At 43.7% G+C, this 268,189-nt stretch overlaps 1 protein-coding gene across 1 annotated transcript; it reads right to left on the bottom strand.

Moving 5' to 3' along the window:
- Positions 1 to 24,773: 24,773 nt before the first annotated feature.
- prickle1b (prickle homolog 1b) lies at positions 24,774 to 238,049 on the bottom strand. Its single transcript, XM_078220198.1, has 8 exons — positions 237,767 to 238,049; positions 71,931 to 72,115; positions 55,758 to 55,871; positions 41,439 to 41,576; positions 40,182 to 40,385; positions 31,614 to 31,800; positions 29,057 to 29,926; positions 24,774 to 27,061 (listed from the first exon to the last, which is right to left on the bottom strand). The coding sequence occupies exons 2-8, from the start codon at positions 72,060 to 72,062 to the stop codon at positions 26,208 to 26,210; spliced, it is 2,499 nt and encodes an 832-aa protein (XP_078076324.1). The 5' UTR covers positions 72,063 to 72,115; positions 237,767 to 238,049; the 3' UTR covers positions 24,774 to 26,207.
- Positions 238,050 to 268,189: the final 30,140 nt, after the last annotated feature.

The raw sequence follows: 268,189 nt of genomic DNA, 5'->3' as shown, positions 1-268,189 counted from the left end.
CGCTTTGATATACTGTTCCCCCCGCAGCCCCGATCTCCTGATCCCCACCTCACCTGCCCCCTATGCAACCCAGACTCCCCCAGCAGGCAGGCAGAACCCCCACCCCTCTCGCCACCCTGATGATCAGCCCAGCCCCATTATGCAGCTCCTCCTTGGCACCGTCTGCTGCCCGATGCCCCTTGGATAATGGCACATCGCTCCTTAGGCAGTGCCAGTGTGCCCAAGCTGGTACTGCCAAGGTAGCAATGCCCAACTGGCACCCCTGGCGCCCAACCATCTGTGGGGCCTCAATTGCCCCCTCCTTTCATTTCAGCGGGGTCAAGCCGCCAGCTCCCCGCAAATGGGGAGCTATACTAAACCCCACTCGAGTGAAATACTCCTGGCCTAGGGGGCGGCATGAAAGGCTAGCAGGTCTGGAAACTTCCGTCCCAGACCCAGTATTGAGATTCAAATTGTATGTAGATACCAATTTAAATAAATTATGCAGCTCCATGCCAATTTCTGGCGTGGAGCTGACGGCGCTGGAAATCTGGCTGCCAGAGATGCGCAGAGGCTTTGGTGCGCAGAGGCTTTGGTGCCCAGCGAGCAGCCAAAGAAACAGCCTCCTCAAGTCTCCCGGCCCGCTGTGCTCAAAGCATACTTATTTGTTTTCGGGAGCACCTTTTTCATTCTCACTGCCTCCTTTATTAGGTGATGTATGAATCATAGAATCCCTACAGTGCAGAAGGAGGCCATTCAGCCCATCAAGCCTACACAGACAACAATCCTACCAGGCCCTATCCCCATGTATTTACCCTGCTAGTCCTCTTGACACTAAGGGGTAATTTAGCATGGCCAATCTACCTAACCTGCACATCTTTGGACTGTGGGAGGAAACTGGATCACCCGGAGGAAACTCATGCAGACATGGGGACAACATGCAAACTCCACACCGACAGTGACCCAAGGCCTGAGTTGAACCCGGGTCTCTGGTGCTGTGAGGCAGCAGTGCTTGCCACCGTGCCGCCCTGCGGTACCTTCTTTTAGGTGGGACTCTGACTTCTAGGCATTCAGTCATAATCCCACAGATGGTGGCTTCGCACCTTGGCTCCTCAGCCAAGCACATACACCAAATGTCTGAACCTGCGGTTCCTCTCGTCCTGAGCAGGATTACTAGTGCAACAACATTTTTTATCATCAGTAGGGTAAAACCAATCTGTCTCAGGATGGTCTAAACCCCGCTCACGTTCCTTGTATTTGTGTTGATTTTTTTTAGGGTCTCCTTCTTTAGATAAATATGGTAGCACATTAAACTTTTTAATTTGGAATCTGCTGAAACACTCATTCATGCTTTCATAAGAACATAAGAACTAGGAGCAGGAATAGGCCATCTGGTTCCTCAAGCCTGCTCTGCCATTCAGTAAGATCATGGCTGATCTTTTTGTGGACTCAGCCCCACTTACCTGCCCGCTCACCATAACCCCTAATTCCTTTACTGTTCAAACACTTATCTATCCTTGCCTTAAAAACATTCAATGAGGTAGCCTCAACTGCTTCACCGGGCAGGGAATTCCACAGATTCACAACTCTTTGTGTGAAGAGGTTCTTCCTCAACTCAGTCCAAAATCTGCTTCCCCTTATTTTGAGGCTATGCCCCCTAGTTCTAATTTCACCTGCCAGTGGAAACAACGTCCCTGCTTCTATCTTGTCTATTCCCATCACAATCTTATATGTTTCTATAAGATCTCCCCTCATTCTTCTGAATTCCAATGATTATAGCCCTAGTCTACTCAGTCTCTCCTCATAAACCAACCCTCTCAACTCCAGAATCAACCTAGTGAATCTCCTCTGCACCCCCTCCAGTGCCAGTATATCCTTTCTCAAGGAAGGAGACGAAAACTGTACACAGTACTCCAGATGTGGCCTCACCAGCAGCCTATACAGCTGCAACCTACCCTCTAGCAATGAAGGACAAAATTCCATTTGTCTTCTTAATTACCTCCAAACCAAATTACATGCAAACCAATTCCTTGAGATTCCTGCACAAGGACCCTCTGCACAGCAGCATGCTGTAATTTTTTACCATTTAAATAATGGTCCATTTTGCAGTTATTCCTACCAAAATGGATGACCTCACATTTACTAACATTGCCTCAAGAGTCGCCTATTCCAACACACCCCTGGCTGCTCCCCCACATTCTATCCTCCTAATTTTGAGGTCATCCAAAACTCTGTTGCCCATGTCTTAACATGCCACATGTTCTGACCCCCATTACCTCTATGCTTGTTGAATTGCATTGGTTCCCAATCGAGCAACATCTTAATTTTAAAATTCTCATTCATCATCCATGTTTTTAAATCCCTCTATGGCTTCATCCCCTCCTATCTTTGCCATTTCCAACATTGGTGACCATACCTTCAGTTGTGTAGACTCTTAAGTTCTACACCTACCTTATGCCACTGCTTTTTTATTCATTTTCCTCTTTTAAGACATTCATTGAAAGCTACCTCTTTCACCGAGCCTTTGGTCATTTAACCTACTATCTTATGTGATTTGGTGGTCATATTCTGTTTTCTAATGCTCCTGTGAAGTGTCTCAAAACATGTCATTGTGTTAAAAGTGCTATATTAATTTAAGATGTTGTATTGGATTTAATTTACACAGATCTAAGTGTAACTTTTTTGCCCATTCTAAGGCCTTCTAACTCCTGCTTCCCCCATCTTCAAACTTAGCTTGAAAGCAATAAAACTCAGTCCAGGTTATTGTGCAGGTCAAGAGGCACTGGCATAAATCCCTGGCATGAACCTAACTCAATAACTTTTCCATCCCCATCTCCATCTTCTCTTTTTGCCTTCTGCAAATTTACCCTTTAGCTAGGCTAGCAAGGTCTACCATTGCAAAGCTTGATCTGAGGTATCAAAAGGGTAGTGGCCTGTTGCATAATTTGAATATACATAAATAAGATTAAAATAATCAACTTCCTGTGCAATGTTTTGCTTCTGTGCATTTTTCCTATTGGAAATGCACCAGTAAATTAATGAGGACTTATTTATAAAGTGGCTTAATTTGGTTGCAAACACTCCTTAAGGCTGATGGCAATGTTGTTCTTGACAAAACTAGCAAGCCCAAACCAAGTATATAATTTTCCAATCCAAAAGCTGAATAATGAGGATACTGGGAATCTGAAATTAAAAACAGAAAATGCTGCTTACTGCATTAATCTTCGATGTTTAGTCGAAGTTGATTTTAGTTTATTTTTTACAGTAAAGATCTTAAAACTTGAAATATTGTTGTGTGATTCTTTTTAATTTGGTCACCAGGAATTCAACTCTCTTGGTTGAAGTCAATGTTTTCAAGAGGGATTGTTACTATGATTTTCAATGACAAAAGTAGGGGATTCAGTCCTGTTCTGAGTTGAATTCTTTGCTGTGGGGCTGCCACCATTGTATCTGGGTGGATGGAAGCAGAATTCACGAACATTTTTGATCCGTATTGCTGTCCAGTAGCCTTTGCCACAAGTGTACATTTAAATACTGGCTTTGACTTTGCACCATGAACGTTGGTTTGCTATCAACAATCAAAATTTGTCGTCAAAGATGCGTAGCTCTGCTATTTGTTTTGTATTTTCATTCCAATTCAGTCAAATCAAGTCCAATTCAGAGTCTCAACAAGTTGAGACATTCCGGATCCAAGCTGACAAGACAGGGCTCTCACCTCCTGTCTTGGGCTTGATCTACATGATCCAAGCTGATTGGAGTAGACAGAGCTCCTCCTCCAAGGCTTGATCTCATCTGCATCTTAGCCAAAAGGCCGAGATGCCGCTTTTAAAAATTGGTATCTCACTGACTCCCAACTTAAATGAATTGAGCGCCATGATTTTTCTGTATTGGCATGGTAGATGCACAGTAAACTTGCCATAACGAATTGTCATTTTGAATCAGATGTGCCCTTTTAACTGTTTCGTACCAGGTGACCTTTCTGATGCTGAAAATTAACTATTTCAGGTGCGGGATCTTATTTCTATGGGCTTTAATTGCAGGTGACATTTTTAAAAATGTAAATTAATTGAGTTTTTTACTTTATCCTTTTTTCCATTTTTAATCTAATCTTTTGTTTTTGTTTCTTTTTCTGAATTTGATCTGATTTACTCACTCTAAATTGTGTTTCCTTGGCTGTCTTTGCACTGATTATTTCAGAATCCCTGAATCCGATTGTTCAAGGAGATACAAAATTCACTCAGATCCCATGGCAGCTGGTGCCATGCATTTTCCATCTCCCATTGCAAGACAAACTATTGTTGATATTAGACAGCAATAGGCACCATACATTGACTTTCCACAGCAACTTTGGGCCACTTGGTAGGCATGCATTGAATCATGATACGGGATAGCAATATGCAGTTAGTTATTTCTCTTAAGCAGCTCAGTGCTGTAGGCAGTGATTTCACCCTGCCTGCCTTGAGTCATTTATAGGGATTAGGTAAATAAATAACTGAATATAACCAATAAAATGATTTTATAAGCATGTGGGCATGATTTTCACGAGGGCCAGGAAATGTCAGCGCGACTTTCCCAGGTCACTTTTTATGGCTGGAAATCAGCGCAAGGCTGACCACCATATTGAAATCAACATTTCAATATCATGAGCTAGCCTGGGACGATATTGTCTGGGCTACCTAACCCCCGCCAGGACACGTTCCCACCAGCAGGGATTAAAGCTGTCCTCCAACAACGGGGACCAGGCATGATGGCACTGCTGGTGGGGGCAGAGGTCATTGAGGCCACCCTCATACCCAGGAGGTCGGGGGCAAGGCCAGCTGGGCCTAGAGCAGTGCCAGCTGGGCACTCTGGCAATGCCAGCTGTGTACTCTGGCAGTGCTCACCAGGCACCTTGGCTCTGCCCACTGGGCATCCGGCAGTGCCAAGGGGATGGTGCCTTTTGGGGGAGTTGGGTGTGGGAGTTGGGGGGGCTACTGCACGCTCTGCATTAGGGAACGGTGGGGTTGTGAGGAGGCGATCGGGGCTGGCCATAGGGAGTGGGGTTGGGGCAGACCATGACGGGGGAGGTCGTAGCTGGCCATTATGGGGTGGCTGGCCATTGTGGGGGTTGGGGAGGCCAGCGATCAGTGTGCGGAGGCCAGCCATCAGGCGGGGGGGAGGTGCGGGGGGTGGGGGAGGGGGGGCGGGTCGAGGAAGACATTGGGAGGCCAGTGATCGGTGGGTGGGGGGGGCAGTGCACTTGCGCCAATCTCCCTGCTGACAGATCGGCGGATATGCAATGATCCGCTCAGCATGCTGATGCTGAGCTCTCTGGTGGGATTAACGCCCCCCTCCTCCCGTCACCACTTAACGGCATGAACCCCCGGCCGACTCTGAAGCACAGAGTGCCGCAAATTCATCCAACAAATATAAATTCGTTTAAAATGCTTATTTTATACTGAAAACTCTCAGCAAGTAACTTTGTTGGAAAGATGGGTGCAGCCCAAGTTTTAGATATCAAGTAATATGACAAAATCACTCCTCATAAATCCAACTGGCCTTAATTTCTGGTTTGAGTCTGTAAATCTGCAATGGTGGATTAAGTGGAGCCATCCTATTAATAATGCTTAGCTTTTGGAGGGAAGGTTTTGGTGTTGAGGAACATATGCATTGCATTTACGTGACCATATGTCAGACACATGCACGTGTAAACAACTGTTGTGATTTGTTTACTATGGCAAACAGCCAAAACCAGATGGCTTGTGAATTGGCCTTCTGTTTATGCAGCAAACATCCAAATTATGCTGGTTAAAATTTCTTTATGGCTTGTCCTCTCCAGTGCAAAATTCAGCTTTATATTGGTAATTTGAGTCTGCAGATTTAGGGCTGGTAAACTGCTATGATTTTACCATGCTGGTGTAAAATAAATACATTGTACCATCATATTGCCATGTTGTTTCAGAAGCAAAGTTCTGCAGGTTCTGGAAATCTGAGCTGTTCTAATGAAACCAAAAACCTGAACTCTGATTCTCTCTATGCGGATGCTGCTTGACGTGCTGAATAGTATTTTCTGCTTTTGTTTCATGAGATTCCATTTTTCTAACCAAAATGCAGCTGGTACAATGTCAGCATTTTAATTGCTTTGGATTTTTAGGAGAGTTTTAGGCCACCTCCTGTACTAAAGCAGAACATGTTGGAAAACCTCAACAGGTCTGACAGCATCTGTGGAGGGACAATAGAGCCAACGTTTCGAGTCTGGATGAGCCTTCATCAGAGTATTTCCTGTACAATGGTTGGCAGTATAGTTCTTTTTAACCTTCCCGTTTCTCCTAAAGCCAATAACTTATTCTGCATAGTCTGACTGGTATATATCTGAGATATTATAATCTGGCAGCCCTTTCATGGTAAGAAGTCTCACAACACCAGGTTAAAGTTCAATAGGTTAATTTGGTAGCACAAGCTTTCGAAGTATCGCTCCTTCTTCAGGTGAGTGAGGAGTTGTGTTCACAAACAGGGCATATATAGACACAAACTCAGTTTACAAGATAATGGTTGGAATGCGAGTCTTTATAGGTAATCAAGTCTTAAAGGTACAGACAATGTGAGTGGAGAGAGGGTTAAGCACAGGTTAAAGAGATGTGTATTGTCTCCAGCCAGGACAGTTAGTGAGATTTTGCAAGCCCAGGCAAGCCGTGGGTGTTACAGATAGAGTGACATGAACCCAAGATCCTGGTTGAGGCCGTCCTCGTGTGCGGAACTTGGCTATCAGTTTCTGCTCAGCGATTCTGCGTTGTCGTGTGTCGTGAAGGCCGCCTTGGAGAACAAGGCGGCCTTCACGCCTGTAAAGACTTGCATTCCAACCATTATCTTGTAAAATGAGTTTGTGTCTATATGTGCCCTGCTTGTGAACACAACTCCTCACTCAACTGAAGAAAGAGCGACACTCCGAAAGCTTGTGCTACCAAATAAACCTGTTGGACTTTAACCTGGTGTTGTGAGACTTCTTACTGTGCTTACCCCAGTCCAACGCCGGCATCTCCACATCAATCCTTTCATGCCCAGTGTTTAACATGGCTCTAATGTATATTGCTTGTGATATCCTACGTCAGTCATAGCTGGTAATTGCAATAATTAACACAGAAAAACGAAATAATGTTTCAGGTTTGTGATGCCATCCAACTGGAATATTTTCATTTCTTAACCTTGGCCATGTTACAGCTGCAAACTGGAATATTAATTAATTGTCAACTGAGACCGAATTCCATTCTTGTACTTCCAGTTGCTCCATTTTTCTTGTTAGGGGAAATGAATGGATTAAGTAAAAGTCACCCTTGACTTTGAATGAGCACGTGCTAGTCAAATGCTTATATAGCCAGTTAACCTTATTCCTGGTGAACCTTACGCAGCCTAAAAACCTGAATCAACAGAACTCTCCAGCAAGGCTTTTGTTGTTTACTGTTAGAAGTAAGAAGTTTAACAACACCAGGTTAAAGTCCAACAGGTTTATTTGGTAGCAAAAGCCACACAAGCTTTTGAGGCTCTAAGCCCCTTCTTCAGGTGAACATTGCTAGGAATGCAAAACATAATGCACTGAGACCAGATGAAAGTGAAGTTCTTAGTATTACAATAAAATGCCCCATCCCAACCACTATTTTAGATTCCTTTCCTGCACTTTTTAATCCCTTTTTTACCTTAATTTCTTTCTTAGAATGTTGTGGTGGACTTCTACGAACTGATCACAGGAGACTCAAGTAAGTATAGATCAAGATCATTTGTTCAAGATTTCAGCATGCGGGGAGAGCACTATCTGAGACCCCTGAAAGCACTTTGCATGGCCTTCACTCACCTGAAGAAGGGGCTTAGAGCCTCGAAAGCTTGTGTGGCTTTTGCTACCAAATAAACCTGTTGGACTTTAACCTGGTGTTGTTAAACTTCTTACTGTGTTTACCCCAGTCCAACGCCGACATCTCCACATCATGACTACTGTTAGAAGGACAGACCATTGAGTCAGAGGAGATTAAGCGCAGCCTTTGAGAAGATAGAGAAAGACAGATAGTTTCTAACTAGGTGGAGATAACGAGCCCTGCTTAGAGTGAAAGGGTTAATGTAAACCTGTATGTAGATGAGATTGGAATTTACAATATTCTATGTACGTGACTAGCAGTGTACCAGGATTGTGGAAATCTGTAACTTAGCAGAGTGCTGTAGCAGAGGAGAGTTTCAGGGGTGTCTCTGTGACAGTGCTCTCCTTGCAAAGTGCTTTCAGGGGTCTCAGATAGTGCTCTCCCCGCATGCTGAAATCTTGAACAAATGATCTTGATCTATACTTACTTGAGTCTCCTGTGATCAGTTCGTAGAAGTCCACCACAACATTCTAAGAAAGAAATTAAGGTAAAAAAGGGATTAAAAAGTGCAGGAAAGGAATCTAAAATAGTGGTTGGGATGGGGCATTTTATTGTAATACTAAGAACTTCACTTTCATCTGGTCTCAGTGCATTATGTTTTGCATTCCTAGCAATGTTCAACTTTGTATTGTGGTATACTGGTTCCATGTTCCATGGTATTATAATAATAGTTCAATCCCAGAAATATGTGTTCTTTTGCATCCAAAGGATTGAAGCAATACTCTCAAAATGTAAAATTCTGAGTTTGTTCAAGATATTGTTTCAATCTAAAGAGTATTTCTACAAACCATTGAATTTGGTTTCTAAAATTTTAGATTTTAATTTTCCTGTAAAATCACTTGTGGTGCTTGATAAAGACTGATGTGTAATGACTAATGGTTACTTAACTGTTGAATTTTCAAGGTGAGTTGGTAGTTGAGAAAATAGGCTAAGAAAATTACAGTTTCAACCCAAAGTATATGCTGACTTACCTGATTTCATCACAGCAGCATGAGGAGAGTATGACTGTCTTTTCTGTCTCTACTTTATGAAAGATATTCGTCAAGACTCCTGTGCTGATTGCCCTGGATGCAAGAGAGCAAGTATGGACATTGGATGTGCTCAGCTGTGATGCCAGTGTGATGTTTAACAACCTGGAAACAGTCACATGAAGAAAACTAGTTAGATCAGTTACTGGAGAGTGCATAGTGCCCTTGAAACCATTCCCCAACAAGTGGTCAGTAGAGAAAGGGAAGAAAATTGAGTTTCAAAGTGAGCAATGTTTTCTCAGCATGCATGAAAGCATGTGTATTCTTGTTAGTGTATAGCAGTGTAGCAACAGTGTGCTGAGAAGCAATTTTCCTCCAATTTTCATGGCAACAAAGTATTGAAGTGCTTTTTTCCATAAAATGTATTTGCATTTTCCATAGATAATTTTATATTTGTGAAGCAGTTGCATAACTTGCTTTTGTAGGAGTACATTTCTTTTTGAGTTGAAGGAAAATGCCTTCTGCTTAGCACTTGGGTTTAATGCAGCTGGGATGCAAATTAATTCATGATTTTAAAATCTATGGCCTATACATTGAGTTCACTAATTAATTCAATAGCTGCAAGTATTAAATAACACTGCTTATAACAATTCTTTCTTTGGCAGCTTGAAAAGGAGCATTCTGTATAAAGGTTTCAATGGGTTTTATTTCTACCAATTTTTCAATTGCTTCCTGAAAGCATGGAGTATCTGCTGTTTCTGGGGCTGCTCTTTAGGAATTTGGCCAAATAGTCATGCATGACAAAGTATGTCTACAGCAAATAAGATTTTGTAGTTATCCATCACCCACACAAGTGCACACCAGGAGGACACACTGGACTGAATTTAGGACTGGAATAGTGCCTTATTTTTCACTTCTCTAATCCAGACCTGTCAAAGTCACTGAGTGCTACTGCCTTTTTGGTCATATCCACACAATCCAGGAACCAGCCCTTGAATCTTTTTAGCTACTTATTGGTTAAGATCATTGAACTATTGGTCCATGATCTCTTTTATAGCCTTCAACACCATTCTCAGCCTTCAACACCATTATCCCAACAAAACCCATCTCCAACTCCATGGCCTTGGGCTCAGCATCTCCCTCTGTGACTGGATCCTAGACTTCCTAACCCACAGACCCCAATCAGTAAGGATAAGCAATGACACCCCTCCACCATTATCCTCAACACCGATGCCCCGCAGGGCTGTGTCCTAAGCCCCTTTACTATAGTCCTTCTGACTGTGTGACCAATTCTGTTCCATTTTCAAGCTTGCTGATGACACCAATGTAGTGGGTCAGTTCTCAAACAATGACGAGACGGAGTACAGGAAAGAGATAGAGAACCTGATGAAATGATGCAACAACAAATAATTTCTTCCTGAATGTCGTTAAAACAAAGGAGACAATCATCAACTTCAGGAAGCGTAGTTGAGGGCGTGCCCCTGTCTACATCAATAGTGATGAAGTTGAAATGGTCGAGAGCATCAAGTTCCTAAGTATCCAGATCACCAGCAACCTGTCCTGGTCCCTCCACGCTGATGCTATAGTTAAGAAAGCTCACCAATGCCTCTACTTTCTCAGGAGGCTAAGGAAATTCGGCAAGTCCATTATGACTCTCACCAATTTTTACAGATGCACCATAGAAAGCATCTTTTCCGAATGTATCACAGCTTGAAATGGCTCCTGCTCTGACAAAGACCGCAGGAAATGATGAAGATTTGTGAAGGTAGCCCAATCCATCATGCAAACCAGCCTCCCATCCATTGACTCCGTCTACACTTCCCACTGCCTCAGAAAAGCAGCCAGCATAATCAAAGGCCCCACATACCCTTGACACACTCTTTTCCACCTCCTTTGTTGGGAAAAAGATACAAAAGTCTGCGATTACGTACCAACTGACTCAAGAACAGCTTCTTCCCTACTGCCGTCAGACTTTTGAATGGACCTACCATATATTAAGCTGATCTGTGGATCTGCTGCCTCACAGCGCCAGGGAACCAGATTCGATTCCCAGCTTGGGTCACTGTGTGGAGTTTGCACGTTCTCCCTGCGTCTGCATGGGTTTCCTCTGGGCGCTCCGGTTTCCTCCCACAGTTCAAAGATATGCAGGTTAGGTGAATTGGCCATGCTAAATTCTCCCTCAGTGTACCCGAACAGGTGCCGGAGTGTGGTGACGAGGGGATTTTCACAGTAACTTCATTGCAGTTTGAATGTAAGCCTACTGTGACTAATAAATAAGCTTTTTTTCTCTGCACCCTAGCTATGTTTGTAATAGTATATTCTGCACTCTCTCCTTTTCCCCTATGTACACTATGAATGGTATATTTTGTCTGTATTGCACAAAAAACAACAATTTTCACTGTATCCCAATATATGTGACAATAAATCAAATCAAAGCTATAGTTTTAAGAAAGAACAAAATTCACTTATTGTTCTAAAAGCTAAAATTTTAGCTTGCCCAATAGAAATGAAATAATTAAGTCATCTGCTTATGGATTTCGCTGAATAAACTTGGTTTGTGAAGGTAATAAATGGGTATTGAAATGCCAAAATTAATTTGAATTTCAAAGACACGTTCTGCATAAGTTTCCATGTCCACTAATGGCCATGATGAATGATCCAGTTGACCTGTATTCAGTTATATTGTAAGCCTTTATGTAATTTGCATTTGATAACTAGTCTTCTCTGAATTTTCCTGTATGGAAGTGGAACCGATCATCACACTGGCGCAACTGGTCTGTTTAATATATGTTCATTTGGAAATGAATGATTTTTAAATTGAAATGATTTTTTTCCCTTCAGTTATCTTTGTCTGAAGTCTGCAATTACCAATGAGCTATATATCCAGAAGTGAAAGTGGATCTTCGGTGTTAAGATGCATTGTAAGTTGTGTAGATGGGAGCATTAAGTTACAAAAGTGCATAGACTGACTTAGTGGAGAGGCAAAACAGTGGGGAATTTCATAAGACTGAATAATAGGCTCCCAAAGTGGGAAAGATTTCCACATAGATAACGTAATGTCGGGCATAAAAACCTTGGGTGGCATTTCCAACATCATCTCGCTAGATTTGAATAATACGCTATGTGGCTGGGGCCAAAAGTCAGAAACTTGCCTGTGTTATCTAAATGTTAATTAAAGTAACAATTAAGGTCATTAATGACCCAGTTGAGTACTCAGAAAGCAATAATATGCCTTCAAAGTTACAATCATAATATGTGAGGAATCCGATTTTTCATGGGTCAACTTGTTAGAGCATGTTTAAAAGCTGCAACTGAGACCAGAGTGTCATCTTAGCAGTTGGCTACTGCAGTGAGTGCTCATTTGAATGAATAAGCTATTTATTCTGATATAATTTGAGGTAGAGGCCATTTTTCTGTTGCCGAATGCTCTGCTGAATGCTGGCGGTTTATTCATACCCATCAGATAGATGGACATTGTGGGAGACACAACCTTCAGTGAGGAGGATACGGAAGACGAGAGTGAGAGGAAGAAGGGCAAAGCAGGAGGTCCAGGATGCACTGTATGAAGGGGACAGGGCAGCGCCAGACCCTGGTGGTCAGGATGTACTTAGAGACCCTCAGCGGAAGTGCAGATGGTCTAATGCAACCCTTAGAGTCTACAGGCAGAGATTTAACTATCTGCAGTTGTCCGAGACTTAATTCAGCAGAAGACTCAGGCTATAAATGGCCAATTACATTACTCTGTGGCATGTGTGCAGAGGAGATCCCCTCCAACTGCGTAAGGGGATACCCAGTGCCTGTTGCTTTGAAGGCCACTATTGTGCTTAACTTCTTCATGATAGGCTCCCTCCAGGCAGCCTGTGGAGCCAACCTGCTGCATACCACTGCATAAAGGTCTTCACTGATGCTGTGTTCCAAAGGGCAGGGAATTACATCTCCTTCACACAGATATCCAGAATCAACTGAATGGAGCCCGAGGGTTCATAGTGATTGCAGATTTCCATAGGGTACAGTGAGACGTTGATTGTACTCAAATTAACATAAAGGCTCCTGCTGGACAGCTATGCCCCTTCATCAACAGGAAGAACTTGCACTTGCTGAATGTCCAAGTGGTCTGCGATCATCATCAGTGGATCATGCAGATGTGTGTCAGGTACCTGCGCAGCAACCATGACTCCTTCATCTTTTGGAACTCTCAGGTGCCAGACCTGCTCAGCAGCCTGATCCCTAGATGGATTAGTCATAGGTGACGTAGGATATCAGTTAAAAAAATAGCTATGGATGCCGGTGAGGGTGCCCGGAACTGAGGTGGAAAGAAAGTACGATGAGAGATCATGCAAGCACCTGGGCCATAGTGGATCAGACCATTGTTCTCCTGAAGACGAGGTTCAAATGCCTGGACAAATCTGGAGAGGTATTGCAGTACTCCCTCCTCACCTGTGTCCCTGATGGGTGTGATTTGCTGCAAACTCCATAACCTCACAATCCAAAGAGGCGATGCACTGGAGGATAAGGGGTTCCAAGTGGGGACCAATCCTCCGAGGATAAGATGAGAATAGGGGCCAAGGCAATATCCATGTTGAAGGCCCTGGCCATGATTGCGTGGATAACTCTGACACCAGGGATAGCTTAGTGCACCAGAGGTTTCTATAGTCTGTGATGCCATTGGGTCAGAAGTACTTGGAGAGCATCTGGACGATTGTCCACACTCGAGAACTTTGTCAATGACAGGTGGATGGAGGATATGCCCCATCAGAGTGCCTGAGAGGAGCCCCCAGATGGATGCAGCTGTTGCTCATTCTCTATCATTAGGACTGCCTGGTGGTCCTCGTTAACCAGTGAGGTTCCAGGATCTGGGTCCACAACCAAATCCCCAGTTCATCTGCTACCCTGGCTCTTTACCCCTAAGTTCAGAGCCAGAGCACTGTTGCATAATGTTCCTTACCAGTGGCTGCAATCCACCCACCCCACTAGGGCCATCTGATACCTGTTCCAGGTTGTCCTTTCTACTTTGTTCTGCCATTAACACATTCTGATCTCTTGATTACCACCATTTACATTCCCTTTATCTTATTGTCCATGACAGCTTTATCAATCTCTCCCTACCCCCCATTTTTGCTGGCCCTTTATCCCGCCCCTACTGCTCCACACCCTGCCATCATGAGCTCCAGAACTTATTCTTCAAAAGGACTTGAGACTCCCCACCTGTACAGTCTCTTATAGGCATTGTGGACTCGCTTCCCCTGAAAATATTTGTAAGGGTGTGTTCATTAATAATTTCAATTAACCTATGTCTTGCCTCCAACCCATTCTTAGTTGAGTGCATGCCAGCCTGGATGCCATGCTCATGCATTATGCTCTTTCTGCAAATTAGACCTTTGCTTGGAATGTGCAATCACATTGAAGACAGATGTATCCTTGTTGAGTCATATTGTCTTTGAGGAAGAGCAATACTCCATTCCTTACTGCATTTTGCACCCCGTAGCACACTGGTCCAAGATTGGTCTTAATGAGGCTGTATCCTGGCCAATCTCATTAAGTATTTGAGCCTTTTCTGGCATCGGAACCAACTTGTTCTGAAGGTGTTGACCACCTCAGCCATCTCTGCCCACACTGCTTGCTCTTGCCTGGGGTTGGCATCAACTGTTCACTTAGGTCTGAGACTGCATGCAAAATGGCTCTGAATGAGTCTTTGCAGAATCTAGGGGCTAGTTTGATCCTTCTAGCTTGTCTTTTTCTTTGCTCCAATGGTGCTGATGTCTTCGCATGGAAACATTTCACAACTTTACTACTCTTACATGCAGCGATGTGGGACATTTTTTGAAAATTTAAAATTATGCCAGCCTATGAAGAGTGCCACGGTTGGGAGACTGAGCTCCAAATTAAATTCTCTAACCTTACAGGCCTATAAACTGCACAAATACAAGATTTCTAGAGAGGCTTCACATTATCCTGCATCAACTGGATCCCCTGACACTTTCCTATGCCACGGGCCCCTTTGTAGGGCTGGCCATGATGTCATGGCCATGGACAACAACCTCGGAGACTGGACATCCCATCCTCCAGCAGTCAGTGGTGGATGGATGAAGGCCTCAGATCTGCCCTTCAGAATAACGAAGCCCAAATATTATTGGACATGGTCCAAAGACAGGCCCGGAAGTCAAAACGCAGCCAACTTCTGGGTGGGGAACCTGCCCTCTGCACACCAGCATATTATTCCACCCATAGTTTAGCGATTCTGGGAAAGAATGGCTTCTTTCCAAAACTTGCTTTTAGTATATTGAAAATGCAGAAAGAAGGATGATGTATTTTGTAGCTTAGTCACATCAGTAAGAGATAAGAAAAGATAAATATTCCAACTAAGTGAGGCTATTGGTGGCCCATATAGCATAGCCTCCCATTTCAGTTGCCATAATAGGTACCAAGATTTTTTTCTTGGTATACATTAAATTGGTCAAGATTTGCTAAGTCATGGTTTCCACTCCAGAGCATTATTCAGTCAATTATGCTACAAGCAAATTGTTTGCTGAATGAAGGGTGAGATACCTGAGGAAACAATGCCGTTATTAAAGTGAAGGTAGCTGCTAAGTGGAGGAAATTGGAAACTGTGTGGATGGAATTTGGATCAGCATATCAAATTTTCCCATTTTAGCTCGATTAGAGCAATAAACTTTTGACTTTCAGCTTCCTGTCACCAAGCTACGCAGCAGACGTGATATGCACCTGCATGATCTCATCTCTATTTAAATGGAGAGTGTAGAACTGGAATTTGCAAGAGCCATTAGCTCTTTGGGTTGGTTGCAAACAGCAAGGGAAGCTCCGCAAAATTAATGATGCTTCCCTGGAATTATTGTTGGCTGCAGTTTTTTCCTTGGTGGAAGAAACCCATGACTCTCATCAAGAAAGCATGGTTGAAGATAGATGAACGTTTGAGCACAGGAGCATTGTGCTCAGGTCTTGGGTACAATGCAGGAAGGAATTTAATGACCTAAAAATAATAATTTTCTGACTAAATGACATTCTATTGTGCAAGCTCCCCTCCCCCTTCAGCGTCTTGCTAAACTTTATCCATCACATCACTCCTCATAATCAGTCAACATTACATAGCTCACTGCTTTTATTTTCTGTTCATTCTTTCACTTCTCCATTAACTCCAGGTGCACTTATCTCAGTCACTCTCATCAAATGTACTATATCCATTTCGTGAATACTTCAGCCTCAGTCACTCACGTTTGTTTTTCACTACTCGTAGGAGGAGTGAGCAAACATGCGAGGGAGAAAACTGGAGTTGAGCTGCAACAAATTATTCAGCTCATCAATGCAGAGGAGGTTGTCAAGGGGATAAGTGGTATATTTGTGTCCCTGTCAGTTAGAGATAGACATAGAAAAATCTGGCGCCAGAATTACAGATATTTCTGACGTACATTCTGACTCGATTTTATTAGTGACTGAACTAGGAAACTTGAGTATGGTGATTCTTAGGTAATTACTTTACTATAACTAATTCATATCCCCCTTTTTGTCTTTGTTTTTCATGGACTTCAAGTATCCCTGGATATTCACAAAAGCAATCCCTCAGACCACTTTTTTTCTGAGGATGAATTGTTATTGTACATACAGCCATACGCCAGCACAAATGCTAGCATTTCATTGTTTCCAGTTAATGTTAGATGGACTTTCATCTGATGATTCATTGCTCACAAGAGAGTATGGGCAGTTATTGGTGGCAGCTGTGGAGGGTCTGTGTCCTCATTCCTTCCAAGGGTGCCCTATCATATCTACTGAACTTTAGGGGAACCCTGTGAGAGGTGCTAAAAGAACTTAGCCAGGTATTGACAGGCGTGCAGCACATTCTTCAGAGTTGGAAGAAGACCTTATTTTTCCAGATGTTCTGTGAAAGGCCCATTTTCTCAATTGCTGCAGAAAAGGAGTCAACAGTTTCATGATCTGGACCTCAGTTTCTGCGTGAACACACAAATAAATGTCATTTACATACTGAAGCTCTGTGACTGACATTGGAGTGATTTTGATTTTGGATTGAAGATAGCACAAGTGGATTATCTCAATGCCTGTGGGTAATTTTCTGGAAGTGAGGTGCATTATTGCAGTGAAGAAAATAGAGAAGAATTTTGGTGCAATGACAGCTTTGTTTGACATCACTCATGGTGATAGAGCTTGTGGTGTATCCATTGGTGAGGATCACAGCTTGCTTCAAAGCATTGTTCCACAGGACCAGGCTGAGGAGAAGGCAGTTGGTTTGTTCACTACATTTATTTATTTATTTTAAGTTAAATTTGTGTAAAAAATCGGAGGTTTTTTTTAAAACAGGAAGTGGGCCCAGCAGGAGTCTGGGAAGGTTTTTGGAGGGTTTAAAAGTAGGCCGCACTTTTGAGCGGGCAGCAGAGTGAGCAGGAGGCAGAGTGAAAGCTGTAGGGCTTTGGCTCACAGGGCTTGGGCGAGCAGGGGTGAGTTAATTCATTTTTTGCTGTTTCTACCTGGTACTGGCAAGGTATCTAGAGGGGATGGGTGTGAAGGCAGTGCAATGTTCCTCTTGCACTATGTTCGAGGTGAGGGACGACGTCAGTGTCCCTGCTGATTATACCTGTGAGAAGTGCATCCATCTGCAGCTCCTCCAAAACCGTGTAAGGGAACTGGAGCTGGAGTTGGAGGAACTTAGGATCATTAGGGATGCAGAGATGGCCATAGACAGAAGCTTCAGGGATACAGTTACTCCGCGGAATGAAAATAGATGGGTGACGGTGAGAGGGGCTGGGAAGAAGCAGTCGGTGCAGGGATCCCCTGTGGTCGTTCCCCTTAGCAATAAGTATTCCGCTTTGGATACGGTTGAGGGGGACGACATACCAGTGGTGAGCCGCAGTGAGAGGATCTCCGGCACTGAGTCCGTCCCTGTGGCTCAGGAGGGTAAGGAGGAGAGCGGGAGGGCAATAGTTATTGGGGACTCGTTAGTTAGAGGGATAGATAGGAGGTTCTGTGGCAGCAAAAGAGACTCGAGGATGGTTTGTTGCCTACCGGATGCCAGGGTCCGTGACGTCTCGGACCGTGTTTTCCGGATTCTTAAGGGGGAGGGGAAACAGTCACAAGTCGTGGTACACATTGGTACCAACGACATAGGTAAGAGAAGGGACGGGGATTTAAAACAGGAATTTCGGGAGCTCGGCTGGAAGCTGAGAGCAAAGACAAAACATGTGGTCATCTCTGGTACGCTACCGGTGCCACGTGATAGCGAGTTGAGGAACAGGGAGAGAGTGCACTTAAACATGTGGTTGCAGGGATGGTGCAGGAGGGAGGGTTTCAGATACGTGGATAATTGGAACACGTTCTGGGGAAGGTGGGACCTCTACAAACAGGACGGGGTGCACCTGAACCAGAGGGGCACCAATATCCTGGGAGGGAAATTTGCTACGGCTCTTCAGGGGGATTTAAACTAATTTGTCAGGGGAGTGGGAAAAGGAGTTGTAGTCCAGAAGTCAGTGTTGAGGGTGGTGAGGTATTGGGGAAGGTATCAAGGTCAAGGGTGGGTACCGGTAGACAGGAAGATGGGTTGAAGTGTGTCTACTTCAATGCAAGGAGCATCCGGAACAAGGTGGATGAACTTGGGGCGTGGATTGCTACTTGGGACTACGATGTTGTGGCCATTACGGAGACGTGGGTAGAACAAGGACAGGAATGGTTGTTGGACGTTCCGGGGTATAGATGTTTCAGTAAGTGTAGGGAAGCTGGTAAAAGAGGTGGAGGAGTAGCATTGTTAATCAAGGATAGTTTAACGGCTGCGGAAAAGCACTTTGAGGGGGATATGCACACTGAGGTAATATGGGCTGCAGTTAGAAACAGGAAAGGAGCGGTCACGTTGCTAGGAGTTTACTATAGGCCCCCAAATAGTAATAGAGATGTGGAGGAAGAAATTGCTAAGCAGATTATGGATACGTGTGGGGGTCACAGGGTAGTTGTCATGGGGGACTTTAACTTTCCAAATATTGATTGGAACCTTTGTAGGTCAAATAGTTTGGATGGGGCACTTTTTGTGCAGTGTGTGCAGGAGGGTTTCCTGACACAATATGTGGATAGGCCGACAAGGGGTGAGGCCACATTGGATTTGGTACTGGGAAATGAACCGGGCCAAGTGTTAGATTTGGTTGTGGGAGAGAACTTTGGAGATAGTGACCACAATTCGGTGTCTTTTGTTATTGCAATGGAGAGGGATAGGGCCGGACGGCAGGGCAAGGCTTACAATTGGGGGAGAGGTAATTATGATGCGATTAGGCAAGAATTAGGGGGCATAAGATGGGAACAGAAACTGTCAGGGAAAGGCACTGATGAAAAGTGGAACTTTTTCAAGGAACAAATACTGGGTGTCCTTGATAGGTATGTCCCTGTCAGGCAGGGAGGAAATGGCCGAGTGAGGGAACCGTGGTTCACAAAAGAGGTGGAATGTCTTGTGAAAAGGAAGAGGGAAGCTTATGTAGGGATGAGGAAACAAGGTTCAGATGGCTCGACTGAGGGTTACAAGTTAGCAAGGAACGAGCTGAAAAAGGGGCTGAGGAGAGCTAGGAGGGGACATGAGAAGTCCTTGGCGGGTCGGATCAAGGAAAACCCCAAGGCTTTTTACTCTTATGTGAGGAATAAAAGAATGACCAGGGTGAGGTTAGGGCCGGTCAAGGACAGTGGTGGGAACTTGTGTATGGAATCAGTAGAGATAGGCGAGGTGATGAATGAATACTTTTCTTCAGTGTTCACCAAGGAGAGGGGCCATGTTTTTCAGGAAGAGAAGGTGTTACAGGCTAATAGGCTGGAGGAAATAGATGTTCGGAGGGAGGATGTATTGGCAGTTTTGAATAAACTGAAGGTCGATAAGTCCCCTGGGCCTGATGAAATGTATCCTAGGATTCTTTGGGAGGCGAGGGATGAGATTGCAGAGCCTTTGGCTTTGATCTTTGGGTCCTCGCTGTCCACGGGGATGGTGCCAGAGGACTGGAGAGTGGCAAATGTTGTTCCTCTGTTTAAGAAAGGGAATAGAAATGACCCTGGTAATTATAGACCGGTTAGTCTGACTTCGGTGGTTGGTAAATTGATGGAAAAGGTCCTTAGGGATGGGATTTACGACCATTTAGAAAGATGCGGATTAATCCGGGATAGTCAGCACGGATTTGTGAAGGGCAAATCGTGCCTCACAAATTTGATAGAATTTTTTGAGGAGGTAACTAGGTGTGTTGATGAAGGTAGGGCGGTTGATGTCATATACATGGATTTTAGTAAGGCGTTTGATAAGGTCCCCCATGGTCGGCTTATGATGAAAGTAAGGAGGTGTGGGATAGAGGGAAAGTTGGCCGATTGGATAGGTAACTGGCTGTCTGATCGAAGACAGAGGGTGGTGGTGGATGGAAAATTTTCGGACTGGAGGCAGGTTGCTAGTGGAGTGCCGCAGGGATCGGTGCTTGGTCCTCTGCTCTTTGTGATTTTTATTAATGACTTAGAGGAGGGGGCTGAAGGGTGGATCAGTAAATTTGCTGATGACACCAAGATTGGTGGAGTAGTGGATGAGGTGGAGGGGTGTTGTAGGCTGCAAAGAGACATAGATAGGATGCAAAGCTGGGCTGAAAAATGGCAAATGGAGTTTAACCCTGATAAATGTGAGGTGATTCATTTTGGTAGGACTAATTTAAATGTGGATTACAGGGTCAAAGGTAGGGTTCTGAAGACTGTGGAGGAACAGAGAGATCTTGGGGTCCATATCCACAGATCTCTAAAGGTTGCCACTCAAGTGGATAGAGCTGAGAAGAAGGCATATAGTGTGTTAGCTTTTATTAACAGGGGGTTGGAGTTTAAGAGCCGTGGGGTTATGCTGCAACTGTACAGGACCTTGGTGAGACCGCATTTGGAATATTGCGTGCAGTTCTGGTCACCTCACTATAAGAAGGATGTGGAAGCGCTGGAAAGAGTGCAGAGGAGATTTACCAGGATGCTGCCTGGTTTGGAGTGTCGGTCTTATGAGGAAAGGTTGAGGGAGCTAGGGCTGTTCTCTCTGGAGCGGAGGAGATTGAGGGGAGACTTAATAGAGGTTTATAAAATGATGAAGGGGATAGATCGAGTGAACGTTCAAGGACTATTTCCTCGTGTGGATGGAGCTATTACGAGGGGGCATAACTATAGGGTTCATGGTGGGAGATATAGGAAGGATATCAGAGGTAGGTTCTTCACGCAGAGAGTGGTTGGGGTGTGGAATGGACTGCCTGCAGTGATAGTGGAGTCAGACACTTTAGGAACATTTATGCGGTTATTGGATAGGCACATGGAGCACACCAGGATGGTAGGGAGTGGGATAGCTTGATCTTGGTTTCAGATGAAGGTCGGCACAACATCGTGGGCCGAAGGGCCTGTTCTGTGCTGTACTGTTCTATGTTCTATGTTCTAAGTACCACCTGAGCTGCCTTCACAAGATTCTCCAAACCCGGGTGGCAAGAAACGTGGTCCAACAATAGAATCCTCTTCTGAGCCAATATGCTTTCGGGTTCATTCATTGGATCCGGGCATCACTGGCTAGGATAACATTTATTGCCCATCCCAAATTGCTCTTACGAAGGTGGTAGTGTGTTACCTTCTTGAACCATTGCAAGTCCATGTGGTAAAGGTACATCCATAGTGCTGTGAGGGAGGGAGTTGCAGGATTTTGACCCAGCGACAGTGAAGGAACACTAATATATTTGCAAGTCAGGATGGTGTGTGGCTTGGAGGGGAACTTTGAGGTGGTGGTGTTCCCATGTCTCTCCTGTCCTCGTCCTTCTAGGTGGTAGCGATCGTGGGTTTGGAAGGTGCTGTCTGAGGAGTACTGGTGAGTTCCTGCAGTACATCTTGTAGATGGTTTACACTGTTCGTTGGTGGTGGAAAGAGTGAGTGTTTGTGGATGGAGCACCAATCAAACAGGCTGCTTTGTCCTAGATGGTACCAAGTTTCTTGAGTGTTGGAGTTGCAATCATCCAGGCAAGTGGAGTGTTCTGCATAATACTCCTGACCTGTGTCTTTTAGATGATGGACAAGCTTTGGGAGTCAATAGGTGTGTTACTCTCCACAGGATTCCTAGCCTTTGACTGCTCTTGTAGCCACGGTACTTAAATGCCTATTCTAGTTTCTGGTCGATGGTAACCCCCACAGGATGTAGATTTAGCAATGGTAATGTCATTGAATGTCTTGGGGCGATGGTTATAATATCAAGGCACTAATCACTCAAAACCAGCCGGGCTGGGTGGGACATGTAGTTTATATGCCATCACACTCTTGATGCAGCTGCTGTACTCAGCACTTGGTCACAGCAAGAGAAAATGCTTTACTCTAAAAAGGTTAGACATCTCACACGATTCATGGGAGTCCCTGGATGTGACTACCAAAATGGTGATTCATCCAGAAGACACTGAACACACTGATAGAACTTGCAGAGGTCTATCCTCCCAATCCTTCAAGCACCACCTTCCCACATGTGGCAGAGTTTGCAGATCACTCATTGGACTTATCAGCCACCTCAGAATTCATCGAACTGGAGTGGAAGCAAGTCATCCTTGATCCTGAGGGACTGTCTAAGAAAACTTCATCATGGCAAAAATGAAGGAGTCCAATTTACTTACTAGTACACTGGTAGCACAGATAATTGAGAGAATGTAAACCATGGAGAACATGGCTCACTCCAGGGAGCTATGGTTTTTAGTCGAATACAAGCAAGCCATGAGCATAGCCTTGTAGATTTTGGATGACGATGTGTCTGCTGTCTCAGAAAGGACCACAGATACTTTATCTGAGGCCTTACAACATCACTGATTTTCACCAACATGTCTGCAGCAGAGCAGTAGGAGTTAACTAGCTTTGGCCCTGGAGAGAATTGATGGTAAACGGGGACTAAGCATTGGGAACTCCACTCCATATGCTCCCATTTCTTGGCGTGACGGCAGTCAGGGGTGGGATCTGCTGAAACTCCACAGGATGTGCTATTTAGAAAGAAGCACAAGTAGGAAACATAGGAACATAGGGCTTAAGAGTAGGAGTAGACATTTCAGCCCTTTGCGCCTGCTTTGCCACTCAGTATGACCATGGCTGATCTGGTTGTAACCTCAACTCCACTTTGCTATCTGCCCCCCCTTAAGCCTTGACTCCTTGGTCAATCAAAAATCTGTCTAACTCTGCCTTGAATAAATTCAATGACCCAGTCTCCACTACTTTCTGGGAAGAGAAGTTAACAAACCATTTAAGAGAAAAAAATCTTTTCATCTTTGTCTTAAATGATAGATCTCTTATTCTTAAACTGTCCCCCTGGGCTCTAGCCTCTCCACAAGTGAAAATATCCTCACAGTATCTACTTTATCAAATTCCCTTATTCCCTTACGACCTTCTGTATTTCAACAAGATCACCTCTCATTCTTCTGAACTCTAATGGGTACAGGCCCAATCTGTTCAATCTTTCTTCATAAGATAAACCCTTCCTCTTGGGAGTAAGTTGAGTAAACCTTCTCTACACTGCTTATGGTGCAATTACGGGAGCAATTGGGTGGGGTGAAATCGCATGAGAACCGAGAAATCAGGTTCGTGCATGCTAGTCGTATGCGGGGTGGCACAGTGGTTAGCACTGCTGCCTCACAGGACCAGGGACCCAGGTTCAATTCCAACCTCAGTCAATGTCTGTGTGGAGTTTGCACTTTCTTCCCATGTCTGTGTGGCTTTCCTCCAGGTGCTCCTCCCACAGCCCAAAGATGTGCGGGTTAGGTTGATTGGCCCTGCTAAATTGACACTAGTGTTAGGGGGATTAGCAGGGTAAATGTGTGGAGTTATGGGAATAGGGCCTGGGTGGACTTGTGATTGGTACAAACTTGATGGGCTGAATGGCCTCCTTCTTTACTGTAGGGATTCTATGATTCTAGTCAAATGCTTTATACCCCATTCAACCTTACACACCCAAAGGGTGGAATTTTCCTGTCCAGCCCACCACAGGAATTGTAGCGGCCGGTCACGGACCATGTAAAGGTCCGTTGACCTCGGGTGGAGTTTTCCAGTTTTGGGGTGAGAATAGCCAGAAAACCCCGCCCTAAGGAACTGAGATCAGTAGAACTCTCCAGCAAAGCCTTGGTTGTTTACTTTTAGAGGAACAGATATGAGTCAGAGCAGATTGAGTGCAACCTATGGTTAGATAAGGAAAGTCATGATGTGGAGATGCCAGCGTTGGACTGGGGTGAACACAGTAAGAAGTCTCACAACACCAGGTTAAAGTCCAACAGGTTTATTTGGTAGCAAATACCATAAGCTTTCGGAGCACTGCTCCTTCGTCAGATGGAGTAGAAATGTGCTCTCAAACAGTGCAAACAGACAGAATCAAGTTGCTGAATACTGATTAGAATGCGAATCCTACAGCCAGCCAGGTCTTAAAGGTACAGACAATGTGGGTGGAGGGAACATTAAACACAGGTTAAAGAGATGTGTATTGTCTCCAGACAGAACAGCGAGTGAGATTCTGCAAGCCCAGGAGGCAAGCTGTGGGGGTTACTGATAATGTGACATAAATCCAACATCCCGGTTTAGGCCGTCCTCATGTGTGCGGAACTTGGCCTTCACGACACACGACAGCACTGAGTCACTGAGCAGAAACTGATAGCCAAGTTCCGCACACATGAGCTTGAAATGGCTCCTGCTCTGACAAAGACCGCAGGAAATGACGAAGAACTTTTCTGCTGAACTGGACATCCTCGATCTTTCAGTTTCAATTGCAAATTATTTATTTTCCCCCACCCAAGTAATGAAAATACAGCAGCAGAAGGTAGGTGTTATCAACAAAGATCTTTTTTAAATTAAACGTGATTGTGTAAGATTTCCATCTGTTATGGGTTCTGTCTGAAGTCTCACATTTGTCAATTTTAAAATCACAAATTCTAATCATAACCACATGCAGATTCACTTCACAACTCTTTATTATTGAATGTAATGTATTTTAGTGAAACAAATTGGATTATCTTATAACTTTATTTTATTCATCCACATGTTCCAGTTTTTACATTTATACATCAGTTTGATATTTCTTTACATTAGCTGATTCACAATGAGCTCTTGGAACATAGCAAGGACCCAGGTTCTGGAGCTGAGAAGGAGTGTAATACTCTGCATACTAAAGACCCCAATAGGAATTTAATTTTAAGAAAAAGACCAGGATTTTAAGAAAAAGACCAGGGGAAGCTGTTTGCTGTATAAAGTAAAAGCGTTAAACACATATGTCCTAAACACAAAACATTAAATTGTTATTTAACACAAGGGTCTTTCATAAAATGAATCAAATGTTGCCAGTTACTTCATTACATCTATTTCTTGCAACCAAAGATAAACAACTTGTTTTGTAATTCAGGGATATATAAAAATATCAGTTTCTTAATCTGGACTTTACAATATATACATTATTTGCACTGTTAAATTATGATTAGCTTTAGTTACTAAATGCTACATTTTAAATACCAACATTTTTCTTTGAAATTACAGATTGCAGTGACTTTAATGCTTGTATTACTAGAATTGAGTGAAGCAGATTTGAACCCACATACTCCAGCTGACCTTTACTGCTTATTGCCCCATGGTCAATCATCCCCTTTTGTTACAAACTCATTGCAAATAATTAATGTGTTGGGAACATTTAATATTATAATAAGATAAAGCATCAATTAAGACATATTAAAAGATTACAAAGTTAAAAGCTGACAAAACCACTTAAAGGTTTCTTGAAGTGTAAGCTCAGCAGTATGAAGTTTCATGTTGTCCTGGATGATGAAAGAAATTTACAGTTTACTCAGTAATTCCATATTACTGTGACAACATGCACGTTACTATCTGAAGCTGTGGATAGTGATGATATTGGTTCCAACATTCTTTACACCACATGGGTAACCAGGAGTCTCTCCCACTCTTGCCACCTGCCATTGAATCTGTTGGAAGGATTTGCAGGTTGATATCCAACTTGCTTAGCCCAGCTATGAACATATCTTCCTTGGCCATCATGTCCCAGGATAAGACACAAACCCATAGCTTCTGGCTCAGAGGCAGGGACGATACCCACTGCACCACAAGGCCTCCTTATAAGTAGGTAGCCCATGAATATACAGAAACAAAAGTACTGCTACAAGTGTAAACAATCATGTGTTAATCCACAAATGGCGTGTCAGTCACTCCTAGATTGAAGTAGACTATTAGCATTCTTGCCACCAACACATTTATCTCTGGGTATTCTATAGTATCCAAATTAACTTCTAGGTTGCTTCCACTGGACATTTAGTAACACCATTTGAATTCACAGGGTAGTATGCGTGAAAAGCTCCTTGCAGATTTGATTCATACTAATTCTGCTCTAGGAAATTATACAATTTTTCCCTTTGTGCCCCTTTTTCTTCTTGGGCTTGGTGGTCCGAGATCCACCATTGGAACCTGGCAGCACTGATGATGGCCCTGAAAGATCATCCGTATAATACTGGTATCTTTGAGCCCTGGGCTGGGGGATAGGTTGCCCAAGGAAATAGCCTTCTTCCTCTGAATCGGAGGATGAGGAGGAACATGTTGAACACCAAGAGTCATCGTCCTCAGCATACAATCCAAGAAATTTGTCTACTACTTGATTCTGTAGTGCATAGTCTGGGTTATGATTGTAATGCCCATACACTTCTTGGCTTTGAATGTATGCTTGCCTTTCACGTGAGACTTTGGCCTGGATTAATTTGTCACAGTCCTCTGGAGAATAGACACGAGGCCTTTCTCTTGGACTCCTCCTTTCTGTGACTAGATGGAGGGCATTGTCAGAACGGGACTTCCTGCTCTTTCGGCGGCGATGATGGTGCCGATTACCATATCCATCAAAATTGTACGCACGCCGGCGAGTTCTTTCACTCATTGGAGGTTGGCGAATTTCTATCTCCTCGTAGTTCCTATAATCAATAATGTCATCAGAAAACTTAACTTGATGTGGCCTTGACTGGGACTTTGATCTTCTTAGCATTGGATTATAGAGGGGCTTTGGCTTTTCCTCTGGTGTCACGACCTGACAAAGTTCTGATGTCAAACTTTTGAGGGATTCTGTGCTGCGGTGACGCATTGAGGAGTTAATTGTTCCCATGTTACTCATTTTTTCACAGTCATTTTCAATTTCTTTGAAATCCTGCACAGCAAACATGGATGACCTTTGCTGGCTATCACCATCTACTGAAGCTCCTAGAGAAAAAGGATTGGGGAAAATAAACATTACTCTGCAATGTTAATACCACTGCTATGTTTTAAAACATAGACTTCAGTAAATAATTAGTTCTAAATTATCAATGAATCCTGAGAATTTTAGTTTATTTTCTTCTTTCCAAAGTACCGCAAATACACTCACTCCTCCATATTATTTATCCAATAATGCCACCTGTCACATACAAGGTTAATGTGGGACTGAGTACAGTACTGCCCACACAGTGATGTAAGAGAACACATGACATGCATCCAGCATCAGGCAGGTGTTGGACAGAGCTGTGTGTACCAGCAAGCATGGGGACAGCTGCTAATTTGCACCCTTTACTGTATATTTGTAAATAATTCTACGAGTCAATAAAGACTTACATTTAACCCATGGATGACTGTGTAGACTTCTTCAGACCTACTGAACTGTAATCAACACCCTACAACACCACATGCAATGCCATCGCATTGTAGCCACAATGTTTGTTGGAATCTCAGTGTACCAATTAAAACTAGTTTTTGCAAGTTTTACTTGAAACTAATTATTCTAGGAAAATTCAAAATGTAGCAAACCCAATGAGAGGAACTTTTTAAAGACTTGCATTTTATACACTATCTTTCATGAGCAAAGGATGTCATGAAGCGCTTTACAGTCCATGATGTGGAGTTGCCGGCATTGGACTGGGGTAGGCACAGTAAGTAGTCTCACACCTGTTGGACTTTAACTTGGTGTTGTGAGACTACTTACTGTGCTTTACAGGCCATTAGTAAGTGTAGTCAATGTTGAAATATAGGAATGCAGTAGTCACTTGCAAGCTCCCACAACAACGTGGCAATCACCAGATAATCTGCTTTAGCAATTTTGATTGAAGGATACATATTGGCTAGGACACCAGGGATAACTTCCCTACTCACACTCAGAAAAGTGCCTTGGGATCCTTTTTATCCATTTGAGATGGCAGACAGATCTCAGTTAATGTCTCGTCCAGAAGATGTCAATTTGGACATTACAGCACTACCCTATACTAGAATCTTTTTTGTGCTCAAGTCTTGACATGAGAATTGAATCCACAGCTTTCAGAGGTGATTGTGCTACCAACTGAGGCATGGTTGACACTGTGATCACTCATCACAATGTGGTGGAACTGTACAAGATGTTAACACAACATATCGCTCCTACATTTCAAAAAAGTTCTGTCTGTAACGTGCTTTGAAACATCCGGTGGTTGTGAAAAACACTGCATAAATATAAATCTATTTTTAAACTTGAGCTTATTCCAAAGCTATGCTGTCTGTATCATAACTTGCACTAAGTCCCGTTCACTCATCACCCCCATACTTACTGACCTACTTAGAATCCTCGTTCCCAAAGGCCTCAATTTTAACATTTTCATCCTTCTGTTGAAATCCCTCCATGGCCTCACCTGTTCTTATCCAGCCCTGTAAACCTCTCAAATCACTGTGCTCCTCCAATTCTGTCCTCATCTGTGCCTCTGGCTTTGTTAAGCAAATCATTGGCAGTCATGCCTTCAGCCCTAAGCTTCTGTATTTCTCTGCTTACACCTCTTCACTTCCCAACCTCTTTTTTCCCACTACAACAACCTTAAAATCTACCTCTTTGACCACACAGTCTGATGACACCCCTGTGAAACATCTTTGGATCTTATACTTGCTTAAAGACATTACATACAGACTAGTTATTGCTGTCAACATCATGTTGATCAAACACATATTTTGCCCACTAAGAGCAAGGGAATGGTGGTGAGACATTTAAATGCTTTTCTACACTCTGATGTTGCTTCGTTGTTGAGCCCAAGACAATGAAAATGAATGTCTTGTTTAAAAATTCATTTTCAAACTATTTATTGTTCAGTGAATTTTAGAAAAAATATTTCCCAAATAATGGTTATTTCGTTACAAATTATCCTTAAAATTATGAGAGTTAATTTTCTAAGACAATAAATGCTTTTGTCATTTTCAATTTGGTACCTGTGATATTAGATAGGGCCAAAGAATCCACAGAATCTCGAACACTTTGTTCGGTCGGTTTTAAATCACTGGTCAGGCATTCCAACGAATCTTCGTACCATGCGTTTTGATCATGTTTGTACCCCACTGCACCATGTTCAATGTCAAGCTCTTGAATCTTTCTACTGCTGGCAGGACCTGGATGGCTTCCATAGGCTGAATCTCCCAGATTGTCCTGGGATTGTGCCCAGTACATGTTAGAATCATATTTCTTTGTTACCAAACCTTGATTATTAGGGCCATTCAGTTCCAATTTACTTTTGGCATCACTGTCTGATATCCAGTGCTCACATTGCCTGCTGTCTTCATTGAACTGCTGAAAGATTCCCCGATCCCCAAATTTAAGCAGTAGCTGGGTCATGTAGTCATCATGCTCAGCCCATTCTTCATGTTCTTCTCCTGCGTCGGGCTCCATTCGGCCCTTCCAGAAAAGATTGTCACCGTGACTTGCAGCTTGGCCAGTGAGGCTGAGGGCATCCATTTGTTGAGATAAGGGATCATCATCCCCCCTACCAGAGAAATTGGGACATTTGTAATTTATAGCAGGTGAAAGTAGCAGTGATTGTCTGCATTGATCTGCAGACTTGCTGCTCTTTCCCATTCGCACACTTCTCCTGGACTCTCTTGACCGTGCAGATTGAAATGCAGAGTCGGAGGAATCTGAGGCATGTACATCTTCACCCAGGCTGCACATTTTTGAGCAGAAAATTTGACCTTGTTTTGGGAGGAAAGGACATCCCAGAAGCGAAGTCCTGCACTGCGCACAGCAAAAGCATTTGTCAGTGGCATGCCAATGCTGTCCATCATAAGTCATCTGTGCATGATCGACTCCTGCATTTAGAAAAAATTCACATTAACAAAAGCGACAAGCAATCTGACACTTCATTTTTACTCTAGCTTGCATGTGTTTCACTTAAGTACGTGAGGATTGGTACCAATATAAGGAGCATACATTATTGAACACTCATGAAGTACAAGTTTATCTGGGCCCTGTTTTCCATTGCAAATTTAATGCTACATAAACTTTGGGTCTTGTCTAGATATTCTGTGAGAGCTTACATAGCCAGTTGCATCTCCAGGAGGATTTAATTTTGGGCTGCTCAACTTGTCAGGACAATCCTTGGTATGTCTCGGGGCCAAAATTGATGCAGAAGAAGCAATCTTTTAAGATGAAAGATACTTGTTTCTTGGCAGCCAATTATTAGGCTGCAGCAAGTTTCCAAAGGCCCAGTGACTGCTGTGCTCAACAGTGACTAATACTTCCAAGGAGTCCTTAAACAAGCCTTCACCTCATTATTATAATCAAAGAATCTACTGTTTTAGGCATTCTGCTGAGATGTTAAATTGGTACACTTTATACCAGCTTTATTCCCATACTGCTTACCAATTTCTGCTTCCGTTTCTGCTGAAATTATCCTACCCAATTGAAGCAGAACAACAGTGCCAAGTATATAAGGGATATGACACAGCTGAAGTTTAGCTTCTGGTCATTTATTTCCCCTTCTAACAACCATCCATTAACTTTCTGGAAAGAACTTGTCATATACAAAGCATGTATTAATTTCTCATTTGCTGGGCTCATGTCTGTGATACAGTGTAATCTATTTTGATCAGTGGTGGACAACCTGCAGCCCATGGACTACATGTGGCCCTTCAGGGTTCTGACTGCAGCCTGCGAGATGTTTTATTGAGAGAGTGAGGACGGAATTTGCGAGGGCGTAGCCGGCAGGATAAAAGGGCCCGAGAAAGAATGAGAAGTGGGGCCAGGAGGACAAAAGAATGCGAGACAGAGCAAGAATGGAGTGGAAACTAGAGATAAATGGGCACAAGAAAGAGTGAGAGCAGAGCCTGAAGGTAAAAGAATGTGAGAAAGAGCAAGATGGAGAGCGGAGCGATTGGCAGGAGAGTATTTGTTTTCTTCGTTTATCTTTAAATACTTTTACAATTTATTGGTAACTGTAAGGTTTTCTTCATAAATTTTCTAACAGCATTAGTAAAGATTATTGGGAACAATATTTTTATCAATAAAAATAAATAAAGGTAAATTTAAAAATATCTAAAGCACATATCTGTGTAACTAAGAAATGTATAGCATTTAGTTGTAGCTGGTACTAGCTTTGATAGGGCAATGAATTGTAATGAGCTTAAGTTGAGTGTAAATATTTCTCCCATTTGAAGTTGATGACAGTTCTGTTCATATATGAATGATTTAGCATTTTCTGTAACTCATTATGAAATATTGTGTGTATTAAATATATTTAATCTTATTCATGGGGTCGTGGTTAGTGCACATTGCCAATTTCTACCTTGCAGTCCACTGAGAAGAGGGCCGTTCATGCGGCCCACTCACAATCTGAGGTTGCCCATCACTGCTTTTGATTGTCCGTTGTTAAAAAATTCAAAACATTGGTGATACCTTATTAATTGCACAAAAACTAATAATGTGTGAATATACTTTAAAAATATGCATTGATTTTATAAATTGAAGCATTATATAAGAAAATAAATACTTTTTTACCTATATGATCCCCGCATGCTTCACAATATTCTGAGTATAGATTCTCGAAGCAGCTACAACAGTATGGGCGCCCATCCTTCATAATATACCTCTGTCCACCAAGAATAGTTTCACACTCAAAACAGCAGAAGTGCTTCATGTGCCAATGACGGCCTTCAGCCTCTGTGCATTCATCAGCAAATATAATCTGAAATTCCAAAAGAATACTTTGTTAGGCAAATATCCAAAACTCCTAAGTGCCTCATAGATCTCTGCAGTTCATATTTAAACTAAAATATAAATAAACATTCTATTTTTAAAGACTAAGAGTAGGAAAAAAAAGTGACAATGTCTCTTTTGTAATTCTTAGAAACTGGATTAAGAATGCTTAGAAATTCTGTACTGACTTCTGGCTAAATATCTGAGGATGGAAAGAGTACAGTGTTCTGCTTGATCTCGCACACAAACCACATTAGGATTTAATAACAATTAGTCCATATATACAACCTAGGAAACATTATAGATTGTCCTACATGAACTCTGTGTCCCTTCAACTCTGGTTTCTTCTGCTCCATGATTCCTATTGCCCCACCATTGGTTATTGTGCCTTCAATGACTTCGGCCTCAAATTCTGGCATTCTCTAATCTCTTTTTTTCCCTTTAAGACATTTCCTTAAAATCCTCCTCCTTTATTATGGTTTTGGTCACCCATCCTAATAAATCCTTATGTTGCTTAGAGTAAATTTTAGTATAATAACACTCTGAAGTGCCTTGAGATGTTAAACTGCGTTACAAGTTCTGTTGGTGCTGTTCATGTGAATTATTTTTCCCCTACAGGCATCTGGATTACACTGAACAAAATTAAATTGTGCTTAAACTTGTAAAATACCTTGTTTTGAAATGTTGTTGACAACTTATTAAATTTTTGGATTGCAGTTCTGTCAAGATGGTGGGTGTAGACTGAGTGGTCACATGGTGACATGGCTATAAAAGAAAGCATGTGGCAGGAGTGCAGAGTTATTCCCGGGAGCGTGGGCAGAGTACAAGCATGAAGTAGCTGCTGAGATAGTGAATAAACCACTCTTAAGTCCTAGTTATTTGTGATTCAGGAACCCAACACATTTACATGGTGTCAGGAGTTGGCACTGTGGCACAAGGACTTTGCTGCATCGACCCACTCATCTTTGGTGAAAACATTGCAGATAGTTGGGAAAAGTGTGGCGTATTTACTGTGGTGCTGCATTGTGTGGCAAGTTAAAAAAGGTACAGGCTTAAACCTTATTAAACCTGTAAGGCCCCCCGAAGCCATCAAAACATTTGAGTCATTTGTTCTACAGATGAAGGGAAAAAAACGGATCCTGAAAGCATTCGAAAAGAGTTTGAGAATATCTGTCTTCAGGTTAAAAAAGCTATAATCCTCAACCAACATCTGTTTGATTCAACAAACCAAAGAGCAAATGAATCAATCCATTCTTGCAAGACTGCCCTGAAAATATTTACAAAGAAATGGTGTGTTTGGAACTCTGACTGATGAATTAATTGTCAAATTCATTGCGATTTAGTCTGCAAGCAACCGCTGCGAGAGAAAGATCTAACATTACAAGCAGCAATTACTGGGAAAAGTTTGAGAAGGAGTGGCAGATTTACTGTGGTGCTGCATTGTCTGACAAGTTTTAAAAGGTACAGGCTTTACCTTATTAAACTTGGAGGGCCCCAAGGTCATTGAAAAATGTGAGTTGTTTGTTATCCAGATGGAGGAAAAAGAGGACCTTGAAATCATTCCATAAAAGTTTGAGAATATGTTAAATGAACAATCAGAAAAAAGTAGAGATTTTAGGCAGGAAACAGAAATATTGCAGTACAGAGCACATCCTGCTCCAACTGAAATGGCCAGCACCCTCAGAACATAACAGTTGGTTTTGCATGTGGTATAAGGTGCAACAAATGTAGCAAATTGAATAACTTTGCTAAATGCTGCAGATTGAAACCACAGCAGCCTTCCTCTGCCACCAGCAACATGATGAGAGGTCACATGACATCAGGTTATTTGAAATTACAAGTTTTCGGAGCGCTGTACCTTCGTCAGGTGAAGTGAGTCAACAGCACTCCAAAAGCTTGCGATTTCAAATAAACCTGTTGGACTATAACCTGCTGTTGTATGACCTCTCATCTTGTCCACCCCAATCCGACACCGGCATCTCCACATCATGACCATCAGCAACATGGCAGCTGGTTGGTCTTCCAGGGGCAGGAGCGTCCATAAGGTGAATGAACTGGAGCTCATCAAAAGCAGCAAAGCTATAGAGCCTCCAACAACAGCATTTGCGTGAGTGTTGACATCGTCACAGGAAAGGGTCTGATTTTCACCACCTCCAACATGATTTGTAGTAATGCAATACTCAAGGTAAAGATTGACACTGGAGAAAAGTGTAAGGTATTGTCCAGCTGAACATTATGGGAACTAGACCCGTAGGCAGCACCAGACTCCAGCACCCAGGTGGACCTCGTGGCTTATGGCAGACAAACCATCTGCACCGAAGATGTAATCATTCTCCATCGCACACAGGGCTGTTTTAAGTTTCACAGAGTTCACCAGAATATAAGATCACTATTAGATCTTCAAGACAGCATTACAGTGGTGCTCATTAAGCAGAAATAATTTCTTTAACTGTGATACCATTGGTAAGTTACCAGTTGTATACCACATGAGACTAGATGATTTGGTATCAACTGTTTGTGCTCCGAGAAGAGCACCAGTATCCATGAAGCAGAAATTAGTCAATGAGCTGCTTCAGCTGACAGCACTATGTGTCATAACTCCCATTGATGACACCACAGAATGGGTTCAGCAATAATTGCCACAGTAAAGAAAGATGCTACAGTCACGATATGCATTTACCCAGTGCACTTGAACAAGGCCTGCTCAGACCTCATTATTCTATGAAACAGGTGATAACAGACATGCCAAATGCCAAGATATTCAGCATCCTCGATGTGAAATGTGGGTTCTGGCAGATCCCAGTAGGTGAATAATCCTCAAAACTAATCACATTGATGTCTCTGATCATCAGGTGTCATTTTCTTCGTATGCCTCATGGGATCTCCACGGACAATGAGGTTTTCCAGTGGAGCATGGAACAACACTTTGCAGGCCAACCATGCAAGATCATTGTTGATGACATCCTTTTTTGGGATCGTATCATGCAAGGGTGTGCTGCATAACTCCGTCTCACCCTCGACAGAATCAGAATCATACAGCTGAAGCTTAACCATTTGAAATGCAGATTCACGGTCATACAGGTTCCTTATGGGGGCCATTTACTCACAGCCGATGGTGTAAAGCCTGACAGCTGGCCATGCCCATGGACAAGCATGCCCCACTGCACTTTCTTGGTATAATAAATTATCTTTCTAAGATAATTCTGTTATAATGAGGCCACTGGACCTCTTCTTCAACTTCTTCACCAGGATGTTGAATTATTGCTGGCAAGAGAATCACACAACGGTCTTCGACAGACTCAAACAGTCGCTTGAAATCCCATTGGTGCTACATACTTGGATGTTTGAGCACCCGTATTTATATCAGCAGATGCCTTCCAGGATGGACTTAGTGCAGACAGCATCCAGAATGGTAGACCAATAGTCTTTCCTTCTGTGACGCTCCATGACACAAAGTCGTAATGCACAGATCAAAAAGGAACCCTAGCTTTAGTCTTCACCTTTCAGAAGTTTCATGACTTCATATATGATCGTCCTGCAACTGTTGAAACGGATCATCGGCCAAGCTTCTCCACATTGCATGTGCATGGCTGCAATACGTGATGAACTAACCGTATAGGATAGACTGATACTGAGTGGTGTGGCGATGCCGGCGTTGGACTGGGGTAGGCACAGTAAGAAATCTCACAACACCAGGTTAAAGTCCATCAGGTTTATTTGGCAGCACAAACTTTCAGAGTGCTGTCCCTTCATCAGGTGAATGGAGGATTAGGTTCACAAACAGGGCATATAAAGACACAGACTCAATTTACAAGATGATGATTGGAATGCGAGTCTTAATAGGTAATCAAGTCTTTTCAGGTGCAGTCAATGCGAGTGGAGAGAGGGTTAAGTACAGGTTAAAGAGGTGTGAATTGTCTCAAGCCAGGACAGTTAGTGAGATTTTGCAAGCTCAGGCAAGTCATGGGGGGGTTACAGGTAGTTTGACATGAACCCAAGATCCCGGTTGAAGCCGTCCTCATGTGTGCGGAACTTGGCTATCAGTTTCTGCTCAGCAATTCTATGTTGTCGTGTGTCTTGAAGGCTGCCTTAGAGAATGCTTAACTGAAGTTCAGAGGCTGAATGCCCTGGGTGCTCCGAAAGCTTGTGCTACCAAATAAACCTGTTGGACTTTAACCTGGTATTGTGAGACTTCTTACTGATACTGAGTGGCTAGCAATTCATCATCCCTACTTCTCTCAGAGGTACTACACCCAACAATTTCACCAGTGGCACCCCAAGCTGGAAGCAGTAAGATACAGGACCAAGGAATTATTGTATTGGCGCTCCATGTACACAGACATGGAAAAGGAAGTTTCCAGATGTGCACCATGCAATGTACTCAAGCCACTGCATCTACATGAGGTCCGGGACCTCATATGGTCACTCACAACAGCTGATATCTTTGAATGGAATGGCAAATAATGTTTAGTCTTAGTTAATTTGTATTCCGGTGGTTTGAATTCGACTACCTGTCAACAGAGTAACAGTCATCATCAAGCTCAAGAGTCACTTCGTCACACATGGCATCCCACAGAGTCTCATGACAGGCAATGCTCGCCAATTCATCTCGACTGAACTTCTGAACTTTGCACACACATGGGACTTTGAGCATCACGAGCAGTTCCCTATATCCAATCAAATCATCTGGCAGGAGGGGCAGTTCACTCAGCCAAGCATCTTTTAGAGAAATGTGCACAGGATCACAGACTACTATGCTACATTCCTCAGCTGTGACCATTACAGGGTCTGTCCTCATCAGCACAATGACTCTTCTCCAAGCATACCAGAACCATGGATCCGACTGCTAAGGCTCTGCTGCAGCTCAAACCTGCAATCAACGTGCATGATGCCATCATGCGATGCAGATTAAGAAACAAAACACAGTATGATCAAAATGTCCACAGACTTGGCCCTCTTAACACTTGGTCAAATGGTCAGGATTCAGACCATACATGGCCCCAGTTGGTGATGCTGTGACCCACAACTAATTATGTGCTAGCCTCAGACAATGCCCACTACCTATGCAACTGCCGTCACCTCTGACAAATATCGGAACCAGCAGCAACAAAGGACATAGCTCTTCAGTCGTTAGGCCTATGGCACAGGCCCCCTACACGAGTGGCATGCAATCTACTCCAGAGGACAATGCAGTGAGCCCTGCAGCCACAGAATATGTTGACGGAATGCTACGGGTTGTCCACACTAAGGATGCTGGCCATAGAAAGACTACAGCACCACCAACCAGCATAACCACATGCTCGGGGCAAACTGAACATGAGGTTCCAGGACTTTATTGCCACCTAGTCTAAAACTGGCTTCCAAATTTAATCTTCCTATAGTAAAAACGTGGGGCGGGGGGGGGGAGGGTAAGAAAGGAGACATGATGAGCTACATATCCGCTGCAACAACTCAATCCATGCCTCACTGTACATGTAAATAGTTATGCATTGTTAACCTGTTTAACTTGTATGTTACACAATGGATTGTACAAAGTTCCCAATTGCGCACACTGTTACGTTTCATGCCACAGGTGTTCCAACTAACCGGGAAGATGTAGACCAAGTGGTGACGTGATGATGCCTCGACAAAAGAGATCATGTGGCGAGAGTGCAGGAGTTATCCCTGGGAGCGTGGGCAAATTACAAGCATGAAGTAGCTGCTGAGCTAGTGAATACATTACTCTTCGTTATAAGTCCTCATTGTCTGTTATTCGGGAACCCAACACATTTACAGCAGGTTTTCTCTTCCTGTCCCCCAAAGAGTTGATGGCTAATGCATTACGGCAGATACTGTCTGTCCTGCAGTCATTTAATGTTCCAAGGCACTCTGACTCTACTTTGAGAGGAAGTCCCATCTCGGTCAGGAGAGGGAAGGCGGAATGGGGGGAGAAGAATTAGTTGAAAGAAGGTTGTTGAGGGAGGTGCCACTTCTTTCCCGTCCGAGGCCTGAGCTGGGTCACCTTCTGAGTTCTCTCCTTCCCCCCCCCGCCTCCTTCGCCCTTTAAATCTTTCCACTTGAATATTGAGACTGGGTGGGAAATGGTCCTTCAGTGGTCATTATTCCGCCATTTAAAAGCTTCAATTGGGCTGTGGGCTGGCTGGCTCAGGCTTCCCATACTCCACTATCAAATTGCAGAGAAGTAAGGGTGAGTGCGAGCCCAGTGGGAAGGCCATCAGAGGAATTTCACAGTCTCCTCCTGAAAGCTGGCTGAGGAATCTAAAATTCTGCCTGGAAGGTTGTGTGCTCAAGTCCAACTCCAAGATATGAGCAGAAAAATAAAGGCTGACGCTCTGGTGCAAAACTGAGGAAGAGTTGCAGTGTTGGAGGTACTTCCTTTGGATGAGATGTTAATAAGAAGCTCCATCCGTTCTCTCAGGTAAAAGATCCCATGGCACTATTTTGTAGAAGAGGAGGAGAGTTCTCTTTTTTGTCCTGGCCAATATTTAATCCCTATGTCTTGTGGAACTTACACATTTGTGAATTGCCAAAAAATATTTTTCTTTATGATTTTAAGACTTGCATAAAAAACAAAGCTGATGCTCCAGTGCATTCCTGAAGGAATGCTGCACTATCAGAAGTGCCATTTTCATGATAAAAAACTTTAAACCAATGCCTTATTCGCTCTCTAAAAGTTCTTAACATACTGTCCGAAGAAATGCAAGAAAGCTCTCTCTGTTATCCTGGACTAATATTCATTCCTCAACCCATATCACTGAAACAAATTACAACATCAATTGTTTTTATAAAGAACCTGTAACATAATAAAGCATCACAAGGTGCTGTACAGAGGTAGTATAAAGCAAAATATAACAATGAGCCACATAAGAAAATATAGGGTGGATAACCAAAAGCTTGATCAAAAAGATATATTTTAAGGATTGTCATAGAGGAGGAGGAAAGTAAGGTAGAGAGTTGGAGCGGTTTAGAAGGGTATTCTAGAGCTTAGGTCCTAAGCAGCTGAAGGCACATCTCTGAATACTGGAGCACCTAAAACTGGTTATATGAGGTTATTAGATTATCTAGACATTATCATAAGAACATAAGAAATAGGAGCAGGAGTAGGCCATCTGGCCCTTCGAGCCTGCCCCGCCATTCAACAAGATCATGGCTGATCTGAAGCGAATCAGTTCCACTTACCCGCCTGCTCCCCATAACCCCTAATTCCCTTATCGATCAGAAAACTATCTACCCGTGATTTAAACATATTCAACGAGGAAGCCTCCACCACTTCAATGGGCAGAGAATTCCAGAGATTCACTACCCTCTGAGAGAAGAAGTTCCCCCTCAACTCTGTTCTGAACCGGCCCCCCCTTATTTTGAGGCTGTGCCCTCTAATTCTGGTTTCCCTTCTAAATGGAAAGAATCTCTCCACCTCTACCCTATCCAGCCCCTTCATTATCTTATATGTCTCTATAAGATCACCCCTCATCCTTCTAAACTCCAACGAGTACAGACCCAATCTGTTTAATCTCTCCTCATAAGCTACACCCCATCTCCGGTATCAACCTGGTGAACCTTCTCTGCACTCCCTCCAAGGCCAATATATCCTTTCGCAAATAAGGGGACCAAAACTGCACACACTACTCCAGTTGCGGCCTCACCAGTGCCTTGTACAGTTGCAGCAAGACCTCCCTGCTTTTATATTCTATCCCCCTCGCGATAAAGGCCAACATTCCATTCGCCTTCTTGATCACCTGCTGCACCTGCAGACTGAGTTTTTGCGATTCGTGCACAAGGACCCCCAGGTCCCTCTGCACAGTCGCACGATGTAATTTTTCTCCATTTAAAAAATAATAAATTTTTCTCCATTTAAATAATAAATAATTATCATGTTGCTTTTTATGGGACCTTGCTGTGCAGAAACCAACTGCTACATTTGTTACATTGCTACACTTCAAAAGTGTGTAATTGGCTGTAAAATGCTATATATTGTTCTAAGCTCATGAAAGAACATACGAATTAGGAGCAGGAGTCGGCCACTTTGCCCCTCGAGCCTGCTCCGCCAGTCAATAGATCATGGCTGATCTGACTAACCTCCTGCCCATCCTCAATAAGCTTGCTTATCAAGAATCTATGTACCTCTGCCTTAAAAATATTCAAAAAAATTGTTCCATTATCTTTTGAGGAAGAGTGTTCTGAAGACTGACAATCCTCAGAGAAAGGCACTACATGAATTTAAATTCTTCTCTTTCTTATATACTATACCAACAGCCCACTTTAAATGCCACATATTCATCTCCCTTATTATGGAAAGAGGATTTTTTCTAAGGACATCCATTGAACTTTAAATTGGTACTTCAGTAATTTGGTTCCTACGCCTCATCTCACCTCATCGCAGGCAGAGCAGCGGGGTTTCAGAAGTTCAGCGTGGTGTCTGCCGCAATGGATTTTTCTGTCTTGGTAAAAGTAGATGAGATCAACAAGAAGCTCCTGGCAGGTTGAACAAATAAAGCACGCTGGGTGCCAGCAAACAGCAGAGCCAGCTCTGGAGGCGAATATTGCAACTTCACCTCCATTTATCTTCTCCTCGCACTGGAAGATACAATCAAAGGGTTGGGAATCAGGGTGGGTGCGAATTCAAAACTGCATTCCTGTTCATGCCCCTCCAACATTGTATTGATGCCAAATTTAAGATCTGAGAAAATTTATAACAAATAAAAAATTTAAATGAACACTTACTAAATTTCTGTCATAAATAGTTGATATACAAGTTAAGTTTGCACAAGCTCAGTTTTTAATACTATTTCTGAGAATCAAGCAAGTTGCTGGCTGCTTTTACTGAATATGCTTCACACAGTGAACTTCCATCTTTCTGCAAATTTTGTCTCCTGTTCTGAATGTCTTGCTTCTTCGTTGGGATATTTATTTACAATTGACAGATACAGTTCGATAATTTGTTATTTTTGTGTGCATAGCTATTCAATCAAAAGGATTATTATAAGTGAGCTAACTCTCTTCCTGTCAGATTTCCACACACATGCACTTTCATCAGAATATCAAACGTTTGATAACTTATTTGAATTGCCACCCACCACCCAACAAATCCCTAATTCAGGGACACAATTTTAGCATTTCAGCTGAGATCAGATAACTCAGATTGTGTGCTACAATCAATGAGTTATCCAATCTGTAGAGTGAACCCAACATGTTTTTGTCTCCGTGACTCAGTTACTAACTGGGTAAGCTTAGTGAAGCATAAATCAGGAGATAAGTATGATTTAGGGAATCCCAATAATAACTGTAAGCTGTTGCAATATAGTGAGAAAAAGTTTGATTATGGAATATTCCCCACGTGGTTAATTGGTAATTTCAGTGCAAACCTGAATCATTCAGGCCTAATGTTGTGTGTTTCAGTGACAGAGTACAATTTTTTAGTGATCCTAACTAGGAAGAATATCCATTATACATTAATATCAGATGAGGACAAGATTGTGATTGACTGTTACGACTTCAGGGATTGAAATGCTTGCCAAAGTAAGCTTGGTTAGCTTACAATTGTCAACTGTGTTGGATAGAACCACATCCAGCATAAAGCAGTCACTGCAAAGAAACTATAGTGTTTGTCTGGTCACTGCTTCCTTGTACCTGATCACAAGCTGTATGCGTTTGGACTCTTGGTAGCTGTTTGATAGTTCCTCTTCCCAATGCCTCTTTCTTCCTCTGGGCACTGAAGAGCTGCAATTCTTTCTTTTCTTCCTCACTCAGTGATTGGCAGTAACGTACCTAAAAAAAATGACAAGTAACATTTAATCTGCAACTAATAAGCCAGTTCTGGAATACTTAACTCAGAAATGTAATACTGCATTAATCCCCATAGTTATTGTAGATGAATCAGACCATCATGGTACCTGGATAACATAAATAGTCACTTGCACAAATATGTATTAATTAATGAAAGCCAGCACAGATTTGTTAGGGGCAAATCATTTTTAGCTATTTGCTTGAATCTTTTAATGAAGTAATAGAGAGGGTGGATTAGGGTAATGCGCTTAGTGTGATTCACATAGACTTCCAAAAGGTATTTGATGAAGTGCCACATAGCAGACTTGTCAGTAAAATTAAAGCTCATGGAATAAGAGACAGTAATAAGTGCCTAAGAGCCAGTAGCAGCATGGATGGGAAATTGATTGAGTGAAAGGAAACATATTTTAGTTCTGAATAGTTGTTTGTTGGACTGCAGGAAGTTATATAGCAAGGTTCCATGTTAGGATCCCTGCTTTTCTTGGTATGTTATTTGGGTGTACAGGGGATAATTTCAAATTTTGCAGATACCACAAAACTTGTATTGTGAACTGTGAGGAGGACAGTGATAGACTTTGTTGTAAGAATCTTCCTATCTGAATGTATATACTGATGTCTTTAGTGGGTATGAGCATGTGTGACATCATCAGTAGTTTTTAGCAGGCTTTTGCGGGTTTAATCTTACCACAAGGGAACTGTGCAACTAGCTGCCTCCAGTTCTGAGTCCACGCTGTACTTCATTTTGATATTTTAATAAGGAGAGAAGATTGAATATCACAAGGCATTCGACTACCTTTTTGTGGGCAAGTTACTACATATTTTTGGCGTTGAGGAGAAAATAACAAAATAAAAGACAAAGATAAAGAAAAGAGAAAATTCGAGGTTCAGTATGATGTTACGAAGATTTGTATAATGAATAGTTAGTTTGCAACATGAGTGGTGGTTGAGGGCTTGTGAGTTTACCTACAAAGTAGCAGCACCATGACTATATTTGGGGCCAGCATTGGGTTTGTGGAAGATAACGGTTACTGGATTGAATGTGTGTAAAGTTTGGAACACTTTTTCTTGACAAAGGGAATTGTAGATTAGGCTGAACAGTGCCCAATTCTCCTGTATAGGGCAAAGACATGCAAGCTAGTGAGGAATTTAGCAACACCACGGTAACTGGGACATTCTATTTGTGGATTTGGTTGCACTGATTCAGAATCACCACATTCCTAAGCCCTCAGTGAATGTCCAGTGGCTCAAGCTCCAAAGTCATTTTTGTAAGGCGGGAAAGTCTGTAGCTAACTTTGTTACTGAGTTAAGACAACTCTTTGAACATTGTGAGTTTGGAGCAATATTAGATAACATGCTCTGAGACAGACAAGTCTGTGGCATCAGTGATGGCAGCATTCATTGTTTGTTGAGAGATGTCATACTGGCTTTCATAAAGGCTCTAGAAGTTTCTCAGGCCATGGAAATGGCTGCCAGAAGTGCAAAAGATATTCAGAAGGTCAATGGCAGTGCACAGGCAGGTGCATCAAGTAAAGAAAGAGACTGCAAGCTAAAAGGTGAAAACAGTGGAATGTTTCAGGTGTGGTAGGACACACTTTGTGAATGATTGTAAATTTATAGGCACTGTTCATCACCATTGCAAAAAAAAGCATCATTTAGCTAAGAAATGCAAGGATGCTAAGAGCAAATCAAAGGCTAAGCAGGGAGGTTCAAATTCGAAAAAACCAGACAGCTGTGCATCACCTGGAAAGCACAGAGTAGGAAGAGGAATGCTCCTACAACATGTTTAATGTAAGTGACACACATCGGAGAGGCTATGCGGTTTTAGAGGTGAACATTGCATACAACAGCAAGAGCATTGCTTTTGGTGGTAAAAGGGAAAGGATCTACTTTACTACAACGTGACTGGCTCAGTAAAATTCCATTGAACTGGGGTGAGATTAAACACATTCAGGTGACAGAGGACGTCATTCAGAAATATCCTGAGGTTTTCATGGATGAACTGAGTACATTGCGTGGCACCACAGTTACGTTGTTCGTAGATCCCCAATTTAATCCCCACTTCAAAGAACAAAGAACAGTACAGCACAGGAAACAGGCCCTTCGGCCCTCCAAGCCTGTGCCGCTCCTTGGTCCAACTAGACCAATCGTTTGTATCCCTCCATTCTCAGGCTGCTCATGTGACTATCCAGGTAAGTCTTAAACGATGTCAGCGTGCCTGCCTCCACCACCCTACTTGGCAGCGCATTCCAGGCCCCCACCACCCTCTGTGTAAAAAACGTCCCTCTGATGTCTGAGTTATACTTCGCCCCTCTCAGCTTGAGCCCGTGACCCCTCGTGATCGTCACCTCCGACCTGGGGAAAAGCTTCCCACTGTTCACCCTATCTATACCCTTCATAATCTTGTATACCTCTATTAGATCTCCCCTCATTCTCCGTCTTTCCAAGGAGAACAACCCCAGTCTACCCAATCTCTCCTCATAGCTAAGACCCTCCATACCAGGCAACATCCTGGTAAACCTTCTCTGCACTCTCTCCAATGCCTCCACGTCCTTCTGGTAGTGCGGCGACCAGAACTGGACGCAGTACTCCAAATGTGGCCTAACCAGCGTTCTATACAGCTGCATCATCAGACTCCAGCTTTTATACTCTATACCCCGTCCTATAAAGGCAAGCATACCATATGCCTTCTTCACCACCTTCTCCACCTGTGTTGCCACCTTCAAGGATTTGTGGACTTGCACACCTAGGTCCCTCTGTGTTTCTATACTCCTGATGACTCTGCCATTTATTGTATAACTCCTCCCTACATTATTTCTTCCAAAATGCATCACTTCGCATTTATCCGGATTAAACTCCATCTGCCACCTCTCCGCCCAATTTTCCAGCCTATCTATATCCTGCTGTATTGCCCGACAATGCTCTTCGCTATCCGCAATTCCAGCCATCTTTGTGTCATCCGCAAACTTGCTGATTACACCAGTTACACCTTCTTCCAAATCATTTATATATATCACAAATAGCAGAGGTCCCAGTACAGAGCCCTGCGGAACACCACTGGTCACAGACCTCCAGCCGGAAAAAGACCCTTCGACCACTGCCCTCTGTCTCCTGTGGCCAAGCCAGTTCTCCACCCATCGAGCCACTTCTCCTTGTATCCCATGAGCCTTAACCTTCTTAACCAACCTGCCATGTGGGACTTTGTCAAATGCCTTACTGAAATCCATATAGACGACATCCACGGCCCTTCCTTCATCAACCGTTTTTGTCACTTCCTCAAAAAACTCCACCAAATTTGTAAGGCACGACCTCCCTCTTACAAAACCATGCTGTCTGTCACTAATGAGATTGTTCCGTTCTAAATGCACATACATCCTGTCTCTAAGAATCCTCTCCAACAACTTCCCTACCACGGACGTCAAGCTCACCGGCCTATAATTTCCCGGGTTATCCCTGCTACCCTTCTTAAACAACGGGACCACATTCGCTATCCTCCAATCCTCAGGGACCTCACCCGTGTCCAAAGAAGCGACAAAGATTTCCGTCAGAGGCCCAGCAATTTCACCTCTCGTCTCCCTGAGCAGTCGAGGATAGATGCCATCAGGCCCTGGGGCTTTGTCAGTTTTAATGTTCCCTAAAAAACCTAACACTTCCTCTCTTGTAATGGAGATTTTCTCTAACGGGTCAACACCTCCCTCCGAGACACTCCCGGTTAACACGCCCCTCTCCTTCGTGAATACCGATGCAAAGTATTCATTTAGGATCTCCCCTATTCCCTTGGGTTCTAAGCATAATTCCCTTCCTTTGTCCCTGAGAGGTCCGATTTTCTCCCTGACAACTCTTTTGTTCCTAACGTATGAATAGAATGCCTTAGGATTCTCCTTAATCCTGCCTGCCAAGAACATCTCGTGACCTCTTTTTGCCCTTCTAACTCCCCGTTTGAGATTTTCCTACTCTCTCTGTATTCCTCCAGAGCTCCATCTGTTTTCAGTTGCCTGGACTTAACGTACGCCTCCCTTTTCATTTTAATCAGATCCTCAATTTCCCTGGTTATCCACGGCTCTCGAATCCTACCTTTCCTATCTTTCCTTTTTACAGGCACATGCCTATCCTGCAGCCTTATCAATAGTTCCTTAAAAGACTCCCACATGCCAGACGCGGACTTACCCTCGAACATCCTCTCCCAATCAACATCCACCAATTCCTGCCTAATCCGGCTATAGTCAGCCTTCCCCCAATTTAGCACCCTGCCCGTAGGACAGCACTCATCCTTGTCCATTACTATCCTAAAGTTAACAGAGTTGTGGTCACTATTTGCCACATGTTCCCCTACCGAAACTTTGACGACCTGACCGGGCTCATTTCCCAGAACTAGGTCCAGTATAGCCCCCTCTCTAGTCGGGCTATCTACATACTGTTCCAAAGAACCTTCCAGTACGCATTTTACAAATTCCTCCCCGTCCGGACCCCCAGCTCTAAGCACTTTCCAGTCTGTGCCAGGGAAATTAAAGTCCCCCACTACAACAACCCTATGTTTTCTGCACCTATCCAGAATCTCCTGACATATCCAAGCCCAGGACAGTGCCCTAGCCCACGAAAAGCAAAATGGAGGAAGAGTTGGAGCAGCTGCAGAGGCTTGGAATCATTGAGCCCATTCAATTCTCACATTTGGCTGCTCTAATTGTCCCTGTTCTTAAAAATGATGATATGGTGTGCATATGTGGGGATTACAAACTTACCATTAATCAGGCTTCCAAGCTGGGCTCTTACTGTTGCTGTGGACAGAAGCAGGGAATTCCTCATGTAGCAGTTTAATTAGATGACATTCTGATCATAGGGAAAACTGAGGAGACGCACCTCAGCAACCTGGATCACATGTTAAAGAGATTTTCAGAGGCAGGACTTGCCTGAAGCACAGCTGTGCATCTTCCAGACACAGAAGGCAGATTTTTCCCGTCCCACTCGCAATGGGAATTGTAGTGGCTGGGACACGGACCATGCAAAGGTCCCTTGATCTCAGGCAGGATTTTCTGGCCTTGGGGTGAACGCGGCTGGAAAATCCTGCCCAGAGTGTGGGATATTTGGGTCACAAAAATCACAGTGCAGGGTCTGTCCCCAGCAGAAGACAGAGTCAGAGCTATCAAAGAAGCTCCAAACCCCAGAAGTATGTTGAAGCTCAAGTCATTTCTGGGCATGGTAAATTATGACAGGAAGTTTTTGCCAGACCTTTCAGTGGCGCCACTATATCTAATACTTCACAAAGTGACCCAATGGAAGTGGGGGGTCAACACAAAAGAAAGCTTTCAAGGACATGAAAGCACTGTTACATCAGCTAATCTGCTGGTTCACTTTGATCCAGACAGAGAACTCATTCTGTCATGCGATGCCTCACCCTACAGTGTTGAAGCAGTACTCACTCATCTGATAGAGGACAGGTCAGAAAAACCGAGTGGTTTTGCATCATGCACGCTAACAATATCTAAGAAGGGATATTCGCCAAAGATGGTCTCGCCATTGTCTTTGCTGTGAAACAATTTCATCAGTAACTTTTATGGTTGTTCATTCACTATATGTACCAACCACAAGCCATTGATGTGACTTTTCAGTGAATTCAAGTGCATTCCTCCCATGGCCTCAATGAGAATACAGTGCTGGGTTTTCACATTATCAGTCTGCCAGTATGATATTGTGTATAGGGGAGGGAAGGACAATGCAAATGCAGATGTGTTGAGTCATTTCTCTTTACCAGACATGCCCACCAAGACATTATTTCCTTCTGAAACAATTTTCTTGTTTGAGAAACTTTCACATTCTCCAGTGAATGCTAAACAGATTAAGCAGTGGACATACCGGGACCCTATCCCAGGTGAAGAGACTCCTTATGCAGGGTTGGCCCACTGTTATAGGTGATGAATTGAGACCACATGCAAAGTGGAAAGATGGGATAAGTGTTAAGGATGGTCGTATCCTTTGGGGGTCCAGAGCGGTCATCCCATCCGCTGGTCATTCACAAGCCTTGGATGAAGTTCATGAGGCTCACCGAGGTGCATCTCAAATGAAAGGTTTAGCCAGGTCATAAGTTTCATTCTTTAATATGGATCAGGACTTGGGGAACAAGATGAAATCTTGTTCTGCGTGTTAGACCAACCAGAAGATGATGCCACCAACACCACTACATCTGTGGAAATGGCCTGATTATCCGTGATTTAGACTTCATGTGGACTTTGCAGGGCCTTTTGTATGCCATATGTTTCTAGCCATCGTGGACATGCATTCAAAGTGATTAGAAGTACACATCAACTTATGATGAAAGTAAGGAGGTGTGGGATAGAGGGAAAGTTGGCAGATTGGATAGGTAACTGGCTATCTGATCGAAGACAGAGGGTGGTGGTGGATGGAAAATTTTCGGACTGGAGGCAGGTTGCTAGCGGAGTGCCACAGGGATCAGTGCTTGGTCCTCTGCTCTTTGTGATTTTTATTAATGACTTAGAGAAGGGGGCTGAAGGGTGGATCAGTAAATTTGCTGATGACACCAAGATTGGTGGAGTAGTGGATGAGGTGGAGGGCTGTTGTAGGCTGCAAAGAGACATAGATAGGATGCAAAGCTGGGCTGAAAAATGGCAAATGGAGTTTAACCCTGATAAATGTGAGGTGATTCATTTTGATAGGACTAATTTAAATGTGGATTACAGGGTCAAAGGTAGGGTTCTGGAGGAACAGAGAGATCTTGGGGTCCATATCCACAGATCTCTAAAGGTTGCCACTCAAGTGGATAGAGCTGTGAAGAAGGCCTATCGTGTGTTAGCTTTTATTAACAGGGGGTTGGAGTTTAAGAGCTGAGGAGTTATGCTGCAACTGTACAGGACCTTGGTGAGACCACATTTGGAATATTGTGTGCAGTTCTGGTCACCTCACTATAAGAAGGATGTGGAAGTGCTGGAAAGAGTGCAGAGGAGATTTACCAGGATGCTGCCTGGTTTGGAGGGTAGGTCTTATGAGGAAAGGTTGAGGGAGCTAGGGCTGTTCTCTCTGGAGCGGAGGAGGCTGAGGGGAGACTTAATAGAGGTTTATAAAATGATGAAGGGGATAGATAGAGTGAACGTTCAAAGACTATTTCCTCGGGTGGATGGAGCTATTACAAGGGGGCATAACTATAGGGTTCATGGTGGGAGATATAGGAAGGATATCAGAGGTAGGTTCTTTACGCAGAGAGTGGTTGGGGTGTGGAATGGACTGCCTGCAGTGATAGTGGAGTCAGACACTTTAGGAACATTTAAGCGGTTATTGGATAGGCACATGGAGCACACCAGGATGATAGGGAGAGGGATAGCTTGATCTTGGTTTCAGATAAAGCTCGGCACAACATCGTGGGCCGAAGGGCCTGTTCTGTGCTGTACTGTTCTATGTTCTATCATGAGCAACATTACAGCTCTCGTTACAATAGAGAAGCGACGTCAAGTTTTTGGAACTCATGGTTTATTGGATTCTCTTGTTTCTGATAGAGTCATAGAGATTTACAGCATGGAAACAGGCCCTTCTACCCAACTTGTCCATGTCGCCCCTTTTTTTAAACCTCTAAGCTAGTCCCAATTGCCCACATTTGGCCCATATCCCTCTATACCCATCTTATCCACATAACTGTCTAAACGCTTTTTAAAAGACAAAATTGCACCCGCCTCTACCACTACCTCTGGCACCTTGTTCCACACACTCATCAAAAATTGCCCCTCTGACCCTTTTGTATCTCTCCCCTCTCACCTTAAACCTATAGTTTTAGACTCCCCTACCTTTGGGAAAATATATTGACTATCTAGTTGATCTGTGCCCCTCATTATTTTATAGACCTCTATAAGATCACCCCTAAGCCTCCTGCGCTCCAGAGAAAAAAGTCCCAGTCTATCCAACCTCTCATAACTCAAACCATCAAGTCCCGGTAGCATCCTAGTAAATCTTTTCTGCACTCTTTCTAGTTTAATAATATCCTTTCTATAATAGAAACTGCACACAGTATTCCAAGTGTGGCCTTACCAATGTCTTGTACAACTTCAACAAGACGTTCCAACTCCTGTATTCAATGTTCTGACCAATGAAACCAAGCATGCCAAATGCCTTCTTCACCACTCTGTCCACCTGTGACTCTACTTTCAAGGAGCTATGAACCTGTACCCCTAGATCTCTTTGTTCTATAACTCTCCCCAACGCCCTACCATTAACTGAGTAAGTCCTGCCCGGGTTCGATCTACCAAAATGCATCACCTCACATTTATCTAACTTAAACTCCATCTGCCATTTGTCAGCCCACTGGCCCAATTGATCAAGATCCTGTTGCAATCCGAGATAACCTTCTTCACCGTCCACTATGCCATCAAAATGATAATAATACCATTAAAATAGAACAATGATTATAAGCATTCAGGTGCAGGAAATGGTGCCGGCATTGCATGGTACCCAGGCTAACACTGCAAGGGTAGCATCCGCAGTGGAAATGGTTGCCATGAGTAGCAGGATCGAAGGCATGGCCGAATCACAGCGGGCCATGACCAAATTATAGTGGGTCATTGGCGAGGACCTTGAGCGCCATGGCTGAGGGGCTTGGAAGCATTCTGGAAAAACAGCAAGGTTATGCATGCAGGCCTCAGGAGCATGGCCCAGTCACAGAGGGCCTTCGCTAAGGGCCTGCAGAACTTGGCTTAGTCTCAGATGGCATTTGTCCCTGCCCCCTCCTCCCCCCAATCCCACCCCTGGGCATTCCAGCAGTGGTACCCTGACCCCCATCCAGGTTTGGGCCCAGGCGCCTGTTGCAGTCAGAGAACAGGTAGGAGTCAAGACTTGTTTTGCACCAGGGCTGCATTACAGTGTGTGGCATAGCGAGTTGTTATCATCCTCCTGGCTGGACCAGTAACTCACTAACATGGCCAACCCAGGCCTTTTACCCTGGTGTAAGGTCAATGGGATCCATGGCGGGGGTTGTGGACAAGGGTTGAGGGGTTTGCAGGCTGCCGGGGGGAGGGGGGGGGGTTGTTTGCAGTTGGTGAACCGTACGCCCCCTAGGAGAACCTTGTGGCAATGAGGGCCTCTTGTTCTGACCTGACCTGCCTAGACCAATGCCACTGCCAACTGTCCTCCATCCTCCGGCTCCTCCTCCACATCCTCCAGGGCTGGAGGGCCCCACCACAGCAGTCCAGGCAGCAGAACTGCATCTTCAGGAACATGATGCACCACTTGACGATGGACCACATGGCAGTGGGTTTCATTGTATAGGGTCTCTGCCTCCCCATTTTGTGGTTGCAAACGAGGGTGACGTGCATGCAATCAATTGCCCCCTGCTTATTCGACATCCGAGCAATGGTGGAAATGCCTGCAGACCGGGCTTTTTGCTGGGACTTATCCACGTCGAAGTTGATGTATTTGCCTGCCCAGGTGAGCAGGGCATCATGGACACACTTGTGGACTGAGAAATCCCACAGAGGTCCCTACTGGTAGGACACGGTGGCACAAACGTTTAGGGCCACTGTGACCTTCACTGCCACTGAGATTGGGTGTCCCCCTATCCCTCGTGGTGCCAGCTCCATGTCTCCTTACTGAGCCAGAGCATGCGGCATGGCACATGGCATTTGTCAGCTTGTTGAAGAACATGCATGTCCTGAATTGCTGGGGTCTCCGTCTCTTCTGTGCCCTGGCCCCCTCCTCCGGTCAATGGGTTCTCCACCTCCTGTCCCTGACTGGCGGCTTCGTGTCCTTCTGCTGTAGCCTCTGGCTCGGGCTGGCCTTAATGCGCCAACGCCTCCCTCCTCTGCAGCAGCCACAAGAATGACTGCCAAGTCTATTGGCTCCATGCCAAAATCCAGCTTTGCTTGAGGGGGTTGGGGGAGGGGGGTTGTGGGGAGAGAGATAGTTAGTAAAGAAGGTTATCCAACCCGGGACCTGCACTTCCTCCCAACAACCCGCATCCCCAGGTGTCTTGAGAGATTGGCGACCGACACTGTGCCCTCAACATGGTGCAGTGGCTTCCAGGAATGGCTTGCAGTTCGGACAGACGGGTAAGGGGCACCCGCATGTCTAGCATGTGATGGGTTCCCATCAAAGGCAGCTCTGCAGAGTTCATGCAGTGTGAAGAGCTGTGTTAACACCTGCTGAATTCTCTTGCTTGGAGCAGCAGCTCACAGAGCTGCTGCATGTTACTATTAGTGGGGCCTGGGATGGAATGTCAGCAGAGACCACAGAGCTTTTCCAGGAGTCAGATGGCAGCATAACCATAGTGATGTCATTAGAGTTAGGAACGCACCTTGTATGCGACTCCCATCCCTCCCCACCCAGGGTCGTTCAGTGGGCAGTGGGGATTCGTGAGGCACGAGCCCTCGGCCAACAGTGACCTCCAGCTGCAAGATCCCCTACCATCACAAGCCCCCCACCTCGCCTGCACCATGGCCATGGCTGAGACCCCCACCCCCCCAACCCAGAGATTGTAACTTGTAACTTAATCGTACTCACCTTCTCACTCACCCTCATCACTGCTGTGCCTAAACCATGCTTATGTAGAGCAACTGTAATTCTCACCTGAGTGACCTTTGACCAACGAGGTCATTAACATAAGTGAGGGAAGACAATTGCGTGCCAAACTCACAAATTTTACCACCTTGCCTTGCTGAACTACGGGCTGGACGAGGTTGTAAGATCTTGCCCATCAATTTAAGATGATTGGCAAAAGAAGCAATGGTGGCATGAAGAGATACTTTTTTGCCCAGTGAATGGTTTGGATCTAAAATGCACTTCCTGAGAGTGTTTTGGAGACAGATTCAATTCAGGCCTTCAAAGGAAAATTAGATAATTATCCAAAGAGAAAACACTTGCAGGACTGTTTGGAAAAGTCAGGGTACTGGGATTAGATGAGTTATTGCAGAGAACCAGCATGGGCACAGTACGCAGAATGTCCTGCTTCTGTAATGATTTCATAATCACTTGGGCTGAGTGGGTTGGGATGAAATTACCAACTTTGTTTTGCAAGATATGGCAGAGCCCAGTTTCTCTTCCCTTTTAATTTTAACAATTCTGCTCGACTTTTGCTCCCTACTGCATCCACATGGGATGCTCTATTTCCCTCCTTTGCTACCCTTGCATTATGTTAAGGGATTCACTTTTTCCATCTCTGAGCTCCCACAACTGCTGTCAGTTCGACAACCTCTGATTTATCTTTCCCAAGCACTATTGTCCTCCCTTATGTTAGAGTCACAATGAGGTTGTGTTGCAAAACCACAATTTTTTTTAAACAAGTACAAAACAAAAATACCAACAACTTTTTAAAAGGCACCTAGCCTTCTTTCTGCAGCCAATATGTGGACCAGAGGGATGTTTTAAGGCATCTGCAGGTGTGCAGTAAATATGCATAGTGACCTGCAGATGAATCTCAGATTTCCCATGTTGAAGTGTCCCACATCCACTTAGCACTCCCAACACAGGCAGTTGTAGTTCAGAGGGCTCAGTAGGGTAACCTCTGTTAATTTGTGGCATTCCAATCTGGTGGTCTATTAAGGAAGATTCTTCAGCTATCAAATTTGTTTAATATTGAACTCCCTTGTTCACTTTCAGATTTTAAAAGCCCACTACAGAAGTTCATAGAATCCCTACAGTCTGCAAGGCAGCCATTCGACTTTCGAGTTTGCACCAACAATAATCCCACCCAGGCCCCATCCCTGTAACCCCATGTATTTACCCTCCTAATTGCCCTGACACTAAGGGGCAATCCAGCATGGCCAATCAACCTAACCTGCACATCTTTGGACTGTGGGAGGAAACCAAAGCACCCGGAGGAAACCCACACAGACACGGGGGGGAATGTGCAGACTCCGCTCAGACAGTGACCTAAGCCAGGAATAGAACCCAGGTCCCTGGCGCTGTGAGGCACCAGTGCTAACCACTGTGTTACTGTGCTATATCCAGAGGTTTCTAGGTTCGTTCCCAGTCTCTGTGATATGAATTGCTCTCAGTTAGGTTGGTGCAGAGGCACCACAATTAATCTCAGCATCCTGGGTTGGGAAGGAAAACCAAACTAGGCAACATTCTGTTTCCCACAATGATCTCCATCCAGTGTCACCTTGTGAATAATGATCAAGAATGACAAAAATAGCTTTCTCTTTAATATGCTCCATGATTCACTCGTCTACTAACACATGCTGTCTATAGATTAATTTCACACAGGAAGAATAACCCAGCTACACAAAGTAGTAGAGGGCTCTTAGTGGCATTAGAGGATTCGCTTGGCAGCTGACATGCCCTCAACATTAAGCTGTAAGATTCAGAGAGCATGTCCTCATTGCCATAAAACCAAATCACTGCTCAGAGTTGAGATTGCTGGTTCTATGGGGGACTGAGATTCCACATAGGGGCTTTTTTTTTGGAGTTCTGTTAGTTTATTTTGGAATTCAGTCTGTTGATAGGATTATTTGATTCCCCAGGGTGCCTGGGCACTGACAGGGGGTGCAACGTGAATGCTGATCCATATGGAGCAACCTTCCTCTGAGCAAGATCTAACAACAGACAGCATTTGGATGAAGGAATGGGAAACGTGGGAAGTCACTATCAAGTTCCTTGTGACGAGCCCCATCTTTTGAATGGCAGGCTTTGAGTTTTGTCCTTGCTGAACAGGTTCAGGATAGGCCAAAGCCACTATGCAGCCAACCTCCACCACTGGGGCCTCACTATAAACCCCACATGCACTTATGGAGAGACACACACAATGCTGCATATTATCGAGGAGTGTCCATCCCTACAGGCTAAGTGGCGGACTAATCACCTAATATTCAGCAAATGAGAAGGCTATTGCTTGGCTTCAGGGATTTGCATTTACTAAGTAAATAAATAAGTGGCATCAGAACCACATACCAACACCAGTCAACACTGGATTCGAGAAAAGCCTCTACTAATTCAATGGGAATATTTTGATGGAGCAGGAGAAGAGGAAGTGAATAGTTCCACTGGGAAAAATTGACAAAATATTGTTTTTTTAAAATAAATTTCTATTATACAGAGTTCCCTTTGGTTGCTGTGTGCTGGTGTCAGCTTAAATCCAGCAGGAATGTTTCGTCTGATCACAACTTCCAATAAAACAATTTTTTTAATTGCGACCGTGGTCAGAGGAAATCTTCCCACTATTTACAGCACTAAAACAAAGCAACAAGGGGAAATCCTATTTCATCAATACTAGACGATCGTCTGTGTTTTTACAACTTAGTACATTAAGTGCTTGTTGTGACAATGCTTCCAATTTTATATACTGTATTATAACTAAGGTGTCGCTTATACCGAATAGATTAGGTTACTAATGCCTACTTTGAAATTCGAGGTTGGATTTAATGGAGAATTTATTTGGTCATGTTAGCTCTACAGCAGATTCTGATTAAAAAGGGAGATATGAGCTGTGAATGCATTTTTCAGGATACTAGCTGTCCTAATACAGGCAGATAGACAAGAGCTGGATTTTAAAAAAAGGCGGAGGCCCAACCAAAAGACACATAAATGACTAAAGAAGAAAGACTTTAAAAAGAAAGGGATAATTGTTAGCAGTCCTTTACAACTTAAGCCCCCTGCCAGAAAGCACATTTCTGTTTTACTACAAGGCCTTTTGTAATTGTGAATTGCAGACTGGATTAAAACATGAGCTGTGGGATTATTTATTCAAGAAAGGTCCTGCTTTCTGACAACAAGTACACAGGAACACAATGCCTCCTTCAAGGCCAAGAATCTCATTGCTGCAATGCATTCTGTTTCTCCCTCTCCACTCGTAATGTTCAGAATTTTAAGCACACGACAACAATTACAATGTGGCAGCAACCAGCATAAAAGTAATGAGAATGTGAGGCTAAGTACAAATACAACAAATGTAACATTAGAGGAATCTTACTAATGAAAAGCACAAGAAATATTTGCTTCAGTGCAAATAGTTAAATAATTCACATTTTGCAGAATGTAATAATTGTAGGTTTGGGAATTAGATATCATTCCTATGACAGTTTTAAACATTTTACACAAAAATCTGGTTAACCACAAGAAATAGAAAAGACAAGAAAAAAGGATTCCGCCTTTCTCACCCTTGTCGATAGTGTTCCAATGAATACTGAATGCCTGGTGTGTGTGAGTGGGACTTGTGTTTCTTTTAATGATTTTTATTACCTCATTATCATGGGGTGGTAGTTGGTACAGGAGCTGCTTAATTCTGTGTTTCTCCCCAGGGCTGTTAACATAAGGGACCTTGTCTTCTGGCAAACATGAGAAATATAGCTGTACCTGTATTTAGGATCAAAAAGAAGAATAAATGCACAACTGAAAGTCAAAGTCAGCCAACAGAGAAATACCCCAATATAAAATGGTTAATCATATCACATTAACTGCAGGATTCATCTGTTTCTTCCACTGGTTGCACATTATTCTCATAAAACAACTTCCAAATATATCTAATCATTTAAAACATAATTGATGATTTATGGGATCGGCGTGATGTTATGCAGAACAGAATTCTGACAGGATTCATGTTCCATTGACCATTACCAGTACCAGAGATTAAAGATGGTAAAATTGGATTACTTCAAATCTGACCAATGACAAAGAGCTGTAGAGCTGCCATTATGCTGTACAATTTGCAGTGACACTTGTAGAGTATTATAAATTATGCACCTTTCATGTGGTTATTACTCCTCCCTGCCCCTTCCAAAGCTGTTTAGCTCAGCAATGGAAATTCCACATTTCTGTCAGCAATTACCCATGTTAATGTGTGTAGTTGCTCAAAAAATGCTGCACACAAACCCACGGGCAGTGCAGATTAAGCAGACTTAAAAGAGAAGAGTTTGTTCAATTTTCTGATCTCCCACAGGCAAAGCTCATCCAACCAAGTTGACTTCATTGCTTCCATGTGTGCTTCTGGGATGTGGCTGAAGGAAATTTCTTCCAGCTTTGGGTTCCCGCCATCAGTTTACTAGACGCCAGGTTCACTGACTGTACAGTCACTAATTTATTAGTACAGCATCTGGTGCGGAGCTATTTCAATCAAAGGTAATGGCTGGTAATTGGAAATAATTATTTGCAGGTCAAAAGAGAGACTAACCTTAAAATGGCGCTTTATAGTTGAATGCCTCTTAACTGGGAATCTCCATACTAACTCTTATGCGGGAAATTTAAGGTGATAACTCCTACACAGAACCAAACTTCAGCAGAAGAAGTTACTTTAAACAGGCTGAGGATGATACTATTATTTCCCCTCTAGTTTTAAAATGAGATTGTTCTTATTGTAGATCTTTAACCCTGATAGACCTCAAAATTACTCCTGGAAACTCCCCTCCCCAACACAAAATGTATAATTTCTGTGGGATATTCCTTAATGTTGTGGACTTATGTTAGGAATACATTTCATATGAGTTAATGAGATACTTTATAAAGATATTGTTTTATATAAAGGAGTTTTTTTAAACTCACATTTCAGTCAATTCCCAAGAAACAACATATTTTTAAAAAATGTATCAACATACATGCACACAAAATTAATATGCATGTCTATCCTGAAAAGTATTAACTGAAAGTTAAGGCCCAGTTACTGTTAATGTAACAAAAGATTACAGTCTAACTCACAAATTTTCACCACAAATGAAATTCTGAACCTCCATATTTAATATAAATGATCTGATATGGGATTACTGATTGCAACTGGGATACCTCAATTTAATAGGCTTCAGCTGTATTAATAGAACATGATGTTCATGGAAGAAAGATGATCAGTGTGCGGGGATGTGGGGAGGGAAGATAATGGATGAGGCAGGGGTAGTGGACTTGAGACAACAGTATTGGTTGTTTTTCTTTTTCAGGTATGTGGGAGGGAGGATAACAAATGAGGCCGGGGTAGTGGATTTGAGAGAGCAGCACTGGTCAATTTCATAAAAGGTTGGCAAGCAGTTCTTTTGATAGAAAAATCTTAAAATGCTGTAAAAATGTTAGCCAAATCTGCATCTATTCTACTCTCAAAGAATGTAATTTATTTTTAATGTTTCATAGAAATTCCATACACAGAATATAAGAAATGGGAGTAGGAGTTAGCTAAGGATCCCTTTGAGCTTGCTCTGGCATTCAAGAGAGCTTGGCTGCTTCTTCTATCTCAATTCTACTTTCCCATACTATCCCCATATCCCATTAATTCCCTCAATGTGCAAAGAGTTGGAAGTATATAAAAAGATACAGTTACATTGTATGATTCTTCCACAATGGATTGAATTTTATGGGCCACCCATGGGCAGGAAAACAGATGGGTGGAGCCGTAAATTAGGGCAGCATACCAATGGCAGCAAGCCTGCCACTGGTCCACCCAATTTGGTTCCCCTCCATGACTTTATGGGAGGCTGGTTTGGCATCAGTTGTGTTGCTCATCTGTGGTCCAATTGAGGCCCTTAAGTGGTGTCATCCTGCCACTGTTTTGATATAACGGGCAGTGTCAGAAGCCTGTGCACAACATGTAGCATCCCGGCACTGCACCACCTAGCAAGCCCACATCACCCCTTGATTTTGGACTTACCAGAATATTTGGGTCTATCCCTGAACACCACCTCCTTGGCCTACCATCAGCAGCAGCAGTGACCATCGCAACTGCTTGGCACTTCCGCTATGCAAAGCTGCCAGCCTCTGGTTGGCCAGTGTTTCTGAGACAGGACACCCTCCTATAGACATGCCTCATACTAACTAAAGGGCTGTCACCCAAAAAATTAAAGCAGGCTGGGCCGGCTAAGCAGAGGCAGGCTCTCCCCAAAATTTATGCTGGGATGCAGAGTGCCTTCACTCCACGTAAAATCCCGCCCAATGTCAGTTCTTGGCTATCTGCCCAAAACACAATTATAGTTTTCCTCTCTTTACTGTATTACGCGGTCCCCTCATTCTCATTAAGGTCAACTTTTCATTAATTAGCTAGCAATGGAATGAAGATCCACAAATAACTCTTAAATAGATGTTCAAACTTTGGTGAATCTGACACTGAGGGAATGCTAACATATATAAAACTTGTATATTAACAGACACTTCTCACAGGGTACATTAGGAATTTATATATTCCAGTTCAGAGAATGGGATTAGTTACTGAAAATTTGCAACATCAGGAACATGCATTTATTTAGTGGCTTTAATATAGGAAGATTTCCCAGGACACTTTTCAAACAAAGATTGACATCATGCAAACAAATAAAACATTAGGACCAGTGACCAAAAGCTTTGTCCAAAGAATAGAGAGAACTGGAGAGACTGACATTTAGGCCAGTATCTTAGGTGAGTGGGTCCTGATTGTGGGATTCCCAACCCCATTTCCCAGCTGTGTGACTTTTAGAAACGCATTTAATGTCTGGGCTGCTTCTTGTCAGAAGGACGCATCCAGCAAGCCTCATAATGTATGCTAGGCTGAGAGCCTAGACATTTATTATAATAAAAGAACACTTACTCCCCAGGGGAAACATAGTTTGATAGACAGCTCAGGTTATCTGATCTCTGTGGCCATTTTCACAATGTTGGTTGACGTAAGTACATGGTTTCAAGTGTTTTTAAAACTTAAATGGGCCTGGATGATTATTAGATTGTCCAGACATTTTTTTCAAACGTAGGATCAAAGGATTAAATGTTTTCAAAACATTTTTAAAATGTGGTGTTCATTGGTTCTAAAAAATATACTGTGGTCAATGGGCATGGAAGAGCTTGGCATGAGGGGCTGAGAGGTGGGTGAAAGGGAAGAGCTTGGCATAAGGACAAAAGTGCAAAGGGATTGGGTGGAGTACATGAGGTAACATGGATTGGGCTTGGGAAGTGGAGGGTGAAGGAAACGTGATGGCTGGAGGGCCTTTTTTCTCTTGGACAAAGTCCCACAGCACCGAGGTGGACCTTTTGAAGAGCCCACCTCTGCACTCTGAAGCCCCTGTAGCTGCCTCCATACTTCTTCTCCAGCTGGCTAGTTCGGCTCCAGCTCACACCCAGCCATAACAATGAGTATTGTGCCTTGGGATCTTTCTCCCAAAGGTGGGTGGGCCAAGTCTGGAGGGATAAATGAAATACAGAATGGACAAGGAACCAGAACTGGAGGTATGCTGAGTTTTCAGAGAGTTGTAGGACAGGATGAGGCAACAGGGATGGAATGGGGCAAAGCCTTGGGAGGGATTTAAACACAAAAATTAGAATTTTTAATTTGAAGTCGCATGGTAACACAGTAGTTGCACTGCTGCCTCACTGCGCCGGGGACCTGGGTTCAATTCCAACCTTGGGTGAATGTCTGTGTAGAGTTTCCACATTCCTCCATGTCTGCATGGGTCTCCTCTGGATGCTCCGGTTTCCTCCAGGTTAGGTGGGTTAGCCATGCTAAATTATCCCTTACTGTCTAAAGACATATAGGTTAGGTGGATTATTCGTAGTAAGTGCACAGTTGTTACAGGGATAGAGTGGAGGGAAGGGCATGAGTGGGGTGCTCCTTCGAAGAGTGGGTGCAAATGAGCTGGTATAATGCCTATTGAGTTACCATTGACCTTTACTGAGACCACTTCTAGAATAGTGTACAGCTTTGTTCTCCTTATTTAAGAAAGGACATAATTGCAGTCAGACGAGGTTCACGTGACTGATTCTTGGTATGAGGGGGTTATGCTATGAAGAAAGGTTGGACAGATTGAGCTTGTATCCATTGCAGTTTTGAAGAATAAGACTATTTCATTGAAACATCCAAGATCCTGAGGGGACTTGAAAGGGTGGTTGCTGAGAGAATGTTTCGCCTTGTGAGACAGACTAGAACTAGAGGATACAGTTTAAAAATAAGGGGTCTCCCATTTAAGATGAAGATGAGATCTCCTCTCCACCTGCCCCCCTCCCCTCCCACAGTGTTGTTCGTATGTGGAACTATTTTTCCCAAAGATCAAGCTAGGCCGGGTCATTGAATATTTTTAAAGCTAAATTTGACAAGGGGAGGCAAAGGGTATGGGGATGGAAAGGAAAGTGGAGTTGAAACCACAAGCTAGGCAGAGTCATTGAATATTTTTAAAGCTGAATTTGATAAGGGAGCCAAAGGGTATGGGAGTAGAAAGGAAAGTGGAATTGAAACCTCAATCAGATCAGCTATGATCTTATTGAATGGTGGAGCAGGTTGAAGGGTCGAATGGCCTACTCCTGTTCATAATTCGTAGTTTTGTTTGCTCATGTGTACTGATAAACAATTCCTTAATACTTGACTGACGTTTGATAGGAAACAAGCCAATTATAGTCAAGAGAATGATTTGAGAGGAAATGAAAATGGTCTAGGCCAGAAGAATCCTGAAGCAGCATTTTGTAGGCAAACTGACAACTGGCTCAAGTAGCCAAGATGATACAAGAAACATTGTCAGCAGAACTTCAAAATTGGCCACATCTTCACCAGCTATAAATAAAATGTGAAGGAAACTTCCTTTAGTTGGGACGGTATAACCAGAATAATAAATTATGTTACATTCACATGTAGCTACAAATCACTGCCATGAAAAAATATGCATTTAATGATTTGCTTTATGGATTTTTATTTTGTTTCAATTTTGTAAAATTTCAGCAACAAGTTGCTCCTCCTGTTCTGTGCTAATTTTCTTCACCATTTACATCGAAGAGCAGAGAGAAAAATTCAATTTGCAAGGGTGTATAAGTATGTACAGGTGGCAGATTAAAAGAAAAATTGTCAATGTTAGGAAGCTGACAGAAATCCGCTGACTTCCACATTTGACCTGAAAACATTAATTTGTGTGCAGGAAATCCTTATGGGACTGGCTAGCCTAAAATTTGAATATGTTAAATGGCAGTGAACTGTACCTTTAATCCTGGATTCTATCTTTAATTTTCTGCATGTGTTTTCTGGACTTCCTGGAACTTGCCAGGTAGAAAGCAAGAAGACAGATGGAATTGATGGGGCTGAGCAATTTACATGCAAGGAAAGTTTTAAATACTGAAATATAACATCTTCTTACAGCATAAGCAGCAAAGCTACAGATAAACTATGTATTGGACTTAATCTGAGAGTGTTTTCGCTGCTTTGGAGATGATTTCCAACACATTGGAGGTAATTTCTGCAAAGACTTTTCATCTTACATCTACATTTCCCCACGGTCATCGTTTTCAACAGCAAGGTTTAAACTCTACCTTGGACTTCAGGAGTGGAATTTTCTTTTTCTACCAGTAACGGGTATTGTGGATGGAGATACCGAATTTGGCAAAAAAATCTGTTTTTCAACAGCAGGATAAATTATTGGAATTTTGTTCTCCTGGATTTCAAGGCAAGTCGAAATTCCCAACAGACCATTTTGGTAACTGCATTCGCATGTATTAGCATCTAATGCATGTTCATTAAAAAGGCCACCTTTCTGGGATTAAGCTCTGCCTCCAAGTTAAATTCCCAGCCAGTGAGAATTTAGAATGTTCAGTTTCAGGAATATATAAGTGCCATGTATCTGGCGAGCTTCACATCTTCCACGACGTTGAGGTCCGTAGATGTTGCTTTCTCCTTGAGGATTTTGTATAACGTCACTGAGTGCTGTTGGCAAAAACCATGCTAAGGCTGGACAAAGGAGGTGGGAATGGAAGATGGGGGGGGGTGGGAAGGGTGAACAGGGAAGGCAGACTTACAAGAGAAGGATGAAGCGAATGCCTAGGGAAGTGGGGTTGGGGGTGGTGTGGGGGTGGATGGTTGGTGGTTGACAGTGTCTGAGGAATGGCAGAAGATGGGGTCTTAAAGGGCGGGATCAGTGGTATCAACAGTAAGGTTCTGCAGGAAGAACATGGGTTACTGGTGATAGCAGCGAACAGTCACAGAGAGTGAAGTAGCATGTCCAGGGTGAGAGGCTGGTAGAGGAAGGTATCATCGGGTGAGTCACAGAGGAGGACAATACAGGTGGCTTGGATAATGGAAGGGCAGGTTCAGGGTAGACATGGGAACAGTAACAGATCTTGGCTCTGAGGGGAGGAAAGGCATATGGAGGTGGATTGTGATAGGTTAATGGGGGCAGTTGAAGAGGGACAGAAGGGAGAGGAATGATGATATTGGGTGGGTGATGGTGATTTGCGGGGGGGTGGAGGGAGTTGGTGGCTGGTAGGCGGGGTAGATGCTGGTGAAGCGAGTTTGAGAATTAATGCACACAATTTTTCCAAACTCATCTTGACCACACAGTTGATCAGTCAGTGAGATACCAGGAGGTGGGAGGAGAGTCTTTTAAGATGCATGGAGTCATGGTCAGCACATGTGACTTACTAAAAGGACACCTTAATAATTACGAGGCAACTGGATGGCAAAGATACTCACTTGTTTAAAGTTTATTTATTAGTGTCACAAGTAGGCTTACATTAACACTGCAATGGAGTTATTGTGAAAGTCCCTTAGTCACAACACTACAGTGCCTGCTTGAGTACACTGAGGACGAATTTAGTATGACAAATGCACCTAACCGGCACTTCTTTCAGACTATGGAAGGAAACCGGAGCACCCGGAGGAAATCCACTGGGGGGAGAGGGGGGAAAGATACAGACTCTGCCCAGACAGTGACCCAAGCCAGGAATCGAACTTGGGACCCTGGCGTTGTGAGGCAGCAGTGCTAACCACTGTACCGCCATGTCGCCAACTTGTGTTCTCACTATGGTTAATCCCACATTGCATCAGGTTTATTCCTAATGCACAGGTCTCATAATATCGAGATCCCAGCAAGGTGTGAATCTGCCGTTCATTCTGTGCCATTTGGTATTGGCTGCAGTCAGAGGCAGAAAGGGAGGGAGATGGAAGTGCCTCCAAGGAGCACAGCAGCCAACTCGTGACTCAAACCTCCATCCTCCTGGGTAAGTGATCATTGGCTGATAAGGGACAGTGCGGTTACCATACCAAGACAGTGGTCTTGAGACCAAAAGCCATTCACACCTTCTATTCTCTCTATGGTTTGCCATTAGCACCTCTTAGCCTTTCCTCTTGTTTTTGTGTCTATGACTCATCTTTCATTCCCTCATCCTACAGTATAAATATCTCCCACTTTCTACGCCTTTTAGCTTTGACAAACGGTCATCTGGACTCGAAACGTCAACTCTTTTCCCTCCTTACATATGCTGCCAGACCTGCTGAGATTTTTTACTATTTTCTCTTTTGGTTTCATATTCCAGCATCCACAGTAATTTGCTTTTATCCAGTGGTCTTGAGCTTTGGGTTAGTGAAGACAAGCAGAAAAGTGTCCGCTTGAGGCTTTTTGCACATGGCTTCAATTACCCTGGTCTCCATACATTCATGTATGAATAAGAGAAACACCCTTTAACCATCGCAGGGCCAGGCTATGCAAGGGCCTGACAAAGAGACAGTGGGACCTCTATACGAGGTCAAGAAGCCAGCGAACATAGAGTATTGCAAGCAAACATTGGCTCGATCATGGATGTATCGCCAGCTATGCTCTTATCTAGAAATGAGCGAAAGGCAATGCCGGAGGTGTCCTCATTTGTCCCAGGCTATGTGTGCTCACATTTGCAAGCTTCTGTAGTATGAACTGTGACCACAAAGACTCTGTAGGACTACTTCCTTTAAATTTATTTTATTCATTCATGGGACATGGGCATTGCTGGCCGGTCAGCATTTATTGTCCATCTCTAGTTGCCCTTGAGAAGGTGCCTTCTTGAATCGCTGCAGTTTACGTGCTGTGGGTTGACCCACAATGCCGCTAGAGAGGGAATTCCAGGATTTTGGTTTATTCCTAATGCACAGGCCTCATAATATCGAGATCCCAGCAAGGTGTGAATCTGCCGTTCATTCTGTGCCATTTGGTATTGGCTGCAGTCAGAGGCAGAAAGGGAGGGAGATGGAAGTGCCTCCAAGGAGCACAGCAGCCAACTCGTGACCCAACGACGGCGAAGGAACGGTGATATATTTACAAGTCAGGATGCTGAGTAGCTTGGAGGGAACTTGCAGGTGGTGGTGTTCCCATAAATCTGCTGCCCTTGTCCTTCTAGATGAAAGTGGTTGTGGGTTTGGAAGGTGCTGACTAAGGATCTTTGGTGAATTGCTGCAGCGCATCTTGTAGATAGTACACACTGCTGCCACTGAGCGTCGGTGGTGGAGGAAGTGGTGCCAATCAAGCGGGCTGCTTTGTCCTGGATGGTGTCAAGCTTCTTGGGTGTTGTTGAAGCTGCACCCATCTGGACAAATGGGCAGTGTTCCATCACAATCCTGACTTGTGCCCTGTAGATGATAGATGGTGGGGAGCTCCGTGGGGCGGGTGTCCTCTGTTTCGGGGATCACCTGGGAATGGTGGGAGAGACAGATCTAAAATGCATTGTGTACACACTGTATACAGTGCACTGGAAGATCAGGACGCCTGCAATTGCGCCCCTAGATCTCAGATGCTGGCATGATTAGGCTCTGTTCACTCCCTCTGCTGGCAAGAATCACATTTTGTCTCTTTTTTTCTAAATCCGCATGATTCTATCTAGGAGCTCGCCCAAAAATGGGTGCTATTCACTCCTGTTTTCATGCTCATTTGGGACTTAAAATATTTTGGTAAGGTTGCCCCCACCTTTATCTCCATTTCTTCCTTTAGGAATCTATTTGTAGAATCTGACAATTGATGAGAACAAGTGTGGGGTAATGTGGCCCTTTAAGGGGGCAATCTTTTGAGGGCCACATGATTAGGCCAGACTCTATGGAGAGGCTGAGTGGGAAGCCGAGCAAACCTGGAGCAGGGGGCACACATCCTGGGATGGGAAAGAACCAGGAGACAGGGAGAAGAGACTAGACTTGCATATTAGTTTTGTCAGACCCTTATCTTGAATAAATACACCAATAATAAATCAATCATTCATTGTTGAAGCTACAACGAGGATCTTTCGACTTTACTACACTGGCGACAAGGAAAAACTATGTCAGTCATTGGGAGATCATAGTGCATAATTAGCTGGGGAGTAGAGTGATTGTTGAAGCTAAGAAGAAACAGGTACAAACACCTTAAAAATGCCTGTAATCGGGAAGATTGAGCCATTTGACCTAGAAGTTAGGCGTTGGGGGCAATTTATTGAAAGGCGGCATTACTTCTTTGTAGCCAATGAGATCATGGAGGAGGAAAAACGAAACTACTCACAGGCTGTGGCCCACAAATTTACAGCCTAATGAGGAGTCTAACATCACCTGACACTCCAAACAAATTCTGTTGACCAGATAGTGGAATTGATCAAACATCAATTTAACCCCCAACCTTCAATCATCATGCGAGGTATAAATTTCATTCTGCAGTCAGGGAGCCAGGGACGATTGTCTCTGGTTTCATGGCTAGCTTGAGAAGGTTACCAGAGCACTGCAAATTCAACCCAGCTTTCGGGGAGATGTTAAAGCAACCATTTGGTTTGCCGAATCAACAGCTTCAGAATACAAACAAGCTGCTGGCTGAGACTAAAATTTCTGGAAAAAGCTGTTGAGATGGCCCAGGTGATTGAATGCACTGATCAGGGTGCAAGTGAATGACAAGGTGTGCCCAGCAATGTGAACAATTTGTGGTGGGATTGTTGCGAGGAACAGCCCAAGTGAGGGCACAGCAGAGCCCGAGAGGGGGAGTACAGCTCCGAGAGTGGAAGTTTGTTTTTGCTGCAGAAGAAAATCTTGTCAGTGCAGAAGTTATAGCTGCGATTCTCCCACTGCGACCTGCAACTTTTCTGGCAGGTCGAGGTGGGAGATGCGCGTCGCCGGCCTTGTACCGGGATTTGCGCATGCGCCGGGAACGCAGAGCCAGCGACAGTCGCCGGTCAGACCACGCTGGAAACCAGCGAGAAAGCAGGCAAGTCATTTGAATCTTTTTTAAACGTATTTTAAATATGTTTAGCAGGTCATTATCGGGAACTTTCAGGTCCCGATCGAATCTCCCACCCCGCCAAGAGTACTTCATTCCGGCGGGTTCAGACAACTCCCCATGTTCAGGGAACCAGCGGGAGACCCCATCGGAATGAAGGCGGAGCAATCGAGGCCCCCCCCCCAGGGAGTCAGGCGGCAGGGGATGGTGCCCCCTGGGCATGGGCACCCTGGCTGTGCCAGCCTGTGCCCCTTGGCACTGCCCAGGGGGAACCTTGGCACTGCCCACCAGGCATCGGGCAGTGCCAAGGGGCCAGGGCCGAGGGGCAATTGGTGGGGGTCCTGCTGCCACTGTGCAGACAGGATCCATCTGGGATTGGGGGGGAGGGGGTTGGGAGGGTAGTGGTGGGCTGTGCATCGGGGCACTCTGGGAAAGGGGGGGGTGGAGGGTGAGGGCTGACCCGGGAATTGCCGTGGGGGCCACGATCGGGCCATGGGGGTGCTGGAGGGGCAGCACTGTGGTGGTCCCGGCCTGGCCAGCAAACGGGGAGTCCGACAGATCGGGACCACTGCGCATGCACAGAGTTCCAGAACTGTCAAACTCCGGCGTGAATAGGTCCCCCCCAACCTCCTCCTGGGTTTTTAATGATATTCAGGACTGGGCCCTCTGCAGTGCACAGAGTGAGGAGATTCAGGTGACAAGCTGAACTGACCAAACAGTCGGGATTTCGAACATATTTCTTGCCAATTCAGCACTTTTGGGAGAATTGTGGCCGATATATCTGTTGCAAGAGGGAGGGTCATTTACAAGGACAGAATGCGCAAAAAAAAGATTAGTTTAACACCCTTAACGAAATTGGCAGGGGAGCCCAACAGGGAATCCAAAACTTACACTTTAAACCAGGTCCAACTCAAGTTGAGGAAGAACTTCTTCACCCAAAGAGTTGTGAATCTGTGGAATTTCCTGCCCAGTGAAGCAGTTGAGGCTACCTTGTTGAATGTTTTTAAGGCAAAGGTAGATATATTTTTGAACAGTAAAGGAATTAAGGGTTATGGTGAGCGGGCGGGTAAGTGGAACTGAGTCCACAAAAAGATCAGCCATGATCTTATTGAATGGTGGAGCAAGCTCGAGGGGCCAAATGGCCTATTCCTGCTCCTAGTTCTTATGTTCTAATTAGGTGCCACCTATAAAAATAGTATTGATGGTCAATGGCAGATCTCTTAAAGTGGAGGTTGACAGAGAAACTGCGGTCACATTCATAAGAGAGCAAGCATTTCGTTACCTCCAAAAAAGGTCTGCAACCCTTAAAGTTGAGTAATTCAGAAGCCATTTTGTCTACATATACAGGGGAGATGCTGAAGACAGTAGGGTCAGTTAGAGTAACAGTACCCTACAGAAACAAAACAGCTCTTCTATATACACCAGCAAAGATTTCCAGAATGAAAGTGGTATGTTGCACCTTGCACAACATTCCACAGTACCGAGGACAGGAGCTGCAGGAAGAGGACGATAATGGGCATATCTTCAGAGGAGAAGGAACCATAAGAGGAGCCTGATGTGAAACACCTGTACCTACTCATGTAGCTGCAGGGATGCCTAGGACTGACTTCAGCTAATCTAAACAGCATTCTGGCACACCAGTTCTGAATCCTCTAAGCCCCTCCAGCACAAAACAATTCTATAGCTAACGATTCATCTCAAAGCCACACATTGATTGTCTGTCATTGTCTTCATACCATTTTTCACAAGGTAGATGGCCTTGGCAGGCAGCAGGTAACAATGGGGAGGCAATATAGCTTTGAAGGAAGGTTTATGATTCTTAGCCATTGAAAGTAAATGTGACACTGTTGCATCGTGTTATGAACACCCTTTTGTAACTACAAACCGGACTCTTCATTTCCCTGCTCAGACAGACTTTTGGAGCTAGTAAAGGCCCCATCAATGGTCCTACCTGCAAGTGTGCAAGGACAGACTTGGCCTTTGGGGCAGGAAACAGGATGTGGGCTTTGATTGAAGTGGGGGGCGGGGGGGATGTATAGTAGCACTTTGAACTGAGTCTCCCTTCCTCTAGCTTTCCTTTCATGGCCTACTTGCACTTCCCTGCTAACCAACACTTGGAGTACAATTCACTGCACTTCAGTGAGGTGCTGAATGGCCAAGATAGGCTTTCTTCATCCTGCTTAAAATAGCAATCTGGGTATGCATGCCATCAGAGAGAGCAGCCAATCACTCAGTTGCCTGCCTCACCTGATGCTCCATGCAGATGGCCACTCTTTTCATGGACACAGACACCAGCATGAAGATCTGAGACATTGTGGCATTCTTGCTAGAGATGCTCTCCAGTTGTGCACAGTGCCTCTGGAAAGGCTGATAAAACCTTTCACATTTTCTGTTGTTTCTCCAGATTAGAGCACTTTTTTGATGTGTCCGTCTAACTGAGCAGAGCTTGGAGAACCCAGCGCCATCTGACAGGACGCTTCATTACTGTTCCTGTTTTCAGCACATGCTCCTACTCACTTGCAGTGTGTGCTTCATTATGTGTCATACCAACTACCTGTACCTGGGCTGATGGGGGGGTGCATGAGTCTAGTGAGTGACCTCCTGTGAGGAGTCTTTGTCTGCCTCTAAAAGCAGCTCTTGAGATAGGGCGGCACGGTAGCACAGTGGTTAGCACTGCTGCTTCACAGCTCCAGGGTCCCGGGTTCGATTCCCGGCTCGGGTCACTGTCTGTGTGGAGTTTGCACATTCTCCTCGTGTCTGCGTGGGTTTCCTCCGGGTGCTCCGGTTTCCTCCCACAGTCCAAAGATGTGCGGGTTAGGTTGATTGGCCAGGTTAAAAAATTGCCCCTTAGAGTCCTGGGATGTGTAGGTTAGAGGGATTAGCAGGTAAAATATGTGGGGGTAGGGCCTGGGTGGGATTGTGGTCGGTGCAGACTCGATGGGCCGAATGGCCTCCTTCTGCACTGTAGGGTTTCTATGATTCTATGATTTCTATGATATGTTTATAGGACCCGTGGGAGATGGAAATATGAATTAAAACTGACAAGTTGGGAGGCTTCTAAGCCATCATTGTGCAAATAATCATATTTCAATGGCTGCTGACATCAGGTCTACCTGTTATTTGCCATGTAATTGTGCTACATTGTCAACAGCAAGTAGATTGGAGACCGCCATCTCTCCATTGCCAATGACCAGGCATGTGGAGAGTTGGCTTATCTCTAGCACTTCCTCCTCTGCAGCTATGACTGGAAGCCACCTCAGGTTCTATGCCTCTCTCTGGTGTTCAGTGCTCTCTTCCTGCAAGGAGGGAAAGAAGGGAATTATGAATGGGAGAAGTGAAATGTTTTGCAAGGATGGAAAGACATTTGTTGAGGGTTATTGAGGGATGGGTGTGACATTGCAATACGATGAGGGTGAATGTCAGCGATGGCTGGTTAGACAGAGATGTCAAGAGGAGACGAGAGAGAGAGAGAGAGAGACGTGGGTGCACCTGGAAAGTTTGTTGGTCTCAGGAGGAGTATGCCAGTGAAGACTGGCGAAGCGAGACGAGGGGACTTGGACTTGAATGTGCTATGCCGCTTACCATTCCTGTTTTGATCAGATCATTGTACTCTCTTTTGGCACTGTATCCAAGAACAAGACTCCACACCCCTGCGGACCTCCTCGGCCACATCCTGCTGGTTCTTGAAGGACCCCCTAAATTTTCCTGATGGATCTTCCAGCTTGCAGCACCATGTCCATGCATGCATTTTAGGAATGCTGTCTTTCCACATTGACAACCCAACTGTCAAGTTTTGACACCAGGACAGTATTTCCCTTTTAACCCTCCCAAGATCCCTTAAGTAGTTGAGCTGAAACAGACTGATGAGGGTTGTCATCATGCTTGCCTTTTGTGGAGCGGTCTGATAATTCAGATTCAACCTCAGACTTTCACCAGAAGTAATTCTTCATGACTATGAACTCAACTTTTCCCTTTTGAGAATCAATATATTAACTGAATACTACCAGCTTATTCAAATAAACCAAGGCAGATGATTTGGAGTGGTGTTTATATCTAGCATATTCAATTGGTAACTCTTAGGATTTGAAAACCAGACGAAAGAGTGGGAAGAATGTAATTCTTCATCTTAAAGGGTATTATTTTCAGTTTGTGAAAAGATAAAGTTGTTTTGCAATACAGTTAACTGAAAGGTATCCATAAAATTCATGACAGAACCTTGAATTGAAACCTGATAAATGCAACTCTCAGATAACCTGTGACATTATCGTCTTATTAAATGCTGTGGCTGCAGTTTGAGCTTGCTAGTGGAAATCTGTGAATCATGAAACACTTTAGAAGCTAACAAGCTTGCTCAAACGCCCTTAACTCCATTGTTGACTTACCAACTAAAAATCTTAGAAACACGTGCCCAATCTTCAAATGCTGTACTATTTTGCAATGAGCTGTTATCATAGCTTGTATGTTTGATTATCATTTTTAAAGAAGCTTAAGTGAGTCCTTTTGCTGCCAGGAAAACAACATCTCACTTGTGTGTTTAGGTGTCCATATGATTACATTTCTGTGACAATATCATGTTTTTCCTTCCAAACATTGTAAGTGTTAATTGTCCAGTATAACTTTTCTTCGTTAAATGACAGGACAAGACAATGAAAGGTTCGTCATGCTGTTTTGAAAATGGGGCACATCAACATACGCTGTTGTTCATAAACTGTCAATTGTAAAAGGAACTTGCATCGAAAAAAAAGCCCATTTTTGCTCAAAACATTCCTATGTTTCCGATTGCTATTCGTATTGTGAGAGCGCAGCAACCTTTACCCTATAAACAGTGGATACAGCAGGATAAATTTTGTAAAGTTGTTATTTTGAAAGATTTTTGGGGGGCATTTTATTGGTTCATAACTATATATATGGTGCATCATAAATGTATCAAGCTAATTTTCTAAATGTAACATTTTCCAAGAGATTCTAGCTGTTACTCTTAATTATGGCAAATGGTCAAGCTTTAAAAATGCAGAGTATCTTTTAAAATGTTAATGATGATTACGTGTTTTTAAGCAGTCTTAAAACAATTAAGTTGTTGAGAGTGGCTCAGTTATCTCTTGTGTTACAGTGTTGATACTTCCTATTTATATTCAAAGCTCTTCTCTAACTGCATGCTTTTGCCTATTCCCTTCTTGTCCACTGAATAAAGGATCTATCAACAGCGTGCTTTGTGTTGGGGAAATAAATAACTTGATATTGAGTTCTGTTCCATCAGACAAAGTAGAATAACAATGGTAGGTGGGGAAGCATTCGGGTTGGACCAGTATTGGTTCCCTGAAAGGAGGGCAACATTGAGCTGAAGATGAGGACTTAAATAAGGGAATTAAAGATAAACTATTTAAGGAGATGGTTTGTTGGGGAGGAAGAGGATTTTTAAAAGTTGGATTTGTCCAGAGGCTCTCTCTCTCCCCTCCTGACCCACCCACTTTATCAAATAGTCCTTTCAAAAATTATGTTGATGTATGTGAGAAAGATCAGGCCTGCCTACCTGTTCTGGTTTTAGGCCAGGTGGAACCCAAGCATATTCTTCCAAAACGCAACCAGAATCATCATCCGATGTTGAGCTGCGCTGAAATCCAAAAGTCAGTTTGCTTACTTTTTGCTCCATTTCTAAAGCCATGATGCTACTGAGATGAGATCCAGTGGGCAACAGTAAGTCAGCATACAATGATTCTGTGAAGACATAAAATGCATGATAGATTGAGCCAGTGAAATATATAGAATTGTTTGGATGCAAACAGAAATGATTCATCTGTTAAGTACAAATGAAAACTCTTATCAAATAGAGCACTAGTTGAATATATCATGATTTATATGTGGTAATAAATAAATGCATTTACTCTGGAGTTTAGTGTGAATAAGTAAAAAATTTGATTAAAAATTAGCTCCTGCGCATCAAAATATTAATATATTGCCTTGTGTAGTGGTGAACGATCCATAACTAAGAATTGAATTTTTTTTTAGAAACCCAGGAGTAGTAGTTCCAGTTACATTATGGAATTATTTCTCAACTTTTAACAAAAATGTTTCAATGCTTATCTATTTGACCTAGTTTTCCTCTGTCTCACACAGTGGCTCGGCATCTATTCGATTCTTCCGCTGTGATGTGCCTTGGGACCTTTTTATATGTTAAGGAGTTTATATAAAATGCAATTTGCTCTCATCAGCAAACCAGGATTAGTAGAGCATAACCAAACTAGAAATCAATATCAAGCATACTGATACATCAGTGCAGTTAGTTCCAGTGAACTGAGAGATATGTGCGATATTGTATAAAGCATCAGTCTGTTTCATTTTAAAATGGTTTAATGACTGTTACAGTAGCAAAAAGAGGAAACTCATGCAAACATATCATTTGTCTTACTAATATTGTGCAATATGATTTCAATTTATTTCTGAATCCCTAACAAGCAGCAAGTTTTCATTTGTGAGGTTTCTGTAATTGGTACAATTCACTCTGGATGAACTGTATTGATTAGTCATAAAATGTGCCAAAACAAGAAAAAATCTGGTCTGAGTTGAATTCCGATATTGGTGAACATGTGCACAAACATGGACTAAATAGCCCTTTGAACAGTTGTATTTGCCAATGAAATAGCCAAAAATGCTATATTCAGCAAAACAAGCAATTCATACAGCCGAACTATTTTAGTTGCGCATAAAATGCAATGGATAAGGTACATAAACTATACAGCAAATGTCAGAAAATCAGCATCCATGAATGCTTTTCTCATCCTTTTCAATGGTGAGGATGATAGTCCGATGATACAGAGGCCAAGCTATTACATATCTGTGTTTGTCAGCAGCCATAATAAGAAGGGACAACCAGCTAATTTCCGCAAGATAGCTGTTCTTTTTGCATTAAACAATGGGTGTGTTTGATTTGGCACTAACATTTTTTGTCAAGAATGCCCACTGACTTTATCCAAACATATTTCATTCACATCACGCCCTTACTGTTAATGAGATGTCTGAGATTAATTCCCTTGCTTACTTAGTTGCAAACTTGAGCAAAATATTTTTAATATATGAATTTTTACTCTAAAGTTAGATAGATTATTGTGTACTAACTGATTGTTCCCTCCAGGGCTAGACCTTAGTGCAAAAGGTTAGGCTGGACTTATAAATCAAGTCAGTTATCACATGATGATGGTGTTTGTAAACTTGTGACATATCAGCAGATTTGAATTCACTCAGCGGAACAAACATTTTCCTTAGAATGTTTGTGATTGCCACTCGCACAGTTCATGCTGTGAAGTAAATTTCTCCTCAGTTTCTTTTTAAAAATGCTCAGCAAAACTGTAATGATGTGTTCATATAGTTAATCCCCAGGCTGATGTAGCTTCCCTTAAATACCCGAAAGAAGTGAATATTTTTATCTGTTCGGGCATGATGCAGGGCTGTCCACCACTTGCCACTCTCAGCTAGCAGTTTAAGTTGGAAATTCATTTAAGGTGAGTAAACCTGCTGCTGCACTTACTCCTGAAAAGCGAAGATGTCTCACCCAATTGAAATTTAAGAGTACGCCAAGGTCAAGTATAACATACTCAGATGAAAACAAAAGCTTCATGTATTCTGCTTCAACATCACATCTTATTAGAAACAGAAAAACAGCCTCAACCTATCCCAAATAAAAAGTAAATTCTTGAAATACTCAGTAGGTCTGGCAGAATGGGTAGAGAAAGATAGAGGTAACATTGTATCAAGTCCATGACTTTTCATTAGAAGTCATCATCAGATTAGCTTATTTTGTACAATATGCAATATGTTTTGATATATGAATTTGGTTTGGAGCATTTAATTTATGCTGTTCTTATGTTTACACTGTGACCAAATGAACTTTGTAATAGCCATGTGAGAAAGGAAAGGTAAGGTGTTTGACTGTGAGTGATTCGGAAATTTTGGTTGTATTTATTGTTACAGATGGGTTGTCCACAAAGAGACTGAATAGGAAGGGGCCACAAGGTTGCTCCTTCCTTCTAAACCTCAGCTGCTTTAATGGTGGTGCAAGGACTGTCCCCTCATGGTGGTGAGGCTGTGCAGCATGCAGCACACCACTATGCATCTGGACACCCACACTGCCATGTATAGCAGGGCCCCTCTGGAGAGGTCCAAACAGCAGAAGCATATGCCAGCAGTCTGCTCGATCATGTTTTTCATGGCAGCATGGACTTCATTGAATGCATTCAGTACGTGTGTGAGGGTTGCACATTGGAGTCTTCAGCATTTCACCAATGGACAACCATGTCTCCCAGTGGCTTAAATAACAGAAAATCCTGCAAAAACTCAGTAGGTCTGGTAGCATCTGTGGAAAGATAAACAGAGTTAACGTTTCATACAGACTCAAAACATGGAATAGAATTATCCAGCCCTAAGCTGCAGTGAGGCCAGCGAGCCATTGAAATCTCAGTTCACATTGGCAGGACCAGAAGATGCTGCAGGAGTGAAGGGCTGGAAAATTCTGGCCATTATCGCTGCTTCCCACTCCACAGATGCTGCAAGATCTGCTGAGTTTTTCCAGCATTTTGTGTTTTTATTTCAGATTTCCAATATCAGTAGTATTTTGCTTTTATTCACCCAGTGGTTTGTTACTGGGTGGCTCAAATGTAAGTATGCACTGGACTGCTGCAGAATTTAAGCATCATGACTGTGATTAGGATATCTGGCATTGACCTGCATGACTTGGTGTCTATGGTCACACACCAGATAGACTTTGAAAAAGTTGACTCCTTTTTAGTTCCGGTACAGGGTCCGCAAAGCAATGTGTGCGCAATCAATAGCACATGCACTATCGGGCAGCATGCAGTGCTCGTGAAACTGGAGATAGCGAAGGGACCCATTGTGTAGCTGTGTGCTGAAGAGCGAGATTAAACAAAGGACCTTTAGATTAAGCAGTCAAGGGTGGGATTAAACAACCAACCTTTCGGTTAACAGCTGAATGCGCTAATCGATTGCACCACAGAGACTTGCTCCAGCCTCTTATCTCTAACAAGAGAGAATGATGTTAGCCTTCATTGCATAATGAGTGCCAGTGACCACCCTTGTGCAATACTGTATGGCAAACTGTGAGATGTTGGGAAAGATCTCCAGCCTCAATCTGGGAGAAACCTAATGCTTAAAAGTTCATGACCACCGTCACACTCAGCCACACACAGCCATTGGCAATTTGGTCCTTGCCCTGCTTTGAGGCTGTAACAGGTGGCAGATTTCAATAGGAAGATCTTATTGAAGCGTCTCACACACACACTGTTCCTCACTAAGCTTTAGGCATAATTGTTTCCTGAACACACTGAGCTGATATGGCTTCCTACCTACAGCTCTATTTCTCCCTCCTCCTCCCCACTCTTACAGAAGCTTGTACTGCTCTGTGTGGACTCTTCATTTTCTAAGCTATGCGACATTCCAAAGAGAATAACTCCTCATGCACTCATGTCTGGAAGCAGTTGCTTTGAGTGGAAGCCTTAACATCAGCAAAAAGGCCTTCAGTACCTGCCGTACATTCCTGCAGACTTAGCAACTTTAAGGAACTCTAGAAAACAGAAAACACTTGTATGGTCAAAGAAACAAACAACAGAAGTCAGTTGGTTAAGTTGGTTAATGGTCCCTTTAAATAGCGCTTGTGGGGCACTGTGCATGCTAACACACTTATCAACAATGCAGTAGGTGCAGCTCACCATAAATGACATTTTGGCATTAATAATGCCCAAAAACTGGCACAATAGATCCAAAGTTTGCATCACCTGACTAGTAACGACAAAATGCCCACCCCCTGAGAATTCCCAGACATAGCTTTGTATATTCCACAGATTCCAACTGTGTATTCATTCTCTACTGATTACCTAGTTGGTTTCAACAGTTTTTTTATGTACAGAAAATGCACCTAAACCTCCCTCATAACTCGGGGAGTTTATCTAGTGAGCAGCGAAACTAAATATAGACAAAAAGAGTCTCGGGTTTGATCCCATGTCCGTGTTGAGTTAGCAGACCTCAGCAAGGTCAATGACCTTGCTACCCTAGGTTATAGAGAGGAAAATAGGCCAAGTGTTCTTGATGCTTGTTGCATCCAGTAACATCCTTGCAGGGAGTTGTCAAATGTAAATGCCAGATGAGAGACAGAATTGAGCTTTGCTATGATGTTCCTTGAATAGCTAATTATTGTCAAGGTGTGCACATCAAGAATAGCCAAAAAAGTGAGATAACTGAAACTGTTATAAATTTTTACATATACTAGCAGTTAGTGCTTTAAAGAGTGCAGGATGCAATTTCTTGTAACAAGCCTAAGAGTCAATAGATGGAGCATATGAAGCTGAAGTGCCTTCAGAATACGCAAGCACAAGTAGTCCATAAATATTTTTCCAAGAGTACAAATAACAGAAAATACTCCAGTATGGCTTGTTTGGCTTATCAATAACATTGCCACATAAAAAATAAAGATGTCATCATGCTACGATATCCTTTTTCTCAGCATTGTGAGTCGACCCAGCCAATTCATAAATAAGCAATGTATATCAATCAAAGGCTGGCACACAAGAGGTAATAGAAACAGCTGAAAAAACGACCTCTGACAGAAAGGGCCTTTGTTTGTTTTGAGTAAAGTGACATAGTTTATAGGTGAAAAATAAAAGTTCCTTTTTTGTAGGTTACACACAATTAACTTGGAGTGTCAGCTGTATTCAGCAGCTATTTGTTCAGTCAATGAAGCTGACCACTTATCAATAATTAACAATCCCTTTCGAAGCGACCATAGAACTTTTCTGTTCAGCTAAATGTAACAAAATGCATTCTTCGTAACAGTAAGCCGGTTATCTTGCTTTCAGATTTTAAACAATACCAGACTGGTGAATAAATAGATGAAAAGAATTGGCATTTATATGGCACCTTTCACAATCTCAGAACATCGAAAAGCACTCCACCACTAATTAAGTACTTTTCAAGTGCAGCTACTGTTGTGTAGGAAATGCAGCAACCAGTTTACACACAGCAAAGTTCCACCAGTTGCAATCTGGGTTTTTTGATTGAAGGCTGTTTTTACAAAGTAGTCACTTGTAATGCACCGCCACTTCACAGCGCTAAGCCTGATTATTTAACAGGACGTTAAATTAGAAACGAGGAATTAGAAGGGCAAAAAGGGGTCACAAAATGTCCTTGGTAGACAGGATTAAGGGGAATCCCAAGGCATTTTATTCATAGGTAAGGAACAAAAGGGTTGTCAGGGAAAAAATCAGACCTCTCAGGGACAAAAGTGGGGAATTATGCTTAGAGCCCAAAGAAGTAGGGGAGATCCTAAATGAATACTTTGCGTCGGTATTCACAAAGGAGAGGGATGTGTTGACTGGGAGTGTCTCGGAGGGGAGTGTTGACCCATTAGAGAAAATCTCCATTACAAGGGAGGAAGTGTTAGGTTTTTTAGGGAATATAAAGACTGACAAATCCCCAGGGCCTGATGGAATCTATCCAAGGCTGCTCAGGGAGAAGAGAGATGAAATCGCTGGGCCTCTGACGCAAATCTTTGTCTCGTCACTGGACACAGGTGAGGTCCCAGAGGATTGGAGGATAGCTAATGTGGTCCCGTTATTTAAGAAGGGTAGGAAGGATAACCCGGGAAATTATAGGCCGGTGAGCTTGACGTCCGTGGTAGGGAAGTTGTTGGAGAGGATTCTTAGAGATAGGATGTATGCGCATTTAGAAAGGAATAAACTCATTAACGATAGTCAGCATGGTTTTGTGAGAGGGAGGTTATGCCACACTAACCTGGTGGAGTTTTTTGAAGAAGTGACTCGAATGGTTGACGAGGGAAGGGCCGTGGATGTCGTCTATATGGACTTTAGTAAAGCGTTTGACAAAGTCCCTCTTGGTAGGTTGGTGCAAAAGGTTGGATCTCATGGGATAAAGGGGGAGGTGGCTAGATGGGTGGAGAACTGGCTTGGTCACAGAATAAGAAATCTCACAACACCAGGTTAAAGTCCAACTGGTTTATTTGGTAGCAAATACCATAAGCTTTTGGAGCACTGCTCCTTCGTCAGATGGAGTGGAAATGTGCTCTCAAACAGTGCTAACAGACACAAAATCAAGTTGCAGAATACTGATTAGAATACGAATCCTACAGCTAGCCAGGTCTTAAAGGTACAGACAATGTGGGTGGAGGGAACATTAAACACAGGTTAAAGAGATGTGTATTGTCTCCAGACAGAACAGCTAGTGATATTCTGCAAGCCCAGGAGGCAAGCTGTGGGAGTTACTGATAATGTGACATAAATCCAACTCAGCTCAGCGACTCTGCACTGTCGTGTGTCGTGAAGGCCGCCTTGGAGAACGCTTACCTAAAGATCCAAGGCTGAATGCCCGTGACTGCTGAAGTGCTCCCCCACAGGAAGAGAACAGTCTTGCCTGGTGATTGTCGAGCGGTGTTCATTCATCCGTTGTCGTAGCGTCTGCATGGTTTCCCCAATGTACCATGCCTCGGGACATCCTTTCCTGCAGTGTATCAGGTAGACAATGTTGGCCGAGTTGCAAGAGTAGGTACCGTGTACCTGGTAGATGGTGTTCTCACGTGAGATGATGGCATCCGTATCGATGATCCGGCACGTCTTGCAGAAGTTGCTGTGGCAAGGTTGTGTGGTGTGATGGTCACTGGCTGTAGGATTCGCATTCTAATCAGTATTCTGCAACTTGATTTTGTGTCTGTTTGCACTGTTTGAGAGCACATTTCCACTCCATCTGACGAAGGAGCAGTGCTCCGAAAGCTTATGTATTTGCAACCAAATAAACCTGTTGGACTTTAACCTGGTGTTGTGAGACTTCTTACTGTGTTCACCCCAGTCCAACGCCGGCATCTCCACATCTTGGTCACAGAAGACAGAGGGTGGTAGTGGAAGGGTATTTTTCCAGCTGGATGCCTGTGACTAGTGGTGTTCCGCAGGGCTCTGTATTAGGACCTCTGCTGTTTGTGATTTATGTAAACGATCTGGAAGAAGGTGTAACTGGGGTGATCAGTAAGTTTGCGGACGACACGAAAATGGCTGGACTTGCAGATAGTGAGGAACATTGTCAGAGGCTACAGAAGGATATAGATAGGCTGGAAATTTGGACAAAGAAATGGCAGATGGAGTTCAATCTAGATAAATGCGAAGTGATGCATTTTGGTAGAACTAAAGTAGGAGGGAGCTATACGATAAATGGCAGAACCATAAAGGGTGTAGATACGCAGAGGGACCTGGGCGTGCAAGTCCACAGATCCTTGAAGGTGACGTCACAGGTGGAGAAGGTAATGAATAAGGCATATGGCATGCTTGCCTTTATAGGACGGGGTATAGAGTATAAAAGTTGGGGTCTGATGTTGCAGTTGTATAGAACGTTGGTTCGGTCGCATTTGGAATACTGCGCCCAGTTCTGGTCGCCATACTACCAGAAGGACGTGGAGGCTTTAGAGAAAGTGCAGAGGAGGTTTACCAGGATGTTGCCTGGTATGGAAGGGCTTAGTTATGAGGAGAGAATGGGTAAACTGGGGTTGTTCTCACTGGAAAGACGGAGGATGAGGGGTGACCTAATAGAGATGTATAAAATTATGAAAGGCATAGATAGGGTGAACGGTGGGAAGCTTTTTCCCAGGTCGGTGGTGAAGTTCACGAGGGGTCATAGGTTCAAGGTGAGGGGGGGAGGAGGTTTAACACAGATATCAGAAGGACGTATTTTACACAGAGGGCGGTGGGGGCCTGGAATACGCTGCCGGGCAAGGTGGTGGAGGCGGACACACTGGGAACGTTTAAGACTTATCTAGATAGCCACATGAACGAAGTGGGAATGGAGGGATACAAAAGAATGGTCTAGTTTGGACCAGGGAGCGGCGCGGGCTTGGAGGGCCGAAGGGCCTGTTCCTGTGCTGTTTTGTTCTTTGACGTATAATAACATCAATTCTGGCTTTTTGAGTTTGCCAGTTCAATTAATACTGAGGCATATTGCAAGACTAAATCATGCAATTTCATTTAGGATGCAGTATACAGAATGTTGTGCTAATCGCGTTATTAAAAACAAGTTTTCTATGATAATCTATGCTTTACATTCAGCAGTCTGGTAATTCAGGAGAATACATTATTGAAACCATGAGAATTTGTGAGTTAAGCGGGCTTTCAGTGTAGGTTTATATTAATTTGTTTAACTAGTAAATGGAAGTAAAGCTACCTAGGGCTCTGCATTTCCTGTGTGATTTTTAGCGAGGTCTGTTAATTGACTCACCTCAAAATGGAATAATTAATCAATAAGTCCTCATTTATTAAAGGGGCTTCAGTATCCTGGTATTCAGTAAATGTGAAGTTGCAGCTGAAATGAGCTCTGAATCCTGTGGCCAGCACTGAATTGCAGCAAGAGTCAGCCACTGACACGTAAGCATCCTCCCTTGTCCAACCCCTGCCGTTTATCCCTTGTTCTGTCTGGAGGCAAATTGTTTAACAACTTCCCCTTTGTAAAACCTCTCGTTAACATGACTTTGGGGAATACAAGATGCATATCAGAGTGTCTGCCCACAGTGCACTGCAGGGAAGATTGAACAGGTGACTGGAATGGCAGCCTGAACTCATGTTTAATAAGGTTTGGGAAATAATGGTCAAACACTGACTGACAATGGTGCTCAGGAATTGAATCATCAGGAGAATTGTTACACCATCAAACATTGGGTATAGATAGAGTGAATGCAAGCAGGCTTTTTCCACTGAGGCTAGGGGAGAAAAAAACCAGAGGGCATGGGTTAAGGGTGAAAGGAGAAAAGTTTAAAGGGAATATTAGGGGGGGCTTCTTCACACAGAGAGTGGTGGGAGTGTGGAATGAGCTGCCGGATAAAGTGTTAAATGCTTTTAACATTTAAGAAAAACTTGGACGGGTTTATGGATGAGAGGGGTGTGGAGGGATATGGTCCAAGTGCGGGTCAGTGGGACGAGGCAAAAAATGGTTCGGCACAGACAAGAAGGGCCTAAAGGCCTGTTTCTGAGCTGTAATTTTCTATGGTTCTATGATTAGAACACAGTATTTAAAGTGGCCACTTCCCTGCATCCCTCTGCTTCCCCCCCACTCCTCAAACCGTTTGCATTTGCCAAACATGTTCGCTCAATAAAATTAGCCTGTTAGGCTTCTCAGACCACACTGGGAAGTTCAGTCAGAATCAAGAAGGACAGGGTTTAACTGAACAGAATGAATCAGCTGACTCCAAAAATGCTCCTCCAAACACTGGACACCTGCCAACAGGTCTCATGTTACTATCACATTGTGTTCAGTTTTGAACATAAATGTGCTTGTAGGCTAAACCAAACCCGATTCTTCAATAATGTCTAACTTTATTAAAGTAAAGTGATTTAGGAAACAATTTTCAATGAGCGCAAAACTCATTGTGCGTGCAATTACTTTCAAATTTGAATACATAAAACTTTTTTTTATACCAGAATGAAATATCAGTTCAACGAGAAAAAAGTGCCTAAATATTCTCCCTATCTAAAAGCGCTGGCTAAGGTTGGTACACAATTATTTCTGGACCAAACCCAAGTGGCTGCTTATCACAGGCATCTGGATAGTCAAGCGATCACTTGCATCTGGTGAAATGCCGACAAGTTATTTGACCATGGATGGCACTACACTTGGGCGCAATCCTATCATCACCTGATGTGCTTTCCAGGAGGATAGCAATTAGGAACTCAAACACTGGCCAACTGTTACAGCCTGACTCCTGCCCTTGCCCAAAAACAGTTATAACTCAGCACAAATCAGTGATTGAAGGGTTTGACTGCTATGTTTCAGTGTAGCAATGTGTTTACTCACAAAGTGAGGGAAGAAAACATAAGTTTTAATAAAACTAGAAAAATGAAGAATTTGAGGACTATCAGAAACAAGATTCAAAAAGTTCATATAATTGACCAGTACTGAAGCTATGTTACTGAAATTGGAGATAAGGATAGTCTTAAGGTTCGTGGATCAAATCTGATGCACAGATTGTTAAATAGAAGTGGCATGATACTGGTTAAAGAAGGTTAATTTGAAAAGATTTATTCTGAGCATTGTATTGTTTGCATTATTGTACTGCTCCCCTCATTTAAAAATATTTTTTTGCTGTGCCTCAGCGCACCACTTTCTAAAATGAGGATGATACTGTGGAATGAAACTTCTTCCAGAACCATGCTAATTTCAGTCTGTAGTCTAGCCACTTGGGGGTGAGATTCCTCTTAATGAGAAAAAAATGACTGTTTGATTTTTCTCCAATTAATGGCCTCTCCCCCTCAAGTTATTCCATGGGTTGGATTTTCAAATGGATTGGGATTGGAGGCAGTGGGTGCGCTGCTGGACACCCTGCCAGTTTTCTGCCACATCCTCGACCCCAAGGCATTTTCAATGAGGGCGCAATTATCTTCAATGAATGAGCTGACTGAGGCCTTATTGCCACAGCAATTGAGATTTACAGTTGGCAATGTCGGCAGTCCATCAGGTCAACATGATGGACTTAGAGCGGAAGTGGGGGAGGGATTCAAAGATCAAACAAGTGACCCCCCCATTCACTCTCAGACCCATTACAACCACAGGCTGCAGCTGCACCTGTTGGTCATCCTTGGAGGGGTTACCCCTCCTGAATCATTGCAAGGCAGTTATGGCATTAATGAAGTAAGCAACTTACCTTGACCTTCTCCTTTGCAGTCTCCATGCTGAGATCCCACTTTGGCTAGTGAGACTGCTGATCACTGAGTGCTGGCAGGCCTCCCATGACTCCCCAGTGTCAGAATCCCACCTGCCTTCCCTTTTCGGATGGTGAGCTTGCTTCCTGGCCCTTAATTGCCAGGAATATTGAAAACTGCAGTGGGCAATGCCTAAAGCATGCTATGCAGGATCAGACATGGAACTAGCCTCCATTTCCAGTTCCCACACCTGACTGGGTCTGAAAATACGGGGCTGGATTTTCGGAGTTTGTGGCACAGTGATAATTTCACTGGACGAGTAATCCAGAGGGCCAGACTAATGTTCTTGGAATACGGGTTCAAATCCCATTACAGGCAGCTGATGGAATTTGAATTCAGTTAATAACATCGAGAATTGAAAGCTAGTCTGAAATGGATTAGCAAGCTGCTCAGTTCAAGGACAATTAGGAATGGACAACAACTATTGACTGACCTGGCTAGCAATGCCACAACCCATGAAAGAACAAAAAAAAATCTGTGAAACTGAGTGAGTGGTAACTTCAGAGGAATTTTGCAGCGTATGAGCTGGTACAAAGAAAGTCTGAGTTGATTGTCCCTCAAATTTCCCCTCTATTTCCCTTGAGAAAGAATCTTGGATTCTCTACTTCATCATTAACTAAATGTCTGGCTAAGCTCATGGGTTTGGCAGTGGTGGGTAGGAACACTGATGGTTGTAGATCTCACCCTGATATATAGAAACATGTCGCTCCTCATTCAACGATCGAAACTGTGCTCTCCAGAAGTCTGGTTTTGACAGTCCATTTGACTGTATCAGGACACGTTCTGATGTTTGAAAAACTCACTACTGTGACCACTGTCTCATACCGTTCATTAGGTCGCAATGCATTATTTGTCGACTCATGCAGTGATATCCAGAAATGAATGATAGCAAAATCAACTAATTGGAGGCTGGACAACCTATTGGATAAGTTTTGGCTTATTCCCTTATAATCAAGATCCTGTGAAAAACAGTACCAGTGGATCAGTTATGAATCTGATTGATGCCACCTTCAACCTATTCTTACCAACTTTGTTGACTAATATCAATATTAATAGCATTGTCCTCATCGCACCCACACCCTGACATACACCACCATTCACCAATTCAAAATACTTAAGAGAAAGATGTTGCACAATCTAGAATAATCAAAAGAATGTGATTTGATAGCAAAATGCAGGAAGGGAGAGATTCATACTCTGTAATTTGTGCTGATGTGATATCAATGTTAGTCACTGAGAAAAGGGAGCAGCATTTTTTCTCAGAAATGCAAACATTTAACACTGAAGTGCAGGTATATCATCATTTAATTCCTTTTTTAAATTGTCTACATTGCCTCAAAAAAATGGAATGACTGCAGCTGAACTATGGACTATGCTGTGAGGCATCATTAGTTTTACTGCAGTATGGACTGCAGTGTAAAAATTAATAAAGAAATCCACAGTGACTCCTCTGTGGAAAGAGACCTGATATGTGGCAAAACAAAGGTGAAAATACTGAATGAGAATGTTCTAGCACCATATTGCTGCAGGGAAAAGCCTGGGAACTACAGGCCAATGAGCCTCACATCTATGGTGGATAAATTGTTGGAAGGTATTTTGAGAGACAGGATTTACGGGCATTTAGAGACGCAAGGACTGATTAGGGACAGTCAGCATGGTTTTGTGAGTGGAAAATCATGTCTCACAAATTTGATTGAGTTTTTTGAAGGGGTAACGAAGAAGGTAGATGAGGGCAGTGCAGTTGATGTTGTCTACACGGACTTTAGCAAGGCCTTTGACAAAGTACCGCATGGTAGGTTGTTGCATAAGGCTAAATCTCACGGGATCCAGGGTGAGGTATCTAAATGGATACAAAATTGTCTTCTTGACAGAATAACAGTTTTAACAACACCAGGTTAAAGTCCAACAGGTTTATTTGGTAGCAAATACCATTAGCTTTTGGAGCGCTGTTCCTTCGTCAGCTGGAGTGGAAATCTGCTCTCAAACAGGGCACAGAGACACAAAATCAAGTTACAGAATACTGATTAGAGTGCAAATCTCTACAACCAACCAGTTCTTAAAGATACAGACAATGTGAGTGGAGGAGGGAGCATTAAGCACAGGTTAAAGAGATGTGTATTGTCTCCAGACAGGACAGGAGGCAAGCTGTGGGGGTTACTGATAGTGTGACATAAAGCCAACATCTCGGTTTAGGCCGGTGTGTGGAACTTGGCTATCAGTTTCTGCTCAGCGACTTTGCGTTGTCATGTGTCGTGAAGGCCACCTTGGAGAATGCTTACCCGAAGATCAGAAGCCAAATGCCCATGATCCCGTGAGATTTAACCTTATGGACAATGGTCCGTTTGAGGTTGTGCGGTTGTTTGAAGGCAAGAAGTGGGGGTGACCTTCATTGTCCGCAGCCTTCAGGAGAACAGTAACCACAACACCACACAACCCTGCCACAGCAACCTCTGCAAGACGTGCTGGATCATCGACACGGATGCCATCATCTCACGTGAGAACACCATCTACCAGGTACAAGGTACCTACTCTTGCAACTCGGCCAATGTTGTCTACCTGATACGCTGCAGGAAAGGATGTCCCGAGGCATGGTACATTGGGGAAACCATGCAGACGCTACGACAACGGATGAATGAACACCGCTCGACAATCACCAGGCAAGACTGTTCTCTTCCTGTGGGGGAGCACTTCAGCGGTCACGGGCATTCGGCTTCTGATCTTCGGGTAAGCGTTCTCCAAGGCGGCCTTCACGACACACGACAGCGCAGAGTCGCTGAGCAGAAACTGATAGCCAAGTTCCGCACACATGAGGATGGCCTAAACCAAGATGTTGGCTTTATGTCACACTATCAGTAACCCCCACAGCTTGCCTCCTGTACTGTCTGGAGACAATACACATCTCTTTAACCTGTGCTTAATGCTCCCTCCTCCACTTACATTGTCTGTATCTTTAAGAACTGGTTGGCTGTAGAGATTTGCATTCTAATCAGTATTCTGTAACTTGATTTTGTGTCTCTGTGCCCTGTTTGAGCGCAGATTTCCACTCCATCTGACGAAGGAGCAGTGCTCCGAAAGCTAATGGTATTTGATACCAAATAAACCTGTTGGACTTTAACCTGGTGTTGTTAAAACTGTTACTGTGTTTACCCCAGTCCAACGCCGGCATCTCCACTTCTTGACAGAAGCCAGAGGATGGTTGTAGAGAATTGTTTTTCAAACTGGAGGACTGTGACCAGCGGTGTGCCTCAGGGATCAGTGCTGGGTCCACTGTTATTTGTCATTTATATTAATGATTTAGATGAGAATATAGGAGGCATGGTTAGTAAGTTTGCAGATGACACTAAGATTGGTGGCATAGTGGACAGTGAAGAAAGTTATCTCCTATTGCAACAGGATCTTGATCAATTGGGCCAGTGGGCTGACGAATGGCAGATGGAGTTTAATTTAGACAAATGCGAGGTGATGCATTTTGGTAGATTGAACCAGGGCAAGACTTACTCAGTTAATTGTAGGGTGCCGGGGAGAGTTACAGAACAAAGAGATCTAGGGGTACATGTTCATAGCTCCTTGAAAGTGGAGTCACAGGTGGACAGAGTGGTGAAGAAGGCATTCGGCATGCTTGGTTTCATCGGTCAGAACATTGAATATAGGAGTTGGAATGTCTTGTTGAAGTTGTACAAGACATTGGCAAGGCCACACTTGGAATACTGTGTGCAATTCTGGTCACCCTATTTTAGAAAGGATATTATTAAACTAGAAAGAGTGCAGAAAAGATTTACGAGGATGCTACTGGGACTTGATGGATTGAGTTATAAGGAGAGGCTGGATAGACTGGGACTTTTTTCTCTGGAGCGTAGGAGACTGAGGGGTGATCTTATAGAGGTCTATAAAATAATGAGGGGCATAGACAAGGTTGATAGTCAATATCTTTTCCCAAAGGTAGGGGAGTCTAAAACTAGAGGGCATAGGTTTAAGGTGAGAGGGGAGAGTTACAAAAGTGTCCAGAGGGGCACTTTTTTCACACAGAGGGTGGTGAGTGTCTGGAACAAGCTGCCAGAGGTAGTAGTAGAGGCGGGTACAATTTTTTCTTTTAAAAAGCATTTAGATAGTTACATGGGTACGATGGGTATAGAGGGATATGGGCCAAATGCGGGCAATTGGGATTAGCTTAGGATTTTAAAAAAAGGGCGGCATGGACAAGTTGGGCCGAAGGGCCTTTTCCCATGCTGTAAACCTCTATGACTCTATATTCTATACAGAAGCATTTAGATTACATGAAGCAAAAGATCTTCTTTTCTCCTTTCCAACTGATGCGTCAAATAAGATATATTGAGGAGATGATTATGGTTATTGGAGGTCAATCACTTCAGTCCCAGGATAGCACTGCAGGAGTTCCTTAGGGTAGTATCCTAGGTCCCATCTACGGCTGTTTCATTCTTGACCTACTCTGCATCATAAAATCAGAAGAGAGGATGTTTGCTGACACTGAAGCAGTCCATGCCCATTATAGCAAAATCTGGACAACATTCAAGATTGGACTAATAAGTGGCAAGTTACATTCATGCCACACAAGTGCCAGGCGGTGACCAATTCCAACTACAGAGAATCTAATCTAAACTAGGTTGGCAGGGGCATGGGAATCTAAGAAGGAGCTCAGACTGGGGTGGAAGCAAAAGTGGTAACCGGAAGTAGAAAAGTAGTAAGCAAAATGAGAAGGCAGACAAAGCGAAAGTAAGCAATAAAGAGGGCTGGAATGCCCTTAACTTTATTTTTAAAACATTATTCCGCATTCTATCTGAACACATGCAGCATTTGCAACAAGGTAGATGAGGTAAATGGGTACGATTTAATTGTCATTATGGATACATAGTTACAGGATGACAAATCTGGAAAGTGATTATTCAAGGATATTCAAAATTTAGGAAGGATAAACAAAAAAGGAAAAGGAAGTGGACTAGCGATGTTAATAAGGGATGAGACAGTACATTAGTGAGAGGATCTTAGATTGTAGGATGAAAATGTAAAATCAGTTTGGGTGGAGCGAAGAAACAGCAAGGGGCAGCAGAAATTGGTGGGAGGTGTTTGTAGGTCAACAAGCCAGTGGTAACTTTGGGCATGGTATATATCAGGAAATTAGAGCTGCATGTAACATGCAGTAAAAATGGGTGACTTCAATTTGCATATAGACTAGAGAAACATACCTAACACTAATGCTGAAGCAGAGGAATTCCTGGAGTGTGTATGAGATGGGTTTCAAGTAGTAAGTTAAAGAGCAAACTAGGGACAGGCTACTTTAAATTTAGTATTTTGTAATGAGAATTCGTTAACCGAAACCTTTCTGTAAAGGAGCCTTTAGGAAACAGTGACCATAATATGATAGAATTTTACATTAAGTTTAAAAATGATATAGTTTATTCTGATACAGCATCTTAAACCTGAACAAAGGAAGTTATAAAGGTATGAGGGACAACTTGGCTATGGTGGATTAAACAAATTGACAGAAGACAGGCACTGGCTAGTATTTAAAGAAGTATTACATGGTTTACAACAGCATCTGATGGGGAGGTGGTGGCATAGTGGTATTGTCACTAGATTAGTAATACAGAGACCCAGGGAAATGTTCTGGGGACCCAGATTCAAATTTGAATTCAATAAAAAAAATCTGGAATTGAAAGTGCAATGCTACCATGAAACCATTGTTGATTGTTGTAAAAATCTATCTGGTTCAGTAATGACCTACAGGGAAGGAAAGCAACTGTCTTTACCTGGTCTGGCCCACGTAACTCCAAACTTATAGTTGACTCTTAGCTGCACTTTGAAATGGCCCAGCAAGCCACTCAGTTGTATCCAACTGCTACAAAGTCTACAAAAAGGAATGAAATCAGATGGATCGCCCAACATTGACCTAAGCAACAGAAACAACAAGGGCAAACCCAGCCCTGTCAACACTGCAAAGCCCTCCATACTAACATCTGGGACATCTGGGTGCTTGTGCCAAAATTGAGGGAACAGTCTCACAGACTAGCCAAGCAACTGCTTGAAAGTCATACTGATGGTAGTGTCCCAAACACCACCATCACCAGCTCTGATGAAGGGTCATCCAGACTTGAAATGTTAACTCTGTTCTCTCTCGACAAATGCTATCAGACCTGCTGAGATTTTCCAGCATTTTCTGGCTTTGATTTGAACCACCATCACCATTCCTGGATATGTCCCCTTCCCACCAGTAGGACAGACCCAGTAGAGATGTTGACATGGTGGTAAAAAGCAAATTACCAAATGCTGGAATCTGAAACCAGAAGAGAAAATGCTGGAAAATCTCAGCAGGTCTGGCAGCATCTGTAAGGAGAGAAAAGCGGTGATGTTTTGAGTCCAGATAACCCTTTGTCAAAGCTTTTTTCTTCCCTTTCCTTACAGATGCTGCCAGACCTGCTGAGATTTTCCAGCATTTTTTCTTTTGGTGACATAGTGTTATACAGTCAGGAGGAAGTTGCCCCGGGAGTCCTCAATATCGACCCCAGATTCCATGGAGTCTCATGGCCTCAAGTCAAACGTGGGCAAGAAATTCCCCTGCTGATTATTACATACCACCCTCCCCCAGCTATTGAACCAGTACTCCTCCATTTTGAACACCACTTGGAGGAGGCACTGATGGTGGCAAGGATGCAGAATGTACTCTGGTTGGGGAACTTTAATGTTTGGTAGCACCGCCACAGACCAAACTAGTCAAGTCCTAATGGATATTGCTGCTGGTCTGGGTCTGTGGCAGGTGGTGAGTGAGCCAACAAGAGGTGCCAACCTAGTGAAGCAACAAAGCAGGACTAAGTGCATGCCAAACAGCAAAAGCAGCAAGTGATAGACAGAGCTAAGCAATCCCACAACCAATGGATCAGATCCAAGCTCTGCAGTCCTGCACATCCAACCGTGAATGGTGGTGGACAATTAAACTTCTCAATGGATGAGGAGGCTCCACAAATATCCCCATCTTCAATGATAGGTGAGCCTGGCACATCAGTGCCAAAGATAAGGCTGAAACATTCGCAACAATCTTCAGCCAGAAGTGCCGAGTGGATGATTCACCTCGTTCTCCTCCAGAGGTCCCCAGCATCACAGATGCCAGTCTTCAGGCAAGTTGATTCACTCCACATATCATCAAGAAATGGCCGAAGGCACTAGATACTGCAAAGTCTATGGGTCCTGACGTTCCAGCAATAGTACTGAAGACTTGTGGTCCAGAACTTGCTGCACCCCTAGCAAGTCAGAACAGCTATATCACTGGAATCCTACCCGGCAATGTGAAAAATTATCCAGGTATGTCTTGTACACAAAAAGTAGGACAAATCCAACCTGGCCAATTACCTCCCCATCATTCTACTCTCGATCATCAGTAAAATGATGGAAGGAGTAATTAACAATGCAATCAAGCAGCACTTACTCAGCAATAACCTGCTCATGGACATTCAGTTTGGGTTTTGCCAAGGTTGCTCAGCTCCTAATCATTACAGCATTGATCTAAGCATGGACAAAAAGAGCTGAACTCTAGAGGTGAGAGTGACTGCTGCTGATATCAAAGTTATATTTGACTAAATGTAGCATCAAGGAGCCCTAGCAAATCTAGAGTCAATGGGAATCAGGGGGAAAACCCTTTGCTGGTTGGAGTCATACTTAGCACAAATTAAGATGGTTGTGGTTATTGGAGGTCAGTCATCTCAGCTCCATGATGTCACTGCAGGAATTCCTCAAGGGAATATCCTAGTCCCAATCATCTTCAGTTGCTTCATCAATAACCTTCCATCCGTGGTTCAAAAGTGGGGAATGTTCACTGATAGTTGTGGAATGTTCAGCACCATTCACGACTTGTCAGATACTGAAATAGTCCATGTCCTTGTGCAACAAGACCTGGACAATAGCCAGACGTGGCAAGTAATATTCATGCCAAGAAATGACCATCTCCAACAAGAGAGAATCTAACCCTTGCCCCTTGACATTCAATTATATTACCATCATTGAACCTCCTACTTTCGACAACTAGGGGTTACCATTGACCCGAAACTCAACTGGATCAGCCATATAAAAATTGTGGCTACAAGAACAAGTCAGAGGCCAGGAATCCTGCAGAGAGGAACTCACTTCTGACTCTCCAAAGCTTGTCCACAGTCTACAAGGCACAAGTGTGATGGAATACTCTCCACTTGCCTGGAAGAATGCAGCATTAACAACACTCAAGAATCTTGACCCCATTCAGGGCAAAGCAGGCCAGTTGATTGACATCCCTTCCACAAACATTCACTCCCGCCACAACCAAGGCACAGTAGCAGCAGTCTGTACCATCTACAATATGCACTGTAGGAACTCACCAAGGCTCCTTTGACAGCACCTTCCAAACCCTTGACTACAACTATTTAGAAGGACAAGGGCAACAGATACATGGGAAGACCACCACCAAGTTTCCCTCCAAATCAAACACAATCCTGACTTGCCATCCCTTCGCTGGGTCAAAATCCTGGAACTGCCTCCCTGACAGCACTATGGGAGCTCCTCGACCACATGGACTGCGGCGATTCAAAAAGGCAGCTCACCACCACCTTCTCAAGGATAGTTAGGGATACTGCCCGAGCCAGCGAAGCCCACATCCATTAAAGGAATAGAAAAAGGACTGGAAAGTAGAAAATGTAACCCCACTATTTAAGAAGGGACGTAGAAGGAAAACAGTGAACTAAAGTCAGATGTCAGTGATAGGGAGAATATTACGAGTCTGTTACAAAGGATGTGATAACTGGACACTTAGAAAATAATGATATGATTGGGCAGAGGCAATATGGATTTATGAAATCTTGTTTGACAAATCTGGTGGGAGTTTTTTGAGGATACTACTTGTAGTATAGATAAAGGAGAACAAGTGCATATGTGTATTTGGATTTTCAGAAAGCTTCTGCTCAGGTCCCACAAAGTCAACTAAATTAAGAGCACATGAGTTTGGTGGTAATATGCTGGTATGGATTGAGAATTGGTTAACAGACAGAAACCAGAGTAGAAATAAATGGGTCATTCTCAGGATGACAGGCTGTTACTAGTTGGATACTATAAGAATCATTACTGGGACCACAATCTTTATTGATGATTTGGATTTGGGGAATAAACATCATACTTCCAGCTTGCTGATGGCACAATACTAGGTGGCAAAGTAAGATGTGAGGAGGATGCAAAGAGGCTTCAAGAGGATTTGGACATGCTTAGTGAATGGGCAAGAACATGGCAGATGGAATATAACGTGAATAAGTGTGAAGCTATGTATTTTGATAGAAAAAGCAGAAAGGCAGATGGTGAGATGTTGGGAAGTGTTGATGTCCAAAGGGACCTGAGTGGACTTGAATGTCCTTTTTCATGAGTCACTAAAAGCTAGCATGCAGGTGCAGCAAACAATTCAGAAGGCAAATTGTCTGTTGGTCTTCATTGCAAGGGAATTTGAGTACAGGAATAAAAATGTCATGCTGCAATTGCACAGAGCCTTGGTGAGACCACACCTGCTGTATTGTTTACAATTTTGGTTTCCTTTCCTAAAGAAGGATATACTTGCCCTAGAGGAAGTGCAACAGGGATTCACCAGGCTAATCATTGGGATGGTGGGATAGTCTCATGACGAGAGATTGAGGAAACTGAACCAGTATTCTCAAGAGCAGCATTTCCTAAATTGTGTTCCATGGAACCCTGGGGTTCCATGCGATTCAATCAGGGGTTCTGCAGTAGATCCAGCAGCTTTAAATTTGAGAAAAGCTGTCCATCCAGCTTGTCCGATCAAAGGCAATTTTTCACTTTGTTGACTACTAGTCAGCATATCAGCAGCCAATGCACTGAGAAGCTGGTCTCTGAGTGGACGAGCTGGAAATAGCAGTAAAGTCAGGCGAGAGCAAAGATGATGTGACAGTGGGACGAGGTAGCCCACAACCATGTGGCAGTGGAGAGGCTGGGGCCGAGAACCTTGAGGCCGGGGGAACAGGGCCCGAGAGTCCGATGTTGGGAGTCATAGAAGCCAGGGGCCAGGAATCCGAGGACGGGGGCTGAGATACTAAGGCTGGGGGGTGGGAGTCCGAGGCCAGGAGACCGAATGGCTGGGAGTCTGAGAGGCGAGGGGATGGGAGTTTGAGAGACTGAGGCTGGGAGTTCAAGAAGCTGGGGGCAGGATTTTCCGGCCTTGCTTGCCCCAAAACTGGAAAATCCCGCCCGAGGTTAACGGACCTTTTCATGGCCCACCCCTCACCCAATTCAATTCCATGGTGGATGGGAAAAATTCACCCCTAGAAGTCTGGGAAATGGGGGACTGGAGTCCAAGAGACCGAGGTGATGAGTCCAAGGCCAGTGAGCAGGCAACAAATGAGGTGGAAATGTGGGTGTGGGAGAGAGAGAGATAGGAGTGTGTGCGAAAGTGTGTGTGTGTGAGAGAGAGAGGGGCCACATGTACATGAGAGAGAGTGCATGTGTGAATGTTTCTTTTGGGTGTGATTTTGTGTGTTTGATATCTGAATCCAACTCTTCAGCAACACTCCAAATAGTAAACACATTTATGAGCAAAAGAACCATTACAAATGACAAAAAAGTAAGACTTAAGCATTTGTTGAATAAGGGAACTTTTTCATTCTAATAAATGTGTACATAAAAGTAGAGAAGCTTTTTAACTGTTTGTTTTTGTATGTTTGTATCTATTGCACAAAAACTATCAATTTCTTGTGGTTTAACTCTTCAACATAATAAGAATGACTATATAAAATATAGGTTATGCCACAGCTGGAGTATTGTGTGCACCTTCAACATTCACTTCCTCTACCACCAGTGCACAGTTGATAGCAGGGCATGCCATCTCCAAAATGCATTGTAGAAACTTACCATGGCTCCTTCAATTGCACCTTCCAAACCCAGGAGCTCTACAACCTAGAAGAACAAGAGCAGGAGATGCAAGGGAGCATCACCACTTGCAAGTTCCACTCCAAGCCACATGCAATACTGACTTGAAACTATCTCGCCGTCCCTTCACTGTCGCTGCATCAAAATCCCTTCCTAACAGCACTGTAGCTGGAGCTACACCACATGGACTACAGTGGTTCAAGATGGTGGCTCACAAATGCACTCTCAAAGACAATTAGGGATGTGTAGTAAATGCTGGCCTAGCTAATGATGCCCACATCCAGTTCACAGTGATTAGCACTATTGCCTCACAACGCCAGGGACCCGGGTTATATTCCCGACTTGGGTCACTGTGTGAAGTTTGCACATTTTCTTTGTGTCTACGTGGATTTCCTCCGGATGCTCCGATTTCCTCCCACAGTCCAAACAACGTGCTGGTTAGGTGCAACGGCCATGCTAAATTCTCAGTGTACCCGATCAGGCACCAGAGTGTGGTGACAAGGGGATTTTCACAGTAACTTCATTGCAGTGTTAATGTAAAACTACTTGTGACACTAATAAATAAACTTTAAACTTTAAAGAAAACATCCTGTGAAAGAATTTTAATAAAAACAACATCAAGTGTCATGAATTACCACTGATTCAGAAAAATAAAATTGCTGATATTCCAATTTTTTTTCAGCCAATAGGACTTTCCAGTTATAATATTTTTGTTGGCTTTGTCATGGTAACAGAAATAAGAATGTGTTTTCTTATCGTTGTGAGCCAGCCAACACATAAACATTTATTGTATTCAGATAGTTTTATTTGAAAGGGTTCATGGAACTAAAATTTCAAATGGATAGCACAGTTTTGCGCTATTCAGGGTCCTCTCTTTTTAGACTGTAAGGCAGTGTCAGCAGTAAACTTTGTTCCAATACACACATGCGCTCAGGTTACACTCTCTCACCTGTTGGCTCCCGAACAACATGTTCCTTTGTTGCACTTTACGAACTTGGCTTCAAACAGGTTTCAGTAGAGACACTTGATAGGTATTTGAGAAGCCAACAGGATGGTGTGATATTTAACAAACTCAGGCTTTAGCATAAATGTGAGGAAACCCTTAGCAACGATCACCTCATAACAGTAAGTGTTAAAGTCTATTTTGAAGACAAAATAAAACTTACTCTATAAACTGTATTGTATATTAAGTATTTAATATACTTTGCTGCAGTGACCTGACAATAGGGGGAAAATGTCAATTGTTAATTTGCATGGGTCAGTTCGAATTTCTAAAATGAAATTGGATAGCTTGACACTTGTTTTGGTTCACTGGAGTCACATTTAAATGAAACTTGTCAAGTGACTGGCTTTTAATAGACCCAGTGACAGATTAATTAATATGAGTATACCATAAATATAAGGCAATTTAGATCATCATGTACGTTCCTTCACAAACAGTCTAATGTATCCCAACACTTCCCGCGCCATTTACTTGTAAAATTTACTCTTTAATCTTCAGAAAGCAAAATTAAAAATGCATGGTATGGAGGGTAATGCTTTTCTTTTGATAATTGTCTTTGAAAGACACACTGGTGAAAAAATTACACATCTCAGGATTTATTTAACACCAGTGCAAATTCAGGCATGTTAACGCGATGATAGACTGAAGACTGAGCCAACTCTTACTTTGGAAACCCTTCAATTTCACTGCAGTTCCTTTAAACTAGGATGAGCAAGGAGTTCTTTGCTCTTGATCAGCAATCTTGGTTGCTGGTACTTATGATTGAATATCAGACGAATACCCATTCTGGCTCAGCTGTGATGTCTTTGACAGTCAAATAGTTACCATCAAGGTTCACAAATGTGGGTGAGCATCCATGAAACTGTAAGGGTTGGTATCTTTAGGATTGAAGTTTGAAAATTGGGCAGGGGAAGTAAAAGACTCGCAAAAAAAAAGATAAATATTAAGCTCTATATTTGGGCTGAAGACCTGCTCTTCTAAGCACACTCAACATATAGATAATCAGTGTGTGTATGGAACCACCTAGCTTGCTGCGCTTCAATCTTACTGGTAAAAATAAATTTGGAATTTGAAAGGGGAAATTATTAGAAACTGAAAATAAACCTGGATCATTGTTCCTTCAGTCCAAGTCTACACAAAATTACTCAAGTACATTCAGTGCATTTACATCCATCAACTATGTTTACCTGGCTTTTGGACATCTGCATTATACTTTTTCAAAAAGGCAGGTTTTACTTTTTACCATGCACAATATTGCACCTTTGCTCTTGTTAAATCACTTATTTTATGACTCCTCCATTCAGTGCAAAAGGCTTCTGAGCTTTTGCCTGTTTGATAAGCAGCCACAAATTTCTAACTGACAGCCCACAAATGCTATGAATTGTGCGTTCTTTTCCACTGACCATGAGTAGAAACCCTAGAAGAGCATTTGAGTGCCTCACACTGCCAACTGAACTCCTTCCTTAAGCTTCTACTTTCAAGGCCAAATCTTTGCCAATACTTACTCAAGAGAACAGTCTAGTCTTTGCAACAGACCTGGCAAGTCAGCTGGGTGTCTATGCCCAGTGACTCTTGCTGACACAAAGCAAACCCGCATCAACTCACCACTGGTAGGGTAGTTCAGTTCAAAACCAAAAAAAGTCTCTCAGTAAGCAGCAGACCGTCCCTTGAGCTGTGAAAGTGTGCAGAATACCCAGGGAACTGAAGGCAAGTATCGGCTGGTTCTACTTTCAAGGCCAAATCTTTGCCAATACTTACTCAAGAGAACAGTCTAGTCTTTGCAACAGACCTGGCAAGTCAGCTGGGTGTCTATGCCCAGTGACTCTTGCTGACACAAAGCAAACCCGCATCAACTCACCACTGGTAGGGTAGTTCAGTTCAAAACCAAAAAAAGTCTCTCAGTAAGCAGCAGACCGTCCCTTGAGCTGTGAAAGTGTGCAGAATACCCAGGGAACTGAAGGCAAGTATCGGCTGGATGCACCCACACCCCCCCCCCCCCCCCCCTCCCTTTCCTTTGCACTCACACTATCTGCCAATCTCCCTGTCATTATCAACATGCAATTAAGCAGAGAATCGGCTTTGTGCACAATTAAGGGGGCTCTGAGGAAAGGCAGTTGCAATTTTTCCACAGACTGACATGAGTTTTCAGAGACATCGATTTCCAAATCACAGAAACAACAAAGCATTATTTCAGAATTTAACAACTTTTGACAATCTATTAAGTCCATATAAATTCTTACATCCATTCAACATGGAACCTTATAAAGGATATTGTGGTTATGTTACATATCTGCTATTAAAAGCCAAAGGACGTCTTTGAAATCTTACCTTCAGAGCCAGTGAAGCATTCCTTCTGTGACTAACTATTTACAGCTGAAAGACCGTTGAATAGTCCCCACTTTCTTCCTGTTAAGTCCTGTGATTTGCTGAGCGAGCAGCAAGCAGCCTTCACACTGAAAGACTGAGCAGCTGACTCCCCTGCGCAGAATATGATCCACTCTCTGCTTGCTTGGTAACTCTGTGATAAACTTGCAAGCTTACACAACAACCGCTGAAACATCCATATTCATGCTGTCACCAGCTTACCAGTCCCTTATGTGAAGGCTTCAGGAAAAAAAGAAAAAAAGCTCAGCAAACCCAGATGGCAACCAGCATTATCAACTTCCTTTGGGCTCCAGCACATGCAATGAACCTTACACCACTCCCTCTGAGCCATAACAACATGGAGAGAGACCCTTCCAACCCACATCAAACACACCGGGGACAATTATGAAACATATCGCAGAACATTTCAGCAGAAGCTTTTCTTGTCCTACTGCTTCAGAAAATTTGTATCCCTCTTTTAGCAACTAAAAACTCTCCTGCACACAAAGCCTTTCAAGTGAAATTTCATTCCTTTACTTGCAGTCAATTATATTTCAATTTGATGTACAAGATAAGAGATGCTCTTTTTTATGTTGAAACTGCTTTTTGTGAAAAGGATTCTGCTCCGTGTTTTAAATATGCTGGAGATTCATATATTGCTCGCAAATATAAAACAATATCAATTTACCAGCATTAATGCCATTAATCCCTGCTAACTCTGTAATGCCTTTAACCCTGTAATCATGTTTAAACCCTAAGCACAATCTTGTGACATAGCACTGAGTCAGTGACCACAAATGCTGCAAAAACAGCAATGCACATACCACAGTAAAAGCCAAATTCTTTAACTGGTTTAAAAGGACTTCTCAGAATAGCTACTCAGGCTATAGGCCTGGTGTGTCTTACCTCATTCCTTGAAGAATGTTTCCCTTATCCTTATCTGCTTCTGGACACTGGTTGCTGATGACTCAGGGAGTGTTTATGAGATACTATGGAGAGACAAAGACTCCAGAAACTAAAGTAAACTTCCTTCTGTTACTGACAACCTTTCCACACACACAAAGACTGAATGAATGTCTATCCATGACCCTCTGTAATCATCTTACTTCACAATTAACAGTGATGTCAGCAAGTCTGTAGCATTGTGCCAGAATAATTTAACATGTCTTCACAGATGCTGAAGAGGTCATTAACATAAGAATTCTTACAACTCGTTTCCTAAACAGGCGTTTTCTTTCTCTCCTTCACCATGTCCCAAAGTTTAGATAGCTAATGTTATGACAATATGTAAAATGTTGATGCAGAAGTGTACTGTGTGGGTAATCAGAGGTGTTAATAGCTAATATATTATATGGACACCTATTCAATTGTACAATATAATGGGAACCAAGCCTTTCATTAGGAATTTAAAGTACAAATCATTATGATTTCTTTCTTGTAATGCAGCAGGATGGCTCCAGGCAGCAATTCCTTCTTTATAACACCAGCTGTGTGATTGCCAGAGATTTTAATAGAAAGGCTACTCTATAGTCATTTCAGGCACCAGGAGGCATTATTTTCAATTTCAGATCCAGCAATTCCGAAACATAAGATCTACCAATTCCATGACTAGTATATTGGATGCCACCTCTTCTGCTATGCGTGGAGAACTGAGGATTCCAATTTGCTAAAAAAAAGGACCGGGATTCTCCAATCGTATTCACCTCATCATCACTACCAGCAAGAATAAAGAACTTGGTGCTGAGCTGAGCTAAAATTCTATTCCCTGCAGCGGGACTGGAGAATTGCAGCTGTGGGTGGGGTCAGGGAATTCCATCTGGGATTCCTCTCTTAATGTGGAGATTTGCATTCCAATTAGTATTCTGTAACTTGATTTCTGTGTCTGTGCACTGTTGGAGAACAGATATCCACCCCATCTGACGAAGGAGCAGTGCTCCGAAAGCTTATGGTATTTGCTACCAAATAAACCTGTTGGACTTTAACTTGGTGTTGTGAGACTTCTTACATTCCTCTCTTAAACAGAGGTGGTTCACACTACACTCAAGAAAAACTGATGTGCTGCTTTTCTCAGGATAACATAATTCAGGTTTTTTTTATATTTATAAGTGCAACTGATGGTGGACAATTATGTATTTGCTGTTGACCACACATTTGAAGCATAGAGGTTTTACCAGCTGTTGCCAAGCCATTAGTTGGCATCAGTCTTTTTTATGATAGTATCTCGATGCAAACCTCCAATTCATTCACATAGACACTCGTGGGACGTTGTGGTAGATTTTGCATGTACCAGTAAATCCAGGAATTTCTACAGCATTTCCATGCTTGTTTTAAGCTTTAAGTTTAAGTTTATTTATTGATTGTCACAAGCAGGCTTACATTAACACTGCAATGAAGTTACTGTGAAACTCCCCGAGTCACCACACTCTAGCGCCTGATCAGGTACACTGAGGGAGAATTTTGCATGGCCAGTGCACCTAACCAGCATGTCTTTCAAACTGTGGGAGGAAACCGGAGTACCTGGAAGAAACCCACGCAGACCCGGGGAGAACATGCAAGCTCTGCACAGACAAGCTGGGAATCAAACCCTGGTCCCTGAAAGCAAGACTACTGGTACAGTGCAGATTCACTAGAATGATACCAAAGTTTAAAGGATTAAGTTCTGAGGGCAGGTTGTAAAAATCTGGTTTATATTCCCTTCAATTTAGAAGATTGAAGGGCGATATAAAGAAGATGGTTATAAAATGATAAAAGAATTTGATATGTTAGATACAAATAACCCATTTCCTCTGGTATGGGAATCCAGAAAAAGAGTGCATAATGTTAAAATTAGAGCCAGGCCATTGAGTAGCAAAATCAGGAAGTTTGTTAAACAAAGAACAGTTGAAATCTAAAACTTTGGCCGGAATTTTACCGGCACACTCGCCCTGATTCCGGGGGTGAGCAAGGATCGGAGAACGGCATTCTCCGTTGGCCTCGGGCAGGATCGTACGAACCTCGGGCAGACGTGCCGGTAAAATTCTGCCTCCTGTCTCCCAAAATGTTGTGAATGCATTTAGAATTTTCAAAACTGAGATTGATAAATATTTGTGGATATCAAGAGATATTGAGCAATGGCAAGTAATTGGAATTCAGGTACAGGTTATCCATGATTTTATTGAAAGAGGGTGTCAGTCTAAGGGAGCTGAATGAACTGTTCCTGCTTCAATAGGCTGAATTGAGTACAGTCCATCATGGAGGGAATCATGGCTGCCCATGTAATAGTGGGAGAGGATCCACGTCAGTCTGCTGATGGCAGGAAAATCTCCACCAATTAATTTGGAGGGCAGAAGGGACAGCCAAGAAATTCCCAGCTGCCGACAGCAAGATATCAATTAGGCTCATTAATGAGCCAATTGACACTATTATCCCTGAGCTCAATATACTGATGATATATCTTCTGGGCCTTCAGAAGACCGCCCACCAAAGTCCGTTTGGTTTGGCGGCAGCCTCCTACTGGTATGGGGGAGGCGGATTGTCCCTCACTATCAGGCACATATGCCCTTATCTCTGACACTCAATCTTCTCCCTCCATCTCCTGTGACACCCATCCCACATTCATTCATCTGTGGCCTGGGGTCCCTCCATGGTCCTGGGCCTTGGTTGAGTGCAATGCTGCCAGTAGTCCCCACTTTCATTGGTAGCATGGGGAGCTCCTGTCCTCTGATTGACTGGCAGCTCTCAGCGAGCGGGACTCCTGCTGCCACACACTTCAATCGCAGGGATGGCCTAGCAACAGCCAATTAAGTGACTTTATTCTCTCATGCTTCCCTCTACAGTATTGGACGGTCCTTGCCAGTTCAATGAGTGTTGGGTAAGACTTCTGTCAGCCCGACAAAATTCCAGCCTGTGTACTTGCAAATTTCGCACAGAGAAAGTGCAATGCTTTTACAATTTTTATGAATGTAGCAAACTGAAGATGGGAGACTGCTTTTGTTAGCTGCACCTTGGAATATGTTTGTTGAGAAACAATAGCACACTAATTCAAAAGCACCCTCAGTTTAAGACCATCTTGCACAAAAGTCATTGTAGATGGCTGTTTCCCAAACATTTACAATCTGATTGTCCTTACAGTTGAATGTTCAAAGTGAGTAATTCAACATCAAGGAAACAACTCTGCTTGGACATTAAACCAAAGGGTGAGGATAAGATAAAGAATAGAAGATAGGTGGGAAAAAAATACATTGCTTGCTTGCATTAGCTATGTTTGACGCAAGTGGCAGTGTACCTCAGGCATACAACAGCAACTAAAGATCTCACACAAGGGATGTGATGCCAGTTTGTAGCTTGCCATTTGTTTACATTGCAAACCCACTTTAGTGGGAAATACTTTTAGCTGCTGGAGTAATAAGCTCTTTCTCCTGTCCCAGTTATATTATGGAACTGATTCTAGAACATTAGATGTGTAGTCTTGAGCCGCTTTTATCCTTGTCTTTTGCTGTATACCCCACTAAATCTCGATCCATTATCAGAGAAAAACTGGGTTACAAGCCTTGTTGTAGGTCTAAGAAAGCCAGAAATCAGGTGCTTGGCACATAGAATCTAGTTTTAAAAGTTTTACGCTCCCCAATCCAGTGGGGGCGGGAGAGGAATGGGGGAGCATAACATTGCAAAGCAAGGATTTCCTCCGAGTTACCACCTGCCAAGACCTGGTAGCAATTTTACGCTGGGGCAGCAGGGCCTTGGAGGTGAAACCTTCCATTGCCCCAATTCAGGCCCTTACGTGACCAATTAATGGCCACAGGGCCCTTTTCCCACCTAGCCTCAAGTCTTAGACTAGTGGGTGGATGATAGCTTAGAGGGAGGAAAACATAGCTGTACAAAGATGGATCTTCGACAGTAAGGGCTGGGGGGATGCCTCCATCAGAAGTCCCCTTCTGACTGGGAGCAACCTCCCCTTTAGGGTTGGTGACCACTGAACCTCCCTTTCCCCCACCAGCCTCTCTCTCCTGGGGCCCTGATATATCACTTTTGTGACACCCCAGGCATTCCCTCCCCTCCCCTCCCTGGGACCCCTGTTCTCCAGTTCACAGGCTAGGGGATTTTCACAACTTCATTGCAGTGTTAATGTAAGCCTATTTGTGACTGATAAATACGTTTTAACTTTACTTTACTTTAGACCTGTTATTTGAGGATCATTTGTACTGAATCATGGTATTTTTACAATAGCCCTCAATTAGGCTGCAGTGCAATGGGATAAGTTACAAAGTGATGTTGCAGTGCCTCTTCCGGCCACTACAGTGCTGTGCCTGGAGGGACTGGAGAGCTGCCGGCCAGTCTGATTGACTGACAGCTCTCCAAGGCAGGTCTTACTCCTGAGTGAGGAGCAGAAATCCTGCTTTATGCTAGTCAACACTTTATAGAATGTAATATGGCGTCAGGGCTATTCTTTAGCTGGCCCTGCTGTCCTGAAAATTCAGCGCTCTGAAAGCTAGTGGATTTTGCTACCAAATAAACCTGTTGGACTTTTAACTTGGTTTTGTCAAACTTCTTACTGAAAATTCAGGCCAAGGCTTAGCTGGTTCTGAAGGCAACATCACTTTGCAACTTATCCCATTGCACTGCAGCCTAATTGAGGGCTATTGTAAAAATACCATGATTCAGTACAAATGATCCTCAAATAACAAGTTTATTTACTCCATGCATGCATTATTACTTCTTTCCGTAAGTATAGATCTAAAGTAAAGTTAAAACTTATTTATCAGTCACAAACAGGCTTACATTAACACTGCAATGAAGTTGTGAAAATCCCCTAGTCAGCACACCCCAGCGCCTGTTCGGGTACACTGAGGGAGAATTTAGCAAGGCATTGGCATCCAAACAGCACGTTTTTCGGATTTTGGGAGGAAACCAGCGCACCCGGAGGAAACAAATGCAGACAGAGGGGAGAACATGCAAACTCCACACAGACAGTGACCCAAGCCAGTGATCTAACCCGGGACCCTAGCGCTGTGAGGCAGCAGTGCTAACCACTGTGCCGCCCCAGATCTGGCTATGACATCAGAGCTGGTTAACCCATTTTGATGTTAACATTTTCATTTGACCTGATCACAAAGATGCATATCCCAGGCAAGCCATTTGTTGATTCCCAGTGGTTTGACTGGTTCAGAACAAAAACTGAGTGACCACATTCAGATCAGGCCATTCTGGCCCAAATGAATGGAGATCAGACAAGGAATCAAAAAACATTGTTGCAGACTTGTTAATTCACTGGGCACTTTAGTGAGAAGTGTCACCTTTTCATATCTTTGAAGAGCATAACAGCAACTCTTGATTTTTATCGATATCAATGCTGTTACCATTCCCAACCTCTGGACTCTGAAGCACTCTGAAAAGTGAAGAGGACTGCTCACTGTTTTTCCCTAGAGAATTCTCAGCCTAGATTTCCTGACTGATATTATTTTAATACCAGCTATTACACATTTGATAAGCATTTGGTGCTTTACAGTTTGCACGTTGCAAACTCAGAACAACTGGATTTATGCCTTTAGTAAATGTGTTGCTTTATCTGTATAACTAAAAGTTTAAAGTTTATTATTATTAGTCACAAGTAGGCTTACATTAACATTGCAATGAAGTTACTGTGATTCCATGGGTGGAATCTTCCATTCTGAAGTAAGTTCAGTGGCGAGGGTGGAGATGGGGGCGGGATGGCTGAACTTGCACGATCATGCACTGTTCAGTTCATTACTTATGCATCCATGTGGAGAATGCCAAATCTTTCAGTGGGGGCAGGTCGTTAGTTCATGGGGTTGAAGGTCTGCATACCATATTTAAAAGGCATCCAGACAGCCATTCACTCACTGCAGGCCATAAGCTTGGGTTCATTCATCCATGATGTCACAGAAACACAAACAATGTGTGATCTCATGGTTCACCAAAGCTTTCCTGAAGACTCCACCAGGCCATCCAGGAAAGGCAGGAGATGTTGTTTCATCAGGATGGCAGCAGGAGGTTCTCCCATCTGGCCATGGTGGCCTGGGCAGAGGTCACAGCGGAGGTTAGCGCCCATGGAGTCCGGCGCAGAGACACCCAGCATTGCAGAAAGAGGATGAGTGATCTGTGCTTTTCCATGTTAATTGCAGTCACTGGAAACTGATATTCATAAGGGCACCAGGCAGTCTAAATGCACAAATGCACAGGGATGTCACACAGCAGTTTGGATTGCTGCACTCACCAGCAGATGGGACAACTGCACTTGAATGTATGCTCTCAAACTCATATCAGTTTCAGGACATCCTGCTTCTTAATCACTGACTGGGGAGGGCACAGCAGCTGCGTTAGGCATGCATGTTCCTGAACTGCTCATGCAACCATTTGGATGACAATCAATCGTTCTGTCTTTATGCAGGAAAAGAAGGCCCGCAGCAAATGCGAGTCCTCCTAGACCAGAGGTGGAATTCCGGACATCTGAATTTTTTTTAGTCGTTCATTGGATGTGGGCACCGCTGGCTGGGCCAGCATTTATTGCATCCCTGAGGGCATTTTAAGAGTCAACCACATTGTTGTGGGTCTGAAATCATGTATAGGCCAGACTCTGTAAGGATGGCAGATTTCCGTCCCTGAAGGACATTAGTGGACCAGATGGGTATTTATGACAATCAACAATGGTTTCAAGGTCATCATTAGACTTTTAATTCCCCTTCAACTCGATTTTCAAGTGGGTCAGATCATAAACAATGATGAGACAGAGTACGGGAAAGAGAGAGAGAATCTGGCAAACTGGTGCAACGACAATAATCTCACCTTCAATGTCAGTAAAACGAAGGAGATCGTCATCACCTTCAGGAAGTGTAGTGGAGGATATGCTCCTGTCTACATCAACGGGGTTGAAGTGGAAATGATAGAGGTTTCTAGGTGTCTAGATCACAAACAACCTGTCCTGGCCCCTCCACACTGACGCTATGGTTAAGAAAGCCCACCAACGCCTCTACTTTCTCAGGAGGCTAAGGAAATTTGGCTATGACTCTCACCAACGTTTACAGATGCACCATAGAAAGCATCCTTTCTGGTTGTATCACAGCTTGGTATGGCTCATGCTCTGTCCAAGACCGCAAGAAACTGCAAAGGGTCATGAGCAATGTCCAGTCCATCATGCAAACCAGCCTCCCAACCATTGACTCTGTCTAAATTTCAGCTGCCTCGGAAAAGCAGCCAGCATAATCAAGGACCCCACGCATCCCGGACACACTCTCTTCCAACTTCTTCTGTCAGGAAAAAGATACAAAAGTCTGAGGTCATGTACCAACCGACTCAAGAACAAATTCTTCTGTGCTGCCATCAGACTTTTGAATGGACCTACCTGATATTAAGTTGATCTTTCTCTACACATTAGCTATGACTGTAACACTACATTTTGCACCCTCTCCTTTCCTCCTCTATGTATGATATGCTTTGTCTGTATAGCATGCAAGAAACAATATTTTTCACTGTATACTAATACATGTGACAATAATAAATCAAATCAAATCAAAATCCAGCTTTTTATTGAATTCAATTTTCACCATCTGCCGTGGTAGAATACGTACCTGGGTCTCCAGAACATTACCCTGGGTTTCTGGATTACTAGTCTAGTGACAATATCATCACGTCACCGTCTCCCCACCGCTCCTCTCTTTAGAGGCATAGGCCGCAGAGATAGCCAGGGAGGGGCAAGACCGTAGCTGTGCTGAAGATGAGATAATACTCCTCCTGGAAGCTAGTGAGAATATCTCCAGTCTGCATTTATCAGTTGCACCCATGGAGTGAGCAACTTATTTAAGAAGCCTGCTTATTCAACCACTGATTCTTTATTTTCTCCATTTCAGGTACCAGCAAGAAACAGGGGAGGCTAGCAGACAGTCCCCTGGCGGTCTTTTCTCCCGACTTCAACCCCACCTCCACCATTCACCTGCCTCCCATTTCCAGCTCCACTCCATCATACCCATCCTTTTTCACTCCTTGCCTGCCTCCCATATCCAACTTCCACTCCACCCTACCCTTTATTTTTATTCTTCACCTGTCTCCCATTTCCATCTCCACTCCATTCTATTTACCCTTTTCCACCCGTGGCCTGCTTTCCATGTCCAAACTCTACTCCACTCTAGCCTCCATTTCCACCCTTTGCTTGCCTTCTGTTTTCAGCTTTCTCAGAGGTGTTTCTACCAGCACTCGATATGAACAGTCCCCAAGAAGTTGAAAAGATACCTACTGACTTCAAAATCATGGAAGGAGTGATGCTCACTAGTTGCACATCACCTATATACAGTCGTAAAAGTGAAACATTCCAATTTCTAACTGGCATTAATTGGAAAGGGAACTTGATTCTGGCACGGTGGCCTCTTAAGGAGCATTCATGACACGCCATTGCATGCAAAGGGACTTCCCGACATTGTTTGTTGGGAAGCTTGACCCAACTTTAACCCGCCTTTTCCATCTGGAGAACAAAATTCCTACAGTTCATCCCAAAGCTTGGAAACTGATTTTTTGGCCTCTCACCAAATTCAGTTCGCCTGCCTGCCAAACCTTTCGCTGCTTGCGGGACTGGAAGATTCCACTCCATATAAAGGTGAGGATTCAACTCACTAGTGGATAGCTGACCATTGCACTGCCTGGTAAGCCAAGCAGGCCATGCCTGAGCCCTGTATCCCTGGGCTGTGGAGATAAATCAACTGTGGTTCCTATTTCTGATCACTATGCAACAACTCATAGTAGAGTGAATGAATGTTTTCGTGTATAAACAGAGGAGACAAAATTGGGCCCTTCCGGAAAACTCGCATCAAGATAGAATCGGCTGCCAACGTTCACAGTGAACATTCAAGTGCTTTGGTAGGGGTATCTGAGGACTGTTGGCATCTTTGGATTAAGTTGCTTTCTTGAGGAGAGATGGGGGAAAAATTGGATTCTTAATATGACTGAAATTCATTTCAAAAATTGAAACAACTTAAAAGTCAAACCCATCATTATAAAATTATGTCAACAGGTAGCTTTTTTTTGCAAGTTTAGTTTCCTACGGAAGAATGTAAATTATATACATGAAAAAATCAAAACTGTAATTAGGCTGCTGCCAAATAACCACTTAGGCTGGGTGGATGAGATGACCTGATACAAAATATGTGCCAGTAAAATGAAAAATGTAAGCTAAACCTAAATAACAAGCCCCATTCACACTACAGCTGTTAACTCTACTTTCTCATAGATTTACCATAAAATTGCAGAGCTGGTTTGTGATAGTTTTAATTCAGGGCAAAACTCCCACCACTTGGTGCCAGTTCAAAGCGACATTGTTACTTGGAATTTCTGGCTTATAATTGAAACAAAATCCTGCATGTAAACACAGGCAAAATGAGGTATTACAAATGCTAGTGGCCATAATAAAATCATTTTCTTTGAAATGAAACACCTACGTGAAAATTACATCAGCTTTTACATAGCTATTTTATTCACAAGTGCCCTCATAATTCATCCCTTCTCCAGGAATGTTTGGCTTGTTACCCAGAAATATCTTAACAAGAGCTGGCTGTGAATTACAGTGGTTTGAGTTGTTCAGTTGCAGACGGGCTGGATTCCAATCCCAACGCACTTTGAGTCTGGAGGAAACCACAGCCTGCATTGCAAACTTGATCAGTTTGTGATGAGGCTTAAGACAACAGATGAGCACATGTGTTAAGAGGCTTCGTTTAATTTATGGCAATCTGCTCCAAAGTACTGTCCTAATGCTGGAAGAGGTACACATATTCGTCTTTACAAAATGCATGTTCACCACATACGACAAAAAATAAAGAAAATTACAGCACAGGCCCTTCGGCCCTCTGCACCGACCATGCTGCCCGACTGAACTAAAACCCCCTACCGTTCCGGGGAACATATCCCTCTATTCCCATCCTATTCATGTATTTGTCAAGATGCCCCCTAAATGTCACTATCGATCTGCTTCCACTACCTTCCCTGGCAGTGAGTTCCAGGCACACACCACCCTCTGTGTAAAAAAAACTTGACTGTGACTGTGGAGCAGATTGCCATGCATCTCCTTTAAACCTTGCCCCTCGCACTTTAAACCTATGCCCCCTAAAAACTGATTCTTCTACCCTGGAAAAAAGCTTCTGACTATCCACTCTGTCCATGCCCCTCATAAACTTGTAGACTTCTATCAGATCGCCCCTCAACCTCCGTCGTTCCAGTGAGAACAAACCAAGCTTCTCCAACCTCTTCTCATAGCTAATGCCCTCCATACCAGGCAACATCCTGGTAAATCTTTTCTGTACCCTCTCCAAAGCCTCCACATCCTTCTGGTAGTGTGGCGACCAGAATTGAACACAATATTCCAAGTGCAGCCTAACTAAGGTTCTATAAAACTGCAACATGACTTGCCAATTTTTAAACTCAATGCCTTGGCTGATGAAGGCTACCTTCTGCACCTGCATCGCCACTTTCAGTGACCTGTGTACCTGTACACCCAGATTCCTCTGTCTATCAATAATCTTAAGGGCCATTTACTGTATATTTCCCGTCTGTATTAGACCATCACGTGGAAGACTTTTTAGATAATTAATGTCTTGGTTTTCTTGAGAAAACTCTGGAATTTGCTCCTTAACTCTCTCCATCTCTCCACTTCTCATTTAAGACCCTCCTTAAAATTTAAAAACTGTCTTAATATCTCCTTCGGTCATGTTTTGCCCTGTAAGAAACACAGGTTGCTTACAGTGTTAAAGATACTATATAAATGCAAATTGCTTTTGGAGCTGCTCTATTTATACTGGATGCTAGCTCATAGGAACATAGGAATTAGGAGCAGGCAAATTCAGCCCTTCATGCCTGCTCTGCCATTCAATCAGATCATGGCTGATCTCTTCCTGGTCTCACATCCACCTCCCCACCTGCTCCCCATATCCCTTTTTTATTAGAAATATATCTATATCCTTCTTGAACCATTCAATGATTCAGACTCTACTGCACTATGGGGCAGCGAGTTCCACAAATTCACCACCCTCTGTGAGAAATACTTCCTCCTCATCTCAGTTTTAAATTTACTGCCTCTCAACCTATACCTGTGACCTCTTGTTCTAGATTGCCCCTTAGGAGGAAACATTTGGTCTACATTTACTCTTACCAATCCCTTTTAAAATATTATATACCTTGATCAGATCCCCTCTCATTACTTCTACACTCCAGCAAGTATAAGCCCAAACTATTTAATCTCACCTCATACGTCAACCCTTTCATCCTTAGAATCAATCTGGTGAACCTCCTCTGAACTGCCTCCAGTGCCACCACTGCCTCCTCAAATAAGGAGACCAAACTGGACATAATACTCCAGATGTGGTCTCACCAACACCCTATACAATTGCAACAACACTTCTCCACTTTTATACGTGGGGTTATGAAGATACGGCGTGGTGGGATTGTTGTCGGTGCAGGCTTGATGGGTTGATTGGCCTTCATCTGCGCTGTAGGGATTCTATGATTCTAAGATGCACTGTCAGAAAGTTGGTGCAGACGCAATAGGCTGAATGGCCTCCTTCTGCACTGTTGGGATTGTTTAACTTGATAGAGTTTTTTGATTAGGTTAATGAGATTGATGTGGTCCAAATGAACTTCCAGTAGGTACTTGATAAAGTGCCACATAATTTGTCAGCAAAGTTGAAGCTCATGGACTGAAGGGAACAGTGGCAGCATGGATTCAAAGTTGGCTAAGTGACAGGAAACAGAGAGTATAGTGGGGAATATGTGTTTTTGGACTGGAGGAAGTGGATTTCTCCTGGGGTCAGTATTAGGATCACTGCTTTTCTTGATCTATATTGATGACTTAGACTTAGGTGTACAGGCCACAGTTTCAAAATTAGTGGATGACACAGAACTTCAAAGTACTGTGAATTGTGAGGAGCTATGATGTGAAGATGCCGGCGTTGGACTGGAGTAAACACAGTAAGAAGTCTCACAACACCAGGTTAAAGTCCAACAGGTTTATTTGGTAGCGCAAGCCACAAGCTTTCGGAGCACTGCCCCTTCATCAGGTGAGTGGGAGTTCTGTTCACAAACAGAGCATATAAAGACACAAACTCAATTTGCAAAATAATGGTTGGAATGCGAATCTTTACAAGTAATCAGATCTTAAAGGTACAGACAATGTGAGTGGAGAGAGGGTTAAGCCCAGGTTAAAGAGATGTGTATTGTCTCCAGCCAGGACAGTTAGCGAGATTTTGCAAGCCCAGGCAAGTTGTGGGGGCTACAGATAGTGTGACATGAACCCAAGATCCCGGTTGAGGCCATCCTCATGTGTGCGGAACACGACAACGCAGAGTCGCTGAGCAGAAACTGATACCCAAGTTCCGCACACCCTCCACTCACATTGTCTGTACCTTTAAGACTTGATTACCTGTAAAGACTCGCATTCCAACCATTATTTTGTAAATTGAGTTTGTGTCTTTATATGCCCTGTTTGTGAACAGAACTCCCACTCGCCTGATGAAGGGGCAGCGCTCCGAAAGCTTGTGGCTTGTGCTACCAAATAAACCTGTTGGACTTTAACCTGGTGTTGTGAGACTTCTAATTGTGAGGAGGACAGTGATAAACTTCAAGAGAATATTGATGTATGGTGGACATGTGACAGATGAAATTTAATGCAGAAAAACATGAAGGGTGGGATTTTAAAACCTCGCTCGTCCTGAAACTGTAAAATCCCGCCCCAAGGTCAACAGACGTTTCCATTGTCCACCCCTTGCTGGCTCTGATCCTGTGGCGGGCAGGACGGTAAACCTCCGGCCGAAGTGATATGCGTTAGTAGGGAGATCGAGAAATACCAATATAAAATAAATGTTACAGTTCTAAAGGGGGTTTAGGAACAGAGGGACTGGGAGTATAAACCACAGATCATTGAAAGTTGCAGAGCAAGTTGAAAAAGTGGTTAGTAAGGCATATGTGATAGTGAGCTTTCTAAATTGTAGCATACATTACAAAAGCAAACTATTTTGACCTCAACTGGAGTATTGTGTCCAATTCTGGGCACTGTACTTTTGGAAGGATATAAAGACATTAGATAAGGGTTTATGAGAATGGTTTCAAGGATGAAGAACTTCAGTTACTGGAATAGATGGGAAAAGCTATGGCTATTCTTCTTAGAGAAGAGTTGAGAGGATATTTGATAGAAATAGTCAAGATCATGAGGAGTTCGGACACATTAATTGGGCAGAAACTGTTCCTGTTGGTGGAGGGATCAAGAACCAGAGGACACATATAGGGCAGGATTTTACAGCCTCGCTCGGGCGAGACCTGAAATTGTCACGGTCAATGGAGATTTCCATTGTCGGACCCTCGCCCGCGCCAATTTCGTGGTGGGTGAGGTGGTAGAGTTCTGGCCATAAGATGAATGGGCAAAAGAACCAAATTCAGCATTAAGAAAATTTTTATTATGCAGCGAGTAATTAGGCCTGGAATGCAATGCCTGAGAGTGTATTGGAGGCAGAATCAATTATGGCTTGTAAAGGGGAATTGGATAATTATCTAAAAAGAATGTAATTTGTAGTTCTACGGGGAAAAGGTAAGATTGGGCAGCAGACACATGACAGGCCATTGGCTTCTTTCTCTGTTGTAATCATTCTATGATACTGAGTTTAACAGTGAACAAAGACATTTCTCTGCTAATCCAAATATTGGGACTAGCAATTTGCAAATTTAAAAAAATGGAAGGGATTTTCCAGCCACGCATGCCCCAAGATCGGAAATTCCCTTCCAAGTTTAACAGACCTTTAAATGGTCCGCCAAATTTTCTGTCTCACCTGCTATGATTTCCATGGCGAGTAAAATGGGAAACTTTTTTACCAATACCAGAGAACAAATAATAACTGGGCACAGCAAATTGAATCTTTTTTTGTCAACATATTGGTGCAATTTCCTTCCAGTTGTATTTGTAAAAGCCTGAGTGTGGTACTTTGTAACAAAAATTGAAATTCAGATTTGGGCTTTTTTTAAATGTTCTTTTTTTTTTAATGGTGAGTGGGTGTCACTAGCAAGACTAACATTTGTTGCTCATCCCTAACTGCCCTTGAACCGAGTGGCTTGCTAGGCTATTTCAGAAGGTTGTTAAGAATCAACCAGTTTACTGTGGATTTGGAGTCACATGTAGGCCAGACCAGGTCGGAACAGTAGATTTCATTCCTTAAAAGACACAAGTGAACCAGATGGGTTTTGAACAACAATCAATGATAGTATCATGATCACCAATACTGAGAATTGCTCTATATTGCAGATTTATTAACAATTTAAATTCCACCAGCTGCCATAGTGGAATTAGAACCCATGTCCCAAAGCATTACCCTGAGCCTCTGCATTATTTGTCGAGGAACATTACCACTACAACAGTTGCCCTGGATTCAGTAATGTCTGGCTGTTGCCAGCAGCCCAGTGTCACTGCCGAGAATCACAGCAGAACCATTATCACTTCATTCTATCAAATTAATAAAAGAAAAGAAATTACATTTGTATAATGTCTTTCGTGGCCTCAGGATGTTGTAATGTGCTTTACAGCCAATTAAGTATTTTTGAGGTGTTGTAATGTAGGAAATACAGCATCCAATTAGCACACAGTAAGGTCCTACAAACACCAATGTGATATTGACAAAATCTTCTGTTTTATTAATATTAATAAAAGAATAAATATATTGGGCAGGACAACAAGGAAAAACTCCCCTGTACCTCTTTGAAATAAAGACAGTAGGCAGATGAAGCTATGTATTTTAAAAATCCCAACTGAAAACAATACCTCCAACAATGTTGGAGCTCTCAATACTCTATCTGTCAGCCTGGACTGTGTGCTCAAATCTATTGGGTGGGATTTCAACACACAATCTTTTGATTCTGAGCTAAAATTGCCATCACTAAGCTAAAGCTGACACCCTACCTATTTACAGATAAAAATTGATATTTGAAATTGTGGACATTTAACATTTAAGATGATGATAAATATAGCTTAATGAGAAGCAAAATTCTAAGTCGCAAGAGAGAGGTGGAAACAGTTATTTTAACAACAAACATCAGTTAGAAACTACGGGAAAGATTTTCCAGCCCTTCCCACTGGTGGGACCTCCTGGTTCCACCAATGGTGAATCCCAGCTACGGGTTCCCTGGTGGCAGGACGAGCGAGCCACACAAAATGCTGAAAGATCCAACCAGCGGTCAATGGCGAGACACCCTTGCCGCCAGAAAACACACCACGTGGGCCTGGAAAATCACACCCTTCAGCTGAATTTACTCCAGTCCAACGCCGGCATCTCCACATCCTGAATTTATCAACCAGAGATGTACGTTTGGTCTATGTGTTTTGAAAGAGTGGGAAGATTCCATGCACTAAACTATGAATGAAAGTGAGTTGCCTTGAAAGATGCATTCAAAGAGACAGCTTGTAGGTATAAATCATTTTGACTTGTTTGGCTACTGGCCAGAGCTGGTGATACCTTCCACAATCAACACTATACAAGGGAGCTGCCTTTGCTGTCGCCTTAATTTCCTTGGGACCTGCAAGGTGTGTCCCATCCTGCATCAAAAACAATCTCTGCAGGGCCTATGGAACTAGGCCCAACAATTGCAAAGGCCAGCAAGCTGCTTCCTCAGTGGAATTGAATATTTATCTGTGAACACCCCTAGGTCCCACTTCCTTTTCCTACAACTGGCTAGTTTATTTTGCTTCCCATGGGAAGTCATTATCAAAGATAATTTATTAGTATGGCATCTGTAGGTCAGAAAAATGCAAATTGTGTAGCTTTTTGTTTAGATACCCAGTGTTAAATGGTCATGTAATTAATGAGGAATTTATTCACTTGTCCAGGACATTGGCACATTCACACCCTTTTCCTTTTGAAGAGAGACAAAAAGCATGAACTGGGAATTGTTTGAGGCTACGCACATAGAAGAGGAATAAATTAGAATCTGATTAGCAGCAAAGAGGCCAGTCTTAAAAACAGAAGACAAAGTTAACTTTTCTTAATAAGATACTTTAGACAAAATATTTTATCTCAATCTAATGCAAGTTCTATTGACCTCATGGTCTAACAAATTAATTCCCAGACCTTGTCATAAAATAGGGATTATTTTCAATCTATTTAAGGAGGGCAGGATTTTAAAAGCTTAAATTTTGCTTGCCATATCATTGCTATTTATAAGCCAGGAAGATGACATCACAGCAATTTGACAGGGCTTTTAAAGAACCCATGTTAAAAAGTTGTCAACCAACTTGTAGCAATTACACAAATGCTGCTAATCAGAATGCTGTAATTACATTTATGTCACTAATTGAACTTGTGCAAAAAAATTAAAATAATGAGTGCACAGATGCCAAATTAGCAACGTTCATGTTAAATTTGATGTCATAATTTGCTGCGGGAAAGGGCCTGATGGCCCTGCCATTTTATTTCCCTGCCATTGTGATCTTCTTTTCGCTCCTGGAGGAGAACACAAGCTGAGGAGCAGATTTCCCCTACTGGTAACCTCTGTTATCACGCATAAGTACTTATTATTTGCCTGATTTCAATGAGTGTCCACAAGCTACTCCTTCAACTATAAGGAGATATTAGGTTAAGCTGATGCTGTCTTTCCCTGATCTTCACACATGCACACACACACTGGCAGATGACACAATCTCTACTGCAGATTACTAATTCATTTTATGCTGGACTGAATTGGGACTGTCCTGATCTGCATACCTCAGTATCACACTTTGCAGTGAATGTATACAGAAAGCTATGGATTTGTTCCTTCCCCAAGTGGCCATCCTTTCCCTGAGCCAACTTCCCTGAGTATTAACAAGCCATTGTCCACTGAGGCATCACAGCCAAGGTTGATTCCACACACACGCACTTTTCAGCAGAGGTCACTAAATAGGGATAGGAGCAAGAACTTGGGCTAATTTTAATTCTTTCCAGTTAATGCGATGAAAAATTGGGAGAGTACTTCAATTGGCTGGCAATCTGTTTCACCATGTTACTGTCCAGCCAGAGAAGGTGAAAATTAATCCATTCAAGACTCATTGCAGCATCTGTACTAAGATCAAGCAACTCAGCAAGAATAAACTTGGGGCGAAATCTTCCGATATTTTGTCACTGCCAGTTTTAGTGAGAAAATTGGTGTGTAGCTCTCCAACTGCACAACTGAGTTTTCTCTCCTGATTCTCTGGCACGCTGTACATAGAGAATCTGGGCGTGTGCAGCCAGCAACCTCCTCCCTCCCACAAGCATAATGGCAACACTACCAGGTTGGCAGTACCAGGGGCTTGGCCCTTTCCCCTGGGGCCTATACCGACCTTTGTGACCTCGGTGGGTTCCCTTCGACTGCTTCAAGTTTTAAAAAACCTGTGGTAAACACATTTTCGAGGTATGAATATTCAGTGAGGGGGGAACATATTGTGGTGAAGCCCTTTAATTAAAATTTATTGAAATGAGGTTCCCACCCTGAACCGGTGAGGACCATGGAAAATTGGAAAATGAGACCTTGCCGGCAAGATTCTCATTTTCTCACACTTGTGGGATTTTGGGCCTGTGTCGCTATTTAGTCTGAAGGCTATCATGGCTTCAAAATCGCCTTCTTGGTGCCTTGTATGGACCAGATCCAATGCTGGCACTAATTTAGGCACTGAGCTGCTCCAGAACCTTTAGAAATAGGCTGGCCCAAAAGCCCTTTTAAATGGTGACAACACCCAACTGAGTCCATGTCAGAAACTGAATGGAAATAAATGCCAGTGTTAGGTGCCATTGAAATATTTAATATAATTCCTACATTATAACAGGGATTGTACTTAAAGATGCTCTATAAATACAAATTCTTCCTCTTCCCTCCTTCCTGTATTTCTTCATCCTTGACTGATATGATGGTCCACATATTTCAATCAGAGAAATTTGAAAGGCAATTTAGTGCACTTACAGGTTTCAAGAAGGATTATATTTTGTGACTGCAGTCCTACAGTGTTTGGTAGGTGCTGAAAACAATGCAAGATCAACACTAGAATGATACTTCGTGTACACTGATTCCTACCTCACTCAGCTTCATGTTGCAGTTTGAGTAGCTATATCAAACCAAACATTAAACAACACAGCAACATAGCCTGAGGAAAACACTTTCATAAATAGCTCCAGCATTCCATGTAGATTATGAAGAACCTTTAGCTTTAAGGTAATTTATATGCCACCTCAGCACACTATGGTTTGAACCACAGTTTATCCAATTGATTAAACATCCATGTAAAACCCCAGCCAAACTGAGGAAGGTCTAGATTGAGTGATTATAGTTACACAGGCTATCAGCACTAGAAGCTGAGGTAATGGAGCAGGCAGTTTAAAATGAATCTTAGCAGAAAGTGTTATGAATCTTTTTGTGTCTGCAAGGTGCTAAAAGGAATCAGCCTCCTTTGATTGCTGTTATTTCAGTCAAGGTCAGAATACATACACATCTGAGGTGAAGAAAGGATCCAGATCTGGAGCGCTGTAGATTTCCCTTTGTTTATGTCTGGTGGGAACATCCTGTTTAGTACTATGCTCTTAAGCTGCATTGTCGTTGCACATGGATGATTTTACTTGGCTTAGATGGTCCACATTTGCAAAGAACAAGGAATAACAGTCCTGACTAACATGAAAGTTGTAAAATGTCGCTTCATAGAAGCATTATTAACCCACATTTGATTACAGAACCATACAACATGATATTAGGGCGGATGACTAAACAGTGGTCAAAGAAGTAGGTTTTTAAAGAGCACCTTAAAGAAGTAAAGAAAGCAAAGAGGTTTAGGGAGGGAAATCCAGAGCTCTTGGCCTAGGCTGAAGACACAATAACAACTCATATTTATATATCACCTTTAACATAGTAAAACATCCCAAAGCGTGGCTTATGAATGTTATCAAGCAACATTTAATATCAAGCTACATTAGGAAATATTAGCCCAGATTATCACAAAAATGCTTGGACAAAGAGGTAGGTTTTCAGAGGTCCCTTGGAAGAAAAAGGGGTTGTGGGGTTTAGGGAACGAATTCCAGGGGCTGTGGCCTTGGCAGCTAAAGGCACACTCACCAATAATGGAGCAATTAAAATCAGACTTTTCAATGGATCTACCTTGTATTAAGCTAATCTTTCTCTATACCCGAGCTATGACTGTAACACTACATTCTGCACTCTCTCCTTTCTTTCTGTATGAATGGTATGTTTTGTCTGTATAGTGCGCAAGAAACATTGGCCGCGTTTCTCCCATCGCGACCCGCAACCTTTCCGGTGGGTCGAGGTGGGAAATGTGCGTTGCCGGCCTTGTACCAGGATTTGCGCATGCACCGGGAACGCATGCGAATCTTCCAGAGCTGGCGAACAGTCGCTGGTCAGACTATGCTGCAAACCAGTGGGAAAGCAAGTAAGTCATTTGAATCTTTTAAAAATGTATTTTAAATATGTTTAGCAGGTCATTATCGGGAACTTTCAGGTCCTGATCGAATTTTCCACCTTGCCAGGAGTACTTCATTCCGGCGAGGTTCAGACGAGCACCCCACATTCCGGGAACTAGCGGGAGACCCTGCCGGAATGAAGGGGGGAGAACTGGGGCCCCCCAAGGTGTCGGGCGGTGGGGGGGTGGTGCCCCCTGGGAATGGCCACCCTGGCAGTGCTAGCCTGTGTCCCCTGGCACTGCCCAAGGGGCAAAGTGCCCATGCCTAGGAGGAACCTTGGCACTGCCTACCAGTCATTGGGCAATGCCAAGGGGGTGGGGCCTATTGTGGGTGGGTCCTAGGGGCAATCGGTGGGGGTGGGGGGGTCCCGCTGCCACTCTGTAGACGTGATCCGTCTAGGATGGAGGGAGGGCAGCTATTGGGGCAGGCTGGTGGTGGGGGTAATCGCCACTGCTGGGGGGGTTGGCCTATGCATTGGGCGCACCGGGGCAGGGGGTGGCAGGGGTTCAGGGCTGGCCCGGGAATTGCTGTGGGGGCCGCGATCGGGCCGTGGATATGAGAATATGAGAACTGAACTTCATCTTATTCTGACCCGACCTCGATACATTGCCAGTTTCCAGCATGCTGGCAATTGGATAAACCAAGGGCTGCAAACTTCTGCACCAAGTTCTCTTATTAGTAAATACCCTTTTGTTCCTAACAAGGTCTGAAATCACTTGACGATGCCTGGGATGCCACAACATAACAAAGAAATAATGCAAGTCATATTCCATGCGTAGTTGCGTTTCTTTGTGTATGTGTGCGTATGGAGTCAATCTCTCATGTTCTCTTCCTTTTCCTCTGTGTAAGAAGCAAATACAAATCAGCAGAGACCACTAACACAAGTACTTGAATGGACACAGAGTATGCAATCTGCCCTGGTGCCCTGCCTAGTCCAGGGTTGAGCTCCAAACCCAACACTCATCACTAACATTTACTCCCACTTCACAATACCACCAATGTCTATCACTACTTACCTCACTGCCTTAAAACCCTTATCCACATCCTCATAACCTCCAAGGTTGACCTTTTCAATAAATTGCCTGTCTTTACAAGATCCCGTCTATGAAAACTGTAACTGACTCACCTTTGAGCATACATTTCGTCACAAGCTTTTCTATGGAACAACTCTTGAGCTTTGCTCCATTCCATTGTGCAACCTCCCATCCTGTGTCCTATTCTCTGAACCTCAACCTATTGACTACCATATGTCCTGCTCCCACCCCCAACTCCATCATTTGTGGCATATTCTGCAGCCATCATGGCTTTCCAATCTGGAATTCTCTTCTCCACAAATATCAAAGTTAATTAATTTAGGTAATTGGCATGTTCTTAAATTCATATTCCTGAAAAGTTCCTAAACTTTTCAGCCGTCCTGCAGCACAATCTTAGCAGATATGATCTAAGGACATACATCAAAGATGCCAAAAGACAGTACCAGACCAAGCTAGAGTCCCAGGCTAGCCACAGGGACCCCGCCGAATATGGCAAGGTCTGCAAGACATAACAGGCTACAAGATGAAGGCATGTAAAATAGCCAGCTCCAACGCACCTCTCCCTGAATAGCTCAATGCATTCTACACCCTTTTTGAGCAAGAGGTCAGCGAGAGCTGGAAGCCTTGGATCTGAGGTCATCATTGCAGATGTCAGAGCAGCCATCTTGAAGGTCAAGCCACCGAAAGTGACTAGCCCGGATGGGGTACCATCCAAGCACTCAGATCCTGCGTGGATCAGCTGGCGGGAGCATTTGCAAACATCTTCAACCTCTCTTTGCAACAATCTGAGATCCTTATCTGCTTCAAGAAGGTGACCATCATCCCAGTTCCAAAGAAAAGCCAAGCAACGTGCCTTAATGACTATCGTCCAGTGGCTCTGACATTCACAATTATGAAGTGCTTCGAAAAGTTAGACATGGCACAAATTAATTCCAGTCTCCCAGACTGCCTGGATCCACTACAGTTCACCTACCACCGCAACAGGTCCACAACAGACGCCATTTCCCTGGCCCTGCACTCAACCCTGGAACACCTAGATAACAAAGACACCTATGTCAGACTCCTATTTATTGACTACAGCTCAGCCTTCAACACCATTATTCCTATGAAACTCATCACTAAACCCTGTGGCCTGGGCCTCAGCTCCTCCCTCTGCAACTGGATCCTGAACTTCCTAACCCACAGACCACAATCAGTAAGGATACGCAACAACACCTCCTCCATAGTCATCCTCAACACCAGTGCCCCACAAGGCTGTGTTTTCAGCCCTCTACTACACTCCTTATACACCTATGACTGTGTGGCCACATTCCCCTCTAACTCAATTTTCAAGTTTGCTGAAGACACCACCGTAGTGGATTGGATCTCAAACAATGATGAGACAGAGTTCAGGAATGAGATAGAGAATCTGGTGAACTGACGCAATGGCAATAATCTCCCTCAATGTCAACAAAATGAAGGAGATTGTCATGGACTTCAGAAAGCGTAGTGGAGAACATGCCCCTGTCTACATCAACGGGGCCAAAGTAGAAATGGTCGAAAGCTTCAGGTTTTTAGGTATCCAGATCACCAACAACCTGTCCTGGTCCCCCCATGCTGACACTGTAGTTAAGAAAGCCCACCAACGCCTCTACTTTCTCAGAAGACTAAGGAAATTTGGCATGTCAGCTACGACTCTCACCAGCTTTTACGGGTGCACCATTGAAAGCATTCTTTCTGGTTGTATCACAGCTTGGTTTGATCCTGCTCTGCCCAAGCCTGCAAGAAACTACAAAAGGTCGTGAATGTAGCCCAATCCATCACGCAAATCAGCCTCCCACCCATTGACTCTGTCTACACTTCCCGCTGCCTCAGCAAAGCAGCCAGCATAATTAAGGACCCCATGCACCTTGGACATTCTCTCTTCCACCTTCTTCCGTCGGGAAAAAGATATAAAAGTCTGAGGTCACGTACCAACCGACTCAAGAACAGCTTCTTCCCTGCTGCCACCAGCCTTTTGAATGGACCTACCTTGCATTAAGTTGATCTTTCTCTACACGCTAACTATGACTGTAACACTACATTCTGCACTCTCTCATTTCCTTCTCGATGAACGGTATGCTTTGTATAGCGCAAGAAACAATACTTTTCACTATTCTAATACATGTGACAATAATAAATCAAATCAAATTAAATCGAATCAAATGCAGCAGTCAACACAAGCATTCCGATGTATCTGCAATGAGCTTGCATTGAGATATTCCATTGGTGCAATAAAATGGAAAGTTTTGCTTGGTATAAAATTCTGTAGGAAAAAGTAATAAGTCAACGGAATTATGTGGATGCCTCTTTAGTCTGCAGCCAGCCTTAAATAGCATTTTAATTATAGTAACATTTTGGCACATTCCAAATATAACAGTGGTTCATATTTGTACTTGGTCTGGAGTACACACCCAAACGTTTGTGTTTTATGGCTTAATCTCCGTCTGTTTTCAATATTAACATTAAATTGTTTTTGAAGTATTTTATAGTAATTAAACAGAAAATGTTCTGCAAGCAAATGGGATGAGATTCTGGTAGTTTCTCTTTAATGGAGGTTAACCTGACATTAGAATTAATTATATTTGAATGAAAGTTTAAAATAACTTCTTTAAATTCCAGATCACAAAGATAAAAGAAAATGACAGAGATCATTCCAACTCCTCCATCCATTGAAGCCAGCCTTCAGTCCCTCCCTACCAATCTTAAGCCTCTTGAATGGTGCCGAATCCTTCACTACTTTATCTGGGAAATGTTCCAGATATTAATCATTGTTTCTGTGAAGAAAACTTCCTAATTTCCACTTTGAACTTACTTTCAACTATTTTGTTTGATGCCGTTTTACTGTACTCATTTTTTGGAAAAATACTTGTAAATGAAGAATGTTTTGCTTTGCCAGCTCATTTTGCAAATCATGGACGATTATTATCAGTGTGAATGCTTTGAGTTAGCTTGGTATGTTTCTCGAGAATTGACACTTTATCGGGTTAGCAGGACTTTTAACTAGGGTAATAAGAACAGATCTCTTAAGAGGTATAAAAGCTCTCAACATTGGCAATACCAAATTCCTTAAAATATTATTTAGCACCAATTTGTCTTCTCACTTAGAGTGATCACAAAAGTGATTGGTGCGAGAAATGAAGATTATGGCCTTGGTGAAGAGTTTCTCTGTCAGTGCAAAAATGATGCAAGAGGATGATAATTCGCAATTCTGCCCCGAACGCATCACCTATTATTTTCATGGGGACAGGAATGGCTCAGGTCAGGATCTGCAAATGCGCATTTTGAGGAGGAAACTTCCATTTAAATTAGCAGCTGCCTCTACTAATGTTTGATTTTGATGACTCAGGTTGTGGAACATGGTGTGTGCAGGTACGAACTTTGTGGGAGGCTGGGGTACCCTTATGGAGAGATGAGGTCTCCTTTTGAATATGGTCCCAGGCCACTTTTGAGGAAGGGAAATGGCCCTGGAGAGAGTTAAGATGCCCCTTGGGGTTGTTAAAAGTAGGCATAAATGTGTGTAAAAAGTGCATAAACTTATTAATTGTCAATTTGATTGGAATTGTCAAAAGTGTCAGAATGAACTGTCATAGGCAACTGTCAGAAGCAGCTGCCAAAATGAACTGCGAGAAACAATGGGCAAAAGTGTCAAAATTAACTGTCAAGCTGTCAAGCAATTTAAAAGTCTTGCCCTTTAAATCTTTGAAATAATGTCCGGAGCTTTAACAAAAAGCTTGCTATTTCACTTGGTCTGTTGACATAAGCCTAAGGACTAATATTGCTAGATTAATGCTGCATGACTGATTTCACAACATTCCATTATCACTGTAGTTTGCCTTCCATTTCACAGTTTGATTTACAGCTCCAAGTGGTTTTCAACTCTTAGTGGTTCCATGAATTCCAAAGTGTGTTTAAAAGGAATTAAGTGCTTGAATGAAATGTTCATTTTTATAAGGATGTAATTGAAGGACTGTAAATGTAATGAATAGGTTTTTAATGCGTTACTTTTTTAAACTAAAGTCTACAGTAGACACTTTGAACTTTATTTTATTTTATCTCAGTATGGGCTTTGAGGTCTGCCCATGGCAAGTACTGGGTGAGTGGCATGATAGTGTGGGGGAGATAGTTGGCATAAGTTGGCACAAAGTTCACATAGGCCATGTGGGTGGGTGGATGGGCATAGAATCATAGAATCCCTACAGTGCAGAAGGAGGCCATATGCCTCACGAAGTCTGCACTGACTCAGCATCTTACTCAGGCCCATATTAAGGAGCAAACTTAGCATGGCCAATCCCCCTAACCTGCACATCTTTGGTTTAAAGAACAAAGAACAAAGAAAATTACAGCACAGGAACAGGCCCTTCAGCCCTCCAAGTCTGCACCGACCTTGCTGCCCGACTGAACTAAAACCCCTACTCTTCAGGAGACCATATCCCTCTATTCCGATCCTATTCATGTATTTGTCCAGACGCCCCTTAAAACTCACTATCGTATCTGCTTCCAGTACTTCCACTGGCAGCGAGTTCCAGGCACCCACTACCCTTTGTGTAAAAAACTTGCCTTGTACATCTCCTTTAAACCTCGCACCGTAAACTTATGCCCCCTAAAAATTGACTCTTACACCCTGGGAAAAAGCTTCTGACTATCCACTCTGTCCCATGCCCCTCATAATCTTGTAGACTTTTATCAGGTCGCTCCTCAACCTCCGTTGTTCCAGTGAGAACAAACCAAGTTTCTCCAACCTCTCCTCATAGCTAATGCCCTCCATAGCAGGCAACATCCTGGTAAATCTTTTCTGTACCTTCTCCAAAGCCTCCACATCTTTCTGGTAGTATGGCGATCAGAATTGAACACTATATTTCAAGTGCGGCCTAACTAAGGTTCTATAAAGCTGAAACATGACTTGTCAATTTTTAACCTCAGTGCCCCGGCAGACGAAGGTAAGCATGCCGTATGCGTTCTTGACCACCTTCTCCACCTGCGTTGCCATTTTCAGTGACCTGTATACCTGTACACCCAGATCCCTCTGCCTATCAATATTCTTAAGGGTTCTGCCATTTACTGTATATTTCCTATCTGTATTAGACCTTCCAAAATGCATTACCTCACATTTGTCCGGATTAACCTCCATCTGCCATCTCTCCGCCCAAGCCTCCAACCGATCTATATTCTGCTGTATTCTCTGATGGTCCTCATTGCTATCCGCAAATCCACCAACCTTTGTGTCATCCACAAACTTACTAATCAATCCAGTTACATTTTCCTCCAAATCATTTATATATATTACACACAGCAAAGGTCCCCAGCACCGATTCCTGAGGAACGCTACTTGTCACAGACCTTCATTTAAAAACACCCCCTCCCACTGCTACCCTCTGTCTTCTATGACCGAGCCAGTTCTGTATCCATCTTGCCAGCTCACCTCTGATCCCATGCGACTTCACCTTCTGCACCAGTCTGCCATGAGGGACTTTGTCAAAGGTCTTACTCAAAGGCCTTACTGATTGTGAGAGGAAACTGGAGCACCTGTCCATGCAGTCACAGAGAGAATGTGCAAGTCACCCAAGGCGGAAATTAAACTCGGGTCCCTGGCACTGTGAGGCAGCAGTGGTAACCACTATGCCACCATGCTGTCCTAGCTTTGCATGGAAGGTATGAGGAATTATGGAATGTGGGTGCAGGGTACAGAATGGATGGGGGTGTAAGGAGCCATGGGGTGGGTAGAGGGCATGAGGTGACATGGATTGGCATGGATGGGGGACTGAGTGTGTGAGTGGTGAGGGCTGGAGGGCTGTTTTTTGTTTTACTGTTTTTATACTGTTGTTATCTTGGACACAGTGCTAAGGTCCCTGCACCCCTTCCAGGGGGTGGACCAACTCCTAGAGAATCCTGCTATTCCAGAATGCAAATCTCAACTCCTGGGGCACTTTCTTCACGTTTGTACAGCTGGGAAATTCAGTGCTCCGGACCTGAGAATGAAAATCCAGGCCTGAGGCAGGGCCTGTAGCTCATCAGTTTATGATTTTGGTAATATTTGCGGAAAAAAACACTTTTATTTCCAATCACTGATATTCCCTGACGTGCACGAATTGGCACAGAAATAACAATTTGAAGAAAGGGACATACATGTTCCTGCTGGCTACCCTAAGGTTAGACTGTACCATATATTTGCCACCTTCATCAGATCATCAGGATTGAATAATGTTATATGGATGGACTTGCAGAACCTGATATTATCAAGCCTGGGAATTATAGATTTGATTTCTTTGCTTTCGTAGTCTGCTTCGCACAAATTTGCAAGATGTAAGGAAATAATTAAAATGAAATAAAGACTTCCATTTATGTAATGGCTTTCACAACCTCAGGATGTCTCAAAGCACTTTACAGTCAATGAATTATTTTTTATAGCTGCTGTAAAATAAGAAACATGGCAGCCAATTAGTGTTCAGCAGGGCCCTCAAATATCAATGTGAAAATGACAAGATAACCTGTTTTACTGATGTTAATTGAGAAATAAATTTGGTGCTTAGGGCAAAGTCTAGAAATTGTACCATGAAATGTTTTAGGTCCACCTGAGAGGGCAAATGTAGAACCTCAATATCTCAGTTTGAAAGGTAGCGCTCCTCAATACTGTCCTAGTATGTCAGCCTGGCGTCCGCACTCAAGGCTCTGGAGCAGAACCTGAACTGGCAACCAGCTGACTGAAAGGTGAGTGCAATCACTGAGCCATGGCTGACTGGTTACAGGGGAAGAGGGTATTATAAAAATAATAAATTATGATCCCAACCAGCACACTCCAGTTTTAAAGGAGTAGATAAGCGAATAACCTGCTTCAGAGGGTTGGGTTGGCATTTTAAATACTACAATGAGGCTATAAGCTTCATTGTTATTCCCCATTTGAAATTTAACTGTGAACCACTGGGTTTCCGGAGCTTCAGGACATCTAAACCCAGACGAGTACTGCCAGATCAAAGAGGTGAGCGCCTTTTGACATCTCCAGGATCCAGCCAGCCTATCTGGGCACCCGTCCATCCTTCTGATTTCTCCTGACCTTCCCAGAGACCTTGGCCTAGTGGTATTATTGCTAGACTATGATGCGCATTATCACACACGAGGCTTGAGATGCTCAGGAAATAAATGCTTTTATTTGCTGTTACAATGAAGCTACTAATTATATACACGATCCCAGACTGAGGGGTCCCAGACAGAGCAGTGACCTTTATACCTCTCCCAGGAGGCGGAGCCCGACTGGGATGTACCACAATAACTATAATACAAGGTGTAACAGCCCAACCCTAACCCCAACAGCAACAAGTAGAACAACCCATCCCTAACCCCAACAGCAACATATATGCATACTTGTAGTACTGGCCAGACCCTGGCTCAGTACTATCTAGTGGGAACCAACGATGGTTCACCACAGACTATTAATCCAGAAATTCAGCTCATGTTCTGGGGACCCGCGTTTGAATCCTGCCACTACAGATGGCGGAATTTAAATTCAATGAAAATATCTGAAATAAAGAATCTATTGATGACTATTAAGTTAAGCTAGGATGGCACATTAGTTAGCACAGCTAGTGAAGTGAAGGCTATTATAAACAAGTGTTTTTTTTAACCTGCTTGGGGGGAAGCGGTGAAGAAGACAGAAGTGAGGATTTGGTCTTCAACAAATAGCAGAAACTGAAATATATTGATTGCATCTTAGTTACAAGCAGCAAACTAAGGAAAGTTGGTGATCCAAACTTGCAGGGAAACGTCAAAGTCGGTGCCCATTGACGTGAAACCCGGGATCACTTCCAGCCTTGGGTGACTGTCTGTGTGGAGTTTGCACATTCTCCCCATGTCTCCGTGGGTTTCCTCCGGGTGCTCCAGTTTCCCCCCACAGTCCAAAGATGTGCGGGTTAGGTTGATTGGCCATGCTAAATTGACCCTTAGTGTCAGGGAGATTGGCAGGGTAAATACATGGAGTTACGGGGATAGGGTCTGGATGGGATTGATGTCGGTGCAGGCTCGATGGGCCAAATGGCCTCCTTCTGAACTGTAGGAATTCTATGATTCTAGGAACCATTGTCGATTTTCGGAAGATCTGGTTCACTAATGTCCTTTAGGGAAGGAATCTGCTGTCCTTACCTGGCATGGTCTGTATGTGACTCCAGACGCACAGCAATGTGGTTGACTCAACTGCCCTCTGATCCAGAGCAACTAGGGATGGACAATAAATGCTGTCCAGCCAGCGATGCTCATGTCCCACGAATGAATAAAAAAATAACTAGCAAAAAACCTTCCCTAGAACTGAGGTAATGCAGACATTGGGAGGAATTTTCCCATCCTGTCCACTACAATTCCGGTGGCGGGCAGGACACGGACCATGTAAAGGGCCGTTGACCTCAGGTGGGATCTTTCAGCCTTGGGGCGAGCGCAGCCGGGAAATCCTGCCCTTTAATTTTAAAATCTGTATAATGAGCTTGGTTCTTTTTACTGTTCTGATTGAATTTCAGCAAAGGAGAGGAAAGCCAATAGATTTATGAGCTGTCGATGTCATGACTATTTACCAAGTTGCATCACAAAACCTGCTGCTTTTTAAGTTGCCTCCATGCGGATACATCAATTGCCTTACCACAATTATTCTCCCATACATTACACTCGCACCAATCAGTAAAGACATTTTACTTCCTGCTGAGTAACAAGTCTTTATGCAGAAGGACAAACTCATTTCCACGTCAATGGGCACCGACTTTGACGTTTCCCTGCAAGTTTGGATCACCAACTTTCCTTAGTTTGCTGCTTGTAACTAAGATGCAATCAATATATTTCAGTTTCTGCTATTTGTTGAAGACCAAATCCTCACTTCTGTCTTCTTCACCGCTTCCCCCCAAGCAGGTTAAAAAAAACACTTGTTTATAATAGCCTTCATGTTAACCCTTATGCATTAATCCCACTAAATTCTCTTTGACGTGATTCCAGTTTTGATTCACTTCTGGTATGCCGAGTTCTGCATTTCTGCATAGCCGAAAACTTCAGCCATTAGAAATGACCCACAATTTTAAAAAAATACCAGCATGCCTTGTGCTGGAAATGAATATTGTGAAACAGACTAATTCTGGTGTCTCAATTATGTTAAGAGTATGTGACTCTTCTATGTTAATGATATATCTGTGATTCTCCTGTTGTTGAAGTAAAGAAAGGCTTACAGTACCTTTCACAATTTAGCGTGTGCCAAAGTACTTTGCAGTCATTAAAGATGTCACTTACTGTTGTAACGGAAAGAATACATTAGATAGTTTGCACACAGCAATGTAATAGTAACCAGATAATTGTTTATGATGTTGGTAGAACAGCAGACAGTGGACAGAATACTCAGAAGTCCTCTACTCTTCTTCAAAATATTGCCATGGGATCTTTTCCAACTAGGGTGGCATGGTGGCAATGGTTAACACTGCTGCCACACAGTGACAGGGACCCAGGTTTGATTCCAGCCTTGGATGATGGTGTGGAGTTTGCATGTTCTACCCGTGTCTGCGTGAGTTTCTTCCGAGTGCTCCGGTTTCCTCCCACAAGATGTGCTGGTTAGGTGGAATGGCCATGCTAAATTGCCACTTAGTGTTCAAAGATATGTAGGTTAGGTGGATTCGCCATGGTAAATGCATGGGGTTACGTAGATAGGACATGGGGTGAGTCTTTTGGAGAGTTGGTGTAGACTTGATGGGCCAAATGGCCTCCTTCTGCACAGTAGGGATTCAGTAATTCTAGAGAGGGCTTTGGTTCACTGTCTCATTTGAAGAGCAGCACCTCTCCAGTTCAGCACTCCCTCTGTACTGCACTGAACTCTCAGCCTGGATTATGTGTTCAGCAAATTTCTTCATGTTTTTCTCTGTCAATTCCTGTCATCTGCTCTTCAGAAGGTGCCAAAGGCAGCTCAAGTGAAAGTAATTGAGTTTTTTGGCATGATGCTGCGACACAGTCTGGATTTCTCACGCATTGAGTAGAGATGGTCAAAACTATTGCTCTATAGATTTCAGTTTGGACTTACAGCTCTTCATTCCCAGACTGATGTTTAAAGTTTGCCAAAGGCTACACTTGTTTTGGCAATTCTTGCAGATGTTACTTTGTCAATATAGCTCAAGAGACTGTGATGCGGAGGAAAGTGAACATCTCAACCAGGATCTACCAGAGTGTGTGATTTCAGAAAAGGGTGAAGGGCCATTGATATGTTGTTTGCAGTTTGACAGCTTTAAGAGAAATGCCAATAGCAGAACATGAATGTCTACATCATGCCTGAAGCCTTTGAGACAGCCTTGAAGGCCTTTGGAAGATAATGGAGAAATTCGGCTGCCCTGAGAAATTTATCAGTGGTTTGCCAGTTCCATAACAAAAATTCTGCATGGTCTCCCCAATGTTCCATGCCTCGGGACATGCTTTCCTGCAACATATCAGGTAGACAACGTTGGCCGAGCTGGCCTCCAAGTCAGGACAGTGAATGTCTTTGCATAATGTGCTCAACTATGGTGTGGTCATCAGAAGATGGAGTTTGACTAATAAACATACCACCTGAAGGCATTTTGGAAGACACCAAAAAATGCGTAAACAAAGCCTTGCAATGCTTGTGAGGAGAATTGTTAAGGATGTATGTTTACCAGACTCTTGTTTTGAGAAAGCCTCAAAAGGCTGGAATGGAACTGAATGGAGCCACAAATTTGGTTTAAAGGGATGCTGCTTCCCAGATTCCATGCTGCAGTCAGAGTGGAATGGTCAACCACTGGAGACTAAAGGACGATGAGCCAGAATGGAATTACTGATTCTAGTGTCCACCCGTTGTAAGGTTATTCAGAGACTTGATAATGTATGTAGCAATGGGAATTTTACCAAACTAGGTTCATGTCGTGGATGACTAATTTGGCGTTATTCATTTTGGGGAGCTGACATGAACAAATGACTTGGGGGTCAAGATTTGTAATAAGGTGTATATCTGTATTATAATCAAGTTGTCTTTCTTTCTTTTAGTGCATAAAGTGCTTTCTCCTTTCAATAAAGTTATTTTCTGACTTATTTCTTTCTATATTAACAATCATAATTTTATGTAATTATTATAATTATCATTATTCAATAAAATTGTTGTCTTAATACATTACTTGGCCTTGTTATTCTCCTGTTATGTTCAGAGTATGGCTCTGAACCCAGGTGAAACTCAAGGTACTCTCACGTCCCCTTATAGTACTAGCTGCTGGTTCAGAGTTGGACATACGATGTAGCATGCGACCACTTTGGCCTTACAACTAGTGCGAAGAAAACAGAAGTAATGTACCAACATTTTCCAGGAAATCCTTATCTTGAGTGCAAAGTTTCAGTCCATGATCAAAACCTGTCAGCATTAGATACATTCACAGCACTCCGCCCACATTAGAAACCAACGCTGGTTATGATATCCCTCCAGCTATTTACTTCAGTTATGACTCCTTCACCAGTCGTAACAGTTTAGTCTATGGATGCTGTTGTTATTACTATTGCCTTTGATCCCCTTATTCTCTCTTCCTGATTTCTTATATCTCACAGATCTCAATTCCTTTGCAAACCTCCTGCCCAATCCTGCACCATGTGCCTTTACTAGCTGTTTGAGTATTTTGGGGCCGCACATTAGTTTCACCCCGGTTCAATGGTTTTTTCATTGAATTATCAGTGGATAAATGATTGACAGAATACATAAACCAGCAAAACGCATCACAGAAGGACCTTTAAACTTAAAGGATGCAATGCAGACAGATCAAAAAGATGTCTAAATGGTACAGCGTTTCATTTTAGAACCACTGTGTCTGAAACACAATTTATTCTGGACCTCATTAATGCTGGCACATGATTCGTTGAATAATAAAGAATTCCCAGTGGGTGGTTTAATGACGCGGACTGGGGGGATTGCAACGGGAACTGGAAAATCGGTTTCCTGCTGGTGTAAAATGATGGCAGGAACTTGTGCTCCTGCCCAGCATGGCAGGTCGCCATTTTCCTCAACAAGATGCAGATGAAGGCCTGACCAGAGTCGACCCCTCCTGCCCAATTGTCCACGCTGCCAGGATATCATGCTAATCCAGGACATGTCTGGACCAATGTGGCGTGGAGATGTCAGGACTTAGCTGGAGAAGGCCCGGGGCAGATTGCGATGAAAGATGGAGAGCTCCAGTGACAGACCCTGGAACACCACGTGCAGCACATGCGTGGGTGGAGAATTAATCACGTGGAACTTCTCAGCACAGCAGTTTCCAGGAGGTCAATCTTCTCTTAGCAGCTTCTTCCAGGGTTTGGATCTTCTCGTAACAACTTATTCCAGGAAGTGGATCTTCAAGCAGCAACTTTTTCTGGGCAATGGAACATCTAGCTACAGGTGGACTGCTGCAGGAGATGCTGTTAGCCAGTGAAGCAGAGGGCATGGGAATGGGTGATTAAATGCAGAGGAGAGGAATGAAGAGGTGGGGCGGGTGTGGAGGCCGAGAAGTACAGGAGAGATTGGGCTTGCAGGGTGGGTTGCAGGAGAGTGGATGTTTAGGTGTGAATGGGCATGGTGGGGGAAGAAGAGAAAGGGGTTCAGAGGGTGGGGTCTGTGCTGTCAATCCATGTGTTCTGAGGGTCAAGGAATTGATAGAAAGGAAAAGTGAGGGTTAAAGGGGACAGTGGGAGGTGGAAGGGTTCTTGTGTCCATTTATCTTGCAAGTGACTTTTTTACTGTATGATGCCAAGAGGCCTGCTTTTTCACTAAAAATACTGCTGTTTTTAAATTTATTTTCTATTTCTCTGAATTTCCTCTCCTCTCGACATTGTCTCATTCTTGGAATGGATCAAAATGCACTAGCCTTCCTCCAATACCCATTCCAATGACTACTCGTTATGTGTGAGTCTAGACAATAGTAAGAGGTGCTTAGACTGCAATAGACTTCACACCTTATGTAATCCACAACCCGACATGCAGATGTGGATTTTTAGCAGGAATTACTGCATAACAATCAGGCAGAGCACAAAACTGGATTTGATTTTTCCGTCTTTAACTTAGTCCTGAAATGTTGTCCAGGTGAGTTTAGTCAGCACAGCACAACACAAACCAGGACCTGAACCAGGAATCATCTTCCCTCACATGTTGAGTAATATTTTCAGCATCCTGGAAAGAATGATTAGAGTTCATCTGGAACCTTATTCCTTGATGATTAACCTAACTATAAATGGGAGGTCAAGATAAATTGCAACTGTCATCTTTGAAGCTGCAATTCAACTCTTAATCCTAAATGCTCAACCCACTTAATTGTTTGAATCTATGGGTCACTTTACGCTTTTGGCTCACTTGCCATCTAACTAAGTGCCAGAAGTGCATCTTGTATCTGATGCACACTTCTGCCACCATATGCATCAATGGAGGAGCAAATGAATGTTTAATTTGGCGGATGGGGTGCTATCCAGCGTGTTGGTTTGTCCTCGATGGTGTTGGGCCTCTTGAGTGTTTTTGGAGCTACACTCGCAGACAAGTGAAGAGTTTGGGAGTCAGGAGGTGAATTACTCACCGCAGACTTCCTAGCTTCTGGCCTGTTCTTGTAGCTACAATATTTATATGGCTGGTGCTGTTCAGTTTGGTGAATCTGACCTGGGTAGGCTACCCAACTACATTAGATACTTTAAGATTGAAAATTATGTTTGATTACATTCTTCTTATGCTCTTTATATCTGCAATGCAATGTCTTAAAATTAATTCAAAGCAGTGTAAAATTAGATGACAAGCAGAATGGAGAGAATGGTATGATTAAGAATACTTTGTTGAGGGTTCTTTGCTGGTCCAATGCCGATAAAACCTGGCATCCAAAGTAGAGGTCTAACAAGAAGTCAAAAGAACATAAGAAATAGGAACAGGAGTAGGTCGTTCAGCCCCTCAAGCTTGCTCTTCCATTCAATAGGATCATGGCAGATCCAACGTTTGACACATCCACTTTCCTGCCATTTCTCTCTATCTATCTCAGCCTTAAATATACACAAGGACTCTACAGCTCTCTGTGGCACGGAGTTCCAAAGACTCACAAGCTCTGAGAGAAGTAATTCCTCCTCATCTCAGTCTAAAATTGGATTCTGAGACTATGCCCTCTGGTCTTAGACTCTCCTATGAGGGGAAACATCTTTTTAGCATTTACCCTGTCAAGTCCCTTAAGAATGCTGCATGATCCAATGAGATCATCTCCCATTCTACATTCCAATGAGTAGAGTTCCAATGTGTTTAACCTTTGCTCCAAAGTCAATTCCTCCATACTGGAGATCATCCATATCACCCTGGAACACCTTGATAACAAAGACACCTATGCCAGACTCCAATTTATCGACTACAGCTCAGCCTTCAACACCATTATTCCTACGAAACTCATCTCCAAATTCCGTGGCCTGGGGCTCAGCTCCTCCCTCTGCGACTGGATTCTGAACTTCCTAATCCACAGACTGCAATCAGTGAGGATAGGCAACAACAGCTCCTCCACGATCATCTTCAACACCGGTGCCCCACAAGGCTGTGTCCTCAGCCCCTTACTATACTCCTTAAACACCTATGACTGTTCGGCCAAATTCCCCTCCAACTCGATTTTCAAGTTTGCTGATGACACCACTGTAGTGGGTCGGATCTCAAACAATGACGAGACATAGTACAGGAATGAGATGGAGGACGGAATGCTCCCAAAAAATTCTAAGTGTCGAATTTGTGGGAAAACGAGTAATTCATGCTGTTTTTTCAGTGGGAGTTCAGACTAGAATCTCCCACATTCTGTGCAATGCAGAGTCCAACTGCGTGAATATCGTTAGATTTCAGAGGGTGGGGCCTATTCCTGCCGAAGAGGCTGAAGCCAGTGGGCCTCTGCGCATGTGCAGTGGCCCCGAACTGTCAGCCTCCCCTTTGCTGGCCAGCTCAATCGCTATCCAGCACGAGACATCCATAGTGCTGTCCCCCCAACCCCACCGACCATTCCCCGGCCCAGCCCCGGCACCCCCCTCATCCCCAAGCGCCCCAATCTCTAGCCCCCCTCCCTCAATTTTCTCCCCCCTCCCCCCGCAGCAGTGTGCCAACCCCCCAGCAGGCAGACCCCCCCATTCCACCCTGATCTCCAGCCCCCTCCCTCCCCCCCCCCCCCCCCCGGGTAGTGCAGACCACCCGCCCCGCCCCCCCCCCCGCCCCCCAGCTGCTCCCCCGATCGCTGGCCTCCTTCCTGCCCCAACTGACACAATGCACAATTCAGAGTGGCAGCAGGACCCCCCCACCCCACCGATCGCCCCTAGATCCTGCCCCCAATAAGCCATGCCCGCTTGGCACTGCCCTATGCCTGATGGGCAGTGCCATGGTGCCCCTGGCATGAGTACTTTGCCCCTTGGGCAGTGCCAGGGACACAGGCTGGCACTACCAGGGTGCCCATGCCCTGGGTCACCACACCTCTGCTGCCTGACCCCCTAACGGCCGTGATTGTCCCCTCTTCACTCCAGTGGGGTCATCCCGATAGTTCCTCGAAAGTGGAGAGCGACTGTAAATCCTGCTGGGGAAACATTCTGGCAGGGTGGGAGATGCTGAATTCAGCACAGCCCAAGGCCTTTCAGACAGGGGACATAGGCATTCTCCAGCCCCTGACACCAAAGAGGGAAGTAGTCAAACATCTGTGCTGCCCGAAAGCAGGCCTGGACCCTCAAGGTCCCAGTCCCCTTGGTGACGCCCACCAAGTACATCTCAGGCAAAAAGGTGTGGAAGTCAGCAGGCTGCCTCAACCACAGCTGTGGATCCTGGAGATACACCTGGATGTAGTGAGAAGATCAGAAAGATTAAGAAACTATAGGCACTTAGTGGGCACGGGTGAATATAGGCGTTAAAAAGGAGCAACACTCCAAAAGCTTGTGCTACCAAATAACCCTGTTGGACTTTAACCTGGTGTTGTGAGACTTCTTACTGTTCTGAATTTAATCCAGTCTTCGGGGATATCACTGACTTTTACTTCCTTATATGCTTTTTCTTTCAACTTAATATCTCTTTAACTTCCTTTGTTAGCCATGGTTGGTTTATCTGTCTCTTAGAGTCTTGCCTCCTTACTGGGATATATTTTTGCTGAGAGTCATGAATTACCTCCTTAAATGCTTACTGTCTTTCCTGCTAATCTATCAGCCCAGTCCATGTTAGCTAACTCTATCCTCGTTTGTAATTCCCTTTATTTAAATTAAACACAGTCATGGATTGCACTATTCACTTTTACTCCAAATTAGCTGTGAACTGGTATCGAATGTTATTCAAGGTGGCGGGGGTGGGGGAGCGGGCAGAAAGAGAACAGAAAGCTTGAAACAGTGTCATGCATACTAAATGTTAAGTAATGATCCTCATTAATTAACATATGTGAAATACTTCAATTCTTTCAGGTAATTATTCTCAATTGCAATAGAACAAAGAAATTTTAAGCAGGTAACAGCAGAGATACCACACACAAATGATAATGCTGGCATTATCTGCATCGATCTCAGTGCTACTGATAGAAATGCTTTATGCCTCTAAGCAGCTGTCTCATCAAGTGAGAAACAGAGTTCAACCCACAAAAGATAAAATATCAAATATTTGTCAAGCATTTGTAGAACTCACCAGTAATTTCCACTATCACTGGATTGAAGCCTGAATTGTTGGAACATCAAACAGATCTGATTGTAGACCAAGATTTATAGTGCAATTGAGTTGTTGAGAGGGGAACAGTTTGAGCTGTACTTCAAGCCTGGTGTTTATTCTGACCCACCCTGTACCCTCCCCAACCCCAACCACTCCCATTTACACTAAAACACGTAAGAGCATTTCCTAGATTTCACACATGCTAACACTTGCTTCGTGTTTTTTTAAATAATAATTCCACCTTGAAATCTGGCAATGAAACACTACAAGGAAAATGCTTTGTAATGCTCGGTGATGAATGCATTATGTAAGCATGTACAGGCAGAGCACAGACAGTAAATTTAAAATCAAGCATACTCTTCAAAATAGTCATATAGTATTACAGAACCAGAGTATCGCTGAAAAGATTCACGTAATTCACAGCCTACTTTTATTCTCTTCTGTTTGAAATATATCCACCATGTTAAAATGTAACATAGAAAAGGAGATAGAGAGAAATATGGTTGTTTGATGGGGAAATTATATTGGGTCTTCTTAATTGTCTGGCGATTTTAAATCTGTTTTCTCACCTTTCCTAGGAAATTAAGTTGTCCCTGATGGGAATCATACATAAAACTTCATTATTGTCAAGATAGATAGGTTGGCCTCTTCATATTTGGCATTTCTGTATGTTTACATGTTTCCTGAAATTTCATTAGGTACGTTTACTGTCCACTGTGCAAATGACTGGCACAGACTAGAAAAATAGTGGTGTTGAATCACTAAATCTCAGGTATCATGGGCAGTTGTAGTGCTATAGGGGATTTGATTGAGGTAAACAATTTAAACAATAGTTAAGAAAGCCCACCAACGCTTCTATTTTCTCAGAAGACTAAGGAAATTTGGCATGTCAGCTATGACTCTCACCAACTTTTACAGATGCACCATAGAAAGCATTCTTTCTGGTTGTATCATAGCTTGGTATGGCTCCTCTCTGCCCAAGACAGCAAGAAACTACAAAAGGTCGTGAATGTAGCCCAATCCATCATGCAAACCAGCCTCCCATCCATTGACTCTGTCTACACTTCCTGCTGCCTCGGCAAAGCAGCCAGCATAATTAAGGACCCCACACACTCCGGACATTCTTTCTTCCACCTTCTTCCTTCGGGAAAAAGATACGAAAGTCTGAGGTCACGTACCAACTGACTCAAGAACAGCTTCTTCCCTGCTGCTGTCAGACTTTTGAACGGACTTACCTTGCATTAAGTTGATCTTTCTCTACACCCTAGCTATGACTGTAACACTATATTCTGCACTCTCTCGTTTCCATCTATATGAACGGTATGTTTTGTCTGTATAGTGCAGAAGAAACAATACTTTTCACTGTATGTTAATACATGTGGCAATAATAAATCAAATCAAAAAATACTCAAAACGTTGATAAAGTAAAGGTTAGCCAAATGTTCCCCCTTCTAGAACAGTCGAGGACAAGAGATCATAATTGTAGGGGGCGATTCTCCCAAAAAATTCTCAGTGCCAGATTCGTGGGGAAAATGGTGTAAATCACGATTGTTTTCTCAGTGTGAACTCAGACTCAAATCTCTCACACAATGCAGAGGTCATAATCGTGAATATCATTAAAATCTTGGGGGGTGGGGCGATTCACTCCAGAGGATGACAGTTCGGGACCTCCGCGCATGCCTGCAGTTTGCTGGCTAGCCCGAGACCCCCGGAGTGCTGACCACATCCTCCCCCCCCCCCCCCCCAATGGCCCGATTGCAGCCCCCTGTCCATTTGTGGGCCAGCGCCGACCTCCTCTGCCCCGTCCCGTGCACCACAATCACCCCCCCCCGGAGGCAGAGCTCCTGGCAGACAACCCCTCCCCTCCCCCCAGCCCACCCCAATCGCTGGCCTCCCTCTAGCCCCGACCGATCCTATCTGTAGAGTGGCAGCAGGAACCCCCCCACCTCCACCAATCGCCCCTAGGCCCTGCCCTTCGCCGGCCCCACCCCTTTTGCGCTGCCCGATGCCTAGTGGGCAGTGCCAAGATGCCCCCTGGGCATGGGCACTTTGCCTTTTGGGCAGTGCAGGGGACACAGGCTGGCACTACCAGGGTGCCCATGCCTCGGGACCAGCCCTGTCGCCCGACCCTCTGGGGGGCCCCGATTGCCCCCCCTTCACTCCAGCAGGGTCTCCCTCTAGTTCCCCGAAAGTGGGGAGCTACTCTTAACCCCACCGGTGTGAAATTGTACTGGCGGGGTGGGAGATGCTATCGGGCCTGGAGAATTCAGTCCCGGGCCCGATAATTACATTTAAATAACATTAAAATAATATTAGAATTACTTATCTGTTGGTCCCGCTAGTTTCCAGCGTGGTTCCGACCGCGGCGGATATTCGTCGCTGGGAGATGCACACGCATTGGGAACACAGTGCGAATCCCACAAATTGGCGCACATGCGATGCTCCCGGCCTGACGCACTAAAAAATTAGTGCGTTGGAATGGGAGAATCACTCCCCTGGGTTCAAAGCAGAGATAAGGAGAAGCTACTTCTCACAGAGGATTGTGAAGGTATGGAATTCACTGCCCCAGAGTGCAGTGGATGCAGAATCTCTCTCCTAGTTCCTATGTTCCTATAATTGGTATTAGCAGCCCAGGACTGTAGAGGGGTAAAGATCTGCTAGGTTTCCCTGCTGCTGATCACAGCGCAATGATTGGGTGATTACGAAAGTGCAAACGCGATTTGCCTCAGTCTTGATTCCCTCTGCCACCTTCCATGGTCGGATTGCCTAGATACAATGAGCATGTTCCTACATTTGAAATGACAAACTGGTCACTGGAGAGCTGCTGGAATCTGTGGATCTGTTCCCAAGCAAGAGACAGGAGAGGATGGAAGCAAATCTGGGGACTAAAGACAGAATAACCATAATAGCCAAATACCATAATCTGGAGAGATTCTTGAAATATGTAAATACTGCAACTTTTCTGGTTAGATTTCTGAGACCGAGATACAAGATTTTGATGCCATCATGAGACAATAATTATCACAGAGCAAAGATCTTTGAAAGACAATTATCTTTGTCTGAGGTGGCAGCAGAATGTTAAAAGCAGTAATCACTTTCAACTTGTGAGAAAAGTAAAATCGTGTTTCACATGTTTGATATTGGTGTCCGCAGTTGTTGCATCTCATGCATGGGAGTGGGTAGTAGTAGAGGATTATATACGCACCATTTCTGCTATCATATAGACCAATGAGAGCAAAGTTTCTTACCGAACCACTCCTTTCTTTATTAAATTTGCACTGTCCTTTTCAATAGTTATAAGAAGATTGATCTCCATCTTTACAGTTACACAGTTAACCCTTAGATTTAAAGGAACACATTATTAAGATTTGCCATACTTGTCAATGATGTTGGTAAATTTTTTGAGTGGAATTCTGTACAATGCTGAGGAAGAATGGTACTGTTGTAGGTGCTGTCTTTCAGATTAGACTTAAACTGGGGCTTTAGTTTCATTACCATACTTACTATCAACTAACATTGTCAAAACAGATTATCTGGTCCATTTATTTCATTGCTATTCTTGGGAGCTTGACATGCTTGACTTTAGGTCTCTTACATTATGAAAGTGAGTACACTTCAAAATGAATGGGGAAAAGCTCTGGAGCGTCCAGACATCATAAAGACCAATATATAAATGCAAGTGCTTTTTTTTAAATCTCAAGGATAATTTTGCATTGGCATCCTGTGACCCATCCCCACTCCCAATTTTTGAGGCACAATTTTCAAAGTGATGTTTTGTTTAATTACTGTTTTCTCATAAAGACATGACTGACTGGGCATCCAATTCATTAAGGACTAGTCACCCAAATGTCCATTCTTCGGTTGTGAGCTTTGACATTGAGTGTCAGCAGGTCAACGATGAAAAGGAAGGTGGTGCAAGTCACAGCTGAGATATATTCTTCCCATGTTTACACATCCAGCAGAATTATTGGAGTGACCAGTAGCTAGGACATTGGCGATTCATGTGGCTGATGGGTCTAATGGGGACCTGTTAAATAGGAGGGAATGATCCTAAATCTCAGAGGCCTTCTTCACTTGAGTACTGTACTTATGGAGCCCCAGATTCAAAGTAAGATCAAAAATCCAGTGTAACACTGCAGGTTCTTATATTAACAAATTCTTGTTGCCAGAAAACATAGAAATCATAGAAATCATCATAGAAACCCTACAGTGCAGAAGGAGGCCATTCGGCCCATCGAGTCTGCACCGACCACAATCCCACCCCACATATTTTACCCGCTAATCCCTCTAACCTACGCATCCCAGGACTCTAAGGGGCAATTTTTAACCTGGCCAATCAACCTAACCCGCACATCTTTGGACTGTGGGAGGAAACCGGAGCACCCGGAGGAAACCCACGCAGACACGAGGAGAATGTGCAAACTCCACACAGACAGTGACCCGAGCCGGGAATCGAACCCGGGACCCTGGAGCTGTGAAGCAGCAGTGCTAACCACTGTGCTACCGTGCCGCCCGGAAGGAAGATCATTGAACTCCTCTAATGTTAGTTAAGGTGCCTACTTATAGCCCGTAAACACTGAAAGCTTACTAATCTATGACCAGAAAACTAGTGTTTATACACTAGAATAAAACCAACACTTTGATATCAGCGAGACATTGAAATACATCTCCAAAATGCCTGTTTATGATTGTGGTGATACTGTGCCTTTAAGAAATGTATTTGTTGTTTTTGTGTTGTAGCAGTTTGTTTTTATTACCGGTGCCATTCTGCCTATGACCGGCATCCTCTATTGTTTCTGCAGCAGCATAATTGATCTTAATTGCTACCCTGTTTGTTTTAATCTGAACTAGCACAAGGTTCTGTTGTTATTTTGTGTTTTCCCCTGGGATATTGCAGAGTAGGTTGATTGACAAGTAAGGTCAGATGATAGGGTGGGGCTAGACTTTCAGGGAGAACTCAAGGCAGTCTGCTTTTTGGGATCTTTAGCTGCCTGGTTTGGAGGGTAGGTCTTTTGAGGAAAGGTTGAGGGAGCTAGGGCTGTTCTCTCTGGAGCGGAGGAGGCTGAGGGGAGACTTAATAGAGGTTTATAAAATGATGAAGGGGATAGATAGAGTGAACTTTCAAAGTCTATTTCCTCAGGTGGATGGAGCTATTACAAGGGGGCATAACTATAGGGTTCATGGTGGGAGATATAGGAAGGATATCAGAGGTAGGTTCTTTACGCAGAGAGTGGTTGGGGTGTGGAATGGACTGCCTGCGGTGATAGTGGAGTCAGACACTTTAGGAACATTTAAGCGGTTATTGGATAGGCACATGGAGCACACCAGGATGATAGGGAGTGGGATAGCTTGATCTTGGTTTCAGATAAAGCTCGGCACAACATCGTGGGCCGAAGGGCCTGTTCTGTGCTGTACTGTTCTATGTTCTAAAAGTCGCTTTCTCTGTATCTCTTGCTGTCTGAAGTGGAGACTGGAATCTGCCAAGAAATAAACCATTTTTTCTGAGGTTCTACTGTTCGAGACTGAATCTTTCTCTGGAAGTTGCTGCATGAGAATTAGAAGACAAGTGTCTGTCTGGATTATGCTGTGGTGGGCAGTGCGGTAGACGTTGTCTACATGGACGTTCGACAAGGTACCGCAGGGTAGACTGGTCAGTAATGTTAGATCACATGGGATCCAGGGAGAATTAGCCTATTGGACACAAAATTAGCTTGTCGGTAGGTGACAGAGGATGATGGTAGAGGTTTGTTTTTCAGACTGGAGGCCTGTGAGCGGAGGTGTAACGCAGGGATCGGTGCTGCGTCTACTGTTTCTGCCATTTATATAACAATTTGGTTGAGAATATAGGAAGCACATTTGCAGATGACGCCAAAATTGGTGGTGCAGTGGACAGTGAAGAAGGTTATCTTAGACTACAACGGGATCAAACAATGACAAGACAGAGTACAGGAATGAGATAGAGAATCTGGTGAACTGGTGCGGCAACAATAATCTCTCCCTCAATGTCAACAAAACGAAGGAGATTGTCATCGACGTTAGGAAGTGTAGAGGAGAACATGCCCCTGTCTACATCAATGGGGACAAAGTAGAAAGGGTCAAGAGCTTCAGGTTTTTAGGTGTCCAGATCACCAACAACCTGTCCTGGTCCCCCCATGTCAACACTATAGTTAAGAAAGCCCACCAACACCTCTACTTTCTCAGAAGACGAAGGAAATTTGGCATGTCAGTTATGACTCTCACCGACTTTTACCGATGCACCACAGAAAGCATTCTTTCTGTTGCATCACAGCTTGGTATGGCTCCTGCTCTGCCAAGACTGCAATAAACTACAAAAGGTCATGAATGTAGCCCAATCCATCACGCAAACCGGCCTCCCATCCATTGACTCTGTCTACACTTCCCGCTGCCTTGGCAAAGCAGCCAGCATAATTAAAGACCCGACCCACCCCAGACATTTTCTCTTCCACCTTCTTCCATCGGGGAAAAGATACGAAAGTCTGAGGTCATGTACCAACCGACTCAAGAACAGCTTTTCCCTGCTGCCACCAGACTATTGAATGGATCTACCTTGCATTAAGTTGATCTTTCTCTACACCCTAGCTATGACTGTAATATGTTCTGCACTCTCTCGTTTCCTGCTCTATGAACGGTATGCTCTGTCTATATAGCACGCAAGAAACAATACTTTTCACTGTATGCTAATACATGTGACAATAAATCAAAATCAAATCAAATCAAAATCTTGATCAACTGGGCCCGTGGACCGAGATATGGCAGATAGAGTTTAATTCAGATCAATGTGAAGTGTTGCAGGACAGGACAGGACTTACACAGTTAATTGCTGGGCCCTGGAGAGTGTTGTCGAACCGAGAGATCGAGGGGTGCAGGTACATAGTTCCTTGAAAGTGATATCAAAGGTAGACAGAGTGGTGAAGAAGGCATCTGGCACACTTGCCTTCATCGATCAGAGCTTTGAGTACAGGAGTTGGGACGCTATGATACAACTGTACAAGATATTGGTAAGGCCACATTTGGAGTACTGTGTACAATTCTGGTCGCCCTGCTATCGGAAGGGTGTTATTAAACTGAAAAGGGTGCAAAGAAAAATTACAAGGATGTTACCAGGACTGGAAAGTTTGAATTATAAGGAGAGGCTGGATAGTCTGGGACAGAGGGAGAGAGGCCAGCGATCGAGGCTGGCCATCTAGATGGTGGTGGGGTTGGGGGGGTGGGGTGGGGGGGGGGGGGGGTGGCAGGGGCTGCCGGTGGGGAAGGAAAGATCGAAGCAGGCCGGGGGGGGGGGGGGGGGGTGGGGGGCAGGGGGTGGCATTAGGGCTGGCCCGACATGTCCTGGAGGCCAGCAATTGGAGTGGGGGGGGCGGGCGTCGCACAGCCAGCGATGCAGGGTCACGGGCCAGCGATCGGGTGGCTGGCAGTGCGGGGCTTCTGCGTATGCGCCGATATCGGCGCATGTGCACTGACCCGCGCAGCGCTAAACTGCCGGCCTCTCCAGCGGGAATAGGCCCTGACCACTGATTTTTAGCATGATTCACGCTGAGGCACTCTGTGATGCGCAGAGTGTGGGAGATTTATTTTGAAAATCCCACTTTAAAAAACCAGTGAGATTTACTCCAGTTTTTATGTGAATTCGACTCTTAGAATTGTTTTGGGAAAATCCCACCCCAGGTTCCGCCCCCTCCGCCGCCTGTTGGTTATTACATTCAAATTGCTTTCTTTCCCCCTTTTAACACTGGGGTAGTGGGGCGGGGGGGGTTGGTGGGGGATGGTGGGGGGGGGGGGGGGGTGGGAGTTGCGATCAAGATTACTATCTGCCTGAAAAGCTATACTAATGGATTGGATGAGGGCAGCGTAATTTGGAAATGGTGCTTCACAGTATTGTACTGGAATGGGTCCATTCTCCCAGTCAATGAGCTGCTTTCAGAGATGCTGATGTGTCCTATGTGTGAATGGTACATCACATTGAGAGAGATGGCCTGACTCAGGCTGAGAGCAGCGGGTCATTCACTGCCATTCTTGGGCACATGAGGTTCAGGGTGAAAAACGATGCAATTTCGGAAGTTGAGCTGGCGACTTGGCACCGGGTGAACGGTTATTTTGAGGGTCGTTTCCTGCTCGAAAAGCATGTTTCTTCATTTATTCATTAGCCACAAGTAGCCATGCTGCCACGTGCTGAGAGTCTGAGTAGGAAGATTAGGCAGATGAATCCCTGGCTTGAAAGCCGATACAGGGGGCAAGGATTTAGATTTTTAGATCATTGGGATCTTTTCTGGAGAAGGGCTCTCCTGTTCAAGAGGGATGGGTTACATCTGAACTGGAGGGGGACTAACATCCCAGTGCGGAGATTTGCTAGAGCCACTAGTTTGGCAGGGGGGTGGGATCCAAAGCAGTAGGGAGACAGAAGAAAAGTTTGAGGACAGCACAGAAGTTAAAGAGAGCACATTAAGTAGAAAAGGCAGTGTCAGTAATCCTAGTATCAGACAGACCAGGCAAAAGCAAGACAGAGAGCAAGGGAAGTCCAGATTAAACTGCATTTATTTCAATGCAAGAGGCCTGACGGGCAAGGCAGATGAACTCAGGGCATGGATGGGTACGTGGGACTGAGATATTATAGCAATTACTGAAACATGGCTAAGGGAGGGACAGGACTGGCAGCTCAATGTTCCAGGGTACAGATGCTATAGGAAAGATAGAATAGGAGGTAAGAGAGGAGAGGGAGTTGCATTTTTGATTAGGGAAAGCATCACGGCCATACTGAGAGGGGATATATCCGAGGGTTCGGCCACTGAGTCTATATGGGTAGAACTGAGAAATAAGAAGGGGGAAATCATTTTGATAGGGTTGTACTATAGGCCCCCAAATAGTCGGCGGGAAATTGAGGAGCAAATATTTAAGGAGATTACAGATAGCTCCAAGAAAAATAGGGTGGTAATAGCCGGAGATTTTAACTTCCCCAACATTTATTGGGACAGCCGTAGTATTAAAGGGTTGGATGGAGAGAAATTTGTTGAATGTATCCAGGAGGAATTTCTCATTCAGTATGTGGATGGCCTGACAAGAGAGAGGGCAAAACTTGACCTCCTCTTGGGAAATAAGGAAGGGCAGGTGACAGAAGTGTTAATGAGGGATCACTTTGGGACCAGTGACCATAATTCTATTGGTTTTAAGATAGCTATGGAGAATGATAGGTCTGGCTCAAAAGTTAAAATTCTAAATTGGGGCAAGGCCAATTTTGATGGTATCAGGCAGGAACTTTCAAAAGTTAATTGGGGGAGTCTGTGGGAAAGCAAAGGGACGTCTGGTAAGTGGCACGCTTTCAAAACTGTGTTAACCAGGGTTCAGGGTAAACACATTCCTCTTAGAGTGAAGGGCAAGGCTGGCAGAAGTAGGGAACCCTGGATGGCTCGGGATGTTGAGGCCCTGATCAAGAAGAAGAAAGAGGCACATGACATGTATAGGCAGCTGGGATCAAGTGAATCCCTTGAAGAGTATAGGGGGTGGAGGAGTAGAGTTAAGAGAGAAATCAGGAGGGCAAAAAGGGGACACGAGATTGTTTTGGCAGATAAGGCAAAGAAGAATCCAAAGAGCTTCTACAAATACATAAAGGGCAAAAGAGTAACAAGGGAGAGAGTAGGGCCTCTTAAGGATCAACAAGGTCATCTATGTGCGGATCCACAAGAGCTGGATGAGATCCTAAATGAATATTTCTCATCAGTATTTACTGTTGAGAAAAGCATGGATGTTAGGGTACTTGGGGAAATAAATAGTGATGTCTTGAGGAGTGTACATATTACAGAGAAGGAGGTGCTGGAAGTCTAAAATCACATCAAGGTAGATAAATCCCTGGGACCTGATGAAGTGTATCCCAGGACATTGTGGGAGGCTAGGGAGGAAATTGCGGGTCCCCGAGCCGAGATATTTGAATCATCGATAGTCACGGGTGAGGTGCCTGAAGATTGGAGAGTAGCAAATGTTGTGCCTTTGTTTAAAAAGGGCTGCAGGGAAAAGCCTGGGAACGACAGGCCAGTGAGCCTCACATCTGTGGTGGGTAAATTGTTGGAAGGTATTTTGAGAGACAGGATCGACAGGCATTTAGAGCCGCAAGGACTGATTAGGGACAGTCAGCATGGCTTTGTGAGTGGAAAATTATGTCTCACAAATTTGATTGAGTTTTTTGAAGGGGTAACCAAGAAGGTAGATGAGGGCAGTGCAGTTAATGTTGTCTACATGGACTTTAGCAAGGCCTTTGACAAGGTACCGCATGGTAGGTTGTTGCATAAGGTTAAATCTCACGCAATCCAGGATGAGGTATCTAAATGGATACAAAATTGCCTTCTTGACAGAAGCCAGAGGGTGGTTGTAGAAAGTTGTTTTTCAAACTGGAGGCCTGTGACCAGCGGTGTGCCTCAGGGATCAGTGCTGGGTCCACTGTTATTTGTCATTTATATTAATGATTTGGATGAGAATATAGGAGGCATGGTTAGTAAGTTTGCAGATGACACTAAGATTGGTGGCATAGTTGACAGTGAAGAAAGTTATCTCCAATTGCAACGGGATCTTGATCAATTAGGCCAGTGGGCTGACGAATGGCAGATGGAGTTTAATTTAGATAAATGTGAGGTGATGCATTTTGGTAGATCGAACCAGGGCAGGACTTACTCAGTTAATGGTAGGGCGTTGGGGAGAGTTACGGAACAAAGAGATCTAGGGGTACATGTTCATAGCTCCTTGAAAGTGGAGTCACAGGTGGACAGAGTGGTGAAGAAGGCATTCGGCATGCTTGGTTTCATCGGTCAGAACATTGAATACAGGAGTTGGAACGTCTTGTTGAAGTTGTACAAGACATTGGTAAGGCCACACTTGGAATACTGTGTGCAATTCTGGTCACCCCATTATAGAAAGGATATTATTAAACTAGAAAGAGTGCAGAAAAGATTTACTAGGATGCTACTGGGACTTGATGGATTGAGTTATAAGGAGAGGCTGGATAGACTGGGTCTTTTTTCTCTGGAGCGTAGGAGGCTGAGGGTTGATCTTATAGAGGTCTATAAAATAATGATGGGCACAGATCAGCTAGATAGTCAATATCTTTTCCCAAGGTAGGGGAGTCTAAAACTAGAGGGCACAGGTTTAAGGTGAGAGGGGAGAGATACAAAAGTGTCCAGAGGAGCAATTGTTTCACACAGAGGGTGGTGAGTGTCTGGAACAAGCTGCCAGAGGTAGTAGTAGAGGCGGGTACCATTTTGTCTTTTAAAAAGCATTTAGATAGTTACATGGGTACGATAGGTATAGAGGGATATGGGCCAAATGCGGGCCAATTGGGATTAGCTTAGGGGTTTTAAAAAAAAAGGGCGGCATGGACAAGTTCGGCTGAAGGGCCTGTTTCCATGCTGTAAACCTCTATGACTCTATGACTGTAAGTAAGGCTTACATTAATACCGCAATGAAGTTACAGTGAAATTCCCCTAGTCGCCACACTAAGGCGCCTGTGCGGGTCAATGCACTGAACCAGCAAGTCTTTCAGACTGTGGGAGGAAACCGGAGCACCCAGAGGAAACCTACTCTAACTCTAAATAAGACCAGAAGCCTACCTATTTGTGACATCCAAGCACAGTCCAGCAATTTGAAAAAATGAGCACCGAATTTCCAAATGAAATTTTTGTGATCTTTTATATAGTTTACTAAATTCCATGATATTCTTCTGTGGAATAATCGTGTGTCTTTCTAAAGTTATCACAGTCTTACCATACCTTGTATGCATTTCATAGTTAATCTTATAAATTAATCTAGACCTTCATCAGGATCCAACTAACAAGCCTCTCACTCACAAAATACTTTGCACCTGCTCATGTTAGGAAGCAACAGTGCCAAAGCCATATTTTGTTTTTCCTTCGGTAAGGATGTAACCGACATCCACATTTCTACTTAATTTTTTCATAAGGCTCGGATTCAGGAAACATTGCTAGGAAATTATAACCTGACAATTCACATTGGGGGGCAATTCTCCCAAATTCATTCCGGCGGGGTTCAGACTCGCACCCCATGTTCGGGGAACGAGCGGGAGACCCCGTCGGAATGAAGGGGGGGGAATCAGGGCCACCCAGGGGGTCAGGTGGTGGAGGGTGGTGCCCCCTAGGCATGGGCACGCTGGCAGTGCCAGCCTATGTCCCCTGCTGAATTGGCAGCAAAACTGTTCTAGATCGCGCCAGTTCCAACAGGTCAGCTTCTCACCCGAATCTCCACACTCTGTGCAATGCAGCGGGCCCAGTCGTGAGTCTCATTAAAAACCCGGCGTGCGGGGCCTATTCGTGCCAAAGTTTGACAGTTCTGGAGCGCGGTGCATGTGCAGTGGCCCCAAACTGTCCAACTCCCATTTGCTGGCCAGCCCGGGACTCCCGCAGTGCTCCCCCTCCAGCCCTACCCCATGGCCCGATCGCGGCCCCCACAACAATTCCCAGGCCAGCCCTGACTCCCCCCGACCCGGAGTGCCCCGATGCCCAGGCCCACCCCCCTGGAGTGGCGATCCCCCCACCCGCCTCACCCCGGCAGACCCCCCCCACTGACCCTTCCCCCCGGAGGCAGGCACCCCGGAGGCAGCCCCCCACCCCCCGGCAGACCGCCCCTCCCCCCAACTCACCGCAATCGCTGCCCTCCCTCCAACCCAGACCGATCCCAATGCAGAGTGGCGGCGGGACTCCCAACCCCACCGATAGCACCCAGGCCCCGCCCACAATCGGTCCCGCCGATGGGCAGTGCCAAGGTGCCCCCTGGGCATGGGCACTTTACTCCTTGGGCCGTGCCAGGGGACATAGGCTGGCACTGCCAGCGTGCCCATGCCTAGGGGGCACCACCCTCCACCACCTGACCCCCTGGGTGGCCCTGATTCCCCCCCCTTCATTCCGACGGGGTCTCCCGCTCGTTCCCCGAACATGGGGTGCGAGTCTGAACCCCGCCGGAATGAAGTACTCCTGGCGGGGTGGGAGATTCGATCGGGATCTGAAAGGTCCCATCTGCGCCCGCCAGAAAAGTGGCGGGCGCAGATGGGAGAACGCGGCCTTGGTTTCAGGCATTCGTCTCAAAAACAACTCCGATACAATCTTTTGTCTGAAAATAAATTCTTGGGCACGATCTTACAAAAATAATTCAAATTGCTGAACGAGTAGAAAACTGGAGAGAATTGTGCTGGCTTTTTCAGCCGATAAGTCGCAATCTTATGACACTTTGCGAAAAAAGAGCTTGGATGCGATTCTTGCCAGTGTGGGAGGCGGCGTTTGGGGAGAGAGCCCAAGCTCGCCAGTGAAGCCAGCAGCGGAGTACTTGAGATGTGCAGGCACCCTAATCTCTCAGTATACTGGAGATCTTCTGCTGCCAACACTTTCCGCCCCACACATATCGCCCCGCCCACCGCCGATTGCCCCTTTGTGCCGGTCTCCCCCCATTCCCTTCCCCCACCGATCGCTTCTTGTCTGCAGTGTTCACCCGTTCCCCACTGATCTTCGATTAAGGAGGAGAAGGATGGTCTGGTGCTGCCTGACTGAGATTGGGGAGAAGCCCTGGCCTGACTTCTGTGGTCCAAGAAAGGCCCAAGAAGAACCAAGAAGTGAGGAGGTCAGACATATCCCATGGAGGAGACTAGCACAACTAAGGGTCTACCAAAAGTGTCTTTCCCTATTTCAGGTCACTGAAGGACAATTCCACGCATGTCTTTGATTGTCAAGGGATGTGGTAAGCTATATCCGCCATATTCTGTGCCAAATGGACTAGGAGGTCATCCTCTGCCAGTGTCCTTGAAGGTCACTTCTGCACTTTTTTTTTGCAAGTGGACTGTTTCAGGGATCCACTGGGGATCTATGTGACTTGTCTCGTTCCTCAACACATAAACGTATCAAGGAGGTGACTGATGCCCTTTACAGTAAGGCTCATCATTCTGATGACACCATCATCGGATGACACCAGCCAGGCTGCTAGAATACTTGGATTTGTGACAATCTCAGACTTCCCTATTGCAGGTTACAATCCGGCGCACACACATCACTCTCAGAGTTCCACGACAACAGCCCTTGATTATCATTAACAGGAAAGGTGTTAGAGGGATTTAGGATAACCTGGTACTAAAAGACTAATAAATCGGGTTAGACTAATTTAGAAATGAATATAATAAAGGTACTGTTTTGCATAGAAACACATATAACCATTTATAGTGAATTTAAACATGTGTTTTTATATATTCTGTATTAAAATGTACACCTTGGCCAACTACAAACTGCCCCACGGCATTATCAGATAAAAGCTGAGTAAGACAAACCACATTCTTTAAGAACAATACAGCTACAGAGCACAATTTTTACCACATGGGTTATAGAAAGTACAAGTTTCCCAGACACTAGAATGAATGGAATAATTCAATTTCTTCCAATAAGAGATTGCTCAGTAGACAGTGGGAAAAGAACTCTTGAACTCTACCACCTACGTAATTGAGTTTGCTAAGGAGACAGTGGGAAAGGTGCCTTTGAACTCTACGATCTACGTAACTGGGGTTGCTAAAGGGTGGGAGCTTTCGGATTCTATGGACCGATGAATTCTCATACTGCCAGAGAGTAGGATGCTATGGGCCAAGGTAAATAATTCATACCAACATGGTTAGCTCATCAGGTTAGGATGAAAGAGTAGGCAGGCAAATGATTGCTGAAAAATAGATAATTGCAGTATGTCTTAATAATGTAATTTAAAGTAATTTGAGCTGCCTCAAACTACTCTCCCTCACATGTGGACAAGGCCTAGGCAAAATAAAGCACGTCTTCAACTAGAATTTACTGTCTCCGTGTGTTCTTTGTATTTGCTGAGCTATAATTAATGAAGAGAAATCTCCCGCATGAAAGCCAGCATAATACATAGGTCTCTGAAAAACTCCTACATAAGGGTTCCAATTACTTCAACACTCATAGAACATAGAACATAGAACATTACAGCGCAGAACAGGCCCTTCGGCCCACGATGTTGCACCGACCAGTTAAAAAAAAACTGTGACCCTCCAACCTAAACCAATTTCTTTTCGTCCATGAACCTATCTACGGATCTCTTAAACGCCCCCAAACTAGGCGCATTTACTACTGATGCTGGCAGGGCATTCCAATCCCTCACCACCCTCTGGGTAAAGAACCTACCCCTGACATCGGTTCTATAACTACCCCCCCTCAATTTAAAGCCATGCCCCCTCGTGCTGGATTTCTCCATCAGAGGAAAAAGGCTATCACTATCCACCCTATCCAAACCTCTAATCATCTTATATGTTTCAATAAGATCCCCTCTTAGCCGCCGCCTTTCCAGCGAAAACAATCCCAAATCCCTCAGCCTCTCCTCATAGGATCTCCCCTCCATACCAGGCAACATCCTGGTAAACCTCCTCTGCACCCTCTCCAAAGCCTCCACATCCTTCCTGTAATGTGGGGACCAGAACTGCACACAGTACTCCAAGTGCGGCCGCACCAGAGTTGTGTACAGTTGCAACATAACGCTACGACTCCTAAATTCAATCCCCCTACCAATAAACGCCAAGACACCATATGCCTTCTTAACAACCTTATCTACTTGATTCCCAACTTTCAGGGATCTATGCACACATACACCTAGATCCCTCTGCTCCTCCACACTATTCAAAGTCCTCCCGTTAGCCCTATACTCAACACATCTGTTATTCCTACCAAAGTGAATTACCTCACACTTCTCCGCATTAAACTCCATCCGCCACCTCTCGGCCCAACTTTGCAACCTGTCTAAGTCTTCCTGCAAACTACGACACCCTTCCTCACTGTCTACCACACCACCGACTTTGGTGTCATCAGCAAATTTGCTAATCCACCCAACTATACCCTCATCCAGATCATTAATAAATATTACAAACAGCAGTGGCCCCAAAACAGATCCCTGAGGTACACCACTTGTAACCGCACTCCATGATGAATATTTACTATCAACCACCACCCTCTGTTTCCTATCCGCTAGCCAATTCCTGATCCAATTTCCTAGATCACCCCCAATCCCATACATCTGCATTTTCTGCAGAAGCCTACCATGGTGAACCTTATCAAACGCCTTACTAAAATCCATATATACCACGTCCACTGCCTTGCCCCCATCCACCTCCTTGGTCACTTTCTCAAAAAACTCAATAAGGTTAGTAAGGCACGACCTACCTGCCACAAAACCATGCTGACTATCACCTATCAATTCATTACTCTCCAAATAACTATAAATCCTATCCCTTATAATTTTTTCCAACATCTTGCCGACAACAGAAGTGAGACTCACCGGTCTATAATTCCCGGGGAAGTCTCTGTTCCCCTTCTTAAACAATGGGACAACATTCGCTAACCTCCAATCTTCTGGTACTATACCAGAGGCCAACGACGACCTGAAGATCAGAGCCAGAGGCTCTGCAATCACTTCTCTTGCCTCCCAGAGAATCCTTGGATAAATCCCATCCGGACCAGGGGATTTATCTATTTTCAGACCCTCCAGAATATCCTGCACATCCTCCTTATCAACTGTAATACTGTCTATTCTACTCCCTTGCAACCCAGTGTCCTCCTCAGCTATATTCATGTCCCCTTGCGTGAACACCGAAGAGAAATATTGGTTCAATGCTTCACCAATCTCCTCCGGTTCCACACATAACTTCCCTCTGCCATCTATAACTGGCCCTAAACTTGCCCTAACCAACCTTCTGTTCTTGACATACCTATAGAACGCCTTAGGATTCTCTTTAACCCTATCCGCCAAAGTCTTCTCATGTCCCCTTTTAGCCCTTCTAAGCTCGCTCTTCAACTCCCTCTTAGCCAATCTAAAGCTTTCTAGTGCACTACCCGAGTGCTCACGTCTCATCCGAACATAAGCCTCCTTTTTCTTTTTAACCAACAAAGAAACTTTTTTGGTGCACCACGGTTCCCTAGCCCTACCAATTCCTCCTTGCCTGACAGGGACATACCTATCACAGACTCGCAGTAGCTGCTCCTTGAAAAAACTCCACATGTCGGACGTTCCCAGTCCCTGTAATCTCCTAGTCCAACCTATGTTTCCTAATTCTCTCCTAATAGCCTCATAATTACCCTTCCCCCAGCTAAAACCACTGGCCCGAGGTTCATGCCTATCCCTTTCCATCACTAAGGTGAACGTAACCGAATTGTGGTCACTATCACCAAAATGCACACCAACTTCCAAGTCTAGCACCTGGTCTGGCTCATTTCCCAGCACCAGATCCAATATAGCCTCACCTCTAGTTGGCCTGTCTACATACTGAGTCAAAAAACCTTCCTGCACGCTTTGAACAAAAACTGACCCCTCTAACGAGCTAGAGCTATAACAATTCCAGTCAATATTAGTCAAGTTAAAATCCCCCATAACAATTGCCCTATTACTTTCACTCCTAAGCAGGATTGACTCTGCAATCCTTTCCTCAACCTCTCTAGAACTTTTAGGAGGTCTATAAAAGACTCCCAACAGGGTGACCTCTCCTCTCCTATTTCTAATCTCCGCCCATACTACCTCAACAGATAAGTCCTCATCAAACCTCCTCTCTGACACTGTGATACAATCTCTGACCAATAATGCCACCCCTCCCCCTCTTCTACCTCCTTCCCTACTTCGACTAAAACATTTGAACCCCGGGACCTGCAGCATCCATTCCTGCCCCTGCTCTATCCATGTCTCTGAAATAGCCACAACATCAAAGTCCCAGGTACTGATCCACGCTGCAAGTTCACCCACTTTATTGCGAATACTCCTGGCATTGAAGTATACACATTTCAAACCCTGCTCCACCCCACCTCTGCAATGCCGTGCATTGCAGTCCCCATCCATGCATCCCTCACTTTCAGCCCCACTACTCAGGATCCCTCCCCCCCCCCGAATCAGCTGGTGTGTGATCATCAAAGGCACATCATGCACATTTGCACCCAGCACCTTAGGAGTTCCCAAAACTCCTAAATCCTCAGTCATTCCCAGGTGCCTCAGATATTCGAGGGGCCACAGCACATTTAACTAGAAATCCAGAGACCCAGGGTAATGCCCTGGAGACATGGGTTTACATCCCATCACAGCAGTTGGTGAAATTGAAATTCAATAAAAATCTGGAATTAAAAGTCCAATGATGATCCGGAAACCATAGTTGATTGTCGTAAAAACCCATCTGGCTCACTAAAAGTACTTTACAGAAGAAAAGCTGCAACTTTTTACCTGGTCTGGCCTATATGTGACTCCAGACCTACAGCAATGTGGTTGACTCTTAAATGCCCTTTGAAGTGGCCTAACAAGCACCTCAGTTCAAGAGCAATTAGGGATGGGTAATAAATGCTGGCCCACATGATGCCCACATCCCACATTTAAAAAACCCGCTGAAAATATGGCTCATGGCACCTTGTGCCTTGGAGGAAAGATACAATGCGCCGCACTTTGTGACAAAATCCATAGAGTGGATAATTGACATCCTGATGTTTTGACCACTCAGTTGTAGCTCTGCAGTAATCATAGAAATCATAGAAACCCTACAGTGCAGAAGGAGGCCATTCGGCCCATCGAGTCTGCACCGACCACAATCCCACCCAGGCCCTACCCCCACATATTTTACCCGCTAATCCCTCTAACCTACACATCCCAGGACTCTAAAGGGGCAATTTTTTAACCTGGCCAATCAACCTAACCCGCACATCTTTGGACTCTGCATAGTACTCTGCATAGTGGGTGTCCTGCTTCATCGTAGTTTGTTGTGCCCTGCACAACCTGACTCTTCAAAGGGGAGATCACTTGCCAGAGAGGGAGACATGGAGAAAGCTGAGAACTCCTTGGACGATGAGGACCTGGAATGACACAAACCTGAAGAGGCCAATGTGGGTGCCTGCCACAAAATGACTCAATGCAGAAGACGTGTCCATGACACACTCATAGCAACAAGGTTCCAACATGAGCAAGGCCCAGACAAGGGTAGCCAAGTACATATCTCCTGCCCCATATCAGTGCTCAGAAAGACCTTTACAAGCAGTGATGTCAAGAGCAAAGTCTGCATTTCGCCTTTGACTTGCAAACCTTATGTATCGCCAAGCTCTACTCTTTGGAAAGGCCAGCAGGGAAAGCGGCATGTAGTCACTCTGCAAAATTGAAGGCAGCTCTCCAGCACAAACCCTGCACTTAATGCATGGGGAGGCGATGGTCTAGTGGTATTATGGCTAAACTATTAATCCAGAAACTCAGCTAATGTTCTGGGGACCCAGGTGAAATTTGAATTCAGTAAAAAATATCTGGAATTAAGAGTCTACTGATGACCATGAAACCATTGTCGATTGTCGGAAAACCATTTGGTTCACTAGAGTCCTTTAGGGAAGGAAATCTGCCATCCTTATCTGTCTGGCTTATATGTAATTCCAGAGCCATAGCACTGTGGTTGACTCTCAACTGCTCTCTGAAATGGCCTAGCAAGCCATTTAGTTGTATCAATCGCTACGAAGCCAATAAAAAGGAATGAAACTGGACAGATCACCAAACAGCCCTGTTGACTCCTAGTGCTTTGGCTAGTGCCAAAATTGGAAGAGCTATCTCACAGACTAGTCAAGCAACAGCCTAACATAGTCATTCTCACAGAATCACACCTTGCAGATAACACCCCAGACACCACCATTACTATCCTGTCCAACCAGCCGGACAGACCCAGCAGAGGTGGCGGCACCTTGGTATACAGTTGAGAGGGAGTTGTCCTGGGAGTCCTCAACATTGACTGGGCAATAAATGCTGGCCAGCCAGTGACGCCCATGTCCCACGAATGAATAAATAAAAAGTCATGGCCACCTTAATGAGACACTTCTTATGGCTAGAGATGTGCACATGGTTGGAGGTATCATCATGGCTGCAGGTCTTGTGCTTTGGCACAAACAATGAAACAGTTTCTTGTCGATGAGACACCATTACTGGTAACCTGCCAAAGCACATGAGTACGTATAACTCCATGGTTTCTCATAAGCAATAGAAATTCCACACTCAAAAGTGCAGACACCTTCAAGAAAGAGCTAGTCACATCTCCCTGACATTCCACAAGGGGCAAGTCACTAACCTGGGCCTGCTAAACATCACAGTAATCTGAGGCACACCAAGTAGCTATTCACGGAATGGGAGCTTCAGTCACCCTCGCAATAAGAGGGCACATAAAGGCATGTGCATGACACATTCAAATGATGAGACCATTGTCATGAGCAGCAAATGTATTTACAAAGATGCATTGTGTGTACAGTGAGTGAACACTCACCGTGCCCCTATAGTGAGAAATTTCTTAATTACCGCTATGTCTAGGTGTATCCCTGACATCCACAGCAGAGATGGAGGCAGCCTGCTGATTGTGATGCCTTGTTTCTGCGATGAGCTTGGTGGGTCAAGGCCTTGAGGACCCCAGCCAGCTTTGCTCAGAGGCAGGTGCACCTCTCTTGGCCCATGAAGTTGGAGTGATGGGGTCACAGGCAGAGAGGATTGGTATCAGCTAGACATTCTTGAGTCACCTGGGTGGATGTTCCAGAGTGTCCAGCTGATTGTCCTCTTCCCTTTGGGTGCCTGAGGGCTCCTGTCTGACTACTTGAGGAGGAGGGGCACTGAGAATAAGGCTGAGGTGCCAACCCTCCTCTCATCTAATCACTGAAGGATACCACCTACGCCTACAGTGATGGAGTGCAAGTACAAGTACAAATCCAGCAGAATATGCTAGAACAACATCTCCAAGATGGCCACCACTCTACCCATGGAGACTTTGAGGTACTCGCATATCAGAGCCATTACATCAGACAGAATGTGAACGCACTCCTCCGTCCTTCGCTCAGTTTGTTGACTGCCTCTGGAAATTCTGCCTGATGTCTTTGCATCTCCAGCATGTTTGCAATAATCATTTCCAAAGGCTCATCATTTGACTCAGACACACCAGGTGCCTGTTTCCCAGGAGTCCTCCGAGTGCCAGAGATCTGGGCTGTCTCTGCCTTCGACTGCTACAGAGATGTGTCAGTGAGGTGTTCTCAGAATGTGACCTTGAGCCTAATCTAGATGTGTGACCCACCAGGGTGGGTGTGCTGGTGGAGGATGCAGGAGAACACACCAACGGTTGTTCTTCAAATGGATCCTCATCATCCTCCTCTGAGGTGGCTTGGGGATTGGGCTTGTGATGGATGTGGTGGTCTGTCTGGGCCTGCTGCTAGCTGTAAGAGATAAAAGATAGAGTTAGTCATGAACAGGCTGCATACAACATTGCATGTCACTCACTGAATGTGAGCATGTGATCAATACATGGAGGGCTCATCAGTAATGGCTTGCTGCGAGAGGCCACTCTCACCTTCACCACAGGAGCGATCACTGTCCTCACCTGCCAACTTAGCAGCATCCTCCTTGAACTTGAAGAGTTCCTACATGTTGGTCATCCCTCCTCCAGTCGGGGACCTCTACTTGTTGTGGGCAAACTGGGCCTGCATGAAGACAAATGGATGAGATGTGATAAGAAGGAATAGAGCAGAGGTTGGGAAGCATGCATATCTGATGTGTGTGCTGAGCCCTCCCTGATAAGGGCTGTAGATGCTGTTTGTGCAGGATTATAGATGAGATGCTTGTGAATATGCTTTCAGTGCTGACATCTCCTCTGCTAATATTGTTTGTGAGCTGTGTGACACTTTGAGTGCACAATGCCATTATGAGAGTGAGAATTTGGAGTGAGCTGAAGGTTAACTTACCCTGGCTGTGTGGATGGGATCATTCATCTTTTTCTTGCATTGGATAGCATTTCTCTAGCAGTTGCCTGTGGAGTTGAACTTTGAGACCATCTTCCAGGTCGGCGAGGTGAGATTGGTGGACTTCCCTGGGAAAAATAACTTCCGGGTGCTGGCCTCTAATTAAACCTTCCACAGAACTGTGGCTAAACCTTGGCGCACTTTTTTTGTTCCTTTGGGCCATCTCCAGAACTTCTAACTACACAGCTGGGCTGTAGACAGTAATGTGTGCGTTCGGGTTGCATTTAAATATGACACCAGGAACTTTGACTGCATGAGGTGACAGTTGGTGGACGAAACAGTCCTTTCCTGCCATGCTATTCAGTGAATAATTTTCCTATGCATAATTAATGAGGTTGCAAGCAGAAGATTGGACATAAGAATCCAACCCGCGACCAGTAGGGAACTCACCTCTAATCCCACCTACCACTGCTCTTAGTCTCTGGAGCGGAAAATTCTGCCCTTAATTTACAATCTTCACTAAGAGGCAACTATCTTCTGCTGCCATTTATTTGGATCCCAAGCCAGATGGTGAAACATGAAAGTAGACACAAATTATTTTCTTAATAGGAATTTTATTTACAGAATGCAGCATTATTTATTTCTGCCTCCTACCTACCAACACCCAAAAGTCCCAGAAGTCTTTCTTCATATGTGCTCAAGATACTGAATCAGTTAATGACATTCACATGTGTAAATGTACAATCAACATACTCCCATTAACCATTACAATATCACTAACACATAATGATCAGAAGAAATGATCATGCTGTGAATGTTCCTACGTGATTACAATATCACTAACATATAACGACCAGAGGAAATAAATGTACCTACTGTGAATGCAAAAATCACTCAAACAGCAAGAAAAGAATAATTGTCTTTACTGTGATTAGAAAATAACTTACAAACAACAACCAAAGGAAATGTTCATACTGTAATTACAATATCACTTATGCATAATGACTAGAGCAAATATCATAGAGTCATAGAGGTTTACAGCATGGAAACAGGCCCTTCGGCCCAACTTGTCCATGTCATCCAGTTTTTACCACTAAGCTAGTCCCAATTGTCCACATTTGGCCCATATCCCTTTTATACCCATCTTACCCATGTAACTGTCTTAATGCTTTTTAAAAGACAAAATTATACCCACTTCTACTACTGCCTCTGGCAACTCATTCCAGACATTCACCACCCTCTGAGTGAAATAATTGCCCTTCTGGACCCTTTTGCATCTCTCCCCTCTCCCCTTAAATCTATGCCGTCTAGTTTTAGACTCCCTTACCTTTGGGAAAAAATGTTGACTATCTATCTTGTCTGTGCCCCTCATTATTTTATAGTCCTCTATAAGATCGCCCCTAAGCTTCCTACGCTCCAGGGAAAAACGTCTATCCAGCCTCTCCTTATGACTCAAACCATCAAGTCCCAGTAGCATCCTAGTAAATCTTTCCTGCACTCTTTCTAGTTTAATAATTCCTTTTCTATCATAGGGTGACCAGAACTGTACACAGTATTCCAAGTGTGGCCTTACTAATGTCTTGTACAACTTCAACAAGACATCCCAACTCTTGAATTCAATGTTCTGACCAATGAAACCAACCATGCCGAATGTCTTCTTCACCACCCTGTTCACCTGTGGCTCCACTTTCAAGGAGCTATGAACCTGTATTTCTAGATCTCTTTGTTCTATAATTCTCCCCAATGCCTTACCATTAACTGAGTAGATCCTGCCCCGTTTCGATCTACCAAAATGTATCACCTCACATTTATCTATATTAAACTCCATCTGCTATTCATCGGCCCGCTGACCCAATTGATCAAGATCCCATTGCAATCCTAGATAACCTTCTTCACTGTCCACTATGCCACCAATCTTGATGTCATCTGTAAATTTACTAACCATGCCTCCTAAATTCTCATCCAAATCATTAATATAAATAACAAATAACAGTGGACCCAGCACCGATCCTTGAGGCACACCACTGGCACAGGCCTCTAGTTTGAAAAACAAACCTCTATAACCTGTCTTCTGTTGTCAAGCCAATTTTGTGTCCAATTGGCTACCTCACTCTGTTTATAATTAAATAGTTCCCTCATTCAATAAATGTTCAAGTCTTACCTTAGTCTTGTCATCTTCAATGGGAGAACACACTCACACACAGGCACACACGCACACACACACACACAGAGTGGTAATGTAGCCCCTTTAAGGGAGGCTCCTTTGTGGGTCACATGATCAGGCCAGACCCTCAGAGCAGCTGCGCGGCAAGCCTAGACAATTGGGAGCAAGGAGGCACTTCCTGGGATGGGGAAGACCTTCAGCTAGAGCCAGGGAGGGGACTGTATATGATCTGTCAGACCCTTATCATGTATGTCATAGGAACGTATCAATAGGAATAGGTCATTTAGCTCCATGAGCCAATTCCGCAATTCAGTAAGATCACAGCTGATTTGTGGCATAACTCCATATACCAGTATTTCTTCCTTCGCCTTAATACTTCTGGCAAACAAAAATCTATCAATCTTAGTTTTAAAATGAACAATTGATCGAGTGTCAATTGCCGTTGTGGAAGAGAGTTCCAATTTTTCATGAACCTTTGTGAAGAAATGTTTTTTATTTTCACTCCTTCAAAGTCTGGCTGTAATTTTTTGACTATACAGAGGATGTTTCTCCCATCCTGTCCCATCTGTTATCTTTAATATTTTGAAAACTTTGATCAAATCGCCCCTTAATTTATCAATTCCTGTGAATACAACCCTAATTTGTTTAATCTCTCTTTGTAGCTTAACCGTTGGAGTCCAAGTGTCTTTCTAATAAATCTATGCTGCACTCCCTCCAAGGCCAATGTATCTTTCCTAAGGTATGGTGCCTAAAGCTGCTCAAATTATTTTTCATACTGTGTAGCAATCACAGGAAATGTTCATACTGTGATTGTAATATCTCAAACATATATCATCTACATCAAATAGTTGTCTTGGGTGGAATCTTCCGAGTTCTACAGAGGTGGGTTTGAAGATGGGACTGGAAGGAAATCTTGAAGTGAGGGCACCAGAACAACTGCCCATCTGTTCCCACTTCCCACCTTGGGCAGTCAATTTGAAATTCAATTACCCACTTGTAGGCAGATTGGAGATGCCAGTGGGATCTTCCTGGCAGTAGATGCCCCATACCACCCCCACCCCTCACTTTGGGAGAATCCCAGCAGTTGCCTGGAGGCAACTTGTTGAATGGGGATGGGGGTTCCATGTTACTGGCACATAAGAGCAAGAGGAAGTACTTATGTTGTGGTCCCAACATTACAAAACATAGAAACCAGAACAAGTTATAATATACACAACAAACAGCAACTGGAAGAAACATACATACTGAGATCATATCATTTTCATACAATATGCAGATCAAATGCTTGTACAACATTTACAATAGCAATTATGGGAAATATTCATATTGTGTTGACAATATCACTTATACAGAAGAAATAGAGCAAATGTTGATAGTGTTATTTCAATATCACCAACACATCGTAAAGAGAAAATGTTTGTCCAATTGTTATAATATGATCAAAATGAAGCAACCAGACAAACTTTTCAAACAATGATTACAACATTACAAACACACAGCAAGAGAGGAGATGTTCATATTGTCTATGTGATATCACTTACTTACACATAGTAACCACAGGAATCTTTAGCACTGCAATTATAATATCATTTTCACATAGCAACTAGGGCAAATGTTGATATTATATTTATAATATCTATTACACAGCGGCCAAAGGAAATAATCATACCATATGTTGCATATTACTGTCACATTGCAACCAGAGAAAATATTCATGTCGCTAAAGCATAGAAACCAGCGCAAATCTTCAGACAGTGTGTTCAATATCACGAGCACATAACAAGCAGAAGAAAGGTTTATACTGTAATTACAACATCGCTACCGCACAGCAACCAAAGAAAATGTAGACGTTAATCACAATATCACTATTTCACTAATCCATAGCAACCACAGGAAATGTTTATACTGTGATTATAATATCATTCAGAAACCATTATTGTGAGCAGAGGAAATGTTCATATTGTGTTTACCATAACTCATGTAGCCAGATGATATTTTTCATCCAATAATTGCAGCATCATGAGCACACAGCAACCAGAACAAATATTAAAGTTTATTTAGTCACAAGTAAGGCTTACATTAACACTGCACTGAAGTTACTGTGAAATTCCCCTATTCCCTTACTAATCCCCTATTAATACTATGATTATAATAATGCTAACACATACTATGAAATCAAAAGGTTCCAACTCCACACAGAACTCAAAAGGTTCAGAGTCAAATTTTCCTGACCCATGGTATCTGGAGAATATACTGTTTTTACAGCATTAGCACAAAACAGTCAAAGCAATATCATTGACAAAGATAAACTAGTGAAAATGTTCATACAATAAGTTCAATACAATAAGTTCAGGCTTACAGAACCCAGCAGAACTGTTCAGTGTGTTCCATTTCACCAGCAGATAGCATCTAGTGACATGATCATAGTTTAATTAAACATTCACGAACACACAATCAGAGGATATGTTTATACTGAGATTACAAAAACACTGACATGAAGCAACCAGAGCAAATGTTCATATAGTGTGCTGCCACTTGTGTGTATGTGATATTAATCTTTAATTTCATAAGCTGATCAAAGATATAGCGAAGTGCTTAAAAAAGACTTCAGAAAAGCAAGCAAAGGCATTGACTTAAGATGTTTGTCACATGACATTGGGTTTTACAAGTTGACCAGTTTTTGGAAGTTTCTAATGTGAATTACAGTTAAGACACATTAAGAGAACCTCCTATGGAATTTCACACCTGCTGATGTCAAGAACTACTTCAAAAGATTTACTGAAGCTGTACTGGACCTCACTATTTGCATTTCTATAAAGCTATCTTTCAAATGGTGACAGAAATTCTACCTGGAGATTAGCTAAATGGAAGGAGAGATCAAGATGGAAGATGAATTACTCGGGAGTTAATGGCTGGGACATGCAGAACCTACTCACCTAGACCATAATATAATAGCTGCAGTCTGTCCAGCCACGAGCTAACCAATTGCCTTTTGAAATAATTCTGGAGAGAGAGGTCATGTGACTAGAATAACCATTTATGAATGTCTTTTATTACAACAGGCCAGCTGCTAAGCGGAGTCTGGAAGAAGGTTGCCAATGAAGCAGTAATGCTTTCTCTCCCCCTCTCAAGTTCAACACACTATCTCAAGTACAGTTTGGAATCCAGCAGCGAGGTAGGGAATTTTCAAGCAAAATGAACATCAGGAGCGAAAAGTATCAGCGTTTGGAAAATACAGATTATATTTCAAAAGGAGACTGTCTACAGAAATGGCAATTCACATGGGCTCCAATTCTACTGAAATTTTCAAGACCACCAGAGCAAAGTATTCTGCTTCAGCCAAAGGGCTCAAACAGTGAACTCTCTATTTTTTACCTTTATGCGATGGATTTTAATTTGGTTAAAAAGTAACTTCCTACTATGGAACTTGTAACTTTGCACATTTGTGTGTGTGTGTGTGTGTTGTGAAGGTCGGGACATGGGTTTTCTTTTTAAAATATATTTATATTTTTACCTGGGTCGGTTTTTAGCTCAGTAAAAACTAACCCTTTTGTGTTTTAAACACAAAATGCCTGTCAGACGGGTTTCTTTACAATCACCACACAAATGGTTAACCACAGACATTGAATTCATACCTTCATCCTTATAATTTCACAAAAATCCATGTTATAGTCTCGAGTGGTAAAATAGAGAAGTCATTTCACCCCTCTTTATGTGGTTGCAACAGTGCTCATTAATACTTGTACATAACAAGCACAGGAAATGTTCATACTGTAAATGTAATGTGAGCAATAAATATCAGCCAGAAGAAATGTTTATGAAGTAATTACAATATCTATAACACATACAATCAAAGTAACTGTACTTATTCTGGTGCGGCAATAATAATCTCTCCCTCAATGTCAACAAAATGAAGGAGATTGTCATTGACTTCAGGAAGCGTAAAGGAGAACATGCCCCTTTTACATCAATGGGGACGAAGTAGAAAGGGTCAAGAGTTTCAAGTTTTTAGGTGTCCAAATCACCAACAACCTGTCCTAGTCCCCACATGCCGACACTATCGTTAAGAAAGCCCACCAACGCCTCTACTTTCTCAGAAGACGAAGGAAATTTGGCATGTCACCAACTTTTACAGATGTACCATAGAAAGTATTCTTTCTGGTTGTATCACAGTTTGGTATGGCTCCTGCTCTGCCCAAGACCGCAAGGAACTACAAAAGGTCGTGAATGTAGCCCAATCCATCACGCAAACCAGCCTCCGATCCATTGACTCTGCCTATACTTCCCGCTGCCTTGGCAAAGCAGCCAGCATAATTAAGGATCCCACACACCCCGGACATTCTCTCTTCCACCTTCTTCCTTCGGGAAAAAGATACAAAAGTCTGAGGTCACGCACCAACTGACTCAAGAACAGCTTCTTCCCTGATGCTGTCAGACTTTTGAATGAACTTACCTTGCATTAAGTTGATCTTTCGCTACACCCCAGCTATGACTGTAACACTACATTCTGCACTCTCTCGTTTCCTTCTCCATGAACGGAATGTTTTGTCTGTATAGCGTGCAAGAAACAATACTTTTCACTGTAAATACATGTGACAATAATAAATCAAATCAAATAATAGTAACACAATTGCCTGGATCTTCTGTGGGTTGGGGAGGGGGTCTCCTCTTTTCTCTTAGGCAGTCTCTTGGAGCCAATGATGACTTGCTTCCGCATTAAAACTGAGTTCTCAGATGACTGATTTACAATCCCTGTCACAGGTGAGACAGACAGTGGTTGGAGGAGTGGGTGAGTGGGACCTCCGGGTTGACATGTACTCCTTTTACTGTCGACAATTGACTTGAGCTTGCTCTGGGCAATGAAACTTGTGGTGCTCAGCTCCTTCCCAAATTATTTTCCTCCACTTTGAGCAGTCTTGGGCCGGGGATTCCCAGATATCCGTGGGAATGTTGCACTTTTTCAAAGAGGCTTGAAACATTTAAACTGGGTCTGCAATCAGAACTGTCATGCGGTATTTTCCAGCCGCGCTCACCCCAAACATGGAAAATCCTGCCCGAGGTCAGCAGACCTTTGCATGGTCCGTGTCCTGCCCACTACGATTTCCATGACGGGTGGGTTGGGAAAATTCCGCCCATCATCTTTCTTGAAGATAGACATGATTACAGCGTCTGAGATCTCCCAGCAGGTTCTCCTCCTTTCAGATAAGGGAAATGAGGTCATATATTCATGCCAGTAGTACTTCTCCACCATGTTTCAGTGATTTGGCGGAGATTCCACCTGTTCCTGATGTTTTGTTGTTCGTTAGCTGTCAGACGGCCTTATCCACTTTGTGCTGGGCTGGGGTTGTGCTGAGATGGTGGCAGGTAGCATGCTGTATGTTGGAGTCGAGGACACTTGAAGTGAAGACAGTCTCTGTTAAGGAGGTTTTCAAAGTGCTCCTTCCAGTGGGTAAAGACTGCCTCTCTGTTCTTGATGAGCACCTTTCCATTGTTAGCCAGCAATGGGAGGGTGCTTTGGCCATAGGTGGTTTTGACTAGAACATAGAACATAGAACAGTACAGCACAGAACAGGCCCTTCGGCCCACGATGTTGTGCCGAGCTTTATCTGAAACCAAGATCAAGCTATCCCACTCCCTATCATCCTGGTGTGCTCCATGTGCCTATCCAATAACCGCTTAAATGTTCCTAAAGTGTCTGACTCCACTATCACTGCAGGCAGTCCATTCCACACCCCAACCACTCTCTGCGTAAAGAACCTACCTCTGATATCCTTCCTGTATCTCCCACCACGAACCCTATAGTTATGCCCCCTTGTAATAGCTCCATCCACCCGAGGAAATAGTCTTTGAACGTTCACTCTATCTATCCCCTTCATCATTTTATAAACCTCTATTAAGTCTCCCCTCAGCCTCCTCCGCTCCAGAGAGAACAGCCCTAGCTCCCTCAACCTTTCCTCATAAGACCTACCCTCCAAACCAGGCAGCATCCTGGTAAATCTCCTCTGCACTCTTTCCAGCGCTTCCACATCCTTCTTATAGTGAGGTGACCAGAACTGCACACAATATTCCAAATGTGGTCTCACCAAGGTCCTGTACAGTTGCAGCATAACCACACGGCTCTTAAACTCCAACCCCCCTGTTAATAAAAGCTAACACACTTACAACTAAGTTGGAAGGGCACAAATATCCTGGCTGGGAGCTTTGCTAGTGCAGTTCGGGGGGGTTTAAACTAGTATGGCAGGGGGGTGGGGATCAAACTATTAGGTCTATAAGTGTGGAGGCTGGGGACGAGCTTGGGGCTGGGACAAGGCTGGCAAAGAAGAAGAGCACTTTGGGGGAGGACGACCTCACTGAGCCTGGAGGTCTGGAGTGCTTATACTTCAATGCAAGGAGCGTAGCAGGTAAGACAGACGAACTTGGGGCCTTAATGCGCACGAGGAATTTGGATGTGGTTGCGGTGACAGAGACTTGGTTGAAAGCGGGCCGGGACTGGCAGCTGAATATTCCAGGGTACAAGTGTTTTAGGCGAGACAGAGGAGGGGCCAAAAGAGGTGGGGGAGTAGCGGTATTAGTTGGAGAGCATATTACAGCGGTGCAGAGGGAGGACAATTCAGAAGAGTCGTGTAACGAGTCACTCTGGGTGGAGCTTAGAAACAGGAAAGGCGCAGTCACTGTGTTGGGGGTGTACTACAGGCCCCCCAACAGCCCAAGGGAAGTGGAAGAATGGATATGTCAGGAGATACTGGATAGGTGCAGGAAATATAGGGTTGTTGTAGTGGGAGACTTCAATTTCCCTGGTATAGACTGGAAATCGCTGAGGGCAGGGACTCTGGATGGGGAGGAATTTGTAAAATGTGTACAGGAGGGTTCGTTGGAACAATATGTAGACAGCCCGACTAGAGAGGGGGCTATACTGGACCTGGTACTGGGGAATGAGCCCGGTCAGGTCTTCAAAGTTTTGGTTGGGGAACATGTGGCAAATAGTGGCCACAATTCTGTTAGCTTTAGGATAGTGATGGAAAAGGATGAGTGGTGTCCCAAGGGTAAGGTGTTGGATTGGGGGAAGGCTAACTTTATTGGGATCAGGCAGAAATTGGCAGCTCTTGATTGGGAGAGGCTGTTTGAGGGTAAATCCACATCTGGTATGTGGCAGTCTTTTAAGGAACGGTTGTTAGGGCTACAGCACAAGCATGTGCCTGTAAAAAAGAAGGATAGGAAGGGTAGGATTAGAGAACCGTGGATAACCAGGGAAATTGAGGGACTGGTCAAGACTGGAAAAGAGAGGCGTATGTTAGGTCCAAGCAGCTAAAAACGGAGGGAGCTCTGGAGGAGTACAATGAAAGTAGGAAAGTACTCAAACGGGGAATTAGAAGAGCAAAAAGGGGTCACGAAATGTTCTTGGCAGACAGGATTAAGGAGAATCCCAAGGCATTTTATTCATACATTAGGAACAAAAGGGTTGTTAGGGAAAAAATCGGACCTCTCAGGGACAAAAGTGGGGACTTATGCGTGGAGCCCAAAGAAGTAGGGGAGATCCTAAATGAATACTTTGCGTCGGTATTCACAAAGGAGAGGGATGTGTTGACTGGGAGTGTCTCGGAGGGGAGTGTTGAACCGTTGGAGAAAATCTCCATTACAAAGGAGGAAGTGTTAGGTTTGTTAGAGAATATAAAGACTGACAAATCCCCAGGGCCTGATGGAATCTATCCAAGGCTGCTCAGGGAGACGAGAGGTGAAATCGTTGGGCCTCTGACGCAAATCTTTGTCTCGTCACTGGACACAGGTGAGGTCCCAGAGGATTGGAGGATAGCCAATGTGGTCCCGTTATTTAAGAAGGGTAGGAAGGATAACCCGGGTAATTATAGGCCGGTGAGCTTGACGTCCGTGGTGGGGAAGTTGTTGGAGAAGATTCTTAGAGATAGGATGTATGCGCATTTAGAAAGGAATAAACTCATTAACGATAGTCAGCATGGTTTTGTGAGAGGGAGGTCATGCCTCACTAACCTGGTGGTGTTTTTTGAAGAAGTGACCAAAATGGTTGACGAGGGAAGGGCCGTGGATGTTGTCTATATGGACTTTAGTAAAGCGTTTGACAAAGTCCCTCATGGTAGGCTAGTGAAAAAGGTTGGATCTCATGGGATAAAGGGGGAGGTGGCTAGATGGGTGGAGAACTGGCTTGGTCATAGAAGACAGAGGGTGGTAGTGGAAGGGTCTTTTTCCGGCTGGAGGCCTGTGACTAGTGGTGTACCGCAGGGCTCTGTATTGGGACCTCTGCTGTTTGTGATTTATATAAATGATCTGGAAGAAGGAGTAACTGGGGTGATCAGTAAGTTTGCGGACGACACAAAACTGGCAGGACTTGCAGATAGTGAGGAACATTGTCAGAGGCTACAGAAGGATATAGATAGGCTGGAAATTTGGGCAAGGAAATGGCAGATGGAGTTCAATCCTGATAAATGCGAAGTGATGCATTTTGGTGGGAATAATGTAGGGAGGAGCTACACGATAAATGGAAGAACCATAAAGGGTGTAGAGACGCAGAGGGACCTGGGTGTGCAAGTCCACAGATCTTTGAAGGTGACGTCACAGGTGGAGAAGGTGGTGAAGAAGGCATATGGCATGCTTGCCTTTATAGGACGGGGCATAGAGTATAAGAGTTGGGGTCTGATGTTGCAGATGTATAGAACGTTGGTTCGGCCGCATTTGGAATACTGCGTCCAGTTCTGGTCGCCACACTACCAGAAGGATGTGGAGGCTTTGGAGAGAGTACAGAGGAGGTTTACCAGGATGTTGCCTGGTATGGAGGGGCTTGGTTATGAGGAGAGATTGGGGAAACTGGGGTTGTTCTCCTTGGAAAGACGGAGGATGAGGGGAGACTTAATAGAGGTGTATAAAATTATGAAAGGCATAGATAGGGTGAACGGTGGGAAGCTTTTCCCCGGGTCGGTGGTGACGTTCACGAGGGGTCATAGGTTCAAGGTGAAGGGGGGGAGGTTTAACACAGATATCAGAAGGACATATTTTACACAGAGGGTCGTGGGGGCCTGGAATGTGTTGCCGGGCAAGGTGGTGGAGGCGGACACACTGGGAACGTTTAAGACTTATCTAGACAGCTATATGAACGGAGTGGGAATGGAGGGATACAAAAGAGTGGTCTAGTTTGGACCAGGGAGCGGCGCGGGCTAATTGTTCCTTGTTTCTCGTTTCAAGGCTTCATTCTATGATCATCTTGCTGGTGCCAGTACAGAGCGAGACTGCGGATAGTTGGGAACCTGTCTCGGGGGCAGGGAATTCATATGGTGTTCATGGAAGTGGAAATGACTAGTGTTGGGAAGCATTTTCCGATCAGGGCCAGTGTGATCTCCTGGACTCGTTTCGATCGCCTCAGGGGGTCGGAGAGGAATTTCCCAGATTTATTTTCCCCATATTGGCCCTGGGGTTTTCACTCTGGGTTTTCACCTCTCCCTGGAGATCACATGGTCTGGAATGGGGGGGTGGGGGTGAGTTAATAGGTTGTGATGAACAAAGCATCGTAGCTGTGAGGGACAGCTCGGTGGATAGGATATTGGTATGTAGATAGGCTGGAAAATTGGGCGGGGATCCTGGATTCAGGATTCAATCCTGGACCGGGGAGCGGCGCGGGCTTGGAGGGCCGAAGGGCCTGTTCCTGTGCTGTATTGTTCTTTGTTTGTTCTTTGTTCTATAGGCCTTCTTTACAGCTCTATCCACTTGAGTGGCAACCCTTAGAGATCTGTGGATATGAACCCCAAGATCTCTCTGTTCCTCCAGTCTTCAGAACCCTACCTTTGACCCTGTAATCCACATTTAAATTAGTCCTACCAAAATGAATCACCTCACATTTATCAGGGTTAAACTCCATTTGCCATTTTTCAGCCCAGCTTTGCATCCTATCTATGTCTCTTTGCAGCCTACAACAGCCCTCCACCTCATCCACTACTCCACCAATCTTGGTGTCATCAGCAAATTTACTGATCCACCCTTCAGCCCCCTCCTCTAAGTCATTAATAAAAATCACAAAGAGCAGAGGACCAAGCACTGATCCCTGTGGCACTCCGCTAGCAACCTGCCTCCAGTCCGAAAATTTTCCATCCACCACCACCCTCTGTCTTCGATCAGACAGCCAGTTACCTATCCAATTGGCCAACGTTCCCTCTATCCCACACCTCCTCACTTTCATCATAAGCCGACCATGGGGGACCTTATCAAACGCCTTACTAAAATCCATGTATATGACATCAACTGCCCTACCTTCATCAACACACTTAGTTACCTCCTCAAAAAATTCTATCAAATTTGTAAGGCACGACTTGCCCTTCATGAATCCGTGCTGACTATCCCGGATTAATCCGCATCTTTCTAAATGGTCGTAAATCCCATCCCTAAGGACCTTTTCCATCAATTTACCAACCACCGAAGTAAGACTAACCGGTCTATAATTACCAGGGTCATTTCTATTCCCTTTCTTAAACAGAGGAACAACATTCGCCATTCTCCAGTCCTCTGGCACCATCCCCGTGGACAGCGAGGACCCAAAGATCAAAGCCAAAGGCTCTGCAATCTCATCCCTTGCCTCCCAAAGAATCCTAGGATACATTTCATCAGGCCCAGGGGACTTATCGACCTTCAGTTTATTCAAAACTGCCAGGACATCCTCCCTCCGAACATTTATTTCCTCCAGCCTATTAGCCTGTAACACCTTCTCTTCCTCAAAAACATGGCCCCTCTCCTTGGTGAACACTGAAGAAAAGTATTCATTCATCACCTCGCCTATCTCTACTGACTCCATACACAAGTTCCCACTACTGTCCTTGACCGGCCCTAACCTCACCCTGGTCATTCTTTTATTCCTCACATAAGAGTAAAAAGCCTTGGGGTTTTCCTTGATCCGACCCGCCAAGGACTTCTCGTGTCCCCTCCTAGCTCTCCTAAGCCCCTTTTTCAGCTCATTCCTTGCTAACTTGTAACCCTCAATCGAGCCATCTGAACCTTGTTTCCTCATCCCTACATAAGCTTCCCTCTTCCTTTTCACAAGACATTCCACCTCTTTCGTGAACCATGGTTCCCTCACTCGGCCATTTCCTCCCTGCCTGACAGGGACATACCTATCAAGGACATCCAGTATTTGTTCCTTGAAAAAGTTCCACTTTTCATTAGTTCCTTTCTCTGACAGTTTCTGTTCCCAACTTATGCCCCCTAATTCTTGTCTAATCGCATCATAATGACCTCTCCCCCAATTGTAAACCTTGCCCTGCCGTACGGCCCTATCCCTCTCCATTGCAATAACAAAAGACACCGAATTGTGGTCACTATCTCCAAAATGCTCTCCCACAACCAAATCTAACACTTGGCCCGGTTCATTTCCCAGTACCAAATCCAATGTGGCCTCACCTCTTGTCGGCCTATCCACATATTGTGTCAGGAAACCCTCCTGCACACACTGCACAAAAACTGCCCCATCCGAACTATTTGACCTACAAAGGTTCCAATCAATATTTGGAAAGTTAAAGTCCCCCATGACAACTACCCTGTGACCCCCACACATATCCATAATCTGCTTAGCAATTTCTTCCTCCACATCTCTATTACTATTTGGGGGCCTATAGTAAACTCCTAACAAGCTCCTTTCCTATTTCTAACCTCAGCCCATATTACCTCAGTGTGCAGATCCCCCTCGAAGTGCCTTTCCGCAGCCGTTAAACTATCCTTGATTAACAATGCCACTCCTCCACCTCTTTTACCAGCTTCCCTACACTTAGTGAAACATCTATACCCCGGAACGTCCAACAACCATTCCTGTCCTTGTTCTACCCACGTCTCCATAATGGCCACAACATCGTAGTACCAATCCATGCCCCAAGTTCATCTACCTTGTTCCGGATGCTCCTTGCATTGACGTAGACACACTTCAACCCACCTTCCTGTCTACCGGTACCCACCCTGCACTAAGGAAACCTCATGTGTCATGGTTAACATAGAAACATAGAAAAACTACAGCACAAAACAGGCCCTTCAGCCCCACAAGTTGTGCCGAACATATCCCTACCTTTTAGGCCTACCTATAACCCTCCATCCTATTAAGTCCCATGTACTCATCCAGGAGTCTCTTAAAAGACCCTATTGAGTTTGCCTCCACCACCACTGACGGCAGCTGATTCCACTCGCCCACCACCCTCTGTGTGAAAAATTTCCCCTGTACCTACCACCCCCCCCCCCCCCGCCCCCCCACCTTAAACCTGTGTCCTCTCGTAGCAGCCATTTCCACCCTGGGAAAAAGCCTCTGAGAGTCCACCCGATCTATGCCTCTTAACATCTTATATTCCTCTATTAGGTCCCCTCTCATCCTACATCTCTCCAAGGAGAAAATACCGAGCTCCCTCAGCCTATCCTCATAAGGCATGCCACTCAATCCAGACAACATCCTTATAAATCTCCTCTGCACCCTTTCAATCTTTTCCACATCCTTCCTGTAATGAGGCGACCAGAACTGAGCACAGTACTCCAAGTAGGGTCTGACGAGGGTCATATATAGCTGCATCATTATCCCTGGACTCCTAAACTCAATCCCTCGATTGATAAAGGCCAGCACACCATACGCCTTCTTAACCACCTCCTCCACCTGCAGTTTAGAGTCCTATGGACCCGGACCCCAAGGTCCTTCTGATCCTCTACAGTACTAAGAGTCTTTCCCTTTATATTGTACTCCTTCATCCCATTTGACCTGCCAAAATGGACCACGATGCATTTAAATGTTTAACAACATTACCTGAATGGCCAAGGTCAAATAATGCACTGTCAATACATTTTCCTTGCAATTAACTCATTAGCTTCATATTCTGCTCCATTCACCATCCCTCTTCACATACTTACTAACAGCCTCTATCAAACATAACTCACACTAACAACTTCACCTCACCACATTTAGCACTGCTGCAGACCTCACATTAACATCTTTCAGGTTGTACACAGTGCGAACTAATCAATTATGACCAACACAACATGTAAATATATATCACCACAATTACTGACACAGTAAATCTCCTAACAGGACAAAGTAATCCAAAACTAGAGGCAGAAACACGCAGCTGATCGAGGACAAGCACAGTTGCATGTCCTCACCTGAATGGAGAAGACAGTGCGCACCATAATTTGAGTGATCACGATTGAGGCCATGGCAAGCGGTGGGCTGAAACCATAGAAGATGGTGATATGTTCCCAACCAACCAAGCTCTGCACATCCCACTTCCCCCTCTTATCACCATCTCTTCTGAGTTATAAGCTGCAGATAATATAGGTATGCATTTCTTGCTTTCGCCCACCCTACCTTTGTGCCGTTCTTCTTTCAGATGCCCATGACACATTCGTTATGGAGACAAATTGCTATCTTTACATTGAAGACACTCTCCATTGTGTTGTGCAGTACTATAATGGGAAAGATTCAGAGTAAATGTAGCAGTTCAACGCTGGGCATCCATGAGGCTCTGTAGGCCATCGGCAGCAGCAGAACTGTTTTCAACCATAATGTGTAACCTTATGGCCGAGCATATCCCTCATTCTAGTATTACTATCAAGTCAGGGATCCAACTTAGCTTTATTAAGAAGTGTGGAAGAGCATGCTAGGAGCAGCACTCCAGGCTTGGTGAAGCCACACACAGAACTACATGCACAGTAAATAGCTGTGAAGCAGCAAGCTACAGACATCCAAACAATCCACTCCATGTTTTTAGTGGTTCAGTAGAGCACATTTTGATTCAACAGTAACAATGATGTTTCTCCCAATGGGAAAGTCCATGATTTGGGCCATCAGTTCCAGGGTTAACCAATAGTTGGACACCATTTACAGCTTGGGCTTGACAAGGCAATGACATTTCCTCCAAGGCACAGAGGCTTCAGCATTGATGACCTACCTTGCAAATGGGCCTTCCTGAAGGTTGCTTTTTATCTGCACATGACCCCAAGCAGACATATTTAGAGGTTAGGTTCATGGAGCCGGGAATTCTCCCATCTGCACACCTGACCTTAGAGTGAAAATCTAGGTTTGGCAAACTCAATGTTTTTCATTCAATGTTAGGCCTGCTTTCTGTAAAGCTATCAGGACTCCGATCATGTTCCTCTCTTGTGGATCCATGTAAAAGTATATTACCCATTTCGTACATTACTGCTTCGATGCCTTCTAAAGTGTTGGAAATCATTCTCTGGAAAATTTCTGGAGCAGATCCATTTCTAAAGGACAGTCTACTGAAACAATAATGACCTAAGGGTATTATAAACGTGGGCAGCAATCTAGATTTGTTAACCAGAGGCAACTGCCAAAATCCATTGTTTCATTCCAATTTAGTAAATAAAATGTTTGTAGCTAGTTTTGCTAGGTTCTCGGGTGGATCTCACTGTTCACTTTTTGTTTAGTTGAGTTAAATGCACACAAATTCTTATAGAGCTGTTTGGTTTTGGGGCCGTAACCATACCTGAAAAGCATTTTGTTGGCATGGTGACTGGTGAGATAACCCCTTTGCAACTGCATCTTTTCTATTTTGATCTTGACTTTGTCCAAGAGTGGGTGATGGACCTTCCTTTGCGAAAAGAGGCAAATTGGTTTTACATGAGCTCATCGGAAGACGTTGCAAAAATAGGTCACTTTAAAGGAGTTAAAATCTGTCTTAAATTTTCCCAATCCTGTAAATCATTTTGGGAACTTGTTTTGAAAGGTCGTGGTATAAGTCTCATCAGCAACTTTGTCCTCTTTCAGATTAATTTATGTTATAGGGGGTCACGCTTTTCTGCGGAGTAGAGAGCATTCTTGATTTTGAATGAGGTTCATGGGTTTCATGATCTCTGGCCGGGATTCTCCCAAGAGAATTCTAAGTGCCAAATTCATGTAAGAACTTGAGTAAGTCCCCTGGTTTTTTCAGCAGGATTTTCAAAATGGATCTCCCACACTCTGAGCGCAGCAAAGTGCCCTAGCGTGAATCACAATAAAAATCTGGGGGTGGGGCCTATTCCAGCTGGAGAGGCTGGCAGCATAGCACTGAGTGCCAACTGCGCATGCGTCTATCTGTCAGAGCAGAGACTGGAGCATGCCCAGTAGCCCTGCACTGCTAGCCTCCCAATCGCTGGCCAACTCGGTCACTGGCACCCAAGAGCCCCACAGTCTCCTGCAGCCCCGATCCCCCCCCCCCCCCCCCCCCCCCCCCCGCCCCCTCATCCCGATGGCCAGCCCTGATCGCTGTCCTCCCTCCCTCCGTCACTGGTCCAAAGTGCAGAGTGCCAGCAGGACCCCCCACCCCCATTAATCTCCCCTCACCAATCTCCCCCCACAGGCCCCACCCCACGACACTTCCTGATGCCCAGTGAGCAGTGCCAAGGTGTCCCTTGGGCATTGCCACTTTTCCCCTTGGGCAATGCCAGGGGGCAGGGGGAACCCCCTCCCTCCCCCCCCCCCCCCCCCCACCTTACCCTCGACCTCCTGGGAGGCCCCCATGGCTTCCCTCCACTCCAGCAGGATTAGGTCATCAGCTCCCTGTCAGTAGGGAGCTGTTGTAAATCTCGCTGGAGTGAACCACTCCTGGTGCTGGATTGGAGGGGGGTGGGGATGGGGTGCGGTGGGAGAGAAGAGGCTAGCGGGCCTGGAAGGATCAGCCTAGGGCCCGCTAATCAGATTCAAATGAAGATTTAAATATTTTAATCAGCTCGGCACCGATTTCTGACGTGGAGCTGATGCCGCTGGAAATCCGGGGCCCAAAGATGCATGGAGGGTGCCCAGCGGGAAGCCCTCCAAACAGCCTCCGCTTTTGTCTCCTGGCCCACTACGCTGCTACAGCATCGCAGCAGGCTGGGTGCATTGGCCCCTTTATATTTCAGCTTTACCACGAGCTGGACTTCACTTTTATAGTGGATTCCCCCCAGGACTTTGTAATTTAATAAATGGTATATCAATGGAATTTGTTTAAATATTTTGCTTCATCTGATAAAACAGAAACCCCTGCTCCTGTGTCTAATTTTTAACTCTGAGGGGGTGACCATCCACTTTGAATTTAAGATTCCAATACTTGTTTTCAGTTTCATGTATCTCTCCATGGAAGGTTAATTTCTGTACTTGTGGTTCGTCTCTGCTTTAAATTTTTTTTGCTTTTTTTACAGTTTGTCAATATTTTTAAATAAACTATTTTAAACTGACCTATTTTTCCACAGTTGTTTCATTCCCTTTGATGGACATTCTTCTCATTCCTGCCAGACTAGAAACATTTTAAAAAGTGGTGGTTGGTGCGCTTTTCCCCATCTTGGCGGGCTTAGTTTTGGCGTGTTTTTTATGATCTGCAAATTGAATGGTCTCATTTGATCTTGTCCATGGGACATCTCCTTCTCTCTGAATGAACAGCTATTTCCTAAATTCTGTTTGTCTCCCTGCTTTTAGTAGTGTTAAATCCTCCCTTGTCTGTAAAAGATCTGATAATGCTTCATCTAACATCTCTACAATTATTGTGTTGTGAATCATCTTGCCTTTTAAAATTTCAATACCAAGTTCTCTATGAAGGCCTATAGAGATTGTTGATAAATCCATGCTTTCAGCTGGCCTTTGTTTTCTTCTGTTAAATTTAGCCTTCTCAATTATTAAGTTCTAACATACACTGAAGAGTTGGAAACTTATTTGACTTCCTCATAAGAAACTGTAAGTCTCACAAACCCCCTGTCTTGCTATCACATCGTCAGCATTAGGTCCAACAGCATAAAGTCAGATACTGACCTGGTCTTTTTAATGTAATTTTGAAGCAGTTTTGCACCTTGTGAACCTTTTTCTCTAGTTGTCCTGTTTCTGGGCCTGCTGTGGGCCTTCTGTGGGCACCCTGAAATAATTCTGAAAGTGATATGGTGGATTCCTTGGTTTTGCGCAACAGTGGAATTGTTCCTGCATTTGACCCTGCTTCTCCATTACTGCATGCTGTGTCGTGCCTGTGCTCACTGCTATCAGTCTCCCGGTCTACGTCACAGCTTGCCTCTGCTGTTCCCGTGATGTTCCAATGTCGTGTTGAGTCTTTTTTTCAGTCCTTCCTTCAAGGTTCTTTGTTCTTGCCTGTAGTTTCTTTCTCTGTCTTTCACCTGCTTCCCACCATGTTTTGTTGTGCGGTCAGTGTTTATATGGGGTTTGGGAATTGTCTAGTCTGCCAAAAGTATGCTGCTCGAGTCTATGGTCTCTTTAACCAGAGGTATTTATAGTAACTATTTACGCATTTGGACATGTACACAAAATAAGAGCTTCTGCTCTCTTCAAGATTGCTCTTACTACTCAGTCTTGTGATCTGACATCATTATTACATTAGCATAATGTATGCTTTTGATGTTAACGCTTTACTCTATAGTCTTTTTAATGGACAAACTCTCTTTAATGGACAACAAGCACTTAATATGGTCTGCAATGTTGCAAATGGGAAGTACATGACAGACACATTCACGTTTCTCTGAGCAACTGACTTTACATTTTCTTATTCATTCAAGAGATGTGGGCTTCGTTGGCCAGGCTAGCATTCATTGTCCATCCCTAATTGCCCTTGAAAGGGCAATGATAGCATTTATGGCTTTAGAAAGATTATGGCCACCTACTTTGCAATTCCAATTGTAAGTTCAAATATCCTCTAAACTAGTCCTGTTAAGTTTAAGTACGTCCTTATGAAAAGAAGAGGTAAGCATTAGGAAAGAGGTGTATTTGTACAACAAATCCTTTTTAGATTGTGACTGTAGCAGCAGTACTGCAGCTTGCCTGGTCAGTAGACACTGCCTGGGTCTTGAATTTCCTGCCATGAAGGCAGGCTATAACTTCAGAATTTGATGAGTATCATCATTATCTCACAGTCCAACTCATTATTCTTCCCGTGTACATAAAAATATTTTGCTGTTGAATCAATTTCAAAATGAGATGATGTCTGAAAATAGGAAAACCATTGAGACATTTTATTTTTTTTAAATTACGGCTGTATGTGAGAGAGGATAATCGACACATTAACCACAGACTTAATTGAATGCAGCACAATGTAGTTATTGATATGACATATCACCTATCAGGGAAGTTTACTGATGGGATGCTAACAGATAGAGATAATTGGCGACTGCCTTATTAAGTTTCTACCTAAAAGCAGCACATTGATCTGGTGAGCTCTGCATTCCAAGAGTGCATCTTAAGCAAGAAATCTGTCACAAATAAACGGCAGTCAACTTTCTGTGGATGGCTGAGTGTACACATACTCATACATATACATATACATATGAGTGTACTCATAAATGAGTGTTCTGTCTGATTTCAGACATTTATTTTGAATGTATATGTTGACAAGAGGAGTTTGCAAAATACTGACACCAATTTCTTTGTGCTGGAACATGGCCAAATAAATTGGAAAATGGATCTGAAACGGACCTCCCCCCCAAAGTTTATTATATGGTATTAGGTCAGTACAAAACGGAAAGATCGGATTTCATTACACGGCGGGATGGCCATTGGTCAAAAATGGATCGCCAGAAAAAAATTTGAAAAGCACTGCTTTAAACCATTGAGGAGAGTTTTGCGACATTTCATTTATTACTTTTAAGATATTGAGCCCGATTTTACCATCGCGTTGCGCCTGTTTTCAGGTGCGAAAAGTTGTTAAAGTCGGGCATTTGTATGCATTTAAATTGACTTAATGGGTTGCACGACCAACTTTACCGGCAATTCCCCCTTCACCACCGTGTTCGCCTATCTGGAATTGGCGCGAAACAGACATGCTCCATATCAGTTCGATTCGGGCGCTCCATCAGTGAGAGTTCATGAGGAGGTAAGTGCCTAGCGTCCAACGGCTCTCTGCTTGAGATCGGTGGGGTGGGTGGGGGGAGGTGGGGAGGGAAGGTGGGTCCGCTGCCACTCTGCTTGAGATCAGTGGGGGGGAAGTGGGGTCTACTGCCACAATGCCTGAGATCAGTGGAGGGGAAGAGGTTCCGCTGCCACTCTGCCTGAGATCAGTGGGGGAGAAGGTGGGTCCACTGCCACTCTGCCTGAGATCGGTGGGGGGGAAAGGGGGAGGGGCCCACGATCGATCTGGGTAGCGGAGGGGGTGGGGGGATAAGGTGGTCAGTAATGTTGTGGGGGTGGAGCAATGTGTGTGGGAACCCGGGGGAGGCATTATCTGGCCCGGGAGGGATGTGGCAGGGGAGGGGCATTCTATCTTCTTTTTCTGCGCATGGGCGGTTGGATGTGCCAATTGGAGTGCAAGGTTTCGGACGCGTTAAGCCCCACCCACAGGCTTGTGCAGCGCGATTCCGACTCGCTGATATTTTTTCAGGCAGAGTGCATATGGGAGCACCTCAGAACGGGTCTAAAAGTTGGATCTGAAACACTCCCAGTTTCAAATGTGCCCAGCACTTTGAATCAAAATGGTAAAATAGGGCCCATTATGTATTATTACAATACATAATATATTTAATACATATATTAATTTATTATATTAAATAATTTATTTATTCAAGCCAGCCAGCTGGTTCATGCACTGTTTGCCAGCTTCCACAATGCTGAACGATATAATATATATAAATTACTTATGAAATGTTAGTTGTTCAGCCTGTGCTGTAGTTGCCTCTGTAATTGCAATTGATACTTAAGTTCATTACTGGATTATTCAGCCCAGCCATTCATCTTGATAATCTAAACGAGGCTGCCAAAGCAAGATACTAATTTATTTGGCCCAACCTTGCGTTTTTAATCTCACCACAAAATCTGCCACTGTTTGGTCAACTTCTCTTTTTTGATTTGAATTGTTTTTGTAGCTTTCAAGAATCACTGTCAGACACTAAATGAGAGCTCTTCAGAGAACTGAAACAGGAGAAGGTGAGTGTTGGTAGGCTGTTAATCGGTAAGATCAGTACTGATGCATCTAATCCTATCCTTCTTAATCTGCAAGTATGCACTTTCTGTGAGACAGATCGGTGAAGGGCACTCAGCAACGTTCACAATCAGGAATTGTTGTCTGATCATGTTTTCTGTCTAATCCAGGGTACTGAGGTCAGCAGCTGTTGTAACCCCAATACTCATAAACATCTAAAGCTGCATGGGCCAAGGGCTGAACCTGTGATCCTGGTTTCCAGGTTCATATTGCTGGATACTGTTAAGGGTACACATTCTGACTGAGCTGTTCAGGATACCTAAGAGAGTCCATGCCAGCATATTTCTCTAGGCAATTTTCTCAATTCACTCTATTTTTAAAGGCATTGACTGCATGCTGACAAACTGTTCCACAAGCACCCATAACCTTTCACAATCTCTTGTAAGTGGGCATTATACATATGAGAGTCTACAAAGTTGGCTATTTTACCATGGAAGGCATCACAAACAATGCATATCGAATCCTCCTCTCATATCAACAGATTTTTATCATAGAAACCCTACAGTACAGAAAGAGGCCATTCGGCCCATCGAGTCTGCACCGACCACAATCCCACCCCCATATCCCTACATATTTTACCCGCTAATCCACGCATCCCAGGACACTAAGGGGCAATTTTAGCATAGCCAATCAACCTAACCCGCACATTTTTGGACTGTGGGAGGAAACCGGAGCACCCGGAGGAAACCCACGCAGACATGAGGAGAATGTGCAAACTCCACACAGACAGTGACCCAAGCTGGGAATCGAACCCAGATCCCTGGAGCTGTGAAGCAGCAGTGCTAACCACTGTGCTACTGTGCTACCGTGCCGCCCTATTATTTTCCATTAAGAATCACAACAACAATATATATGGGAACCTTGGCTTTAATTCCCTTTTTGTAACCCAAAAGTGAATTGAAATTGCACATGGCTGGCCAGGCAGAGATTAGATAATTCTGTAGTGACTAGAAATTAAGACAGCCACCTTCCTGGTCTCTATGGAAACATACCCAGCAAGGATTCAAAACATTCACAAGAAGATTGAAAGGGAAAACCGGTGAAATTAAAACTATATTTAACCAAGAAACATGGCTTTCAAACTCAAACCAACTTAATGTAATATTCATTTTGTTTAAATCGTGGCTAACAATTTCTAGGAAATGGATTGTAAGATTATCTTCAGTGTTATTTTTTCATTTTATAATTTAAACAGGAAGAGCATTGTGAGCACACCTTAAGTGGTCTCTTTGAAATTAGTTCATCAAAGAAAAGAGGTCAACACCACAATGCACTGTTAACTGATGAGTTTTGTTCCAGGCAAATAGTTCATCTTTGTTATCATTTAGCCTTATTGTGTACACTTTTGTTGAATAGACTATCTCCTCTGAAGCATTGTCAATAACACATCTGTAAGCAGTACATTAATCCTGTTTGTGTGTGTTTGGATTGATTACCCTGTCCTACAGTAGTCCAATCAGACTCTTAAAGGGGCATTTGCCTTTTCTGTTAATCTGGTTGTCTGGTTAGGTTAGGTCTGTTGTCTGGTTAGGTGCATTGACCCGAACAGGCGCCGGAGTGTGGCGACTAGGGGAATTTCACAGTAACTTCATTGCAGTGTTAATGTAAGCCTTATTTGTAACTAATAAATAAGCTTTAACTTTAATCACATTCATTGAATTTCTAATTGCCAAATTTCACTTAGGCACTATCTACTCACAGTATATTTCCTCTCACCCACCTTCTTACTTACTAGAAATGGGTCAGAATTTGCTGTCAAAATTGTCGCTGGTCTTCCTTCATAATCAAAGATAGAAAGTATGTGTAGAATCATCTAATGTGCATTCTAACGTGACTATGAAGCCTGACTGGAGACCTACATGGCTTTTCAATGATTCACGGTGCAGGCAAGGATGAATTGTCTGTTTTTTGTTTGTACTGCCTGGTCTCTGTAGCTTGCCTTTTCTCCCTAGCTGGCCATATTTTGCTGTTTTGCTGGAAGGAAACATTGACTACATGAAATCGCTCCCCAGGGGTAGTTCTTTCTTGTGCATTTTTCTTATTGTCTGGGGTGGACATGCCACATTTTCTGAGGTTTGCTTTCAATGAGTCCTTGAACCTTAATCTCATCCTACCTGGCAGAAGGTGTCCACATTTCAGTTGTGAATACATGACTGTGTTAGATTTTATCATGTCATACATAGTTGATATCCACTCCATCTGAGCTGAGCTCTAATGATGAGTGTTTCAATTTCAGATATTTTTGCTCTTCGGATTACCTGTGTTGGGCACTTTGTCCTCCCATTTTATGCCCATGATGTTGTGAATGCATCTCATGTCGAACTTGTTTAACTGCTTAATATGTTTGTTGTAGGTAATCCATGTCCCTCTGGCATACAGGAAGGTAGGTCTTATACTACCACAGCTTCATACACAGCAAGTTTTGTTGCAAATTCAATACCATGCTTCATCCACGTTCACTTGATTAAACAGGCAGATGCTGAGCATGTTCTGGTAATTCTGTTTGCCACCTTGCTGACCGTGCAGAAATTTCTGGAGACTGTGCTTCTGAGATAAATAAAAATTATCTAAAGCCTTCAGGGATGTGTCATTTAATGTTATATAGACAGAGTATAGTCATAGTTCGGTGGTGGCAGTGGAGAATCTCTGCATTCCTTGGGCTGATGGTTAGCCCATAGTTGTCAGCCACTTTTAAAAAACAGTCCACAATTCATTGAAGACCATGCTCAGTATGACACAAGGGCAAAATCATCGGCAAACAACAATTGTCGTACCATCATCTCTAATATCTCTTAGTTGATGATTTTAGGCATTTGAGGTTGATGAGATTTCTATCTGTTCTGAATTATATGTATATTCCATCAACATTTCCCCAGAAAATATAGCAACAAAGAATAGAACAAAGAGCAGACGATACATTGCTACTTCACACCATTTGTTACATCAAAGAGGTCAGTGTATTCACCTATCAGCAACTCTGGCTGTCATTGTATCATGAAACAGTTGTCTTCAGATTTTACAGCTTTATCAGACCATCCAAGTTTAGCTAAGACTTTCCACAACCTCTGTTTACCAGGTGTCAACGGCCTTAATTAGGTCAACAAAGGAACAGTAAAATCCCATCCATTTTTTGTGGCATTTCTCTTACACATGCCAAAGGGTGAAGATCACGTTCTAAGTGCCCCTGCCTTTCCTGAAACTACTTTTTGACTTTCGGGCAGTACATATTCTGCTATGTGGCTTGACAGTCTGTTGAGTAGGATTTACCAGCTGTCACAAACTCACACACAGATTTTTGTCCTTTTCCTTTATACATCTGAATATTCATGGTACCCTTGAACACTTATTTATTTATTTATCAGTGTCACAGGTAGGCATACATTAACACTGCAATGAATTTACTGTGAAAATCCCCGAGCCACCACAGTCTGGCGCCTGTTCGGGTACTGTGTGGGAATTTAGCATGACCAATGCACCAAATCAGCACATCTTTCGGACTGTGGGAGGAAACCGGAGCACCCGGAGGAAACCCACGCAGACATGGGGAGAATATGCAAACTTCACACGATGTGGAGATGCCAGCGTTGGACTTGGGTAAGCACAGTAAGAAGTCTCACAACATCAGGTTAAAGTCCAACAGGTTTATTTGGTAGCACAAGCTTGTGCTTTTCCTTTATACATGTGAATGTTCATGGTACCCTGGATACCCATGGTACAAGCTTGTGCTACCAAATAAGCCTGTTGGACTTTAGCCTGGTGTTGTGAAACTTTACACAGACAGTGATCCAAGCCGGGAATTGAACCTGGGTCCCTGGTACTATGAGGCAGCAGTGCTAACCGTCGTGCCACTGTGCCACCCATTTGCTTGACAAATGGTTTGTTGATCCTACATTCTGTAATATAACCCTGTTGGTATAGGTCCTGCAGATTTGTAAATTTCTCCTGGACTCCAGTCTCAGCGTGAGAGTAGAGATCTGAAGGCTTTATGTGCTGTCCATGTTTTCATACTTGGGCCAGTCTAGAAGTTTGTCTATAGCTGCACCATTCATGATGGATGGGTGGTTAGCCAGTGCTCTTTGGCAACTATCCTGTCCATCAGGAAATATTCCCCATTTGTGCTGAGTAGTCAAATCAGGAAGGACCATACTTCGTCTTCAGGGCTTTATAGAAATTCCTCATATCATGCTGAAATCAGTGTAAACTTGAATTCTCTGACATCTTTGGCCCACCATGCATCTTGAATCTTACACAGCTTCTTTTGGCCCCCTTTGTTCTCCTGGAATAATTTCTTAGCAGCGAATGTATCTTTATTACCCAGCCATGTCCTGTAGCAGTTCCTTAATTCGATCGTCATTCTCATTGACTCAATCTTGGTGGTTTCTTTTCTGTGTTCCCAGGACATCTTTAGCAACTCCCAGGACAGATGATTTTAAGGTTGACCATGTCACTTCAGCATCATCACATGGATGTTCTTCATAGGATAGCTGGTCCTCAAGAATGGCAAGGCTCATTGTTATTTGTGGGTAAATGCACAGCAACTTTAGACAAGGAGCAGATGTGCAGTTAAATATAAATATAAAGAAGTTCTAACCTCTGTGTGCACTCAGCTGTGGCCATCAGTTAGTCTCTTTAAAGAAATTTACTGTATTTGCTCACGAATTGAACAGCCCATCAAACATTAAATCTTGATAGTATAAAAAAAGTATGTTAATGTGATAAGTGTCAATTATTGCCAATCACCATTCTGTCATTGAAAATTAGCTATTGTAAGTGGAGTCTTACTCCCCTCGGTTTTGATTTTTTTGTAGAGGTTTTAAAAAATATCATTTTTTTCCCTTTGGGTCATTCTTTTGCTCTCTTGTTTCAATGTTTCTGTCTCTTTACTTCACTTTTTGTGTTTGGATTCAATCATTTTAATTCACCCTCCTTCTCAGTCCTTCCTGTGTTTATTTCCCAAGCCTTATATCTCATTTGTTAAACAGATAATCTGATATTTGGCCCATTACAAAAACAGAAAATGCTGACAAAACTCAGCAAGTCTGACAGCATTTGTGGAGAGAGAATAGAGCCAATGTTTCAAGGCAGGATGACCCTTCGTCAGAGCGCTAAACCCCAGTTACTCTGTTTTCCTCACCACTATTATCAGCTCACACGTTCTGCAACTTTGTGGGCAACATTTTTTTGAACAGATGCTGTTGGATTCCCTGTTAGCACAGATTCTAGCCCAATCTGTCTTTCACTTACTCTTGCCCACTCATTTCTATTCTCTTTCCTATTCACTCTCAGTTTCTCTCTCACACTTTCTAACTCAGTCACATTTGTAGGGCAGAATTTTCCCAAAAAAATGATTAAGTGGCGGTGTAAATCAGAGCGCTATTTTCCCACACTTAGTCATTTTTTAGGAGTGGGGCAGGTTTTGCACTGGTTCTGAGGGGTGGGCCGAAACATGCTGGCAAGCTGGGCTTCATAGAGATCGGGCGTCACTTTTAAAGGATGCTCCGATTTCAAAGTGAAATTGAAGAGAGCCCGCCACCCCCCCCCCCCCCCCCCCCACACCCCCATCCTCCTACAGATACTGGGACATCCCCCCCTCATTGAAGGCATGTTTCCCCAACCCCTTCCCAAGATAGATCACTAGCATCATTGAATTGGGCCCGTCCCAATGAGTCCCCCTTCAAGCCTCCCCCAGTTATGACCCCCTTCATGCCCCACCCCTCATGATGCCCTTTATGCCCCTCATGCCCCCCTTCATGATCCCCTCAAGCCCCACCCCCTTCCATCCTCCCCAGTCCTCACCCCTTTCCTGCCCCCTCAGGCCCTCACTTCCTTGGAATTGCCCTGGGCAGTTCCCATCTAGTAGTGCCAGGTTGGCATTGCCTAACCATGTCCCCATTCTACCTGAGGATTCAATGGCCTCCAAACCACCCCCCACCCCTCACTCCAACAACAGCGTGGCCATCATATCCGTTTGTGGAGACCAGCAGTGATACTCACCAGGTTCTCGCTGTGCCTGAAGGTCAGAGAATCCTGGGAGCAAGGAAAATACCTCCTCAAATGGACTAGGCAAATTTAAATATTTACTTTAATATGCTCATCTTGTTCCCACCCTCATAGGACATGCATCAGATAGCATCTGGGTCTGGTGGCTGGGTGGATTCCAACTGGGTTTTGTGCCAGCTCTGAATGTGCTAGTTTCTCTGATCCTGCACTGCCCCAACGCAATCTGCAATTTGACTCGAAAATGTTATAGGAGGCACGGTGGCACAGTGGTTAGCACTGCTGCCTCACAGCACTAGGGACCATGGTTCTATTCCAGCCTTAGGTGACTATCTCCAGGTGCTCTAGTTTCTTCCCACAGTCCAAAGCTGTGCAAATTAGGTGGATTGGCTGTGCTAAATTGCCCCTTAGTGCCCCAAGATGTGTAGGTAAGGGAATTAGCAGGGTAAATGCATTGGGTTATGGGGATAGGGTGAGGGGTGGATCTGGGTAAGATGCTCTGAGGGTTAGTGCAAATGGGCCAATTAGCCTCCTTCTGCACTGTGGGGAATCTATCAAATTTGTGGCCATAGTTGTCCATTAACCATTCACTTTCTCTCTCACATTTATTCATACTCATCTTTTTCTCAGTCACATTCTCCCTCATTGTCATTCATTCTCTCACTCACATACTGACCCTATCTTACTTTCTCACATGATCTTAATTTCTCTCTCAATCAATCACTCTGTCTCACTCACTCACTCATTTTCAGCTCAATCATTCACATTCTCAATGATCTCTGTATGGAAGATTGTAATGACTTCAATCAGGCCATTGAGGTTGGCCTATTGGAGTATGAACTCCCTGATTAAGGATCCAATTTTAGGGTCAATCAGGGGGGTCTTTGCCTTGTATTTAACTTGGAGTATCAGTTCCTCTGATACCCCCGGAGGTAGACTGCTGACTGATAGCACTCTGTGTACTGCTGTTAGAGTTGTAAATAAAGGGATTTTGGTGAAGGGACTTCTGCCTCTGCAGATTTATTACAAAGACCAGATTTATGTGTCCATACAGAACATAGTTAAATACAGTTAAAACAATGTCAGAAGTAAAATTGGCCCTCTTTAAAAATCTATCTGTTGCCCAATATTGGATCAAATACAGAGCACACAAAACTATATCGTTTTGTGAATTTTAGCACTGTGAAGTTAAACCACCTAACTGGTACCAATTTTAGAATTTATTTATAAATCAAATTGTTTTAATTCTTGTTAATGTCAACAATTGGAAATAAAATAGTGGGAAGGGTTACCAGTTAAATAATGCATTGCCAAAAATGTATCTGTTTCTATTGCATGAATCTGCATTCATGCAAATATTACTTAAAAAAGAGATGTTGACTTTTTTAAGACCATAAGACATAGGAGCGGAAGTAAGGCCATTCGGCCCATCGAGTCCACTCCATGGTTGATTTCAACTCCATTTACCCGCTCTCTCCCCATAGCCCTTAATTCTTCGAGAAATCAAGAATTTATCAATTTCTGTCTTGAAGACGCTCAACGTCTTGGCCTCCACAGCCCTCTGTGGCAACGAATTCCACAGACCCACCACTCTCTGGCTGAAGAAATTTCTCCTCATCTCTGTTCTAAAGTGACTCCCTTTTATTCTAAGGCTGTGCCCCCGCGTCCTAGTCTCCCCTGTTAATGGAAACAACTTCCCTACGTCCATCCTATCTAAGCCGTTCATTATCTTGTAAGTTTCTATCAGATCTCCCCTCAACCTCCTAAACTCCAATGAATATAATCCCACGATCCTCAGACGTTCATCGTATGTCAGGCCTACCATTCCTGGGATCATCCGTGTGAATCTCCGCTGGACCCGCTCCAGTGCCAGTATGTCCTTCCTGAGGTGTGGGGCCCAAAATTGCTCACAGTACTCCAAATGGGGCCTAACCAGTGCTTTATAAAGCCTCAGAAGTCTTTTAATCACCTTTTAAAAAGGTGATGTTCTCTGATTAATTCCATTATAAGAAATCAGAAAATCCAAAGTAAAGTGCTAACTTCTCTGGATGGTCTCAACCCATATAATTATAAAACTAAGGTGATCCAGTTTTCACTCTTTATACCTTACATTTTCCAAGGAAAAGTAAATTTTGCTGAATACCTTCTTGGTTCAGCAGTAGCACTTTTACCTTCGAGTTCATAGAATCCGTACAGTGCAGAAGAAGTCCATTTAGCCCATAATGTTTGCACCAACTCTCTGAAAGAGCATGTTACCCAGACATGTAATCTAGGTCCAACAGAACAGCATTGTTAGAATCTATGTCACAATTCAAGGAGCAGGATGTTCTCCAGCAGTCCTGGCCAACATTTCTCCATCAATCAATACCACCATAAACAAACTAAATGGATATTATTACTTTTTATGGACCATGCTGTGTGTCAAATGGCTGCCATATTTACTTCTATGACAACAGCCAAAGTGCTTTGAGATGTTTCCAAGCAGTGATAAGGTATTTAAATGTGAGATATTTCTTCACTGCCATTGCAACATATAGTACTTTGTCAAACTGGTAGCAAAAGAGGTACCTCAGTTCATTCAACACTCTCAATCATAGGATGGAAAAGCCAGCCAGTGTTCCTGCTCCTGATCACTATTCACTGTCCCCTGCTGAAAATGGCATGGCTTGGTTGGGATACCCTCTGTGAAGGAATAGCCCATTGTTCCTCATTATCTATCAACAATGGCTACTTTGACCAGTGGGAAGGCGAGGGGCTGGATGTAATAGATAGAGGGCAAATGTTCCCGCTTATGCATTCAAGCTTGTTTGAAAGTGAATGAAGTTGAATTGAAATCCAAGAGACAGCAGAAGCTGTCTGGCATTAATTAACAAGCATGCATAGGATAGGATTAGTAAGTAGTCTCGCAACACCAGGTTAAAGTCCAATAAGACTCACCTGATGAAGTGGCAACGCGCCGAAAGCTCGTGCTACCAAATAAACTTGTTGGACTTTAACCTGGTGTTGTGATACTACTTACTGTGCCTACCCAGTCCAACGCCGGCAACTCCACATCATAGGATAGGATTAATAATCAGAGCCTGTCACAGACTCACAGGCAGAATAAAAATATTCTATGACAAATAAGGAGTGTGTATGTACTGACAATAATGTTGCAATCATGACTGATTTCACTCAACCCAACATAAACTGGGAATATCCAAATAGCATCAGGCTCTTAATAGTCAGTGTAGTACATAATTACCTAATCTAGTTAGTAATTTTCCACAGGATAGAGTACATCAGGAAAGAATTGCTTTCTACTGGTGTATTCTTGTAATGTAAATGGCTATTAAGGAGCATATACCAGGGACTGGATCATTGGAGACTCCAACATGAGTGCCCAAGGACTATCCAAAAGCAAATCCATAAAGATATTACCATTCAGATGAATACAGAAAAGCAAAGTTTCTGTGAGCAGTTCCTGTTATCTACTAGATATTTTTCAAATACCATTCCTGCGGACTTTGACTTGAGTTATTGTAGGCACTAATTAATCTGATGGCCAGGACATGGTTCAAGCCAAATCACTGGTGCTATTTCCATGATTTAGTTATTTTATGTATGCAGATAGGTTAACATGGTTACCTCCAGAAATTACCGTGGCTCAAGAATAATTAATTTAATTAGAATTACTTTTGCAAGCTCTGATGGCAAGATAGAATGTATACAAATAAAGTTCTTCCCTGTTGCATATCAGAATATGATGTGGAGATGCCGGCGTTGGACTGGGGTAAACACAGTAAGAAGTTTAACAACACCAGGTTAAAGTCCAACAGGTTTATTTGGTAGCAAAAGCCACACAAGCTTTCGAGGCTCTGAGCCCCTTCTTCAGGTGAGTGGGAATTCTGTTCACAAACAGAACTTATAAGACACAGACTCAATTTACATGAATAATGGTTGGAATGCGAATACTTACAACTAATCCAGTCTTTAAGAAACAAAACAATGGGAGTGGAGAGAGCATCAAGACAGGCTAAAAAGATGTGTATTGTCTCCAGACAAGACAGCCAGTGAAACTCTGCAGGTCCACGCAACTGTGGGAGTTACAAATAGTGTGACATAAATTCTGATTCTAGGATCGCATGATAAAGACTCAGGAGGAAAAAAGCAGAAATATTTATGTGAAATAGTGTGACATAAACCCAATATCCCGGTTGAGGCCGTCCTTGTGTGTGCGGAACCTGGCTATCAGTTTCTGCTCCGCGACTCTGCGCTGTCGTGTGTCGCGAAGGCCGCCTTGGAGAACGCTTACCCGAATATCAGAGGCCGAATGCCCGTGACCGCTGAAGTGCTCCCCAGAATATGGCAAGCCTGGAGCAGCCTTCCTGATTGGCGGTATTCTGTTCAACCTTTGCTAAGATAGCCAATGATTAGGTTTGAGAGTGACATAGTAATTGGTCATGTCACTGTGAATAGCTTGGCATGTCCTTTGATTGCTACTTTTGCTGCTCAATATTACCGGGAAATTTTGGACCATCAACTTGTTGAATTCTTTGTCTGAGGCAAGATGCTACCTTTAAGCTAAAGGTCAACCTCCAAGAAAGCAAGGCTGATAGCCAAAATGCTCAACCATAAGGCAAATATTGCTGACTAGGACTTAATAGAGTGAACTGCACAGTGGATGATGTGGCCAATGATTTCTTGCCTCTATATTAAAAGTAACCTGAATTTAGAGTCTGCTGCTCATCTAATCAGCGTTCTGTTAGGGTATCTCTGAAGAAAGGAAGATCTAAATTGAAAGGAAGAGGCCTTTGAGGTAAACAAAAACCACTAAGAGATGATTATGATCCCATAAATTTTGAGACTACGACAGTAATGTTTGATGAGTGGAATCAGTGGATTGAGCTCATCCACAAGGCCTTGAAATTACAGAAAAATTCTCCCAAATCACATTTCCATTGGCTTATGTCTGTTGTCAATCATGACTGCTGGCTAATGCCTGTTACTGCAAAAGCTAGCACTTATCCACAAACCCCCTGAGGTATGGAGAGAACATTTTACTGGTAGACATTTTCCCTGACTGATTGGATTGGAGATCCATCTACTGTGGGAAGGTTATCTGGTTCCAGACATGAGACAATGATGCTGGTCAATCGATGCCTCTTCCCAGAAATGAATGAAGCATTTGTTCCAAGGTACCTACCTTGTTCCTACCTACCAACTTCCTACTTTGCATTAAGTTGACCTTTCTCTACACCCTAGCTATGACTCTCTCGTTTCCTTCTCTATGAACGGTATGGTTTGTCTGTATAGCGTGCAAGAAACAATACTTTTCACTGTATGCTAATACATGTGACGATAATAAATCAAATCAAATCAAACGACAATGGGAAGTAACTGTTCAATAATCATACATGCCCCACTGGCACATAGTCTATGAGCTCCCACAAAAAAAATTCCAGAAAGAATACATAATGGTAGTTGATTAACTAGTTAACAAGCAGACTGACAACTTGTTCTCTAACACCTTTTTGAATTTATGAGTAATATTTCAATCTCGGAGGTACAAATGCGGCTGGAGGGATTGGTTAGACTGACTTCAAACACGTGTTTGCTTTAAAAAGTCACAAAGGGGCAGAATCAAGTCCATATTAGTACCATTCAATGCTCCCAATGCAATCTCCTCTACATTGGGGAGACTAAACACAGACTGGGTGACTGCTTTGCGGAACACCTTTGCTCAGTTCGCAAGCATGACCTCGACATTCCTGTCACTTGTCATTTCAATTCACTAGCTTGCTGTCATGTTCACATGTCTGTCCTTGGCCTGCTGCAATGTTCCAGTGAAGTCCAATGCAAACTGGAGGAACAGCACCTCATCTTCTGGACTTAACATGAGTTCAACAAAATGAGCACTTGAAGTGCCATAGCATACAAGGCTGTGGGCCAAGTGCTGGAAAATGAGATTAGAATAAATAGGTGTTTGATGGCTGGCGTGGACACAATCAGCCAAAGCGCCTCTTTCCATGCTGTAAAACTCTATATGACTCTAATAACTTCAACTATGAACACTCTCCTCCAAATTGACTCCCTTTTTAAAATCCCTTTTTTTGTCCCAATGCTCCCCCTCCCCACAGGGTTATCTGTCACTTGTTCTTAAGTTTAGTTTTTGTAGTAAGTCTTTGGAGGCGGAAGTCCCTTCACCAAAATCCCTTTATTTATAATTTCAACAGCAGTGTACAGAGTGCTGTCAGTCAGCAGTCTACCTCCGGGAGTGCCAGAGGAACTGACACTCCTGGTTAAATACAAGGAAAAGACTCCCTGATTGGCCCATCAATTGACTCCTTAATCAGGGAGTTCGTATTCCAATAGGCCAACCTCAATGGCCTGATTGAAGTCATTACAGAGTATTGACCTTTCTTTTGCTATTAACACATTTGGCTAGCTTACCTTTATGTCAGTATCAGCACCTTCTTTAGTCTTTAACATTATCATTAATACTCCCTTTGTATTGTGCCCATAACATCTTCATCAAATCTCTCCTGGTTCCCACCTATGCCTGATCTTCTACTGCTTCACCCCCTTTTAAACAGTATAAAATCCATCAGTTTTCTCTCTCTCTAGCTCTGAAGAAGAGCCATACGGTCTCAAAACATAACTCTGTTTCTCTCTCCACAGATGGTGGCAGACCTGGTGAATTTTTTCTGTTTTATTCCATATTAGTACTATCTTCCTGCATTATGTGTAAGCTCAGTGCATTCAATGGTGGTTTTTAGCCAGTTTGGCTGATATTGCTGGGAGACAATAGCTCAATGGACACATGTCTTTGTTCAGCTGACCATGTTGAATGGTAGGAATAGTGCAATGAAAAGTCACTGATATAGGTTCTGTTTCTTTCCCTTCAAAGTACAGACTTTTGCTGACATGTAATTCTATCGGTGAAGGTAGCTGTCCAAGACACGCACATCAGGAACCAGAGGCACAAACACCCCACTGGAGCCAGTATAATAACAGCAACAACAGTTTTTATTCAGATAACACCTTTAATCTAGTAAAACATCTGAAGCCTCTTCACAGGAATGTTATCAAAAAAAATTGACACCGAGCCATGTAAAGAAATATTAGAGACAATCAAAAGCTTGAAAAGACTTGCATTTATATAGTGCCTTTCACAACCACAGAATATCTCAAAGCATTTAGCAGCTAATTAAATACTTTTGAAGTGGAGTCAATGCTGCAATTTAGGAAATGCATCATCCAATTTGAATGTTAATTGAGGAACAAATATTGGCAAGGACTCAAGGAATAACACCCCTGCTCTTCTATGAAGTAGTGTCATGGTATCTTTTCTGTCCATCTCAGAAGGCAGACAAGGTCTTCGTTTATAGTTTCATTCAAAATATAGAACCCCTGACAATGCAGCACTTCCCCAGTATTTCAGTGGAATTTCTAGATAAACACAGTAAGAAGTCTCACAACACCAGGTTAAAGTCCAATAGGTTTATTTGGTAGCAAAAGCCACTAGCTTTCGGAGCGCTGCCCCTTCGTCAGGTGAGTGGGAGTTCTATTCACAAACAGGGCATATAAAGACGCAAACTCAATTTACAAAATAATGATTGGAATGCGAGTCTTTACAGGTAATCAAGTCTTAAAGGCACAAACAATGTGAGTGGAGAGAGCGTTAAGCACAGGTTAAAGAGATGTGTATTGTCTCCAGCCGGGACAGTTAGTGAGATTTTGCAAGCCCCGGCAAGTCGTGGGGATTACAGATAGCGGTCACGGGCATTCAGCCTCTGATCTTCGGGTAAGCGTTCTCCAAGGCGGCCTTCATGACACATGAGTCGCTGAGCAGAGACTGATAGCCAAGTTCCGCACACATGAGGACGGCCTCAACCGGGATCTTGGGTTCATGTCACACTATCTGTAATCGCCACGACTTGCCGGGGCTTGCAAAATCTCACTAACTGTCCTGTCTGGAGACAATATACACCTCTTTAACCTGTGCTTAACGCTCTCTCCACTCACATTGTCTGTACCTTTAAGACTTGATTACCTGTAAAGACTCGCATTCCAACCATTATTTTGTAAATTGAGTTTGTGTCTTTATATGCCCTGTTTGCGAACTGAAATCCCACTCACCTGACGAAAGGACAGCGCTCCGAAAGCTAGTGGCTTTTGCTACCAAATAAACCTGTTGGACTTTAACCTGGTGTTGTGAGACTTCTTACTGTGTTTACCCCAGTCCAATGCCGGCATCTCCACATCGTTTCTAGATAAGTCAGGCTCCAGCAGGGCAAGCACTTGCTCTTCAAAAAGAGTCAGAACTTTTAGATTTGGTAGACTCCTGCCAGTATGGGCTCTCTCACGTATGTTATGTGCTTGTTTCTCTTGAAAACATTTGACACAGAGGGTTTATCAAAAATTTCAAACTATTGTATGTTCTGCCCATTTTCAGATATAAATTCTCTCAATTTAGGACAAACTCCTCATCCCAGGGACCAATCTACTGAATCTTAATTTTTTCAGCTGCTGCCATCATGGGATGCCAAGTAGTATTTGCAAAGAGCATATGGTGCAAAAGCCTGATACTTTAAAGGCAGCCTGTCACTTTTAAAAGAAAAATGCACTGAATCACTGGAGGCTGCTGTTGAATGCTACTGCTGAAATTCTAAGCAAGGAAAATGGAGAATCAAGGCAAAGAGAGCACTCCCAGGTTCACAAAATAGGCACTGGCAGCCTTAATGGTGGAGGTGGACAGGAGGAGAGAAATAGACCAGGAGGTTCTCAAGGACTGCCTTCATTTTGAAGTGCTTCGAAAGGTTAGTCATGGTCTTTCAGATTGCCTGGATCCACCACAGTTCACCTACTGCAGCAACAGGTCCACAGCAGACACTATCTCCCTGACCCTACACTCAATCCTGGAACACCTAGATAACAAAGACACTATGTCAGACTCCTATTTATTGATTACAACTCTGCCTTCAACATCATCATTCCTCTCTCTGCAACTGGATCCTGAACTTCCCAACCCACAGACTGAAATCAGTAAGGATAGGCAACAACACCTCCTCCACAATCATGCTCAACACCGGTGCCCCACAAGGCTATGTCCTCAGCCCCTTACTATGCTCCTTATACATCTATGACTAGAATCCTACAGTGTAGAAGGAGGCCATTTGGCCCATCGGGTCCACAATTCTGCCCAGACTATATCCCCATAACCCCATGTATTTACCCTAGCTAGTTCCCCTGACACTATGTGGCAATTTAGCATGCTCCATCCATCTAACCCGCACATCTTTGGACTGTGGGAGAAAACCGGAGCACTCGGAGGAAACCCACGCTGACATGGGGAGAATGTGCAAACTCTGCACAGGTTGTGACCCGAGGCCGGAATTGAACCCAGATCCCTGGCGCTGTGAAGCAGCAGTGCTAACCACTGTGCCACCATGCCGCCCAAGGTAGCACAGCGACTGTGTGGCCAAATTCCACTTCAACCTGATTTTCAAGTTTGCTGATGACACCACCGTAGGGGGTCAGATTTCAGACAATGATGAGTACAGGAAAGAGATAGAGAATCTGGTGAGCTGGTGCGATGACAATAATCTCTCCCACAATGTCAACAAAATGAAGGAGATAGTCATCGACTTCAGGAAGCATAGTGGAGGACATGCTCCTGTCTACATCAATGGGGACGAAGTAGAAATGGTTGAGAGTTTCATGTTTTTAGGTATCCAGGTCACCAACAACCTGTCTGGTCCCTCCACGCTGATGCTATAGTTCAGAAAGCCCACCAATGCCTCTACTTTCTCAGGAGTCTAAGGAAATTTGGCATGTTCACTACGACTCTCACCAACTTTTACATATGCATCATAGAAAGCATTCTTGCTGGTTGTATCACAGCTTGGCATGGCTCCTGCTCTGTCCAAGACTGCAATAAACTACAAAGGGTTGTGAACGAAGACCAATCCATCACTCAAACCAGCCTCCCATCCATTGATACTGTCTACACTTCCTGCTGCCTCAGAAAAGCAGCCAGCATAATCAAGGACCCCATGCACCCTGGACATAGTCTCTTCCACCTTCTTCCATCGGGAAAAGGATACAAAAGTCTGTGGACATGTACCAATTGACTCAAGAACAGCTTCTTCCCTGCTGCCATCAGACTTTTGAATGGACCTACCTCGCATTAAGTTGATCTTTCTCGACACCCTAGCTAACTGTAACACTATATTCTGCACTCTCTCCTCTATGGAAGAGTCAATTACTAGGGGACATAGGTTTAAGGTGCGAGGGGCAAGTTTTAAAAGAGATGTACGAGGCAGATTTTTTACACCGAGAGTGGTGGGTGCCTGGAACGCGTTGCCGGGGGAGGTAGTGGAAGCGGATATGGTAGTGACTTTTAAGGGGCGTCTTGTCAAGCACATGAATGAGATGGGAATAGAGGGATATGGTCCCCGGAAGCGTAGAGGGTTTTAGTTAAGTCGGGCAGCATGGTCGGTGCAGGCTTGGAGGGCCGAAGGGCCTGTTCCTGTGCTGTAATTTTCTTTGTTCTATGTACGGTATGCTTTGTTTGTATAGCGCACAAGAAACAATACTTTTCACTTATACCAATACATGTGACAATAATAAATCAGATCAAATGGGAATAACAGCAGGTGGACTCAGGAATCAGACAAATGGCACAAGAACGTCACGTAGATGGTAAAGGGCAATTAATGCATCCTTACTTGACTTCTCCTTCCCCTATCTGCATCATCATTTCACACTTCTCAATACAATACACCACAGTCTCTCATCCATCAGCAGTCCCTAGCACTCAGGACACAGGCCTAACATCCAGATATTTCACCTCACCTGCGCACACATTCCAATGATGCCTCCCATTCCTTTCACAGATCACCTGCAATTCAGTAGCAATGGGGAAATCTCCCAAAAACAGTGCTGTAGATGACTATTCCCTCTTTCTTGAAGGACAAGGTGGCTCAAACTGGGGAAAGCAAAGCAGAACCAATGGGGACAAAGATATTTCCATCTTCTGAGCTCTGTGGATGAGTATTCTCTGTATCAGGGTATCAGCTGCGACAGTGTCCATGGCATTTGATGTCACTGATAACACTAAGAATGATGGTATGTTATTGATTTATACCCTTACTAAATTCACAACTCACTTTCTTCTTGATATTTGGCATGATGAGAAAAATACACATGGTGTGACCATGGACCTCTTGTTTTCCACTCCATTTCCTTTTCCCTCACCCAGGCTTCCACTTTCTGATTTCCTGTTCCCAGATATTCAAGAACTGGTGCCCAGTCACAGCACACCCAGGACGAAGATAGAGAGCAAGAGGCCCCCATCACTTGATCTGACACTCGTAGTCACCAGCTCAGTTACTGGCAGTGTATCAGCCTCAGAGGCAAGTAATAAGAGTTGAAATAGTGAGTAACTAGGCATAACTGGGTTGCAGTCAGACCATGGGGAAAAGATAGTTTGTGTGCTAGCTCATTGGAGGGTAAGGTCACAGATGTATCTTATTATTGGGGATTCAGATGAGAACTTTGATGGAGTGGCACAGAGGAGAACTCTGATAATGATGCACACCGAGATGATAATGAGTGCATTGACAGGTCTGCCAGCTTTCTGTCACTGTCAAAGACCATGGAGGAACCCAGCTTCAAGCTGACAGAGGGCACCATATGCAGTTTGCCTTCTCTGCAGCCTCTTCTTCACTTTCCTGCCCTGGTATAGACCCAAAGACGCAGGATTGCAGCCCCCCCAGTCTATTCTCCTTGTGTTGATAGGTTACCAAATCTTCTGTCTCCCCCTGTGATGTTGTAGCAACATTCCCTGTTACATTCAGAATTCATCACAATACTATGGTTAGCTCGGTTGGCTGGACAGCCGGTTCATGATGCAGAGCGATGCCAGCAGCACGGGTTCAATTCCTTTGCTGACTGAGGCTATTCACGAATGCCTTCTCAACCTTGCCCCTTGTGTGAGGTGTGGTGATCCTCAGGTTAAATCACCACCAGTCAGCTCTCCCCCTCAAAGGGGAGAGCAGTTTATGGTCCTTTGGGACTCTGACAAATTTACCTTTACTAAAAACACCCTGCAGTACTTCTACAGACTTTGCAATAGCAGAAGTTGTTCTGAATGACCTTACTTGCAAATGGGGTCCTGCTTGCAGCTGAGCAGAGCTTCTTTGGTGAGTGACAAGCAAATGCATTGAATGGATCCAGGTGGTCCAAGTTTTCAAAATAGAATGTCAAATTATCTGGTAGGATTGAGTGACATTATAACAGCACCAGTTGGGAGGCTTCCAGTGCCGGTAGGAGAAAACTTGAACAAGCACCATTGGTTGGGTGGAGGAGGTGAAGAAGATAATTCATCTTTCCAAATAACACTAAAGTCTTCCCACTGTAGTATTGAATAACTCCTTAAATGTTTCTATGCTTTTACCTCTGTTATTCTGAGCCTATTCCATGTACATTAATCACGGATAGATTTTGGTTAAGAAAAGAGATCTGGAGATCAATGAAATTGGTCCTCATACCGCATCAGCCTACTTGCTGAACTGATGGCACCAGTGTCAGGCAGCACACCTGAGTGAAGGAATCAGTGTTGGATCACCTGCTCCACCGAAGCTCGTGGGTGGCTGGGAGTGGGAAGCTTAAAAAGAAATTTAACAGCCGTTAAACCTCTGGAGAATCCTGAACATGATGTGGAGATGCCGGCGTTGGACTGGGGTAAATACAGTAAGAGTTTTAACACAGACAGGCCTACTGCCTGACCCACTCATCACCCATTAATTTTGAAAAGAGGATCTTTAAAATGTACTTACATATTCTTGAGGCCTTCTTATTTTCGCTGTTTGTCCAAGATACCAAAAATCTAGTAGCGGGATCAAAGCTTTTTCATTTTGGTCATGATCATGCATATGAATAGAAGATCACCTTTTAAATGTCTTGTTTCAAGCAGAGCCCAAGTTTCTCAGAGTTACTTCATAACTGAAACTTCTAAGACCAGGAGTCATCCTTGTGACATGTACTGCCTCCAGTTCTTGGATGCGTTTTGGATAGTGAGAGCACTATAGAGTTTAATCATACTCTGGATGCTATTCCATGCTTTGTCTATACAGTTCAACATTATATTGATTTTTATTGATTGCTGTTGTGCCTTGAACACATTATGCATTAATTCCACCAAAGCTCCTCAGTTTTCCAAACTCCATCTCCAGCAATTGCAACACCATTCATTCATGGAGCATGTGTAATTTCCTTCCTATGCATTTGTCTTTATTTAATCTGTTACATGCCAGTATGAGTCAAAACCTTGGGGAAAGGAATGAGACGAAAATAAAATGGTCTATTATAGACTGCAATATAATCCACTCAGCATTGTACGTTTGTATTGAGTGGAACAGCAGGGGGTCCTGACCCTCTGACAGGACATCTGAAGGTATGGCCTATTCACTGGTGTTTACATGGTACATTTTACTGTGAAGTGGATGCAGCCTTGTATCCTCTCTGCAGCAAAACTTTGTATGTAAATGAGGCTTAAATAAAGAGATTGGAATGTACCTCACCAAACATGTTTGTGTCTGCCTGTCAGCAATAACTAACCAACAATCGGTTGACTGAAGTGGAAAACAAGGTGGGGGCAGGGGACGGTAGAGAGCAATAATGCTGCTGCCTCCCACCTCCCCTGCTGAGTGAGAACATCTGAGGATGGCCAAAGGTTAAATTATAGGAGGGTCTTTGGCCTCCCTGTATTATAATTTGATCTAGCCCGGAATGCAAGCAATACATCAATTCCCAAGCCAACACATACAGTTATCTTTTACTGTCTGCAGCTATATTTGTCAGCTGAGTTGTAAAATTCTGTTAGGAAGTGTCAGGCTATTTTAAAGTTCATATTGTAATCTCATTGTATGTTTTTTTTGTAGAGTATATAACTATTCAGTTGAGGGATGTCTGTGGGAATGAAGCACTTATTCCATTTGAATCTACTGGCAACACTACACTTTCAAGTCAGGTACAGAATGGGGTCAGATACAGAGTAAAAGCCCTTTGTACCAATGAATTTTATTTTGGATTACTGGGGTTGGTATCTGTGGCCGAGCTCCCACCATTTATTCTCCTGTACGTGGCTGTCTTATCTTTTCAGCATACTTGTAAACCCACAGAAAATGTTTTTTTTATTTTGAGGAATAAGAGAGTCCAATTTAGTAGTTTAGAGCTTGCTCATAGATTTAAGACTTTTGCCTCTGTGTCACTCCAGACACTTAAGCACAGTGGGGACTGGCACTCCAATGCAGCACTAAGGGAGTGCTGCACTGACTGAGATGCCACCTTTCAGATGAGATATTAAACCAAGCCTTGACTGCCCTCTCAAGAAAACTTTAAACTTCTGGTAACATTATTTGATATACTACAATATGACACATGCCATGGTGATGCTTCCTTTCTCATTACCTTTGCTATTATCTTGTCTTCCTTATAAGTCACTGGCTCTGAAGTTGTGAAAGCCTATATACAAACAGATTTTTCTCATGTCAAAGCTCACCTACAACCAAGCTCAAAATAGTGACGACAAATCATTTATATTTGCCACAGAAGGCTACTTCAATCACTGATAGAAACCAGAAGCTGGGACCCACAAAAGTGATGGCAAGAGCACTGACATAAGAAAAATCTGCATTTATATTGTTTTTCACTTCAGGAGGTCCCATAGGAATTCACAGGCAATTAAGTATATTTAAAAGTGTAACCACGGTTCTAATATAGGAAACACAGTGGCCAATTTTGAACGCAGTCTCACGAGCAACAATGTAACCATGACCGGATAACCTGTCTTAGTGATGCTTGTTGAGGGATAGACATTGGCTGGGACAGTATGAGGGAGAAGTCTGTTGCTTTTCTTTGAAATAGTGTTACTAGAATTTTAACGTTTTCCTGGGAGTGCAGACAAGACCTTGGTTTAATATTTCATCTGAAAGGTGGCATCTCAGTCAGTGCAGCACTCGTTTAGTACTGCACTGGAGTGTCAGTCCCCACTGTGTGCTTAATTTACTGGAGTGCGACCTGACCCGAGCATTCTGACTCCGAGTCAAAAGTGGTGCCAATAAGCTGGCAACTGGTACAACATAGCATCACCTGGAGAGCAGGAGCGGGAAGATGAATTTTATTTCTTCTCCCTCAGCCAGTTGACGAGGTCAGTCAATTACTTCCTGAACTGAGGGTTCATTAAGTTAGCAGAGTTGAAGCAGAAGGTGGAATTTTACCAGCCCTCTGAGGTTGGGCTGGATAAGCACAGTAAGAAGTCTCACTGCACCAGGTTATTCCGCTGGATACCAGAGCGGAATGATGGGGAAGGAAGGGAATGTAATACCTGTCGTCTTTCTGCTGACATGTCGTCTTGCCAGCCCAGAGGCCAATTGAGAACTTCAGTGGCATTTTACCAGCCGTGGGGGATGTTCCACCAAATTGGAAAACCAGCAGGTGAGCCTGGTGACCTCCTAGCAGGCTTGGGTTGGGGTGGTCAGCATCAGTGACATCACCTGCCTTCATCAAACCTCCATCCCCCTTGCTGGGGCTTGAATTACTGGCCCGAAACAAACCCTACTTACCTTGTTGTTAGGTTGCCACCCTTCCTTTGCATCCTCTTCTTCCAGGTAGCACTGCTGTGATGCTGAACTACAGGCTCTGTGATTAGCCAGCAGCCCTTGTGGGTGGGTAGCTGTGGCTCCTGCTAACAAGAGGCAGCCCCGGGTCCCACAGACCATCGGAGCAGAATCACCCCACCGCCTCTTCTACCTCCCACCATCCTACTGCTTTTGGGAGCTACCAGTGGGACCCATGTTGTGAAAACAAATTCTTTACATTTCCACCACATGAAGCTCTCATCTCATCCTGCTTGTTTGTGTCCTCACCAGACCATATGCCACAGTTAATTCACTCTATGTGCCATTGTCTTGTGGCCTTCTTGCTTTGGAAAGTAAGATGATTAAATAATTCCGTGACACGTAAGTGTTTGGGCTAATAGAGGAGGCAGTAGTTCAGCATGGCACTGAACAAATCCAAACAAATTTCATTGACTGATCCTGAATCTCTATGTAGATGAAAGAGCATATAAATACACGAACCTGATGCGTCACATACTGCACACATATACAGTTTGAGTATTTCAAAATTGATTCACTATCAGCATTTACAGGAGGTCTGGTGGTGCAGTGGGTAGCATCCCTGTCTCTGAGTCGAAGCTCTGAATTTAAGTCCCACTCCAAGACTTGATAGCCAAAAAAATATAATTTCTGAAGTATGAATGTAAGTATGAATTATAAATCAAAGTGTTCGTAACACGGCCAAATATGCTGAATATCAATCTGAATATCCTTCCAAGATATGCCAATGGCAGGCAGAAACAGTGGAAGAAGTTCCTCATTAGCCATGTGTTGGAAAGAAAATTTGAACCTCGACCATCACTGTCATTCACTCCAGGCTACAACATGCATGTGAAAATGTTTGGTGCTGCAGCAACATGTGACTCCTTGGAGGGGGCGGCCGGAATTAGCTCAGTTGGTTGGACAGCCAACGTGGATTAGATTGGTACCAACAACATGGGGTTCATTCTCTATTCTGGTTGGACTGGATTCAGTACCTCCCTTCCTGCTCCTCCTGGCAGAGAATGGAAAAAGAAAAATCGATATTTCCAATACCTGCCTATCATTAATTAGTATTGTGATATGAGGAGTTTGGATCAAGTTCCTGACTTACAGAGAGGAGAGAGCAAGCTGTTTGCGGTGGTGTAGTGGTAATGTCACTGGACTAGTAATCCAGAGGCCCAGGCATTGGGAACACAGGTTCAAATACCGCCACAGCAGCTAGTGAAATTAAAATTGAATTTATAAATCTGGCAAAACATTAGTCTAATGGTGACCACAAAACTATTGTTGGAAAAGCCCAGCTGGTTCACTAAATGTACTTTAGGGAAGGAACTGGTCTGGTCTACCACAGCAACTTGGTTGACTCTTGACTGCACTCTGAAATGGCCCTGCAAGCCAGTCAGCATCAAATGGCTAACAAAGTGTACAAAAATAAATGAAACCAAATGGACCATCTGACGTTGAACTAGGCTATAAAGGTTATAACCTCTGGATTATTAGCTGAGCCGAATGCAAATTGGCATGGGTACATAAAATTTGAGCAATGAATAGGTGCCACAAAAGACTGGTATGGGAGAAGTGGGTGTCAGTTTGTGGGGTTCTGGCTTCAGTCCTTCGAAAATGTGACTAAACACATTGACGAAGGGAAAGCGGTAGATGTGGTTTATATGGATTTTAGCAAGGCGTTCGATAAGGTCCCCCATGCAAGGCTTCTTGAAAAAGTGAGAGGGAATGGGATCCAAGGGGCTACTGCCCTGTGGATCCAGAACTGGCTTGCCCAAAGGAGGCAGAAAGTGGGTATAGATGGGTCTTTTTCTAAATGGAGGTCGGTCACCAGTGGTGTGCCCCACGGATCTGTTCTGGGACCCTTGCTGTTTGTCATTTTCATAAATGACCTGGATGAGGAAGTGGAGGGATGGGTTGGTAAGTTTGCCGATGACACGAAGGTTGGTGGGGTTGTGGATAGTCTGGAGGGATGTCAGAAGTTACAGAGGGACATAGATAGGATGCAAGACTGGGCGGAGAAGTGGCAGATGGACTTCAACCCAGATAAATGCGTAGTGGTCCATTTTGGCAGGTCAAATGGGATGAAGGAGTACAATATAAAGGGAAAGACTCTTAGTACTGTAGAGGATCAGAAGGGCCCTTGGGGTCCAGGTCCATAGGACTCTAAAATCGGCCCCGCAGGTGGAGGAGGTGGTTAAGAAGGCATATGGTGTGCTGGCCTTTATCAATCGAGGAATTGAGTTTAGGAGTCCGGGGATAATGATGCAGCTATATAAGACCCTCGTCAGACCCCACTTGGAGTACTGTGCTCAGTTCTGGTCACCTCATTACAGGAAGGATGTGGAAAAGATTGAAAGGGTGCAGAGGAGATTTAGAAGGATGTTACCTGGATTGAGTGGCATGCCTTATGTGGGTAGGCTGAGGGAGCTCGGTCTTTTCTCCTTGGAGAGACGTAGGATGAGAGGAGACCTAATAGAGGTATATAAGATGTTGAGAGGCATAGATCGGGTGGACTCTCAGAGGCTTTTTCCCAGTGTGGAAATGGCTGCTACGAGAGGACACGGGTTTAAGGTGCTGGGGGGTAGGTACAGGGGAAATGTTAGGGGGAAGTTTTTCCACACAGAGGGTGGTGGGCGAGTGGAATCAGCTGCCGTCAGTGGTGGTGGAGGCAAACTCAATAGGGTCTTTTAAGAGACTCCTGGATGAGTACATGGGACTTAATAGGATGGAGGGTTATAGGTAGGCCTAAAAGGTAGGGATATGTTCGGCACAAATTGTGGGGTCAAAGGGCCTGTTTTGTGCTGTAGTTTTTCTATGTTTCTACTGGAAAAAGTGGGATCTGTGCCATTGGGGTGCTACATCTGAACAGTGGTGGGACCAGTGTTCTTCCAAATCACATTACAGAGATGTGGTTACAAGGAGATAAAAGCTATAAACTAAATATTCAGCGTATATGACTTTTCATAAGGACAAGCAGGAAGGAAAGGGTGGTCGGGTAGCTTTATTAGTATGAGATGGAATAAGCACGATAGCAAGAAATGATTTTGGATTGGAAGATGTGAAGGAAAGAAATAACAAGACATTGATGAGAGCAGAGTCATAGAGATATACAGCACGGAAACAGGCCCTTCGGCTCAACTCGTCCATGCCGACCAGGTTTCCTAAACTGAACTAGTCTCATTTGCCTGCATTTGGCCCATATCCCTCTAAACCTTTCCTATTCATGTACCTATCAAATGTATTTTAAATGTTGTAATTATACCCACCTCTACCACCTCCTCTGGCAGCTCATTTCATATACGCACCACGCTCTGTGTGAAAAAGTTGCCTCTCACATCCCTTTTAAATCTTTCCCTTCTCGCCATAAACCTATGCCCTCTAATTTTGGGCTCACCTGCCCTGGGGAAAAGATCTTAGCTATTCACCTTATCTATGCCCCTCATGATTTTATAAACCTCTATATGGTCATTCGTCATCCTCCTATGCTCCAGGAAAAAATGTCCCAACTATCCAGCTTCTCCTTATAATTTGAACCTTCCAGTCCCATTAACATCCTTGTAAATTTTCTTTGCATCCTTTCCAGTTTAATAACATTCTCCCTATAGCAGGGTAACAGGAATTGTATGCAGTACTCCAAATGTGGCCTCACCAATATCTTGTAGAGTTGTAACATAACATACCAACTGCTGTACTCAGTGCTCTGACCGATGAAGGCAAGTGTGCCAAACAGCTTCTTCACCACCCTATCTACCTGTGATGCCACTTTCAAGGAGCTATGTACCTGCACCCCTAGGTCTCTCTGTTTGACAACATTCCCCAGGGCCCTGCCATTAACTGCGTAAGTCCTACCCTGCTTTGCCTTAACAATATGCAACACCTCTCATTTATTTCAATTAAACTGCATTTGCCATGTGTCAGCCCCCTGGCCCAATTGATCAAGATCCTGTTGTAGTCTTAGATAGCCTTCTTCACTGTACACTGCACCAAGCTTGGTATCATCTGCAAACTTACTAACCTTGCCTCCTATATTCACATCCAAATTGTTTAAAGACACCGTGGCAGTGGTTGTACTGCAGGATGGACAATGAATCAGGAGATAAATGAGGGCATCTAAAAAAGCAGTAGATTAATCATGTGTGACTTTAATCTTCATGTGGATTGGGCAAATCAAATTGGCAGAGGTAGCCATGAAGAAGAATTCATTGAGGTTTTGTGACAGTTTCCTAGAACAAAATGTTGTGGATCCAACCAGGGATCAGGCTATTCTGGATCTGGTAATGTGTAATGAGGCAGGTTTAATAAACAATCTCAGAGTAAAAGATCCCTTTGGAAACAGTGATCATAACATGGTAGAACTTAGCATTCAGTTTGAGAGTGAAAAACTTGAGTCAGAAACAACTGTACTAAACCTAAATAAAGATAATTACTAAGGAATGAGGGCAGAGTTGGCTGGAGTGGACTGGGAAAGGGATAAATCAATCACGGTTAACCAAGGAAGTTAAAGATAGTATTAAACTGAAGGAAAAAACATACAATGTGGCAAAGGTTAATGGTAAGCCAGAGGACTAGAAAAGTTTAAAAAGCTAACAAAAGATGACCAAAAAAAGAGGAAGAAGTTAAACTATGAAGACACTAGAACAAAAGTGGACAGTAAGAGCTTCTTTAAGTATATAAAAAGGAAGAGAGAGGCCAAAGTGAACATAGGACCCTTAGAGAATGAGATTGGGGAAATATTAATGAGGAACCAGAAATGGCAGAAGAGTTAAATAAATACTTTGTGTCAGTCTTCATGGTAGAGGACACTAATAGCATTCCAAAAATACTAAATAATCAAGGGGCAAAAGGGCGGCAGGAAATAAATACAATAACTATCATTAGAGAAAGAGTACTAGGGAAACTAATAGGGCTAAAGGCCAATAAGTCCCCTGGACCTGATGGATTGCATCCTAGGATAATAGAGGAAGTAGCTAGCGAGATGGTGAATGCACTAGTAATCTTCCAGGAATCCTTAAATTCGAGAGAAGTCCCAGAGAATCAGAAACTACTAATGTAACACTCTTATTTAAAAAGGGAGGCAGACAATAACAGATATCTATAGACCAGTTAGCTTAACATCTATCACTGGGAAAATGTTAGAGGTCATTAGAAAAGATGTAATAGGAGAGTATTTAGAAATACATACGATAATCAAGCAGAATCAGCATGGCTTAATGAAGGAGAAATCATGCCTGACCAATTAATTAGAATTCTTTGAGGTAGTAACGAGCAGGATAAAGGAGAACCAGTAGATGTAATATACTTGGATTTCCAAAAAGTATTCAATAAGGTGCTACACAAAAGGCTACTTAATAAGGTAAGAGCCCATGTTGCTGGGGGTAATATATTACATGGTTAGAGGATTAGCTAACTAATAGAAGACAGAGATTTGGGATAAGAGGAGCATTTTCCTCTGCATTTTCTGTTCCTATGGACAGCACGGTGACATAGTAGTTAGCACTGCTGCCTCATAGCGCCAGGGACCAGGGTTCAATTCTGGCCTTGGGTCATTGTGCAAACTCCACACAGACATTCTCCCCGTATCTACGTGGGTTTCCTCCAGGGCAGAGTTTCTTCCCACAGTCCAAAGATGTGCGGGTTAGGTTGATTGGCCATACTAAATTGCCCCTAATGTCAGGGGATTAGCAGGATAAATATGTAGGGTGACGGGGATAGGGACTGGGTGGGATTGTGATCGGTGCAGACTCGATGGGCTGAATGGCCTATTTCTGCACTGCAGGGATTCTATGATTTTCAGGGCAACTCCCTCTGATTTTACCTAGACCCCACCCCTCTGCCTTCCACCCTGCCTCTAGGGGACCGATAAATTCTTGGTCGTTAACTTGTCTTTCTCTGTGTCCACAGATGCTGTATATTTCTAGAACTTTATTTCTTCAGATTTCCAGCATCCTCGGTAGTTTGGTTCTGTGTGAAATGTATCAACACATTTTGCTATTTTGTAAACGTGCTGAGGTCAAATTTTAAACTGGCTGAGCAAAGGATGAAAATTCAACCATGAGCCATTCTATGAGCAGTCTACCATCTGACACCACTTTTCCAGTACAAGTGTTATCGACAGTAAAGTGCTTCTAAGATGCTGTGGCAACTTATGTTATGAATGAGGGGATAACATCATTGCCTCACATTTTGGAATCCTTTATTGCTATTAGCCATGGGTGATGGCTTACAGGGCTACTTTACCTAAGGCAGGGAGGAGAGAAATACTTGCATTTATCTAGCATCATTCAAAATCTGAAAATATTCCAAGGCACTTTCAAGCCAATTAAGTACTTTGGAAGTATGGTCACTGTTTACACACAGGAAACATGGCAACAAATTTGTGCAAGCCCACACAAACAGAAGTGAGATAATGACCACATATTTTTAGTAATGTTGGTTGAGGGATAAATACTGGCTAGAACACTAATAAGAACTGCCCCACTGTTCTTTGAATAGTGCTATGGAATCTTTGAAGTTCACTTGAAAGGGCGGTTTAATGTCTCATCTGATAATTAGCTCCTCTGACTGTACAGCATTTTTCTTTATGCATATCAGAGCCAAACTGATTGAGATAAATTGTTCAAGCAGTTAATTATAGAACGGGAAAATTTATCTTACTATACTAGCAGTGCAAGTGGTCATCAAGCACAAAGAGGCAAGGAAAGTTGGGAAGAATGTCGCTAAGTTGAAACTTAACCTGATGCCTTTGCAGGTCACGCTGAGCCATGCAGACCAGTCTTAGTTCAGGTGCAGGTCGAGCAGTATTGAAGGCATTTTAACTGGTCTCACCTTTAGGGATAGGAAAAACTGCCATAATTCCTTCTTTTAATTGCTCTCTGGTGATCTTTGATGGAAGAATATGCGTGAATGTGATTTTTTTGAGGACATGACTGAGTTTGTTCAGCTCTGCTTTTAGGGAGAAAGTGGGAAAAGTAGTTGAAAAACAAAAATACTTAGCAGTTTAGAATCAAAATTACATGAACAACTTGTGAAAAGTTGTGAAAAACATAGAATGTTAGAATATAATTTTCATAAGTATGACTATTCATAAGTATAAGTATTGCCTGGTAGAGCAAAACTACACGTCGAAAAGGTGTTTTAATATTTGACTTAAAAATGCATCTATTTTTCCAAATAATTTCAGTGAGAGTTGGTCCTGCTTTAGGTGAGTGTCTATGGGTCATTTGAGCGTTGTGATTTGTTACTGTGTGAATGTGAAATATAAACTGCCAGTAGTTCTCTTTCCATGGTATTTTCACACAACTCTTGTTTCCTTGCCAAGGGTGCCCCCTGCTGACTGTAATATCCTTTTTCAAGAGCACTAATTTTGAAAAAATATTCAGGTACACAAATACCTGGCCAGCTCTGCTTGATAGTCATGTCACCATTTGCCTTCCCCCTTGCCAAAAGCAAAACTGACTGCAATGTACATGGATAGGCCCTCAAAAGAAAAAAAAAATGACTGTTGCTATTCAGTCAATCACACTCAAATCTACCACTCTTTACAAAGAAGGGAAATGCACTGGAATGGAACAAGCTGGAAGAAAAGATCAATGACTGCTGCGGAAAGCAATAATTTATTATCCTGTGTCCTCTGAACTGTGCAATTAGGTACATCCCCCAACAGCCACCTCATGCTGGCTACTTTAAAATGATCACAGTGTACACAAGTAATTTACAACTTTAATTCCAACTCCTCCTTATCTGAAATTGGGAAAAGAATTCCCTATTGCACTTAGAATGAGTGCATAAAAGATTAGGGAAATCTGTAACCCTGACCCCACCCCACCCATCCCAAACCCACAAAGAAAAACAAATGCTAAATTTAAAAAGAATAACAATCCAAGATTTTAGTCTCATCCTGTTTGGGGTTACTTACAAGGCAATTTTATTATTTATTGATGTAGTGGCCATCAGTGTGACTTTGCGCCTTGTCTGAAAAGGTTTAAATCACAAATTAAATCAGCCTCCTTACATTGTGCATGTTTGCTGTGGTGCCAGTGGCCATTTTACCCACAATTAAACATGAATTTTAAACTGAGAAGCAATGTAGTGAGGCTGATTTTGCCCTACCCATTCCTGTCTCCTGACTCTTTTCCTCTAAGAATATCTGAAGTAAATGAGTAATAATAAGGCAGTGATATACAGCACTTCCTGTTATTGAAATATTCCCTCCCTGTGCTACCTGGGAATATGCCTAAAACATGCATTTTATTCACGTTTTTAGTTGATTTCGGATTTCTTAATGTCATGAGCAGCTTATGCAGTGCACAAAGTAGCCATGTTTTACAGAAGTCAATCATTGCAGTAACACAATTAGAGAGCAAAGGTTCACATTTAACACACCACACTTGGCCAACTGCAAGTAAGATAGTGTTTGCCATTTGTTGCCTGGGTTCCTTAGCATTAAACTGACAGTTATCTCATCCAACTTGTTCCTCTCAAACCTTCACACACCTACTTATTGTGGTTTTGGTTTTCTCTGTGCTTTCTATTCCCCCACCCCCATCTCTGCTGAATCGTGCATTAGATAGCTTCATAGGCACCATCCAGCATGGGGCTGGTGCACTGCAAAATGCACTTTAGAGATGACCTAATGTTAACTAGTTATTTGGATTGTCAGCGTGTGTTGCTGTGACATTGGCACATTGATGAACTTAGTCTGTGCTGATGTAGCTCCATTCTTGCGAGTGTTGGTTCTTGCGCAGATGAGACCATTAGTGCAGTGCGGTCTTGTGGATTGCCTCCACTTCTCGTGGGTATTGCTAGCGATGTGTCTTGGCACAGGTGCAGATCTTCTGCCAAACGGTGAAGAAGTGACAGATGTTATGCCCATCACATATTCAGATACCAGAGCAATAAAAGGAGTGAGGATAAGGGAAAAAAGACAAGTGAAGTGCAAAATGTAGAACTTCATCGTACAATACGGTAATTGCAGTCTGAAGGTAGGCTTCACTGTACACAGGTCTGTTGGCTTCATGTCTATGATAAATGTTTGTGGTTTTATCCATTAAGAAAGCAAACACTGAGGTAGATGATGACAAACTTTGCTTCATTTGCTGCAAAACCTTGGGACGTTTTGAGGTTGTGAAAGAGGTTGTATTTTTTTGGCTACATCACTCACTGACTGTAAATGTACCTTTGACTTATCCAGTTAAGGTGAGATCAGATGGGTTTGGGTCAGATGTGACAAGCTGAAGCTAGCTGTTTCCCACCAGGCGTCTTTGGTTAAGTTTACTCCCTGAATGTCAGCAAGCCATGTGACTGTAGGAGGGGGTCACCAGTCAAGAGCAAGAACCCCAGCTGAATGTTATCCTCCCTGACCCAGGGGTGGTCCAGGGGTGCAAAGAGCATGAAGAAAGAATTTACATTTATGGTGTACCAACATATCCTGAGGTTCTATATAGTCAATTAATCGATTTTTAAGTGCAATTATTTTGTCGACAAGTATAGCAACCAATTTCCACCAGTGGGTGGAATTCTCCCAACTGAGACTAAATCTTGTGGTGGGGGCGAGGACAGGGAGTGTTTCCCACCATGGAGACCATCAAGAAACCATGCCATATCTTCCAGCCCTGACATCAATAATTATGCAGCCAAGTGTTTTCTTACCTTCATATCCGAGCACCATATTTAAAAGGTGCCCAGAATCCTTACTGTTACCACCTTGATGTCACAAAGGGGAGGTGTGGTTCCGGTGCGCAAGTTTAGCAACAATTCCCTGTGCATCTTCCTTGACCATGTCGAGAACATTCTATAGTAAGGAGTCTAACAACACCAGGTTAAAGTCCAACAGGTTTATTTGGTAGCAAACGCCACTAGCTTTTGGAGCGCTGCTCCTTCGTCAGGTGAGTGGGAGATCTGCAGCAATGGGATCCTTGCCGACTACGCCAATTGTTGTGGGAAATTTACCACTTCGGAGTCAGTCAGAAGGTGGCTGCCAAGTACTGCGCAGTGCCAGTGCTTCCTCCCAAAGCTTTGTGTCCGAAATAAAACTGTTTTGTTGAACCTCCAAGACTGACTCCGAAGTGGTAAATTTCCCACAACAATTGGCGTAGTCGGCAAGGATCTCATTGCTGCAGATCTTCCACTCACCTGACAAAGGAGCAGCGCTCTGAAAGCTAGTGGCGTTTGCTACCAAATAAACCTATTGGACTTTAACCTGGTGTTGTTAGACTCCTTACTGTGTTTACCCCAGTCCAACGCCGGCATCTCCACATCATGAGAACATTCTATAACAGGCCAATGGTAGGAGGTGGTCCAGCAGGGAAACAAAGGTGGCATGGGTGCAGGTTGATAACTCTGTTAGTGTGCAGAGGGTGCACAAGTGAATGAATTATCTTATTTGCTACACCAGAGTATATCTCATCCATTGTTGCACAGTCCACAAATACTCCAAAATGTCAAGGTCCAAGGAGCAGTGGCAATGGCATGTCCCACTTCAATGCACCCACTCTGCATTGGAGTGACCACTTTGCACCCTTCATCCATGTTGAGCAAACATGGGACACTGCATGCAGTTAGGTAGGTGGGGGACCTAGCATAGACACAAAGGGAACCAGCAGCCTCCACATCACATGCGTATATGAGCCTGTTCCTTGCATGTGAATGTGCACTGCACTCTGGAGGGAGCTGGTGCACAACCTCTTCCAATTCACACCCGTGATGACTTGCCACACAGAAATGGGCTACATTACAAGGGGGAAAGAGGAATAATCTCAAATGCAATGCTCCAGCCGATGTAAAATGCAACCCCTCTCAAGTGTTCTCTTTTTTGAGCAGGAGATGCTCCACCACAATCGAGCAAAATGAGAGAAGACTGGAGAGGGTCAACCACAGCTGAAGGCTTGAAGGGATGGCTTCAGAGCTCATGGGAGTGGCATGAGACAGCGCCATCAGCAATGGGGAGCTTGGTTTTGGTCATCCACCTAGAAGGATTCCTCCATTGAATGGAAACCTTAAGGTCAAATGTGCCTTCATCTTGGAGGCAGTTGATGTTGTCATTTGAACTCTCCTTTACTACTTGCAGGTGCCTCCAGGTAGAGTTCAGGGTCAAAGAAAGAGGATGTGGATCCCTTTTTCAGTCCCAGCCACAGCCTCATATAGAGACACAGCCCTGAAGGAGGCAGGAGGGAGTGGAAGAGGAGAGCTCCACACCATTTGAGGTTTCACAGCTATCACCTCCACCACTGTCAAGTACACACCTTGGTGGGTTTCAGTGCTAGTTCTGGAGGGATCACACAATATGGTGATCACCACAGGGATACATGTCCACAGCAGAAGAGGGCAAGTTCAGCTGAGCTCCATGGCTCTTGGAGGAAATTAGGAAGAACCACCTGTGAGGTCCCAGTCAAATGATGAGCCTCTGGAATCGTCCTTCTAACTTATGTGGAGCATCAGCAAGAGGCAGGGAAACATCAGGAAGAGCTGGATGCCATCAACAAAGTGGCACATGAGTCGGAGGAATCCGTCTGCCTGCTCTATGATGCTGCTTGCTAGGGTTCCCTTTCAGTTGTCCATCTGAGCTGACTAGCAGATCGTCCACCCAATCCCATGCAGTACTTGTGAACATCTAACATGTAGCTGTAATTACTTTTGGTTTTGTGGAAATGGTCATCGTAATGCCAAAACCTGGCATTACGTAAAAGGGCAGTTGAGTGGTTGCATGAGACCATGTCTGCATCCTGATGGTGTACCTCAACTATAGCTTCCGTCATGACATTGAATGGGGTGAGTGGTTATAGATATCATGATCACGGTGAAGCTTGTATGAGCTTTGCATCTCAATGCATAGGGCCTAGGATTCCAAAGAGTTATGCGCTTGGCTCCAATCAGTAGCACGGATGTTTAGCTTTAGAGATTTAATCGGCAGGATCGACTAGTCAAGGAAGGGTGAGGTTTGTTGTTCTGGCAACTGACTTCCTCTTATGGCTGACGAGGCACTGTTGATACTTGAGAAGACTGCAATTAACATGTCAAGCACTTTCCTAGAGGGCACCCTTATTCTCCCAGGTCACAAAGGCTGTGGAGTTGAACTACCTTCGATCTGACAGTCAAACTTCCCTGAGAAGTGGATTTCAACTTCCATGCAGTTAAACTCCTTTGGGCTCACACTGCTGCCTGAGTATGGGGGTCAAAACACACTGCAGCTGCCCTCCAAGCCACGTGAGGAATGAACTAAGACCCCCAATGTGCCCAAGGAGACAGCGCTTACATCAAAGCACAACATGGGAGCTCAGAGCAGGAACCAGTACCAACCTTCTGCATTCCTCTCATGTGACCCAACCTCAAGCTCACATGAAAGGTAGGGCACTCGCTCTGTGTGGAGCGGAAAAGCCGCCAAGCAAGGAGGACAAGGGAGGCACTGTTTGCAAGACAGCCACCAAACCACTTTGAGGCAGTGGAAGGTGAGGGCTCCAAGGATCCCCTCCCCCAACATTGCGTGACTAAACTCCCCACCCCTAGCCCTGAGTTACACTTATCTGCATCCCCCGCATCCTCTCCAGTGTCCTCAGAGCCTTGAGCACCCCACATAGGGAGATGTCCTCCTGAGCGTTCACCTCCAAAATCCCCTTCAGAGGTAAGAGCACCACGTTTATACTTTTATAGAGCTGTTGTAAATGATGCCGGCATTACATCACTCTGGTGGCCTGTAAATATTCTGTGAAGGGGTGAAAATCCATGAGATGCAGATGTATTAAAATGAGCTTCTCGACCTGCTTCAGTGTGATCTGCACTTCTCCACCTGCGAAGAGCTTTGAAAATCGTACGACTCGATTACACCAGTATAAATCACACTTTTCAACTCTCACGGAGTTGTGAATGCCACTCTGGAAAATCCCTGCATGGAGAGTGCAGGGTCAAAATATCCCTCAGCGGGTCTAAATGGCTGAAGGTATGACTTTCAAAAAGATTGGAAGGTTCACAAGTGCCCAGATTTGGAGGAGTGCAGAGGATTGTAGATTTGGGAGAAGTTTCAGAGAAAGGAAAGGGGCAACACTGAGGGATTTGAGCATGGGGATGAAACACAATTTCTTATCTAGTGACTGCCAAAGCAATAACTAGAAAGATCCCAGGTTCAATCTCCAGTTCAGATCTGAGTTTTCTGATCTCAGCTGGGCTGTTAACTTGGTTACTGTGACCAATTGTAAGGAAGGGAAAGGAAACAAATTCTGCTCTCTTTGTACTAATGTGGTCATCAGGTTTGCATTTGATCCACTCTGATATGTCCTGTAGGTGAATAATCATTGACACATGATGTCAAGGCTTATAAATGGAAAATGCCCAATTGGGCAGGGCTACAAAGGGTGACAGTTGCCCATGGACCTATGCATAGAAAAATATCCTCACTTTTAGTTTAGCTCTAACAAGTTCCAATTTTCTTCCCTTTACTCGTCTTTCATCTCCTGGAGACACAAAAGTTTTTCAACTTGCTGACTTGTGGATAGAGCATTCATTATACAACTGCCTTACATTTATTTCCAGTAACAGGTGGCCTATCCCCATTGCCAGTTTTATGCCCAGATGCTAAGTTGAAAATATATCCCATTGAATCTTTTAAGAATATGGTACCACAGATATCAGTAGCTCACTGTTCCTTTACCCAAGTGGCTATTCTGCATGTTTGAGTCCAGACACTGAATTTCAATGGGCTATTAAACCTTGGATGCATCAAAGACCAGCTCCACATTGGAGATCTACAAGAGATCCAGAATAGCAATCAAAATCAGGAAACTCTGACCATTGATTTTCCTTTGGTACATAGTGGCACTGACATCATTTCTTACATACCAGTGGTTGCTTTCACAGAGATTAGTGAACTAAACTATGAGAGTTGGACAGTAGGACATAGGTTCAAACTAGTAAAATGGTATAAGGCAAATTTAGGTCTTCTTTTTCTTTCATGGAATGCAGGTTTCGCTGGCAGGGCCAAAATTTTTTACCCATCCCTAATTGCCCATGAGCTGCCTTCTTGAACCACTGGAGTCCATCTGCAATAGGTATACTTGCAGTACAGTTAGAAAGGGAGAATTTTGATCAAGCAACAGTGAAGGATATGGTGATAGATGTGGCAATATAGTTCTAAGTCTGGATGGTGATTTGGTTTGATTTACTACTGTCACATGTATTAGTATACAGTGAAAAGTATTGTTTCTTGCATGCTATATAGACAAAGCATATTGTTCATAGAGAAGAAAAGGAGAGAGTGCAGAAAGTAGGGTTACAGTCATAGCTTGGTTGTAGAGAAAGATCAATTAAGTGCGGGGTAGGTCCATTCAAAAGTCTGATGGCAGCAGGGAAGAAGTTCTTGAGTCAGTTGGTACGTGACTTCAGACTCTGGTATCTTTTTCCTGATGGAAGAACGTGGAAGACAGTATGTCTGGGATGCATGGTGTCCTTAATTATGTTGGCTGCTTTTCTGAGGCAGCGGGAAGTGTAGATAGAGATAATGGATGGGAGGCTGGTTTGTGTGATGGATTGGGCTACATTCATGACCTTTTGTAGTTTCTTGCAGTCTTGGATAGAGCAGGAGCCATATCAAGCTGTGACGCAACCAGAAAGAATGCTTTCTATGGTGCAAAATGTAAAAGTTGGTGAGAGTTGTAGCTGACATGCCAGATTTCCTTAGTCTTCTGAGAAAGTAGAGACGTTGGTGGGTTTTCTTAACTGTAGTGCCGGCATGGAGGGACCAGGACATCTAAAAACTTGAAACATGCTGTGTGGCCTGAGGGGAACTTGATGTTTCCATGTTTCTGCTGCCCTAGTCCTACTAGATGCTAGAGATTGTGGGTTTGGAAGATGCTGTTGTAAGAACATTGATGAGTTGATGCAGTGTATCTTGCATATAGATCACAATGCTGCCCCTGGAAGGAGTAAAAGTTTAAGTTGGTGGATGGGGTGTCATCAAACATGCTGTTTTGTCCTGAATGGTGTCATGCTTCTTGAGTGTTGTTGAAGCAGCATTCTCACAGGCAGCTGGAGAGTATTCCATCACACTTCTGATTTGTGTCTTTTACATGATGGGCAGGCTTTGGGAACTCAGGGGATGAGTTATGTGCCTCAGAATTCTTAATCTCTGACCTGTTCTTGTGTCCATTGTATTTATATGCCTGATCCAGTTCAATTCTGATCAATGATTACCCCAGGATGTTGACAATGGGGGAATTCAGCAATGATAAGGCAATTGAATGTCAGGGGAGATGGTTAGATTCTCTCCTTGTTGGATCTCCTTGTCTGACACTTAGGTAGCGTGAATATTACTTGCCATTTATCAGTCCAATCCTGAATATTGTCCTCGTCGTGCTGCAAATGGATATGCACTGCTTCAGTATCTGGGGAGTTGCAAATGGTACTGAACACTGCAATCATCGTAAGTAGTCTCACAACACCAGGTTAAAGTCCAACAGGTTTATTTGTAGCATGAGCTTTCGGAGCATTGCCCCTTCATCAGGTGAGTGATCATCAGTAAGTCCCCGCACCACCCCCCATCTGTGCCCCACCACTTCTGACCTTATGATGGAGGGAAGGGCATTGAAATGGTTAGGCCTAGGCCAGTCCCTGAGGAATACCTGCAATGTCACCCTGGGACAGAGATGATTGGCTTATGACAACCACGGCCATATGTCTTTGTGCTAGGTATAGCTCCAAAGAGTGGAGAGTTTCCCCCCGATTCCCATTGACTTCAATATCGGAAAGTTTTTCATACTATGTGTGATCAGTACATAATATAGACTTCCAGATAGATTGATTGAAGTTAAAAACCCCTGTAAAAATTTAGAAACAAAATTACTTAGTATGATGGACTGGTCTGTGTGCTTTTATATCTTTCAGCAAGGTTTCAATTTCAATTTACCAAACTCAGTTTGTTTGTGGTTACTTTTTCTGTTTCTCTTTCAGTTTCATTTCTCAGTCTAGTTTCTGTTCTGAGGTAGGATCTCCTCAAAAAACATATAAACTAAACAAAAAACAGATTCCTTCCCACCATTCTGTGAATAAAGTACAAACTGGCAATTGAACCTGTATGACTTTGTCGTCTATATTTAGCATCATGCTGAATAGTGATATTCTTCTTAGGTCATTTGGGATGTTTAGTTTAATTAGGAACAGCAGTAGGCCATTCAGCCTGTCGAGCCTGCTCCAACATTCAATTAAATCATGGCTGATTGTCTATCTCAACACCACTTTGCCACGCTATCCTCTTGATGTCATTGGTTATCAGAAATCTATCGATTTCTGTTTTGAACATGCTCAATGATTGAACTTCCACAGCCCTCTGGGGTACAAAATTCCAAAGATCCACCATCCTATGAGTGAAGAGATTCTTCCCCGTATCAGTTTTAAATGGCCCAGCCTGTACCTGAGATTATATCCCCTGGTTTTAGATTCATCAGCTGGGGGAAACATCTTATCGACATCCACCCTGGCATACCTTGTAAGAATTTGTAAGTTTCAATGAGATCACCCCAGTTCTTCAAAACTCTAGAGGATGCAGACCCTGTCTCTCCAATCTTTCCTCATTAAAAAATTCTGCCACCCTAGCAATTAATCTGGTAAACCTGCATTGCACTCCCTCTATGGTAAGTATATCCTGCCTTAGATAAGGGGCCCAAAACTGTACACAATACTCCGGAAAAGGCCTCATCAAGGCTCTATACAACTGTAGCGAGACATTATTACTTCTGTACTCTATACCTCTTACGATGAAGGCCAACATACCATTCACCTTTATTGATTGCAGCACCTGCATGCTAACTATTAGTGACTCATGAAGAAAGTCATCCAGGTCCCTATGGATACCCGCACTTCCCAACTCTAACCATTTAAGAAATATTCTGCCTTTCTGTTTTTTCCACCAAAGTGAATAACTTTACACATTCATATTATATTGCATCTGCCATGTTCAAGCCCATTCACTTAGTTTATCCAAGTCCCCTTGAAGTCTCCTTGCATCCTACCCTCAGCTTACATGCCCACCCAGTTTGTCATCATCAGTAATTTTGGAAATATTGCAATTGGTCTCCACTTAAATCATTTACATAGATTGTGAACAGCTATGACCATAAAGACCATAAGAAATAAGAACAGGAGTAGGACATTTGGCCCCTCAAACCTGCTCCACCATTCAATAGGATCATGGCTGATCTGACTTTCCTTACTTCCACTTTTCTGCCCTTTCCCTGTAACCTTCGATTTCCTTGCTGATCAAAAATCTATCTAGCTCAGCCTTAAATATACACAAGGATGCTGCCCAACAGCTTTCTGTAGCAAGGAGTTCCAAAGACTCACAACCCTCTGAAAGAAGAAATTCCTCCTTATCTCAGCCTAAAATAGGTGTCCCTTTATTCTGAACTATGCTCTCTGGTCCTACACTCTCCCATGAGGGGAAACATTCACTCAGAATTTACCCTGTAAATGCCAATGAGTGGAGTCCCAACCTGTTGAACGTTTGCTCATAAGACAATTCCTTCATACTGGGGATCATCCTAGTGACCTCCTCTGAACTGCCTCCAATGAAATAGTATCTTTCCTTAAATAAGGGGACAAAACTACTCAGTGCTCCAGATGTGATCTCACCAGTACCTCGTAAATTGCAGCAAGACTTCCCTACTCTTATACCCTAATCCACTTGAAATAAGGATCAACATTCCATTAGCCTTCCTGATTATCTGCTGCACCTGTGTGCTAGCTTTCTGTGTTTTGTGCATAAATTCGTTTGTGTTGCAGCTTTCTGCAGTTTTTCTGCATTTAAATAATACTTTGTTCTTTTGTTCTCCCTTCCAAAATGAACAACTTTACATTTTCCCACATTATACCCCATTAGCCAACTTTTTGCCACTTACTTAACCTATTAATATTTCTTTGTAAACTGCTTGTATCCCTCTCGCAACTTGCCTTTCCACCCATTTTTGTGTTGTCTGCAAATTTGGCTACAGTACTTTCACTTCCTTCCTCCAAGTCATTAATATATACTGTTAACAATTACGGTCCCAGCATTGATTCCTCCGGAACCCCACTGGTTACAGGTCACCAACCTGAAAAAGAATCCCTTATCTTCATTCACTGCTTCTTGCTCAATAGCCAATTCTTTATCCATGCCAATATACTACTTCCAACACATTGTAACTTAACCTTTTGTGAGGAACCTTGTCGAACACCTTTGGAAGTCCAGATACGACATATCTACTGGTTCCCCTCTATACACTCTGGTTGAGACTTCATCCAAAAATTCTGATAAATTAGTCAATTTTCCTTTCATATAAAATAGGAATACAAAAAGATGAGAAAATAAAGTATTCTATAGAGCCATGAACAATAAAAGAAAAAACCAAAATAGGTGTAAGGCTACCAAAGATTGCAGAAAAATGAGAAAATGTATAGCCAGAGGACCGGTGCATAGCTAATGTTATTTCTATATTTTAAATGTGAAATAGAATATTTCCATGGATTTATAGACCAGTTAATTTTACATCAGAAGTACAAAAGATAATAGGTGGGATTCTCCCAAAAACATTCTATGTGCCAAATTTGCGTAAAAACTGGAGTAACTCCCGCTGGTCTTTTCAGCGGGACTTTCAAAGTGAATCTCCCACATTCTGTGCACTGCAGAGTGCACTAGTGTGAATCCCATTAAAAGTCAGTGGGTGGGGCCTATTCCTGCTGGAGAGACCGGCAGCATAGCGGGCTGGCCAGCCCGATCGCTGGCTAGTCCGGGACCACCACTATGCTGCCCCTCCAGCCGCACCCATGGCCCTATCACGGCCCCACAACAATTCCTGGGCCAGCACTGGCACCCCCCCTGTCTCGGAGCACCCCGATGTCCAGCCCAACCCTCCCCCAGCAGTGGTGATCCCCCCACCCTCCTCACCCTGGCAGACCTTCCCCCCGGGTCAGCTCTTCCCTCAGAGGCAGCCCCCCCGGCGCCCCCGAGGCTGCCCCATCACTGCCCTCCCTCTATCCCACACTGATCCTGTTTGCAAAGTGGCAGCGGGACCTCCCACCTCCACCAATCACTCATAGGCCCCACCCACAATAGGCGCACCCTGGGCATGGGCACTTTGCTCTTTGGGCAGTGCCAGGGCACAGGCTGGCACTGCCAGGGGCACCAACCCCACAGCCTGACTCCCTGGGGGCAGGCCCCCAATTGTCCCCCTTCATTCCGGCGGGGTCTCCCGCTAATTGCCTGAACATGGGGAGCTAGTGTAAATCTCCGCCTGGTTGAGTGGGAGATTCAATCGGGACCTGAAAGTTCCCGATAATGAACTGCTAAACATATTTAAAACAGATTCAAATGACCTACCTGCCTTCCCGCTGGTTTCCAACGTGGTCTGACCGGCGACTGTTCGCCGGCTCTGGGAGATGTGCATACATTCCCGGCGCATGCGCAAATCCCAGTAGGCCGGCAACGCGTCTCTCCCACCGCAACCCGCCAGAAAAGTTGTGGGTCACGATGGGAGAATCATGGCCATCATTTCAAATTTGTGTAGTTACTACAAAAGGTGGGTGATAAAATACAGGAAGACATGAATAAGTTTGAAGAGTGGTAGTAATTGGCAAGTAATTTCAATATAGGTAAGTGTAAAGTGGTGCATTTTGGAAAAAAGAATAAGAACACTACAAAATGTTGAGATAATATGGTTTGGTTTTTGCCAAGGCAGGATGGCACAAGAATCATTTAAAAATGCAAGTTGGAGCTATTCTGGATTCCCATCCCCATTACTATTTCTGGCAATCTTTGACTCCAGGACTCCCACTTTTGCCAGCTCCATTGTGGTAGTTTAAAATCCCTAAAATTTTAGTTGGATTGAGTCACATCAGTAGGTTTGAACCATGGAGGAACCCTAGTCCCAAGTGCGGAACCAAAAAAACGTCGCCTGCTTCTGAAATTCATACATTCACAGGTTTTGAAATGCAGAAAATAATATTTCAGTTACAATAGTTAAATGTTGTTTGCACGTTAGATGTGTTTTTACTGCAGCGATTGATTCTAGGGCTCTGTTCTACAAAGATAAGTTGACCATTACATTGATCTGCATTATGTAGTTCCTGAGATGCATTAGGATACTTTTCCCATGTGGGAAAGTGCTGTTACCCATTCAAAAGTGATTAAGACACTGCTTAGGATCACTAGTATAATAGTCCATTGAAATTAAATGTCCAGAGTCCTTTTAAAATGGGAAAAAATCCACAACTACCACTGAACCACTTTGATTGACAGGACATCCAAAGTAGCTGAGAAAAAAAAGAACACCTGAGATTTCAGTTTTGACTGATTTCTTTTTACACATTTCCAAGGGTTGTTATTATGTGGCTAGTGAAATAGATGTTTATTTTTACAACAGATTGACCACTTGTGGGATTTAAATTTTTGGGTGGATTTTTTGAGTGGGAGTTTTTAATATAAAGTGTCTTTGAGTGTATTAGAGTGTGAGAAGTTTTTTTAAAATGCCATTTGAAAGACATGGCTCCTGAGGTCTGCCAATAGTGGATACCAAATAAATGCCTATGGAGGATACATGAGGGGGCATAAGGAGGCACAGATGGAGCATGTAGGGAATTAAGAAAGGGGTGAAAGTTTGAGGGCCTGATATGCATCATTAAAACTGGGCCAATATTCCAGTGATGGAAGTGAGATTTTTTGCCCATCAGACTGGTCATCCACCTCCCTCTGTTGTCATTTTGGAACTGCCTCTGGTAGCAGCAGGCCCATCTCCATCCCACCGCTGCCTCCCTGAAACATGGCAGTTGAGAGACTGTTTAAAGGAGACCGGGTAAGGAAGTTTCCTGACTTGACTGTCCATTTCCTCCACAAAGATCGGGCCTTGTTTGTTTAAATGGGGCTGAGAAACAAATGGATTTGTGGCACAGGTAGTAGGTTAAGCAAGCTAATAAGGCCATAAAATAAGCAAAGTGGAAGGCTTCATTTCTGAAGGGATATAATTGAAAGCAGAGAAGTAATGCTGAACTTGTACAGAACCTTTGTCAGGCTATACTAGAAGTGCTATGCACATTTCTGGTCTCCATATTTGAAAAAATATAGAGGCATTGGAGAAGATGCAGAAAGATTTACAAGGATTTACAAGTAAGGATATACTTATTTGGAAATGGCAAGATTTCTTTTCTCCAGAAAAGATAGAGCTGAGGGGTTAACCTGAGAGTGGTCGTTAAGAAAGTGAAAGAATTTGATAGGATAAAACTAAATAAATTGGTTACACTTGTAAAGGAGTCCAAACCTAGAGGTCATAAATATAATGTGGAGATGCCGGTGTTGGACTGGGGTGGGCATTGTAAGAAGTCTCACAGCACCAGGTTAAAGTCCAACAGGTTTATTTGGAATCACGAGCTTTTGAGTGCTGCTCCTTCATCAGTTGAGTGCTAAGAATGTAGAACTTGCTATTTCAAGGAGTAGTTGTTGCTCTTTCCACACCTGGTAGTGCACAAGGCAAACTGTCATCTGTTTTCAAAGCTTGTTTTTCTTGGAACAGGTCACTTGCCTGTTGTCAGAGTTTTATAGCTTGAGAGGCGCCACTCCGCATCGAACATATCTGACCATGAGTCTCTCCTGCTCTTACCAAGAAGGATGTTAGAAGGATTTTGTAGATTGGTACTCAAACAATTGGCTGCATTATACACACCTTTTTTGGCCTTCAAAATTAGACTAGTTGGACCAAATGGCATGTTTCTGTGCTGTAGACTCTGAGGTAAGAGATCCTATCCAACATCAAGCCTGCTTTCTTTCACTTTCACAACATTGCCTACCACCGTTATTTGCATAGTGCAATGCTACTGCAATCCTTACCACGTCCTTGGTATCTTGACTAGTGGGATGCAGTAAGGATCAGCGCTTGGGTAATAACTGTTCAAAATCTGTATCAGTGGATTGGATGTGGGGACCAAATGTAGTATTTCCAAGTTTGTAGATGATAGAAAACCAGGTGGAAATATGATTTGTGAGGAGGAAGAAAAGAGGCTTCAAGGGGTTTTAGATAAGTTTAGTGAGTGGGCAAGAACATTGGGTGTGCTTTTGCCATTTTTTGGCAAGCGCCATCTTGGGAGGAAAAGTGGAGGGTAGCCTACCAGCTGCATTGTTGGCTTTTCCTGCTATATTTTTGGACAGTTTGGCAAAAAAATATAAGGGCCTGATCTCACGATGTCATGCTGGTAGCGTGGGCTCTGATTGAGCCTGCCCTGCCAGCAACTTAGGCTTTTAAACTTAAGGTTCCTCTCCTGTGTGGAACTCTTCCCAATCTTTCCACCCTGCTCCTCCAGAGGAAATCCCCCTGCGGCACTTCCCTCACAGAAACCCGCACCCCGCTCCCCCCACTGATCCCCCTCCCCCCCCCCCCCCCCTCCCCGCCCACCACCACCACACTGTTCCTCAACTACCCCTTGCTAGCGCCAAGGGGCAATTCCAGGCCAGTGTTGGGGGTAGTACCAGCGTACTGCCTGGACCACCTGCGCATATTCCAGTGGGTGCTGCTCGCCAAGTGCATGTCATATGCGCCCTGTCTCATGCCTACATGAATGGACAATTTAACATGGGAGGGCAGGGTCTATCAGTTGTAAATCTTGATAATGACATTTAAATTGATGCAGATGGGGATCTCAACCTTTAAAGTCAGGATTCCTGTCACGTCATTGGCAGGAGGCGGGAACAGTCACAATGGGAAATCTCACCAGTGTAAAAGCCATTTTGGGTCTCCTGCACGATTCTCTGCCCTCTCCACCGTTCTTGTCCCCAAAAACGGGAACAGAAAATCTCTCTCCCTGCCACCCCCTTCCACATTCCCCCCAATTGCTGCTGGAATATAAGGTGAATAAGTGTGAGGTTATCCTTGTTCGTAAGTCATTGAAATCTAACATACAGGTGCAGCAAGCATTAGGAAGGCAAATAGTATGATGGCTTTTATCATAACAGGATTTGAGTACAGGAGTAAACATTTCTTGCTTCAACTGTACAGAACCTTGGTTCGATCATACAATGATTATTGTGTACATTTTTGATCTCTTTAACCAAGTAAGAATATGCTTGCCATGGAGGCAGTGCAGTAGAAGTTCACCAAACTAATTCCTGGGATGGCAGACTTTCCTATGTGGAGAGATTGAAGAGATGGGGCCTGTATTCTCTAGAATTTAGAAGAATGAGCTAATCTTATTGAGACTTAGAAAACTCCTAAAGGGCTAGACGGAGTAGATGCATGCAGGATGTTTTCACTGGCTGCTGGGTCTAGAACCAGGAGACACAGTCTCAGCATTAGGGCAAGCCATTTAGGACCGAGATGAAGAGAAATTTCTTCATTCAGAGGGAAATGAATCTTTGGAAATCTTTACCCAGAGAACTAGGGAAGGTCTCTCATTGAGTATGTTCAAGACAGAAATCGATAAATTTCTAGAGACTGACGACATCAAGGGATATAGAGAAAGTGCAGGGAAATGACATTGAGTAGATGATCAGCCATGATCCAGTTGAATGGTGGATCAGGTTCGAGGGGCTGAATGGTCTGCTTCTACTTTCCTATTTTTCTATGTTTCTATATAGATTTAATGAATCCAATGACACCACCCCCCCCCACCCCGCAACCTCTCCCACAGTACAATTCAGATAACCACGTGGTGATGGATATAACTGGGGCCTAGGCTTTACACACTCCAGCAAATTAACAGCCTCAGGAGAAAAGGGAAGGAAAAAATAAATGAGTACATAGAAATAGGGTGGAATTCTCCTAAGCCCTCTGCTGGTAAGTTCGGTGGTGGGCATGGGGGGGAGAATATGGTGAGAGGCCCAGAAATCGATTTCAGTCCACCATGCATTTACAGTGGGATCTTCTGCTGGTACCCACAATGGTAGGTTGGAAAACCTGCCAAAGGGTGGAGTGAACTTCATTTGCACCCCACAGCAGATTCTCCACAATGCCAGCTGGAAAACACACTGACGTTGAAGCATGTTTGGAACAATGTGGAGTGTAGATGACGAGACTCACCTGAACAATGCCTGGGGTTGCCTCGGGAATTCGCAACGGAGGCAACCCGCAACCCTGGACAATGGATCACCACAGCAGTGGGTCAAGGGTGCACCTACAGGTGGACCTTCCAGATTTGGTGTCACTTGCATTTCCACGTATCAAGCTTTTGGACATTCGCAGAACTTGTACTGTTTCTATTGGAATGTATTGTCAGCTCCCAAGATTAGGGAGCTAAACATTCCTTGCATCTAGCTTTTGGACCTCTCTATTTTGACAGCCAATCCGGTTTCAAACAATAATCATTTACTTTGGTTATATGAGGTAGTCTGTTTTTGTTTGCCCAGGGTTTGAGAACAGACATGGCTACTGAAGAAGAGTCATTGGACTCAACAGAGGGGATTTTCTGCCGGCTTTGCTGTGGGCAAAACTGGCAATGCCGGTGGAAAATCTTGCAGGACCAGTTAAATGAGAATGTCGAAGGTGAGGTGATGACTGGACAGAAACTGCATTTAAATCTATTTTAATAGATTTATATCTTCTTAAAAGGCTTCTTAAAAGGCCACTATATGTTCCCCCAACATTATGAATTCCCCCAATTTATAACTGCTTTTGCAAAACATCACGCAGACGATTTTAATTTGATTTATTATTGTCACATGTATTAGTATACAGTGAAAAGTATTGTTTCTTGCGCGCTATACAGACAAAGCATACCGTTCATAGAGAAGGAAAGGAGAGAGTGCAGAATATAGGGTTACAGTAATAGCTAGGGTGTAGAGAAAGATCAACTTAATGTGAGGTAGGTCCATTCAAAAGTCTGGGGGCAGCAGGGAAGAATGTTCTTGAGTTGGTTGGCACGTGTCCTCAGACTTTTGGATCTTTTTCCTGATGGAAGAAGGTGGAAGAGAGAATGTCCGGAGTGCGTGGGGTCCTTAATTTTGCTGGCTGCTTTTCCAAGACAGCGGGAAGTGTAGACAATGTCAATGGGTGGGAGGCTGGTTTGAGTGATGGACTGGGCTTCGTTCACGACCCTTTGTAGTTTCTTGCGGTCTTGGACAGAGCAGGAGCTGTGCTACAACCAGAAAGAATACTTTTTATGGTGCATCTGTAAAAGTTGGTGAGAGTTGTAGCGGACTTGCCAAATTTCCTTAGTCTTCAGACGAGGGGAAGCTGCCAGGGGGAGAGAGACATGCTCCAAAAATGCCCAGGCACTGCCCCCTGATATCCTGGCAGTGCCACCTTGGCAGTTAGTCCATAAAGCCTTCCAATTAAAGCAAAATTGAATGTAACAGCCAGTTTACTGAGGGAGTTCAACTATTGGTACATTTGAACCCTACGGTTCCCCATATCCATGTGGGGGGCGGTGGGAAGGGGGTGGCACCTCAATGTCTGTGGGGCCAACTCTATCAGGCCCCACCTCACCAATGCAACATCATAAACAACGCCCCCAGATTTCCTGTGCAAAGAGAATCTAGAGGGAAAACTGGTTTTCTCGTCTTAGCCAGCCAGAGTGAAAAGTTCCATCCAGAATGTTTCTATCTCCACAGATGCTACCAATGTTTTTCCAACACTTTCTGTTTCCAATTCAGATCTCCAACATCCGCAGTATGTTGCTTTTATAGTATGGTGATATAGACACAGCATTTAAATAGCAAGATGAAAAGCCATCAATCTGTTTTTCTCTACAGATGCTGTCTGACCTGCTGAGTATTTCCAACATTTCTGCTTTTAATTAAATGGGAGGATTTGTGTTCTATCTCACCCTTATACTTTGCCTGTAAAATTTCACTTGCATGCCAGTCCTTGATGCTTCTGCACAGAATAAGACACACAGGAGTGGAAACATGGAGTTTATGAATCGAAAAGTGGAAAGTTTTTCTTTCAGCCTTCCAATTAAAGCAAAATTGAACATAACAGCCAATTTACTGAATAAGGAGTTCAACTATCTGCATACTTGAACTCTGCGGCTGCACTCTAATAGAGCTCATAACAAATACTGCAGTGTTTCAAATTCAACAGGGCATAACTTGGGCCTCAGTCTAGTGCCCATTGCTCTTAGAATATTGTCCTGTCACCAGCTCTCAGTTTATACAGTCCAGTGAAATTATATGACAGGCTTCTCTCCTTTTCTTACCTATTTAGGGTGCATCTTAGATGTAATGACATTGCCAGCCTTGATTAGTTTGCAGTCTAAAGGGCTTTGCAATTACTTCATAACTGGTGCAAAAAAATATGAAATCCAACCTATTAATCAAACAACACAAACAATTATCTCAGTGAAGTCTGGCAAGCAGACTGGAAAGCCTATCTGTTGAAGTTAACTCACAAGTACTTAAGTTAAATTTTAAAATGTCTGCAGTTCTTTCTTTAATATAAAAGATATATATCAGTCAGTTTGGGTTGAAACAATCTGATGACCACCTTCTCACCATATATGGTTATATGTATCTTTTTCTTATATAAGACAGATATACACATATATAGAGCTACAAAATGGTGTCAGTGTGAGATATTTGGCTTCTATCATGAACCTCACACTAATTGAGCTATATTAAAGAGAGATAAGTGTGGACTGATGGTTTCAGATACTGAATTGTTTGGGATCAAGATTGAGTGGGACCCTGTATTAGTTTAAAAACACACAAACACACAGAGAGATAAACATTTCACTATATTGTAGAGTTAGAATGTTAATCTGTCTTACCTTCATTTAAAAACATACAAATTACTGAAATGCATGTTCTATATGCTCCTAAGATTAGTTAGTGAACTTTATCATTGGATAGTTGAGCCATAAAGGCCAGGATGGCTGAAAAGTTCCTTGTCTCTGTTAAGTTAACTAATGTGAGCCAGCATGGAAATAGGATTGGGCATGGGGGGGGATGGGGGGAGAGAGTTCTGGAGTGGGTATATCATGTGGGAATGGAGGGCAGCGTTATACAATGCTCTCGACATCGTTCTGAGACCTAATGATAGAGTCAGATCATGCTGTGATGCCCACTTCGTCATGTGATGGTCAAGTACCCTATCAATATTCATATTCCAGGCTATGTGAAAAACAGCCACTTGGGCAGCTTAGTGCCCATGGAACCGTACCCCAGCAGCTAAAACTCATAGAACTGTTACTCAGTTAATCCGTTAATCATACCCCAGCAACTGGCAACTGTGGAATCATAGCCCAGTAGCTAATACCTGTGAAACTATATCCCAGCAGCTAGTGACCATGGAATGAAACCACAGGATCCAACATTAATGGAGCCAAATCCCAGCAGTTAGTGACCATGGAAGCATACTCCAGCAACTTATTTATTATATATTAAATGAATGTTTAGTTATATTCAGGTGCTATGCATTAACTGTAGATTTGCCGGTGTTCTAATATATTGGCGCACACTGTAACTGGTATGGATGTGCATGCAATTGGTGCTCATTGCAGCATATCCAAGCATGTACAGTATCTTCAGGTGATGAGAGAAAAATTCTGAGTGAGAAACAGAAAAGCTCAGACTGGGTGGAATAACTTGTCTGAAAATGATTTTCATCCATCAGAGCTGTATGCTCTGTATGCTAATTTTTATGTTTCAATCAAGTTCAGAAAACTCTGTTGGGAGTACAACTTTCACTGAATTGATTCCAGCTAAGCGGAAGCCTTTTTTCCAAGTCCAAAAGCTCTTTTTCTGGAACTGCCTGGAATTTTAAAAATTTAACTCCAAGCTAACTGTAGCCATTTGAAAGATGAGGCCAGAACTTGTGAAGTGTGTAGATTATAGAATCACATGCAACTAAATAGCTTCATTTACATTAAGCCTCATTCTTGAAATGTGTTTGGAAATCTTCTTCGGCACATACTCAGCCAGGCAATGCCAATAATTTATTCAATTGGAAACGTTTTGAGCAAAGGCTAGCCAGAATTGAAAGGGCATGACTGCGAAAGAAGGGATGAGGACCTCAGATAGAGTGATGGGTGCAGGATAAATCTGCTCTGCATGCAGACATCTTGTAGATCCCAAAGAGCAAATCTCAGCCCAAATAAAATGACAGTCAGTAAATGGACCGTAAGTGGGTGAAATTGATCCTCTAAATATTGTAAATCAGAAAGCCAGACGTGATTTGCAAGGTTAGCCCCTAGTACATAAACATTAGAGCAACTGTAACAACAGAATCGTGTTTCTGCACAACACAACCCACATATTTGTAACCCACAGTGAGAGGCAAGCATGTCTGGAGTATTATCCAACAAAACGTGATGGGGATAAAATGATCTTTGGCAACTTAAAAAATCTTGTTTCCTGGGAACAACCCTGATTTCCCTTAGATCCTGGGGCCCAAGAGCAAGAGATGTGACCAACAATACTGTAGCCTTCTCTACTTTTTCTTAGGGCTGATTTATATTTTCATAACCTCAGGCTCAATAAACTCATTTGCGAATCTACAAAAGGTCTTAAATGTTAGAGGTAGCAGCTGCCAGGTGAAGTATTTCATTATAATTCTGCATGCAAACTGTAACTCCAAATTCCATTGTCTGTGAGGAAAATATTGTTTCTGTTGCTCCCTTTGTTGAAAATGATCAATAATCAAAAGTGTGTGTTTCAAACTCCATTTTAAATGCCACGATAACCTCCTCCCTAATTAGTTTCCATGTTAAAGCTGTTTCTCATTTAAATTTACCCTCCTGACTGATTGGCCTGCTTTGGAAACAAGAAATGTTGAAAGCACAAAAGATTTAGTTTGGCTTGCATCGCATCTCATAATTTGAAAACGTGACTAAATGCTTGCAAAAGGTAGCTAAAGCTATAAAGTGCATTACTCCCACACAAGAAGCAGACATATATTTATATCTCTAATGCACATATGCTTTTTTCCCCATGCATAACCTCACCATGTGTTTATTCTGCTGTGACCAGATTGTGGCACCCTGGATAACCACCCCTCTCACCCCACCCCCCCGCCCCCCAACCCTGCCTCCCTCATCCCTGGGCAAAGGCTTTATTTTGCTCCTTTGTTGCCAGTTCATATAGCCAGGCATGTTAACCAACCATTAAGCAAATTATTCCTTTTGCAATACTTTTGCAATATATTTTAATCCTGACATGGATTTCAGCTCCACACGGAATGAATAGTGCTGGGGAAAAAAGCATTTCTCTCACGATGACTAACACACTCCTGGTCTATGCGCAGGACCATTGTTGAGCCTGGGCAGATTGTATAGCCTTTTGCACACATGTTAGCAGTTCAAAGTATGATAATGAAGTGGTATTGTTAATCAACTACTAATCTTTAGTATGTGAGTTCAAATCTGGCAATGAGAATATGAATTGAGTGGAAGTTGCCATGAAGCAATTGGACTGTTGTAATACCCCAGCCAATATCTTTAAGGGAAGTAAACTGCTGTTGTTACCTGATCTGACATATTCAGGACTCCAGTCTTAAATCAATATGGTCAACTCTTACTTGCACTCTGAAGCGGTGCAAAAAAACTGCTCAGTTGCTACACTGCAGCAGTTCAAGAAGTCTTAAGAGGCCTTTGCTATCTTTAGTCCAGATGCTACTCAGGATGCGGTTAACATGCCATCAGGATCCTACTGACTTATGATTCATATTTATGCCCAAGTCCAGCATGTACGTCATCCATCATCAAGACTGCTGGCAGTAAATTTGGAAATTGGCGAGAAGAGAGTGGAAGATGGAGCTGCCCAATTTTCTGCCGAGGAGACAAGTGTTCCAATTTTTGCGTGTCACGGTTGAGTGAAAGCAGCACAACAAAACCATTTTTCTGAATGTGTTTCAGAATCTAAGTTCTACAAAGATGTGAAAAAAACCCTCATCATTTGTGATGATCAGTCCTGGGCCATGCATGTTGATTACACTGCATGCAGGCAGCTGCTACTGCTTTCATCTTGGTTCAGCCACAACTGGTGTTGCAGTTAGAACTGGCATCAGGACACTACTGGCATCATTGACCCCCTCCTCACCTCAAGCTCTGCTACACCTTTGTTTACCTAGGATATTGAACAACTTCAGCCAACAGTGCCCCTATTCATGACGATCAATTCACACAATATTCTGAAAGAAGTACTTGCCTAGTTTATGAAAATGGCTTACATCCATAAATTACAAAATATTCATTTCCTCTCGTAACAATTGTGTTTGGATGGCACCTAATTTTGTCATTTGAAACTTGCCAGGGAACTCCCTCTTGCTGTGCTGTCCCCGACAGCTGACACTAATTTCATACTTTATTTATTGACCCTGCAAGTTCCTTTCAGTTGACAGGTTAAATTTTATGCAGAAATGTGGCAGGTTGACCCAAGTCAACTTGTGACAGCACTGTTCATTATGAAGATGAATAGTTATTTTCTGTGCAGACACTTGATTATAAAATGATTTACTCTCAGACATTTCTGCTACCAGCAGAGCTCATTAGTGCAGAGATGCTACAGAGGAGTGCGATTTATCACTTTTCACTCTGAAAGGCAGCGTTGTCTTGCCACATTTTTTAAAAAGTGGAATCAGCTGTCTGTAAATTTAATTACAGAATTAACCATGAGCACAGACAGTATTAGTCACACCGTCCCCCTGTTCAGCTGATGTTATGCCTTGTTTTAATGTACCCATGAACTCGCAGGAGTCCAATTCAAAGTCTGAGCATTCATGAATGCCTGTTTGACAGTTTAGTTTGAAAGTTGCAATGGTGCCAGTAGAATTGGACTTACCTGCCCAGCTCAGGCCTCCAAGGTGAGACCCCTAAACTGAGGTTGGGCCTGTTTCTGAACACAAGTAGGGAGGGACGGAAAATTTGAATATGGTTCGCTATGCCTCCTAGTGGACAATTAGATAGGAAGACTTGGATTTTTGTTGTGCGTTTCATGACTTCAGGTTTTACAACCAATGAATTATTTTTGAGGTGTGGTCACCATTAAAAAGTATATAGTGCAGAAACCAACTTGTGTCTGGGTAAGATGCTATTTTTCAGAGAGTCGGTGCAGATTCAAAGGGACAAATGGACTCCTTCTGCACTGTAGGAATTCTATGACACATTGACTGATTCCAAATCTCTAGGAAGAGATCTTGCCTCTCTTTCACGTGAAATTGGTGTATGGATTGGATAAAAATGGGCCATGTTGCTGATGCAGTAATAGTCAGTGACATTCACTTAGCTACTTTGACATTTAATGCTTGTGGCATTTAGCTCATCCATTGCCTGCAGAGCTGTTGGCAACATCACCATGGCCCTCGTCCCATTCGATTTAGTGCCACTCAGGCACTTAGCTGTTCAGATTCAGGATCCTCGTCACCCTAACAGGAAATTTCCTGCCTCCAGCAGCTGCCAGCCTGTCAGAGGTTGGCAGCTCTTTAATACTGGCAGTATCACTGGGAAAGGATGCTACTGGTGTACTTCAACAGGCCGAGGCTGCAGGATTGATGATGGAGCCCCAGGAATAATGTCCTTGGGGCAGATTCACCAGTGTCAGACAGGGACTGTATAACTATCAGAGATGAGAAATTTCTTCTGTTTGGCAGAATTCCAATTTTTTGATGATGGATTTGGATGAATTTTTTCCCAAACCTCTGCCAACCCTCAGCCGATGCGGCCTCCGCATCCATTGCAGCTAAGCAGGGAAGAAAGAATCAGCCAAGAAAATCTCCACTAGTAACAAACTCAGGAATAGGACTGGGGTGCTGCCAATCAGCACTGCATCAGCTCAGACCCAGATGTCATCACTCATCTCACCTGAAGGGTGCATTGCTGAAAGCTGCTTGGTGCAACCATGAGGTTTGTCAAGCCCAAGAGCAGGTCATGGCAGAGCTCCACTTTCCGTAGGCTTTGTTAGGCCGGGTGGTTGGGGGAGCAGAGCATGAGTCTCTGTGGAATTTAGCAAGCCAGGGGGGTGCAGAGCCTGAGTCACCATGGAGACGAGCAAAGCCTCTGTGGGGTTCAGCAGGCTGGGTTGTGTTGCAGAGCCTGATGTTTAGCAGGCCAGGCAGGATGAGGGTGAGCAGAGCCCGAATTTCTGTGAGGTTCAACAGGCTGGGGGAGAGATGATGAGTGGTGGGTTGGTCAGAACCCAAGTCTCCATGTAATTTGGCACATTGGGAGGTGAAGGAGGAACAGAGCCTGAGACCCAAATGTTTGCTGTAGAGGTGGGTAGTTTGAGTTGGGGAATTTCCTGGCTTGCTACATCTGCCCCATCAGAAAGGCCACTAAATGGAGCAGTCTTCCATCTGGGGGAGGCGGGTGCAGGATAGAGTTCCCCGGGGAAACAGACCACAGACAGTCACGGGGAAGGCAGCCACGTACCAAGGTGACCTGATTAAAAGACCCACCTTGGTTCTCTGGGACTTCATCCCAGCCATATTGTGACATTTTAGACCCTCTAATCCTCAGTCTTCACACCCACTCCCCATGCCACCTCAGTAATATTCATACTCCCCAAACCACTATCATTGCCCTTTATAGCCTCCATGCCAACGTATGGCTCTTGCATGCTCACCCATCCCCATTGTTCCATATAGCTCCATCACAATTTATGCCAAGTTATGGCTCTTCAATGCCCATTCACCCTATATATATACTATGTACAGAAGCAGTAATTCTATGTACAGAACCAGTAAGTGATATAGTCATAATAGCATGTATGGAACTGCTCAGAAAAAAACACGCATTCACAAATCTTTTTGAAAAAGATCTGCTGTTCCTGCAACCCTATAAAAGTGTCAATCAGATAGATAATTAAAGTATCAAGAGCAGAATGTTCAAACAGTTCACACTTAATCTTACACAAAGAAACATTGAGACATTGACAAAGGAAATTACAGAAAGAAAAAAATATTATAACGACTTAAAGATGGCAATCAAGTTGACTGTTCTCTCTGACTGTCAAAACAGAACTCCAATGAGATAATCCTTTTATAAGTCTGTGCTCTCAGCCAAGTCGCATTATGCATAAAGATCATTGTAAGAAATATTTCAGTATAACTGGATAGCCTCATGACGCATGCTTGGCTGAGAGTCCAGACTCATGTTTTCTCACCAGGCATTTTGTTTTGACATCTGGAGAGAACTTCTACATTCACATCTTTAAGTGGCTCTAATAATTATTTCCTTTCTGTGATCTCTGTTGTCAATGGCTCAGTGTTTATTTGCAAAAGATTGAGTTGTAAAGTGTTTAAAGCATCTTATTGATACTCTAATGGTTTGTCTGATTGATACTTTAATAGGGTTGCAGGAAAAGTAGATAATTTTTCAAAAGAGATTTGTGAATGGGCGTTTCTTTCTAAGTGGTCCCACCCATGCCATTGTCACTATATGGCTCACTTGTTTCTGTACATAGTGTACACTGAGTGAATCGCATAGTTGACATGAAGGGTATGAAGGGCCATGGAGTGGCTGAGTAGGCATTGAGGACCATAAGTTAGCACTGAGTTGGTATGAGAGCTAGAAATGCTCAGGGGATAGGTGAGAAGGCATAAGTTGCATAGGACAATAAGGGGCCATGGGCAGGGTATGAGTTGGCGCTGAGTGGGAGTGCAGGGTGGAATGAAAGTGGCATGGGGGGGAAGACTAAGCCCCTTTGAATTGACATTTCTAAAGCAGCCCAAATCCAGAATAGGGTTCACAATTCCTCTCAAGTTGTAAACAATGAGCTATGGAGAAGTTGGCTTGACTCCCAAGAAGATTGGATGTGGCTAGGAGATGCCCCTCAATGGAGCCAGCCCAATTCAGGATTGCACATTACGAGCTCACTCCCCTCCCTCCACATCTTTGTGAAAATCTGGGTCCAGGTTTGGCAGGTAGGGAGGATTGGGAAAGGGTCTGGGGGTGATGGGTTTGGGGAGAAGGGCTGCTGAGTGAGTCGGGGATGATTAAAAAGAGGGAATACTGAGTAAATGAGGGGAATGGGTGGGGAAGAGGGATTGCTGAAGGATTGAGAGATTGGGAGTAGGGGACTATGTGTAGGGTGAGGGGGAGTGGTGCTGATTATAACGTGTATGTTGGAGTTGGAGAGAGGGTCTTCACCTAGACTTCTGTCACCAGGGAATATGAAGAGCTTGGCTAACCTACATTAGTATATAAAATATTTTTACAAAATGCTTTAAAAACAGATTTTCATATCATGTGCATGCGATATGTGAACTTTAATAATTGTATACTATGTTATTTTATTGCTGTTTTCCTTTCGCTGGCATCTGGAATCATGTTAATTTTCAAGATTTTTATTTTTGTATCCTCGTTCCAAGTGGGCATCGCTGGTGGGCCAGCATTTGTTGCCCATGTTTAATTGTCATTGAGAAAATGTTGGTGAGTTAAAATAGAGTCACACTGGAAAAAACGTTTGCGAGCACTGCCGGAGTCCTTTACTTCGCTTCAGATGTGCATAATCCAGCAAGGTCATGGAATCATAGAATCCCTACAGTGCAGAAGGAGGCCATTCAGTCTATTGAGTCTGCATCAACTTTCCAACAGAGCATCTTTACCAGGCCCACCCTCTGCCCTCTATCCATAACCCCACACATTTATCCTGCTACTCCCTATAACCTATAGATCTTTGGACACTAAGGGGCAGTTTAATAAGGCCAATCCACCTCTGTCTTTAATTTGTATCACATGCACTAACTGCATGAAACGTTGAAATGCTGAGGTCACTTTGGTGATTTGACACAGATGCATTGGTCCAAAGATTTGACGGTAATAGAAGGAAAACAAAAGAAAGCTAATCTTTCAACCCTCTTGTAGTCTAATAACTCCATCTATTTGAAGTAGACTAAAAGCATTTTCATTTCACGACAAATGATAAAAAGTACTATAATTATAATTCCTTACCACTTCAGGCACTAAAAGATTTTTTTGTCTTTGTCACTCTCACCCCTGAACTATAAACTATAGTTAATATCCTATTTGTTGCTCACATGACAAAACCACCAAGTTTGAAAAATATCTAATTCATGTGCACTTGTATTTTGAAACATTTTGATAATGTGTTAAGTACAAACCTTTCTTTCGAACATAAAGTTACAGTCTTTTTAAACAAAAAATATCTTATTTTAAAAGCTTGAATAGTTTGTTTCAAAAAAAGGTCTTTTAACTGAAACTGCAGGTCCAATAGATTGAGTTTCTTCCACTCATTTGAAAGGACATTTTAATACATCAGTTTTCCAGTAGAGGACCTATGTGCTTGCTTGTGTTTTGTGGCATTGTTTCACAAACCTGGTCTTTCACTCATTTTCCCCTCATCTCCTCGTCTAGTTATTATAAATCACAAGTTCCGAACAAGAAGTACTACTTGTTGCAAGGATTAACATGATGTCAGAATATGAAATTAATTGGATTACTAATCCTTTTCGGTGTTTCTGACAAAACAGTTCCAAAAGGAGTCACAGTGATTCCTCCTGGCCAATTAAATTCTGCTGAAGAAAAATTGGATTAATTTTTGCCTTGAAGAAACTAATTGTGTTACGTCAAACACAAAGAATCACAGCTAGAATAGCAAGGAAGAAAGCAACTATGATCTTAAGGAAATATATATATTCTTTGAAAGCAAAAAAGATTCGACACTGACCTTAAAATCTTCTGCACTAACATCACACTCTCCTTTCTTTCAGTGATTCTGCCCTCTACCAATTCTGGGATGTTTAAAAATAGTTTTCTATACTTGCAATGTGAGCTATTTTGATTCTCTCCAATCCCTACTATTGGTATTGTCTTTGAAGCTCAGACTGGTCAATTTAAGCCTACAGTAAATTTGAAAACATGTTGTATTGAACCCCAGGCAGTCAGCTTGATAAATGGTCAGTGTTTAATCTTACAATCCCCTGGTGAGAGTAAATATTGTCAGAGAGAAAGGGCTTGACAAATATTGCGTCACCCTTTTCAGAGCCCTTTTAATTCAAGGAACATCAGACTGTTCTTTTAGTTCAAGCTGACTGCTTAATTCCAAATATATCCCAGAATAGAAAAGGAACATAAAATTGGAACAAACTGTAGGGAGGGAGAGAGGGAAATTCACTCACTCCCCTTACATGGGGATGAAAAAAGAATCGCACTGATGATAATGGCGAGAGGGCCGAAACCTTGACATTTATGGCTGAGAATAATAGAAATTGCTGGGACTCGATAGAAAATGACCACTTATCACCCAAGTGACAGACAACAGCTGCTTGCACATCTGGAGTCTGCTTCGGGCAAACAGTTCAACTCTAGGCATTCTAGGAAAATGCCAACAGCTCCTCAGCCCACAGACCTTAACACATCGCACTTCAAGTAAAAAACCTTGATAAATCACACTGTTTTGACAGGTTCAGCCTTAGATTAATATTAATACATTGCACAGGTATTCAAGTTCCCAGCAACACTAGTCTTAGTTATAACAGATTGATGTTTTCTTAAGCCGGCACATATCTAAAGGGGGAAGTTCAATAATGCAAAAATAATTGGACATTCAGTGAAAACAGTCAACAAAGGTCCCTTTGAAACTTTTAGTTTTAAATCTATGCCTTTCACAGCAACAAGTAGCCAAGGGGCACTTCCCTTTTACACTGTTAGAACTCATTATGTCTGTGAAGGCAGGGTGACATTAAACCCACAGGAGGCTGACATACCACAACCGCATTCAAATCATCTGTCTTGATGAACTGCAAACACCAGACTAATGGAAACTGATACAACTTTTCTGCTGGCACTGATAAAATTCCTCCAGCTATCAGCGAGACATCAAAAGAAAACAAAATGGTAGAAAAAATCTCATAGACTTACTCCAGTCAAGTTGACATAAGCAGGGGGCGAGTGAGAGAGAGATCAGATAAAATATTCCTTTAAAAAAATCGATCACAATTGCATTTGCTGTGAAGACTTTGGTCCGCAGTTGGATCGGGTTGCTCCCACCTCAAACTAGGTGGGCTGTTCAGCATAGAATGACAGGAGACATTTTTCAGGGTGAGTCTTGAAAAGGAGTGAGAAAGTGCTTGACAAGCTTTCAGCAAGCTGAGTTTGCTTCAGGGGCTGGAATAATCAGCTCTCGTTCTGATTCTTTCCCTATAATGATCTCAAGCTTTCCTGAAGACTGAAATTACATTAACATCACTGACTGCCTATTGGCTGAAACACCAAATACCGTCCAATCCAAGGAAGCTGAAATACCCAGTTAGAAAGAAAACATGGAACAGGAGCCCATCAACAGGAATGGTTCTGCAGCTTCCCCCTTGTTTTTTTTAAAGGAGAAGTTTCACATTGCTATGCCCCTATGGAATGATAATTTTCCCATGTCAGTGGAATACTTTTATGATTAACTGTGTGGCAGAGATTTTTATCTGTCTCAGTGATGCGTGAAAGATCTCAACTGCACAATTCTTTAATAAGTGATGTTAGTACTTCAAGTGGTACAGCGATCAAACATTTCAGTCTGTCAGTTTGCCAAGTCTGAGAATTGTTTTGCATTTGATACCCGACATTAGTGCCAGCCTGCCAATCTACAACTATATATTTGATAAAAGAATTATTTTCCTTACCAGTTTATTTTGATCCTTCTTTCTGAATGTGTTGAGCCTTTGTTGCACAGAGTCCAACTCATACTGCTTACCCTCCTGCATGCTACTGAGATGATTGTTGTCCTGTAAACCTTAAGATTAAATGTGGCTAGGTTATTCAACCATGGAAGGCAGTGGAGCACAACCTACGCTCACCAGAAGACCACTAACATATTATGCTGCTGGAAGGCATTGCTGAATAATATTTAGGAACAAGAGCTGTGGGTGATTTTTGTTTTTCATCCCAAACCCGGTAATGTTAAAGTGAAATGAGGACAAGCGTTGAAGGAAAGACACATCCTAGAGAGGCCTGAGCCTTTATCTCACCCCGAGATTCAGGTGGCAGCTTAAAAACTCTTGACATTTGAAGTGAGAGCAATTGAGCTGGCCAGGGAGGAGGAAAACTGTGCGTGCACAGCTGGCGACGGGGTGGGGGGACATCAGACAAAAGTGAGAATCTTCAAGGCACGCAGTCATTCTATAAGCTTCAAGTGAGTTAATTTTGTCCCTTCATTTATTCCCTGTGATGTACTAATGCTATCTCCATTCCCTTGCAGGGCACTGACTTGAGCAGCCAGGACCATACTCGTGCCCCTTGGAGACCAAGGATATGATTACCTCTGAGGAAGACTTCTCAGAACCCACCATAGAAAAAGAGTTTCAGCTATCACCTGCATCCTCCACCAGTATAGATCCTCACACTTCAGTGAAATCACTAAATAGACAGGCTTCTGGGTCACTGACTGGTGAGCATCTCAGAGCTGAAGATTCACAGGAAGGAAGGAGTGTCCCAGGGAACCAGCACTCGGAGAGATGCCAGAGCCCAGGATTCTTCTGCACCCCTGCCTGATGATGTGGCCCTGGATCCAGTTGTCCCAGACTTGCTAGAACTGCAAAGGCAGAGTCACGAGTATCAGGAAAAGAATGACAGCATCCCTCCTTGGACTGCAAGGCCAACTGGATGAATCCCTTCTGCTCAAGGAGATGGTGTCATCACTCCTACCTAACGAAGCCAACACTGTAAGGGTAGCATCCGCAGTGGAGATCTTGGTGCACTCCATGGCTTAGAGCATGAGCTTCATGATGCAGGGCTTCAACTGCATAGTTCAGGCATGAGTGGGCATCCACGAGTGTCAGCATCAGAGGATGGTGGAGCTTCTGGATCTCACTCCAGCTACCCGTCTATCCCATGGAAGAGCATAGGTGTTCCCGGGCAACTGAAGGGGAGAGGATCAGCAGGAGGACTTGTGAGTGATACACCTCCATCCCAGAACTCTGAGGAGGATAGCAATGCAACACTCGTGCTGCCCGAAAGTAAACCAGGAGCCCCAATGTTCAGGCCCACAGGGGACACCCACCAAGTCATCACAGGCAACAGGGTGTGGAAGTCAGCAGGCCAACCTCAATTGTGGAATCTGTGGATGCACCTAGAGCAGTGGGAGGGTGAGGAAAAGTAAGAAACTGTAGGCACGGGTGAACGTAGGCACAAGTGTAGAAAGGTCATCATTGTAATATAGTTCTAAAATTAAAAATCACTTTGTTCACCCACAAAGCCTCTACCCTGTCACTTCATGCTTCCAAGCTCAGCAAACGCCCACGCACACTCAGCGTTTCATCCCTGTGGAGTGTGAGATTGGTGGTACTATATCTCTCCCACACTGACAACGCAGTAATGATGTTCTTCTGCTGGTATGGTCCCCCCACTCTGCACCCTCCCCTAACCCTTCATCCACGGAAGGATGAAACCCTCCCCTTCTGCCTGCCTTCATCAACATTCAGGCCTTTCATGTCTGCCAGTCCTCTTCAGTGATGAGGAGGCCAAGGGCTGTCAAAGTGCTGAGAGCCTGTCCACCTCTGGTATAAGATGTATGTGAACATCAGGACCCCTAACCTCTGAGGCGCATGTAGTAGCTGAGGGTAGTCTTCCAATCTTTGTGAACCCCATCACTGGCAGGGAACATTCAGCTATCTGGCTGCCCAAACTGAGAGGCTATGAGGGTGGCCCTAGCTCTTCGGCCCATTTGGGCCCTGTCCATCGCCCGGGGTACTTCCTCCTCCACGTAGTCACTCCCCCATCCCCACTCCCCTGCCCTCAACATCCTCCTCATCCGCTGAGATGTGATGCTCTCCCATGTCCTCCTGGTCCACCTGGCCTCCCCTCTGCAGTGCAAAGTTGTGGAGAGCACAGCAGACCACCGTGATGCAGGAGACCTGCTGGAGCCTGCATTGCAGTCCGCGCCTGACTGGTCCAGGCACCAGAACCGCAATTTCAAGAGTCCAATTGCTTGCTTGACCAGCATGCACGTTAATGCATGAGCCTCATTATAACGAGTCTCTGCTGGTGTTTGTGGCCTCCACGCTGGTGTCATCAGTACCTCCTGAGTGGATACCCCTGTCGCTGAGGTGCCATCACTCCAGATGTTGCTCTACCTTAAATATGGCTGGGATCTCTGTCATGGATGGTCCCTGGGAATTGGGCACATACCTGCATTATTAGCATCATGTAATCGCAAACGAGTTGAACATTGAGGGATTTGTATCCCTTGCGGTTCAGGAATGGCCCCACATTCCATCATGGAGACCACAGGATCATGTGTGTACAGTCAATCACATCATGCACCTGGGCATGCCCTCTAAGCCATGGACCTAGCATCCTGGCTCACCTGGTCCCAGTCCAAGTTTATGTACATGAGCGTCCTCACATAAAGTATATCTATAACTTCCCTGATGAATTTGTGTGTGGCTGATTGAGACATGGCACAAAGGTCACTTGTGCTGCCCTGAAATGAGCCACGTGTATAAAAGTTCAGAGTGGCGGTTACTTTATGGGCCACAGGCAGTGGGTGTCCTCCCCTTACATGAGCTGCCAGCTCTTGCAGGACCTGGCAAAGGTGTTCCACCATCCATGGGACAGACACAGTCTTCTACAGCACTGAAACTCCGACATCTGCAGGTAGGATGACCAACATCAGAAGACCTTTGCTGGAAATGTCTCCTATGAGGCTCTAACATCTGTGGCGCTGCTCCCACAACAGCTACATGCCCAGCTTCCTCCTCATCTGCAGGGCGCTGGTCCTGGCCACATGCAGTGGTATGTCTCAGCTGCTGCTCAATTGTGATGAGTGTAGTTGCCAATAGGCTCCATGGTTCTCCAGAATCATACACTGAAAATAAGAGAACACCACAGTGAGCTATGAGGATTCCTGACAGAGCACTAACCTTTATCCCCGAATGCCTCTGGGACTTCCACCCAATTTTTCCCCACTTACGAGTGCCTCGCTGCCATCCCTCACACCCTCCCATCTGAGACTATAGCCACATCCCCTTGGTCCCTCTCAACTCCACCACCCTTTCCCCTCCAGGGTCTCAGTGACATCTAACCCCTGCGTTCCCCCCCACACAAAACATGGCATTACATAAAAGGGCAGTTGAGTGGATGCAGGAGACTAGTGTCTGCATCCTTATGGGGTACCTCAACTATGGCCCCCATCATGACATTGAATTTGGTGATTGTTGATAAATGCCTTGCATGGGGCTTCACATCAGTGTAATCTGTGTCATGTTGAAGTTTGTATGAGTTTTGTATCTCAATGCTTGGGGGTTATGATTCAACTCTTTTGTTGAAATTAAATAAACTGAGGGACAAAATAAAAGGATCAACCACTGAAAGAGATACTACTCTAAACAAAAAAACAAGTCTCAGTGAAACTCAAAACATTAAACCAGAATGTGATTAAAGGAGTCGATAAGGCACTCCAGTCCCCATGGTGCCCAACGAACAAGGAAGGCCTTGATGGTGTCTGTGGACATCACATGCTTCCTCTCCAGGGACACCTGGCAGTGAATGTAGCTGTGGGAGAGGACCAGACAGGTCGGTCAGACAACCTCCTCAGTCGTCTGCTGCTGACTTGAGGCCTAGGGTTCCAAAGGGTTAAGTGCTTGGCTCTAATCAATGGCACTAATGTTTAACTCTGGCGATTTAGGCTGGAATTTTACCAGTACGCCCACCCCGATTCCGGGGTGGGCGAGGCTCACAGAACAGCATTCTCCATTGGCCTTGGGCGAGATCTTGTGAGCCTGGGGCGGGCGTGCCGGTAAAATTCCACCCATAATCAGTAGGATTGACTAGTCAAAGAAGGGTGAGGGTTGTTGTTCTGGCAACTGGCTTCCTCTTATGGCTGACCAGGCACAGCTGATACTTGAGAAGACTGTAATTAGCATGCCAAACACATTTCTAGAGGCACCCTCATTCTCCCAGGTCACAAAGAGTTGAACTGCCTTCTATCAGCCATAGGAATGCATACCTTGAGTTATTCCTGACAGTCAAATATCCCTGAGAAGTGGATTTGAACATGCATTACATTACTTTGGGTGCACACTATTGCCTGAGTACAAGGTTCAAACACACTGCAATCACCCTTCCCCAAGTGAAAGGGTCTTCATGCCTCATGAGGCAGGGAAGCAGCCCATTCCTGAGACTTCCACTCTGCCTTGCAGCTTGGCCTTTCACAGAACTGCACCCAGGGACCTCATAGTCACCCCCAGTGCTGCCCCTCCATATTAACATCCTCCCACCCACTTTCAAGCTCCTGTTCCTGGGTTCCTGTCCATGTTTCATGTTACCCGTTGGCCGCGGGGTGGAAAATCGGAAATCGCAATCTCTTCGTAGAGAGACACATTTTCTGATTCATGCCAAGTTTTCCACCCATGTCACCATTCTCACTGATGGCTAATGTGGGGTCAAAATTGCCCCCATTGTCTTCAGCCCTTGTCATAAACTGATCACCAATGATATTACCCTGCCCTTGCAGCATGTCTCAGGCTGAACTAGACTGTACGCAACATCGGCATCCCATTAAAACTTTCCAAATTCTTATATTGTCCATCATAAAGATTGCTAACTTACACCTCTAATCTTGCTTGTTTCCACGCCTGCCTCAACCCATACTATTGAGACCTTCACGCTTTTGTTCCCACTAACCTAAAGCTCTCCTGGCTGGCCTACAATCTTCCATCCTCATTGAACCCACCCAAAATTCTGCTACCTATAGCCCGTCTCATACAAAGTTCTATTCAGCCTTCACCCCTGTACTCATTGACGTACGTTATCTCCCGGTCCGCCAAACCCGATTTGAAAATACTCAACTTTAAGATTAAATCCCTTCATGGCCTCTCACCTCTCTATCTTTGTAACCTCTTCTATTTCTGTATGCTCCTCTTATGCACCTTCGACTTTCTGACCTCATCATTGGCAACCTTGACTTCATTTTTCGAAGTACCAAGCCCTTCTTAAACCTCCCCATGTCTTTAAAGTTAAAGTTAAAGTTTATTCATTAGTCACAGGTAAGGCTTACATTAACACTGCAATGAAGTTACTGTGAAATTCCCTTAGTCACCACACTCCGGCACCAGTTCGGGTCAATGCATCTAACCAGCAAGTCTTTTAGGCTGTGGGAGGAAACCGGAGCACCCGGAGGAAACCCACGCAGACTCGGGGAGAATATGCAAACTCCACTTATTTAAGTTTAAGATGCTCCTAAAAACATAGCATTGTGGTCGTCACCTGACCTAATGTCTAATTCTTGATTTGGTGTCAACTTTTGCTGAACGCCCTCCTGTTCGGATGTTTGTCCATGCTAAAGGCATTTAATAAATACAAGTTGTTGCTGTTGCCTACATTAAACATAATGTTGATTCTTCAGGCATCTCAATTTCACTGATAGCGCAATAATTTCCTATGAGCACTATTAAACAATCATCACACTTGAATCATTATTTGTCCTTACTGTCTTCAGTGTCAGTTTTAGTTTGGTCTGGTACATGGCATTGGCTTTAATCAAAACAAATATTTTTAGGTCCAAGTTGGCAGATTCTCATTTTCCCTTCCTTTCAGCTCTGATAGTGACTAATTCATATTTAGATTCAGTTTCACAAGCACAGTCCTTTGATACTTCACCCAGAAAGGACATTATCCACATTGGCCACTGTGCAATGAAAGTGAGTGTTAACAGGCTCTTACACCTCATGAAGGATCAGAGCCTCATGTAATGCTGTCCGCAACTGACATAAACAGTATTTCTGCCACTGGCTCATTTCAAGGAATACTGAAGCCAATGGTAGGACCCCTCCCACCGTCCAAGCTGAGATCAGCCCAATTCATGGTCTCCATGGTTCAGTTTCTCATTGAAAAATTTGACAATCCATCAGGGTAGCATTGATGCTGTGCTTTAACAAGAAATATAAAACCAGCATTTGCTGGTATCGGTAGGAGAATTTGATGCTATTTTGTGCCATGACTTGAATTATCTTCTGAAACCCCTCTTGCTCACTGCTTCCCCTCTCCACTTAAGATCATGGTTTTAGATATGTTAACTCCTGCTTCCTGCCTGTTACCATCCCTGGCGAATGAAACACCTGGAGACATATTACTACATTAAACACACACACACACACGCATATGTGTATGTCTATACATGTTTATATTTATATATGTGTGTATGTCTGTTTATATCCACATCCATACTTATACACTCACATACATACTGTTAACTGAGAACAGAGGTTGCAGTATCCATTTATATTCACAATGTATGTGACCCTTTCAGAGCAGCTATTTCACACTCTGTTTACAGAGCATTGTGAGCTGCTTCAGATTTGCTAGTGTGTGCTTTTCATCTGTGGGACTATTGTACATATGGACCCTTCAGGCTACACCACTACTGAGCTCCCATTTTTTTTGTTTTTCACTCCTGTGCTGTTTTTCTGGCCAATTAATCTGTCAGGAGACCTTTCTGGTCTCAATTGCATCCCACAGGTTCTTCACCTTCTAAGACTACCATGGCAACTTTGTTTTGAAGAAATTCAAGTACTGTTACCACTTCTTAGCATTTGTCAGAAGAGGAAATAACTTATTTTTCTCTATTGCATTATGCTGCACATTGGAATGGACTGATTATAAAGGTAACTGAACATTTGATTTATCTTACTGTCTGAACACACAATTGAAAATCTTGCACAAGTTCATAGTCTAGGAAAGGAATAAAAAAATTAATCTGCAGGAATCCTCCAGTTTGAAATCTAATCCACTCAACAAAATCGAAAACTTGTTGTAACCTCCTCAGATACAGTTTCACCGGCAAAATTCCCCTTTATGATGGGAAGCCACACTTTTTAAAAACTTGAAAAGAAGCCTGAAATGAAACAAAAAGGTGCTGCAATACTTAGGAGTTGTCTCAATACAGAGAAAAAGGTAAGTTAATGTTCCGGGTTTAGACACTTTTTTTTTAGAGGTATCTGTAGCTGTAATGCTAACACATTTAGGCCAAGTTTATGATTTCATAAGAGTGAAATTCATCTTTGGCAGTAGCAAATTGCTGATTGTGGGAAAGAATGCAAGGTAGAATGTCAAATAAGTTGCTGCATTGCTATTGCCCAGTTTGAGCTACAGCCCAAGGTGAATTTTACTCCTCACACTTTTGGCAGTAAGCCCTGCCCATCATGAGTGTATGGAAATTCAGGCATTTGCTACATGGGATTTTCCAAAATGCCAAAGAATTGTGCATAGGGCATGTCCAAATTTTGATTAGACACTTGCAGCTGGGAGTGCAAATTAGCCTGATCATCTCTGAAAGACCTGCATTTTTCTGTTTTATGGTTTTTGAGGATTTGAAGTTCTAACATATGGGGTTTACATTGGGAACAGCATAGATGCAAACTGGGGACAAACTGATGACAATCCACTGGGTGTAAGATCCAATACTAGGAAGTAGGCATGCTACATATTTGAGGATGGGTTGATGCAACTTGCTGCACCAGTCTATGAGGAATCAAACCCATATCCCAGATGACTGCCATGGAATATGATGCACGTCCTACTTCCACAATAAACTAGTTGTGATGAGACTTATTAAATCACTGAGGGATTTAAAATTTAGCCGTCTACTTTGGAAAGTTTGTAAGTGCAAGTTTTTACTTAAAAGCTAAGTACCCACTCTCAATGACCAATTGCCTAAAGGCATTTCACCAACTGGATTTGCATGAATTCAGAGTGCAGGGGTCAATTTTAACTTTAAGTGATTTTGGAAAACATGCAATATAAAATTAGTTGCTTGTCACACAGCAGGCCCGATTTTCCTTTCTGTTCAATAATTGCAAGGAAAAATAGGCTGGATGTCGAATGGCTGGTGAGTTCAATCATCACCCAAAGTTAAAGTTACTCCATTACCCAGTGGATGGTTATCACAGTTGAATCTGTGCTTGCTTTCACCCAAAGCCCAAAAGAGCACTTTCAGCAGGGTTATTACAGATCACTGAGGCAAATAAACCACCTACCTTACCCAGGCATGGTGAAGTCAACTGTAGACTCACTGACACTCCAACTGAGATTGGCTAATACAGCCCAGGCTGCGGCTTGCACCTGTGATCTTTTTGATCTACATGGCTCAGCTATTCAGAGGAGCAACTAATCTTCGATCTTCCTAATAGTATTCTCAGCCACATTTTGGTGGGGAGATAGGAAAGGAGAGGGAACAGCAGTCAAAAGGCAACAACCCACCAGTCTGTAAGTGGAAGCCCAGAGACACATCGGGCAGCAAGTTTTCCAAGGACCACAGGCAAAGGAAGGGGCAGGTCAAATATATGAGTGGACTAGAGAAAAATCCTCAAGAATTAAAAAATTATATTGAAGTAACGCTAAATATTGTTAAATGGGAGATATAGAAGTTTTCTACCTGATCATAGACAACAATGTATATCACTGATTTATTTCAAAGAAATGTATCAAAACACTTTTCAAGTTAGTGCCCTAAAGAACCAGGAAAGGCTTATGGCACAGTTAGTCCTAATTAGACCAGACTGCAACATCTTATACACAAATCACAATTTTATTTATTCTATCACATTCTTATCAACTCTTTAACATTTGTCTCCTCTCACTAGCAATCCCAATGCTATCCACAATTTTATGGCTATAGTTCACAAGCTTTACTTTATTGACAAGATTTCTTCCGATTATTATTTCAAATTAAATCATAAGCTTTCATTAAAATAGCGACCAGTGGAAATCTCCCTCCCTATTGTTTGTGAAGTATTTTGGGACATCCAGAGCATGTGATGTTCATTCTTTTACCCTTTCTCTCATTATCTATTTTCCTCATTAGTTTATTCTTACGTTCTGTCCTTTCCTCTTTTTCTATCTACATTCTCTCCCCTTCCTCACCATGGAATCATGCTGGATTCATTAAAGTTATTGAATCCCATTAAAAATGAAACAGAAAAAATTCTGTAAAGTGAGGGTGAGCCTTCAAAAGAGTTCCACAAGTATGATCATCAACATTTTATTTGTGCTTAACTTTATAAGCTGATATTTTTTTTTGGCCCTGTGGTTTTGAGGAATAACCTAGCATGGACATTTTAAGAGGTCTTTGTCATTCACTGATGATTAAATCATCCCACTACTAAAGTAAAGTAGATATGTCAGGGCAAAGAACTTGAAGGAATCTTTCTAAGATAAAGGTCAATGAAAAAAAATCGTTGTGAACAACGGGAGCCATGATTTATGATCCAAAGGAAAGAGTGGCGGTACATTTCAAAGTCTCAGTGCAAAATTGAATGTACCAGGAATTACTATACAAGTTCTGGCTATACCTGGAATTTACCAGAAATTCACTTCAGCCAGATTTATGTATAAATTAATTTGACTTTATATTTATTTTCATAGCCCCATCCGTATTTATTTGGTTAGTCACATTGCTTCTTTTGCTGTTTAGATCAACATTCCCCACTAATCTTGTGTTAGAAACACTTTTTTTATTTCTTTACATTTCCAACAGTGGGCGGGATATTCATCTCCGAGGCATAGGGGAGTTGGGAAAATTCCCTGCTCAACCCACCTGCCTCGGGATAATGCGTCAGGAAAAACAGGATTTTCATTGTGGGGGGGGGGGGGGGGGGGGGGAAACAAGTGCAGGCTGCAGTCGGGCCAGTTATCCCAACAAAGTGTTCAGAAGCAGTCACCAGGGCAGCTGGGTGCTGAGGTGGGCTGTTTAAAAGGCACGCCTCATTACTGTGGGACTTTGCCCCAGTTATAATGAAGAAAAGGCCCTCTAGACCTCACCCCTGACACCCCATCATTCCCCATGCCACCTTATGACCCCCATCTATAGCTCCTTATGCCCAATGCCAAGGCATGCCCCTCCTAATGATCCCTTATGACTACTCATACCTCCCATTCCAAGCAATTACATTTCCATGCCCATACACTGCATAGAAGCAATGAACCCTACAATGACAAAGGATGTGTAAAAGAAGCCTTAAAAAGGCATTCATTGATTACTTTCAACTTTCTTAAAAAAAGCTCCTTTTTCCAGACCAAAAAAAGTGTCAGTCATCCAGACCCTTTAAAGTATCAATACCTGAAACTGCAAACACTTGCACCTCATTATGCAATTCTTGCAGAGAGCTCATTAGCCTGCTGAAACGCCTGAGCCTCAGGAAAAACATTGCTTGACTGACAGCAGCTCTGGCTTGGCAGGGTGTATGAAGGGCCATAGGAGGTGGATGGGGCATACCTTGACATGGGGGGGGGGTTGGTATGACAAGGATCTTCTGAAGTTACCTTTGTCAAAGTTCCCTCATGTAAACTATGGTGCATGCCTGTATATGTGCTTGTACTTTGCCTCTAGCACAATTGCAGAATGTGTCCTCTGAGTATTAAAACTGCAGTAAGAATAGGGAAATGGCTGAAAGTTTTAAAAATATGTGTTAAAAATTCTATAGCTGTGTTTACTTCCTTCAACTTTTCATATTATAATGCCTATGTTTGATACATAATATCTATATGAATTGTCTAATGGGGTTGAGTTTTCATTTTGGCGCAATCAGGGAATTAGATGCAAGTTGCATTTAAGATTTTGCTGGTTGGGTAACAGTTTAAATTTGCACTGAAATATATTTGCATAATAACAAATGTAAAATTATCCATAAACCAGCACTATTGATCAGTATAGTGGAACCTAATGGCCATTTTCCTTTGCATTTACAAATATTCATTGATGTATTTAAGTGTAGTAAGCTGGTACAGTTTTGTCAATCCAACTGAAAATGGGTTTATCAAAAAATCGTTTTATTAAGAGGTTTTAGTTCTCCCGTTGTGAGTAACCCAATCTTAAATCGCTAAAACAAACTTAAAAAGAAACCATGCATCAGTTGTAGTAATCAGTTTCTTAGTAATTTAAGTATTTTTAATATGCAAAAATCTGTTAAAATGCTCCTACTAGGGTCTGTGCACCTTAAAACACTAACTCAATCTGAAGAGCTTCCTCAGATGGCCACAAAGGGGTGCAATTGGTGGAAACTTGGCATGGTCAATATTTTGATTCGAAGTGGGTCAGTTTTGTGGGTTGGTCCAGGTTCAAATAAAATGAACATTAAATTATTGAAGATTAAATATTGAGAAAACTTGATTAATGCTTGATGTACTTTACGTATGAGTTTCTGTAATATTTTGTGTGGGTTCAGTTGCTTTTCCCAAGATTGCACTGATAAAAACAAATGCAAACAAGTGAAAACTCCAACCCAACCTATGTAACTCCAAGTATCTCCTTTTCCTTGCATTTTGCAATGAACTCACCTCCAAAGTAATGCTCTTTGCAACATCCTAAGATTGTGGAAGATCCTATGTAATTGCAAAACAGCTGATTTAAACTTGCCATACTGATTTTTTACCTTGCCGCACTGATTATACACTCCCTATATTGATGACGTTGTCGCAACTTGGTTTTGCTCCTCCCAGCTCTTCAGCCTATTCTGCAGACGCCCGTATGCTTTGACCAATTGCACTTTTCTGTTTATCACCCGCCATAAGTTTCAGTATTTAACTATAATCGGTAATAAAAAAAAATCAGAGTGAAATGAAGAACTGAACATGTGAATTTAAATCAGGGATGAAATTACATGTAAAAGTCTCATATAGAACTAACAGAGACCAGTAAAACATTTGCAGTCAAATTAATACCTTTATTGTCACAGTGCTTCTTTTAAATACAGGATTTCTAGTTTTTTTTTCACCGAAGAGTTTATCAGACTCAAAACTCCTCACCCCGGAACAAGCCACATATAGCTGTCCATCTGTCAAAACAGATCTAGGAATATAAATTCAAATTTTGCCAAGAGTCGGGCCTTCTGTCTTTTTGATGGAATATGAAAGTCTAGTTGTGAACTGTTTCTGCTGAGTTAACAAGGCACGTTTACATCTGCTCAATATTATTCGAAGAATAAGCACTCTATTTCTCTGAAATCTGCCTGTTATAATTTTAGCATGTACCATAGAGAAACCAGCTTCCAAACTACCAATCCTGTTCCATGACCTTGGGAGGACAAGTCCTTATTTAGGATTCATGTTTCACAGCAACATTACGACTGCTCTTTCCTGGAGTCCAGGTTCATACGTTGGCACGTCCATTGGAGTTAGACTCTTAGAAACTCTGGAGGCTATAAACTGTTATCACCTTCTATGTTTGTAAAGTCAGTACTGATTTTTTTGTAATTCACTTGGCAGTTTTTCAGAAACTTCTTCATTCAAATCTAGTAAATTTCCATTTCTAGCACAAAGAATAGTCTTCAAATAATAGGCAGTGTCATGATGGCCACAGTGGATACAGGGGATAATCAATAGATCTCCCTTTGGGCCTCGTGGAACATGAATTCCCCTTTTGAGCAAGCAGAGGCTTGCCCAATGGGAAAGGAGCAGTGGGAGTTTAAAACCAGCTGTCTCTACCCAGACCAGTTACTGTAGGTCTCGGGGCTTTGACTTGTGTACTGTAGCCGCAGAAGCAGTGCTTTATTCACTGTGTAAATAAAGTGTGTCAGTGACAGAAGACTGGCCTCAGCAAGATTATTACAGGCAGTATTAAAGAACTGTCCCCACCATTTTGTCACATTTAATCTACTCCATGTCAGCTCTCCTGTGCAATCTCCACCCATGCCTTTCCATCCTTCCCATACAATCTGTCCCATGCCATCCCTATCCCTCTCTTGCCTTCCCCATCTCTCCTATAAGCCCCATCCCTCCGCTCACAGAAACAATTTCTCCAGCTGGGGTAACTTTGTTGTTAGACTCCCCTGACCTTCCACTATTTCTGTCTTCCACCCACCCAATCTCCCACTTGCCACCACTACTGCCAGTACCATCTATTGTCAGCTGCATGTGCGTCAGGGCTCCAGACCTCTGCACACCCCATATACCTCCTTCTGCATCAGGCACCACACACCAACAGATGCTTCCCTTAAAATTACCAATAAAAACATTCCAGACAGACAAGAACTGGATATTATTATAGATATGAGTGTGACAGATAATTGCTTCCTCCAATGCAAACAGCCTTTCCATGAGCAACATTGAATATTTGAGAATAACTTGAACATTATTAAAGAGTACATTACAATTTATTTTGCAATTCCTTTCATCTTGCTATAATTAGTGATTTCATTTTGTAGAATTTCGAAACTAGCAATGAGAAAAGAGTGACACGTGAAAAGAAATCTTCGAGAATATTTGAGCTTACTCAACTTGGCTTGTAGCCATATATGTTGAAATGAGAAGCCAGCAGAGACTGTCTGTGGAATCAGGCACCAAAAATACCACAAGAATGAACTGGTGATAAAGTCGGAGCTCTACAATGAGCAGTAAGCTATTAATTAATGAAATGAAAGGAACATTAATTACACCAATATTTGATCTTTAATTGGACACAGGCTACACATAATAATTTCCAAAAACCCAGTATAGAAAGGTGGGTTAAACAATTAACACTCTGATTGTATTTAAAGCATTTTATTCACACATTTTCCTAGGTCTTTCAAAATGAGTTGTATTGTAAATGGCTGCTTGTCTCTGCCAGAGAGTCAAAACAGGAAACTAGAATGACTAGACTCCTCCCAGCGCTGTATAGCTCTATGGAAAACAGGGCATATTAAATCATAGGCTTTAGTGTTTCAGTTGTTGTGGTGACCAGCCTGACAAAACACGCAGCAGTGTCGGTGTAGGAATGTGTACCCATGAGTGCACTTGTGTGAAAATTTATTTTAGTTCAACCTCCTATGCTCTACCATCCAGAGACTTTATTTTCCAAAACTCTGCTGTCTGTATCTGAACTTGGCTCAAGTTTCGCTCACTCATCAACCCTGTGTTCATTGACCTTCACTGGTGCCTGATCCCCCATGTCTCCTATATAAAATTTTTATCCTCATGTTGAAATCCATCCATGCTTCACCCCCCCTCTCTCTCTGTACCCTTCTATAGCCCTATAGTCTCCAAGAACTCTGCATTCCTCCAATTATGGCCTCTTGTGCATCCCCCAGCCATTGAGAGCCTTGAGTTATTTAGAGAACATGCCTGGAAGTTCCGCACTAAACTTCACATCTCCATTTTACTCTATTCCTTTAACACTGTCTTTTGTTCTTGGTAGCCTTCCATCGCATGAGATAATGGTTTGCACCATGGTGGGTAACTTATGTTAAACGTTTCTTCGTGTGGCTCGGAACCCCACCATGACATGGCAGTCTCTGCAGCAGAAGAAGTCAATGGGCTGAGAAGGTGTAGGATTCGCAGGCTTCTGTTTTCTTTGGTACCTCTTCTTGGCAGTTGAGCTTTCCATTTCTGCTCAAGTCTTCCAAGCCCCTCCAAACACTCAACCTTCAAAGGTCATGGCTCCCAGTTATCACTGTCAATGGACATTAAGAATGGAGTGTATCAGCCTTTCCACTTCCAATGTCCACTCCCAATATCCAACTCCCAAAATCTGACCCCGCCCCCCAACCCCCCCTCACTCCTCCAACCCCTCTGACATTCGATTCCCCTGACATCCGACCCTCCTGCCCTCCCACGGACCTCCTGATAACTGAGCCACGATGGAGCCATGACCTGTGTGTATGTGTGGGGTGGGGGTTGGGCGGGAATGGTTGCTCTGATGCTTATGGGGAAGTCCTCTGTGTCTATGGGGGAGGAGTTTATTTTTTGCACAGATCGGGCCCAATCTCTGTGGAGCCAACCTTGCTGGCTCAATTAGGCCCTGCCCTGCCAGAGTGATGGCATAAACTGTGCTCCCAGATTCTCTGTGCGCTGAATGCCCGAGAGTCTAGAATGAAAACTTGACTGTGCAGCTGGAGAGCTACGTGCCGGTTTATAGTCTGACACTGACAAACTTTATGCAATTCCACCCTGTGTTCTGGTTTTGAAGCACAGACTGGTTGAGAATGGTCAGTACTTTGCCTGTTGCAAACAACTGAAGAGATGTGCTTGTTTGACACGATCTTTTGCAAACAGATAGAATAGACTCATGCATTGTGCCTTTTTCAACTAAACAAAAATTTGAAGGACCGCCATCCCCAGGTTTATTTTCCATGGCAATGCCTTGACCAATCAGAGTCGACTTGTTTGACTTGAATTTGAACAAAAGCTTTGCAATTAACTGTTCCCTAGTGCATTCTCCATGGCAACACCTTTACAATTGGAGCCCACCTGTCGATCAACTAGCACTCTCTTCTCACGCAGTATGAATCATTGTTCATTTTGATATTTGGGCCGGAATTTTCCCATTCTGCCCGCCACGGGAATCGTAGCGGGTGGGATACGGATCATGCAAAGGTCCATTGACCTCGGGTGGGATTTTCTGGTCTTGGGGGCGAGCATGGCCAGAAAATCCTGTCCTTGTTGTTCTTGCAAATATGTCCAGATGAATGCAAGACAAAAAGATTTGACAGCATTTCTTTCTTTAACAATACTCAAAATTCTGTATTACCAAGTGACTGTAAGGAAATAATTGTGTTAGAAGCAGTTCAGAGAAGGTTACTCAACTCATATCCGGGATGAAGTGCTTATATTATGAAGAAAGGTTGAACAGGTTGGGCCTGTACTCATTGGAGTTTAGGAGAATGAGAGGTGATCTGATTGAATCTGGGTGGATTTGATAGGATGGATACTGGGAGGATGCTTCCAATTTTGGGGGAAACTAGAACTAAGGGACACAACTTTAGAATGAGAGGTCTCCCTTTTAAAAAGTAAAGTTTATTTAATAGTCACAAGTAGGCTTACGTTAACACTGCAATGAAGTTACTGTGAAAATCCCCAAGTTGCCACACTCCAGTGCCTGTATGGGTACACTAAGGGAGAATTTAGCATGGCCAATGCACCTAACCAGCACGTCTTTCAGACTTGTGGGAGGAAACCGGAGAACCGGGAGGAAACCCATGATATGGGAAGAATGTGCAGGCTCCGCACAGACAGTGATCCAAGCCAGGAATTGAACCTGGGTCCCTGGCGTTGTGAGGCAGCAGTGCTAACCACTGTGCCACCATGCCACCTATTGCCACTGTGCCGCCCATTTAAGATGGAGATAAGGAGAATTTTCTCTGAGAGGGCCTTCAGTCTTTGAACTTCTCTTCCCAGAAAGAAGTGAAGGCTGGGTTACTGAATTTACTCAAGACTGAGTTAGATAGATCTTTGATAGACAAGGAAGGCAAAGGTAATGGAGGGCAAACAAGAAAGTGGAGTTGAAACCACAAAAGGAAGATGGGCCATTATCTTACTGATTGGTGAGCAGGTTTACAGGCTGAATGGCCTACTACTGCTCCTGAGTCCCATGCTCCTATGTTCCTATTAATCTCTTTTGGACCCTCTGTAATGCTTTCACATCTTTCTGAAAGTGTGATGCCCGGAACAGAACATGATAGTCCTAATTAGTGTTTTATACAGGTTTAATATAGCTTCCTTGCTTGTGTAGTCTCTGCCCCTATTGATAAAGCGCAGAATGCCGTATGCTTTATTAACCACACTTTCAACTTCAATGATTAATGTACATATACACCAGATTCCTCTGCTCCTGCACTCCCTTCCTTTATCTTGTATCTGACTTGAGCTATATTGCCGTTCCTTCACTGTCGCTGGGTTAAAATCCTGGAACTCCTTCCCTAACAGCATTGTGGATGTACCTACACCACATGGACTGCAGCAATTCAAGAAGGCAGCTCACCACCACTTTATTGAGGGCAATTAGGGATGAGCAATAAATGCTGGTCAAACCAGCAAAGCCCACATCCTTTGAATGAATTAAAAGAAGATATTAGGCCAAATCTTCCACTGACGCCTTGAAGTAAAGTTGCTGTTGAATGTCGGGACTCTGAGGAAGTCCTTACATGCATATAGACACTTTAATTGCCCGGGAAGTTAAAACATCTGATGGGCTGACTTATACTGACTACTACTCCCCACCCTAATCCATCCTGACTAGCTGTCCCGCATCGGCCCAATCTAACTACCCACCGACCTAACTACCTGCTCCGTCACTCACTTACTCACTGACTCAACTACTAACCCACCCATCCACACATTCACTCACCCACCCACCTATCCGCTCCCTCACATAATCACTTACTCACCCTCTCACTGACCCACTTACCCACTCATTCTCTCATACCCACTCACTCACCCATACCCTCACACCCACTCATTCATCCACACAATCACGCACTCTCCTAAGACCTTTAAAAACATACAGCAATTAATCTCTGCAGGAAGTAGCAATGCACACATAACCACTGTTGCTCAGGCCTGGCCTAATGTCTCTCTGTGTACTTCTTACCAAAGTGAATCAATTCTCACCTCCCCGCATTAATTTTGTCCCAAATTATTGTTTTTAGAAACTTCCCTACCACTTAAGTGAAACTGATTGTCCTGCTGGGCTTATCTACACACCCTTTTTTGAACAAGGGTGGAACATTTGCAACTTTCCACTCTGGCACCACCCCTGAGTCTAAGGAAGATTGAAAAGTTATGGACAGTGTCTCCGCAGTTTTCTCTCTTGCTTCCCTTTGTATACCTGGGTACAACTCATCCGGTCCAGGAGCTTTATCAAGTTTAAGTGCAGCCAACCTATCCAATGCCTCATCTTTTTCTCAATTTTATACCCTTCGAGTGTCTGAACTAGCTTTTCTTTCACCATATCCCACACAGAATCTTCTTCCTTGTTAAAGTCAGATGCAAAGTATTCATTAATACCTCATCAGCATTGCCTCTGTGTGTAAATCCCCTTTTTGGTTATAATTGACCCCAGTCCTCCGTTTCTACCTTTTACAATTTGTTTGCCCAGAGAAGACTTTTGAGTTCCCTTTTATGTTAGCTGTCAGTATCTTCTTATATTCTCTCGTTACTTTTCTTTTTACTTTTTCAATTCCTCTCTGAACTTTTTATATTCAGCCTGGTTCTCCGTTGCATTATTCACCTGACATAAACACATTTTTTTTCTTCTTCTTAATTTCTATCTTTTTGCCAGAAGGCTCTGGCTTTCTTTGCCTTACCTTTCCTTTTTGTGGGAATATAGAATCATAGTCATAGAATCATAACATTTTACAGAACAGAAAGAGGCCCTTTGGCCCAATGTGTCTACGCTGGTCATCATTTACCTATGTATTCTAATCTCATTTTCCAGCACTTGGTTCATTGCCTTATATGCTTTGGCATTTCAAGTGCTCATCTTAATGCTTAAATGAGGGTTCCAGCATTTACCAGCATTTCAGGAAGTGAGTTCCAGATTCCACCACCTTCTTCACTGCCTTATTCTGCTGCCTTCAGGGATGTTTGGACATGCATCCCAAGGTCCCTTTGGTCCTCTATAGTTCCTAGCATTCTACTGTTCATTGTGTATTCCCTTGCCTTGTTAATCCTACCAAAATGCATCATCTCACACTTTTCAGGGTTAATTTCCATTTGTCACTGTGCTGTCCATCTGACCAGTCCATCTATATCACCCTGTAATCTAAGGCTTTCTTCCTCGCTATTTACCATACCACCAATTTTCATTTCTGCGAACTTGCTGATCATACCCCCACATTCGTGTCTACATCATTAACGTACAGTAAACAGCAAGGAACCCAGCACCAATCCCTGTAGCAAACCATTGGTCACAGGCTTCCAGTCACAAAAATAACCTTTGACCATCACCCTCTGCCTCCTGGCACTAAGACAATTTTGGATCTAATTTGCCAAATTGTCCTGGATCCCGTGGGCTGTTATCTCCTTCATCAGTCTCCCCTGTGGGACCTTGTCAAAAGCCTTACTCAAATCCATGTAGACTACATCAATTGCACTGCCCTCATCTACACACCTAGGGCCCGATTTTACCATTTTGATTCTAAGTGCTGAATCTGGGTGTAATTCAGATCTGACTTGGAAAACTGTTCTCAGGCGCCCCTATACGCATTTAGCCTGAAAAAACAAATCGCAAGTCCAAATCGTGCTGTGGGCGGGGCTTATCGCACCCGAAGCACTTCAGCTCCAATCGGAGCTTTGAACTGTGCACGCGCGGTGAAAAAAAGTTGACAAACACGCCCCTGTCACATTGCTCCCAGGCCGCAAAAAGTGATTAAAGCGGCTCGGAAGCAAAACGTGGGAGGGATGGCCCCCACAGACATCGTCCCATCCCCACAACATAACTGTCCCTCTTATCCACCCACCCCCCCACTACCCAGACCGATCGCGACCCCCTGCCTCCTTTCCCCCCCACCAACCACCCACAGAGTGGCAGCCCCCCTGATCCCCCCACGCCCCCACCCCACCAGAGATCCATTTGGCCTCCCTCCTCCCCCCCCACCAAAGAATGATCAGGCCTTCCTCCTCCCTCCACCAGAAAATGATCGGGCCTCCCTCCCCCCCACCACCACCGGAGAATGATTTGGCCTCCCTCCTCCCTCCCCCCGACTAGAGAATGATCGGGCCTCCCTCCCCCCCCCCCCCCCCCACCCCCACCAGAGAATGACCAGGCCTCCTTCCTCCCCCCCCACCAGAGAATGATCGAGCCTCCTCCCCCCACCAGAGAATGATCGGGCCTCCCCCCGCCACCACCCCCACCAGAGAATGATCAGGCCTCTCTCCTCCCCCCACCAGAGAATGATTGGGCCTCTCTCCTTCCGCCACACCCCCCCCTCCCCCCAGAGAATGATCTGGCCTTCCCCCCCCCACCCCCCCTCACCAGAGAATGATCTAGCCCGCCTCCTCCTTCCTCCCCAGCACTGATCTGAGTCAGAGAGCTGTTGGGAGGTCTGATCTTACCTCTTCAGAAGCTGGAGCACCCGAAACAGACCTTTGACGAGCATGTCTGTTTCACGCCGAATCTGGATGCGGGAATGCGATGGTAAAGGGGGAAATGCTGGTAAAGTTGGGTGGGCAGCTCATTAATTCAATTTAAATTTCGGGCGCAGTTTGGATCGTGGCCATTTTCGGGCCTTGGTAAAGTGGGCATCTGTGTGGATGCAGGCGCAGATTGCGCTAATGGCCTCATGCCCGACTTCACCAAGTTTTCGCGCCCAAAAATCGGGCCCCTAGTCTCCTCCGCAAAAAATTCAATCAAATTTATTAGACATGATCTCCCCCTGACAAAGTCATGCCGACTATCCTTATTTTTAAACTGTGACCCCCTAATTGTCGTTTCCCCCAGAAGAGGAAACATCATCCCGCTCTACCAAGTCCCCTCAGGATCTTATATGATTCAATACATATATGATATATTGATATATATGATAATCTCTCATTTTTCTAAACTCCAATAAGTAATGGCCCAAACTCTTCAACCTTTCTTCTTAAGTCCCTCATCCCAGGAATGAGTTGAGTGAATTATATGAACTGCTTCTAATGTAATAATATCCTTTTTCAAATAAGGTAGAGCAAAACTAGACATAGTACTCTAGATGTGGTTTCATCAAGGCCTCACCAAGGATAGAGAAAAAGAAAAATTTTTTTTTTCCATAATTTTCCATAATTTTTCTGCTATGGCAGTGTATGGAGTTTGAAATCTAGGCATAGAAGTAAGTCATTCAACCCCTCAAACCCTTTCTGCCACTCACTTAGATCATGACTGATTTATATCTTAATGTTGTGCATCTGCCTTGGTGGCATGTCCCTTATCATCTTCACCTACCAAAAATCTATAAATCTCAGTTTGGAAATTTACCCAGCCTCAAACTCAACAAACTGCTGGGGAGAAAGTTCAACATTTCCACTACCCTTTTTTTGAAGAAGTGTTTTCTGACATCACTCCTGGATTGGTTAGGTCTAATTTCAAGGTTATTGGTCTGAATGCCCCATCAGAAGAAGGTTCTCTCAATTTACCCTATCAAATTCAGGAATCATCTTAAGCACTTTAATTTAAAGTTTAAAAGTTTATTTATTAGTGTGAGAAGTCGGCTTACATTAACACTGCAATGAAGCTACTGTGAAAATCCCTGTGGCTTCACACTCCGGCGCCTGTTCGGGTACACAGAGGGAGAATTTAGCATAGCCAATGCACCTAACCAGCACGTCTTTTGGACTGTGGAAGGAAACTGCAGCAACCAGCGGAAATCCATGCAGACATGGGAACAATGTGCAGACTCCGCACAGTCACCCATTTGGGAATCGAATCAGATTTCTGGCGCTGTGTGGCAGCAGTGCTAACCACTCTGCCACTGTGGATAACCCTTTGTTAATCTTCTATACTCAAAGGAGTAAGAGCTTGGTCTATGCTATGCTATGCTATGTCAGATATCGCGCAGTTTGCTCCAAATTAAACACAAGGATCTTCAGCACAAAACTCAAACAGTACCTTATTTTCCCAGTGGGTAAAAATCCTGTGACATGTAATACTGCATCTAGAGACAGAAGCCATCAGATTTAATCCTTTTTTGTACTGTATTAGCTGAGCTCAATCAGGGCAACAGTTGATAAAGTGCTTTGGTCTCAGCTCAGCTAATTAAAAAGGAGAAAAAAATATTCAGGATTTGCTCCTTTATATTGTTCATTATCTTGTGCTACAATGTATATGTGTGTGGATGTCTAGTGAGGACAAGATTGAGCTTGACTGTGATGTCCATTGTAATCGAGTAACCTGTTGATTATCACTGGTTGGGCCAAAGTGTTGACCATTTTAAGTACTTACCAGTGAGCTATCTGCACTTGTGAAATCTTACATCAGCAATTTAATGCTTTCAGGAGAAGATATGAGAAATTGGAAAAAAAAGATTAAAAACATTTCTTCACATTTGGCTACATGAGAAAGAATAAGAGCGGAATTCTCCCAAGTCCCCACTGGCATGTTTGGTGGTGGGTATGGTGGGAGAATGTGGCAAGTGAGCCAGAAATCGATTTCACGCTGGTGTGAATGTACAGCAGGATCTTCCACTGATGCCTGCCATGGCAAGTCGGAAAACCCGTCAGAAAATGGTGTGAACCTTATTTGCATCCTGTTAATGGGATGCAGATGAAGGCCTGACCCTGCGACCCCCCACCCCCACTTGCAGATTCTCTGTGATGCCAGCGGGATAACCCGCTGGCGTGAAACACATTCACACAATGTGGCTTGTAAATGTCAGGACTCATCTGAACAATGCCTGGGCTGCCTCTGGTGTATGGGATAGAGGTCTCCCACTACCCTGGGCTCTGGAACATCACAGTAGTGGGTGGGGGAGCATTGGCAGGTGGTCCTTCCAGATCAGGTGAGCTGGAAGGGGTCCATCTTCCAGCCTCAGAATGTTCCTAGAGATCCATCTTCATCTCAGGCAGCCCATCTTCAGGTTTCACCTTCATTTTCAGGAGTTCCACCTTTCTTCAACAGTGGGTCAGTGATGTAGGGCGCCTTTTCAATATGGTACCCGGACACAACGACAGACTATCCAGGCCTGTCCCAACATTTCATATGGCATGAAAAAGCTGGGTGGAAGATTTAGCATAAGTTGTTGATGACCTTGAACAAGTCTCATACGTTTCTGCTCAGATGAAGAAGGTCTGAATATGAAGAATCCTTTAATTGAGAACGAAAACCACCTGGTAGCCAATTAGGATCAAGGATCCAATGAGTCATGATCACACTGCCGATACTAATGACTGACAGTGGATACTCATAACTGATTGCTATCTAAGAGGGATATATTGTGCACAAAGTAATTGTGTGACTATGTTACATGAACATTATGGAAGGAAATTGAGCTGTATCCATTACTTCTATCAGACTGGGATTATTTTACAGATTTTGAACTGTTCTATTTGCATGTTTAAGTAAACCGTTTGTGACACAAATGAATTAATGCTCTTTAGCTATCTTTTACCAGTGGTTCTTCTGATACGGATGTTTCTCTGCGCGTAAGTCATAAAAATTCATCCACGTTTGCTACAGAAACTCAAACTGTCTGCAGTTAGTTTATCTGGGAATAAAAGGGTTAAGTGGAGAGCAGCACTTAACCTAATTGATATACAATGTTTGCTTTAAATGGACCCTGCTCAGGTCTGTTGCATTCTCAGCCACTACCTTAATTGGATGGCATTCCTGGTTTTAGCATGGTGTCTGATTGATAATTTGACAGCACCATCTCTGGTGCACACTGAACGCAACAAATCCTAAATGGAACAGCCTGATAAATTATTCACAGTAGTCTATTACTAATTCCACTCTGTTTTTTTGTAATCTTATTTCACATAGTTTTAATGAGTCATTAGATAAAAATGTGACAGATCGCTTGTTGTAGTGCCTTTATTATGTGACCTGTCACTGGGTAAAAAACTGTGGAATCCCGTTTTGATCAGCAAAGTAAATTCATAACCTATTGCCAATTATTGATCACTGCTTTTCTGTTTGGATAGCTAATGAACTAGGTTGCAAGCAAGGAATGATTCTTATATGTGCAGTACTTTTTAAATTACAGTGTTGTCGAAAAATCTCTGCTGTGAAGTGAAATAATTTTGAGGATGCAAAGTGAATGCATTGCATTCTCCAGATCCTGAATAAGAATACATTAGCCTGGAAGAATCATTTTGTGACTATGGATAACAACACATTTTAGCTAACATAAAACTAAGGTCATAATTTTGTAATTTGTAGCCCTTTTGCATGAATACAACAAAATTCAGAATTCTTTATACCCAAGGCACAAAGAAAATTTAAGGATTTTCCACACCCTCATTCCACAACCTTCCTCACTGTCCCAGCTCCTAACGCCTGATCCATTATAACACAAATGCATGAAGAAATAGGCTTCTAAAATGTTCAGGAACATTTGAAATAAGAGCAAGAGATGGGAGCAGGAGACCCACTTGACTCACCACTGCAGCTTGAGAGGAGGTCACCAGGGTGGTCGGTGCCACAGAGGTACAGTGAATGACCCCTGCAGTGCAGGAAACAGATGAATGACTTAATCCACCCTGTCAGGGTAAGTAAAACCTCTGCTGTCTATATTCTCCTTGCCATTTTCTGAATCTAACATGAGACTTGGGAATTAATGGCAAGGCCAGCATCTGTGTTGCCCATCCTGAAAAGCTCTTTAGAGCTGTGACGCTATCTCATTGCCCCACTGCAGTCCATGTGTCTGCTGGTAGGGAGACAACTGCAGGTTTCTGATCAGCCACACTGAAGGCATAACCACTTGGAGGAGTGTGGAGGGGAGGTTGGAGTAGGAGGCAACTTGCAGATGCTGCTGATGCCATGCCTCTGCTGCTCTTGAGCTTCTAGATGCTAGAGTTCTCAGGTCTGGAAGGGGCTGCTGAAGTAGCCTTGGGGATTAGGCTTGTCAGTAGGTCGATAGTGGAGGGACTGAATGCTGAGGGTGCTGGATGAGGTATCAATCAAGCGTCCAGCTTAAATGAGTGCTGTTGTAATTACACTTATCCAGGCAAGTGGACAGTATTCCCTCAAACCCCTCATTGGTGCCTTACAGATGGTGGACAGATTTTGGGGAGTCAAAGGGTCACTTCTCAGCCACAGAATTAGCAGCATGTGACCTTCCCCTGCAACAGAAGTGCTCACATCTATCTTCACACAGGCGAAGACAACGCACAGCAGGTGTGACAGGGAGAAGCTGGGAGGGGGCATGCCTGACATTTAGTCCCTCACATAGCAGCGGGCTGTTGAGCTGATGGGACCATGACCATGCATGTGCTGATGGTGAGGTCAGCCTCCCCCAAGGATCCAGTGAGGAAGCAGGCTTAATCTCTGTACATTGGAACCTGAGAAGGCTCTCTGGAATGTAGGAGGCAGCCTGGGCACTCACTAATTCTTTCCTCTTTCTATTTTAGGACAGCCCCCGCACCCCAACTCAGCCCCAGCCCATAGGATGCCTTGGAAGAAGGTGAGGATAACTTTTCACCTGTATAACCATCACAGCATTCACCTGCACCCTCCACCAGCCCAGAGACATACACCTTAGTGGCTCATAGGTCTAGTTTAGGCTCGGGCTCAGACTCTGGCAGTCACCTCACAGGCGTATGACCACAGCAGGAGGAGGCAGTGACAGGAAAGGTTTCTGGCACTTGGAGGATTGCAGGAGACAAGGCCCCTGTTAAGCCTGAGTCAGATTATGAGCCTCTGGGAGTGGTAGTAGAGAACATGCTGGAGTATCAATGAGATGAGGGAAACATCAGGCAGATATGTCTGAAGATAAATCTTCAAAATAGTGGCATGTGAAATTGAGACATGCATCCACGTGCTGTCTGATGTAGTGGCTCTGACATGTAAGTGCATCAAAGTCAGCATGGGGAGGATGCGATGGAGAACCTAGCCTAGCAGAACACCCAGTTTCTGCTTGAGATATGCTCAAACCGGCACTTCACCACATTACCCATGGGTGAGCTTTGAAGTAGCTACACGAGAGGCAGGCGGGGCACCTCAAACTCCCACCAGAGGCTCCTTCTCCTCAAGAGGCTAGTGAGGGGTCTTCAAGCACCAAAGGGAGGAGGAGTGTAAGGCAGATACCCCTGGAACTTCCACCCAGGACTCTGCGAGGGTGTCCATGTGTTCTGAGTCCCCTCTGCCTATAACCCCATCAGCTTCAGCTTCTGAGACCATGAAGGGTGCATCTGCTCCAGGGCAGGAGACCCAAAGTAGTCTCAGGCCTTCAGGTTTCGATCCTCCAGAGGACATCTGCCAAAGTCATCAGAGACAAGAGGGCACAGTAGTCAGTAAGCTGTCTCCACCTCTGCTGTGGATGTCGGGGACAATTTATGGCACGGAGCTGTATAATTTATGGAAATTAGAACTTATATATTATTAGCAGGCCCGGGACTGAAGTCTCCAAGCCTGCTAGCCTCTCCCCCCAGCCAGGAGTGTTTCACTCCAGCGGGGTTTACAATAGCTCCTTACTTACGGGGGAGCTGGTGGCCCGACCCTGCTGGAGTGAAGAGGGGCCATGGAAGCCTCTCAGGAGGTCAGGGGCAAGGAAAGGGTGCCCCCTGGCGGTGCCAGTCTGGCAATGGTCGGCCTGCCAGGGGGGTCAGAGCTGCAAGGACCAGGAGGGGATGGTTGGGACTGTGAGAGGGGGTGATTGGCACTGCACAGGGGGTGGAGGTGGGGTGGAGAGATCAGGACTGCCAGAGGTTGTGGGGAGAACCGGACTGCCGGGGTGGATAGGGCGGGAGAAGATCAGGACTGCCGGGTGGGTGCGGAGGAGCGAATCAAGGGGGCCTGGCGGTGGGGCAGCTGGAGCTGGCCCGGAGATGTCTGGAAGGCCAGTGATCAGAGGGTTGGGGGGATTGGAGGGGCAGTGATGCGGGATCGCGGGACTGGCCAGCGATTGGAAGACTGGCAGTGCGGGGCTACTGCGCATGCTCCGATCTCGGCGCTGATAGATCGGCGCGTTCACAGTGGCATGCTCAGCGCTATGGTGCTGACCTCTCCAACGGGAATAGGCCTCACCCACTGCTTTTTTGTGAGATTCCCGCTAGTGCATGCTGCAGTGCACAGAGTGTGGGAGATTCATTTCGAAAATCCTGCTGAAAAAAACAACGGAATTTACTCCAGCTTTTACACGAATTTGATGCTTAAAATCACACCCATAAACTGAAGCTCCAATATGTTGCATCCTGACTTTTGCTTGTGATTCCACATAAGATTGAATGATTAATGAATTCCTATCTGAGGTCAAAGCAGAGAAAATACACATACCAGTTTCATAAAATCTTGAATATGTTCAGTGCAACAAAACCTTTGATGAAGAAAAACAAGTAAATATATCTGAAAGAATTGCATTTCAGTCACAACTGCACCTTACAATCTGATCATTTAATTCATCCTGCTGCCAATTTGAGTTGTTGCCTCTTTGATAGATTAATTAATTTAGGCATGAGGGTCATAGAATGTGTCAATTTTTTCAATTTCCAAAATTAAAAGATGCTATACTGAGCACAGAAAGAGGAAAGGCAAATTTTTAAAAGAGTATTATAATTAAATTTATTAATAATTTAGCTTTGCCAATCCTTGTATTCTTCTATAAATACTGTAGCAATATGTATATTGTTTACATAATATTGAAAAATGCTGTTCTTGGGTGCCTTTGTTTATAAAACACATATGTAAGTCTGATGTGGAGATGCCGGCGTTGGACTGGGGTGAGCACAGTAAGAAGTCTCACACCACCAGGTTAAAGTCCAACAGGTTTATTTGGAATCACGAGCTTTCGGAGCGCTGCTCCTTCTTCGTCTGAGGTGATTCCAAATAAACCTGTTGGACTTTAACCTGGTGCTGTGAGACTTGTCTGTAAGAGATGAATAAGAAAAAAAGTTAAATTTAAGCTGCATTGTGTAATAAATCAGGTACATCTAAGTCTTATATTTGTGGTGTCACTGACTGCAATGCTGTTGGAAAATCTGAGTTAGTTTCTTGCAGTGGTCTCCAGTATACAGAGGGTTAATTCAAACTTATATTGCACTGTGGAAAGAAATGTGATCAGATGTGCTATGCAGGGTTAATGAGCTCACTCTTTTCTTTTTACCTCCCCATGCTGTTTCACATAACTGTCTTGTGATGTTTTATTGTTTGAACAATTGCTCACATGAAACTCCTGTCATGTCCCATTCTTGGAGACAATATGTTTGCCTTTCAGTATAATGCTAGGGTCAGCTGGCAGGAGGTCTATGCTGCTGTCAATGAATTATTCACTTCATTGCTGTGGTCACTGGTATATCGCAAGGCTTCAAGATATTATTCATCACGTAACCCTTTCGATCTCCCAGTTGGGAGGTTCTTTTTCTGCCATTACTCACTCAGGTTTTAACGAGACACTGCATTCCTTCGAACATCCCCTGAGCAGCAGCCCTTATAGCACATGTAGACAGTAAAATGGAAATAAGTAGAAAGCTGAGTCAATCTAGTGAGGAGCCTGAAATGCAGAGTTGATGGAATGATAATCAAATGTAGTAAAGAACCACAGTCAGAACCTAGGGGAAGACAACACTTAAATGAGCATAAAACAAGACTTTTTTTTACTGGAATAAAGTAGGTATTTACAAGGACATATGCTGAAATATTTTATGTGGCTTTGTGTCATTTTGATGGTCATTATTGAAATCAGAGACAGTGGTGAGATCTTACCAAAAAATAGCTGAGTGCTGGTTCTGGCATGAAAAGCTGAGTGTTTCCCATGATGGCGCCAGTGTGTTTTTGAACCAAATCTTATGCCTCATTATTGATAATTTTTATGCCCATGAGTTTCACGCCGCTCCAGCGGCGTGTTCCTTTTGATTTGGCCGTCCTGCAATGACTTAACTGCTGCAAGCATTGGGGAGTTCCATATAAACGGCTCCCCAGCACTTGTTTCACAATGGCTGCAGGAGATGGCAGGCAAGAAGGCAGCACTGCGCTTTTTGGAGGGGCCCCTCACAAGGATGCTGGGTGGAGTGGAGCAGAGGCGGAACACACACTATCCATGCTCCAGGAAATGATCTTCCAGTGGGGTCACCCCGCCTCCCCCAGACCTGAGTTGCAGTGGTAGCCCTGGTCAGAACAAGTGCACTCCAGAAGATGATGAGGCAGCAGTGTCGGAAGAAGATGAATGATTTATTCGCTCAGCCAAGGTATGTGAACTGCCCTGAGTCTCCCACTGGACGCCTTCACACACCACTCGCACTCCCAACCTTTTCTCTCACTCACTCGGCCTTTGCCAAAATCAGTCACCAGGTGTGCCCCCTCCCTTCCACAATCACCACGTTCCCCAGTAGCTGCCATTCTCCTCACACTCCAGCTCCTACCCAAGCTCCACCATCTGCACACCTCATCACCATCTTAAATGTCAATATTCCCGCCTACACTCTCCCTCTCTGTGTCATTGCAGACTCAATCACAACAGGCATCAGCAGGCACAGCCAGCTGGAGTCATGCCCAAGCTCAGAATCCTCACACACTTTGAAGAGCGAGCCCTTGAGCTGGCCAGGGAGGAGAAAATTGTGCCTGTACAGCTGGTGGGGGCAGCAGAGAAACGTGAAAATCCTCAACACATATGCTGTCATTCCTCAAGTCACATGTTTTCTCCATATCCCCTGTAATGCACTGATATCATGTCTCTTCTCTTGCAGGCCGACCAGTTGAACAGACCAGACAATCCTCGTGGTCCCTGGATCCACTGGACTCCAGTAGTTCAGAGGGGGACTTCTCCGACCCCACTGTTAACGAGGCATCACAGCTGTCACCCGCACCCAACCCCAGTGCAGATATTCTAAGTAGACAAGCTCCTGGATCACTCACTGGTGCGCACCTCATTGCTGAAGATCTACAGCAGGCAGAAGCAGGGACGTTCCAGGGAACCGGCACTAGGAGGGATGTCAGCGCCCAGGACTCTGCCCCCATGCCCCCCACCCACCCCTGCAAATAGC

The sequence above is a fragment of the Mustelus asterias genome, chromosome 9 (assembly GCF_964213995.1).
Source record: "Mustelus asterias chromosome 9, sMusAst1.hap1.1, whole genome shotgun sequence".
NCBI lineage: Eukaryota > Metazoa > Chordata > Chondrichthyes > Carcharhiniformes > Triakidae > Mustelus > Mustelus asterias.
Note: the sequence above shows the minus strand (reverse complement) of the source record. Positions and strands in the feature narration are given on the sequence as shown.

What these genes read in the sequence shown, in the direction of transcription:
- prickle1b (XM_078220198.1), bottom strand. Translation starts at nt 72,062, where the DNA reads ATGGCTTTAGAAATGGAGCAAAAAGTAAGCAAACTGACTTTTGGATTT. An exon ending in AGCATGCGGGGATCATATAG is followed by an intron (nt 29,927 to 31,613) that starts GTAAAAAAGTAT and finishes TTCTAAATGCAG; the next exon opens with GAGTCGATCATGCACAGATG. An exon ending in GGCCCTATCTAATATCACAG is followed by an intron (nt 27,062 to 29,056) that starts GTACCAAATTGA and finishes CTTTTTCTCTAG; the next exon opens with GAGCTTCAGTAGATGGTGAT.